Raw genomic sequence first — 288358 nt, forward strand, 5'->3', positions numbered from 1 at the left:
TATTTGTCCACTCCCATGTTGATAAGAGTATTAAATACTTGACAAATCTCCCTTTAAGGTACATTTTGAGCAGATGTATGTGTATTTGCACAAGCTGTGTGTCAAACTACAAACATGGGTGTGGAAAGAAATCAGGAGCTTTGCAATGTTGATAAGAGTATTAAATACTTGACAAATCTCCCTTTTAAGGTACATTTTGAACAGATACAAAATTTGCAATTCATTTGCGATTAATCATAATTAAGTATTTTAATTGATTGACAGCCCTAATAAATAAACAGAAGATTTTCAACCGGGAGACCGCTGTTTGTGTCTCGTGCAAAACTAAAAGTAACGTTGACTTATTTTGTCACGTCAGTCGTTAGTCAGTGAAGTTAACGTCAACCACGACCGTTTCCTAACCCTAACTAAGTGGTTTTGTTGCCTAAACCTAACTTCCATTGAAAACTGAAGTTTATTTTGAAAGGACACTATGCATGTAACGAGTGTATATTGACAGGCCGTCCCTGGTCCGTCCAAAAGTAACGCAATAGGGGTACCCCGTGCGTTGGTATCTGATGTCGAGGGACACTGACCAAGCAGCGGTATTGACGAGTTGGGAGTGAGAATGTGTTGTCTATTGCTCCTCAGCGTGGCTAGAAATTACATTAGAAAGTCTCATTGTAGTTCAAATATAGGAAGTGTTCACAGTGATGCCGTGGGTTATCCAAAATAACAGGGACTTTTTTTATGTTCTTTCAATGCTGTTTTCACCAGAAATCTAAGAACAATATCTGAAAATGTCAGCAGATGAAAATGGATCTGCGTGGCCAGATACCACTAGGGGTGCTGTGTTATTTTATTTTTATCATTTGGGTGAACTGACCCTTTAAAGTGTAAGACTTTTGCAACCCAACACTTTAAGTTTAGGTTTAGGCTTTGTACACTCGACACAAAGACTTCTCAGTCTTCTGTTTCTGGGCTGGAATGACTGAAGTGATTTTTCTGGCTCTGCAGGTGACAGCGACCTTTTATCCCACACACACACACATACCTGTGAACAATACACTCAGTCATACATGCATTCAAACAGCAACTCAAACACACTCTTCCTGGTTCTCTGCGTGGCTGAGTGCACCTTCTAGCTGACGACAGCTGGTTTGAGGAGGAGTGCTCTCGGGGGAACAACCACCCAGGACAAAGCGTCGCTCCGTCTGTGCCCCACCCCTGCAGACAGATTCAGCACCTCCACCTCCTCTCCCTCCTCCTCTTCCTCTTCGCCCTCCGTGTGCTTCCCCACCATCCGTCCCAGACCTCCCAGAGCTCCCAGCCCCAACATCGACGCAGCTGAGAGTCCAAAGTGTAACAGAGGAGAGTCCGAGAGGCCGAGTGGACCCATGCCGCTTCCTCCGCTCAAGGAGAAGAACGGCGCCCCGTGGTGGCCCAGGGCTCTGGCGTGGCAGAAAGCAGAGAGAGGCAAAGAGGCCCCCAGGCCCCCGAGAAGAGCTGCAGCAGCCCCGGGGATGATGATGTGGGCCCCGCCTACAGCGGGCAGTTCAACGGCGCTCTGGTGCCCGGGGAGGCCCAGCCCCGCGCCCAGCCTGCTCGCAGTGCCTTGCTCCTGGGCGACAAAGTGCCCGTGGGCCTTGATGTGTTTGCGTAGCGAGCTGGGATCTGTGTAGCGCTTCAGGCAGCCTGCCATCTTGCAGTAGTAAGGCTTGTCAACGTAGTGGGTGCGGGTGTGTTTGAAGCGGTCGCTGGAGTTGGAGTAACGTTTGCTGCAGCCTTCATAAGGACAGACGTAGGGTTTCTCTCCTAGAGGAGGACAAAAGAAACAAGAGAGGGGGAGGGAGAATGAATAAATCACTTAATTACAATACAAATATAATGGAAATATATTAGGGCTGACCCGAATGCTTCGACTTCGACCGTTGCCATGGTATTCAACCTCCAAATCAGTATTCGAATGCTTTGATTTTAATTATTTTTTTGTTATTTTTTGTATGTGATAATAATGTATAATTCCCCAAATAGCCCATGATATAAGAAATTAAAAATAATAATAAATAGTTATTCTCAGTTATTCTCTCTGTTTGTTGTGTGTTTGTTCAGTAGTGCGGCAGCAGCGCCGCCCCAGGCTCTGACAGACAGAAGAACACGTCAGCCTGCCGCGCCGCGTTGCTCTGCCAAGCTTCGAATACCTTCGAATATTTCTCACCGAAGCTTCGAAGCCCAAAAAATGGTATTCAAGACAGCCCTAAAATATATAAATGCAGGTGTAAAGTAATATTAAGTTATATGTTGTTATAAAACATTTTGAAATTATTAGGTTTGTCAAAGTTAATGCAAATTAATTTAAACTTTGTTTTAATTTCTTTAACGCATTAACAAAACTTAGTTAATCTCTTAGGGGCCGCTAGTCTTTCGGAGGATTGGATTTTAAAGGTAGAGTGAAAATATCATATGAAACTAGAAAACCTAGTGAATCCATTGGTACCAACCTTGCCACACTAGCTTGTCGAGAAGGAGGTTAAATAACGCTTCAAACTTAAACATATTTATTAATATTAGGTTCCATTTCTTTCAATAGATCCCCCTAAATGCTACACACTGTTCCTTTAAGTGAATTCTATTGACATTGTGGGCAATAGCTCCAGTTGGAAATTGTTGACCATTTTTTATTCGTCTTCTTTTGATCGGGACAAATCTGTAACTTTTAATTAAACTTTTAACATTGAGTCCTGATTCCTGAAGATTCATCCTGTGTCGTTGCTTTACAAGGACTTTAAAGTTGGACATCAGCAATTTGGTATCACACTTCCATAAAGTGAAAGATAATCAAGGCATAAAAAGAGGTCAGGCTCCAAAACTGCTGAAACCTTACACTTCCCATGATGCAACACAGGACAAGCTCCTGACTCACACCTTCACAGAGAACAGGTAACAGAAGAAGGTTATAAAACCCAACTCATTATTAACAACAAAGCAAACACATCACTGTGACATACAAGACCTGTCAACATTTCACAAGACTCCTTCCCTGTATTATTACTAAGTTAGTTCCCTGTCAGAAATGTGTATTTGCATAAGCTGTGTGTCAAACTACAAAACATGCGTGCGGAAAGAAATCAGGAGCTTTGCATTCCTTCAAGACTAGTAGGTCCTGTTAGCGTGGCCTACTGATGTATAGGGGTTGAAATACACACCGTTGTTGCGCTACGTTGTTACGCTATGTTTGGTACGCTATGTTTGGTACGCTATGTTTGGTACGCTACTGATGACATTCTGGTAAGTGGCGTGTTTCACACCATGTTTTTATTTTCACCTTTTTAAAATCAACAGCATGAATCCAGCGGTATATCGCACAACGCGTTCCACAACAATTACCACCGGCCATCTTTACGGTCTGTAGAACATCATTTCAGAGACGTGGTGACAATGTGTTGAAAGTAGCAGATTTCCGGGTTTAAGCCTATTGTTTCAACAATCTTTTACTTTGGCAAGGAATTTTATTTTTGATAATGTTTAATCCGAATTTAAAGGGACATTTATAGTTTTATTGCTGCACTGAGCTCTCATTATATTATATTTATATTTATCATATATTACATTATATTATATTAAGATTATTCGAATCAAATTAATCAAAAGGGCACCTTATTAATGTGTTGAAACAAAAAACGAAAACTTTGTATTGAAACCTGGTGAATCCGCTGGCTGATCATTCCACCTGTGATCCGTCTAACCTTGTCTTATTTTGAGATACTGAAACACGAATGACTGTCTCTCATCCCTCTGACAAAATACTTTTATATCTTAAGTACATTATGAAGGCTGAATATGAGACTAAAGACATGACTTGTAAAGACAGGTGATTATACAAGTTTATTCCAGTCTCAGTATTCAATTTGTTCCCTGTCACCTCCTGTGGCGACACGTTTGATTTATCTTTGCTGTTTAAGGGAGAAACCGGAATTAATCTCGTGGGAGAAAAGACATGCCTCCTGGCTCGAGCTTGTTGTTGAAACACAGAGATGATAACAGAGTTGCTGGTTTAGTCACGCGGTGTAGAACTTTGAACCTGGCTTTATCCAGTGTTCACATTTCTGTTCTGGAAATGAATGTAAATTAGCACAATTTCAATAAGATAAAAGCTAATTTACATACTTAAACACAACATTTTCAGAAAGGTTCTTTATCCCATGACGACACACGTTGACTGACGGCATCCTTGTTTGCATAATGAGGCAGAAACGCATAAAGAAATGTAAAAAGAAATGTGTAAAGAAAAGAATACATAAATAAATAAGTTTGTGGAAATAAATAAGGGGTGAAATGCAAAGAGTAAATCGTGCAGGAGTAAATAAATAAGAAATAAAATAATAAATATATTAAAATAAATGCAAAAATAAATAAATACATTTTAAAATTAATAACAATAAATACATAAATAAATCAAAAGGAAAAAATAAACACAAGAGTAAATAAATAAGGGAATTAATACAAAGATAAATAAATAAAGAAGCTTATTAAAACAGAAATATCCATTTGTCACATTTTATCAATAAATGAATGGCTACATTTATTTGTAATATTATTTTTGCTACATTTAATGACATATATATTTATTTATCAAGTCATTTATTGATTGATGGATTTTTGATGTTGGCAGGTTCCGTTCTCTATATCCATGTTGTTGTTTCATAAATATAAGCACAACTCAACCCGTTACACACAAAGTGATTGGTTGATGGTTTTTGCCGCGTAATATTAAGTGTTCTGTGTGACATGACAAAAACAACAGTTCGAAAAAATACATTGACGTGCCAATTAATCGAACGAAAAAAAAAAAAAACACCCTGATTGTCTGAATCAAATTTCGTGGCAATCTATTAAATAGTATTTCAGTTAAAAACTGAAATGTCAACCTCATTGTAGCGCTAAAAAACAAAAATTAGGGGAACACCAAAGTCCTCTGGCCACCATGAACAGCTGAATCAAATTTAAATGCAATCCATCCAATAGTATAATAGTACAATAGAGATATTTCCGTGTGCACCACCCAGAACCCTGCTGATAGCATGACTGAAGAGCAGTCAGCCATTTGTCAAGCTGACAATTCTTACAACACAACAACGTCAGCGACACAATGACGGTTAATCTGCAGTGGACTTAAAGCCAAATGTAGTAAAAGTGCAGATAACAGCTGATAAGCAGTAAAGAGGGGAAGTGACCCAGAACACTTTATACCAACGTAGGTTGCAGATGAGTCAGTTTTTCCCACTTCTGGGTTCATGTCAGTTCACACTACTAAAAGAACGGATCTCTCTGTCGCAACAAGAAAAAAGAAAGGCGTGTTTATTTGCCCAGGATTAATCAATGACGAGGCTATTCACAGTGATTCACACAAAGATATAAAAGTGTTTGTTCAGGAATAACATTGACATTGGCTACATTTAAAGGGACAGTCCACTGACTTCACACATTAGAATCAGTTTACTTATCCCGAGGAGTACCACTCAGCCTGTGAAAACATTTGTGTCTCATAGCTATACCTAAAAGTAATGCACTGTAATTCATATACATCCCACAAAATCAATTCATATGTAATCCAGATAAATATGAACCAGGAAGTATAAAGAGAGACAAACGCCGTGAAGGGAGGACGGATCAAAAAACACCAGACTTTACACCAGGAGACCGCTGTTAATGTCCCGTGTGAAAGTCAACGTTGACTTATTTGTCACGTAACGTCCGTACTTACGTTACATCACTTCTGTAGTTATTTTAACCCAAACCACCATCTCTCCCTAAAACTAACTAAGTAGTTTCCTGTGAAGACGGAAGTTTATTTTGAAAAGACTTTATTTTAAAAAGAGTTTATTTTGCTCTCAAAGTTCACCAGATTGATGGATTTTCTTTCTAAAGGCATGATGTTTCCAAAGTCAATGAGTCATTGTGTTAAATAATCATGATTTTACCAAAGTAATCAGGATTAATCAAGCATGCCTAATATCTCGGCCTTTGCAACTTTTTATTAGGGCTGTCAAAGTTAACGCGATAATAACGCGTTAATGCAAATTTGTTTTAGCGCCACTAATATCTTTAAGGCTTTAACGCAACTTGCAGTTTTTAGGTTGTAGCGGGCTCAGTTAAAGCTAAAGTGAAGATACTAGCATCATATGAAACTACAAAACCTAATGAATCCATTGGAAAAACTGTCATGGGCATTTTTAAAGGGGTCCCTTGACCTCTGACCTCAAGATATGTGAATGAAAATGGGTTCTATGGGTACCCACGAGTCTCCCCTTTACACACATGCCCACTTTATGATAATCACATGCAGTTTGGGGCAAGTCATAGTCAAGTCAGCACTCTGACACACTGACAGCTGTTGTTGCCTGTTGGGCTGCAGTTTGCCATGTTATGATTGGAGCATATTTTTATGCTAAATGCAGTACCTGTGAGGGTTTCTGGATCAATATCTGTCATTGTTTTGTGTTGTTAATTGATTTCCAATAATAAATATATACATACATTTGTATAAAGCAGCATATTTGTCCACTCTCCCTTTAAGGATAAAAAATTTGTGAGAAAGTTAGGTGAAGATCAGTGTGAGGTTTCATTTACAGCTGCGTCCTCTTTCTTTCTGCACCACAAACCAGCAGAGCTGATAACACTTTAACGCTGCAGCCTCACGTCACTGAGCTCTGATAACTCTGACACACACACACACACACACACACACATTTATACTTTAGTAATGAAAAGATAAAAGTAACGACTGCTTTTAGATGGAATCAGGAGTTTCCATGTAAAAACTTGAGATTAAATAAATCAGTTAATCACTGAAAGAGGAAGGAAGAGACGTCAGAGCTATGTGCTGTCCATCCACTCGGTCCTCTTCAGCCTCACTTTGTTGAAACACTGCCGTCGGTTGTTGCCTGTTGGGCTGTAGTTTGCCATGTTATGATTTGAGCATATTGTTTTATGTTAAATGCAGTACCTGTGAGGGTTTCTGGACAATATTTGTCATTGTTTTGTGTTGTTAATTGATTTCCAATAATAAATATATACATATATTTGCATAAAGCAGCATATTTGCCCACTCCCATGTTGATAAGAGTATTAAATACTTGACATATCTCCCTTTAAGGTACATTTTGAACAGATAAAATATGTACGCAATTAAATATTTTAATCCATTGACTGCCCTATATGAAAGTGAAATAGTAATGGCCCAATAATTTCCCAAACAGCTGCGTACCACGGCTTTTTAGCAAACGTTACTCAAACAGAAGTAAATAGTGTTTCGTTGGCGACTATTTTCAGTCACAGATTTGGTGATTAAACATGTCTCCCAGTGTCTCCCAGTGTCTCCCAGTGTCTCCCGGTGTCTCCCGGTGTCTCCCATTGTCTCCCAGTGTCTCCCATTGTCTCCCATTGTCTCCCAGTGTCTCCCAGTGTCTCCCAGTGGAGCTCACTGATGTTTTTTTAGTAGAAATACTGGAGCTCTATGACGCCGAGGAAGAAGATATATCAGGCTGTGATTACACGGACAATTGTTGGTTGTTTGGTCTTTCCATGGGATTTGTTCTAGATAATAAGAATATAGAACATCACCGTGACCTCACCTGTGTGTGAGCGGGTGTGAATCTTCAGGTTCTCCAGACGTGAGAAGCTCTTGTTGCAGGTGGGACAATGGTGCGGCTTCTCATTGGTGTGTGTGCGGATATGAATCAGCATCTTATACCTATGAAACATCCAACAAATTCATTTTAACATATTACACACAAACGATACTTTGCTTTTGAAATGTTCAGTATCGTTTCTGAAGATGTGGCTGCTGTACAGTTGGACTTTTCGCGGTAGTCGGTGTTACACGGTGGACGGGCACACACCGATCACATTACGTACCCACCGTCATTTTTTGCTTTTTACAGAAATACATTTAGTTCATTTCGGCGTATCAGCGGCGTGTTATCAATACAAAGTCGGACGACAGACGCTACAAACTGAAAATGGATGAACTGCTCCGTGTGGAGAGTAGCAGGAGTCAGATTTCACACACGGGATGAGAGATGGCGGAGGATTTGGTGTCAAAGCAAAAAGCAAATTTGGCAATATTACAGATTTAAACCCAGTGCTATAAGGGAACCCCAACGTTAATGAGGTAATTGCCGCGAGGATGACGGAGCGGTCACAGCCGGTGTGCACGGAGCAGCGACTCCAGGTGGAAACCTGCGGCCTCGCGGCAAAAGCTCTCCCGGAGAAGCCAGACACACAGCGCCCGACAGCAAAGATCAAAGTAAGCGCTCTACACATATTGAGCGTCATCTTTTCTTGTAAAATGTCCGGTGTAATCGGTAACACCGGTGTTGTCACAAGTTTTAACCGGTGGGAAAATTCCTCACCGTAACACCCCTACTGTACAGTAAATAAACTTCAGTTCAAACAGTATAAAGACTCCGGAGGGAGTTCACATTTACATTAAAAAAGTTTATGATGAGTGAAATGTGTCGACTTTTCTGTGAGGACAGTGTGAACACACCTGGCGTTGAAGCCCCTGCCGTTTCGAGCACAGCCCTCCCACTGGCAGCAGTACCCAGAATCCTTTTCAGGCTTGACGTGGAAGTCGTTGATGTGATCCACTAAGTCCTGCAGCGAGTCGAACAACAGGTGGCACTGGAGGACAAAGATTTACAATCACTGACTGGACGCATGAGCAACAAGGCTGCATAATAACTGCTCTAAGATCAGCAGTTATTCCACACGACATTCATGTTTTATGTAACTTTACATCAAGATTTTATGACTTCCTTTCGGCTCTCGCCCTTTCAGACATCTGAGTGGTTTTAAGACAAAAATTCACGTTCCTATTTTCATAAATAACTGTATTTATTATAATATAAATAAACGATTGGTCCCTGATATTGTTGGCTTGAAAGAGTTTAGTCAGTTTCACTACAATTTACACTTTTATTCTCCTTTATTTATTTGTTCATTTGTTTCCTCAATGCAGAAAATGAGGAAGAGTGGCCACTGGAATTTTTATTACTATTAGAATTAGAATTATTATAATTATTGTTATAATTATAATAATAATAATAATTATTATTATTATTATTATTATTTTAGAGGACAACCAGTTCCCCCCAGAAGGTGGCGCTCCAGACCACCGCCTACATGTCGTACAACTTAAGCCGGCTCTGAATGTTTCCATTCCATTAATGGTTTGTACTTTTTCTGCTTTTCAAGACAGTTTTTCTGAAATCAAATCTTAGTAATATTAGTTTTATTACTAAAACAACATTACGTTTCAATCATATCACAAGTATCCTGACCTGATAGGATTATTTGTTATCCTGAATCTATTAAAACCTTTTTAATTTTTTATCTTAAAATACTTTAAATTAAGACCTTGCTCAGTGCTTCTGTAACTTTTCTTGTTTACTTATATCATATTTGCAACTTAATTCAACTTTCCTAATTATATGCTGCTTGAGTTGTTATGTTGTGAAACACTTTGTAATAATAAATAGTCTTTAAAATGTCAGAATAAACTCTTTAGGTAACAATTTATAATAACCTTAATTTATAAATGGTAAATTGTTATTTTACTGTTAACAAACAATGAAATGATAATGAATAATGTTAACTGATTATTAGTAAAGCTATAATTTGCTATTTTGACATTAGTTTGTGTAATATGAATAATTAGTTTATAAATCCTATATTGTATTATGATAAAAGACGATAACAATTACATTATGATTACATTAGTAAAGTATTTATTATCAGTTTATTGTTGTACACATTATAACATTTTATATACTATATTAAGTATTGTTTTAGTGATTACCAAATGATTTGTAAGAAATTGTTTGTAAAACATATTTAAACATTACATAGATAAATAGACCAGAAATTAATTATTAATTATTGACAAACTATTAAGTATTATCTAAATAATGTTTATAGATGCTTTACAAAGTATTTATTAACCATATAACAAGGTATTATAATCATCTGTTGCAACTTTATAATAGCAATCCAAATAATGTTTATAGATGGTTTACAAACAATTTCTTAAAGGTTTATAAATAATTTAGTAATCATTAACAAATATTAATATATATAGATATATATACATAGATATATATATCTATATATATGGAGATATTTATATAGTATATAAAATGTGCAACAATAAAAAAAATACCATAAATTATAGCATTACTAATAATTAGTAAACATTATGAATTATGTTTTTTTATTTTTTAACTGAAAAATAACTATTAACTGAATTTTAATTATTTTATTTTAATTTACCGTTTATTAATGATGGTTATTATAAAGTGTCACCAATTTTTATACAACTCCCAAAATATTTAATACAACAGAGTAAAGCAGCAACACATGAATGTTTGACTCTTTCTGCTTAAATGAAGATAATTATTAATCAAAATAGTATTTTAAAGATCATTTCAGCACCAGCTGTTGGTATTCATCGTCTTTCTCTTTTTCTGTGACTGACAGTCATAATTATATTTTAGTTGCTAGCACCACCTAGTGGTCAGAGTACTAGTTGCAGTGCTTTTCACCCAGCTCTCTATATTATATATATTATTATATAGATTTATATTCTAACAGGAGGAACTCTGCAGTGCATCTGATTGACGCATAGTTATTGATTGACGAGGGCTGAGTGCTCAACTGTTGCACTTGTAATTTAATAAACATATATTTGTAAAGAAGATTAGATTCAACTGACTTGTCATTGCACAGAGCACTGAGACGGTGACATGCAGTACAGTGACACAAGCCTCTTAGTGTGCATTGATTTTTTATAATGATATTCACCTTCATCCAACGGCAGGCCAGCTGACCGTCCAATGAGGGCTCTGGTGACACTTGCTTCTCTCGGTTCTGACCAATGAACACGGAGGAGGGGAAGCTGTACGCCCGCGGTGGACTTCCAATTGGCAGGTAAAACGGATAACCCTGTGGTGAAGCTCCGCCCTCCAGACCTCGATGACGAACTGGCTCCTGGAGGAGAGGAGGATGAAGAGAAAGGTAAGACGAGCTGGTTTAACCCTCTGAGACCCACAATAGACCCATATTAGTCTTTTTTAGGGGGGTGCAGGGGGTCTTTAGGGGGAGATAGCAGGTCAACAGTAGATGGCACATAGAAGTGGTGTACATCATCTGAAAGCTGGGAACCTGAAGATTAATTTGAGATGCAGCTCAGCACTGTGTGTCAAGTTGTTCTGATCAGAAAAACAGAAATAAACTTGAATTAATTAATCAAAATAAATTGTAAAAGTGTGTAAGGGTTTAGAACTTTACGATAGAAGTATATGATGTCATCTTCATGCTCTATTATGTCTCATAAGTTGTTGCAGCAATTTTTGGGTTGATATCATGGCGAGCACTTCTGTGGTGTAAACTGCTCAGAAACCCCCTTATTGTCAATCTAGCTAGGAAAGCCATCCATCCTCTGAATGCTCTAGGTCTCTAGTTTGGGGCTGTAAAGTTTCATGAGGCTGTGATTATCCTAGAGGTCACTAAAGGTCATTTCATACACTGAGGTAAATTTTCAAAAAATGGTCTCACTACAATGAAATGGTTACTATGAGGACTAACATCATCACACATGAATACAGTTGGGCTCATTGGTAGCTTTAATGTTGCATTCACACCAAAAGGGATTTCAATTTTCGCCTCTCTTTACTTGCGCGAGTTGGGCCGTCGGTGTCATTTGTGTTAATTCGCTCTAGACGCTCCGGAGAGGAGAAGGAGCTTGTCTCCATAGATACCAACAACTTTTCTTTCCTCCATCAACCAGCGAAGAAATGACCACCGTTGCTGCGTTGTACATGTTGTGGAAGTCCCAGATATGTCAGAAAACCAAACGGCGTCGTGTCTGGGTTCATAACATCACCCGGCGGCGAACTGTATTCACATACGGTGCCATTGCACTGACTGTATCTAGCAAGCCACACATCGCTACTGCGGTATGAACCCAAAATAAACAGATTGTGCTGTGATTTAATTGCAATAAATGCATCAAAATGATGCTGATTTGTAAAAAGTCTGAATTCATGCTTTGTCAGGTCTGTCCGCAAGACGACAAGCAAACAACTTTTAAAATGCTTGTTTTCTGAATGGAGTTTGGCATCAACACTCAACATAAAGCCATCAATGCATAAATACGGCACTGATGTTGTTGTTTCTACTATATACAGTCTGTGGTTTATACACATACATTTCTACACTGAGTTTGGTCCGGTCTCTGTACAGATATGATGTACTATCGTAGCTCTGGGTGACCACAGACACATACAAGATTAATTTCCTCCATTTCTGATTCAACAACGTCAGGACGTCAGGAGGACAATCTCAACACTGACAGGATTTCACGAAACAGTGTCACGCAAATTTCTCGGTCGAGCTGAAATATTTCAAATATATTATGTATTATATTTTTCTAATGCAATTCACGTCGCCCGGCGCAAATTTGCACCTATTCGCCTCTTTGCATTGACTTTGTCTGTAATCACAGCGCGCAAAAGCTTCGCTTTGCTCTTAAGGCCATAAGGCTAAGTCCACTACAGCCTCTTGGGTCTCAGAATATACCACCATCTTTGGTTCTGTATTTATTGATGGATGATCTACTCTGTGTTTTTTAAAGATGTTCTGCGTGTTTAAAATTGGAATTAAATTCACAGTGATCTGCTAAGTGAATTATTCTGGACAAAAATCTGCTGCCAACAGCTTCAAAGAAATCTCTGAAGTGTGTCTGGGGGACATAATGAATTCTTCTTACAGTCCACTTCTAATGTTTTAGATAAAATGTGTACTTCCTGAGCTAAAAGCTGAATCTGGGCCATGAGGGGAGGTTTGATGCTCTAACAAAGACACCGTGTGTTTCATGTTTTACCACTCGAGCATGGAATAGAAGTTGATTTAGACGGAGTCACTGGGCGTTCTGTGTGCTGTGTGCAGACACTGCACCAGAAAATTAGATTCGCTCCCAGGATCCCAATTCAATTCAATCCTGTTGAAGAAGAAGAGTGGAGCGCATTCAGCCACAATCAGTAGCCGGCTGGAGACTGACACTGTGCTCATGCCTGTTAACTGCTGACATGAAGATACACGCTGACGGTACGTGTCCACAGGGGCGTTTTTTATCGCGAGGGATCGTCTCGCTTCCCAGCATTGGACGCTTGATCGCTGCCACTAAACACAAGGCAGCTGATTGGACGAATGCTTTCCCTCGTTGGCTGCTGCTTCCAGCTTTCAAACCGGAACCAACATGGCGGCTTGTTTAGAAACTTTCTTCTCTTATATAACAAAAATAGTTCACCGAAATGTGTTTCTGCAAACATTTTATGTGAGAAATCAGCCATGCAGTTGCAAAACGTTTAGTTTAAAAGTTTCTAGAGAGTTTCCAGAGGCGGCGAGTCGCACAGGACGCCCCTGATTTGCATAAAGTAGCCTAAACCTCAACTTTATGCAAATGAGGAGCGGGCGATGTGACGCCCGGTCTCTCGACTCGCGCCGACATGCTACCAGAATGCATTGCACGGCTGCTTACATAGACAATGAATGGAAAGCGTGGAAAGGACGGAGGCTGTGGACGCATACCATAAGGGGCCGTTCACATGCCGCTTCTTGAAACGCGTGGAAAACGGCAGCTGTGCCGCTTTCATCCTTTTATCCAAGCTGCTTGGGAGGTTGCACTCCTGGCGCACCAGCTGTAACTAAGCAACCAGAACCTACGTGCTGCAATGACGATGAAGATGAAGTTGCGATAATTTAGCAGGAAGCCTCACTGACTAAACTAAACAAAATCAAAACAAAGATAAATGGATTTCCAGCACCGTGAATCCCTCACAGTAACTTTACAGCTTCATTTCTCTGAGTCAGTCTGGCTGATCTCAACCGGATGTTGTGACGTCGTTGGTCAGAAAGGGTGAAGCAGTAAAATAGTCCGAGGGACAGATCATAAAGCTCTGGGTAGCCCTGTTCCTCCATATATTTACCGTAGACTGAACAAACGAGCGAACATCAGATTGTTTCAGGTTTTCCCAATAAAGATGTCCTAACCTGCTCCGTGCGTCAGCGAACAGGCAAAGTGACGTGTCGCCCTGGCTCTATTTTTGCAAAGTTTCTCAAACCTGCAACCAATTTTCCCTGGTCAAAATCGCTCGTAGTATATCTGGACTATTTTTTGCGCTCCATTCGCCAGAGTTTGCTCGGTCGCTTTATGTTAGAAAGAAGTGAGGTCCAGCTGTCAGGCTGCAACTTTGTTGTCTTGTTTCACTCCCATAGCGTCATCTTCGGTCGCTCTAAAAACTCCCTGTACACTTCCTGAAGCTTTGAATAGCACAGTGGCATTCAAAGTCTTTTCAAATGAAAGTAGCTATCACTAGCTCCAAAACTCACTAAAAGTCGCCAGATGATGTTATATGCTCATTTGCATATTGGTGACATCATCGTGCATCATTTGCATAAAGCTCAGTGGTGTCGGCTGACTGCCTACCCGTGCACGGTGACTGTGGTTACTCTGAGCAGCATGCATGGGAATGAAATATATTATAATATTTTTCGCCTTTTCCATGTGAATAAGTCGCTATATTTGTTGCCAGTCGCTTTTTAGAAATAAAGTCGCTCAGAAGGTCTGAAAAGTCGCTAAATCTAGCAATTAATGTTAAGCTTCGCATTTACAGTACAAACAGTATCGATCATGTGACTCTCTGCAAGAAATCAAACTATTCCTTTAATAAATCACTTGTCATATGCAAGAAACTATTATTAGGACCTGCCAAAATGCAAGAAATGTTTCTACTTCTTATTCTTTTCATCTTTTATTCTTGTGCTTTTGTTTAATACAATTGTTTCTTATTGTGTAAAAAGCAAAAGCAGACACAGATGTCAAATGTATAAATTATGAGGGGCCTGATTGATGTGATTTTATGAAATGACATTACTGGGTATCGACCGCTGTAATGCATCTTCTCTGACTGTGTTTGTTTGAATTTGTGTGAGAATTACTTTGTGCAGAGATGGAAAGACTCTGCAGCTACACCACATCCAGTCTAGATTGAGTTTGGTATATGGATATATGGTCAGGCTGACGTTTCTTCTGCTTCAAGACGTTATCACACAACACGTTCACGATTGTAAAAAGCAGCGACTGTTAGCGTAGTGTCAGCTCTCACCCGTGAGAAGAGATGTGGCTGAGGGCTGCTGCTGCTGTGGGGGGACTCCAGGGGTGAGGAAGGGAAGGGGGAGGAAGGGGAGGAAGGAGACGGGGAGAGGGAGGAGGCATGACGGGAAGACGGGGACAGGCTGAGGTCCATGGCTGGAGGACTGAAGCAGGACCCGGGTCGTTCTTGAGGGGAAGACTGGGACTCTAGATTGGAGATTAGAGTTAAAATGAGAAAAAATAAAACCTTCCCATGTAATGCAATCATATAATAATAATACAATGAGTTACTGTACGGAGCCCATGAAGCTAGGTTAGCTTATAACTGAGGTCTAAAAGTTGCTTGCTATTCTTGACCAATATTGTGCGGCTACATGTTGCACCCCTGAACTGATGAAGGTCTTTCAGCCCTTGTTACACTTTGGATGAACCTCCAACCTCAGAGAAACAAAAGTTGGATAAAAACTTGGTTAGTCACGATGAGAACAACACGTTCTCACTCCCAACTCGTCAAATACGGCTGCTTGGTCAGCGGCCCTACGCTTCAAACTATGACGCTCTGACAAAGACTGTATACAAGAAGTGGACGTAGTCACCGTGATGTCACCCATTGGTTTGTGGACTATGGTTTTGAAGCCTCGAGTTCAGCATTTTGGCCGTCACCATCTTGGTTTTTGGTCGTCACCATCTTAGTTTTTGGCCGTCACCATCTTGGTTTCACCATCTTGCTTTTTGGCCGTCGCCATCTTGGTTTCTCTACCTAAGATTTTGGCGTCCGCCGTCTTGGTTTTTGGCCTTTACTGTCTTGGTTTTTGGCCGTCACCATCTTTTAATTAGACTTTGCCTGTCTCATTGTTCACCATGATCTTAAAACTTGAATTATTCTCTTCCTGACTGGCATTAACTTTACTTTCATTTGAAGGGCGGGTTTCAGTATCATATAATTCTTGAGATTACGATTAATCCGTTGATAGAAAACATGTCATGCTAGCTTACTGGGAAAGGGGCTAAATATCTCTCCAAAGTTGAGCTACCTTTACCGTGAGGTCCGATACACCTCAGTGGCAAACAGCAGTGTTATGGCCGGTTGTTTGTGCCCCCTCTGGCACTTGATGCCCTACGCACAGCGCGTGATGCGTGTGCGCCTAGCAGCGGAGCTGCTTCCTCCTTTACTGACCAAGCTGTTGTATTCAACGCCTTGGGAGTGAGAACAGGCTGATGAGGAACACCTTAAAAATTCCACAGTCGATTATATTGATTGAAATATCGATTCATTTTGCTTTAAGAGCACAGTTTTCAAGTCCAATCTATTTGGGAATCTCCAAAAGACTTGAAGGATCCGTGATATCCTTGTGCCTCCATTCGGGAAGATTTAGCTACTCAGAACCAAAGTGGATGGCACACAAATGAGAAGGCAAAAAGGCATCATTAACCAACAAGAAAATACACACAGAGTAGACAATAAACACACATTAGACATTCTGCACATTATTGAGCACTTGGGCTGTAGAGTGTGAAGTTATACGGTCCATTCAGACTGCCACAGAGGCCATGTTGTGGTCCTCTTTGAGGTCACTTCCTGTCAGTGTCACGCTCTTCTTGTTATGAGCCACGCTGACTAATCTGGGGACAGTGTTTGTCTATTTGAGGACGGCTGCCATTCATTGAATTTACAATATTAAGTTACTGGGAAAGTGAGAACACATAATCCACTTATAGTTCTATTGCATTATCACGGTGATAGTCTTCATCGCTGCAGCATGGCATCAGCACAGGCATGTCATGTGTGTGTTGTCTGTTCATAAGAACACTGGTGAAGTCTTACCTGGGGAAGGGGGTGGAGACGGGAAGGTTGTGTACAGCAGGCGTGGTCGTGTGGTGCTGAGAGGAGCGCAGATAGAGGAGGGACAAGCCCTCTTTCCTAGTCGGACCGGACTGTCGGTCCGTCCTGAGGGAAGCTTCAAGTCCAACGGTTCGTCCAATGACAGCATGGCTGCTGCTGTGTGCTCCTGGAGGAGAGAGAAGCATCTGAACTATCAGTATCTATTTGTGATTGAATGTTACATTTTAAATCCAGCGTGGTAAACACTACACATCCAGTAAAGTTTGGAAACACTTTGGGTTTCACACATTGCAGGAAAACCAGAGCTAGACATCACGGCTAAAGCTGCATGCTAACTCTGTCATGGACAGGAAACGTTATCGTATCGCGGTAACGTGCGTTCAAACCAGCCGTCACTCTCATCTCCGTGGTCGACTGGGCCGACGCTACAACTGTAGAGCACCCATATACTGACATTTATGGTAAATGCATTCAAACGGCCCCGATAGAGCTGACCATGGATGTATAAAGAGAACGGAGCTGACTGACGACCTTGGAGAAGTTAGAGGAAGTATACACATGTGTTTTTCAAAATAAGGTGTTAACAAAGGGAACTGTACATACAAAATACATGTATGGAAATAACATTGATTGGATTATATTCACCAGAAGTATAAAACATTACATGTCCCTTATAAATTAAAAAAAAATACCACTTATCTGTGAGGGGAAATATAAATAATTCCTGACAATGACTGATATATTTGACTTCAGGACATCTCTGACTACATAAATGCTGAAAATCAAACATTTTACTGTATTAAATAGATATTTTCCAAATTAAAAGTCCCTAGAAGTGTATGATTAAATTTTTTCCCCATGGACTAGTGTTAAAAAAGTTAACAAAAATCATAATATCGAATTGCAATACTTAAAAATCTCAACACATATCGAATCGGCACCTAAGTATCGTGATAGTATTGAATCGGGAGGTAGGTGAATCGTCCCAGCCCTTATCTTAAAATCATTTTTCCATCTCAACTGACCATAGTTGGAATTAGAGGCCTGTTTTCTCCTGACATTCAGCTGTAGTCCTTGTCTTTTATTCTGTGTTGTGAGTTTTAGTTGTTGCTCAGTTCCTGAGGGGGAAAACCTCTGAGAAGCATTATGATGTGGGTTTGTTACTGCGACCCGCTGCATTTCTGTGGTCGGCCTTCACTGAGGGGCTTAACAAGGTCTTGCAGTAGTTTTCCACCCATCGTGGTGTGGCGCTCTGGGTGAAGCATGAGACAAAAACCCCCCTGGTCCATGACTCAACTCATAAGTTCTCCTTAGACCAAGTGACTCAAGAGCCAGATATCTGCTGCAGAGGAAATACTAATCTCACAGGAGGAAACTGTGCAGTGAAGTGGACCGAACCTGCCGACAAACAGCTGCTGTGAACGTTGACACATACACACACACACTGTTTAAATAACACATTCACACCTGAGAGCAGCCTGCAACATCCTCAGACATCTGTTTGTTTTAACATAATCTCTGCAAGTCTAACATTTGCTCAGTTTACCATCACTTACCCTCTTCATGGAAATCTAGAGTCAGCACACCGATCAGTAACAAGAAACCGTTTCACAAAATGATGGCACGGCCGCTAAACCTGCACAAATAAGACAAAAAGCACCTCAAAGGGAGAAATGCACCTTTAACTGAGCTGCCAAACAAACAGCGTCTCGGTGCTCCTGTGATATTTGCACCGATTTAGATTAGGTAACATGCAGACATTTCGCACAAAACTCTCCCCTTTCTCTAAATGAGCTGCATCGCAAAAACAGTCCAGTTCACAAAGATCAGCGCTGATAGTAACACACAGTGAAATTATTAACGTCTTCAGAGAGTTGGAGGGGAACTGAAACACATTTATAAAGCCGGGTTTCCACCAAAAGTCCCAGGAACTTTTGGTGGAAACCCGGCTACAGACGGAGATACGGAGTATGCCGCTCTCTAGTTAAGTTTTTTGTGGATAGACATTACCGTAGATTTGGCCCCTCTTAGTAGTAAGCAGCCTACGAAGTATGTTTGATTTCAAGTTAGTTTCTAAAACCGGGTTTCCACCAAAAGTTCTCAAGACTTTTAGCCCCTAGAACTCCATCGGTACCAACCACGTCATACAAGCTTGTCGTGAAAGAGGCCAAATAACGCTCCAACCTTACGCTACATTTTGGCGAGGAAAAACTGACATGGCCATTTTCAAAGGGGTCCCTTTACCTCTGACCTCCAGATATGTGAATGAAAATGGGTTCTCTGGGTACCCACGAGTCTCCCCTTTACAGACATACCCACTTTATGATAATCACATGCAGTTTGGGGTAAGTCATAGTCAAGTCAGCACACTGACACACTGACAGCTGTTGCTGCCTGTTGGGCTGCAGTTTGCCATGTTATGATTTGAGCATATTTGTTATGCTAAATGCAGTATCTGTGAGGGTTTCTGGACAATATCTGTCATTGTTTTGTGTTGTTAATTGATTTCCAATAATAAATATATACATACATTTACATAAAGCAGCATATTTGCCCACTCCCATGTTGATAAGAGTATTAAATACTTGACAAATCTCCCTTTAAGGTACATTTTGAACAGATCAAAATTTGATTAATTTGCGATTATTCACGATTAACTATGGACAATCATGTGATTAATCGTGATTAAATATTGAAATCAATTAACAACTCTAGTAATCTGATTACGTCTTTACCTTGCAGACTTTTCACTTTCTCTTGAAACTTTACACCAACAGCACAAAGATGTTTTCATTTATCTGTTTTTCTGGCCAGTTGTTATATATTCAGTCAGTTCTTGCCTCCGGTGGAACTCCTAAATGGCGCCAGACGTGGGCTGAAAGTAGATTTGTGACACGACTGTAAAACCTCTGTTGGGTGTCTCACTGTATGGCTCTTTAATGACAGCTGGCATTAAGAGTGTTCTTAATTTACTTTTTCCAAACGCAATCTGGGATTCATACCGGCAACTCTCCAGCTACATTTACACCTCTTTAACTCGCTGTCACCACAAATTCTTCCACAATCCCCGACAGGATCCCCCGACATAATCTGAGGCCGAAGCTAAACCACAATGAAGTCAGTGTTTAGGTCCGAGAGCCGGCCTGCCAGCTACCTCACCACACTGGTCTCACATTCCTCAGCAACACACACACACACTGCTATCCAGAGGTATTGTGATGGCACGCACACACAGGACCATATGTATCCAGGCACGCATGCAGACTCCAGTCACACCAGCAGGCGTGCACAAAACTCAGAGCCACACGTGAGCCCCCCCCCCCCCACCCCCACCCACCCTTCTCTTCCCTCGATGACCTGTGTTTGGGCGGCGTGCCCGGACCTTCTTATGGATCCCCTACTGCCTAGCATAACACATACACTTTGCACACAAACATGTGTACTTGTGCACACACACACAGTCACATATAGTGTTTATTCTAAACACATGTAGGGAGTCGCTCTATTTCACTGTGTTTTTATACTTGTGAGGAACCTGATTGACATAATGCATCATAGCCCCGAACCTTCACCTTCACAACTAAATGCCTAAAGCTAATTCTAACCTTAAAACCAAGTCTTAGACTGGGTTGCACCAACAAGGATTCATTTTTAAACCCCATTAAAGCTGCAGTAGTCAGTATATTTTTGGCATCATTGGGCAAAATTTCCATAATAACCTTTCAGCATATTGTAATTCAAGCGTTCTGAGAGAAAACTAGACTTCTGCACCTCCTCATGGCTCTGTTTTCAGGCTTTAAAAAATCTATAATCTATCTTTGACCAATCACAGGTCATTTCATTGAGAGAGCGTTCCTATTGGCTGTGCTCCGGTCACAAACTTTCTCATTTTACAGCTAAACGGTGCACTACAAGATGATTCTGAAAACATTTGAGGAGAGAAATAGGCATTAACGTAACATAATATTGATTCATATTTGATCAGCGCTGCCTAGTTTGACCGTTTGGTCGGAGTTCGCGAGTGATTGACAGCCGGCTCTCATAGACGGCAGCTGGACAGCAGACCTCAGATCAGCTCTGACTGCTTGTTTTCCTCCGGTCTGTGAAATCTTGCAGATGCCGTTAGGAGCACCGGAGGACCCGGAGGCACATGATTTTTGTCAGGTTACCTGTCTCATGTACTACTGTCACGATATAGCGACCGTTTTATAAAATAACTTTTTTTAATCACATTTGCTCCAATCTCCCCTACTTCAGCTTTAAATTAAAATTGCTTGGTTTAACTTGTTAAACTTGTCCCAATTCAACATTAGCATACCAAAACTACCATCACAACTACTTATCACCAAAGCAAACACTAGAAGCATTATCGGCCTAATGTTACCTACGTTCTCCTCCAACTGAGGAGAAAGCATGTTGTGTTTCTCACACAACATTCTCACACGGTGAGTTGCCGTAATGCGGGACACCTAAGCTGCAGTGGGTGTAGAACTTCCTCAAACGAATAAAAGTCAATAAAATGATGAGGCTCGTTCAAGATGAGCAAGGCCGGCGCAGAATCGATCACCAGCGACCGCCGCGCAATGCATGCCGGTTAGATTTGTGTCCGACTTGATCGCGACTTCCTCTGACGTCATGCACACGTGGGAAACGATGACCTCACAAGATCGAGGCGGCCACAATTTTTAGAGCCAGACGCCTTAGCTTTATACGAATAATATAACTATAACTCAAAGGCAGGGTAGACGATGTTCTCCAGTATACACTATTTGTTATATTGGTTGAAATGGTCTTTACACCCTGACAGTGATCCATTACTGATGAGCTCTGAAAAAGGACCGGAAAAGAGCCGTCATCTGTAGCTGCTGTAATCCTGTAAAAACGATTACATTTTAATTTTAATAGAACTGTAATAGTAAGAACACACCAGAAATACACCATTTTAGAATAGGCAAAAACAACAAATGTATACTTCATGCAAAAAAAATGCATGTTTTTTGCCTTAACTGTATGTGATTATTTGTTTGTGGTTATTCTCAAATGAATTGCAAATTATTGTAAATCAATTAACAACATAAAACAATGACAAATATTGTCCAGAAACCCTCACAGGTACTGCATTTAACATAAAAAATATGCTCAAAACATAACATGGCAAACTGAAGCCCAACAGGCAACAACAGCTGTCAGTGTGTCAGTGTGCTGACTTGACTATGACTTGCAGGGAGACTCGTGGGTACCCAGAGAACCCATCTACATTCACATATCTTGAGGTCAGAGGTCAAGGGACCCCTTTGAAAATGGGCGTGCCAGTTTTTCCTCGCCAGAATTTAGCCTAACTTTGGAGCGTTATTTAGCCTCCTTCTCGATGCTATGGTCAGTAGCAATGGATTCTTTAGGTTTTATAGTTTTATATGATCCCATTAACTTCACTCTAGCCGAAAGATCGAATAGCCCGACGGCGGGCTGTTGGATTTTTTAACAACATGTCGCGATACTCATGTGTATCAATATTGTCTTACACCCCTAATTCATATAGATGTGCAGCATGTAAATACACACCAAACCTCACTTTATAAATGGTAGTTTCTCATAGAAACATACTGGAAACTGTTTTTTATGTCACACAATTATATGTAAAAGTGTAACGTAGACTAACATACGGGAGAATCTTTCCCCCTCACAGGAAACTTTAGCCTCCACGGCGCCCTGATCTGGCCTCTCCTCTCTACTTCCCTCCCTCTCTCCTTCCTGTGGTTTTCCTCTCCCAGTCCTCCAGCAGAGCATACCTCTCCTGTTCTCCTCCCCTCTCCTCTGCACCTCCCACTCCTTTTTCTTCTCTCACAGTTTTTCATTCTCCAGAGCATTTTTTTTTAACTCCCTTTTTCCAATTTTCTTCAAGTTTCTCGTCATTCTGTCGTAGCAGAAACACATCGCATCACTCTTGACTTCAGGGTATATTATAATAATCATTCTCTCCTTCTTCTAAACAGAGAATAAATCTGATGATTAAATAAAAACTGAGAAGATAGAATATCAGATCTTGAGCAGGATTGGGGTTGTTGGTATTTCTTAAAGAAGAAGAGGGGGAATGGATTATAGTGGGAGGAAGGAGCGACAGGAGACGCTCCATCACTCCAGGAACAATGTCAGTCCTTGTTGTTTTAGGGGGTTTCATCCTTTCATCTGTCCATCCTTCGCCCTTATAAGGTATTACGCAACGTTGCTGCAACGGCGAGGATGACAGGAGGCTTTGTTTTCATACAGAGACTGAGAAGGCTGAGGTACATTAAAGCTGCAGTTGGTAACTTTGAGCAAATATGATGAAAAGTTATTTTTATATAAACTGTAAAAATGAGAAAGTTTGCTCCGGCTGGTCGGCGGTACTTGGTTTTATTTAGAATGTTTTCAACGTGGCTGCCGGGTCACAAACGTCCTCATTTTACAGCTAAACAGTGCACTAAAATAATTTATGTTTCTGAAAACATTTGAGGCGAGAAATAGGCATTACAGTAACATAATATTGATTCATATTTGATCAGCGCTGCCTAGTTTGACCGTCTGATCGGAGTTGGGGAGTGATTGACAGCTGCTCAGAGACAGCAGGCTCCAGATCAGCTCTGATTGGTTGTTTTCCTCCGGTCTGTGAAATCTTGCAGATGCCATTAGGAGCACCGGAGGAGACAGAGGAACATACTTTTTTCACAGATTATCACACTACTGTCAGGATATAGTGACAGTTTTATAAAACTACCTTTTAATCGTATTTGCTCAAAGTGACCAACTGCAGCTTTAATGGTAACTGGATGAAACTGGACACCTGTTTGAACAGCAAATAGCAGCGAACATTTCAACAGACCAAACAAAAAGACAGAATGGTTTGAGTTGAGGAGGAAAAGGACGTAGTGAGCGTGGAGAGAACAGCAGAGGGTTCCTCTCACCACACAGACACAGAAAGTTTTCTTTAAAGACAGAGGACAAGAGTTTCTTTTCTTATTCACATCCAAGTATCAAATGATACAATCATGTTTTTGTCTGTTTTTGAGGGCCCGAGCTTACGTAGATCATCCAACATAGTAATGACCATATCACGTTTCAAACTCAAGTCACAAAAACAAAACTGCAGTCCGCTGGTCGCCACGGCGTCGAAGGGAAATTTACTGTCAGTGTTCACAGCTTTTGAATGTGTTGAACTGCTTTTTTATATCGTGTCAGCTGTGATTCCCAGCAGCATTAATTTCTCTCAGGAACGAGAGAAATGGCAGCGTGCGGGGAGACGGAGAAGCGAGCAGGCGGTTGAAAACGGAAAATAGAAAAACTGAGAGAGAAGAAAGAGAAAGTGTGGGAGTCAGACGTGGGCTCCCACCCTTTCCTCTCCTCTCACTTCTCCCATTATTTGTCTCAGTATGATCTCCCTCCCTCCCTCTCGTGTCTCAGCAGCGCTAAGTGATGCAACTCTGCAGAGCAAGTCTGCAATAGCCACCAGTGGAGTCTGACACTGGCGTCTTTACCAGTTAGGAGGGGAGGGGTGGCGGCTGTCAGGGGAGGAGGAGCGGGGGAGTAATCTCTCAGGACAGACATTATTTAGTTCTTCACGAGAAAAAGGCTCTTTCTGTACACCTCTAAACTTATTGTTGAATCACTACAAGACTTTTTTAAAAAGGGTCTGCAGCAGAGAGATTTGGCTGCTCATTACATGCCTGTGTTTTATTAAATCTGCAGACTTTTGTTTGTAGCAGTTACTTTAGGACTGAATATGACACCAGACGTTCTTATTCTGCTTCTACCAGAGAAAGTAACTAATACTTTTTCCACCAAAATATATTTTTTTTAAACACAGGAAAACCAGACGATAGACGATGGACTCTTTTTTTAAAGCAGGGGATGCTTTAGGGCGTGGCTACCTTCTGATTGACAGGTCGCTACCACGGCGATGTCCAGTCTGGGAGTTGTCCGTGTTTTCGTCGTAGAACTTTAACCCTTTCACAGTGTGTTTTCAGTTCATAATTATAATCTTTTGGTCACCTAAAAATGTCTTATTCAGCGTTCAGTTGTACTTGACTCCACCCAATTGTGACGGCCAAATACAAATATGGTGACGGCCAAGAATCAAGATGGTGGCGGCCAAAAACCAAGATGGCGAAAGCCAAAAACCAAGGTGGCGACGGCCAAATACAAACACGGCGAGAACCAAAAACCAAGATGGCGAAAGCCAAAAACCAAGGTGGCGACGGCCAAATACAAACACGGCGAGAACCAAAAAACAAGATGGCGACGACCTAAAAACAAGATGGCCATGGCCAAAAAACAAAATGGTGACAGCCAAATGACGAACTCGAGGCTTCAAAACTGCAGTCCAGAAACCAATGGGTGACGTCACGGTGACCACGTCCACTTCTTACAAACAGAATATGATCCCACTGCTTTTCTTGGCTGCCCTGCGTAGCATTCAAGCACTAGGACTGGCCAGGTATCAATGCTTGCCGAGCGATTTGTTCAGGTCCTATGCCCTGACCAATGGGCTATCCTGACCCTAACTACTGGAGGTCAATGCCTGATCACATCCAATCATCTCTGCCTCAACCAGCTACGCAGGGCGGGTCTTTTCTGGAAATGCAGTGGGATTCATAATTAAGCAGCCTTCACACATGTTGCATTCACAATAAGAGGCTCACCTACAGCGTGAAACAAATTCAACACAATCTCTGGGTTGTCAAACAATATTCTGGAAAATATAGAAACTAGAGCTGCTGACAATTACCTTTAAAATGTCAGTAGCAAACCAGAAAGGTCATTCTTAGACAAACAGGAGACAAATATTTAGAGTCCAATGGGAGCAGTACGCATGGAGAGGAGATCGGCTGGGGTCGGTGGAGTGATGCAGGATAAACCGAAACTCATCCCACTTTATCCCTTTCTAGCTCAAAGATGAACTTACCCATGTATAGTCATGATATACAAACTGCTAGCTGATACTATTTGGAGCATGTTTGTATGGACCAAGTGGTGGCTGCTTCACGGAGGACAACACAGTTTCAGTTTCCCTTAAAGGAAAACTAAACTGAGCCCTGTACTTTACATTCACTTAGAAATGGGAGCAAATCATACTTCAGTTAATATCAACAATGGATCATATCACTGGTAGTGTCATCTTTCAGCTCTTTGTTTTCATTGTGCTTTACTGTTTTGGTTCACTCGTTTCCAGCCGTACCGAGCAGCTGGCAGCCGAGCAGATATATATATATATATACACATATATATATATATATATATACCGTTTACAGTACTTTTTGTAGGTATAGCTATGAACGGTGTATGACAACAGCTAGTTACGAAGCAACCATATTCTGTATATAAGAAGTGGACGTAGTCACCGTGACGTCACTCATTGGTTTGTGGACTACAGTTTTGAAGCCTCGAGTTCAGCATTTCAGCCATCACTATCTTGGTTTTTAGCCCCTCGCCATCTCGGTATTTGTGCCTCACCACCAGAAGTAACACAAGAGGGTGAAGCTGAGTACAACCGAACACTGATCAACTGAAAACACACTGTGAAAGAGTTAAAGTTGTAAGACTAAAACACGGACAACTCCCAGACCGGACAACGCCATGGTAGTGACCTGTCAATCACGAGGTAGCCCCACCCTACAGCATCCCCTGCTTTATGGTCTATTTGACTCTAAATGGGACCATAATTTACTCAATGAACATCATGCTGTATTGAAGAAGACTTGAAACTAGGGATTGAGACCATAAACTCATGTTTACAATGTTTACTGAGGTAATAAATCAAGTGAGAAGTACGCTCATTTTCTCATAGACTTCTATACAATCAGACTTCTTTTAGCAACCAGAGGAGTCGCCCCCTGCTGGCTATTAGAAAGAATGCAAGTTTAAGGCACTTCAGCATTGGCTTCACTTCTCAGACCCGGAGGTTGCCACTGGAAGCAACCAATGGCAGATCCAAGCAGCGGCGATCAACCTTAATTTATTAAGGTATCGCAAACGCTCAGGTTCAGGCAAGATCGCAAAATAATTATTAGACGTGTGTATAAAACAAGCATTTGTTTAACAAGAGATGAATGCATACAAACTTGTCAAAATTACAATCCTAACATACGTCAAATTGGATTGAAGTCTGTGGGATCTTCTGTTTTCTTTCCCCCAAAAGGGGGCGCGGCCTTGACTTTCTATGAAGTACCCCGTATGTGCCGGTCTGATTTATAGACGCAGATCTTTCTACTTCTACTTTATGTTTCACTCTATCCTTCTCCTCACTCATAACCCCCACCCATAATCCTTTGCACCACTACCACCATTCCACCGTTTGGCAGCGGGACAAGGTCAACACAGAAACCTCTCTGCTTTCCCTCCCTCTAATTCCTCACCATCAGCGGAGCAACAGACCCCCCCACTGCCCCCACCCCGATCACTTCATCCACCGCCGCCCTCTGAGGAGCGAGGGAAAGACTCAAGATGGAGAGGAGGGCGAGGGCGAGGGCCAGGGAATGAGTGCAGATATTCTAGGTTAGTGTTGAAAGTATGGAGACGGGGATGACGAAAGGAGGAAGGGACATTAGGAAATGAAAGGTGGAAGAAAGGAAGGAAGGAGGAGAGGTTGGTGACAGAAAGACTGAGGGAGAAAAGTGTTTTTAACCTCTGTTGTCGGGCGAGATAGACGAGGCCAAGAGAACTCAATCTCTCTTTCTCTCTCTGTCATTCTCCGTTTTGTTTTTCTCTTTAATTTCTTTCTCTTTCTCTCGTTCATTCGCTCCTCTCTGTCATCCAGACCTAAAACACACAAACACATGCGCCTCACATTCCTACGTGCAGAGCAGATTCACCCAATTTGTTTCCACTGCATGTGTGTGTGAGTGTGTGAGTGTGTCAGTGCCAAGCCAGTAAATAATAACCAATCCCAGCTGTACTGGAGGCCGTTCCTCTCATTCTCGGTGGGGAAACAAAGAGGGAGAGAGAGGGAAAAGGCTCCATCAAATAACAGAGTAATGAGCTGGAAACAAGTCAGCGGAGAGTTGAGCAGGAAGAATTAATAACGTTTTAATGCCAACAGACATCATGAGTCTGGTAGTCAGTGGTCTCCGTGTATAAGAGTTGCACGCCGTTTGAAAAATAAAATCCAATTTGTACTCAATTTCAGCTTCAGAGTCCAACCACCTTAATGTTTTTACATTCTGCCAGCAAGCGTGTTTTAAACAATTACTCATTAAGTCGGCTTCCAACTTCTCCCTGATTCTCCGGACTTTCGTGAAGTTTTTCCACCTTAAAGAAAGGAGGAAGGAGTTGATGATTAGGTTTTAGGGGAGAACAACAGAGGCCACGAGTAGTGACAATATGGATAGACGAAGCAAGAGAGACAGATGGATATAAAGGGAATCAGCGGAGAACAAAATGAAGTGTTGAAACCAACCCGTCCTCACTCCCAACTTATCAAATATCGCCGTTTGGTCAGCGCCCCTCGGCATCGGAAACCGGGAGAAAGTCAGTCGTTAGTCACGTGAGTTGTTGGTATCAACAGTCCGGTGAGTCATGTGAGTCATTAGTCAGTGAAGTTAATGTCAACCCTGACCGTTTGCATATTGGAACATGAAACAGCAAACTTAAACTACTCAGTCCAGCACTCGGGACTAGGCATGCATGATGGGAAATGTGGGCCGTCCCTGTCGCTATGATACTCAGGGCACTTCCTGCATATGCCTCTGGAATTTTACACTAGGGTGACCATATTTCAAACCCCCAAACCGGGACCCTTAAGTGTATCGCGAGTGCGTGCGCCCTAATATGCACGCACCATAGGCGTTTTCATCAGGATGACTCACTTTGCGCACCTGTGGTGCATTTGAGCACAAGGTGGGATCAGAGAGAACGCATTATTATAGATAAGTGCATTAATGTCTGGGACAATCATGATTTATCACATTCACTACTTTCACCCCCTTTAACCTCAGACTATCCCCGTCATGACGCACTGACAGTTTGGGAGTCCTGTAGAGAGTTTTCCTCAGAGGACACTTGTTGTTGTCTGGGACTACAGAAATCATTTTTCATCTTTAGTTTTGAACCCGAACAATCTCTATCACATCATGTTGCTCGCCACAGCCACACATCTACATGTAGGCTATTATAATGTAAATATGTGGAGCTCAGACGACATTTTGTCCAGGATGGAGATGCCGGGTGAAAGACTGACAGGAACGGACGGTCCTGAGGGAGTTATAACCGGAGCGAAATGCTCGTTGATGCGCAGAAGGAACTGTGTAGAATAATTAATCAAAACGGATTTACAGATATTTGTTGGGACTCGGGACACCCAGATTCAAACCGGGACAATCCCGGACAAATGGTAAATGGACTTGCATTTATATAGCGCTTTTCTAGTCTTCCGACCACTAAAACTGTTTACACTACATGTCAGCATTCACTCATTCACACACACATTCATACACTGATGGAAGAGGCTACTAAGGTGCCAACTTTGCCCATCAGGATCTAATCTAAATATTCATTCACACACCAATGGCTATGCCTTCGGGAGCAATTTGGGGTTAAGTGTCTTGCTCAAGGACACATCGACATGTGACCCAGAGCAGCCGGGGATCAAACCACCGACCTTCTGATTGGTGGACGACCTGCTCCACCCTCTGAGCCACAGCCGACAAACTGGGATGTCTGGTCATCGTATTTTACACTGCATGAATTAGCCTAGCGGCTAGCGGACTTAAGTTAATTAGTTAGTTAGTTAGTTAGTTTCCTTGCTCATCATAGCTCTTCTACTCTTACTTAGTTTTAACATTAAGATACTGCATCGTCCCGACAGAACAACACCACGTTTTTTTCAACTCAACATTGTTGAATCAGAGCAGCTAACAAGCGGGACTACCGAGTGCCGTCTCTCTGCTCGCAGACTGTGTCCAAAGCTCAGCCTCCACCCTCGGTGACAAACAGTAAATCAGACGAGAGAGAGAGGAGAGAAATGAGCGTTACAGTAAATTACAACAAAACCGTATTTTTGTAGATTACAGCAGACTTGTGATGCACTGCAGGAGGAGTTATGTTTTGTTTTTGTAATGATTATGTAGTGAGGCGGGTCACACAGATACTGCTATTGAAAAGATACAGCTTTTTATATTGTAGACTGTTGTAGTCACTTTCTAAATAAAAAGGGAGTTCAGTTCTCTTTTAAAAGAAGAGTTTGAAAGTGTAAATGCCAGTTGTCAGGGCATAAAACCAATGATCTGTTGATCTTTACGAACCAAGACTTTATAGTGTAACAATTGCATGCTTAAATCGAATGGAATCGTGGATTTGGAGAATTGTGACACCCCCGGGAGATCGGTCAAACTGTATATACAGTAAAGATTACAGACGATCAAAGTGTTGTGTAGTTGCAGCTCTGGTGGAGCTAAAAGCCAAAGCAATGGGTCAACGTCATGATGAGGAGAGCGAAATAAGCCAACAGTCTATTCATCTACGAGTCCTTTCTGATTCTGACACTTGATCCCTCTTTACAATCATAACTCCTTTCTTTGCCAAGACATCTTTGTTTCCTTCCTCCATGTTTTCCTCTCTTTCTCTGCTCACGGTTCACTCCTTCTCTTTGTCAGGTCTTTTTTGGTGGCGGACCAGCATTTCGTTTGCCTCCGTCCTCAAACACAGACCAAAGAGAAAGAAAGAGAGCGAGGGGGAGGGAGGGAGGGATGGAGGGAGTGATGGAGGGGGGGAGTCGGGTGGGGTTTGTGGAATTTGGTCTATGTTTGGTTTGGAAGTGAAGGCCCCGGCGCTGGGCTCTCAGGAGGATAATGGAAAAGAGAGGGAGAAGAAAGGGAGGTTTATGGATGTGTGTGTACCCTCACAGGTGGTCGGCACACACTGATGGGGGGGGGCTTTGTGTGTCATAATGTGTGTGTGTGCACGTCTGTGTGTTGGTGCTCGGAGCATGTGTGTACATTTGTCTGTTGATTTGCAGATGTTGGCACGGATGCATGTGAGCTTTTAGCATGTAGGAAGACAGAGAGAGGAGGTGAATAAGACATTCCTCAGATGGAGGAGGAGGGGGAGGAGGCGCAGGGAGCCAGCGGTTAGTTAGTGGTTAGAAACTAAGAGGAGAAAAATGAATGTCTGGTCCAGGGCTGGGCCCAGAGACCAGACCACAGCAGCCAGGGAGCCAAGGAGAGGAGAGGAGAGGAGAGGAGAAAGTCAGAGGAGTTGTATAACAGAGGAGAACCAGGGGAGGCCACCACCTCCTCCTCCTGCCCTCCTCCTCCTCCTCCTCATCCTCCTCCCATACGAGGCCTGCTGCTGCTGCTAACTCCTGCCTCTTTTATAGCCGAGCTGAACCCGCTGAACCCAGCATGTGCAAACAGCAGGCAGAGTATGAGATTACAGAGGAGGAGGAAGAGGAGGAGGAGGAGCAGGAGGAGGAGGTGGAGGAGAGAGGAGAGAGGAGAGAGGAGGAGCAGCAGGAGCAGCAGCAGGAGATGGAGGAAAGAGGAGAGAGATGGAGGAGGAGAGAGGAGCATGGAGGAGGAGGAGAGAGGAGAGATGGAGGAGGAGAGAGGAGCAGGAGGAGGAGGAGCAGCAGCAGGAGGAGAGAGGAGAGAGATGAAGGAGGAAGAGTACGAGGGGAGGAGGAGAATGAGGAGGACGAGGAGATGATGAGAGAGAGGAGGAGGAGAGTGATGGAGGAGGATGGGGAGGAGAAGAGAGAGGAGGAGGAGAGTGATGGAGGAGGATGGGGAGGAGGACAGAGAGGAGGAGGAGAGTGATGGAGGAGGATGGGGAGGAGGAGGAAGAGGAGAGAGATGGAGAAATAAATACGTTTGGGGAAATAAATAGGGGTGAAATACAAAGGAAAAATCATGCAGAAATAAATAAGTAAATGCATAACTAAATAAATAAATGCAAAAATAAATAAATTAAAAAATAAAAATAAATACATACATTTAAAAAATAAATAAAAAATAAGTTCAAAATAAATACATAAATAAAAGGGAAAAATAAACAGATGAGAAAATAAATTAGGGAATTAATACAAAGATAAATAAAAAAAGAAACAAATTAAAACAGAAATATCAATTTATGTCAGATTGATCAATTAATTAATGGCAAAATTTATTTGTAATATTATTTTTGCTACATTTAATAACTTATTTATTTATTGAGTAATTTATTTATTTATTTATTCATTTATTTTTGATTTTGGCAGCTTCCATCCTCCATAGTTTTCCCCTCACTTTGTGTTATCCCTCCTTGCTTCCTTCCTTACTTCCTTCTTTCTGCTATTGGTTGATTTCTTAACTTTTTTCTTTACTATAGTTTACTTTACACTTTTGTTAACGTCTGTGCCATTCTGTGTTTCATTAATTCTTTTTAAAGCACTTTTTTAAAGGTATTTTATACCTTTCTTAGAGAGTTGACAGAAAACAAGGTGTCTCATTGCAGTCGGTTGGCCCGAGGCCACCAGGGCGCCATCCTTCATTCTTTTTGTTTTTCTTTTCCTTCCCCAACTTTCTTATTACTTTCTTTTGCCTCTTTGTTTTCTTTGGCTTCCTCCCTTTGCTTCCTTTGCCCATTTCTTTCTCTCCTTCAGTTTCTCCTCACTCTCTTTATTCCATTCTCTTACTTGTATATCCCTCTTTGCTAGCTCCCTCCCTTGCCTCCTTCTCTTCTACATACACACTACTTTAACTCTCCTATATGTCGTATGTATGAGCAGCAGACAGTGTGGGTGGAAGTGGGCTGGAAGGCAGACGCACCCAACAACAACAGGAAAGGAGTTTGCATGGCTCCGGGCCTTCTTTAAAATCCATCCAACCTTCAGAGAACAGCATGATGCAACGAGACTGCAACCTGCACATCGCTGCCGTCACACAAAAACCCCCCATTCTCTAAAACACCCTGACCACCACTATGCATCTCTGAAAACTAAGGAAGGGGTCACTCCCTAAACCTGCCCTGCCTCTCGGGAACCCGCAGAGGTTCAGTTTAATAAGTGAAAGCATGAGAATCGGTGTTTGTAATGGGGAGGTGCATCGTCCTTTAGGGAGGATGAGGAGCCATGATCAGTGACGGGCAGTTAGGTCATGCAGGTGGAGGACTGGTGGGATTGGATGACCCAAACTGGGAGGAAAACAAGGAAGGTATAGTCTCACCGCTGTTTGTACAGTGGTGCTACGTGCCAACTAAGTAAGGGATAATGTACAGCGAGCCGGTCATTGTCAAGAAACCCCAACAGGGCGCTGTAGCACCCTGACGCGTCTCTCATCGCCCTGGAGGGGTTTCTTACACAACAATGACCGGCTCGCTGTACATTATCCCGCTTATTACACGGCTACTTACTGAGGAAATCAATAATTTGACACAAGTCAAGTCCGCCAGAGTCCGACATCAGAACTGCGCCCATAGCAACGATCTGTCATACATAGCAACGGTCTGCAATAAAACAGACCGTCTAAACAGACCGTAGAACGCCGTGATTGACCAATCAGAATCGAGTATTCAACAAAGCCTTGTAATAATTTGCTTGAAACAATTTGTGAATGATTGAAAGTAAAGTTCGATGATTTACAGGAGATTAATGGAATACACACACACTGGGCCAATAACAGTCAGAAAACAGTATTTATATTTATATACCAGGTGGTATATAAGGAGAATAAGTGAGGGCCCAGCATAGACCTTTGGGGAACTCCATACTGGTAGAGAGCTGTAGATGAGGAGGAGAATGACACTTCTGATTGTTTTGAAATGCCATTAGAGACAAATCAAGAGTGGAAATATATCTCTTTAACTGTGCCAACTTCAAATAATGCCGGATACACTCTATGCAAGAATCAAGCTGATTTTGGGCCTGATTCCTCCTAAGGATGGTCAGCAAAGCCCCGATTGTTTGATGGATCAAAAGATTATCTATCCAGATGTTCCTGTGGTGTGAGGTATATTAAGTAGATGTAGAGAGGTTTCTCTACATGCAAAATAGTTATTGATGAGTTAACAGATAAAACTGTTTTTCAGTATTTTACAATGGCTTTTAAGTGTAAATTTACAGCACAGTACTGGCTACTGAGCTGCATTAATGCAACTAGTAGCCAGAAATTTACTGGCAGTCAAATATTTTACAGTGTACAGTTTACAATTTAATTCTACAACAGACTACTGCTAAATCACAGTAAACTAAACATTTACTGTGAAGTTACAGTTAAATACAGTAATTCTATGGGCAGGATCTAAGATGAATGCTGATTGGTAAATATTAGTGTCTGTATAACATTACAACACATTTCAACGAGGTGCAGTCATGGAAAATGCATCATTTGATATCAGTGTCGAGTCCAATTTGCTGCCACTCTACAGCCGATAAACACTTGTTTATGGTTCATCCTGACAAATGAACGCTTTCAACTGAAAAAAGTCCCAAAACAGTCCAAAAAATGTAAAAAACAAAAATATCAGAAAATTAAAAAAAAAAAAAAAATCCGAAACATTTCTGAAACATTTCTAAAAATGTCTGGAAAAAAAGTCCCAAAGAAGTCAATAAAATATCGGAAAAAAAGTCAAAAAAAAAAAAAAATGTCAATCTCAATTGTACAATAGCTTTAAAAAAAAATAACTTTTTTTAAAATAATCGAAATGATCAATGGCCCAAAAATGGTTGTTTGTTTGTGTAAAAAGGATTATCGATATTTAGATTAGCGCTGCAGCGATTAATCGATTAGTTGTCAACTATTAAATTAATCGCCAACTATTTTGATAATCGATTAATCGGTTTGAGTGATTTTTTTTCTGATTCCAGCTTCTTAAATGTGAATATTTTCTAGTGTCTTTCCTCCTCTATGACGGTAAACTAAATATCTCTGAGACATTTGAGGACGTCTTTTTTTGGGGCTTTTGGAAACAACTGATCCACATTTGATAGACCAAACAACTAATCAGTTAATAAAGACTACTATACTGCTAAATTGCCATATTCTGATGGCCATTTATTGTGAAGTTACAGCTAAATACAGTAATCCTACAGCAGCATACTGCTAAATCACAGTAATATACTGGCATAACTACTCTCAGGTCACAGTATACAGCTGTCATTTCACAGTACCTTACTGTGAAAGTAATGCAACTAGTAGCCAGTAATTGACTGTGAATGCAGGTGAAAGGATTTACAGTGCATGTTAAACATGAGGCAGGTTAGTTATGATGATGATGATGATGAAGAAGATGAGCAGCCAGGTTTACCTTCCTGCAGCCTGTAATCGATGACCAGCCTCCTCTGCTCCCTGTATAGTCGCTCTCCAGATATTATGGAGCCTCCAGTGGACACAAACTGAGGACACAAATGACCAAAAATCAAGCGAGTTTGTCCTGCGTTTCCTTCACCATCTTCGGTTCAACTTATCAGCTGTCTCAAAATAAAAGCAGATCCTCCCACAGGGGGGCTCGTTCGTTCAAGAGCAAACAAAAAACAAACAAAAAAAAAAACGATGGTCAGTTTTCAGATGTGCAGCCGAAAACGTTGTCCTGATAATAGTTGTTGTGAAGAAATGAACTAAGTGTCATCCAGATGTGAGGATGTCAGACAGGGAGCGACTCTGCTGCTGCTGAGAGGAGGAGGAGGTGCATCGCCCAGTTGCGACGCTGGTCAACTGAGCTCCCAGCAGCAGGGAGGAGGAGGAAAAGGAGGGAGGAGGAGGAAGAGGAGGGAGGGAGGAAGAGGAGGCTGTCTGGAGAGAGGGAGGGATGCCAGAATAGAAATCCAGCCTCCTCTGCCAGCTGTTGACTCTCACGATATAGTCTGAACTGTGTTACTGGGCTGCCTACAATGGTGATTATAATATAACAACAAGTTATAGAAGAAATAACTCTAATTTCATGGTAATTAGTTGATAATTAGCAAGTAACCTATTTGAAATTTCTTTGGAATTACTGCCAAATTACCCCAATATTTACCTCAAAATTGATCATGTTGATTGATACTGTTACGTTCAGATTTTGTAATGCTTTCCCTCAAACCCCTGTACTCGCACTCAAATAGCCCCTGCTTGCGCTTAGATTTACTCTGCTTCTGCTTAAACTGTATGCTTGCACTCAGATATATTGTTGCTTGCACTCAGATATATTGTTGCTTTCACTCAGATATATTGTTGCTTTCACTGATATATTGTTGCTTTTACTCAGATATATTGTTGCTTTCACTCTGATATATTGTTGCTTGCACTCAGATATATTGTTGCTTTCACGTTGATATATTGTTGCTTGCGCTCAGATATATTGTTGCTTGCACTCAGATATATTGTTGCTTTCATCCAGATATATTGTTGCTTGCACTCAGATATATTGTTGCTTTCACTCAGATATATTGTTGCTTGCGCTCAGATATATTGTTGCTTTCACTCTGATGTATTGTTGCTTTCACTCAGATATATTGTTGCTTTCACTCTGATATATTGTTGCTTTCACTCAGATATATTGTTGCTTGCGCTCAGATATATTGTTGCTTGCGCTCAGATATATTGTTGCTTGCGCTCAGATATATTGTTGCTTTCACTCTGATGTATTGTTGCTTTCACTCAGATATATTGTTGCTTTCACTCAGATATATTGTTGCTTTCACTCTGATATATTGTTGCTTTCACTCAGATATATTGTTGCTTGCGCTCAGATATATTGTTGCTTTCACTCTGATATATTGTTGCCTTTACTCTGATATATTGTTGCTTTTACTCTGATAGATTGTTGCTTTTACTCTGATATATTGTTGCTTTCACTCTGATATATTGTTGCTTGCGCTCAGATATATTGAGGAGGGAGGGAGGAGGCTGTCTGGAGAGAGGGAGGGATGCCAGAATAGAGATCCAGCCTCCTCTGCCAGCTGTTGACTCTCACGATATAGTCTGAACTGTGTTACTGCTCTGCCTACAATGGTGATTATAATACAGCAACAAGTTGTAGAAGAAATAACACTAATTTCATGGTAATTAGGTGATAATTAGCAAGTAACCTATTTGAAATTTCTTTGGAATTACTGCCAAATTACCCCAATATTGACCTCTAAATTGATCATGTTGATTGATACTGGCACGTTCAGATTTTGTAATGCTTTCCCTCAAAACCCTGCACTCGCACTCAAATAGCCCCTGCTTGCGCTTAGATTTACTCTGCTTCTGCTTAAACTGTATGCTTGCACTCAGATACAGACATAGGCAAAGTTGTTGGTAACGTTCCGTTAAAGAGAGAAAAACCCACAATGGTCACTGAAATAACTTGAAACTGACAAAAGTAATAATAAATAAAAATTCACTGAAAATTAACTAATGAAAATCAGATATTGTTTTTGAATTATGGTTCAGCAGAATCATTTAAAAAAACAAACTAATGAAACTGGCCTAGACAAAAATGATGGTAACATTAACTTAATATTTTGTTGCACAACCTTTTGAGGCAATCACTGCAATCAAGTGATTTCTGTAACTCTCAATGAGACTTCTGCACCTGTCGACAGGTATGTTGGCCCACTCCTCGTGAGCAAACTGCTCCAGCTGTCTCAGGTTTGAAGGGTGCCCTCTCCAGACTGCATGTTTCAGCTCCTTCCACAGATGTTCAATAGGATTTAGATCAGGGCTCATAGAAGGCCACTTCAGAATAGTCCAATGTTTTGTTCTTAGCCATTCTTGGGTGTTTTTAGATGTGTTTTGGGTCATTATCCTGTTTGAGGACCCATGACCTGCAACTGAGACCAAGCTTTCTGACACTGGGCAGCACATTTCGCTCCAGAATGCCTTGATAGTCTTGAGATTTCATTGCACCCTGCACAGATTCAAGACACCCTGTGCCAGATGCAACAAAGCAGCCCCATAACATAACCGAGCCTCCTCCATGTTTCACATTAGGTACAGTGTTCTTTTCTTTGGATGCTTCATTTTTGCGTCTGTGAACATAGAGCTGATGTGACTTGCCAAAAAGCTCCAGTTTTGTCTCATCTGTCCAAAGGACATTCTCCCAGAAGCTTTGTGGCTTGTCAATATGCATTTTGGAAAATTCCAGTCTCGCTTTTTTATGATTTGGTGTCCTCCTCGGTCGTCTTCCATTAAGTCCACTTTGGCTCAAACAGTGACGGATGGTACGATCTGACACTGATGTACCTTGACCTTGGAGTTCACCTCTAATCTCTTTGGAAGTTGTTCTGGGCTCTTTGGTTACCATTCGTATTATCCGTCTCTTCAATATGTCATCAATTTTCCACTTGCGGCCACGTCCAGGGAGGTAGGCTACAGTCCCATGGACCTTAAACTTCTGAATAATATGTGCAGCTGTAGTCACAGGAACATCAAGCTGCTTGGAGATGGTCTTATAGCCTTTACCTTTAACATGAAGGTCTATAATGTTCTTTCTGATCTCCTGAGACAACTCTCTCCTTAGCTTTCTGTGGTCCATGTTCAGTGTGGTACACACCATGATGCCAAACAGCACAGTGACTACTTTTCACCCTTTAAATAGGCAGACTGACTGATTACAAGTTTGAAGATACCTGTGATGCTAATTACAGGACACACCTTAGTTTAACATGTCCCTATGGTCACATTATTTTACATCTTTTCTAGGGGTACCATCATTTTTGTCCTGGCCAGTTTCATTAGTTTGTTTTTTAAAATGATTCTGTTGAACCACAATTCAAAAACAATATCTGATTTTCATTAGTTAATTTTCAGTAAATTTTTATTTATTATTACTTTTGTCAGTTTCAAGTTATTTCAGTGACCATTGTGGGTTTTTCTCTCTTTAACGGAACGTTACCAACAACTTTGCCTACGTCTGTATATTGTTGCTTTCACTCTGATATATTGTTGCTTGCACTCAGATATATTGTTGCTTGCACTCAGATATGTTGTTGCTTGCGCTCAGATATATTGTTGCTTGCACTCAGATATATTCTTGCTTTCACTCTGATATATTGTTGCTGTCACTCTGATATATTGTTGCTTGCACTCAGATATATTGTTGCATTCAGATATATTGTTGCTTTCACTCTGATATATTGTTGCTTGCACTCAGATATGTTGTTGCTTGCGCTCAGATATATTGTTGCTTGCACTCAGATATATTGTTGCTTTCACTCTGATATATTGTTGCTTTCACTCTGATATATTGTTGCTTGCACTCAGATATGTTGTTGCTTGCGCTCAGATATATTGTTGCTTGCACTCAGATATATTCTTGCTTTCACTCTGATATATTGTTGCTTTCACTCTGATATATTGTTGCTTGCACTCAGATATATTGTTGCTTGCGCTCAGATATATTGTTGCTTTCACTCAGATATATTGAGGAGGGAGGGAGAGAGGAGGCTGTCTGGAGAGAGGGAGGGATGCCAGAATAGAGATCCAGCCTCCTCTGCCAGCTGTTGACTCTCACGATATAGTCTGAACTGTGTTACTGGGCTGCCTACAATGGTGATTATAATACAGCAACAAGTTATAGAAGAAATAACATTTAATTTTACAGATCTGCTAATTTCATGGTAATTAGGTGATAATTAGCAAGTAACCTATTTCACTACCTGAGCAGGTAGTGAACAGAGTACCTTAGCAGGTACGTGAAAAGTATATAGAAAAGTATAAGTATATTTGGATAAGTACTATAAGTTAACTTAAATAAAACTTACAAGTAAACTTGCAGTAAAAACTATTAAACTAGTAGTTTACTGAAAGTATATTTTAAAGCGTACTTTCATAAACAAAAAAGTGGGCTACAAGTATTTAACTAGTAAACTAACAGTATACCTAAGTGTACCAATATCAGTAAAATATCAGAAACTAATAGAAAGAAATCAGAAAAATATTAGTAAAATGTCAGAAAAATAATACTAAAATATCGCAAAAATATTTGTAAAATATCTGAAAAATATTGATATGAGCTACACCTTTACCAGCTGCAGTATTAAAGTGATGAACAAATAAAATATCCCAAAAATATAAAGTAAATATTTGTAAAATATCCCAAAAATATTGGTAAAATATCAGAAAGTTATTAATAAAATATCCCAAACGTATTAAAATGAGCTCCACCTTTACCAGCTACAACATTAAAGTGATGAGCAAATAAAATATCCCAACATATTAGTAAAATAACAGAGAAATATCAGTAAAGTATAAGAAAAATATTAATAAAATATCCACAAAATATTTGTAAAATGTCTGAAAACATTTGTAAAATATCCAAAAACTTTTACCAGCTGCAACATCAAAGTAATGAACAAATAAAATATACCTAAAATATTAGTCAGATAACAGAAAAATATTAGTCAAATATCCCCCAAAAAATAGCAAAATATCAGAAAAATATTAGTAGTATATCCAAAACCCTTTACCAGCTGCAACATTAAAGTGATGAACACATTAATGCATCAATAATTATAGTACAATAATATAATGTATATTATTCTGCATAGTAAGTACTTTCATACTTTTGTACTTTTACTGAAGTAAGATTTTGAATGCAGGACTTTTACTTGTAACAGAGTATTTCTACACTGTGGTAACGTTGCTTTTACTGCAGTACAAGATGTGAGTACTTCCTCCACCTCTGGGTAGAACACTTGTACATGTTTTTAGTTGTACTTCCTGTAATCAACATCTTTTTACTGACTTTGTTTCTAACAGTGAATAAAAGTATGAAAGCTTCTGTTTTAACAGCTGATGGACTCGCAGGTTGACAACATCTCAGAGATGAATCGTGCAGCACAGAGAGAAGCAGCAGACGGCAGGAAGACACTGAGTCCCATATGTGTCTTTATGTGTCTTTATGCATCTACAGGACGCTGCACACTGCCCGTCTTTATCGTTTAGGTACAAGAGGTGATCTGAACACTGGAAAGACAACTTTAAGTCAAGGCGACTGCAATATGCAGCATGGATATTTTGTTATAGTTTTGAGGTATTAAATTTTGATTTTGGGAGTGAATAATGGGTTTTACATTTGTCAAACAGAGTCAAGGTCTTTTTCTATTATTTTTATTTTTATTTTTTATTTTTGACCATAATAGTTAATGTCTAATCTTTGTGCTGCTTTTATGAAGCTATTGCGTCATAGCGCCATCTGCTGGAAAGTCAAGTCCAGTCAGTTTCTGCGGTTCAACGTTACCAAAGTTGACAGAAATTCCCTCCGTCTCCTTTTTTCAGTTGTGTTATATTACAGCTAAAAAACAACTGATGTATATATGTAATATGTATGTAAATAAATGTAATATCCTTTATTAGGTTGATGTCAGAAACTTAATGAGGATGCAGTTTGCTGATATGTAAGGCCCTGATCAAACGGAGATGTGTTTATATTAAAGTGATGAACAAATAAAATTTCCCATAAATATTATTAAAATATCAGAAAAATATTAGTAAAATATCCTAAAAATATATATAAAATGTCTGAAAAATATTAAAAAATATTAGTAAAATATTCCAATAATATTTGTAAAATATCTGAAAAATATTCCAAAAGTAATTAACCCTCCTGTTGTCTTCGGGTCAAATTGACACGTTTTCAAACTTCATAAATATGGATGTCTTTCAACTAATTTTTCAGATCTTTTTTTTCAGACTTTTTTCAGATCTTTTTTTTCAGATCTTTTTTTTCAGACTTTTTTTTCAGACTTTTTTTTCAGACTTTTTCTGTCCGAAATTTTTCAAATCTTTTTTTTCAGACTTTTTTTAGATCTTTTTTTTTAGACTTTTTTTGTCCGAAATTTTTCAAATATTTTTTTTCGGACATTTTTCAGACTTTTTTTTCGGACATTTTCTGTCTGAAATTTTTCAAATATTTTTTTTCAGACTTTTTTTAGATCTTTTTTTTCAGACTTTTTCTGTCCGAAATTTTTCAAATATTTTTTTTCAGACTTTTTTTAGACTTTTTTTGTCCAAAATTTTTCAAATATTTTTTTTCGGACATTTTTCAGACTTTTTTTTCAGACTTTTTTTTCAGACTTTCTGTCCGAAATTTTTCAAATCTTTTTTTTCAGACTTTTTTTAGATCTTTTTTTTTAGACTTTTTGTCCGAAATTTTTCAAATCGTTTTTTTTCGGACATTTTTCAGATCTTTTTTTTCAGATCTTTTTTTTCAGACTTTTATTTTCAGAAATTTTTCAGATATTTTTTTTCGGACATCTTTTTCAGACATTTTTCAGAATTTTTTTTTTCAGACTTTTTTCAGATCTATTTTTCAGACTTTTTTTTCGGACATTTTTCAGTTATTTTTTTTTTTACTTTTTTTTCAGACTTTTATTTTCAGAAATTTTTCAGAATTTTTTTTCGGACATCTTTTTCAGATATTTTTCAGATATTTCTTTTCAGAATTTTTTTTTTAGACATTTTTCAGATCTTTTTTTTTATACTTTTTTTTCAGACTTTTATTTTCAGAAATTTTTCAGATCTTTTTTTTCAGAATTTTTTTAGACTTTTTTTGTCCGAAATTTATAAAATCTTTTTTTTTGGACATTTTTCAGACTTTTTTTTCAGATCTTTTTTTTCAGATCTTTTTTTTCAGACTTTCTGTCCGAAATTTTTCAAATCTTTTTTTTCAGACTTTTTTCAGATCTTTTTTTTCAGACTTTTATTTCAGATCTTTTTTTTTTAGACTTTTTTTGTCCGAAATTTTTCAAATCTTTTTTTTCGGACATTTTTCAGACTTTTTTTTCAGACTTTTTTTTCAGATCTTTTTTTTCAGATCTTTTTTTTTAGACATTTTGTCCGAAATTTTTCAAATTGTTTTTTTCAGACATTTTTCAGATCTTTTTTGTCAGACTTTTATTTCAGATCTTTTTTTTCAGACTTTTATTTTCAGACATTTTTCAGATATTTTTTTTCAGAATTTGTTTTTTTAGACTTTTTTCAGATCTATTTTTCAGAATTTTTTTTTGGACATCTTTTTCAGACATTTCTCAGATATTTTTTTTTTCAGACTTTTTTTAGATCTATTTTTCAGACTTTTTTTTCGGACATTTTTCAGATATTTTTTTTTTTTACTTTTTTTTCATATCATTTTTTTCAGACTTTTATTTTCAGAAATTTTTCAGATCTTTTTTTTCACAATTTTTTTTCGGACATCTTTTTCAAACATTTTTCAGATATTTTTTTCAGAATTATTTCTTTCAGACTTTTTTCAGATCTATTTTTCAGACTTTTTTTCGGACATTTTTTCAGACTTTTTTTAGATCTTTTTTTTCAGACTTTTATTTTCAGAAATTTTTCAGAATTTTTTTTCGGACATCTTTTTCAGACATTTTTCAGATATTTTTTTTCAGACTTTTATTTTGAGAAATTTTTCAGATCTTTTTTTTCAGAATTTTTTTTCGGACATCTTTTTCAGACATTTTTCAGATATTTTTTTTTTCAGACTTTTTTCAGATCTATTTTTCAGATTTATTTTTCGGACATTTTTCAGATATTTTTTTTTTTTACTTTTTTTTCATATCTTTTTTTTCAGACTTTTATTTTCAGAAATTTTTCAGATCTTTTTTTTCACAATTTTTTTTCGGATATCTTTTTCAAACATTTTTCAGATCTTTTTTTTCAGAATTATTTCTTTCAGACTTTTTTCAGATCTATTTTTCAGACATTTTTTCGGACATCTTTTTCAGACATTTTTCATATCTTTTTTTTCAGAATTATTTCTTTCAGACTTTTTTCAGATCTATTTTTCAGACTTTTTTTCGGACATTTTTTCAGACTTTTTTTAGATCTTTTTTTTCAGACTTTTATTTTCAGACATTTTTCAGATATTTTTTTTCAGACTTTTATTTTGAGAAATTTTTCAGATCTTTTTTTTCAGAATTTTTTTTTGGACATCTTTTTCAGACATTTTTCAGATATTATTTTTTTTCAGACTTTTTTCAGATCTATTTTTCAGACTTTTTTTTCGGACATTTTTCAGATATTTTTTTTTTTACTTTTTTTTCATATCTTTTTCTTCAGACTTTGATTTTCAGAAATTTTTCAGATCTTTTTTTTCACAACTTTTTTTTCGGACATCTTTTTCAAACATTTTTCAGATATTTTTTTTCAGAATTATTTCTTTCAGACTTTTTTCAGATCTATTTTTCAAACTTTTTTTCGGACATTTTTTCAGACTTTTTTTAGATCTTTTTTTTCAGACTTTTATTTTCAGAAATTTTTCAGAATTTTTTTTCGGACATCTTTTTCAGGCATTTTTCAGATATTTTTTTTCAGACTTTTATTTTGAGAAATTTTTCAGATCTTTTTTTTCAGAATTTTTTTAGATCTGTTTTTTTAGACTTTTTGTCCGAAATTTTTCAAATCGTTTTTTTTCGGACATTTTTCAGATCTTTTTTTTCAGACTTTTATTTCAGATCTTTTTTTTCAGACTTTTATTTTCAGACATTTTTCAGATATTTTTTTTCAGACTTTTATTTTGAGAAATTTTTCAGATCTTTTTTTTCAGAATTTTTTTTTGGACATCTTTTTCAGACATTTTTCAGATATTATTTTTTTTCAGACTTTTTTCAGATCTATTTTTCAGACTTTTTTTTCGGACATTTTTCAGATATTTTTTTTTTTTACTTTTTTTTCATATCTTTTTCTTCAGACTTTGATTTTCAGAAATTTTTCAGATCTTTTTTTTCACAACTTTTTTTTCGGACATCTTTTTCAAACATTTTTCAGATATTTTTTTTCAGAATTATTTCTTTCAGACTTTTTTCAGATCTATTTTTCAAACTTTTTTTCGGACATTTTTTCAGACTTTTTTTAGATCTTTTTTTTCAGACTTTTATTTTCAGAAATTTTTCAGAATTTTTTTTCGGACATCTTTTTCAGGCATTTTTCAGATATTTTTTTTCAGACTTTTATTTTGAGAAATTTTTCAGATCTTTTTTTTCAGAATTGTTTTTCGGACATCTTTTTCAGACATTTTTCAGATATTATTTTTTTTCAGACTTTTTTCAGAACTATTTTTCAGACTTTTTTCTCGGACATTTTTCAGATATTTTTTTTTTTACTTTTTTTTCATATCTTTTTCTTCAGACTTTGATTTTCAGAAATTTTTCAGATCTTTTTTTTCACAATTTTTTTCCGGACATCTTTTTCAAACATTTTTCAGATATTTTTTTTCAGAATTATTTCTTTCAGACTTTTTTCAGATCTATTTTTCAGACTTTTTTTCGGACATTTTTTCAGACTTTTTTTAGATCTTTTTTTTCAGACTTTTATTATCAGAAATTTTTCAAAATTTGTTTTCCGACATCTTTTTCCGACATTTTTCAGATATTTTTTTTCAGACTTTTATTTTGAGAAATTTTTCAGATCTTTTTTTTCAGAATTTTTTTAGATCTGTTTTTTTAGACTTTTTGTCCGAAATTTTTCAAATCGTTTTTTTTCGGACATTTTTCAGATCTTTTTTTTCAGACTTTTATTTCAGATCTTTTTTTTCAGACTTTTATTTTCAGAAATTTTTCAGATATTTTTTTTCGAACATCTTTTTCAGACATTTTTCAGACTTTTTTTTTCAGACTTTTTTCAGATCTATTTTTCAGACTTTTTTTTCGGACATTTTTCAGATATTTTTTTTTTTACTTTTTTTTCAGACTTTTATTTTCAGAAATTTTTCAGAATTTTTTTTCGGACATCTTTTTCAGACATTTTTCAGATATTTCTTTTCAGAATTTTTTTTTTTAGACATTTTTCAGATCTTTTTTTTTTTACTTTTTTTTCAGACTTTTATTTTCAGAAATTTTTCAGATATTTTTTTTCAGAATTTTTTTAGACTTTTTTTGTCCGAAATTTTTCAAATCTTTTTTTTCGGACATTTTTCAGACTTGTTGTTCAGATATTTTTTTTCAGATCTTTTTTTTCAGACTTTCTGTCCGAAATTTTTCAAATCTTTTTTTTCAGACTTTTTTCAGATCTTTTTTTTCAGACTTTTATTTCAGATCTTTTTTTTTAGACTTTTTTTGTCCGAAATTTTTCAAATCTTTTTTTTCGGACATTTTTCAGACTTGTTGTTCAGATATTTTTTTTCAGATCTTTTTTTTCAGACTTTTTGTCCGAAATTTTTCAAATCTTTTTTTTCAGACTTTTTTCAGATCTTTTTTTTCAGACTTTTATTTCAGATCTTTTTTTTTAGACTTTTTTTGTCCGAAATTTTTCAAATCTTTTTTTTCGGACATTTTTCAGACTTTTTTTTCAGATCTTTTTTTGTAGACATTTTGTCCGAAATTTTTCAAATTGTTTTTTTCCGGACATTTTTCAGATCTTTTTTTTCAGACTTTTATTTCAGATCTTTTTTTTCAGACTTTTATTTTCAGAAATTTTTCAGATATTTTTTTTCGGACATCTTTTTCAGACATTTTTCAGATATTTTTTTTCAGAATTTTTTTTTTCAGACTTTTTTCAGATCTATTTTTCAGAATTTTTTTTCGGACATCTTTTTCAGACATTTTTCAGATATTTTTTTTTTCAGACTTTTTTCAGATCTATTTTTCAGACTTTTTTTTCGGACATTTTTCAGATATTTTTTTTTTTTACTTTTTTTTCATATCTTTTTTTTCAGACTTTTATTTTAAGAAATTTTTCAGATCATTTTTTTCACAATTTTTTTTCGGACATCTTTATCAAACATTTTTCAGATATTTTTTTTCAGAATTATTTCTTTCAGACTTTTTTCAGATCTATTTTTCAGACTTTTTTTCGGACATTTTTTCAGACTTTTTTTTGATCTTTTTTTTCAGACTTTTATTATCAGAAATTTTTCAAAATTTGTTTTCCGACATCTTTTTCCGACATTTTTCAGATATTTTTTTTTCAGACTTTTATTTTGAGAAATTTTTCAGATCTTTTTTTTCAGAATTTTTTTAGATCTGTTTTTTTAGACTTTTTGTCCGAAATTTTTCAAATCGTTTTTTTTCGGACATTTTTCAGATCTTTTTTTTCAGACTTTTATTTCAGATCTTTTTTTTCAGACTTTTATTTTCAGAAATTTTTCAGATATTTTTTTTCGAACATCTTTTTCAGACATTTTTCAGACTTTTTTTTTCAGACTTTTTTCAGATCTATTTTTCAGACTTTTTTTTCGGACATTTTTCAGATATTTTTTTTTTTACTTTTTTTTCAGACTTTTATTTTCAGAAATTTTTCAGAATTTTTTTTCGGACATCTTTTTCAGACATTTTTCAGATATTTTTTTTCAGAATTTTTTTTTTTAGACATTTTTCAGATCTTTTTTTTTTTACTTTTTTTTCAGACTTTTATTTTCAGACATTTTTCAGATATTTTTTTTCAGAATTTTTTTAGACTTTTTTTGTCCGAAATTTTTCAAATCTTTTTTTTCGGACATTTTTCAGACTTGTTGTTCAGATATTTTTTTTCAGATCTTTTTTTTCAGACTTTCTGTCCGAAATTTTTCAAATCTTTTTTTTCAGACTTTTTTCAGATCTTTTTTTTCAGACTTTTATTTCAGATCTTTTTTTTTAGACTTTTTTTGTCCGAAATTTTTCAAATCTTTTTTTTCGGACATTTTTCAGACTTGTTGTTCAGATATTTTTTTTCAGATCTTTTTTTTCAGACTTTCTGTCCGAAATTTTTCAAATCTTTTTTTTCAGACTTTTTTCAGATCTTTTTTTTCAGACTTTTATTTCAGATCTTTTTTTTAGACTTTTTTTGTCCGAAATTTTTCAAATCTTTTTTTTCGGACATTTTTCAGACTTTTTTTTCAGATCTTTTTTTGTAGACATTTTGTCCGAAATTTTTCAAATTGTTTTTTCCGGACATTTTTCAGATCTTTTTTTTCAGACTTTTATTTCAGATCTTTTTTTCAGACTTTTATTTTCAGAAATTTTTCAGATATTTTTTTTCGGACATCTTTTTCAGACATTTTTCAGATATTTTTTTTCAGAATTTTTTTTTTCAGACTTTTTTCAGATCTATTTTTCAGAATTTTTTTCGGACATCTTTTTCAGACATTTTTCAGATATTTTTTTTTTTCAGACTTTTTTCAGATCTATTTTTTCAGACTTTTTTTTCGGACATTTTCAGATCTTTTTTTTTTTTACTTTTTTTTCATATCTTTTTTTTCAGACTTTTATTTTCAGAAATTTTTCAGATCTTTTTTTTTCAGAATTTATTTTCGGACATCTTTTTCAGACATTTTTCAGATATTTTTTTTCAGAATTATTTCTTTCAGACTTTTTTCAGATCTATTTTTCAGACTTTTTTTTGGGACATTTTTTCAGACTTTTTTTCAGAATTTTTTTTTTCAGACTTTTTTCAGATCTATTTTTCAGACTTTTATTTTGAGAAATTTTTCAGATCTTTTTTTTCAGACTTTTATTTTCAGAAATTTTTCAGAATTTTTTTTCGGACATCTTTTTCAGGCATTTTTCAGATATTTTTTTTCAGACTTTTATTTTGAGAAATTTTTCAGATCTTTTTTTTCAGAATTTTTTTTCGGACATCTTTTTTAGGTAAATCAGCTACCCAGTAGGAACACTTAAATAGCCCTCATTTAAATTACTATGTACTAAAAGTTTAAATAAATCCTGTCCAACTGGGGGTTTGTTAACTTTATCTCAAATCTAGCGTAATGTGCTTTAAGGTCAGCTAACTTGGCTTGCCATAGTCAGCAAATTTCAGAAAACAGCATAAAAAGCAATTAAATACGTTATCTATGACCGGTATAATTTTACTAGGCAACTGTAAATATTGGGGTAATTTGGCAGTAATTCCAAAGAAATGTACTTGCTAATTATCACCTAATTACCATGAAATGTGCAGACCTGTAAAATAAAGTGTTACCAAAGTGTTTATAATACAGATAATCTGTTTCCATTAAAGTTTTTGCATTTTCTGTCTTTGTTTGGCGAAATTCAGGTTTTTCTTTTTTCTTTTTCTTTTAAATGAGCAAAGTGAAACTGTCCTTAAAGCAGGCAGAAGGAAACATACTGACTGATGTGAGGCATATTTTATTAGGGACCCATTTAAGGCCTCACTGTCCAGCTAAATGTGCTATCGATGTCGTCCATCTTGTCTTCATCAGTTCAGCCACCTGCTGCATGACTGCCCTCGTATACTAGCTACAACACCTATATATCTACCTATATACAAAGCAGATAGATATAGATAAGATATTTTATATTTTATTCTCCCAGTAATGTTCAACCATCAGTCTTGGAGGATAAAAAAGGTGCTGAATAACATCCTCCTCTGCTTTTATTTCCTTTATGTTAAAAGGTTACAGTAAAACCTCGTATCAACCCCAAAAGAAAGAATAATAAATGCAAAAGACGGAGCACTGGTTAAACATTTCTAGAACTTTTAAATATATTTTTGTTTCACAAGAACACTCAATTTTAAGGGAAAAATTTGCATTTGTGTTTCTTTCAGTTTGTAGATAAATGGATCTGATATGTCCGTATGGGTTTTACACTCCCAAAGGATTCAATGTCATTTTTTTGTGTCATTGTGTTAAAAAAAAAACCAGTCTTTTTTATTTGAATGATTTCATAAATTGCAACTTTTTGTCCAAATGAAAAGAATACCATAAAATTTACCCCAACTGTTCTCTACATCTTGCAAAGTTAAAAAATAAAAGTGTTTTATTGTGTGTTTATGTGTATAAAAGACTTTTTGGCCGTTTTATGCCTTCATCATAGTGTTATTATTATTATTATTATTATTATTATTATTCATCTTAGTGACAGTGATGGTTGCCATAGCTACCGGGGCGCCCCTGCACGCTGCTGTGTGCGCGTGTGTTCTATGTTCTACGATGTCATTCTAGAATTCTATGACGCATCACTGCCATTGTGGAATTCAGTAAGATTAGGACTCACCTTATTCTTCACTTGTTTTCTCAGAGCAAAATATCTTGCAAAACCGCCAAGAGACCAAAACTCAACGCTGAACATCCACTTCTTCATTGACACAATGTTATCAAACAGGCAAAGTGAAGGTAAAGAATTGTTTCTATCACAGATCTGTGAAACACACACTCAGTAAGCAGAGCAGCAATACCTCTGTATGGTTTCTGTTGGAACATATTCATATGTAACGTGATTAATCCTACCTTTGAGAGATTAATATTCAGACTGTGTGAGAGAGATGTTTCTAATCATGTTTGTCCAATGCAGTTTGACAAAATGTTAGAAACACTTTTCGAGAAAATTTAATCCAGTCATGGACATGAATTCCCTTTTGCACATTTCCTAATATAACTGCAAAGTTTCTAATCGTGCAAAAAAACAACAACAATATGTTCAACTTGATGTTAGGTCAAATAGTTTTCTTTAATGACTTTCATGCACAGGTGGTAGTTCCTGTAAGCCTCTATTCAACTGGGTTAGGCAGTAATGGAGCACTGATTGAATTTATACTTATTCAAAAACTGACATTGAGAAAAGTAATAAAAGAGGATAAATATAATTATTTATATTATAAATATTAAAGAAAAAGTTACTTGTATGACTGTGGAAAATAAACAGCAGTCTATATTCACAAAAAGAAGAGAAGATGGTTAAAAGGCTCATCCAACACAAACTACAACCTCAAAAATGGCTTTAGTTGAATCCACACATCTCTGACATAGAGTGTTTTTTTTTTGGTTTCTGTGTGTCTGACACTCAAAAACACAAAACTATTGACATGCACTGAGTTGCTTCTTACAGTAGAAGTGTTGTAGTTAGAAAAGTCAAAGTGTATGACATAACTTGTGTCAGTGAGTGACTGACCACCTCCTCTGCTCTCTTGTTTTGTTTACAGTCACGGTACGTAGAAGCGTTCGACTGACCAACGCAGGATATTACAACCATCTAGGAAAACCAGTCATTTCCTACAAGGAGACGGCTACGTACAAGTAAGCTGACGTGTGTGTGTGTGTGTGTGTGTGTGTGTCACAGTCATGCTTGTATACAGTATGTTCTGTAGCATACACAGGCTTCGTGTTTAACAGTCATAAGTTCTTCATTATACATCTTCAAAGCTCTCACTCTTTCTCATTTTCATTATACAATACTTTCAGAAAAAGGAGGTTTTCTCCAGACGGTCTGAGAAAGTCCATCGCCAAGACAATCAGCATGGCCAGCGGGATCATAGGGGCCAATTGGGCCATAGGGGCCAACGGGGCAAGTGGGGCCAACAGGGACAGCGGGGTCAACAGGGACAGCGGGGACAGCGGGGCCAACAGGGACAGCGGGGCCAGCGGGGCCAACAGGGACAGCGGGGCCAGCTGGGGCAACGAGGCTAGCGGGGCCAACAGGGACAGCTGGGCCAGCGGGGCCAACAGGGACAGCGAGACCAAAGAGGCCAGCGGGGACAACAAGGACAGCGGGGGCAACTGGGCCAACGGGGCCAGCGGGGGCAACGGGGCCAGCGGGGGCAACGGGGCCTGCTGGAACGGCATTATTCGCTGGCTGTTCTTCATGCTGCTCATGTGTCTTGGTAAGCGATCTCTCCTTCTACAAACAATCATATCTTGTTCATCAGCTTGTGTGTTTTATACTGTAGAGTGTCTGTCTTTTGAATTAAACATCACTGACCTGTTTCTCCAATACTTTGTTTCTCTCCATCCATCAGGAATTGTATACTTCACCCTGGCTCTATCCATGAACAGCAACTCTCTTGACTCAGGACCCTCAGCGTCACTTTTCCCATCAACCAAGCGGGATAAGGTATGACCTTCTTTTTATTCTTAATGTGCACCTATAAAACACAATCACAGCCCAAATATGTTCTCACCTACATGTTGAAACACACAATGATGTCAACATCCACCATTCAAATTAATCTCCTGTCACTTACAGGCCTTGAGCACATATGAATGGATGGGGGAGCGGATGAGAATGCTGCAGGACGAGGTGCTGAGGTTAAAGTGGGTCAAGGAGCCACCAGGGGACACTATGCCCAACGTTGCCCTGGAGTCGCAAGGTGAGACATCTAAATCACCCTCATCATTTTTATCTGTCAGATTGTAATTCACACATGTGATTTTTAGTTTTGAGATCCCTTTTTCACTTTCTTTGTGTGTGTTTTTGTGTGCAGGGGCCCTTGTTTTAGCTCGATTGTCCTCGGAAACATACCAATGCACCGGACCAACCTGTTTTCTTTCATCCCTGATATCTCTTTGGAGACAACCTGTAGACCCAAGTATTGTGACTCAGGTAGGAACTAGGAACTACACACACAAAACACATGGCTATGCGGTTTGGCAATATCATCTAATGATTTGGATTGTTTTACTGTCTATTTTGTTATACCTCATACCATCTAAACTTTTTTTTATACTCTTTCATTCTTCAGGGAGGACCAATCGTGGATGGACGCTGCTGGCCATTTGATGGTGAGCGTGGACATTTAGTCATAGCCCTGTCCCACCCAGTGACCATCAGCCATGTGACACTGGGTCACATTTCAAAGACCGTGTCGCTAACTGGCAGCATCTCGAGCAGCCCAAAGATGTTTGCTGTCTATGTAAGTCACAAATTTAAAATTGTTACACTGCAGACGTCACATACACGGAGAACAACAAGGTGCTCAACTGGATCTCTATCTTTCTCTCTTGCAGGGCATGAAGACTAAAGAGGATGAAGGTACCCTACTAGGAACCTTTCTTTATGATCAGGACGGCGAGTCATTGCAGACTTTCAAACTGTCTGTGAGTATTACATCGTGCAACGAAACACATGCACATGCATTTTTTAAATTTCACCCACAAGCTAATATATCATAAGAATTACAGTTTGTCTGTCCTCATTGTAGGCTACTCATTATATCCCTTATTTCCCATCCTCTCGGTTTGTGCTCAACTAACTCTCTCTGTTCATTTCTCTATCTCTCAGGATCAGGAAGCAGGTGTCTTCAGCCATGTGAAGCTGCAAGTCGAGAGCAACTGGGGAAATCCTGACTACACTTGCGTGTACAATTTCAGGGTCTATGGGACCATATAGAAGACGGTGTTTGCTCCTATATGGGATATGGTGTACTGTGAGTGTTCACCATACGAACCTGCTGGTTAGAGGTGTGGTGTACTGTGAGTGTTCACCATACGAACCTGCTGGTTAGAGGTGTGGTGTACTGTGAGTGTTCACCATACGAACCTGCTGGGGAGAGGTGTGGTGTACTGTGAGTGTTCACCATACGAACCTGCTGGGGAGAGGTGTGGTGTACTGTGAGTGTTCACCATACGAACCTGCTGGGGAGAGGTGTGGTGTACTGTGAGTGTTCACAAGAAGATAGTTTGGTCATTCTATAAAAGTGTAACATTATTTAAGAACAGGATCAAAGTAACAGTAGAAGATAAATAGGCTAAATAAATACACAAATAAATACATACATAGATATTTTTGTTTTGTTCTTTTCATTAACACATGAATGTCTTTTATCCAAAAAGTGTGTGATAAATTACAGGGAGGGTCTCTATAGATGTTATACAACAAGGAGGGTCTCTATAGATGTTATACAACAAGGAGGGTCTCTATAGATGTTATACAACAGGGAGGGTCTCTATAGATGTTATACAACAGGGAGGGTCTCTATAGATGTTATACAACAGGGAGGGTCTCTACAGATGTTATACAGAACTCTCACATAATTGACACTTTTCTCTCTCACACTCTTACTATGGGCTGTTTCTTTATGTCGGCAGGTGAGAAGCACTATGTGGCTACTCCTTTCAACACACCTGACACTTCCACCTGATCCCTTCACTCCACTAGGAAGGCTGTAGCCGAGTAGTTCTACATCATGATAATGCTGATTTTTCAACAAGCGATTATGACATTAATACCAGCTAGACAGAATAAAGCTCTGTCTGTCATGACAATAGTACTGTACTGAAGGCCACTTCATCACTCCAGATACTGTAGATTTAACAGATACCTGCTGTTTTCAGACGGCTGTAAAGAGTCACCCGAGTAAAGGAAAGGCCTTCAGTACAGTTCTATTGTCATGACAGACAGAGCTTTATTCTGTCTAGCTAGCATTAATGTCATAACCACTGGTTGAAAAATCTGCATTATCATGATGTCGAACAAATTAACTAAATTATATATACTACCAAATAGGCTAGAAATGATTGAAAAGCATCATAAACCACCAAACAGAATACAGAAAGTTAGTGATTTCAGTTTTTTAGTGAACTCAGGCTGATTAATCATCATATTACACTATGATGTCTGAAGGTTGGCAAACATGCTGATCAACCATACTTATCTATCATTGACCATGTTTATTGACTTGACTTTTCATCTATAAATGCGTCAAAATTGAAAATTTGACTGAAAAGAAAATCCTTGGGGATTGAGGAGTGGTGACCTCTGACCCCTACGGTGGGTAATGTCACAGAAGGCCTACTCATAAAATGCACTGACTTCACTGATACCGAATCTCCCTCCAAACTAAATTGTAAAGCTGACGGCCCTTCAATATGATCTGATCAATACAATACAATCAAACTTTATTGTTCACCAGGCTGGAAATTTGTCTTCGGCTCACAAAACACAGAAAACAACAGACATTAAAAACCAGACAGCAGTTAGTAAAAAACAAAGACAGGTTATGTTACACATTAAAACAGTTCATGTCAGTGTCTGTGGCTCAGATCTGCTCAGTCACTGTGTTGAGTTTAGAATATTGATGGCATTTGGGATGAAAGACTTTTTAAACACATGTTTAGTTGCCAGAGGGGCTCTACAGCTCCTCCCGACTGGCTGCAGAGAGGATGGGAGCTATCTGCCAGGATACTCCTCGCCTTCTTCCTCGTCCTTTCTGTAAAAAGTTGAGTCAAGGGCTTTTGGGGTTTACCAACTATTTTGCCTGCCATTGACACAATCCTAGACAGTTTATTCTTCTATCTACAGTGTAGGTGACCGTACCAGGCAGGAAGGTTAAAGGTTAAAACCCTCTCAACAATAGTTTTGTACACTAATTCTAAAATCTGCCGGCTGACACCGAGGCCACTGAGTTTCCTTAGAAGATAAAGGTCTCTGTGAGCATCTCTTGAAAATATACTCTGTATTTACAGAGAAGCTCACCTGGGTGTCCAGGACTGTACCGAGGTATTTAAAGTGTCCCACAGTTTCAACATGTTGGCCATCAAGTGAAACTAGCTCTGTGATCAAATGTTGTTTTGTGCAGCACATGATTAATTCTTTCGTCTCGGCCACATTGATTTCTAGCTGGCTAGTGTGACACCGTGTCTGAAGGGCTGTAGTGTGGGCCAGATAGGCAGCTTCACCTAGTGGGCCTGTTTCCTGTAAAAGGTCAACTAAGGCCATGTCATCCGCATACTTAAACAGTCTAAAATGTTTCTCATTGATCATAAATTCATTAGTAAAAAGAGAGAATAGCACAGGGGAAAGAACACAGCCTTGTGGGCAGCACGTCTGACATGTTCTCTCTGATCCACACAACTAACCCTGTGTTGATGTTGAGATCAATGAGCCTTTTCAGGAGAATATGCGTCTTCATTGAGTTAAAAGCTGAGCTAAAATCCGCGAATAAAGCTCTGGCATAACCTTTAGGATGCATAAGGTGTTTTGTGACTGTGTTAAGCAGAGTCAGCACAGCGTCGTCTGGGCCTCTGTTGCTCTTATTTAAGCGAACTGGAGCAGATCTAGCACTGTGCTGGTCAGGTGGTTGGCAAGAACTCGTTCCATGGTTTTACACAATATGGAGGTTATTGCGATAGGCCAAAGATCATTTGGCTTACTTGCGTCGGCTTTTTTAGCACAGGCCTAATTATTGTGAATTTCCATGATTTTGATGAAGTGGCCTTCAGTACAGTACTATTGTCATGACAGACAGAGCTTTATTCTGTCTAGCTGGCATTAATGTCATAATCGCTTGTTGAAAAATCAGCATTATCATGATGTAGAACTACTCGGCTACAGCCTTCCTAGTGGAGTGAAGGGATCAGGTGGAAGTGTCAGGTGTGTTGAAAGGAGTAGCCACATAGTGCTTCTCACCTGCCGACATAAAGAAACAGCCCATAGTGAGACTGTGAGAGAGAAAAGTGTCAATTATGTGAGAGTTCTGTATAACATCTGTAGAGACCCTCCCTGTTGTATAACATCTGTAGAGACCCTCCCTGTTGTATAACATCTATAGAGACCCTCCCTGTAATTTATCACACACTTTTTGGATAAAAGATATTCATGTGTTAATGAAAAGAACAAAAAAAAATATCTATGTATGTATTTATTTGTGTATTTATTTAGCCTATTTATCTTCTACTGTTACTTTGATCCTGTGCTTAAATAATGTTACACTTTTATAGAATGACCAAACTATCTTCTTGGCTTTTATTTTGACATGTTTGCCTTCACTTCCTGGTCACGTGACTGCCGTTCTCCGCTCTTCGATTCAAAACAGAAAATAACAGAAAGAAACTTGAAGAAACTAAATCGGGTCGTTTTTTTAATTTGGTTTTTTCGTTTTTCGTTTGGAAACAAAAAACAAACAGAGCACCACGTGATTCCGTTTTTCGTTTGTGGTTTAAAACGAAAAAACGAAAAACCCACGTGACTTCCGTTCTTCAATTCAAAACGAATAATGAGAAAAGGAATTCGCAAAAACAAACAAACGGCCCGGTTTGGGTTCGTTTTTCATTTTTTGATTCAGAAACGAAAAACGGGAAAACGGCCGTTTCCTGGTTTTTGGTTTAAAACGAAAAAATAAAAAAACATTTTTTCCTTTCTGAATTCCAAAGGAAAAACGGAATATCCGATGATACCCAGACCCGTACGCACCTGCTGGTTAGAGGTGTGGTGTACTGTGAGTGTTCACCATACGCACCTGCTGGTTAGAGGTGTGGTGTGCTGTGAGTGTTCACCATACGCACCTGCTGGTTATAGGTGTGGTGTGCTGTGAGTGTTCACCATACGCACCTGCTGGTTAGAGGTGTGGTGTGCTGTGAGTGTTCACCATACGCACCTGCTGGTTAGAGGTGTGGTGTGCTGTGAGTGTTCACCATACGCACCTGCTGGTTATAGGTGTGGTGTGCTGTGAGTGTTCACCATACGCACCTGCTGGTTAGAGGTGTGGTGTGCTGTGAGTGTTCACCATACGCACCTGCTGGTTAGAGGTGTGGTGTGCTGTGAGTGTTCACCATACGCACCTGCTGGTTAGAGGTGTGGTGTGCTGTGAGTGTTCACCATACGCACCTGCTGGTTAGAGGTGTGGTGTGCTGTGAGTGTTCACCATACGCACCTGCTGGTTAGAGGTGTGGTGTGCTGTGAGTGTTCACCATACGCACCTGCTGGTTAGAGGTGTGGTGTGCTGTGAGTGTTCACCATACGCACCTGCTGGTTAGAGGTGTGGTGTACTGTGAGTGTTCACCATACGCACCTGCTGGTTAGAGGTGTGGTGTGCTGTGAGTGTTCACCATACGCACCTGCTGGTTAGAGGTGTGGTGTGCTGTGAGTGTTCACCATACTTCCATAGTTTGAGGGCTGCACGGTGGCAGAGTGATCAGCACTGTAGCCGCACAGAGGAAGGACTGGTGATCGGTCTCTGTCTGTGTAGAGTATTCTCTCCGTGCATGCATGGGTTTTACCAGGTACTCTGGTTTCCTCCCATACACAAATAATAATAATGATTATTGTTCAATAAAAATCAAAAAAATATTTCTGCTTGTTTTATCATCTATTTGAAACCCACAAGTGCAGTGAACTTGATACAAGTATAAAATAACATACAAATATCATTCTTCAATCTTACAAAAGCACATTATTGATCATGTAACAATTCCAACATATAATTTAACATTTACAAATTGAATAACAAACAACATAAATGCCAGATTCAGGTGATATGAAATAAAAAATAAACTTGAAAAACTTAACCTTGATGAATTTTGATTCCAACCATCAGAGTATGTAACACATTTAAACAGGTCATTTTAAAACTCACAGTATTCGGACAACCATGAAAAGTTTCTGTATCTCAATCTGTGGAGTGAAACTATGGAACAGTTTCATTGTGGAGCTAAAGCAATGTCCAAACTTAAACCAGTTTAAAATAAGGTATAAAGACATGATGTTCACAAGGTACAGGGATGAAGTGGGGGTTTGACAATCACAAGGTGTTTACAGGGGTCACTGTTTATTTATCTATTACTGTTTGTTTATTTATTTATTGGTTACTTAATATTTATTCTGTATTAGTCTATCTTCCTATTTTTTCTGTAAAGAATAATGCAAATTTAAAATTCAAAATCAAATTTAGAATAATGTATTCATGGTCAGATGCTGTGTATTGTATATATATATATATATATATATATATATATATATATACGTATGTATACATATATGTATATGTGTATGTGGTGTGCAGTGTGCGCATGTAGTGCAATATGCAATGTATACATATATATATATATATATATATATATATATGTGTGTGTGTGTATGTGTATTGCATGTTGTATTGCATGTGCATATTGTATATTATAAATTGTATATTATCAATAATAATATGCGCATATACGAAAAGATAACTAGTCAATATGATTAAGTTAAATATATAAGTAAGTAATTGGTATTGTGATTAAGTTATATTATAAGTAATGAATTGGTATTCTGGATTGATAACAAATTTATAGTTTGATAAGGATAATTATATCAGTAATTAATTCATATTTCTGTATGACAGAGATAAAAGGTAATTATAGTAGACAAATTTAAGAACATTTAATTAGAGTATATGTATGGCTCAATAAGGAAGCTGGTTAATTATTAATGAATGAGTTATGGAGAAGGGGTGGGATTAAATAAGTTTGTACTTCTTCTTACTCCTTTTCGAATATATAAATCAAGGCATCAAGTGTTTGACAATTTGCTTTTCTTTTGCTTTTCATTGTATGTAAATACTACTTCTTTCTGGTTGTCCACTTGTTGGTATGATCGTTCTCTTTTTCTTTATTTTTTTTGTATTCTACATGTTCTAAATACATTTTTAAATGAAATGAAAAGAAGCTGTGTAATTTGAGGTACCAAACTGTGAGAACAGTCTTGAACTACTGCACCATTTGTGTTTGAGTGAAAAATACAAGGATGGTGCAGATAAATAAAAACATAAATAATCAAAACAGCGACTGCTCTGTTTAATACAAATCTGTAAAGTGAGGGTATTAATTTGGCTGCTTGGTGAAAACGAGGCTGACACTGAAGAAAGATCCACGACTATGAAGCTGGACCGGCCCGCCTCCATGCTGCTGCCTGCACATGCTCGACCTGCATTTCCACCAGATCCGTGATGGAGGGTGTCTCAATGCAGGAGAAGCAGTCGCCAGGAGATTCAGCAGTGGCATCGCCTATTTCTTGCTTAAAGTGTTGTCAGAAGTAGATTTGTTTAAGAAGTTTATATAAGTTGCCTCCAGCTTTCTGTGTGCAGAACCTCCCATTAAACACATGGTGGCAGCAGCACTCCACTGACAGGAGTCAGTCAGCCGGGCATACATGTCACTGCAATATTAGTATTAATGTAACTAAGCACATTTACTCAAGTACAGTACAATTTTGAGGTACTTGTACTTTACTTGAGTGTTTTCATTTTCTGCTACTTTATACTTCTACTCCACTACATCTCAGAGGGAAAGGTTGTAGGTAGTTTTTACTGCACTACATTTATTGGACAGCTTTAGTTACTTTGCAGATTTATATTGTGTATTAATAATCTGAATCAACTAATACATTATGATATACAGTATATATACATACATATATATATATATACATATACATATACATATATATACAGTACATAACCAGCTGCAATATTAATGTGATGTTTACAGTACTGCATCAAGACATGTACCATTCAGCATAATAATAATAAACGGTACTTTTAGATACTTTAAGTACAGTATTTTTACACTGTGGTATTACTACCTTTTCTTAACGATTTTGGTAACATTTCATTTTATAGGTCCGCAAATTTCATAGTAATTAGCTGATAATTAGCAAGTAACCTATTTGAAATTTCTTTGGAATTACTGCCAAATTACTCAATTTATCAAAAATGACTTTATTATAAACATGATTTAATAATTGTATGCTAAAATAGCATATAATGGTTAAAATAGGGCCCTTAGGCTTGAGGAGCGTCTGCTCTTCATCGGAGTTGGAAAACTAATAGAAGACACATCTGATCAGGCACAAATCTCACCATTGTGTGACTTATTGAAAAAGAAGAAGTCCATATTCAAAGAAGTTATTTTCTAATTATCATATATTTAACAGCAGACATGGAAATAAAGCATATGAATTAACTTTGTATTCTTTTGAGCCGGCTCGTTCGCGTCCGACACATCACTAATTTCATGACAACTGGGCTACGTCCATCTGCTGAGGAAGATGATGTCATACAATCTAAAGCTCCAGAACAGCTACTAAATGGTCGTTGTGGTGCGACTGTTTTGCTTCAAAGGTCAAGAATGAACTCTCAATCTCTAAATAGACATTTGTTTTAATGAATTCAAGACAGTGAAGCATAATAGAATAGACATGTTGCTGATCTGGTGACAGTAGCTAAACTGATATAGTGTTAAAATTGGACACTCCTGCTAATTATAAAGGTCCTCAGCCTGGCAGTTGAGACTGCTGTAAACCCTGGCAGTCTCAAGCTTGTAGAAAGCATCACAGTGTAAGTCGTTCTCTCCCGTCACGTTCACAGAGATAATAGTGAACATCTCATACGGAGGAATCAGTACTTCATCTTCGTCCGAGTCAAACTCGGAATAGGACTTGAGGTAGGCGCCAAAACATGTTTCTATCTCAAAGCAGGTCCTCCGTCCAAACTGACGCAAGTCCTTGTTGAGGGAGCTGGAGGCGAATGAGCCGAAGCGAATGGTTTGTCCTAATTCCCCGATGAAGAGCAGTTTGCTCCTCCGGTAGGTGGTGAAGCAGCTTCTTTGGTTGAGTTTGAGGAGCCGGATGGCATCAGACAGCAGGAAGTGGAGGGCGTGGAATTGAAACGATGTCTTGTAGGAAGCCTTCCCCCTACGGACTGCTCGGTTTAGGTCGTCGTATGACCCCGCTGTGTAGGCACACAGAGCCCTGAAGTGATTCCAGGACAGCGGGTCATACATGTCCTTATTCTTCATGGCTTTGAGGGCACACAGCTTTGTGTATGTGGAGTGCAGACCTTCCCTGGTGCTCCTGGGGAGGTAGTGGCGTTTCACGTTGATCAGCATCTTCTGGGAGCAGCCGTAATACATGTCATCGACGGAGTCCAGAGACAAGCTGAGAGGGATTCTGATGAGCCTGGACAGACCTGACGGGACCTGTACTGCTGCCTTCAGCGAGGCGTTTGTGGTTTTCTGCACGGCAGCCTGAACGGAGGTATTCTGAACATTTACAGGCTCTTCAGATGCTGAAGATGGGTCCACTGTAGCCTCCTGTGGAGAGGATGTCTCAACATCGACCTTTTGGACATCAGAGCGTTTCAACAGGGCCTTTATGGTGTCATGTTCAGGCAACTGTTGAAAAAACAGAACATGTAGTTTTATTTAGATAATGCATTTTACACAATAACATTAAATTAAATTTTAACGAGGAATAACTGTCATGGCCATTTTTCAAAGGGGTCTCTTGACCTCTGACCTCCAGATATATGAATGTAAATAGGTTATATGGGTACCTACGAGTCTCCCCTTTACAGACATGCCCACTCTATGATAATCACATGCAGTTTTTTTGCATGCAGTATAAATGGGTCATTTCCTTCTATTCTAAAATGGTGTATTTGAATATTTCTGCATGGGGTCCCTAAACAGTCTTGAATTACATAAAATGGGTATCACAGTAAAGCTGAGACTCTTGTGGATCCAATGAGTTCAACTGTATTCATGTGTGATGATGTTAGTCCCCATAGTAGCAATTTCATTGTAGTGGGACCATTTATTGAAACCTGACCGCACTGTATGAAATGACCTGTGGTGACCTCTAGGATAATCACAGCCTCATGAATTGTTACAGCCACAAACTACAGACCTAGAACATTCAGAGGATGGATGACTTGCATAGGTAGATTGACAATAAGGGGGTTTCTGAGCAGTTTACACAACAGACGTGCTCGCCGTCCTATCGCCGAAAAATTCAATTCTTGCAGAAATCTCCAAATGTCAAAAGTTTTTGATCCAAAATCACAGCATGGCTTTTTCTGTGGTGTTCCTCAAGGTCTTGGTGTCTTAATGTGGTATTTTGGAGGAATTATTGATATTTTTTATTAATTCTCCAGTGTTAAAAAATGGTTAAATTTAGCACCAAAATAAATATTAAATGGTATCAACACAAAATTTGCTGCAACAATTTATGAGTCATAATAGAGCATGAGAACAGAATCATATACTTCAATCATAATGTTATAAACCCTTACACACTTTTACAATTCATTTTAATTCATTCAGTCATTCATTTTTATTTCCGATTTATGACTATAAGAACTTGATCAACTTAATCAAATTCAATTAGGTCAATTTCAGACTTCATCGTCATCAATCATTTTGAATGCGTAAGACATTTTACTAATAATTAGAATACAAAAGTATTTTTTACAGAGTGGTGAAATATTGTAAAATCAGTGGATATTAGTGGCATGTTACTGTATGCATTAATTATCTTACCGTCTTTGCATTCAGAGGTCTTATCCTCACACAGAGGCAGCAAAGGACGATAAACATCAACATACTCTCCTTCATCATGATTGAAGATACCTAAAAAGAAAACAGGCATTTATTATTCCTGCCTATTAATTCAATCCAAACTTTATTGCAGACTCAAGGTACAGATAAAAAACAAGACATTACATATAAAACATTACATTACAAGATGCACAATAAAAAGTCATGATTAAAATAGATTAGAAATATAAATACATTAATGCCACATATAAAGAACTATACCAATGCCTCCACCGCTGTGATTGGTACCGTGTAGTGTTAAATCTTATGTTAGACAACCGCAAGATTATTTCAATCTCAGAGTCATTTAACCGGCATATAAATTTGTACATGAGATTTCTTAAGACAGTTTTTAAAGTATTTATGCCTGCAGACATAAAACATTTCACTTGCACTGCAACAGCTCGGTCTTTTGAGTAATATTCTCACTGCATCATTATATGCAACTTGAAGTCTCTGTAAGCTCACTTTTTTATAGTTTGACCACAAATGGGCTGTAGACAGTACAGTGGTGTACAATATGCTCTGAACAGAGACATCTTCACTCTATCTTGAACACATACTAAACTTCTGTGAGAGAATGTTTGCTTGTGCATACATCTATAGCGGCATTGCCTATAAATATCATCATCTGTCATGTCTTCAGTAATGAAATGTCCAAGACATTTTACCTTATTACAGACACAAAGATTGTTAACAGACAATTTGAAGTCTGGAAATTATAGACATTTTGAGTGTGCTGTACTGGCATATGTATTGGATATCATGCACACCATACACAGAACATACATTGAGGAACTATTAACTTTAAGTGAATAGAAATGCATCACATTCAGATTATAAATCCATTAGCACCAGAGACATTTTATAATAATACAATTATAACTAAAAATCACTTACTTTCACTTTCTCCAAAAAAAATGAAACCAACATTTTTTATTTTTTTTATTTGAATGATTTCATAAATTGCAACTTTTTGTCCAAATGAAAAGAATACCATAAAATTTACCCCAACTGTTCTCTACATCTTGCAAAGTTAAAAAATAAAAGTGTTTTATTGTGTGTTTATGTGTTGTCATAGCCCGGCTCCTAGGCCATGACAAATACGGGAAAGGACGCAGTGATTGATTGTAAATTAAAGATATTTATTACAAATAAATTAAGGATATACAGAAATAACTACAAATGTGGAGTGTGTCAGTCAGTAACATCAGTAATGTAGATGTGGATGTGTGAGCATGATGAAGTGTGATGTGTTGTGAGTGGAAACTAAAGAAAAGCCAAACAAAGGCAGCCCGGCAGGTTCTGACAGGGATGAGTCCAGGTGAAGGAAAAAAGGGCAGAGCAGCACTTGATTGGGGCTTTTATACTCAGGACGCGCCAGCATCAGGTGCTCTGCATCAGGCATCCTCTCCCGTGATACCTTCAAGGACACAGGGAAAGAATGAATGGCCAAATCCACACTGGCATCTCAGTAGTGAGGCAGGGGCCGTCACACCCCTCACCCCCTTAAAGTCGGTGTCCCAAGGGAACACCGGCATACTTTAAACCCATCCTACCAGAACAAATACCACTACTCAAAAGGACTAACTAACAAACAAAAGGCAAACAAAAACAAATAACAGAAATAATATACGACCTTAGCACTGAATATTCTTCCCGCAGCTTTCTACCCCATCATCAGCAACCCTGGTACCTGAGAAGCAATTTAAGAAGGTGGCACAGAAAGAACAGGTGTATGAAACAGTACAACAGGACAATATATCATTCTAGCCAGTCACACTAGTGACTAATCAATACAGAGGGGCGCGTGATAGCGCATCAGCAATAATGTTGTCTGTTCCTTTAATATGTCTAATCTCAAGGTTGTAGGCCTGAAGAAATAAGGACCACCTTGTCAGCCTCTGGTTTGGGCATCTAAGAGAATGCAGAAACGTCATTTTGTGGATTGTGGTCTGTATGAACCAAAGTTGGCCCTCCCGCTCCTACATACACGTTGAAATGCTGTAATGCCCAAATGAGAGACAAAGCCTCCTTCTCAATAACAGAATAATTTCCCCGGTAGCTGTTAAACTTCTTTGAGAAGAAACTAACTGGCCTCACCACCCCCTGGTGGTCTCCCTGGAGCAAGACGGCACCTGCTCCCACCTGGCTGGCATCTACTTGGAGCATGAACGCTCGATCAAAACAAGGAGCAGCTAGAACAGGAGAAGAGCATAACATCATTTTTATGTTATCAAAAGCAGTCTGACATCCAGACGACCAATCAAATTTCGCCTTGGTTTTAAACAGTTCAGTGAGGGGAAACGCAATGGTGGAGAAGTCTTTACAAAAACTCCTGTAGTAACCCACTAAACCCAAAAACCTTTGGAGTTCCTTCTTTGTTGTGGGTTTTGGATATCCAGCTATTGCCATAACCTTGGCCTGGACTGGCGCTACACTACCATTTCCCACCACACGACCGAGGTATGGTGAGCTGTGCTTCGGCCAAACGGTCAAACAACGCACGGATGCGCTGAAGATGTGAGTGCCAGGTATCACTGTATATGACCAAATCATCAAGATACACAGCACAGCCTTTTAACCCAGACACGACACGGTTCATCAAACGCTGAAATGTTGCGGGGGCATTCTTCAATCCAAATGGCATCACCTTGTAGGAATACAGGCCAGACGGTGTGATAAATGAAGATATTTCTTGCGCCCGCTTGGACAAAGGTACTTGCCAATAACCTTTAAGCAAATCGAATTTGCTAACAAACTTGGCGGACCCCACCTGATCAATGCAATCATCCATACGTGGCAGAGGAAATGAGTCAGATTTTGTCACAAAATTCACTTTCCTCATATCTGTACAGAATCTAGGTGTTCCATCCTGTTTGGGCACCAAAATGCACGGTGAAGCCCAACTAGATGACGATGGTACAGCAATATTATTCTGAAGCATGTACTCAACCTCAGCATCCAAATTGTCCAAATTACAAAGTGATTCTGAGTTTTTCAACCTTCCATACAGCAGACTATCGTCAGGTTCTGGCACTCCGTCTCCCTCATGCACCGAACCCTCCGAAGTCACAGTAAGAGCTGGATGAACACCATCTTTCACCTCCTGATCTAGGTCTGTGTCAATTTCACGCCTATAGTATGGTTTCAGGAGATTCACATGGCAAAGACGTTTGGTTTTCTTCCGCTCTGGTGTTGCTATGATATAATTCAAGTCAGACCTTTTCTCTGTGACGGTGTATGGACCTGTGTACTTAGCCTGAAATGGTGAACCAATAATAGGCATAAGTGACAAAACCTGGTCTCCTGGATTGAACTCACGTCGCTCTGTACGACGGTCATACAGCTTCTTCATCTTACCTTGAGACACGCACAACTTTTCCTGTGCCATACTACCAGCAACAAACAAACGATGTCTAAATCCATTGACATAGTCAACTAGGCTCCTTGGCGGCTCAGTGTCAACACAGCCATCTTTCAACACTGACAAGGGCCCACGCACAGAATGTCCAAAGACCAACTCATTAGGGCTGAAGCCTGTACTTTCCTGTACAGCCTCCCTTGCAGCCAACATCAGCCATGGAAGCCCCTCCTCCCAGTCTCTATCTAGCTCCGTACAATATGCACGTAGAAGAGACTTAAGAGTCTGGTGGAACCTTTCCAAGGCCCCCTGGCTTTGCGCATGATAGGCCGATGATTGGTTCTGTTTAATGCGCAACATCTTCAACACTTGCCCAAATAAATGAGACGAAAAATTTGACCCTTGGTCACTCTGGATCACCTTAGGGATACCAAATATAGATATGAACTGTGATAAGGCCTTAACCACAGCCTTGGTCGTAATCGACCTCAAAGGACTCCTGTCAGTGGAGTGCTGCTGCCACCATGTGTTTAATGGGAGGTTCTGCACACAGAAAGCTGGAGGCAACTTATATAAACTTCTTAAACAAATCTACTTCTGACAACACTTTAAGCAAGAAATAGGCGATGCCACTGCTGAATCTCCTGGCGACTGCTTCTCCTGCATTGAGACACCCTCCATCACGGATCTGGTGGAAATGCAGGTCGAGCATGTGCAGGCAGCAGCATGGAGGCGGGCCGGTCCAGCTTCATAGTCGTGGATCTTTCTTCAGTGTCAGCCTCGTTTTCACCAAGCAGCCAAATTAATACCCTCACTTTACAGATTTGTATTAAACAGAGCAGTCGCTGTTTTGATTATTTATGTTTTTATTTATCTGCACCATCCTTGTATTTTTCACTCAAACACAAATGGTGCAGTAGTTCAAGACTGTTCTCACAGTTTGGTACCTCAAATTACACAGCTTCTTTTCATTTCATTTAAAAATGTATTTAGAACATGTAGAATACAAAAAAAATAAAGAAAAAGAGAACGATCATACCAACAAGTGGACAACCAGAAAGAAGTAGTATTTACATACAATGAAAAGCAAAAGAAAAGCAAATTGTCAAACACTTGATGCCTTGATTTATATATTCGAAAAGGAGTAAGAAGAAGTACAAACTTATTTAGTCCCACCCCTTCTCCATAACTCATTCATTAATAATTAACCAGCTTCCTTATTGAGCCATACATATACTCTAATTAAATGTTCTTAAATTTGTCTACTATAATTACCTTTTATCTCTGTCATACAGAAATATGAATTAATTACTGATATAATTATCCTTATCAAACTATAAATTTGTTATCAATCCAGAATACCAATTCATTACTTATAATATAACTTAATCACAATACCAATTACTTACTTATATATTTAACTTAATCATATTGACTAGTTATCTTTTCGTATATGCGCATATTATTATTGATAATATACAATTTATAATATACAATATGCACATGCAATACAACATGCAATACACATACACACACACACACATATATATATATATATATATATATATATATGTATACATTGCATATTGCACTACATGCGCACACTGCACACCACATACACATATACATATATGTATACATACGTATATATATATATATATACATATATATATATATATATACAATACACAGCATCTGACCATGAATACATTATTCTAAATTTGATTTTGAATTTTAAATTTGCATTATTCTTTACAGAAAAAATAGGAAGATAGACTAATACAGAATAAATATTAAGTAACCAATAAATAAATAAACAAACAGTAATAGATAAATAAACAGTGACCCCTGTAAACACCTTGTGATTGTCAAACCCCCACTTCATCCCTGTACCTTGTGAACATCATGTCTTTATACCTTATTTTAAACTGGTTTAAGTTTGGACATTGCTTTAGCTCCACAATGAAACTGTTCCATAGTTTCACTCCACAGATTGAGATACAGAAACTTTTCATGGTTGTCCGAATACTGTGAGTTTTAAAATGACCTGTTTAAATGTGTTACATACTCTGATGGTTGGAATCAAAATTCATCAAGGTTAAGTTTTTCAAGTTTATTTTTTATTTCATATCACCTGAATCTGGCATTTATGTTGTTTGTTATTCAATTTGTAAATGTTAAATTATATGTTGGAATTGTTACATGATCAATAATGTGCTTTTGTAAGATGGAAGAATGATATTTGTATGTTATTTTATACTTGTATCAAGTTCACTGCACTTGTGGGTTTCAAATAGATGATAAAACAAGCAGAAATATTTTTTTGATTTTTATTGAACAATAATCATTATTATTATTTGTGTATGGGAGGAAACCAGAGTACCTGGTAAAACCCATGCATGCACGGAGAGAATACTCTACACAGACAGAGACCGATCACCAGTCCTTCCTCTGTGCGGCTACAGTGCTGATCACTCTGCCACCGTGCAGCCCTCAAACTATGGAAGTATGGTGAACTCTCACAGCACACCACACCTCTAACCAGCAGGTGCGTATGGTGAACACTCACAGCACACCACACCTCTAACCAGCAGGTGCGTATGGTGAACACTCACAGCACACCACACCTCTAACCAGCAGGTGCGTATGGTGAACACTCACAGTACACCACACCTCTAACCAGCAGGTGCGTATGGTGAACACTCACAGTACACCACACCTCTAACCAGCAGGTGCGTATGGTGAACACTCACAGCACACCACACCTCTAACCAGCAGGTTCGTATGGTGAACACTCACAGCACACCACACCTCTAACCAGCAGGTGCGTATGGTGAACACTCACAGTACACCACACCTCTAACCAGCAGGTGCGTATGGTGAACACTCACAGCACACCACACCTCTAACCAGCAGGTGCGTATGGTGAACACTCACAGTACACCACACCTATAACCAGCAGGTTCGTATGGTGAACACTCACAGTACACCACACCTCTAACCAGCAGGTGCGTATGGTGAACACTCACAGTACACCACACCTATAACCAGCAGGTTCGTATGGTGAACACTCACAGTACACCACACCTCTAACCAGCAGGTGCGTATGGTGAACACTCACAGCACACCACACCTCTAACCAGCAGGTTCGTATGGTGAACACTCACAGCACACCACACCTCTAACCAGCAGGTGCGTATGGTGAACACTCACAGTACACCACACCTCTAACCAGCAGGTTCGTATGGTGAACACTCACAGTACACCACACCTCTAACCAGCAGGTGCGTATGGTGAACACTCACAGCACACCACACCTCTAACCAGCAGGTGCGTATGGTGAACACTCACAGTACACCACACCTATAACCAGCAGGTTCGTATGGTGAACACTCACAGTACACCACACCTCTAACCAGCAGGTGCGTATGGTGAACACTCACAGTACACCACACCTCTAACCAGCAGGTTCGTATGGTGAACACTCACAGTACACCACACCTATAACCAGCAGGTTCGTATGGTGAACACTCACAGTACACCACACCTCTAACCAGCAGGTTCGTATGGTGAACTCTCACAGCACACCACACCTCTAACCAGCAGGTGCGTATGGTGAACACTCACAGTACACCACACCTCTAACCAGCAGGTGCGTATGGTGAACACTCACAGCACACCACACCTCTAACCAGCAGGTGCGTATGGTGAACACTCACAGTACACCACACCTATAACCAGCAGGTTCGTATGGTGAACACTCACAGTACACCACACCTCTAACCAGCAGGTGCGTATGGTGAACACTCACAGTACACCACACCTCTAACCAGCAGGTTCGTATGGTGAACACTCACAGTACACCACACCTATAACCAGCAGGTTCGTATGGTGAACACTCACAGTACACCACACCTCTAACCAGCAGGTTCGTATGGTGAACTCTCACAGTACACCACACCTCTAACCAGCAGGTGCGTATGGTGAACACTCACAGTACACCACACCTCTAACCAGCAGGTGCGTATGGTGAACACTCACAGTACACCACACCTCTAACCAGCAGGTGCGTACGGGTCTGGGTATCATCGGATATTCCGTTTTTTCCTTTGGAATTCAGAAAGGAAAAAACGTTTTTTTATTTTTTCGTTTTAAACCAAAAACCAGGAAACGGCCGTTTTCCCGTTTTTCGTTTCTGAATCAAAAAATGAAAAACGAACCCAAACCGGGCCGTTTGTTTGTTTTTGCGAATTCCTTTTCTCATTATTTGTTTTGAATTGAAGAACGGAAGTCACGTGGGTTTTTCGTTTTTTCGTTTTAAACCACAAACGAAAAACGGAATCACGTGGTGCTCTGTTTGTTTTTTGTTTCCAAACGAAAAACGAAAAAACCAAATTAAAAAAACGATCCGATTTAGTTTCTTCAAGTTTCTTTCTGTTATTTTCTGTTTTGAATCGAAGAGCGGAGAACGGCAGTCACGTGACCAGGAAGTGAAGGCAAACATGTCAAAATAAAAGCCAAGAAGATAGTTTGGTCATTCTATAAAAGTGTAACATTATTTAAGAACAGGATCAAAGTAACAGTAGAAGATAAATAGGCTAAATAAATACACAAATAAATACATACATAGATATTTTTTTTTGTTCTTTTCATTAACACATGAATGTCTTTTATCCAAAAAGTGTGTGATAAATTACAGGGAGGGTCTCTATAGATGTTATACAACAGGGAGGGTCTCTACAGATGTTATACAACAGGGAGGGTCTCTACAGATGTTATACAGAACTCTCACATAATTGACACTTTTCTCTCTCACAGTCTCACTATGGGCTGTTTCTTTATGTCGGCAGGTGAGAAGCACTATGTGGCTACTCCTTTCAACACACCTGACACTTCCACCTGATCCCTTCACTCCACTAGGAAGGCTGTAGCCGAGTAGTTCTACATCATGATAATGCTGATTTTTCAACAAGCGATTATGACATTAATGCCAGCTAGACAGAATAAAGCTCTGTCTGTCATGACAATAGTACTGTACTGAAGGCCACTTCATCAAAATCATGGAAATTCACAATAATTAGGCCTGTGCTAAAAAAGCCGACGCAAGTAAGCCAAATGATCTTTGGCCTATCGCAATAACCTCCATATTGTGTAAAACCATGGAACGAGTTCTTGCCAACCACCTGACCAGCACAGTGCTAGATCTGCTCCAGTTCGCTTAAATAAGAGCAACAGAGGCCCAGACGACGCTGTGCTGACTCTGCTTAACACAGTCACAAAACACCTTATGCATCCTAAAGGTTATGCCAGAGCTTTATTCGCGGATTTTAGCTCAGCTTTTAACTCAATGAAGACGCATATTCTCCTGAAAAGGCTCATTGATCTCAACATCAACACAGGGTTAGTTGTGTGGATCAGAGAGAACATGTCAGACGTGCTGCCCACAAGGCTGTGTTCTTTCCCCTGTGCTATTCTCTCTTTTTACTAATGAATTTATGATCAATGAGAAACATTTTAGACTGTTTAAGTATGCGGATGACATGGCCTTAGTTGACCTTTTACAGGAAACAGGCCCACTAGGTGAAGCTGCCTATCTGGCCCACACTACAGCCCTTCAGACACGGTGTCACACTAGCCAGCTAGAAATCAATGTGGCCGAGACGAAAGAATTAATCATGTGCTGCACAAAACAACATTTGATCACAGAGCTAGTTTCACTTGATGGCCAACATGTTGAAACTGTGGGACACTTTAAATACCTCGGTACAGTCCTGGACACCCAGGTGAGCTTCTCTGTAAATACAGAGTATATTTTCAAGAGATGCTCACAGAGACCTTTATCTTCTAAGGAAACTCAGTGGCCTCGGTGTCAGCCGGCAGATTTTAGAATTAGTGTACAAAACTATTGTTGAGAGGGTTTTAACCTTTAACCTTCCTGCCTGGTACGGTCACCTACACTGTAGATAGAAGAATAAACTGTCTAGGATTGTGTCAATGGCAGGCAAAATAGTTGGTAAACCCCAAAAGCCCTTGACTCAACTTTTTACAGAAAGGACGAGGAAGAAGGCGAGGAGTATCCTGGCAGATAGCTCCCATACTCTCTGCAGCCAGTCGGGAGGAGCTGTAGAGCCCCTCTGGCAACTAAACATGTGTTTAAAAAGTCTTTCATCCCAAATGCCATCAATATTCTAAACTCAACACAGTGACTGAGCAGATCTGAGCCACAGACACTGACATGAACTGTTTTAATGTGTAACATAACCTGTCTTTGTTTTTTACTAACTGCTGTCTGGTTTTTAATGTCTGTTGTTTTCTGTGTTTTGTGAGCCGAAGACAAATTTCCAGCCTGGTGAACAATAAAGTTTGATTGTATTGTATTGATCAGATCATATTGAAGGGCCGTCAGCTTTACAATTTAGTTTGGAGGGAGATTCGGTATCAGTGAAGTCAGTGCATTTTATGAGTAGGCCTTCTGTGACATTACCCACCGTAGGGGTCAGAGGTCACCACTCCTCAATCCCCAAGGATTTTCTTTTCAGTCAAATTTTCAATTTTGACGCATTTATAGATGAAAAGTCAAGTCAATAAACATGGTCAATGATAGATAAGTATGGTTGATCAGCATGTTTGCCAACCTTCAGACATCATAGTGTAATATGATGATTAATCAGCCTGAGTTCACTAAAAAACTGAAATCACTAACTTTCTGTATTCTGTTTGGTGGTTTATGATGCTTTTCAATCATTTCTAGCCTATTTTGTAGTATATATAATTTAGTTAATTTGTTCGACATCATGATAATGCAGATTTTTCAACCAGTGGTTATGACATTAATGCTAGCTAGACAGAATAAAGCTCTGTCTGTCATGACAATAGAACTGTACTGAAGGCCTTTCCTTTACTCGGGTGACTCTTTACAGCCGTCTGAAAACAGCAGGTATCTGTTAAATCTACAGTATCTGGAGTGATGAAGTGGCCTTCAGTACAGTACTATTGTCATGACAGACAGAGCTTTATTCTGTCTAGCTGGTATTAATGTCATAATCGCTTGTTGAAAAATCAGCATTATCATGATGTAGAACTACTCGGCTACAGCCTTCCTAGTGGAGTGAAGGGATCAGGTGGAAGTGTCAGGTGTGTTGAAAGGAGTAGCCACATAGTGCTTCTCACCTGCCGACATAAAGAAACAGCCCATAGTAAGAGTGTGAGAGAGAAAAGTGTCAATTATGTGAGAGTTCTGTATAACATCTGTAGAGACCCTCCCTGTTGTATAACATCTATAGAGACCCTCCCTGTTGTATAACATCTGTAGAGACCCTCCCTATTGTATAACATCTATAGAGACCCTCCCTGTTGTATAACATCTATAGAGACCCTCCTTGTTGTATAACATCTATAGAGACCCTCCCTGTAATTTATCACACACTTTTTGGATAAAAGACATTCATGTGTTAATGAAAAGAACAAAACAAAAATATCTATGTATGTATTTATTTGTGTATTTATTTAGCCTATTTATCTTCTACTGTTACTTTGATCCTGTTCTTAAATAATGTTACACTTTTATAGAATGACCAAACTATCTTCTTGTGAACACTCACAGTACACCACACCTCTCCCCAGCAGGTTCGTATGGTGAACACTCACAGTACACCACACCTCTCCCCAGCAGGTTCGTATGGTGAACACTCACAGTACACCACACCTCTCCCCAGCAGGTTCGTATGGTGAACACTCACAGTACACCACACCTCTAACCAGCAGGTTCGTATGGTGAACACTCACAGTACACCACACCTCTAACCAGCAGGTTCGTATGGTGAACACTCACAGTACACCATATCCCATATAGGAGCAAACACCGTCTTCTATATGGTCCCATAGACCCTGAAATTGTACACGCAAGTGTAGTCAGGATTTCCCCAGTTGCTCTCGACTTGCAGCTTCACATGGCTGAAGACACCTGCTTCCTGATCCTGAGAGATAGAGAAATGAACAGAGAGAGTTAGTTGAGCACAAACCGAGAGGATGGGAAATAAGGGATATAATGAGTAGCCTACAATGAGGACAGACAAACTGTAATTCTTATGATATATTAGCTTGTGGGTGAAATTTAAAAAATGCATGTGCATGTGTTTCGTTGCACGATGTAATACTCACAGACAGTTTGAAAGTCTGCAATGACTCGCCGTCCTGATCATAAAGAAAGGTTCCTAGTAGGGTACCTTCATCCTCTTTAGTCTTCATGCCCTGCAAGAGAGAAAGATAGAGATCCAGTTGAGCACCTTGTTGTTCTCCGTGTATGTGACGTCTGCAGTGTAACAATTTTAAATTTGTGACTTACATAGACAGCAAACATCTTTGGGCTGCTCGAGATGCTGCCAGTTAGCGACACGGTCTTTGAAATGTGACCCAGTGTCACATGGCTGATGGTCACTGGGTGGGACAGGGCTATGACTAAATGTCCACGCTCACCATCAAATGGCCAGCAGCGTCCATCCACGATTGGTCCTCCCTGAAGAATGAAAGAGTATAAAAAAAAGTTTAGATGGTATGAGGTATAACAAAATAGACAGTAAAACAATCCAAATCATTAGATGATATTGACAAACCGCATAGCCATGTGTTTTGTGTGTGTAGTTCCTAGTTCCTACCTGAGTCACAATACTTGGGTCTACAGGTTGTCTCCAAAGAGATATCAGGGATGAAAGAAAACAGGTTGGTCCGGTGCATTGGTATGTTTCCGAGGACAATCGAGCTAAAACAAGGGCCCCTGCACACAAAAACACACACAAAGAAAGTGAAAAAGGGATCTCAAAACTAAAAATCACATGTGTGAATTACAATCTGACAGATAAAAATGATGAGGGTGATTTAGATGTCTCACCTTGCGACTCCAGGGCAACGTTGGGCATAGTGTCCCCTGGTGGCTCCTTGACCCACTTTAACCTCAGCACCTCGTCCTGCAGCATTCTCATCCGCTCCCCCATCCATTCATATGTGCTCAAGGCCTGTAAGTGACAGGAGATTAATTTGAATGGTGGATGTTGACATCATTGTGTGTTTCAACATGTAGGTGAGAACATATTTGGGCTGTGATTGTGTTTTATAGGTGCACATTAAGAATAAAAAGAAGGTCATACCTTATCCCGCTTGGTTGATGGGAAAAGTGACGCTGAGGGTCCTGAGTCAAGAGAGTTGCTGTTCATGGATAGAGCCAGGGTGAAGTATACAATTCCTGATGGATGGAGAGAAACAAAGTATTGGAGAAACAGGTCAGTGATGTTTAATTCAAAAGACAGACACTCTACAGTATAAAACACACAAGCTGATGAACAAGATATGATTGTTTGTAGAAGGAGAGATCGCTTACCAAGACACATGAGCAGCATGAAGAACAGCCAGCGAATAATGCCGTTCCAGCAGGCCCCGTTGCCCCCGCTGGCCCCGTTGCCCCCGCTGGCCCCGTTGGCCCAGTTGCCCCCGCTGTCCTTGTTGTCCCCGCTGGCCTCTTTGGTCTCGCTGTCCCTGTTGGCCCCGCTGGCCCAGCTGTCCCTGTTGGCCCCGCTAGCCTCGTTGCCCCAGCTGGCCCCGCTGTCCCTGTTGGCCCCGCTGGCCCCGCTGTCCCTGTTGGCCCCGCTGTCCCCGCTGTCCCTGTTGACCCCGCTGTCCCTGTTGGCCCCACTTGCCCCGTTGGCCCCTATGGCCCAATTGGCCCCTATGATCCCGCTGGCCATGCTGATTTTCTTGGCGATGGACTTTCTCAGACCGTCTGGAGAAAACCTCCTTTTTCTGAAAGTATTGTATAATGAAAATGAGAAAGAGTGAGAGCTTTGAAGATGTATAATGAAGAACTTATGACTGTTAAACACATAGCCTGTGTATGCTACAGAACATACTGTATACAAGCATGACTGTGACACACACACACACACACACACACACGTCAGCTTACTTGTACGTAGCCGTCTCCTTGTAGGAAATGACTGGTTTTCCTAGATGGTTGTAATATCCTGCGTTGGTCAGTCGAACGCTTCTACGTACCGTGACTGTAAACAAAACAAGAGAGCAGAGGAGGTGGTCAGTCACTCACTGACACAAGTTATGTCATACACTTTGACTTTTCTAACTACAACACTTCTACTGTAAGAAGCAACTCAGTGCATGTCAATAGTTTTGTGTTTTTGAGTGTCAGACACACAGAAACCAAAAAAAAAACACTCTATGTCAGAGATGTGTGGATTCAACTAAAGCCATTTTTGAGGTTGTAGTTTGTGTTGGATGAGCCTTTTAACCATCTTCTCTTCTTTTTGTGAATATAGACTGCTGTTTATTTTCCACATAGTCATACAAGTAACTTTTTCTTTAATATTTATAATATAAATAATTATATTTATCCTCTTTTATTACTTTTCTCAATGTCAGTTTTTGAATAAGTATAAATTCAATCAGTGCTCCATTACTGCCTAACCCAGTTGAATAGAGGCTTACAGGAACTACCACCTGTGCATGAAAGTCATTAAAGAAAACTATTTGACCTAACATCAAGTTGAACATATTGTTGTTGTTTTTTTGCACGATTAGAAACTTTGCAGTTATATTAGGAAATGTGCAAAAGGGAATTCATGTCCATGACTGGATTAAATTTTCTCGAAAAGTGTTTCTAACATTTTGTCAAACTGCATTGGACAAACATGATTAGAAACATCTCTCTCACACAGTCTGAATATTAATCTCTCAAAGGTAGGATTAATCACGTTACATATGAATATGTTCCAACAGAAACCATACAGAGGTATTGCTGCTCTGCTTACTGAGTGTGTGTTTCACAGATCTGTGATAGAAACAATTCTTTACCTTCACTTTGCCTGTTTGATAACATTGTGTCAATGAAGAAGTGGATGTTCAGCGTTGAGTTTTGGTCTCTTGGCGGTTTTGCAAGATATTTTGCTCTGAGAAAACAAGTGAAGAATAAGGTGAGTCCTAATCTTACTGAATTCCACAACGGCAGTGATGCGTCATAGAATTCTAGAATGACATCGTAGAACATAGAACACACGCGCACACAGCAGCGTGCAGGGGCGCCCCGGTAGCTATGGCAACCATCACTGTCACTAAGATGAATAATAATAATAATAATAATAATAATAATAACACTATGATGAAGGCATAAAACGGCCAAAAAGTCTTTTATACACATAAACACACAATAAAACACTTTTATTTTTTAACTTTGCAAGATGTAGAGAACAGTTGGGGTAAATTTTATGGTATTGTTTTCATTTGGACAAAAAGTTGCAATTTATGAAATCATTCAAATAAAAAAGACTGGTTTTTTTTTTTAACACAATGACACAAAAAAATGACATTGAATCCTTTGGGAGTGTAAAACCCATACGGACATATCAGATCCATTTATCTACAAACTGAAAGAAACACAAATGCAAATTTTTCCCTTAAAATTGAGTGTTCTTGTGAAACAAAAATATATTTAAAAGTTCTTGAAATGTTTAACCAGTGCTCCGTCTTTTGCATTTATTATTCTTTCTTTTGGGGTTGATACGAGGTTTTACTGTAACCTTTTAACATAAAGGAAATAAAAGCAGAGGAGGATGTTATTCAGCACCTTTTTTATCCTCCAAGACTGATGGTTGAACATTACTGGGAGAATAAAATATAAAATATCTTATCTATATCTATCTGCTTTGTATATAGGTAGATATATAGGTGTTGTAGCTAGTATACGAGGGCAGTCATGCAGCAGGTGGCTGAACTGATGAAGACAAGATGGACGACATCGATAGCACATTTAGCTGGACAGTGAGGCCTTAAATGGGTCCCTAATAAAATATGCCTCACATCAGTCAGTATGTTTCCTTCTGCCTGCTTTAAGGACAGTTTCACTTTGCTCATTTAAAAGAAAAAGAAAAAAGAAAAACCTGAATTTCGCCAAACAAAGACAGAAAATGCAAAAACTTTAATGGAAACAGATTATCTGTATTATAAACACTTTGGTAACACTTTATTTTACAGGTCTGCACATTTCATGGTAATTAGGTGATAATTAGCAAGTACATTTCTTTGGAATTACTGCCAAATTACCCCAATACTTACAGTTGCCTAGTAAAATTATACCGGTCATAGATAACGTATTTAATTGCTTTTTATGCTGTTTTCTGAAATTTGCTGACTATGGCAAGCCAAGTTAGCTCACCTTAAAGCACATTACGCTAGATTTGAGATAAAGTTAACAAACCCCCAGTTGGACAGGATTTATTTAAACTTTTAGTACATAGTAATTTAAATGAGGGCTATTTAAGTGTTCCTACTGGGTAGCTGATTTACCTAAAAAAGATGTCCGAAAAAAAATTCTGAAAAAAAAGATCTGAAAAATTTCTCAAAATAAAAGTCTGAAAAAAAATATCTGAAAAATGTCTGAAAAAGATGTCCGAAAAACAATTCTGAAAAATTTCTGAAAATAAAAGTCTGAAAAAAAGATCTAAAAAAAGTCTGAAAAAATGTCCGAAAAAAAGTCTGAAAAATAGATCTGAAAAAAGTCTGAAAGAAATAATTCTGAAAAAAAATATCTGAAAAATGTCTGAAAAAGATGTCCGAAAGAAATTTCTGAAAAAAAAGATCTGAAAAATTTCTGAAAATAAAAGTCTGAAAAAAAAGATATGAAAAAAAAGTAAAAAAAAAAAATATCTGAAAAATGTCCGAAAAAAAAGTCTGAAAAATAGATCTGAAAAAAGTCTGAAAAAAAAAATATCTGAAAAATGTCTGAAAACGATGTCCGAAAAAAAATTCTGAAAAATAGATCTGAAAAAAGTCTGAAAAAAAAAATTCTGAAAAAAAATATCTGAAAAATGTCTGAAAAAGATGTCCGAAAAAAAATATCTGAAAAATTTCTGAAAATAAAAGTCTGAATAAAAAGATCTGAAATAAAAGTCTGAAAAAAAAGATCTGAAAAATGTCCGAAAAAAACAATTTGAAAAATTTCGGACAAAATGTCTAAAAAAAAAGATCTGAAAAAAAAGATCTGAAAAAAAAGTCTGAAAAAAAAGTCTGAAAAATGTCCGAAAAAAAAGATTTGAAAAATTTCGGACAAAAAAAGTCTAAAAAAAAAAGATCTGAAATAAAAGTCTGAAAAAAAAGATCTGAAAAAAGTCTGAAAGAAAAGATTTGAAAAATTTCGGACAGAAAGTCTGAAAAAAAAGATCTGAAAAAAAAGATCTGAAAAATAAGTCTGAAAAAAAAGTCTGAAAAATGTCCGAAAAAAAAGATTTTAAAAATTTCGGACAAAAAAAGTCTAAACAAATTCTGAAAAAAAAGATCTGAAAAATTTCTGAAAATAAAAGTCTGAAATAAAAGATATGAAAAATGTCTGAAAAAGATGTCCGAAAAAAAGTCTGAAAAATAGATCTGAAAAAAGTCTGAAAGAAATAATTCTGAAAAAAAAGATCTGAAAAATGTTTGAAAAAGATGTCCGAAAAAAAATTGTGAAAAAAAAGATCTGAAAAATTTCTGAAAATAAAAGTCTGAAAAAAAATATCTGAAAAATGTCTGAAAAAGATGTCCGAAAAAAAATTCTGAAAAATTTCTGAAAATAAAAGTCTGAAAAAAAAGATCTAAAAAAAGTCTGAAAAAATGTCCGAAAAAAAGTCTGAAAATAGATCTGAAAAAAGTCTGAAAGAAATAATTCTGAAAAAAATATCTGAAAAATGTTTGAAAAAGATGTCCGAAAAAAAAATTGTGAAAAAAAATATCTGAAAAAATTCTGAAAATAAAAGTCTGAAAAAAAAGATATGAAAAAAAAGTAAAAAAAAAAAATATCTGAAAAATGTCCGAAAAAAAAGTCTGAAAAATAGATCTGAAAAACGTCTGAAAAAAAAAATATCTGAAAAATGTCTGAAAAAGATGTCCGAAAAAAAATTCTGAAAAATAGATCTGAAAAAAGTCTGAAAAAAAAAAAATATGAAAAAAAATATCTGAAAAATGTCTGAAAAAGATGTCCGAAAAAAAATATCTGAAAAATTTCTGAAAATAAAAGTCTGAAAAAAAAGATCTGAAATAAAAGTCTGAAAAAAAAGATCTGAAAAATGTCCGAAAAAAACAATTTGAAAAATTTCGGACAAAATGTCTAAAAAAAAAGATCTGAAAAAAAAGATCTGAAAAAAAAGTCTGAAAAAAAAGTCTGAAAAATGTCCGAAAAAAAAGATTTGAAAAATTTCGGACAAAAAAAGTCTAAAAAAAAAAGATCTGAAATAAAAGTCTGAAAAAAAAAGATCTGAAAAAAGTCTGAAAAAAAAGATTTGAAAAATTTCGGACAGAAAGTCTGAAAAAAAAGATCTGAAAAAAAAGATCTGAAAAAAAAGTCTGAAAAAAAGTCTGAAAAATGTCCGAAAAAAAAGATTTGAAAAATTTCGGACAAAAAAAGTCTAAAAAAATTCTGAAAAAAAAGATCTGAAAAATTTCTGAAAATAAAAGTCTGAAAAAAAAGTAAAAAATATCTGAAAAATGTCCGAAACAAAAGTCTGAAAAATAGATCTGAAAAAAGTCTGAAAAAAAAAATTCTGAAAAATGTCTGAAAAAGATGTCCGAAAAAAAATATCTGAAAAATTTCTGAAAATAAAAGTCTGAAAAAAAAGATCTGAAAAAAAAGATCTGAAAAATGTCCGAAAAAAAACGATTTGAAAAATTTCGGACAAAAAGTCTAAAAAAAAAGATTTAAAAAAAGTCTGAAAAAAAAGATTTGAAAAATTTCGGACAGAAAGTCTGAAAAAAAAGTCTGAAAAAAAAGTCTGAAAAATGTCCGAAAAAAAATATTTGAAAAATTTCGGACAAAAAAAGTCTAAAAAAAGTCTGAAAAAAAATATTTGAAAAATTTCGGACAGAAAAAGTCTGAAAAAAAAGATCTGAAAAATTTCGGACAGAAAAAGTCTGAAAAAAAAGTCTGAAAAAAAAGTCTGAAAAAAAAGTCTGAAAAAATAGTCTGAAAAAAAAGATCTGAAAAAAAAGATCTGAAAAAAGTCTGAAAAAAAAGATCTGAAAAATTAGTTGAAAGACATCCATATTTATGAAGTTTGAAAACGTGTCAATTTGACCCGAAGACAACAGGAGGGTTAAAATGAGCTCCACCTTTACAGCTGCAACAGTGATGAAGTGATGAAGTGATGTTAGTGCAAATTCGTTTTAATGCCACTAACTTCTTTAACGCATTAACATAACTTGTTATTTCTAGGTTGTAGTGGGCTCAGTTTTAAAGCTAAAGTGAAGATACTGGTATCATATGAAACTAGAAAACCTAAAGAATCCATTGGTACCAACCATGTCATACTAGCATGGCCATTTTCAAAGGGGTCCCTTGACCTCTGACCTCCAGATATGTGAATGTAAATGGGTTCTATGGGTACCCACGAGTCTCCCCTTTACACACATGCAGTTTGGGGCAAGTCATAGTCAAGTCAGCACACTGACACACTGACAGCTGTTGTTGCCTGTTGGGCTGCAATTTGCCATGTTATGATTGGAGCATATTTTTTTATGCTAAATGCAGTACCTGTGAGGGTTTCTGGACAATATCTGTCATTGTTTTGTGTTGTTAATTGTTTTCCAATAATAAATATATACATAAATTTGCATAAAGCAGCATATGTGTCCACTTTTATGTTGATAAGAGAATTAAATACTTGACAAATCTCCCTTTTACGGATAAAAAAATGTGTGAGAAAGTTAGGTGGAGATCAGTGTGAGGTTTCATTTACAGCTGCGTGCTCTTTCTTTCTGCACCACAAACCAACAGAGCAGATAACACTTTAACGCTGCAGCCTCACATCGCTGAGCTCTGATAACTCTGACACCACACAGACACACACACACACACACATACACACACACACACACACACACACACACACATTTACACTTTAGTAATGAAAAGATAAAAGTAATGTCTGCCTTAAGATGGAATCAGGAGTTTCCATGTGAAAACTTGAGATTAAATTAATCAGTTAATCACTGAAAGAGGAAGGAAGAGACGTCAGAGCTATGTGCTGTCCTTCCACTCAGTCCTCTTCAGCCTCACTTTGTTGAAACACTGTCGTCGGTTTTCACAGGTGAGTTACATTTTAACAGTTTTATTTCTGGTCTTAATTTAAAAAGCATATACAAATACTGATATTAAACCTTTTTTTCTGATTAGGATTGAAGGACGACAGCAGCCATGCAGTTGGCAGCAGCTGGATGTGTGTTAATGGGTTTCATCCTGCTCATCTCAGGTAGGATTTACTGTTCATCCCTTCTAAGAACCTGCCTAAATCAAATATAAATAAATGAATGACTCGATAAATAAATAAACCATTAAATGTACCAAAAAATAACATTAAAAATAAATGTATGTATAATAATTAAATTAATTGATAAAATGTGACATAAATTGATATTTCTGTTATAATTTGCTTCTTTATTCATAACACCCCCTCATTTGTATAACGAAGCAAAAATGTATAAAGAAAAGAATACAGAAATAAATAAGTTTGGGGAAATAAATAACGGGGAAATGCAATCGGAAAACCATGCATAAATAAATAAATACATAAATAATTAAATTGAATAAATAAATAAATACATGTTAAAAAATGGAAGATTGAATAAAATAAAATAAAAATAGATACAAAAATGTATTCATTATTAAATAAAAAATAAATATAAAATAAAAAAATATATAATAATTTAAAAGGTAATGACAATATAAACATAAATTAAATAAGGGGATTAATACAAAGGTAAATAAATATAGAAGGAGATAACAGAACCGAAATATCAGTTTATATCACATTTTTCAATTCATTAATGCCTACATTTATTTGTATTTGGGGAAATAAATGGGGGGAAAATGCAAAGGGAAAATCATAAAAAAAATAGATACATAAATCTAATAATGAATAAATACATTTAAAAATAAATACAAATGGGGTGCTGCAGTAGTTCGCCTGGTAGAGCGGGCGCCTCATGTACTGAGTCCTTACCGCAGCGGCCCAGGGATCGAATCTGACCTTTGGCCCTTTGCTGCATGTCATTCCCTTACTCTCTCTCCCTTTCACTACTATCTCTATCACTGTCAATAAATAATAATATAAAAAAATACAAATAAATAAAAAGTAAATGCAAAAATAAATGAATAATTTAAAGTTAATGGCAATATATAGATACATTAAATAGAAGAGTAAATAGATAGGAAAATAATACAAAGGTACATAAATAAAGAAGCAAATTAAAACAGAAATATCAATTTATCTCACATTTTATCAATTAATTAATGGCTAAATTTATTTTTAATATTATTTTTGGTGCATTTAATGCCATATTTATGTATTTTTGAGTCATTTATTTATTTGTTTATTTATTTATTTATTTATTTTTTACCTTGGCGGGTTCACTCCTCCTCACACTGTGGGTAACTTGACTAAATGGATGTTTGAATCATTTCATTCTTCTTCTTTAAATACATTAAATACATACAACAACATTTGGAGTCTGAATTATACTGTTTTTATCTCTGTTAGAATAGTTATTATTGAAGGATAAACAGCTGGTTCATAACTTTTCAACAGTAGTGTACACAAAACAGAAACAAGGATTAAAAAAAACATTACATATCAGTTCTCAATATTTTATATCATACAGTCACGATTAGTAAACATCCAATAATAAGAAAGTATAAATGTGTCCAGATGTTTACTGATGAAATCTTCTGTTAAAGGGGTTCAGGAACGAGCAAACATCATCTGTGCTTTAAAAGGTTCATCGGTGGATCTGCCCTGCTCAGCTCAACGTCCCACTTCAACCAGGAAATGGTACACTGTACTGTGCAATGAATCTAAACCTGTTCTGAACGAGATCTCTGCAGATGGAAATCGTTTAACGTACAACATGTCTGCAGAGAGTAACTTCATTCTGACAATCAAAGATCTGACAGAAAGCGATGAAAATAATTACTGCTGCGGAAGTATAACTGAAAACCCGGGAAGCTGCTGTGACAACAGAACTGAGCTCCATGTTGCAGGTACTGTGGCTGTCAGTTATTTATCACTTTGAGATTAATATCAGTATATGAATTCTTATTTTCCACATCATGATGATCCCAGACCTGCAGGTGAAGGTGATTCCCAACACAGAGGGACAGACAGCAACACTGATATGTAGCACCAGCTGTCCTCTGACTGAAAACCCTGCAGTCTACATCTGGTACAAGAACAGAGAGTTCCTCTATCAGGACTGGTCTCCCTGGTACCAACAGCTGGTCAGCAGTGAGGAAGCAGTCACATACTCCTGTGCTATCAAAGGCTACGAGGACCTCAGAGCCCCTCAAGTCTCAGTGGGTGAGTGACAACCATCAGCTCCTTATTATATGATGAAACATCTGGATAAATGTGTTATTTACGTTTTAGCTCTCAGATTAATCTAAAAGGATGCATCTCTACAGCAAGGTGAAATGTTAAACCACTGGGGGTTAGCAAAAACAAGATTTTTCAAAGGGGTGTTAAGTTACTCTTTCTTTCTTTTTGTCCAGATTCTGTCTCACCGACCTTCTTTAATGTGACCTATGCTAAAGGGAGAATGTGTTCTTCTCAGCACACATCAGAGCCCTGCTCCATCACATATCCAACAGGTTGAGTTTACATAAATATCCACAAAACACTCCTCATCCCCAAATATATCACAGCAACTGATTAAAAGTGTATTCTCCCAACAGAAGTACATGTTCAATTGACTCCTGAGAACAACGCTGTCACACTGACCTGTAACACCAGCTACCCGATGGCTGACCCTCACACTGCCTACAGGTGGTACTGGAACAGAGAGTTATACAGTGACTGTGAGAGTCAACACATGACAGTCCTCAATCCGTGTTCTACAACCCTCTCCTGTGCTGTAAAAGGCCATGAAGATCTACGCTCTGATGAAGTCTGTGAGTACAAACCAACTTATATCTTATATAATAAGAAACGTGATAACTTAAATAATGCTTAAACACCAGGGAGGGCGGGAAACAGAAAACACTCTGACGTAAACACAACTTTGAGATTAATAATGTTTGAGTTTTGTTCATTTAAGTGTTATTAATCAAATATCACCTTCTCTTTCAATTTAAAATCTAATATCAGTCTGTGCTGCCAAAATCATAAACAATAAATAAATAAATGGCTCAATAAATTAATAAATAAATGGCTCGATAAATAAATAAATATTTAATTAAATGTACCAACAATAATATTGAAAATAAATGTAAGCATTGATTATTTGATAAAATGTGACATAAATCGATATTTCTGTTTTAATTCTTTATTTATGACAGCCCCCTCATTTGCATAATGAAGCAGAAATGCATTAAGAAAAGAATACAGAGATTAATCAGTTTAGGGACATAAATGGGGGCGAAATGCAAAGGGAAAATCATAAAAAAAATAGATACATAAATCTAATAATGAATGAATACATTTAAAAATAAATACAAATGGGGCGCTCTGACATAAATAAATAAAAAATGTATAAAGAAAAGAATACAGAAATAAATAAGTTTGGGGAAATAAATAGGGGGAAATGTAATGGGAAATTCATTCATAAATGAATAAACAAATAAAATAATAATAATAATAATGATAATAATAAATATAATAATAAATAAATAAATTGATTTAATAATGATTAAATATATTTATAAATAAATAAAAATAAATACAATTAAAAGTTAATAAAAATAATTAATTAAATAAAGGGAAAATTAAATAGAAGAGTAGATTGATGGGAGAATTAATACAAAAGTAAATAAATAAAAAAGCTAATTAAAACAGAAATATCACATGTCACATTTTAACAATTAATGCCTACATTTATTTTTTACATTATTTTTGGTACATTTAATGGCATATTTATTTATTTATTCATCGAGTCATTTATTTATTAATTTATCTATTTTTTATTTTGGCAGGTTCTGTCCTCCATAGCGTTAGTCTTTTCCTCTCCTTTACAGTTGTGTGACGTAATTCAAGCAGAGAATATGTGGCCTCTTAGCACCTTAAAATCTCAGTCATTGTTGATTTCTTTCTGATTTGCAGTTATTGCTGCTGCAAGAACTTCTGTTTTTTCAGCCTCAGACGCTGTGTCTTACTCTCCGTCTGTGAGAAAGAAATGTTTTAAAACCAGTTAAAATCCTAGACGGAAGAAGTATTTTTCAAAGTAAACGTATTATTAAAAGTCTTTCATCTATATTTCAGGTCTTGATAAAAGCACCTGCTGGAGAGTGAATTATGTCAGCAGGAGAATCTGTGCTCTGGAAGGTTCTTCAGTGAACATTTCTAGTGAATACTCTCACCCCCACGATCACAAGCCAAAATTATGGTATAAAATAAAGAGAAGTGGTGAGGAGGAGGCAGCTGAAGCGCTGATCAAGAATGCAAGTCGTCGTGTGGAGTATGATGACAACATGACGGATTGCCACATCCTGAGAATCCATAACCTGACAAAGAATGACTCAGCAGAATACACATTCACACTCCAGGAACGAGATGATGAAGGATGGAAACAGTCTGATATACCTGGAGTCACTTTAGCTGTCACAGGTAATTCTTTTGTATGGTAGCCCATAGAGTACTTTATTAAAATATTAAAATGTAATTCTACAATTCACCTTATTCTTTGCCTGAACTATAGGGTGCTTCTGCATTTCGTTATGTTGTGTTCTCACTTCCGTCTAGAGCGGAAGTGCCATTATTTTTGCTTAGCGTCGCCAGTGTTAATACATCCCTGGTTATCATCCTTTACTTGCCACAAAAGCTGTTTTTAAGCCTTATAAAAAAGATATTAGGTTGTTTTTTCAGGTGAGAAAGTAATCATTTAGATTTACAATGTTTTTTTTATTGTTTTCTACTGTTCTCTGAAATAATTGGCATCAGGTATTTAGATGGTTGCATGCCAGTTTATCTAACAGAAGTTTAAACAATGTCTCTTCTACATTTACTGACCGCTCTAACCATCTTTCAGGTGTGAAAGTTCAGTTTAGTCCTTCTGCAGTGGTGAAAGAGTACCAGAGAGTCACACTGACCTGCAGTACCAGCTGTCCTCTGACTGACAACACAACCTTCATCTGGTTCTTCAACAGTCGACCTCTGACCCTGAAGGAGAACCAAAACAAACACCTGGTTCTAGACCCAGTCAGCAGTCAGAATGCAGGAAACTACTCCTGTGCTGTCAAATCCCACAACAACAGCAGCTCTGATGAAGAGACTCTCACTGTTCAAGGTGAGCATGTCTTTTCATTTTAACTGAATATTGACGGTGAAGCACTTTAACAGTTGAAGCAAAATGTTTTTGAAATACGACATTCAACAACTCTTATTCTGACAATGCACATCAACATAACTGTGCACTTGAAGGTCAATATGAAAACAACAGGCTGCTGTAACTCACCAAGGACACTTCATTTACATTTGGTAGAAGGAAAATAAAGACTCAGTAAAAGCAGCAGGCAGACACAGGTTATGATTTAATAATAATAATGATGATAATCATAATAAACTTTATTTTAAATGGCACTTTGTTTTCCAGAAGAAAAAAAACAGTTGATAAAAACCAGAAAACTGGAACAACAACAATAGAATAAAATACAAACAACAGAGGGATCATAAAAAGAGTGTTTCTGCAGCTACGAGCATTTTTAAGTCCCAGCAGTGACATTTTTGATTCCTGTTCAAATTTGCAGTGCAATGCTTGATGAATATATGCACGGTGTTATTACCCATCTTGACAATTACTAAACTAATTAATAACTAAATAATGTGATTTAATAAAATTCATAAAGCATTTTATGGGTCCAAACACCACTTTTCTTCATGTTAAGATACGTAAAAAATGAGCTAATTCAATGACAATATGACATTATTTCAAATGGAATTGTTTCATATACATATTACTTTACACCATATTAAAATTATTTTTATGTTTACAAATCATTTATATGATTTTTTTTCATCTAAATGCGCCTGTCCCACACCTCTGAGTTAAAGCTAACGTAGACGACCTCGCTAGCTGCCATTTATCTACAATATTTGCAAAAATGTCATTCCTGCAAGTTCCAAGAATAAATTAATATTGTTTAATAATAAATAAAGTCCTTACGTTAAAGACATTAGACATTAGAATTGCAATATCTGTCATAAAACACAACATATTTTATATTTTTTGTGTATGAAGACTGACATCTAGGGTTACTGTCTACATTTTTCAGGATGGAGAGAAAATCATGAAATCCCCTATTTTTAGAAAATGTTTTTATGTCACTATTTACAATGATGCACAAAGCTTGATGAAAATTAATTTAAATGTCTTAAAAATATTATAGAAATTAAAAAAGCAAAATGTATAAAATAAGCCTTATTGTAATGTTGCGGTAAGGACATTTAGTAAGAACAAGTGATGAAAACGATAAAAAATAAACATGTTACAGATTAAAATCTTAACCTCTAGATGTCATTTTGTGTTCCTGTTTATATGTATTACATACTCTGATGGTTAAAATTCATAGAGGTTGATTTTTTAATTTTTTTTTATTTGGGAGAGTCAAAAGTGACCGTAGTTGCAGAAACACCCAAAAGCAAAAATACCACAAGATAAAATAAAGTTTAAAAACATATAAAGTGGCCAGGGAGGGATGATAATAATTATGATTTAAGTACAAGCCCCAAACCTATAAAATACAAATTTATTATTTTGAAATATGTTTCACTAGTAACTTACATCTTACATCAACCTCTGTCTCCAGGTCTGACATCAATAGCAATACTGAACGCAATGAAACTGACTCTTTTATTCCTGATCCTGTTGGCTCTACTCCTCCTCTACCTGAAGAAGAGGTAAAGTACCTGATAATCTCCCATTTAATTTCCTGTATTAAAAGTCTTCTTGTTGGCTTAATTATATCTGTTTTTTTAACATTACTAATTTTTCTTAATATGACCAATAAAATCCAGGAAGAAGAGACCTCTGACCTCCGCTGCTGAGCTCAGTGACAAAGTACAAACTGGACAGGTGAGTGAAGAACCTGAGACCTGGAAATGACTGTTAGTGTGTGTCCAAGTGTGTCATCTGTTTTCTCTGGTCTTCAGATGGACCAGCTTTATGAGAGCTTCCCACTCACGACCACGAATCCTGCAGCAAAGAGAGAAGCAGCAGAGCAGCAGGAAGACATCATGTAATATACTGTATATATACAGACGTAGGCAAAGTTGTTGGTAACGTTCCGTTAAAGAGAGAAAAACCCACAATGGTCACTGAAATAACTTGAAACTGACAAAAGTAATAATAAATAAAAATTCACTGAAAATTAACTAATGAAAATCAGATATTGTTTTTGAATTATGGTTCAGCAGAATCATTTAAAAAAACAAACTAATGAAACTGGCCTATACAAAAATGATGGTACTCTTAACTTAATATTTTGTTGCACAACCTTTTGAGGCAATCACTGCAATCAAGTGATTTCTGTAACTCTCAATGAGACTTCTGCACCTGTCGACAGGTATGTTGGCCCACTCCTCGTGAGCAAACTGCTCCAGCTGTCTCAGGTTTGAAGGGTGCCTTCTCCGAATGCATGTTTCAGCTCCTTCCACAGATGTTCAATAGGATTTAGATCAGGGCTCATAGAAGGCCACTTCAGAATAGTCCAATGTTTTGTTCTTAGCCATTCTTGGGTGTTTTTAGCTGTGTTTTGGGTCATTATCCTGTTTGAGGACCCATGACCTGCAACTGAGACCAAGCTTTCTGACACTGGGCAGCACATTTCGCTCCAGAATGCCTTGATAGTCTTGAGATTTCATTGCACCCTGCACAGATTCAAGACACCCTGTGCCAGATGCAACAAAGCAGCCCCATAACATAACTGAGCCTCCTCCATGTTTCACATTAGGTACAGTGTTCTTTTCTTTGGATGCTTCATTTTTGCGTCTGTGAACATAGAGCTGATGTGACTTGCCAAAAAGCTCCAGTTTTGTCTCATCTGTCCAAAGGACATTCTCCCAGAAGCTTTGTGGCTTGTCAATATGCATTTTGGAAAATTCCAGTCTCGCTTTTTTATGATTTGGTGTCCTCCTGGGTCGTCTTCCATTAAGTCCACTTTGGCTCAAACAGTGACGGATGGTGCGATCTGACACTGATGTACCTTGACCTTGGAGTTCACCTCTAATCTCTTTGGAAGTTGTTCTGGGCTCTTTGGTTACCATTCGTATTATCCGTCTCTTCAATATGTCATCAATTTTCCCCTTGCGGCCACGTCCAGGGAGGTTGGCTACAGTCCCATGGACCTTAAACTTCTGAATAATATGTGCAGCTGTAGTCACAGGAACATCAGGCTGCTTGGAGATGGTCTTATAGCCTTTACCTTTAACATGAAGGTCTATAATGTTCTTTCTGATCTCCTGAGACAACTCTCTCCTCAGCTTTCTGTGGTCCATGTTCAGTGTGGTACACACCATGATGCCAAACAGCACAGTGACTACTTTTCACCCTTTAAATAGGCAGACTGACTGATTACAAGTTTGAAGATACCTGTGATGCTAATTACAGGACACACCTTAGTTTAATATGTCCCTGTGGTCACATTATTTTACATCTTTTCTAGGGCTACCATCATTTTTGTCTAGGCCAGTTTCATTAGTTTGTTTTTTAAAATGATTCTGTTGGACCATAATTCAAAAACAATATCTGATTTTCATTAGTTAATTTTCAGTAAATTTTTATTTATTATTACTTTTGTCAGTTTCAAGTTATTTCAGTGACCATTGTGGGTTTTTCTCTCTTTAACGGAACGTTACCAACAACTTTGCCTACGTCTGTATATGTGTGTTCATTTAGATTCTAGTTGGCGAGACATATTTGAGCGCTGCAAAGGCATCTGTGAACTCAAAAAAGGAAGAAACATTTATCTGCATGGCTCTTATCTTTCACACGTTCACAGGAAAAGCTACTGCGTGTTTCTAATGCTGCTGGTTTGTCAGAGTTTTATCTCTCTGTGAAACCAGTAAAGCAGCAAGGCAGCTGTACTTATAAAGCATGTTTCGTACACAGAGGTAGTTTGAAGGTTAAAACAACACATTACAAAGTTAGAACAAGTCAATTAAAAGTTAAAGGTGTGTAAGATTTCGGGGGATCTGTTATCAGAAATGGAATATAATATTAATAATAACTATGTTTTCATTAGTTATAGAGTGCTGCAGGGATGATGTATTTTTGTAAGCCAACCAGGAAGTTAGCATCGCCCTGGTTCCCTCGACAAAAGGCCAATGGGATTGGTTCATTGGGTTTTGGCTCACATTACCTCAGTCTTGAAAAGGGAGGAGTGAGAGGAGGGGTACTCAGTTGGTTGCAATCTGCAACCACACCACTAGATGTCACCAAATCCTACTCACTGTCCCTTTAAAACAATACAGTTTAAAATAGAAAAAAAGATATATGTATATATATATATATATATATATGTAGAGAGAGAGAGAGAGAGAGAAACAGAAATTTGATGAGAGTAAAAGAATAAACATAAATATATAAACAGATTTAAACTGATAATAATAATAATAATGATCTGGGTTTTAAAATCATTTAGGTAAAGCGCTTGAGAACAATAAGATTTAAAAATATTAAAAATAAGTGGTGACTTGTTGCATCGTGCTGCCACCATCAGACCATAAATCCGTTTTTGTATTATAACAATTTTCATGATTAAATATTTTTCTTGTTGTGTTTTAATAGCATATCTCGTTATGGCTTATTCCTGTTTGTTCTGTTTTGTTTGTGTGATAATAATGTCTGATATTGAATCTCATATTTACTGGGGGATAACTTTGTACAAGCCTTTTTGCTTCCATCCTCCCATGCACATATCCATTTATTTGTATTACTGTATGTATTTTACCATGATGTTATATAGATTAAAATCTAAATTACAACTGACTGATTTCTTTTTTTAAACTGAAACTTTTGCCAATAAGTCACCCAGTTTAGGACAACTTTCTGCTACTGAACAAGGATTTTTCTTTCCTTTACAAGTTGGAAACTCATGACTGGAGACGCCTACTTTTCTCATTCTGCAGGAGTGCTATTCTCTAAGAAAAACAGAACCTGCCAAAATCAAAATTAAATGAATAAATAAATAAATGACTCGATATATAAATAAATATGTCATTAAATGTAGCAAAAAAATATTAAAATATATGTAGCAATTAATTAATTGATAAAACGTGACCTAAAAGGATATTCTGTTTTAATTTTGTTCTTTATTTTTATTATATTATTATTTTTTATAGTTTTTTTATAGTATCTTTTTTAAAAAGATGTTTGCATTTATTTTTATTAATTAATTTACTTTTGCACTTATTTTTTAATTTATTTATATTTATTTTTAAGTGCATGTATTTATTTCTGCACGATTTTCCCTTTGCATTTCCCCTCTTACAGTATTTATTTCCCCAAACATATTACTTTCTGTATTATTTTCCTTTATTCATTTTTTTATACATTTCTTTTTACATTTCTTTATGCATTTCTGACTCATTGTGCAAATGAGGGGGCTGTCACTCAACGTATATATCATTTAGTCATTTATTTTTCATTTTGGCAGGTTGCATCCTCCATAATTCTCTTCAACAGGTGGAACAAATGACATGAAACATGACACAGAGAGTCACAGGCTAATGATCAGGATGGATGTATTTGCTCATCAACACGTGTGGAGCTAAAAACAAAACAGGACATTTGGTAAATTAGCTAATTAAAGAAGAATTAAGTGATTTAGAGGGGAACTTTTAATGTGGCACCTGATGTGGCACCTTCAGCTCATTGGTGGAAATTTCAATCACTTAATGAAGGCTAATCCTTTAAACATTAATTGGATTTATTGGTTGTTTATAGACTGACTTTATCTGTCAGTCAGAGTCACTATTCGCCCCCTATACTTTTGGATGTATTGACACACACAAATATGTTTTATAAAACAAAATATGAAAGATGTTTCATTATGTAGTCTCATAATGTTCAATACTAAGTATTGACCAGAAGGTGCCACTATTTGACTACCTAATAGTGTGCTATTTGCCTCAGAGTGATTCAGTGCTCCATTTTCCTCATTTGAATTTTCAGGATATATACTGTGAATATATATATTTTGAGCATTGTTTCTGTTTTTGTAACACAAGCCAATTACACACCATGTTGATGGAAAATTTGCTGACATTATATGTAATTAAGCTATAGTATCTCAAATTAAGATCAGACTGCTTTACATACTGGTCACACGGGTGGTTATATCACTTTTATTAATGTAAATACAAACATTTAAAAATAAACAGAAAATAAATACATAGACAATAGACTTAAAAATAAATAAATAAACTCAAAAATAAATAAATAAAAGGGAAAATTAAACAGAAGAGTAAATAATATTAAAAATAAATGTAGGCATTAATTAATTGATGAAATGTGACGTAAATTAATATTTATATTTTAATTAGTTTTTTTCATTTATTACAGCCACCTCATTTGCATAATGAAGCAAAAATGTATTAAGAAATGTATAAAAAACAATACAGAAATAAATAAGTTTGGGGAAATAAATAGGGGGGGAATGCTAATTGATTTTTTATCAACACAGAAGTCACATTTTTCATAGAAATTTGATACCACCAACTGGATCAAACAGGTAGGCTTATTGGGGGAGATATTCCAAATACTATCCATGGCTACTTGTTTTTCCACTGTATATATTCCGCAGCATTCTGGGAAGATTTGCAGGACTGGCTGTCAACCAAAATCCAACTACTTGCTCCTCTCACAAGAGAAAATATTGTGTTTGGTATTAACATGAAGGACATTAAGAGTGACTTGATATTGAACAATCTGATACTGCTGGCAAATGTTTTCATCCACGTCGCAGGTCCTTCCTTCCTGCAGCTGTCAGACTCCACAACCAGCACTGCTCCCAGTAGACCACATACACACCAAAAAAACTGACAATAACCTGATATTTTCAGGTGGAATTTCATTAATTAATTCATTAATTCATTCATTCATTCATTCATTCAATCATTCATTCTCACTGTGCAATATCATTTTCCACTTGTGCAATTTTGTTAATAGTCTGTTTATTGTCAATACTGTATATACTGCTCCTATTCTTATACTTCCTTTTATTTAAATGGTTCATATTGTGTTACACTTTGTTTAGCTGATGCATCTTGTTTTTTGCACTGTCCCCTTTGCTGCTGTACACTGAAAATTTCCCCACTGCGGGACTAATAAAGGAATATCTTATCTTATCTTATTTTAGGCTTATTGGGGGAGATACTCCAAACACTATCCAGACCTACTTGTGTGACGTAACGAGGCCTTGGTGGTCACGTGATTGGGTTGCGTCTCTGTACATCTCGTCTCTTCTGAGCAGCGAGACTGAAGCTGAAGACTGAAGCTGACTGTCTGTTGGAGCTGCAGCTGCTTGTTTCGGTCGGATTAACACTAAAACACCATGGACGGCAGGAGCTACGGTTCCGGTAACTATCCACCGTTAGAGCCTTAACCTGTGGTGCAGACGCCTTCACTGTGGCTGCATTGATTTATTCATTAGCTTTCCTGTTAGCCGGTTGCTTTGTTACCGTGAAACACAGCCGTTAGCTTCTTAGCTTTGTTAGCTTGTTAGCCGCAGTGTGTTAGCCGTTAGCTTTGTTAGCTTGTTAGCCGCAGTGTGTTAGCCGTTAGCTTGTTAGCTCGTTAGCCGCAGTGTGTTAGCCGTTAGCTTTGTTAGCTCGTTAGCCGCAGTGTGTTAGCCGTTAGCTTTGTTAGCTCGTTAGCCGCAGTGTGTTAGCTTGCCAGCTTTTTTTTTTTTTTTTAATTTTATTAAACAAATTCAAATTTACAAACAACATGGCTCATAGATTTTTTTAATTTTTTTTTTTAATTCATTACAATATAATCGCATGTTCAGATTTGTCATTACAATTCTGCAAAATATTTTACAGTAAAAAAAATAATATCAAAATAAATGATAAATTATACAACAAACAACTGTAAGGAAAGGAAAAGATGAATTCGTGGTATGCTAAACAATTGGAATAAATTTGAAATGTCTAAACAATTTAATAGCTTTAGTCAATTTAGAATTTGAGATCTAAGTTTTCAGTCATAGTCAAATATGTTTTAAAATCAGTATCTTTAAAAATAAAAAAGTAGGGTAATCTTTTAAGCCATATCATACCCTATAGTATCTTCCAGAAACTCAATTTTACAAATCTATCAGAAAGAAACTATTCACATGTTACGAACTAAATATATAAAATTCCCCAATAACTCCCAAAGCAAAAGAAATCCATATTAAAATATTAAACGGAGTGTATCACCATCCATCCAGTGATATAATAATATAATTATTATTAATAATAATAATAATAATAATAATAATAATAATAATATCCATGCAGTGACTTGTTGCGACAACAATTTGGAATTGAAACCAATAACTGTATTTTGTGATGATACTGAAACTACTGATCATTTATTCTTTCATTGCATGTATTCTGGAGCTTTATGGCTTCTGATATACATGACTGGCTTTTCCCAAAAGTTTCTCATCTGGGAAACTTCTCTCAAAAGGACATTGTTTATAGTTCTCATATACACAACAACAAAGATGACTTTCTGCTGAATAACATTCTCATTCTTGGAAAATTTTATTTGCACAAATCCAAGTATATGAAAGTGAAACCTATAGGTTTAATATGTTTCATTCTGAGTTTCTTTCTTACATAAAAGCCATTAAAGTCATGAAAAACAAAAATGCATTGAAACTTCTTAGCGTAACAGAAGAATATGAATTACAGGTATACACCTACATAATTTTACATATTTTATTTGTTCTTGTTCTGTATGCACCTTGTCCTTTTACTTGAATGCAATGATCTATGAGCCATGTTGTTTGTAAATTAATAAAAAAGCTTGCCAGCAGCAACAACCAACGGTTAGCCGTTAGCTTGTTAGCTTTTTAGCATCAACAACCAACGGTTAGCCGTTAGCTTGTTAGCTTTTTAGCATCAACAACCAACGGTTAGCGTGTTAGCTTGTTAGCCGTTAGCTTGTTAGCTTGCCAGCAGCAACAACCAACAGCTGTAGCTTGAAACAAAGAAGCGTTTTGCTAATTGTTAAGTAGCTGATATGTTTCCTACCTGTTGTAGTTTTCCGTTTAACAACAGTCATTTCAGAACAAACCGTTAACGGCATCCCAGGCCGGTTAGATAACATTCAGCTAGGCTAGCTAGGTTAGCCTCTTCGCCTCCAGGCTGTTTATGTGCTAACATGCTAACATGCTAACACAGAGCGCTGTGCGGCCCAGTGTTGGGCTGCTGTTGCTGTTGGGCGTTGAATCTTTGCTAAAATCTGCTGGCTAATTCTGTGAAAATGAGTCAATGTGGGGTGAAAAAAATAGTTTTAAAGGGTAGTTAATAAAATGTCCGCCTCATCAAACATGCCTCCATAACATGCTGTGACTTTATTTACATAAAATACAGTTCTGAATTTCCCATTTTGCACCAAGTTAAGCCAGTACAACAGAAACAGAGTCACTGATATGTGATTGACTGATTATCACTGTTTTAATTATGTCTTAATGTTCTTTTGCACTTTGTCGCAATGTTCTTGAATGTTTCTGTAAAGCACTTTGAATTGCCCTGTTGCTGAAATGTGCTCTACAAATAAAGCTGCCTTGCCTTGATACGAAGCTAATGAACATCCAGTTGAACACTACTGGGACACATTTCAGCTTATTCATTAAGTCTTGTTTATACTGCTTTATATCATTTTAGACAACTTACTACTTGCATGACTATAACTGCTTTACCTTTACTTACCTTATATACTTTACATACTGTTTACAAACTGTTACACCTCTGTGTGTGTATATATACTATATATACAGTATATATTCACAAACATATTTATTACTTCTCATCATGCATATACATACCACATCATGTTTACATTCAGTTTTCACAACAGAAACAGAGTCATTGTCTGATAAGAAGCTATTGAACATCCAGTTGAACACCTCTGGGACACATTTCAGCTTATTTATTAAGTCTTGTTTATACTGCTTTATATCATTTTAGACAACTTGCATGACTATGACTGCTTTACCTTTACTTACCTTATATACTTTTCATACAGTTTACAAACTGTTACACCTCTGTGTATACATATTCATAGAGTATATATTACTTCTCTATACATACTACATTCCTTTCTGCACCTCTGTGTACACATGTTACTTCTCATCATGCATATACATACTACATCCTGTTTACATTCAGTTTTCCCATCTGAAATACTGTTGTCAACAAAATTACAAATTGACATTACTATTTTACATTAACTTGTGTTTATATTTATTTTAACGACAATAGTTTATGCCTTGGATTATCATTTTGCTTTTACATTCACTTGTGTGATTTCCCCTTTTATAAATACATATTTTAAGAGCATTGTTGAAGGAACCTGAGACAAAGATTTTTATTGCCAATGACCACTTTGCTGGAATTGAAAAATGACACAAAGAATTTTGAATTACACAGCCGTATGGTAACCAAATGTCTAAATTTGGTTAATTAAATGTAATGCTGCCGCTATCAAGTATCTTCGTGATTCCAATTATTCTATCAATTAATCGAGTAATCGGATAAGAAATACTTTTGCTATATTAAAGAGCAATAGTAAATATACAAACGAGAAGATCAGTCATGTCTTTTAAAATGAACAACTAAATGGTTTCCTTTTTAGAAAAATCCACATTTTTATTGCTTAAATTGCATACAATAATATTATCTGTCAAAACTAAACCAAACCTTCATGCATTTAAGTGCCATATTACATTCGCGGTTTTAAAGAAAACATTTTCTGAATTGCAAAAAATAAAATAATAATAATTTTACATTACTTTTAAAAAGGTAGGCCTATACATCTTCGCCGTTGTCATCTTCTTCGCGTCTCTTGTCCACAGCGTAAGCATGTTGTGCAAAACTAATAATCATCCAAACACAATGCAATGTATATAGTTGTATGGATGAGACAAAGCTTCTTTGCATCGACGATTTTAAGTTAGCGAATTGCTCGTTTCAGCCCTATTTGTATACATTTATATATCGGCTTCAATCACCTTTCAGTTTGCTAATATTAATGTTTTCTCTCCTTTTTGTAGGTTACTCCAGTTGGGGAGGTGGCGGGTCAGGCAGCAGAGGTGAGGACATGAGTGAATATAGTATAGTATTGCATAATAACACAAGGAGGACACCCATATATAGTATTCCTATTAACACCTTTTGATTCCTCTCTTTGTCAGGTTCTGGAGGCTTTGACCTGTATGGGGGAGGTTATAAAGACTCCATGTCTGGGCTCGGGGGTTATGGGGGAGGAGGAGGAGGCCACATGAAGAGAGGACTCTCTCCTCTCTCATCCACAGGCGCAGATGCAGTCATTGCCAAGATTAACCAGCGCCTGGACATGCTCACTCAGTTGGAGGGGGGGTTGAAAGGGACTCGGGGTGACAGGTAATAACTTGTTTTTCCTTTTTCTGCTCTATACTGCTCACAACAGTCAGATACCACTACCACCCGTCCATGCCAGTGAGAGTATTACATTTCCCAGCCGTGTCTTTCATGTTAAAAAGTTAAATAACATAGCATAAGTAATAGGGATGTAATAATTAACCGTTAACCGACAAAAATAGTTTTGACCGATTAATGATCAGTTAAACAGTTAAAAGAAATATAAAAAAAAAATTTAAAAGCTGAGCATATGGCTTGTCGCTAAAATGAGAATAGCTGGTCCACCTTAAGTGAGACTTAGCTGGAGTTGTCGCTATGCACAGGGCTGACCACCTTCACTTTAATCAGCAGGTGGCAAGACACAGGAACTTGGCTTGGGTCTTTAGGACCATTTATTCACCAACAAATAAACTGTACACACTGCTCTGCTTCGTTCACAGCTATTACGTTACTGATAACTTCATATACACCGTCGCATACTCGCTAATGTTACGGCGGGCTTGTAATACACTGCCGGAAACCCAGCAGCAGGGCTATGCTTCCGCTATTTCGGACTGAAAGCGACTACCGGACCCCAGTAAAAACAAAAGTAAAACTAAATTATTTCTATTCTGTTGTCATATGTAAAGATCCAGTATGTAGAATCTGGCAGTATCTAGCAGTGAGGCGAGGAGCGGGAGAGCTAGCGACGTAGTTGGAGAAGTTAGAGGAAGTATACACGTGAGACTACGTCCGGGTTTCAAAATAAGGTGTTAACAAAGGGAACTGTATATACAACATACATATATAGAAATAAGATTGATTATATTATATTCACCAGAAGTATAAAACATTACATGTCCCTTTTAAACTAAAAAGAAAATACCACTAATATGAGAGGGAAATGTCTTTATTCTTTGATTTTTGGGTTGCTGGGGGAAAATAATTCCTGACAATGACTGATATATTTGACTTCAGGACATCTCTGACTACATACATGCTGAAAATCAAACATTTTTACTGGATTAATTTAGATATTTTCCAAAGTAAAAGTCCCTAGAAATGTGTGATTCAACTTTTCCCAATGGTCTAGTGTTAAAAAAGATAACAAAAATCAAAATAAATCCTAATATCGAATCGCAATATATATGTATATTGAATCAGCACCCGATCGTGATGGTATCAAATCGGGAGATAGTTGTATCGTCCCAGACCTAATGGAAACTTAGTTGTTATTGTTTTATAATGGTCAGTTTGCTAGAGTAAATATGGCTGTTTTAGCCTCCTCGGGCATTAACTTTGGCTGCACACTCAGCCTTTGTGAAAATGATTCACTTCCTGTTTGGGATGAAAAGGGTGCAAGTGGCTCACAGGCTGCATTTAAATCCCTCAGAAGCTTTGACTGCCCTCCATTCGCTATGTTGTGGTTTGTCTGATTGCTGGGAAGAAAATGCATGACCCCCCCTCGTTGGAGGTGCAATCATAGACCAACTTTTCCATTTGTAAAAGATTGACATCCCTGCACATGAAGCCAGTCCATCTTTACCTTTGTCTTGCCTTTTGTTTTTATTTGTTCCCACACTTTGTTTCTCTCATCCTCCATGTGACCTAACCCTGTGTTCTGGCTTTAGGTTACGCAAGAGAGATGAGTTTACAGGTGTTAGCTTGATTATTATTCTGTCAAGCTCAGTTGTTAGTTGCAAGCTGCCTACTGTATCTACAAAAACATCGGAAAAAAACTCCCCAGTTTATGTTTCATCCCCTTTGTTGAGTATTTACCATAATCCAGTCACTTCCCCGGATATGTCACCTCTTGCATCTGTCTTAAGACATCACTGGCTCTGATGGACCAAGGTCATGTCTGTTCAAGGTTCACAGCCTAAGAAACTGCATTCCCCCTAATCTGCAGGTTTGACCTCCACCAGAGAATGTGGCTGGATGAGTTTCTGTAATCTTAATGATAAGAGAAAAATCATTACTGTGTTATGAAAGACCACAAGCAGAGTGTTAACTTGTTTTGGATCATCAATTTCTGATCTAATGTGGTTGCTGAAATAAAGCTGGGAGTGACAAGAAAACAAAAGGAGAAAGCGAGACCACGGAGGAGAAGGAATAGCAGGTGGAGAAATCCAAACCTGGCTGGCCTCCCTTGCTCTCTGCTCGTCTCTATCAACCCTCTCCCTCCCTCCCGCAGGTATGACCACTACGAGTCATTCGACTCGCGCGCCTCCGCTCTCACCTCCTCCCGAGATCTCTACAGATCTGGCGGCGGTAGCAGCTATGGTTATAGCGATGGCCGTGAGGACAACATGCTGTTGAGTCAGCGAGGAGGCTCGGGCTTCGGAGGGGGAATTGGGCTAGGGGGAGGAGGAGGCTTTGAAAGCCCCTCCTCTTCCTATGGAGTCGCTAAAATGCGACAGAATATGAGGGAGTCCTTCAACACTGGCCAGGGAGGAGGTTCTGGAGGTGGAGGATGGCCTGGAGCAGGCCGACGTTCCCCCAGAAGGGGTGGAAGTGCCGGGGGTCGAGGAGCTGGAGGAGGAGGAGGAGGAGGAGGAGGAGGAGGGTTTGGAAGCCGCAGGTCTGACCCCACTCCATTAGGCGGAGGTGGGCGGGGAAGTGGCAGTGGTGGCCAGTCCCACCGCGGCCGCTCTCCAGGAGGTGGTAGAGGCAAGCTCCCATCCCTCCTGTCCAACCGTATGTACCCCGAGAGTGGGGGCTTCCATCAGGGTTCCACTCAAGGGCCTCACGACTTTCCAGGGAGGCATTTTGGAGGGGGCCCACGGGCTGGCCGCCAGCGAGGCCGCAAGAGACCCCTCAACAAAGTAAGTACCTCCAGCCAAATAAGACCTCCTCAGACACTGGGCGACAGTTAAGCCCTTTCTGATTCCCTCCTTTTTCTATCCTCAACCAACTGGCAAGTCAGCCTAAAGTGCTACTTCCTGCTATGTGCCATGCAAAGCAATTTGTCCCAAATAATCCCAGACACACATTTGACACATCACTTGCCCTTCTAACTCGCCCAGCCCTTATTTAATGTGGTCAGAAATGCCTCATGGAGCTGCCCCTTTTGTACAGTAAAGGCAAGTGACAACTCTCCCTGCCCAATTCTTTGTCTTGTTTACCTGTTGGGTGTTGAATGATTTCACTTTGTGGGTTTTATTTTTATTTTTTCTTTACTCTTTTTTGCCCCAACCCTGGGCAGTCTTAAGATAAGGCTAACACTATTGATGAGCAAATGCCCAGAGAAGGAAGACACACCAACTCTGCTAATTGGCTTTGGCAAACATTAAGTTTAGAAACCACTGACGTGTTGATGATGACTTCTGGCTGTATTGCCCACATGTTTTTGTATCTGTGAGTGCAAATTGATGGTGTCGACTGTAGCAGGTGAAGCCACAGCGTGAGGTCCAAAAGAAGAGAAAGCAGACACTTACTGCTGCTGATGAGCCAGAGTCCAAGATGAACAAGACGGAGAGTGCAGGGTCAGAAGATACCCAAGGTATTTCAACAAATTATTGATATAATAAAAAACAAACAACATTTCCATGTCTATTTGGGTTTGATGTTGATGTGATCTGTTTCCACAGAACAAGCAGAGAAAAATGGTGATGACATTGAACCAAAAGCTGAAGCTGTGGTGAGTACATCTGCCTATAAAGTCTTAAATGTGGCTTTATTGTGCTATATCAACACTTTACCCTCATGAATAAACTAGGGATGTCATGGAAACCGATACTTTGGTACCAAGTTGATGCCAAAATTATGAAAACGGCGTTTAGCCTTTCAAAAACAACATTTTCACTGCGGTCAAAAAAAACCTGTTTGCTCTCCTGCTCACTGCACACAAAGGGAGGAACACACTGATGAGTTATATTCATTAAATAAAGTTCATTTAATAAAAAAACAGTAACTCATTTAATCTGATGAATCACTTCATTCAAATTGAGGATTTTGTTCAAGGATACGTCATAAAATATGACATTTGAAAACCTCAATAGAAACTTTGAATGTAAAAAAAAGTAATTTGATACAACCCTAAACCTGTTAGAAGTTATCAACGCATGTCTCTAAAGAAAATAAGTAATGGGATACTTTTCTTCACAGGAGACACAACCTGATGAAGATGGAGATAAAGGTAAGCTCAACTACAGATGTTTCTCTTTGTCGGTCTACATCAGCTAACTAACCTCTCATGGATATCTCGGCATGCCTAACTTCCGCTCTTGTGTTTAGCGTCACCCAAACAGGAGGAGAAGAAAAGTCCGCAGGGCAAACAGACTCCGACCCAAGGTCAGGACAAGCACCCAAAGATGAGGAAGAGGAGGGGCTTCCTGGAAAGGTGAGAGAACTTACCGCAGAGTCCAGATATACTGCCTCACCCTCACCCTTTATTGCCATGGTTTCCACTGTATATTACCACATCCATGGTTTGTGATTGTGTAGTAATTTAGATTATTATCAGACTTGGTTTCATCACTGTATCTATTTTTCTTCAGGGTGATGTTCGCCTGCTCTGTGTGCAAGTTCCGTTCGTTCTACAAGGAAGAAATGGAAACTCATCTTGACAGTCGCTTCCACAAGGACCATTTTAAGTTCCTCTCTGGCCAACTGTCCAAGCCCACCACAGACTTCCTCCAGGTGACCGAGCTTTGTCTATTTTTTATGCATGATTTTCCTTTTGCATTTCCCCCCTATTTATTCCCCAAACTTATTCTTTTCTTTATACATTTCTATGCATTTCTGCTTCATAATGCAAATGAGGGGGCTGTCATAACTAAAGAAGCAAAATAAAACAGAAATATCAATTTATATCACATTTCATAAATTAATTAATGCCTACATTTATTTTTTATATTAATTTTGGTGCATTTAATGGCATATTTATTTATTAATTTATTAATTTATTAATTTTCGATTTTGGCAGGTTCTGTCACCCATATTTATCGTGCGTTTGTCCGTCAAAACACACATAACTCTTCCAGAGACGGCAGATTTAGCTAACGCTAATAACAAAAAATTTAACATTTTCCCTAAGGCAGTTTTCATTGCCAGGTTATTGTATTGAATTCCATGATATTTTAAGTTGTTGCTGGTATTTTTTTAAGTTGGAAACAGAATCAGTTATCCATTTCTAACTCTAATAATTTTTAAGAAGACCAGAACTGTTCACAGATTATGATCTCAACGATTCCTGCATGTAGAATTTAGTGGTGATTATTTTTGAACATGCAGCAGGGTCAGCGGGGTCACTGATGAAACATGGAGTTTAAACTAATAAAGACTTTCTGGTTTTGTGTTTGTAGGACTATTTGCAGAACAAGTTTAAGAAGACAGAGCAGAGGGTCGGCCAGTTGGAAAACCACAGTGCTGCTATCTGCCAGGTGTACAAAGAGCAGGACCTCACCAGGGGTAAGCAGCAGCAGCAGCAGCTCTGTGAGTGTGTATGTGTGTGTGTTTGAGAGATTTAAGTGACTGCTCATTGCATACATGTCTCTCATCTGTGTAGATCTCGGTATGGAGCACTTCATGAGGAAGGTGGAAGCTGCCCACTGCGCAGCATGTGACCTTTTCATTCCCATGCAGCCACACCTGATACAGAAACATATCAAGTCTCATGACCATAACTACAACCGGAAGGTAGATCTTTATTTTTGTTATTATTGTTGTTGTTGTTATTATTATTATTATTATATAGAAAACTAAAAGCGCCTTTCTTCTGCTGACTAGTTTATATGGCGGCACCATTATGGCCAAAGTGATAATCACGATTGCCCTACATTAAACAGTGTCCTATAGGCCAAAACGATATCTATGAGAATGAAGGTGCACCAACATTTGTAATTGAATGCTGTCGAGGGAAGAACTTGTGTTTTATAACATTAATTGAATTGGGTTAAATGTCAGCGCAGTTTTTTTTCGATCCACTACTTGTTGTACAACGGTGTTACAATGAACTGTAAAAGCTGAAAATGCACCACGGTCCAAATCCTGACTGGTCCAGTATACGGTTAGAAACCTATGGACCTGTAATGCTGTTTGATCTTTGGATGTGTTGCACTCTGCCCTGTGAGTGACTCCTGTCTGTGATTCTAGGGTATGATGGAGCAGTCCAAGAGGGCCAGTCTGTCAGTTGCTCGCAGCATCCTCAACCACAAACTCATTGGCAAGAAGCTGGAGAGCTACCTCAAGGTATGTACACTGTCATCACATAGCTGGGCGTGAGCTGGAAATCAAAATGCATGCTATGAATAGTTACCAGTGCTCCTGCTTTGCAGATGAGTATAGTCCCTTTTTGTGTTGACGTCATGATGACGTCACAGTGTTAGCTGGAGGCTATATGACTATATGACTAGCGATAAATAAACAAAGTGTGCATATTAGCTATACATATACTGTATTTTCTTGTTGTATGTGTCTATAGATCATCTAGAACTTTACAGAATACCATCTCTGAGACTTGAATCTAACTGATCGTGAATGCAGGCGCTCACAGAAACAATCTCACTTATAAACGTTGTTTTATCGTCAGGGTGAAAACCCGTTCACTGGCAACCAAGACGACCAGGATCCAGAGGACTCCATGGTGATGGACGTGTCTGAGTTGGAGTTAACAAGTGAGACAGCAGACGGCCAGACGGAGGCAGTGACAGTCAAGGATGAGCCGGTGGATGAGGGGGAGACCAGCCAAGAGGTTGTCGAGGGTGAAGAAGAAGAAGAAGAAGAAGAAGCAGCAGCAGCAGCAGCAGCAGCAGCAGAAGAGGTGGAGGAAAAGATGGATGAGGGAGAGGTGGAGCAAGGGAACCAGGGAGAGGAGGAGCAGGGAAACCAGGAAGAGGAGGAGCAGGGGAACCAGGAAGAGGAGGAGCAGGGGAACCAGGGAGAGGAGGAGCAGGGGAACCAGGAGGAGGAGGAGGAAGGTTTTGAAGTTGGAGAGGAGGAGGAGGGATATGTGGTGCACGATGAGGTTGGCGAAGAGGGATTACATGCTGAGGAGGGGGAGGAGGAGGAAGGAGTCGAGGCAGCAGAGGTAGAGGAGGAAGACAAGAATGATGAATGACTTTTGCACCCCGAGTGTGACTCCTCTGTCCGGACCAGTCAGTGACCCCCACAGTCCCAGTCAAACTAGTCTCATTACCAGGCATATTAAGAAATCTACACACCTGCTCCCATCATTTCCCACCATTTAATGACTCTGAGCTTGTATCATTTTAGTTTTTGTTAAAGGAATAGTTCCACATTTTTGGAAATCCATCCTTGTGTAGAGTTAGATGAGAAGTTAAAAAGGGTTACGCAGCTATGTCTCATGTACCAGCTCTTTTTGGAGGTGTTGAAGTGTTTTTCCCAGAATGTCAAACTATTCCTCTTAATACTTTTACTTGTGCCTTTGTTCAAAGTATTCATTTTGATTAATTTGTTTAGAATTGTTTAAAAGAGATATTGTGTACTTTTTTCTTACCAGAGTTTACATAGTAGCATCATAACGTTGTGTCCATTTCCAACCTCTTTGGTAAAATCTAGAACTGTGTGGGCTTTTTATTCTACAGCTGGAGGATATGGAGATAACTGATGGGACTCTCTGTAGAATAATATGGATTATTTAGTCATGGATATCAGTCATGTAACAAACATGTCATGTTTCACTCTGAATAAGAAATAAACTTGTTGAGTAAATCACAGTTTCACTGTTTTTTATTGAAGATTTTAACCCTAAAAAGTTGCTCTGATGTCTTTCGAGGACAAAGATATCTGTGTCCAAAAACTGCCTTAAAATTAAACATTAATTAGGGCTGTCAAAGTTAACGCGATGATAACGCCACTAATTTCTTTAACGCTTTAACGTAACTTGCGAAGCTAAAGTGAAGAAATTGGTATCATATGAAACTAGGAAACCTAAGGAATCCGTTGGTACCAAACATGTCATACTAGCTCGTCGAGGAGGAGGTTAAACAACGCTCCAAACCTACGCTAAATTTTAGCGAAGAAAAACTGTCATGGCCATTTTCAAAGGGGTCCCTTGAACTCTGACCTCAATATATGTTAATGAAAATGTGTTGTATGGGTACCCACGAGTCTCCCCTTTACAGACATGCCCACTTTATGATAATCACATGCAGTTTGGGGCAAGTCATAGTCAAGTCAGCACACTGACACACTGACAGCTGTTGTTGCCTGTTGGGCTGCAGTTTGCCATGTTATGATTTGAGCATATTCTTTATGCTAAATGCAGTACCTGTGAGGGTTTCTGGACAATATTTGTCATTGTTTTGTGTTAATTGATTTCCAATAATAAATATATACATACAATTGCATAAAGCAGCATATTTGTCCACTCCCATGTTGATAAGAGTATAAATTAATATAAAAATAATATTCTGCTCCAGGTTTCTTCCCAGTAATCGGGGAGTTTTTCCTGGCCACAGCGCGCTTGGTGGATCATGTTGGGTCTCTAAACTATGGTGTACGGTCTAAGACCTGCTCTATATATAAAGCGTCTTGAGATAACTTCTGTTGTGATTTGACGCTATACAAAAATAAATTGAATTGAATTGAATTGAAATAAATTGAATTGAATAAAATACTTGACAAATCTCCCTTTAAGGTACATTTTGAACAGACAAAAAATGTAATGAAGCAGAAATGTAAAAAGAAATAAAAACGTTTGGGGAAATAAATGGGGGAAATGCAAAGGGAAAATAATGCATAAATACATACATTTAATAATGAATAAATACATTTGAAATAAATGAATATATATACATATCATATATAAATATATATATATAGATAGATAGATAGAGAGATAGTAACTTTATAAAATAAATTCTAAATAAATACAATGAAAAGTTAATAAATATAAATACATAAATAAATAGAAGAGAAGAAAATAGAAGAGTAGATAGGGTAATTAATACAAAGATAAATAATAAAAAACAAAAATTTAAACAGTAATATTAATTTATTCCACATTTTATCAATAAATCAATGGCTACATTTATTTTTAATATTTTGGTACATTTAATGGCAATTATATATATATTTATTGAGTCATTTATTTAGTTTAGATTTTCAGGAAACTCACCTATTTACCTCTGGCATCTTTACTTAACAAATGGATCAACCTTAGACTGGATGAAAGGTTTTACCCTGTTGTTTTACCGATGGAATCATTAGGAGATATTGCATGATGGATGATCCCCCTTTTGAGGAGGAGGAGAAGGAGGAGGAGAGGGTGACGCATCATTATCATTATTATTATCATCATTATCATTATCATTATCATTACGAGATATTGCATGATGTTACACCGGGGAGGATTTTATGATTTTTATAATTTTATAATTCTTATGAATTTTTATGATTTTTATTATTTTATGAGGATATTATCATCATTATCATTACGCCATATTGCATGATGTTACACCGGGGAGGATTTTATGATTTTTATAATTTTATAATTCTTATGAATTTTTATGATTTTTATTATTTTATGAGGATATTATCATCATTATCATTACGCCATATTGCATGATGTTACACCGGGGAGGATTTTATGATTTTATGTTTTTTATGATTTTTATGATTTTTTGAATTTTTATGAATTTTTATGATTTTGTTAGGATATTATCATCATTATCATTATCATTACGACATATTGCATGATGTTACCCCGGGGAGGATTTTAATGATTTTTTTTAATTTTTATGATTTTATGATTTTTATGATTTTATGAGGATATTATCATCAATATCATTATCATCATTGTCATTACGAGATATTGCATGAAGTTACCCCGGGGAGGATTTTATGATTTTTATGATTTTATGAATTTTTGGATTTTAATGATTTCTTTATGATTTTAATGATTTTATGAGGATATTATCATTATCATCATTATCATTACGAGATATTGCATGATGTTACCCCGGGGAGGATTTTATGATTTTTTATGATTTTTTTAATCTTTATGATTTTTTTAATTTTTATGATTTTTTATGATTTTTATGATTTTATGAGGATATTTTCATCATTATCATCATTGTCATTACGATATATTACATGATGTTACCCCGGGGAGGATTTTATGATTTTATGTTTTTTATGATATTATGTTTTTTATGATTTTATGTTTTTTATGATTTTTTGAATTTTTATGAATTTTTATGATTTTTATGATTTTATGAGGATATTTTCATCATTATCATCATTGTCATTACGAGATATTACATGATGTTACCCCGGGGAGGATTTTATGATTTTATGTTTTTTATGATTTTATGTTTTTTTGAATGTTTATGAATTTTTATGATTTTTATGATTTTATGAGGATATTTTCATCATTATCATTACGAGATATTGCATGATGTTACCCCGGGGAGGATTTTATGATTTTATGTTTTTTATGATTTTATGTTTTTTATGATTTTTTGAATTTTTATGAATTTTTATGATTTTTATGATTTTATGAGGATATTTTCATCATTATCATTACGAGATATTACATGATGTTACCCCGGGGAGGATTTTATGATTTTTTAATGATTTTTTAAATCTTTATGATTTTTTGGATTTTTATGATTTTCTTTATGATTTTTATGATTTTATGAGGACATTTTCATCATTATCATCATTATCATTACGAGATATTACATGATGTTACCCCGGGGAGGAGGAGGAGAGGGAGGAGAGGCTGACGTCCTATCCTTGCCTCCGTGCGTCTGACGTCACCGGACGACGTCGGACGGGACTGTTTGTTCTGGATTTGGGTGGAGGAAGGTCTGCTGAGCGCTGACAACCGACTGAAGAAGGTAAAAAAACACCGTTTAACGCCTCTCTGTTGGATAACACCGGTATATCAAACGAAAGCGTAGAACCCCGGGTATCCGGTGAACCGGTTCCAGCGGGCACCGGGGGCGTATTTCTCTCTCTCTTGCTGTCAGTGTGTGTGCGTCCTCGGCCAGCCAGCGGAGCATGAGCTGTCTGTCTCCGCAGGCCTTCACACCGGCTCCGACTCTCCACATACAGCAGTTAATATAGCCTCTTTAAAGTGGCGCCAGTTGGTGTTATTGTGCACATTCTGCGTCGTATCGTGCTTCTCTCAATACTCGCGTTGAGGTCGTTGTGGTGGCGTCAGTGTGTACACGTTAGCTGCAGGTCGCTATCATGCTAAGCTAACCAGCTAGGCTGTTTGTTTGTAGCCCCGTAGGCCGTATTCGTGACGCAACTTTACGTGCTGTCGGCTGCGTAAGTTACGCAGCGATGGCGCAGGAGGCTCTTTTTTTATTTCAAAATGACAGTATCCATAGTAACAGCAGAAAACATTAAAAACATTTACATAGAAAAGAAGCATAGCGAAAACATAAACAAAGAGCTGTGTCCAACATAAAAGGACAACAGAAATGAAACAAAACAAACATCAAATAATAATAAAAAAAACACACACAATAAAAATAAATAAATAAGTAGATAATAATAATAAAAAAAGACCACGCGAGAGTATGACAATAATTTCACTTAAAAACATTAAGCATATTGCATATAATTAATTGTTTTCATTTCTTTTCTTTTTTATGTGAGGAAGAAATTGTTGACATATAATTCCATTTCTTTCATAAATACAAAGAAATTAGGCTTTTTTTTTTGTAAATTTACACTTGTGAATGTGGAACTTCGCGAGAATTAAATTAAATTAATAAGAAAAAAATGCATTGCTGTCTTTGTCACTGTAATCATATCAGCCAAATATAATATTTCTATAGTATATTGAAGGAGGCTCATCATGTGAAGCTGCGACGTAACGTACGTCATGTTCGAGAATCTCCGTTGACGTGCTGGTCAGCTGTCAGTTGGCTGTCATGGCGGCGGGCTGACATGGAAGGTTAGCAAAGGCTGTTTGGCTGCAGAAGAAGTTGTTTTGGATTAAATTGTCTTTTGTTTTCACTGGTGGTGATATTACAAGTGATGTTATTTTTGACCCTCGGCTTCTGCAGCTCCCCTCCGGTAACGTGATACGCAATAGGAGCAAAATGGCTGATACATGTTGTAGAATAATTACTTTACGTGTCAAAGTCGCTTCGCTGTCCAGACGTTTGGTCTGTTTATGCAAATTAGCTGCGACATTATATACTATTTGTGAACGTTATTGCATCGTGTCATGTTTTTAAAAGCCTCAAACATCAGTCATAGGTGGAAGAAGTATTCAGATCCTTTACTGCAGTAAAAGTAGTAATACCACCAAATGCTCCACTACAAGTTAAAGTCCTGCATTCAAAACCTTAATTCAATTCTATCTGATGTTTCTGGATTAATATTACTGCTGCATTAATGTGTATGTTGCATTTTAACTGCTAAATATCCTGTTGGTTAGTTTAATCTACAGCAATGCATCATGTTTGTGGCGTTGCTGTCCTGTGAACCACGTATCTCTAAAAAAGTCAGAAAGAAACAGCCTGTTTTCAGCTTTGTGATGATGCATTTTCCAGCTGATCCAAGAGGCTTTTTAAAGAGTTTATTTAGCTTCAGAAGGAGGGTTTCTCAACACATAAAAGAACACTTCATCCTTCAGTTTATCACAAACATTCAACATCAACACATCAGATAAATGTAGTGCAGGAAATAGTACAATATGTACCTCTGAGATGTTATGGAGTGGAAGTAAATGGAAATGCTCAAGTAAAGTACAAGTACCTTGAATTTGTACTGAAGTACGGTCTTTGACTAAATGTACTTAGTTACATTCCACAGTTTACTGATTAGTCAGAATTGATATTAATATTTATGATTCAGCTTTGTTGAATACTCAATTCACAGCGTTCTATGATCTGTTATTTCTGTATAACAGACCTTTGCTATGTATAACAGACTGTTCCTATGTATAACAGACCGTTGCTATGGACGCAGTTCTGATGTTGGACTCTGGTGGACCGTTTTTGTATCAAATTATTGATTTCTTAAGTAAGTAGCCGTGTAATAAGCGGGATAATGTACAGCTAACGGGTCATTGTTGTGGGAAAAAAAACCTTCAAGGTGATGCAAGACCCCTCCAGCTTGCTGTACATTATCCCTTACATAAATTAATGGTAAGGTAGATTGGCACCTCAGTTTTAAAAGAGCACAAATCACAATATTGGACATAGTGTATAAAGAAATTACTCTCCACAATCAACTCAAGATGCATGTTCTACATTCTTGTGGTATAGGTTAATGTCTGGAAGCTTGTTGACACCAACAGTTAGTTTGTTTTGGTTTCTTTCAGGAAAGAGACTGACCCCTAACATGATTCAGTTTTTGCGTTTTAGCACATTGTAATATGGGCATTTGTTTTACAATACTTGCATGCATTGTAAATATGTATTTAACTTACACAAATGTAATATGAAGATTTGGGTCTTTGGTGGAAGAAAGTCAGCAGTCATTAAGGGAGGAAAATGTCAGCTCAGGACAGACTAAAGACAGAGCTATAGTCTTTGTTTGTGCATGGACAGATTGTCTCTCACAGAAATTCCCAAAAAGGACATTTGAGCTTCAAACAGGCATCTAGATACTGTAAAGGGTTAAGGTCAGGGGGTCAGTGTTCATCCATAAAACCAAAGAAAGTATGTTGATAAGTGAAAGTCAATTGTTCGTTCCTTTGCAACATCAGCGCCCAGCAGCAGAGCTGCGCTGCCGCCATTTTGGACTGAAAGCGACTACCAGACGCCAGTAAAACGTTCGCCTACAAAGTGCCGTACAAAAGTAAAACTAAATTATTTCTATTCTATTGTCATATCTAACGTCTCTACTGAAACGGCTGTGTTGAACCATAAAAGTATTATATTTTGCTTATTTATGTTGAGTGTTGATAGAGCAGCTGCATAGTCTGGCACTGATTGATCCAAACTCCATTCAGAAAACAAGCATTTTAAAAGTTGTTTGCTTGTTGTCTTGTGGACAGACCTGACAAAGCATGAATTCAGACTTTTTACAAATCAGCATCATTATGTAGTTATTTCAGCATCATTTTGATCTGTTTATTTTAATTAAATCACAGCAAAATCTGTTTATTTTGGCTTCATACTGCAGCAGCGACGTGTGGCTTACTAGATACAGTCAGTGCAATGGCACTGTATGTGAATACAGCTCGCCGCCGGGTGATGTTATGAACCCAGACACGAAGGCGTTTGGTTTTCTGACATATCTGGGACTTCCACAACATGTACAAAGCAGCAACAGTGGTTATTTCTTCCATGGTTGAAGGAAAAGTTGTTGGTATCTATGGAGACAAGCTCCTTCTCCTCTCCGGCTCGTCTAGAGCGAATTAACACAAATGATACCGGCAGTCCAACTTGCGCGAGTAAAATGAGGTGAACATTTGCTTGGTCTGAACACACTGTTAGTCTCAGTTAATCTGGACAGCTCCAGTTAGAGAGAGGTCATTTCCAGGAAAGCAGTCTTAATTGTCTCTAATTGACTGTTGGTGGATCCTTCTTAAACATGAACGAAATAGTTGCAGTCTCAAATGTACCGGTTAGAAAAAAGAGGTGCAGATGACATCAACATATTATGATGCAACTTTTGTGTGTGTATGGAAACAGCCTTTGTTCTTTGCCTGTATTATGGGCTCTGATATCAGCTGCTTACATCACGGCGTGGTCAGATGTTTACCTGGAAGTGTATTTCTGATGTTAGTTGGAAACAACCCCATCATTATTAATCAGGCGTGCCTTCTCTCTCTCTCTCTCTCTCTCTCTCTCTCTCACTCACTCACTCACTCACTCACTCTCACTCTCACTCAGGTGTGACACTTGGCCCTCTACTTATGTGTTGTGGTTTCCTTGCCCCCCCTCCCACAGCGTGTCGCTGACAAACCTCCAGTGTTACCGCAGGAAATCGCCTCCTCATCAACTGAGATATGATCACACAATTGGATTAGACCACAGCTGCATAGCAACAAACATGTAAGTCTGCAGAAAATGTATTGTCTCCTTAAATGGATAGTTGTGTTTTTTCTCAGTATGGTTGTACGAGGTCCTTCTCCATAGTCAGTGTATTACCTTCAGTAGATGGAGTTTGGAGAAGCAGACAGGAGTACCAGCAGGGGAGCAAAGCAATGTACTGCTGTGAACGGGAGCAGCAGCTAAACGCATTTTAGACACTTAAAAAAAATCCATATCAGTTTAAATGTACGCTATATTTACAATATTAGTATAGCTGTCTGATGGTGAGGTAAAGCGGTGAAAATAAGGTCAAAGTTAACACGATAATAACGTTGCTAATTTCTTTAACGCTACTTGTGATTTTTAGGTTGTAGCGGGCTTAGTTTAAAAGCTAGAATGAAGACTCTGGTGTCATATGAAACTACAAAACCTAAAGAATCCAACCATGTCATACTAGGAGGAAGGAGGTTAAATAACGCTCCAAACTTGCGCTAAATTTTGGAGAGGAAAAACTGTCATGGCATTTTCAAAGGGGTCCCTTGACCTCTGACCTCAAGATATGTGAATGAAAATGGGTTCTCTGTATACGACACATTCACAATATGAGTCTCAATCAGGGTTTTTACAGCATGACCCCGGACCTTCCTAGGCGACGTCACGTCTTTGGCGTTTGTTGTCACACAACGCCGCACAACCTGGAAAGTAAAAGAAAACAAAAACGTTCTCACCAGCACCCGTGCTAATACCTTATAGCTTAAAATCAAATAAAGACTGTTCACCTGCAGCCTTTCTGTCTCATTAGGTAGAAGTGGAAATGGAAAATGGAAACACATTACTTAAGCCATCAGTCAATATTTATTTGACACCTTTGTTACGTTGTAGTGTGTCTGGATTGGTCCATTTGTTCATGGAAACAGAGACTATGAGGATGTCGACTACATTAGAGCAGCTACAATACTAAATATATTAATTTATTTAAATTACATTCATTTCTGCGAAGTTATCTCCCTTACACATAGTCGATGCCATTGAAGCTGAAGATTTAAAGCAACATAGAGACAGTGGAGAGGGAAGGAAACTGGTTGATACTGGGTTGATGTGGTACTGGGCTGGTTTGTGATAACGAGGCTGACAGAGTTGAATCACAGTTGGCTTCACTAACAATCACTGTAATCGTGAGTAATGGTGACAGCAGAGGCGACGGACGCTGATGATGCTTTTTGATGCTTTTTGATGCGTTTTCTTCAAGAGAGTCGAGTGAGGAGTGTAATGGCCTGAGGGGGGTCCCCCCGGTCCCACCTGCCCCCGCCGGGTCCTATCTGCTCAAACTGTCTGCTCAGTCACTGCAACCCGCCGCTGCGATGGGAGACGGCCTGGAGGCTGGCAGCAGCCAGAACCCCCCCTCTGCCCCGCCGTCCCTCGCCTTCAACGCTCCACTCCCTGACACCTTGAACCCCTCCAGACCCAAACGACAGACCAACCAGCTGCAGGTACGCACATTTCTACACGTGGAACACGTTTTCTGGTCTTGTCTCTTTTGATTTGATTGATTTGTGTATGTTTTTTTGCTCTTTTTCAGTTCCTGCTCAAAGAGGTGTTGAAGACGCTGTGGAAGCACAACTTTGCATGGCCCTTCCAGGCTCCTGTAGATGCCATCAAACTCGGTTTACCTGTGAGTCACGTGTTTCTGTGTTTGTGTGTTGTGTGCTGCCATGTTCAGCTGACTGGACTTCTTCTGTGGTGTTGTAGCTCTCACTGCAAAAAGGAGAGACTACCTGGACCTGTAGTACCTGCTAGGGATGTCACGGGAACCGATACTTCGGTACCAAGTTGATGCCAAAATTCTGAAATTCGTGACTGTACTCGTTTTTCTACAGTACCGCAGGTACCGTCAGGGCTCGAGACTAACAGTGTACCGGGTACGATAGAAAATGTGTTTGTGACAAACTAAACTCATTGTCAACGCGTCCAGGGGATGCACCCAGGGGATGCACCCAGGGGATGCATCCAGGGTTTACGCTAGACCTTTATTTCGACAGCCAATATGGCCGTTAATATTCCAGATTCTAGCCATATAGAACAACTACAGAATATATGTTTTAAACAGCCATATAACAGACTACATTTGACATATCTTGAAAATAATTATACCACCGCAACAACGTAGTCAGGGGGTATATAGTGCTCCGCAACTGTGATCTTTTCGACTTCAATTTCGTTTCCGGAGCAGATGATGATTTAGACTTTTTTTTTTTTTTTTTTGAATGACTGATACCGATTAATCGATAATAATAAATAAAATACCAAAGTTACCCTTTAAAGGTGCCAGGCTACGGCGCCTCTAATGTGTGCTAAAGGTGACCGATGACGCGGCTGATATGAATGATGTATTTTGAACTGATGAAAGAGGACGAGAGGGCATAAACATAAATTGTGTCTTTATTTTCTCACATGATTTAATAGTGTCTACCTGCTCTCCTTCTCCCCTCAGGACTACTACAAAATCATCAAGATCCCGATGGACATGGGCACGATAAAGAAACGCCTAGAGAACAACTACTACTGGAATGCCCAGGAGTGCATCCAAGACTTCAACACCATGTTCACAAACTGCTACATCTACAACAAGGTCAGCCACGGGACTGCTGGGCACTTGTGACGACCCTGAACTCTAAGTTCAGGTGACAGATGATCCTACTGAAGGAAAGCATCTCAACGTGTGTGCTTGTGTGCTTGTGTGCTTGTGTGTTTGTGCGTTCAGCCTGGGGATGATATCGTCCTGATGGCCGAGGCCTTGGAAAAGGTCTTCCTCCACAAGATCACAGAGATGCCGCAGGAGGAGAAAGAGATCGCTGTGGTCGCCAAGGGACGCCGCGGGGGCAGACGGGAGCCAGGTACGAGTTCAGGATGTAATGAGGACTTCAACATGTCAGTAAAATACTGTTTTTGTCGGTGTTGCTTCCCTTCACTAGCAGAACAGGTTGTGACTGAAGTGAATGGTACTAACCTAACCAGCCAAGCTTGTATGTTCAGTTCTCATGCTGCCTGAACTGGTTTAGCCTCTTCATCAGCTGTACTGACAATCAAACACTGCGATCATTTTTATGCCTGTCGCCGGAATGGAGGTATTATGTTTTGGTAAAAGTGCTGGTCACAGTGACCTCACAAAACATGTTTTTGGCCACTCTCAAGGACAACTCAAGAATTTATATGATAATTATGACAATTTCACAGAAATGTCTTGCCTGGCCCACACTAAAAGATATTTAAAATCTTACCAGATGTGTAAAATGTGAGAGAGCACAGACATAATGCCATTCAATTTAACAGTTTTGTTCCTAAAGTGTGTGGAGAGCAACGATTTGGCCAAAACAGCAGCACACCACACACCGTATTTCTCCCGATTTATGGCAATTTTTTACACCTTCTTTTTTCCTTTTCATTATCTCAACCTGTTTCTGGCGCTGTACAGCGTGTATAAGCCCTACTGTTTCCACCCAGACGACAATAGAGCTACACCAAATGTCGTTTCCCGGCGGAGGAGAGCTGCTCGCGACACCGCAGCGCGGTTTGAGCTGCGTTCGCCGCACATCACAGCATCAACAAAGCCATCGTGGCATGGCTCAAGCCATTGGAATTAACAAGTTTCAGAGCACAGAAGTGCCGTTGTCGCGTTGTGTCTGAAAGGACCTTCAGTGAGTGAGACGGAGAGAGAACTAAGAGAAAGAAATACTCAAGCAGGGACAAAAAAGTGAATGAATAAATGAATGAATAAAAACTGATGAATGTTAGCTTATACCAGAGATTCACACAAATTCAAGTCAGAGGGGTGAATTATTCTGTTTTCTTTCGTGAGAATTAAAAGTAAAATTATAATTAGGCCTATTTAACAAAAATGCTCTTTCAGTATACTTATTATTTTTGCTATTTTCACTGTTTTAAAGTCACAGAATGCAGGAAACAAAGTCTCGGAAACTAAAATTTTTCTGGGGGAGGAACCCCAAACCCCTTGCTCTGGTTTTGAAATCCTCCCTATTTTTGAGGTCTCAAAGTTGGAAAGTATGACTGATAATGAGAGTTCAGCAGGAAGAGACCGGTCATTGATTAATACCAGGCTGTACCAAAAAAAACAAAGGGTGCAAACTAATCATGTGCTGGTGCTGCCAGTGAAAAAGTTAGTCTGGATATGTATTGTTAAATCATTGTTGAACATTTCATATGTTGTGTTTTCGTTCTTTATACCATCTTTGTGATCTTCTTGTGTTTATATTCTTCCTTCCAGGTCTGATCACCAAGTCGGATTCAGGCCAGGACTCCTCGTCCCCCTCCACCACCCCCAACACCCGGGGCTTCTCATCCCCTTCAACCACGCCGCAGACCCGTGCTGCACCCCCCCCTCTAGCCTTGTCCCAACCTCTGGCCCAGCTTCAGCCCCCACGCGTGCCTCCAACACCCACCTCCCACGCCCCCCATCTGGGACCCCCGTTCCCCCTCTCAACACCTGACGTCCTGGCCCAGGGCATGACCTCGGTTCCCCCTCCAGCCCCGACACACCCCGGCCTCCATCCCGTCCCGATGCTGCAGAGCTCCCCCGCCCTCATCAAGGTAAGGAGAAGTCAGCAGCCATTATTAATTCATAAATTAATCAAAAATAGTGTGTCAAAATTCTGACTTTGATATGATACCCTGCCTAAATATCTCAATACCGATACGGAAACGATACCACGGCAAAAACCTAAAACATCAGGATAAGTAATGTCACAATAGATGACAGAGCATGGAACCTAATTTTTTTTTTATTATTAATTAAAATGTAATTAATATGTACAAATATATTCATAAAAAATTGTGATTTTTTTTAAAAGTTAATTTTATAGTTAGCTAGCGCATCATTAACAGTTCAGGTGGAGAGTGTGGTACTGCAGTGCAGAAGATGATGATAGGCTTCCAAAAGAGAAACCCACAAAACGATAATTAATTCAGATGAAGTTCTGTGAGAAGTTGATGAGAGAAAAGCTGCTAAAATCAGGAAGACACCGCAGTAACTGTAGAAGGAGCTGTGTTGTGTCGGACTGGTGTTTGTGAAGAGAGAGAAGAGTCACTCTCACCGGACTGCTTTTCCTCTCCGTCCACACGTTACAGAGACACACGGTAAACTAATACTTGAACACATGCTCTTTGGTGGATTATGTGTTTGCTGAATAACAGGAGATGCTTGGACAGATTCAGAAAAGATGTTGAATCTAATGTTTTCAGTACATTTGATCGGTAAATAGAGCCGCGCTGTTATTTCCTTATTTTTTTGAAGGGAGTTCTGCTGATACAGACACCAGCTCAGAGCGAGACTGTGCAGCCGGCGAGAGAATCATGGCCTGGTTTAATCTTCTTTTCAACTTCACATACAACAGTTTCGTTTTTTGACCACCTGCTCCCACTGGATCTTGATTCTAATGGCGTCCTCTAAAGCAGAGCGCTTCACGCACACCCACGGCCCTGCGGTCGCACATCGACGCAACTCTCGGCTCGTATTAAAACACTGTAATTCTTAAAGTAACGGTACTCATAAAACGGGGTATCGTACCTTTTTTAATGGAAGGGCATGGCGATACTTTTCTAGTATCGGTACTCCGTGCAACACTAATCACAAGCTGATTTGTTGTCGTTTTCTAATTTCTGGTCTCTGGTGTTCCAACAGCAAAGGAAGAGCCAGAAGAGGAAAGCAGACACCACCACACCCACCGCCAACGACCAGCTCAGTGAAACATCTCCCGTCTCTGCTGAGACTAGGCCTCGGCGAGAGAGCAGTCGCCCATCTAAGACGCCCAAAAACGACACGTCGCAGCCGGACTCTCAGCATCACCTGGGAGGCGGTTTGGAGGCGGTGGCGGTGGCGGTGGCGGTGGCGGCGGCGGTGGCCGGGACGGCGGGGACGGTTACGCAGAAGCGCCAGGAGCAACTGCGTTTCTGCGCACGCCTCGTCAAAGAGATGCAGTCCAAGAAACACGTGGCTTACGCCTGGCCCTTTTACAAGCCCGTCGATGCAAAAGCTCTCAGCCTCCACGACTACCACGACATCATCAAGCACCCCATGGACCTCGGCAACATCAAGGTGATTTTATTAGGATTGGTTGACCAACGCGTGGCTGCCATCACAATACCTGGGCTTTAATACAGTAGTCAAAATGATGCTTTTGATATAATACATGTAAATGAAATGCCTTTCTCTACAAAACTTGTTTCTCCTAAAAGGCGGGTCCATTATTTATTTATTTTTAGTTTCATACTTTAGTCAATATTTGCTTTTATAGATACAGTTTAGTTGGTCGAAAGAATTATTCAGGTTGCTCTCCTTTCCTTCAGCAACACGTAGCTTTTTTATAGAGTTTGTATCGGTGTTGATCACGGAGGTGTATCTGTCTGTCTCCTTTAGAGAAAGCTGGACAGCCGGCAGTACAGAGACGCTCAAGAGTTCGCAGCAGACGTCCGGTTGATGTTCTCCAACTGCTACAAGTACAATCCCCCAGACCACGATGTGGTCGGCATGGCGCGCAAATTACAGGTAATCAACATGTCAAAGCACTCCATAATAAATATTGTATACACTATATGAACAGGGCCCCTCTTTCTCCCACTCTCTGTGCATCGTATTTTTTTAGGGCTGTAACAACATGTGAATAAGAGAGTACTGGCAATTATTTTTTTCCACTTCAAGCACTGGCGCTCACTATAATGTGACAGCGTACGGGTAAAAGTTTCTGGGCGGAACTCGAGTTTTTGAACTTTGGTTCCGCATCAGTTCTACATACCATGTATTCTGCGTGCAGGTGTGTGCACCGGACCATGACTGTTCAACACGAATACATGAACCGTTACAGCCCTATTATATATGTATTACTAAGTAGTCTGTGTTTATATGATTAAACACAATTTTATTTAGGAAAATGCATCATTTCAGCACAAATAATAAAATGATAAAGGCCTTAAAACTGGGTTAATATAATGATAATCTCTATAAACCGATATCTGCACATGAATGCAGAATCTGTAACAACATGACCAGATTTTGGTATCGGAAACGTTCTAGTTTCCGTTTGTAGTCCGAGTAATATTGACCAATCACGTTCAGGCAGGCTTTGATTGAATGAAAGAGGCAGAACGCATTGGCGGAAATGCAACCTGGGAACCCAGCGGCTATCATCTGACAATGATTTAGGTTTTTATTAGCTCAAAAATAAACTGTTAGCCTAGTGTAAAGTGGCTACTTGTGAAATAATCTGGTCGCACACGTTGTCTCTCAACTCCAGTCTCACATCTCAAGTTGCTAATCGGACTGTAAACAATGACCGGTGCACAGAAGAGGAAGTCTCGGCCCGGATATCTGCTAAATATATCGGATAAACATATGGATGTAATGTTCAGGTTTAAATGGTTGGCTGTTGTATCTGTTGCTTTGTGATTCAAGTAGAGTTCACAGTTTCTCCTGCCGTCCTCCATCCTAACAGGACGTGTTTGAGATGCGTTTTGCCAAAATGCCTGATGAGCCAGAGGAGCCTGCCCCTGTTCCCACCCCGTCATCGGCCCTCCACCCTGCCCCCTCCACTCGACAAGCCCCGCCTCCTCCTGTCGTCTCGGAAGACGACAGCTCCAGTTCCTCCGAATCGGAGTCCTCGGGAGGAGACTCAGAGCACGAAAGGCAACATCGATTGGCTGAGTTACAGGAACAGGTTAGAGGATGGAAAATGAAGGGGGAGGGAGGCTTATGAGACACAACAGGTGGGTGGGCCACGCAGAACAGCTTTACCGAACGTGGGTGAATGCTGAGACACGGAGAAGCAAATGTGCAGGATGCCGTCTTTTCGTCTCTTAAGACCACCGCTTTGTGTGTGTTTGTGTCCTCTAGCTTAAAGCTGTCCATGAACAGCTGGCAGCTCTCTCCCAGCCCCCAGCCAGCAAGCCCAAGAAGAAAGAGAGGGAGAAGGAGAAGAAGGAGAAGGAGAAGGAGAAGGAAAAGGAGAAGGAGAAAGAGAAAGAGAAGGAGAGGGAGAAGGAGAAGGAGAAGAAGAAAGAAAAGCACAAGAAGAAGATGGGAGCAGAGGAAGCTGTCGAGGCCCCGCCCCCTGTGATGCTTCAGACCTCTAAGAAAAACAAGAGCAGCAAGGAGCCAATCATTGTGAAGAAGGAAAGGAAAAAGACCGGGTAGGTGTAACAGCATGACGGCGTATAAAAAATAAAATATTCTCTGAGATTAAAGTTGTAAATTTACAGAAAAATATTGAATATTCTCAGATTAAAGTCGTAAATTTACGAGAATAAAAGTAGAATATTCTCTGAGATTAAAGTCGCAAATTTATGAGAAAAGAAAAACTAAAAAAAAAAAAATTGTCAAAGAACCACATTGCTTCACAAGGTTGGATGAACCTCATCACACCGCTGACGCGACTACTTGACGTGTATTATGCCTGAAGTAGATAACCTCATCAAATTATACTTTGCAATCCGAATTATCAATAAGGAAATACTGTTGATTTTATCCCATCAGCATCCGGACTCTGAAGAGACACTGAAGAGTGAATTGGTCCGATTCAGAAGAAAATGACATGCTGATATGAGTTTTTTTCTCATAAATTTACTGCTTTACTCTCTCCACCGGCTCCATAATTGTTTATTTTTTTCCTACAACGTGTCATCGTATTACAGAGATAAGTGATGTTATTGTAGCTGTGTTAATATCTGGAACTAATCTAATCATTTGTCAATCGCAGTAAGAAAGAAGGAGTTAAAAACAGTCGCCCAGTCATGCTCCCTCAGCCGGGGCCGACCCCTCTCGTCCCTTCGGCCTCTCTTGAAGCAGAAGATGAAATGGGTATGTACATGACAGATGTTTTGAGCCTGATTCTTTGTTTCAAAGTGTTGTGTGTCGTATCACCCTGCTATAAATGTGCTGTCCTCCCCAGATGTGTTTGGGGGCGTGTCCACCGACAGGGGCAAGCCGATGTCGTATGAGGAGAAGCGCCAGCTGAGCCTGGACATCAACAAGTTGCCCGGTGACAAACTGGGCCGCGTCGTGCACATAATCCAAACGCGTGAGCCTTCGCTAAAGAACTCCAACCCGGACGAGATCGAGATCGACTTTGAGACGCTGAAGCCCTCCACGCTGAGAGAGCTGGAGAAATACGTCTCCAGCTGCCTCAAGAAGAAGAAAAAGCCGTCAGGTAGGCGGTTTGTACGATACACTTCTTTTAAAGGATTCTCATGAGAACCAGCCAAAATCAAAAATAAATAAATTGATAAATAAATAACTAAGCCATTAAATGTGTCAAAAATAATATTAAAAATAAATGTAGGCATTAATTGTTTAAATTTGACATAAATAGATGTTTAATTAGCTTCTTTATTTATTTACTTTTATATTAATTCTATTCACTCTTCTGTTTAATTTTCCCTTTATTTGTTTATTTATTTATTTTTATAACATTTTAGATGTATTTATTTTTGCATTTATTTTTAAATGTATCTGCATTATTTTCCCTTTGCAATTTCTCCCTATTTATTTCCCCAAACCTATTTATTTCTGTTTCCTTTTCTTAATATATTTCTGCTTCATTATACAAATGAGGTGGCTGTCATAAATAAGGAAGCTAATTAAAACAGAAAAATCAATTTATATCACATTTTATCAAATAATTAATGCCTACATTTATTTTTAATATCATTGTTGGTACATGTAATGGCATATTTATTTATTTATTTGAGCCATTTATTTATTCATTAATTTATTTTTTCCTCCATTACTTTTGGGATTCCAACATCTGAGTCATAACACTTTCACATGAAAGTCTTGTTGTACCACTTGTAATTAAATGCTGGTTAACCGTTGGGCAGTGAGACTACATGCTGTATAAAGACTAGAGAATCCTGTTTTACAGCTTCTAGACAACACAGGAATGACTGCTTGTCTGTCAACAAAACAAAAACAACCCTCACAGATCACGTTAAAGGAACAGTTGTGGTGTTTTCTAGTGGGGTTGTATGAGGATTGGTTTGGAGAAACAGGTGACTTTGGTGAATCCAAACTAACCAAAGTCACACATTAACACAACGATGGAGCTCATCATACACCCCCACTTTAAACAATCAGATCTATACGATGATTAGGGGTGGTCATGTTATAAAGACATGCTGTCATCAGTGTTGGAAATCAACTTTTTTGTCCACCTGCCACTCAATAGATTACCATTGTTTTTTTGGCTGGTGAATGAAGCAAATCTAGCAGCCACTTGCATATTTTACCAGCGTGTGGCTGGTGCTAATTTCCAACCCTGGCTGTCATTAAATATAATTCAGAGCTGGGCAATCTATTTAATATTATTTTTTATTGACTTTTAGTGGAATCATATCATCATAAGTGATTTGAAGAAAATCCGTAGTTTCAGTTTTATGTAATTTAGCATCTGTTTGCTATATTACGATATATATACAGTATAAACACACATATATGATGTTGATTGAAAAACTGTTAAAGGAATAGTTTGACATTTTGTGAAATATGCTTATTTGCTTTCTCATGGAGAGTTAGATTTGTATTACTCTCATATCTGCCCATTGAATATAAGGCTAGCAGCTGGTTAGCTTAGCATAAAGGTCTGAAACTGCTAGCCTTGCTGCAATAAGAGTGTTTCTGAAAATGTCCAACTTTTGCTTCAGTATCATTATTATAAATTCCTCCATGTATCACAACCCCACTAACAAACCGTCACTGTAAAAGAGTGTCTCTCTCTGCAGAGGAATCACTGTTTGTTTTTCTTCTCGCTGGCTAGAGGTGAGACAGCAACTGTCTGTTTTCTGAATGTTGTGTGTTTTGTTGCAGCAGAGAAGCCTCTGGAAATGACTAATGTGACGAAGATGAAGACCGGATCTTCATCTTCAGGCAGCAGCGACTCCTCTGACAGTGAAGACTCTGAGAATGGTAACATACACACTTAGTGCTGCACCGTGTACCGACACTAGAACAGTATTGCAGTACCCCAGCGTTAAAAAACGGTACGATACCGCTTTTTATTAGTACCGTTACTTTAAGAATGACAGTGTTTTAATAAGAGCTGCGTTTATGAGTTCAGAGAATCTCAAATTAAACCAAAATCCATATTATGTTCCGTCACTGCATCGATGCAGAATCATTCATGTCTGCATTGTGATGCATCTTAGGGCGTTTTCATGTTAGGTACGATTGATCCTCACCGTGCCCGAGTACGATTGCCCCCCCCCCCCCCCCCCTCCGCTCAGCTTTCACATTAGTAAAGTTGTTCCGTACCCGAGTACACTTCATCATCATCCACGTGTATTTGTTTATGTTGAGATCAGCTGTTCTAGTGGTGGAGTATCGTAAAACACTTCATTCAAACTTGACAGAAACAAAATAAAACTCACCAAAACCGTCGTCGTTACTCTTTCAAACAATCACCAACTCTGGTTTGGCCTAAATAAACTCTTATTTCACAGTTTGATGTGAAAATATGTCGGCTCTGCACGTTCTTTCCCCCCGTTGTCTCTCTCTCTCTCTCTGCCCGCTGAGCGGCTCTCATACTTCGGAGGCAGACCATTAAACTAGCTAAATAAAATAACAAACATCGCCCGACCCCATCGCCTACTATTGTTTATATTTTAAGGACCCTCTCGCCTGCCTTCCTGCTTTATCACCTAGGCTACGGCCGTACAGTTCAGAGGATGAGATTGGCGCATCCTGCGTGCAGATACAGACATAGATATGAAACAGTTTTATATGTAAACAGATTTCGGAGGAGAAGGATACTCGCAGACTGCTAACGTTACTCGCGTTAAATAGCAGTCCACTTCCGTATTTTGGTACAGTTGGCTGGTCCCTGATGCGAAAGCACCCTTACAATCAATACATTTCCACACCTCTAATCGTGACAACACTAGCTACACACACAACGTTGTCAGCATATCTTATTTTGATATTTCATAACCCTTCTGTCTACCAGGGCTGGTCCCCAAGCTGCAGAAGAAGATCTCGACTATCAAAGACACCAAGAGGCTGCCCCACCTGTCCCTAAGCACCGCAGCGGCTCCAGTCGCTCCTCAGCCTCAGCATCAGCCTCAGCCACAGCCTCAGCCTCAGCCTCAGCCTCAGCCTCAGCCTCAGCCTCAGCCTCAGCCTCCGCCCCCGACTCAGCCTCCAGTGGTCCAGTCCAAACCCCCCCCTGTCCAGTCTCTGGACTCCTCACAGCTGATGGGCTCTGGATTTGATCCCCTGGCTCAGTTCATGAACCCTCACCTGACGCGGTCCAACAGCGAGCCCAATCCGACCGTTACTACTGCCGGTGCCCCCGCCGCGCCTGGCCTCCTCAACGCTAACGCACCCACTGTCCAGACGCCCGCTGAGACGCACCCGTTCCTAAACCAGCACCCCATCATACCTTCACCCGGTGGGTACTCTTCAGGAACACGTTGCATCTGTGAAGTTAGTGTTAGAGATGGCCATCTAAATGTTATGATTGTTACCCTGTCAAAATACACGCACTACGCAAGTAAGTACAGAGTACAGAGATCTGAATTGAGATACAGCACGTCTATTTTAAGACAAAGTTGTAGCAATAGGTTTCTTATTTTTAATATCGTCTTCTGTTCTCTTCCCATCCCTCTCTTCTTTTTCTTCTTCTTCTTCTTCTTCTTCTTCTTCTTCGCAGCGATCCACAACGCTCTTCCCCAGCAACCATCAAGACCGAGCCACCGAGCAGCGGCACTTCCTCCCAAACCCTCGCAGCCTCCCCCATCCTCGCTCCCCTCCCTGCCTCCATCCTCCTCTCCCCAGCTTCAGCCCTCGCTTCCACCCACTCTCCCCCAGCCCGTGCCTCGCCCCCGCGTCCCTTCACCCCCATCGCATGGCATCCTGGGTACCCTCTCGGCGCAACCTCCCCAGGCCCTGCTGGAAGATGACGACGAGCTGACGCTCACCAGTTCTCAAACCCCGCCCCTCAGCCAGGTTCACACCTTCTTGCAGTCGCTCCAGACACGGCCCACAGCGCAGCCGCAGCCGCTCCCGCTGCACACGCATTCGCCTGCGCGGGGCGTCCCTCAGCTGATGCCGTCGATGCACACACACGCTGTGACAACATCCACCCCCGCCTTGGCGCAGAGACAAAGTTCAGGCCACGCGCACATGCGCCAGCCGTTCCCTCATACACATCTGTCGACGTCCCAGCAGCAGAAGGGTGTGGCCCTGCTGCAGAAGGTCCAACAGATGCAGCAACAACACCAACTACAGCCGTCGCCACGCAGCAAAGCAGAGCCTTTCTCAACAGGTAACATATTTATACGAGGGCTGTCAGTCGATTAAAATATTTAATTAATCACACATTTTGTATCTGTTCAAAATGTGCTTAAAGGGAGATTTGTCAAGTATTTAATAATCTTATCAACATGGGAGTGGGCAAATATGCTGCGTTATGCAAATGTGTGTATATATTTATATATTGGTAATCAGTTAACAACACAAAACAATGACAAATATTGTCCAGAAACCCTCACAGGTACTGCATTTAGCATAAAAAATATGCTCAAATCAGAACATGGCAAACTGCAGCCAAACAGGCAACAACAGCTGTCAAAAAAAGAAATAAATGACTAAATAAATAAATAAAAATGTGATTAAATGCAGCAAAAATATAATTTGCTTCTTTATTTTTATATATATATATATATATATATATATCTGTGTATTAATTCCCTAATTTATTTACTCTTCTGTTTAATTTGCCCTTTTATTTATTTATGTTTTCATTTTTATTCAACTTTAAGTGTATTTATTTATTTATATTTAAAAAAATAAGGGACAAATAATTAAAGAAGCAAATTAAAACAGAAAACATTTCAAGTCACATTTTACATTTTTTTTTAAATATAACTTTTGCTATATTTAATGACATTTATTTATTTATTTATTTATTTATTTATTTATTTATTTATTTAGCAAGTAATTTATTTATTTATCCATTTATTTTTGGTAGGTTCCATCTTCTATAAATGGCACCACTGCACTCTGAAACACATTATTTCTAATGGCTTGCGCCACGCCCCGAAGGATTTTCACTGCGTCGAGCAAAGCCCGACTTCGGGCACTTGTGTGCTGTGATGTGCGCTGAACCCAGCGTTGTGTCGCGAGCAGCTCTCCTCCGCCAGGAAATTACATTAGTTGTATCACTATTGTTGTCCGGGTGGAAACAGTAGAGCTTATAGACGCTGTACAGCACCAGAAACAGGTTGAGATAACGAAAAGGAAAAAAGTTGTGAACATTTGTCATAAATCATGAGGAAAAACGGGAGATTTGTAAGGACAATTGAGAGGGTTGGCAAGTGTTTACGTATAGTTTTTTTATTCAAAGCTTGTTTTTATTTACAGGCTTGGAAACCACTAGACACATAGATATTGTAGATGTCGCTGCACATTTAGTTCCATTGTGCATTGAATTAAATGGAGGAATGTGCTTTTGTTTTCTAGGTTGCCTGCGTGAGAGCCCTCCTCCCCTGATGATGCATTCTCCTCAGATGCCTCCGTTCCAGCCGATGGGACAGCACTCGCCCTCACAGACCAAGAAACATGTGAGACACACATATTTCTAGCTAAACAAAACCTGCTGAGCCTCGTTAGAGACACGACTGCTATAAGAAAAAGTCATCTATTTGAATGTCTCCTTGTATATAAACGTACTGTGTGTGTGTCTCCCATAGGAGCAGAGGTCCAACCCGGTGGTGGTCAAAGAAGAGAAGCTTTCCCAGTCACCAGTTCTGCCCCCGTCGCCCTTCAGCCCCGCCACGCGTCAAGACGCACACAAACACGACAACAAACACAGTGAGTACAAGAGTCGGTTTATAACCAATAAGGATGTGACGGTGAGGACATTTTCCCACCGGTTAATAAACTTGTGACAACACCGGTGTTGCCGATTATAGCGGACATTTTACAAGAAAAGACGGCGCTCAATATGTGTAGCGCGCTTACTTTGATCTTTACCGTCGGGTGGCAGTGTGTCTAGCCTCTCTGGTAGAGCGTTCGCTGTGAGGCTGCGCACACCGGCTGTGACCTCTCCGTCGTCCTCGCAGCAATTACCTCATTAACATTATGGTTCCCTTATAGCATTGGGTTTAGATTTGAAATATTGCCAAATGGGCACTTTTGCTTTTCGCTTCGACACCAAATCCTCCGCCATCGTCTTGTCTGTCAACTCTCTCTCCTTCCGTGTTTGTGAAATATGACTCCTGTTACTCTGTGCTGAGACTCTGTATGGAGCAGACACATTCACTTTCAGTTTGTAGCTTCCGTCGCCTGACTATGCGTTAAAGGTCCCATATCGTCCTCATCATCAGGTTCATACTTGTATTTTGTGTTTCTACTAGAACGTGTTTACATGCTGTAATGTTCAAAAACACTTTATTTTCCTCATATTGTCTGCCTGAATATACCTGTATTCACCCTCTGTCTGAAACGCTCCGTTTTAGTGCATTTCAACGGAATTGCGTTGCTAAGCAACAGTTTGGGTCCTTGTTTACTTCCTGTCAGCTGATGTTATTTGCATACACTGCAACAAGGAAATAAACTGGGACACATTTAGAATGTTTACGTTTAAATCCATGCAATGGTCTAAATATTTTGTATTTGTGACATCACAAATGGACAGAAATCCTGACGGCTTGTTTCAAACGCACAATTTCTGAATACGGGCTGTGTGTATTCCTCTGTATATTGAGCACTTTGATACTTTAACAGTATTTATATATCACTTAAACCTGCTTTATAATATAAATTACATGAAATCTCACTTTTTACGATATTGGATCCTTAAGAACATGCCGCTGATACACCAAAGTGAACAATATGGGTTTTATTTCTATAAAAAAAAGCAAAACAACGGTGAGGGCGGTGGGTACCTAATGTAATCGTGTACGCCCGACCACCGTGTAACACCGACTACCGAGGCAAGCCCATAATCCATCATATCTAAAGCTGAAGAAGGTCACGTTTAGCCTTCAACAGAGCCGAGCCAAGCCAACATGTGTATTTAAAGGGGCTCATGTGTGTATAGTTAATCCCCGTTAATGTCTCCCTCAGGAATAGACCTTAAGCTGTTGGACAGCACTCGCCCCGCTCCTCGCCTCCCAGACTCCCCAGCACCACCTTACTCCCAGCAGGACAACAAAATCAAGCAAGAGCCCAAAACTCCCATCGCTCCCAAGAAGACACAGGTGAGTCCCATCACAACTACTCCAGCCGTCTGGTTTCCCCTCCTTCCATCCAACTCTGACTCCTTCTCCCGTCTCCTCCCAGGATGTGAAGGTAAAGAACATCGGCTCCTGGGCCAGCCTGGCTCAGAGGTCCCAGTCCACGCCGGCCTCCTCCGTGCGCTCCTCCAGCGACAGCTTCGAACAGTTCAGACGGGTCGCCAGGGAGAAGGAGGAGAGAGAGAGGCAGCTGAAAGCTCAGGCTGAACAGGCCAGGAGGGAGCAGGAGAAGCTACGGTAAGTGGGACGACAACACCAACAACTGTAACCATGTTGTAACTTGATGATGACGTTTTAACACAAATTAGTTTTAACGCCACTAATTTCTTTAACGCAACTTGCAATTTTTAGGTTGTAGCGGGATCTAAAGCTAGTAAAGATACGATCCATATCCATTGGTACCAACCATGTCATACAAGCTCATCATGAAGGAGGTTCAATAACGTTCCAAACTTACGCCAAATTTTGGCGAGGAAAAACTGGCATGCCGCCATCTTATTAATTTTTTTTTTTTAATTTAGTAACCGTGACGATGAAGACACCGTGGAGCCGCCTCGCCGAGCACAAGACGATGCCCGCCGTCGCCAGGAGCAACAGTCACCGCTCGCTCCCACACCTCCAGCTTCCACCCCGCCCACCCTCTCCCCACAGGCCCCGCCCCCTCCGCCACAGGCCACGCCCCCGCCCTCCTCAGCTGCTCTTGACCAGAGGGAGATTGCGCGCCGCCGCGAGCAGGAGAGGCGCCGGAGAGAGGCGGTACGAAAACAACTGATTCTTAACTTTTAACACACATATATACATACATAGCAACAGATTGTTATACGTAGCAATGGTCTGTTATGCATAGCAACAGTCTGCTATACATAGCAACGGTCTGTTGTACATAGCTACGGTCTGTTATAAAGAAATAGCAGACCATGGAATGCCGACATTGACCAATCAGAATCGAGTATTCAACAAAGCCGTGTAATAATTAACAACAATACACTGACTATGGATCAGTACCTCATACAGCCCCACTTCAAACAATCCAAACTCTCCCTTTAATGCTTCTCGTTCTCTCTCCTCTGCAGATGGCCGACACCATTGACATCAACTTCCAGAGCGACCTGATGGCCATTTTTGAGGAGAATCTGTTCTGAGAGGGAAAAGCAGACGATGGGAGAGAGAGAAGGACCTATAGACACACAACATTACAAACATGCATATAAACCTGAATGCTCTGATCCACATGGTCGCTGCTCACACACACACACACACACACACACACACACACACACACACACACACACACACACACACACACAGACTGGATAGTAACTGTCCCTTTCTCTCACTAGTTGAAACAGCTGGCTTGTGTCATGTGACTGAGAGGGGGGAAGTGAAATAAGCAGCCCTCGTTTTCCTCCAACCTCAGATACGTTTTGGTGTCTGTCGATTGGAAAACGGACAGCGAAATAATGAGATCGTCGGCTCCCTCGAGGATAACGAGAAAGGCAGAGCGAGAAAAGGAGGGGACAGAACTTTTACATAAAAAGATAATGGCGGTGAAGAGGATTTAATTTAAGAAATGAACCTTATTCTCTGATGTCTGAGAGAAGAGAAGAGGGTGAACAAATTACAAACAGACAGATCACTTAGTTTTTTTCTCTCCCCTAATCTTTTTGATTTTAAAGGGACAGTTCACCCCAAAATCAAAACTACAGATTCCTCTTCTTACCAGTAGTGTTATTCATCAGGCTAGATTGTTTTGGTGTGATTTGCAGAGTGTTGGAGATATCGGCCTTCTCTCCAATATAATGGAACTAGATAGCACTCAGCAAAAAATACATTTGTAAAACTCAACAGCAACGTCTCTTTCCAGAAATCGTGAGAGCAGTTTCATGTAGGAACTATTTTCTTCCTGCTGAACTACATTGCACCAACTTGTATCACATCGCGAAAGGAAGCATGCATCTACTCATGGACGCTGCACCCGATTTGACTGTAATCAGACCATTTAATAGGCGTTATCGGTCGCTATAAGCACCATAGATGTGGGTCAGTAAGGGCCTACTACACCTACTACGTTGTAAAAAGTAAAAGCGAAACTTAAAAGCAACACGTAAAACTGAATGAAACATTTAGGCAACAAAAACAGTTAAGTTCAAGGAAAAACGCCCCGTTTTGGCTTAAAAAAACTACGTTTCGAAAGTGAAATTTAACGCTTGTGCACACAAAGACAACAGCACGTTGTTGGTTTCACATGGGATGCGTGAAAACCCCTGTGTTTTGTGTCCCATCCATCGCCCATGACCTCCATCCCATATGGAGTGTCTAAATTACAGCACCTGACTTCCACTTCTGCTCCTGTCATAATTATTACGGTCGCTAGGGGTCGCTGTCGTGTTCTTGTAAACCTTCTTTCTGTGATCTACCATGTGAATAGATGATAAAAACCTAATAATGGGTGTAGTAGGCCCCTTCTGACCCTCATCTGGTGCTTATAGCGACTGATAACGCCTATCTAATAGCCTGACAACAGTCTAATCAGCTGGACGAGAGGCTCGTGGCAGCGTTGGATGTAAACATTAATGGCGTCCTCTTCGGCTGAGCTGTAACGTTAGCCAGCTCCGTGATGCTAGGTGAACTAGCAGTATCGGTTAGCTATAAATTATAAACACGAGCCTCTCGTCCATGAGTAGATGCACGCTTCCTTCTGCTCAGCGATACTGTTAAGAGGTGGAGTTGGATAGAAAGAAAATAGTTCCTACATGAAACTGCTCACAACAAGGTGTGTGGATTATCTTGAGTAACCGGGCAACCTATGATATGTTAACAAAAGTTATTCCTCGTTTTTCATGCGTTTCAAGCTCCAGTCTTTTCAAAGTAGTTTGAGAAAAAGATGGTGGTTTGGGTGAAAATAACTACAGAAGTTACGTGACGAATAAATCAACATTGACTTCTGGTTTCACACGGGACACGAACAGCGGTCTCCTGGGTGAAAGTCTGGTGTTTTTTGACCCATCCATCCACCTCGACCTCCTCCCTATGCGGCGTTTGTCGCTCTTTATTACTTCCTGGGTCACGATTACATACGAATTGATTTCGTCGGATATATACAAATTAAAGTGCATTACTTGTCGTAGGTATAGCTACAAACGGAGTATGAGAACAGCCTGATCTGTTATCTATGTTCTCTTCACAGCCACCAGGCTCCATTCACAAAAAACAGTAATTTTACCTCTCAGAACACGGGAGTTGTCGGTCTACCGCTGCATCGATCGATTGAGTTTGTTTGTGTTATTGTGTGACTTTGGTGTTTTAAAGGGTAAATTCGGATTCAACAAAGTCACACAGTAATACAGTGTAATATAATACACTGACTATGGAGAAGTACCTCGTACTAGTGATGTCATGGTACCAGAAATGTAGTAGTCGATACCAATACCAGTGAAATTCCACAATTATTGATACCAATTCGATAAAAAACAACAGCATCAAAATAATTATCATAATTATGAAAATAATGAACCGGTCATGATTTCTGAAAAGAGACGTTGCCGTTGAGTTTTTCCAAATGTATTTTTTGTCGTGTGACACTCCACGACTCACACCAAAACAATCTAGACTGATAAATAACACCACAGGTAAGAGGAGGAATGTGTATTTGTGGTTTTGGGGTGAACTGTCCCTTAAGTTTGATTTTAACTGGGAGGGAGAGTGGGGGGGTCAAGATCGTCAGGTTCAGCAGGTCATCTGAGAGTCAGTTGTTTTTCTCAGGACTCAGTGGGAACGCAACACCCCAGCCACATTCACACACTTTTCTACGACATCTTTCCTCCCTTCACTCCCCTCCGGTTCTCTCTTCAGTCACAAATATACCGGGGAGAGGTGGGCGACGAGGAAGGAACGGTGGCATTTTAAAAGTCTCAGAGTGTGTCCTTTTGCCTTAGCGCTCTGGCCTGTAAACTAACAATCATACCCTACAAATTATACATATTATATATATAAATAGATACATGAATATATATTATATACGACGAGAAAAAAACGTCAATGAAAAAGAACATGAGAGGAATTAGGATTTCGGGGAGCGAAGCTTGTCTCTTGTGTTCATCTCTGGTTTTGATTTTGTAGAATTTACTGTAAAGAAGAAAAACAAACTTTTTTATGATTCTATTGAGAGGATTGTTTCGTCTGTCTTATTCTCTCTCATACCTTTTTCTGTTTTTGTTGTTTTCTTCTCGACTCTATGCCAAAACCAATCTATTGAGTGCTGAAAGTTCATTCACATTTTTTACGTGTAAAATGCATCTTCTTTTCACTTTATATTAAAGGCTATGTTTTTATTGCTATTTAATTTCCCGTTATCCCCTTTTTAAATCCCAAGTTATGCAGCAGTTTGCTCAGTAATAGTTTGACGAAGCGGTTCATAAATCATAAATGTCTCTACTTTACTAGACCCCGACACTCTGCAGCTGCACATCTTATTTCCCTTCATCGTGTTCATGTTCTCACCACTATCTCCCGTCTGTATAATAGCTTCTCGTTTGTCTTTTAATTCTTTTAGTATTTTTAATATGTCTTCATCGTCATCGGTAACTGTTTGTGGGATGTCGTGTGCCATCGTGTGTTTTAGGTTGGCCCAGAGATCTGTGAGAGTTTTCAATTCTATCATTATTTTTATGTTTCATTAATTTCTTTCCCCGTTTCATATTTGATTGTTTTGAGTTGTTTTCTTTTCCCTTTGCTATTTTCTCTCTTGATTTATTTTACCCAGAACAACCTGTTGGGATGTTGGTGAGTGAGGCATTGAGGTCAATAGATAATTCATCTTGTTCAGATTATGGAGTACAGCATCTTTTTTTAAGAAAAGTATTAAAATAATATTTAAAAAAAACATCTTAAAAAAATCTTGTATTTGTTTGTGAGTTTTTCACACACTTATGTACTGAACACTAGAGCTGCAACGAAAAGTCGACTAATAGATTAGTCCATCGACAGAAAAATAATCGCCAACTATTTTGATAATTAAGAAATTTTTCATGCAAAGATGCCTCTCAAATATGATGAAATACGATTTCCTGCTTTTCTCTATTTTTAAACTGAATGTCTTTTTTTGTGATCACATTTTATTGGTTTTAAAGATATGCATTGGAAATTATTCACAAATAAAATTACATAATTCAAAACAAAACATAAAAAATAAGAAGAAATAAAATTAGCACTAATAAGTATAATAAATCCCCGCCCCCCCAAAAAAGAAATGATTATTAATATTATTATATATATAAATTATATTTATAAAGTCTTGAATATCTGACAAAAAAATACATTTAAGACATTAGTTTGGACTCTGAGAAACTGGAATGGACATTTTTCTATATTTTCTGATATTTTAGAGACTAAACGATTAATTGTTTAAGTAATTTTTCATGCAAAAATGTCCTAAAATGCTGTTTTCAGCCTCTGAAATATGAAGATTTCCTGCTTTTTTTCTGTTTTTAAACTGAATATTTTTTTTGTGATAAAATTTTATTGGTTATAAAGATATGCTTTGGAAATTATTCACAAAGAAAATTACATACTTCAAAACAAAACATTAAATGAGATAAAATAAAATTATTACTAATAAGTATAATAAATACCCCCCCCACACCCCCCCCAAAAAAAATATATACAGCTCTGGAAAAAAATTAAGAGACCACTTCAAAATGATCAGTTTCTCTGGTTTTACTATTTATTGGTATGTGTTTGAGTAAAATGAAAATTTTTGTTTTATTCTATAAACTACTGAGAACATTTCTCCCAAATTTCAGAGCATTTAGAGCATTTATTTGCAGAAAATGACAACTGGTCAAAATAACAAAAAAGATGCAGTGTTTTTTCCAGCAGGACAATGCTCCATGCCACACAGCCAGGTCAGTGAAGGTGTGGATGAAGGACCAACAGATCAGGACCCTGTCATGGCCAGCCCAATCTCCAGACCTGAATCCCATTGAAAACCTCTGGAATGTGATCAAGAGGAAGAGTGATGGTCACAAGCCCTCAAACAAAGCCAAGCTGCTTGAATTTTTGCTCCAGGAGTGGCATAAAGTCACCCAACAGCGATGTGAAAGACTGGTGGAGAGCATGCCAGGACGCATGAAAGCTGTGATTGTAAATCAAGGTTATTCCACCAAATATTGATTTCTGAACTCTTCCTAAGTTAAAACATTAGTATTGTGTTGTTTAAAAATGAATATGAACTTGTTTTCTTTGCATTATTCCAGATCTGGAAACACTGCATCTTTTTTGTTATTTTGACCAGTTGTCATTTTCTGCAAATAAATTTTCTAAATGACAATATTTTTATTTGAAATTTGGGAGAAATGTTGTCAGTAGTTTATAGAATAAAACAACAATTTTCATTTTACTCAAACACATACCAATAAAGAGTAAAACCAGAGAAACTGATCATTTTGAAGTGGTCTCAATTTTTTCCAGAGCTGTATATATTTAACTGAATATCTGACAAAACAAGACATTTAAAGACATCACTCTGGGAGGGACATTATTTTACTATTTTCTGACTTTTTATAAAACCAAACGGTTAATCAATTAATCTAGAAAATGATCGTCAGATTAATCAATGAAAATAATCGTTAGTTGCAGCCCTACAGCACACACCTAGCACCTGAGCCCTGCTGCAGCTCCAGTTTCAGCCAAAGGGGGGAGCTGATGAGAAAGAAATACACTCCCTGTATGGTTATAAGGCCATGCTTTCACATATGGGTGAAATGTTAATGTGCATACACATACTTTTGGCTGTGTAGTTTATACAGTATATATGCTGTGTAGTTTATACAGTATATCTACTGTATACACACACACATTGTTAGAAAATGTTTCACTGACTACGATGTTGTGCACAAACAACAAAACAATTATGTAAGGGGTCCACATCGTGCCACATCGCCCTGTCAGGGTTTATTTCACAACAATGACCCGCTAGCTGCACATTATCCCGCTTATTACACGGCTACTTACTTAAGAAATCAATAATTTGACTCTAAAACGGTCGCCAGAGTCCAACATCAGAGCTGCGTCCATAGCAACGGTCTGTTATAAAGAAATAACAGACCGTAGAACGCCGTGACTGACCAATCAGAATCGAGTATTCAACAAAAGCCCTGTAATAATAGAAGTTTAAAGTATTTGACCTCCCACTCGTAGAAGAGTTCCAATGTGGGAATAAAGTATGATAATAATAGGAAACAGAAAGGAACTAAAGACCAGTCCAAAGTGAAGAGGACGCTGTCTGGTTTGACTGGAAAGTGTTAAAGGACTCTCTCGGTGAGCAGGATGTTTACAACAGAGGATGTTGTGGTTGAGACCACTTCAAACCTCGTGTGTCACATGATTTTAACCGATCCGAAGCAGGTTTAGACATCACCGCTTTGCAGTTTAGGACAGGCCTCGACTCTCAGAACACACACGCTGCTAATAATAATATTGTTATTGTGGTCTGGTAAGGTACACAGTGATGACCTTGCTGCGGTGCGGCTCTGCTCAGAAGTTCTTTATCTTCTGCAGAATGCTTCTCATGTCCAACTTTGACTTTCAAATGAGCGCCTCTGTGGTGTTGTTGTTAAACTCGAGTCCGGGGCGTGACAGAAACCTGTTGCATTTCCAAAAGCAAGGAGGTCAGTGAAACTCAGTGTGCCAAGCAGGCCTCTGAATTTATGAGGTGGGGATGAGAAAAGGCCAACAGAAAGATAAGGGGATGATAAGGACACACAGCCGAGAGAGAGACAGCATTGCTAGATAATCTGGGAACGTGACTATGATAAAGACGGAGAGCATTGTGCGACCGTATGAAAGTGAGATTTAGAAATGGAACCAGGAAAAAGAGAAGCCGGGAGTGTTTGTGGCTTCATGAATGAAGAAGTGAAAAAGAGAGTGTGGCTCACGAGAGGTGGATGAATAGCAGAAGAGGAATGAGGAGAAGTAGTTACTACTGCATGTGGCAACAGATACGAGAGAGTAAGCTCTGAGTGTTCAGTCATGTAGAAACACTTTGCATTCTTGACCTCCTCTGTTTTATAGCTCCCATCACAGCAGAAAGGAACTCATTTATACGCACACATTTCACTTTGTGAGGCTTCATGTTTGTTTGTTTTTTCTCCTCTACATTTCAGAGGGAAACGTTGGCCCGGTTGGGAGCCGCTGCTTTACAGGATCACATTTTCTATGCAAGATATAGGAAAGAAAAACATTAGGCAGGGAATATTTATTATATTTTAAATGATACACTCATATCCTGTTAGGAAACCTGACCAAAGTGGCTTTCACTAGTTTCAAGTCTTGATGTACGTTGCTATGTTAGTTGGGGCATTAGATGGTAAGCATGAGTTTTGATTTGCAGGATTTCATTAACAATCCTAGTTTTGAAAAAGTTGACTCATGCCGCAGGAGGATTTATTGTGTATTGCAACACATTTTGATATTTCTGTAAAAAAAAAACATGGTGTTGGAAAGACTGACTGAGTTCAATGTCCTTGAAGTCCCTGTTGACCCTGACCTGCCCAGCCCAGCCTCGGGCTGAGGCCTTTCTTTCACCTGTTCTTCTTTCTCTCTTGCCTCTCAGGACCTCCGTACATCTGATCTCTGCTGCAGCAAACAGAACCAAAAACCCACGTTGTCTCTCGTCCTCTAACAGGCCAGAGGTACATTTCTAGGGAACTGTGATGAGAGAAAAATGGGTACTTTTGTGTGTGTATGTGTGTTTGTGTGTGTGTGTGTGTGTGTGTGTGTGTGTGTGTGTGTGTGGAGAGGATTTACAAACATGCCAGCAGCTTGTACTGCACATGCATGGCTTCCTCTCCACACTCAGATTGAGTAAGAGCTGCTGCAGTCTTCCCGTTAATTGCATTAAGAGCGGTGGGGGGTGGAAATCGGTGATGAGGGCAATCAGTGCGACATCAAGGCTCTCCAAGAAATCGATGCCAGATGACAATAAACAGCTCCACATGTGCTTCATGCACACGCAAACAGTCACAATTCAGACTGAAGCACATTGCACAAGACAAAAACACACACTTGCTGACACATTCTGCTGCTCACACGCAACTCGCTCTGAGCGCTGTGTTTTATGGTGGGAGGTGATCTGGCTGTCATTCAGCTGGTGACTCGGTCTTCTCTCCTGGTTCAACATGTCCACGCCCTCCTCCATAAATCAGTCCAGAGCACTTCTGCTTTTCCTCCGTCATTGTCTTGGGATCCACTGTACATTTCCTTTTCCTTTTTTTCCTCCTAAAATAGAGCTTCCTTTTGTCTGTTTTGACTGTTTTTAGTAACAGAGCACTCTACCTTCTTTTATTATGAGCCTCTAGTTACATCAGTAGCACCGGTATTTTATTTATCCCAAACTCAGATTCAGATGTTGGTTTTGTGGTGCTGTTTAACTCAGTAATCAGCCTCCGGATCTGCATTCTTTCTAACAGCCAGCAGGGGGCGACTCCTCTGGTTGCAAAAAGAAGTCTGATTGTATAGAAGTGTATGAGAAAATGAGTCTACTTCTCACTTGACTTATTACCTCAGTAAACATTGTAAACATGAGTTTATGGTCTCAATCGCTAGTTTCAAGTCTTCTTCAATACAGCATGATGTTCATTTAGTAAATTATGGTCCCATTTAGAGTCAAATAGACCATAAAGCAGGGGATGCTTTAGGGCGGGGCTACCTTGTGATTGACAGGTCGCTACCACGGCGTTGTCCGGTCTGGGATTTGTCCATGTTTTCATCTTATGACTGTAACCCTTTCACAGTGTGTTTTCCGTTAACGAAAGTTAATTATAACATTTTGGTCGCCTAAAATGTCTTATTCAGTGTTTGGTTGTACTTGGCTCCACCCTCTCCTGTCACTTCTGGTTGTAAAAAAAACAAGTTGGCAATGGCCATAAAACTAAGATGCCGATAGCCCAAAACCAAGATGGCGACAGCCAAAAACCATAAGGTTGGCCAAAAACCAAGATGGCAACGACCAAAAACCAAGATGCAATAGGAACAAAACTGATGAATTTAAGAGAACATGTCGTTATGAGTTGGGTCTCCCTTTTTACACATCTGGTAAGATTTGAAACATCTTTCAGCGTGGGCCAGCGTTAATCGACTAAGAGGGAGCAGCCTAGATAAATAATTCTCCTGCAAGACAAACAATTTAACGTCAAAACCTCGTCCTCATGATCATCACAACCAAATCTGCCTCTCGTAATCCTTCAGTACAATAATGACAATGACAGCCACAGAAACAACACCTCCCTCTGGCTCATCTTTTATTCAGCAGTCCAGTGAGAGGGTGAATCCAGCAACAGATGTCAGCTGTTATCTTTGTTTTACGGGTCTGAGCCTGAAGTTCAGGACGAGCTGTTAGAACTTTGTCTCATAATGAAAATGAGCCAATGAAGAAGAGGAGGAAACAACGGGAAGACTGTATGGCGATCAGAGAATGGAGCAAGAGTGAAGAGGCTGATCCTGTTTACACACAGTGTGTGGCGGTTAGCGTTTGAGATGTGGCAGACGTGTTTGTTCAACATGTACGGCCTGCTTTCCTTATTAGGTGACTTGTGTATGTTCCAGCGATCATAGTTTCCACTTTGTTACATCAAGGCCTCTCTCCATTCTCTTTATTTCCTCTCAGCGTCACACACAGCTGCTGCTTCCCCAGAGGCTGCGTTCGCCGTCGCCACGGCGACGAGGATGCTGATTGCACCTCCATGCCTTTCACAGCTGTTTCTCGCCGTTAGGCCAGGGTGACCAACAGGCCACGGTGATACGCTGTCTAATCTAAGGTCTGAAATGATATTACATCGTACGGCAGTTTTCATTCTACCTATTGATCAATAAGATCCATTCAGAGATGATGATAACAGGGAAAATGATTGTGACAATATCTTGGATGTTTTTCTCGTATCAATGGTTAACTTTACGGCTTTGAAGGGATAGTATTATTTATGAGTCAATTTCCCTGGAGGTGTTGTGATCAGCTGTGGGCCTGCACCATTTCATATTGATGCTTTTTGTTTATGTCTCACAATAACAGTTGTTGCAAAACTCTATGGAATTTATTTGAATCTGTGCAAGTTTGCAAAGTGCAAAACAGTTGTGTCTTTATAAAGAACTTAAAATAATAAAGTTCAAGATGTTAAAGGGCGAGTCCGTCTGCGTTCTGTTCCGCTAATGTACGCCACGTTAGATCAGATCAGAATGTCACAAACTAACCGATCGATGCAGAGGTAGACCAGCAACTCCCCTATTCTGAGAGGTAAAATCATTGTTTTTGTGAATGGAGTCTGGTGGCTTTGAAGAGAACAATATAACGCCTTCAGTTCCCGCCAGAAAGGGCACAAAGGGACTCAAATTTATGTACATATTTTTTTAACCTTTAACGAGCTACTAGTTGGAGACCCCCAGTCTACAGTATAAGGTAACTCTGTATTTGTAATCCTGACACAATCAATGTATTTGATCGGTACTTATATATCTTCAGAGATCACAAAGTTACAGCTTTTGTCTCGGCTTGCTTCAACAACATGTGACAGTAAAACTAACTGATGGAGAACGATGGCAAAAATAACTTTTCTTACTTAAATAACTTTTCTTTTCAGATCAGAAAGTCACACAATAACATAACACAAACTAACCGATCAATGCAGCGGTAAACCAGCAACTCCTGTGTCCTGAGAGGTAAAATGACTGTTTTTGTGAATGGAGTCTGGTGGCTGTGAAGAGAACATAGATAACAGATCAGGCTGTTCTTATACTCTGTTCGTAGCTATACCTACAAAAGGTAATGCACTTTAATTTGTATCTATCCGACGAAATCAATTTGTATGTAATCCATCTGAGAGGTAAAATTACCGTTTTTGTGAATGGAGTCTGGTGGCTTTGAAGAGAGCATAGATAACAGCTTCAGTTCCCCGTCAGAAAAGACACAAAGTGACTTTGTGTAACAAATGTATGTACATATTCTTTGAACCTTTAGCGAGCTATTTGTTGGAGACCCCTTCATCTACAGGATAAACTCTGCAGTTGTAATCCTGACTTAATCAATGTATTTGATCAGTACTTATTTATCTTCAGAGATCACAAAGTTACAGTTTCTGTCTTGGCTTGCTTCAACAACATGTGACAGTAAAACTGATTTCACAGTGAGAGACAGAAACCGCCTGTTGTCTAACTAAATCTACTCTCAGATCATCATCGGACTGAAACCATGAAACCAACGAGCGTTTTCGCTTCTTCGTGTTCCTGCAGGTGAATTCTCTCTGCTGCCATCAGGACGTTGTGTTATGTTTTACCTGCATTCATCCCCTCTGCAGTCCCATGTTTAAATGCTCCATACGTTTCTTTAACCATCATTATTTAGAGATTTATTTCACATCTTAGCTCCTCTGTGTTGTTGTTTTCTCTGCATACAAGCTGCTTGTAACTAATTGTCCCTTGCTGTGATTAATAAAGTTGTTTTGAATTAGAATAACTGAAAAATTATACCAATATGCACACAACTTTTTATACAAGGTGAAGGTTATATACAGTATATAATATATATACAGTATTAAAGGAAGGCAGGAAGTAGCTGCTGAGCCTCACCTCTCTGTTAGTTACTTTTAAAGCAGATGAAAGTATTTCAGGCATTTCCCGTCATTCAGTAAAGGACAGTTAGAAGGTGACAGGAAACATGGGGTGGGGGGAGCGGGACAGCTGCTGTTGAATCACCATCACGTATATAAGTGTTATACATTTTGACCACAAGGCCAGTAAGTTGTTGTTTCTCTCATTCATTCGTTCCTTATTTCCTTTAAGCTGGGTTTCCACCAAAAGTTCTTGTACTTTTAGTCCCAGGAACTACTTTTCAAGGAACTAAAAGGTTCCTTCAGCCCACTGTTGTCTGTGTTTCCACCGTGGTCTTAAGACCTGTGAAGATCAGACTGATTAGAAAAAGCAACATGACGTGAGACGAGGGCTGCTGGTGGTCGCAGCAATAAACACACTGGATTAATAAACGTTTTGTTTCACTGCGTTGACGATATTTACTGCTACATGTTGGATGTAATGAATGAAATGAAACTAAGAGCATCTGTCTCCACAGTAAATCATCTGTCGAGTGTTTGATGGTTATTTATTTGTGCTTTACAACGTAACCGTCATGAAACAATCAGAAAATAACTTTTGAGTCAGGAAGCCGACAGCCGAGCCTAACTTTACTTTTAATGTTATCAAGATCAAGTTGAGGAAATACCAAGCACCGCCCACCAGCCGGAGCACAGCCAATAGGAACGCTCTCTCTCTCTCTGAAATGACCAGTGATTGGTCAAAGTCTCCCGTCACAGGCTAGATGTTTTAAAGCCTGAAAACAGAGCCATGAGGAGGTGCAGAAGTCTAGTTATCTCTCAGAACACTTGAATCACAATATGCTGAAAGGTTATTATGGAATATTTGCCCAATGATGCCAAAAACGTGTTGCCTACTGCAGCTTTAAAGGGACTATTTGTAACTTTCAGAAATGCTTGTTAACAGCGACACCTGTGGCCGTTAAGCCAACGAAAGTCAGCATCAGGCTCGCGCTTGCTCGCTCTAAATAGACGTGAACGAGCATCGCTCAACACAGTGAGGCGACACACGTCAGCTAAAAGCACAATATCACTCTATATTTCACCTGCTTGGCAGTAATGTTAGCTGACCAGACGAAGGTCTCTCCATGAATCACTGCTGATCCTAGTGTTGGCTTTTCCTGCTTCAGCCCCTCTGCTTCAGGAGGCTGAGGCAGCTCCGTAGCGAGTAACGTTATCGCCTCCCGACCGCAGCCGGAGGGAACAAGAGAGACATCGGCACTCGGTCGGAGACGATAACGTTTCTCGCCGCGGAGACCCGTCATTTCACAAGACACGTAAAACCTCTGTTGGCCTGGAGGAGCTGCAGCAGTTATTTCTGCACAAACATCCACTGTACATTCACTAGATATTCTCAGAGCTAAACTAACTCTTCTGCAGTGTGGAGTGTGCGCGCATGCACGTGAGGTGGAGCGAGAACGCGCGCGGTGTATGAGTGAAGACAAGCAAGCAGAGGAGCGGATGAGCGGTCTGAACAGCGTAGCCACACGCGAGCGCGCATGGGATCCCGACCCGGTACATTTATACCTGTAAAAAGTTACAAACAGTCCCTTTAAGTGTGAGACATTAGTTTGATGGTCAAATAAGTGCCTTTGGCACTTATTTGACCATCATAGTCCAAGTCAATAATGAGTTTCATGATTCTATACTTGAGATAATACAATTGCCCCCGGTCTCCCCTAAATAACCTTGGACATCAATTATTCATTCACCTCCCTAACCTACTGCCAAAACATATAGTCCCGCCAACACTGTTAATCACTCCGCAGCTCCTCTCTCATTGGCTGCTCCTGCAGCTGTGTGGGAGTTAGCTGGAGGAGGAGGATGGAGGGCGGGTACCAGAGCGCTCCTCCTCCTCCTCCGGATGGCAGCAGCACACCAGCCCGAGGAGGAGGAGGACCGTGCCGCACCCTTTCTGCTCCTCCAGCAGCAGATCACTCCGCACAGGTAACAACCGCTCAAACTACCGGAAGCAGCGGAGGAGTCTGAACTCAGGTGGAGGTGGTGGACCAACAAGTTAGTGGGAGGAAAAGAAAAGAAAGTCCTGGAATGGAGCCTCGACACCAACCGAGCAAATAACTTTTTCTTTAAACTTTTGTTGCGTATTTCTGGTGAAAGGTGTCTCCAGGTGTCTCCAGGTGTCTCCAGGTGCGACACGTTGTTCCTCAGCTCGACGCGGATCCTGGTTTACCTGATAAACGAGTTCACACACGCGAGAGAAAAAGGTGAGTTCAGGTTTTTTCTCTTCCGGTATATATATATATATATATTTTTTATTCTAGTGAGTTTATTTGAAGAGATTCTTCATTGTTCCTGCTGAGGCGTCTTTACGCACCTGGAGCTCATTAAGGTTATTAGTCCTCTACAGAAACAGGCTCTATTTCTTTCTGTTGTATTTAATAACCGCAGGTTTACATCTATCTGGGTGTAACTACAGCAGAAGGTGGCACAAAGGATCCTACATGGTCCTGCATGTCCTCACATAGACTCCATTATGTGCTTTTATGGCTCATATTTTACAGTGTGCAGGTGTTGCCAATGACAATCTAATGCAGCCCAGAAGGTGCAGCCCTGCAATAAACTCTGCACATATTCATTATCGATTTAAGGTGGGGATTTTTTTTTTTTAATTGTTTGATTAATCCAAAAATTGTGGAAAAATAGCAAGTTTATGTCTTTAAATGTCATTTCTTCTGTCAGACCAACAGTCTGAAGTACAACCAAGGCTGGATCCAGCCCTTTGGTGTCCTGTAGGCGAAAGTTGGTTTTCGTGCCCCCCACTCCTCCCCAATTATTATTTTATTTTCATGAAAATTTCTGCTCCAAAATGACCTAAAAATCAAGGAGCTGGTATCATTAAACATTTCTAAATCTACAATGAAGGCTTTAGAAACAGACTCTATGGCATGCCATGTTTTTAGCTTCCTTGTTGTACAGCTGACTCACAGAAAAGTTCCTTTTTGTCCCCCCATTTGTGTTTAGATAGTTCTCTTCTAATGCAAATTTTAGTGCTTTTGGTGTTTGTGAATTGTATTTTATCTCTATTTGTATCTGTGTCTGCAACTTTTAACAAATAAGTGGCCGGATAAATGAAGAAGTGTGAGAAAGAGAGTAACAGGGATGAAAAGTGTGTGGCTGTATTCAAAACTGCCTTCTACATACTACTGACAAACACAGTATACAATACATACTGCGTTTGTCAGTAATATGTAGAGGGCAGTTTTGTTTTTGAGTAGTTTGCAGTATGAAACGGTTAAAAGGAGATATAGAGTCCCACGGAGCAGATTGAACCATGACAAACATTCAGTCTTGCCGATGTCTATTAAACTTCTCAACAACTCGTAACATAAAGCTATCATAAGGACAGTGCAATATGTTAAATAGGGACACACATATGTTGCATCTGTGTAATATTGGGCTATTGTCTGTGCAATGGGCAAAACAGTAGATGGTGCAGTGCACTATCTGGGCTGCAATACCTGCCATGGTGTGTGTGATAGTATGTGCCATTTTGTACGTGGACTGTGTATGTGTTGAAACATCTGTTTCTGTGAAAATGTTTCCCTGTCATATGTGGAATCGTTTAGTATTGTTGTTGATGTCGTTTAAATTTCGTGTTTGTAACTGCAATTGGACGGAGTCCAGGAAAAATTTCCCCGTGGGGGCAATAAAAGTATATCTTATCTTAAAGCGATGCATTTTGCAGGTTGCTAGACCAGGCTTCACCTTTTAAACAAGCTCCTAAAGCACTGGACAAAAAAACAAACACCTACCACTATTGCAATATTATCAAAAAATTCAACTTTTCTTTTGTTTGTGACCAATATTTATTTACTTTATAAGGTACTGCATGTTTAAATTATTTATTCAAACAGCTTATAGTGAAATAAGACAAACAGGATCATCAAAGAGGGGAGACGGGAAATATAAAACATTGCTCGTCAAAATTTACTCAAACTGCTTTTTCAATTACAGCAACAAAACAGTGGACTGATCTCCCTCCAGATATTAGATCAATGTTTAAAAGGGTCATGCTGTCTCAGCAGGTATCTCGCTACCCCGTCAGAGGCTGCTCTTTCCCTCGCTTCTTCCCTCGCCTCTCTGCTGCTCTGTAGCCGCTCTGTGAGCGTCACTGGCCGGCTGGCGAGGTAGCTGTCACGGCAGTTTGTGGAGCTTCTAAGCTCCGAAAACATTGGAGCAAATGTTCGATTCGCCATCTAATATCGTAAAACTGTAAACATTCAAAATCTACACAGTTGATTTCTCACCTCAAATAATTGTCCTAAAAAAAGTGAATTTAGTGATGAAATAGCTATGAAAAATGTAAAAAACAAGCCGTTTTTGGCTGTTGTTGTTGTAACGTAGCCTGTACCGTTCCAGCGCTTTGCATTGTGGGATACAGTAGGTGATGTAGACTGGTCCGATGCATACTTGGAATTTTTTTCCAAATCAGTACGACATCTAGGTATTTTTGTCATACTGTAGATTTAGCTTTTGTTCGCATACTACATACTACATTTGGCCAAATCAGTACGTACTACTAGTATAGTATGCGATTTTAATACTTAGTGTTTTTTTGCGTGATTAGTATTTTGTTTTCTTTTGTTGGTTATATAGGTAGGTAGGCAGGTAGGACCAGCATGCAATTGGTTGGGCTTATGTTTTTTTACCAGAACAAGAGAGGAAGCAACGTCCATGCTTTCTTTGTGCTTTGTTTGCTTACTTGCTTTTGGATAAATAAATAATCAGAAACACATAGATTTTGCAACGGACTCTTTTGCCTGCGTAAACCACATACCCACGATGCATCAGTGGCCCTTTGATTGAAGTTTGATTTAGATTTTTTCCGACAAATGGCCACTACACAACTAATCGATTAATGGAGAAAATAATAAATAGGGTTTTTTGTATTGTTCTACTGAATCCCAATCAGTGCTACCTACAGTCTCAAAGAAAATTATAGAATTGATACAAGGTGAAAAATGCCTTTCACAGGTTCCCAGAGTCCAAGGTGACGTCTTTAAAACTCTTCACCAACAATCCAAATCCAAAAGGTAATCAGTCCAAAACAATATGAAACAAAGTAAAGCGGCAAATCTTCACATTTGAGGAGCCGGAGAACGTTTGCTTTATAAATGACTTAAATGTTGAACTCGTGTTAAACACAACTGACTGTGATATCTCTGAAGATATCTCCTCTAAACCACCCACAGGAATCACAAACGTCTCATTCTGGCTGACACCGTCAGCAGGATTTCCTGTCAGTTTACTGCAGTAAGATTCTGAGATTCAAACCCACACAACCAGGGTTGGAAATGAACAGCAAACAGCTAAATTTGCTTCACTAAATCAAGCTCTTTATAAATGATGTTTAGCTCTTTTTTCATTTATGACCTTGGCTGCATTAGAAACCTCATACTACACTAGTTGTCAATATGTAGTATGTAGTATGCGAACAAAAGCAAAATCTACAGTATGCCAAAAATACCTGGATCTCGTACTGATTTGGAAAAAATCTCCATTATGCATCCGACCAGTATACCTATTCTACTGTATCCCACAATGCAAAGCGCCGGAACAGTACAGGCTACGGTTACAACAACAGCAGCCAAAAACGGCTCGTTTTTTTGCATTTTTCGTAGGGAGGGAAAGACGGGCAGAGAGATACCTGCTGAGACAACATGAACCTTTTTAATATTACTCTAAACTTACTTACTTACTTTACTCTAGGAAATTTTGTGGATCAATGTTTTATATTTCCTGTCTCCCCTCGTTGATGATCCTGTTTGTCTCACTTCACTATGAGCTGTTAGAATAAATAGTTTAAACCTGCATTATCTTCTAAAGTCAACAAACAAAACATGGACAAAAATATCTAAGTTGTATTTTTCGATAATATTGCAATATTGGTACGAGTGCGTTTTTTGGTCCAGTGCTTTAAGAGCTGGTTTAAAGGCTAAAGCCTGGTCTACATACTGCAAAATACATCGCTTTAACCGTTTCATACTGCATACTACTGAGGAACGCAGTATGTACTGTATACTGTAGGCGGGCAGGTGGGCAGACTGCATGCAGTGTAAACATATTTTCGACTCATTATGAAACTGTGTCGGACTGCGTTTATCTGCATTTGACTGTGTTAATGTGGTCGGAATCATAACTGAAACTTGAGTCAGTGGATTCAAATTAGATTCTGATTCCTGCATGTCGTTTTCTTCTTCTTCTTCAGGATATGTGTAGTTTACTCTGCGGCCTTTGGTGCCATCAGTTGACCTCTCTGGTAGATGGACCACGTTGTGTGGTTAAAGGAAGTGTCTTTGCATGAGTCTGTGTGATTAAACAGCTTTAAGTGAATCATTATGCAGATGACAGCCGGGTCAGACAGGCAGGATGGACACGCTGTAGGAGAGGCTGTTTACTAAACAAACAGAGAGCAGCATTTCTGTTTTCACACACCACAACCACCAGCTCTGCTGCAGTCAGTCCGTCACAGATGTGTGGATGTGCTAAGACTCTACTTCCAGAGAAAGAGAGAGAGGGAGAAGTCGGGTGTGGCCGCTCTGGTAATGACAGGTTTGCTTTCAAACTGGTGTTTACTGATTCAGCTCATTCCATTCACACACAAACAGACGTATGATGCATGAAAACACAGTCATGCAGTCGTCGTTAGAGCCACACAGAGTCAAACACAATGAGGTCACGTGCATTGTACCTAAAGTTTCGCTGAGCTACGCTGGAAATGCTTTAATTAGACTTCAGTTTACTCTAATGTTGGCATACTCACTCGGAGGGATGTCACCATAGTAGAAATGTAGTAGCTGATACCAATATCAGCGAAATTCCACGATTCTCGATACCATACCATGGTAAAAAAAACAACAGTAAAACAATACTAAACTAATACTAAATCATGTTTTTTGTGAGGAAGTTAAACACGTCATAATTCGCTCTCCATTATTTTATATTGCTGTGAAAACATCTCCATCAAGCAACTGGATTTATTCAAGTTTCTCACCAAAAACGACATTTTACATGATTATATTGAACACATCAGAGTTAGGGATGCTCTGATCCGACTTTTTCCTGGGGGGTTTCCAGTCAACGGCTCAGCGACAAAGTTGTTTTTTCACTTTGCTTTTTGTGCAGGTTAAACTACCTCCCTCCCTACGGCAAGGAAATAAATAAATATCAGAATCAAAAATACTTTATTGATCCCTGGGGGGGAAATTACTTTACATTTTTCTCCCAATCAAAAATAGAAATATAAACATAGCCTACAGATATTATAACAAAATATAAATAAGAAATATGTATAACAGTGCAAATAATAATGCTGAAAAATAGGATCGATCATTAAGTGTGTAAAAATGCATGATTAGTATAAATAAATATGAATATTAGTTTAAATGTTCTGTATAAATAAATGCAGTGTTAATGTCGGATTAAACCAGATTATTGCACAGCTGAATTATTGCACTGTTAAATCAGTATTGCACAGTTGAAGGTATAATAAATTATGGGGTTATAGCTGCTGATAAGGGTTAAAAATAACACTTTACAATCTAATTATCATGTCTACCATTTTTTAGACTGGACAAGGGTACATTTGATTCTAAATACAATCTATTTACTTTATGTTGTTGACGTCTGTATGACAATAAAGTAGAATAAATTAAATGTCTATCAGTTTACAGTAGATGTTTGTACCGGTAGTCGCACAGAACTGACATTGGAACGTGTTTCATGACGAACACAAAGCGGCGTTGCACATCGTCAGTAAAGGCAGCTGGTTAAGTCGGCATCGATGCAGACTCGTTGTTGGAGGGTTTCATAACCTACTTCTTCTACCCGGTAATTGGTTTGGGATGGCAATGGCCATGGTGGACCGTCTACGTGAACACACAGACGGAGTGGACGTGGGTAGGGTTAGGGTGTAGGGGCCGGTTTGGAATTGGGCCTTAGTTTCCTTTGCACAGAGCCAGTTTCCAGTCTTTATGCTAAGCTAACCGGCTGCTGTTAGTAGCTTCATATTTATGGTACAGATATGAGAGCGTGGTGTCAATCTACCTCTCAGCAAGAAAGCATATAAGTGTATTTCCAAAGCTGTTCAGCTATTCCTTTAAAACATTAACAATCGTTTGAAGTCATGTGTCTGGAAACCTTATTATTACAATGTTTTATACAATAATCACTCGTCTTTTAAACTTCTCTCTCGTCTCTGTTCACCAGCTCTTCTCTGACTGTTTGTCTGCTGTTGGGAGAAGAAGTGAATAGATAGTTCAGCTGTTTTTTTAAATCAGGGTTTCTATGATCATATCTAGTTTAGGTGGTTTCACTTCTGTGTTTGAGGCCTTTTCCTGCATAATCGGTCTGGTTTCATGTTCGTGTCTGAGTTAAGGACTGGAATGATTAAAGGTGCACACCCACGAGAGCCAAGGTCATGTTCTCATGGCAGCAAATACAAACAGAAACATGAAGTTTGTCCCCTTCTGCACCCTGTCCACCTTTAGAGCTGCGCCAGCGTCTAGATCTTTTATATGCTTTTATAAAGTAGAGCTGTTAGACGTTTGTTGCACTTTTATGAGCAAGAGCTTAGATGTTTTGTGACCTTTGGTACAGAAGTTACACGGAGTCAAATTCACCTGACTGTAAAGTGCACTGGAACAGATAATGAAAGGCTCCCGCCTCCAGGCTGCACACTGAAATACAACTATTGTTCAGTCAACCACCACTTATGATATCAGAAAATATGTGGCTAGTTTTGACTGTTGATAAACCGGCAAAACTCGTAAAGTTTTCAAATGTTAAATGTTGTCTAAAGGTTGATCGGCTTCAACCGGTGACCAGTCAGTCTCAGATATAGCCGACTCTGTGCCGCTGCGAGATAAACATGACAAACACTTTGCTATTGTTTTGGTTTCACAGTAACAGTCCTCCGGCTTTCAACCGGGCAACGCAGCCGGCCGCCCGTTTGTTTTATCACAGTGACGGTCTTTCAGCTCTTTAAACAGGCGGCGAGAGTCACTCGCTGTGCTCTCAATAAGCCACTCAACATTTAGGCTACCTCAAGCGGGTAGTAGTCTAACTTGTCGTATATGTACCACTATTCCAGCTGATTTTTAAGGGGCTGATCACATCAAGACGCGACGCTACAGACGCGGCTGCTTCAAAAATGCCCTTTGGTAAAAGGCGTCGACCGATACCGCTGATGCGCCTGTGGAGCAGGGCTGGGTGCTTAACCAGGCGATCATTAATGTGATTAATGTGGTCTCCTCTCTCTCTCTATCTCTCTCTCAAAGACAGCAGCCTACATGAAACTATCACAACATGAGATGTGAATTACCCTTTATCTGACAGTGTAGATATTTAGTTCTCTACACAGTTCTCTATCTTTCATTTCAAATATTCACTTTGAAAACCTTATGAAGGAGTTTCCTCCTCTTTGAAATTCTTTTATAACTTTTGAACTTGTGTACAGACATCTTTTCATGTTTGTATGTGAAGCCTGCTGAACCTACTTTCCCCTTTGGAATACATTTAAATTTAATGCAAAATTACAATACAATGCAAATGTTATACAAAAAGAGCTCTGGTATCGGCAGATATTCAAATTCTCTTATTTAAATGTAGAAAAGAGAGAGAATTGGAGTCAGACCGGTTCCCCCGATCGGCTCAGAAGTCCATCCTGGCCGCACCGATTTCAAATCATAAATATTAAACATGTTCAATATTTACGATGGGATATCTTGTCGTGTGTGAGGAACCCCGAGGACAGCTGATGACGCCGTCACGTGGGAAAGAACGATAGCCAATAGAGAACCAAGCTGACTGAAGAAGGAAGGAAAACCAACGCCATGCTAAACGTGAAGCATTAAGTAGTAGTAAGATGAAGCTCAGAAATGGAGGACCAACTTGTTGATTTGTGTTTATTTAACGTGTCTCCATTAGGGATGCACTTATCCGACTTTTTCAGTCCCGATACCGATAGTGATACCTGGGTTTTGGGTATCGTCTGATACCGAGTACCGATCCGATACCAGTGTCTAATTAATAGGCTGTATCACTGTGTGGCAGTCACTGGGATCATTCTTTTATGTGTAAGACATCAGGCTTGACTTAAACATCGCTTTCGTAACTTTGTAAAATAAAACGTAACAAATACTGATATAAATGTACTGATTGTTATTTATTATTAAAATAATAAACAACAGGAATTTACATTAATTACACTTTAAGTGTAAACCTTTTTAATGCAGCAACAAATTGGTCAAAATTAGGTATTATATAACGCAGTAGTATATAATGTATATAGTATATAAACATAGAATTGAATTTAATAGATCAGCCCGATTGCCAGCGACACCTGATCCAGCTATTTGAGTCAGTATCGGCCCGATATTCGGTATCGGTGCATCCCTAGTCTCCATGACTTCATCCATCCATCCTTCGTGAATTTTCAGTACAAAGTAAAAACATCTCTAATTCTTCCTGCCCGTCGTCCGCCATATTTCTTTACACTAAAGTCACTTTTGATCACAAGAGATTTTGTGAGATTTCAGTTCTTTTAGTGGGGACTCTTGTTGTTCATGAATCTGTTAGTGTGTGGTGTTTTGGCTGTTTTGGCCAAATCGTTGCTCTCCACACACTATAGGGACAAAACTGTTAAATTTATCATAACATGTCTCACATTTTACACATCCAGTACGATTTGAAACACCTTTTAGTGTGAGCCAGCCTTAAAGCTGTAAAGCAGGGAGAGGAGTTGATGGGTGTGTCCTGATATAGGGAGGAAGTGGAGGGAGTGAGTGCGTGCACACAGTCTGGGGTCGAAGATCAACTGGAGTACAAACGGTTGATGGATTGCTGGTGTCTCAGACTGGGACAGAGGCCTACACGGGAAATGGAAGAAAGTCTCCGTGTCTCACTTCCTCTCTGCACGCCGCACGCCTGAGAACATTGTTCAGTCACACAGACGCACGTTTGCATGCACACACTCCACCAACGCTTCATTATTATTATTAATAATAATAATATATTCCTGCAGACTCAGTCTTCCTCTACTGTTTTACATTTGAATCAAACCCTTAAAGTCGTCTCATCCATCATGTCCTCTAAAGTTCTCCCTCTTTCCACATTTTTCTGTTGTGATTTGGCATCTTGGAGGGAGAGTGGCTCCCTCCCTCCCTGTGTGTGTGTGTGTGTGTGTGTGTGTGTGTGTGTGTGTGTGTGTGTGTGTGTGTGTGTGTGTGTGTGTGTGTGTGTGTGTGTGTGTGTGTGTGTGTGTGTGTGTGTGTGTGTGTGTGTGTGTGTGTTTGTGTGTTTGGATTGAGATTGAGTTACATAGCTGGATTGTGTAATTGTGAGGTGTGTCTCTGCTGCAGGGAGCCGCTCTGCTGTTTCCATTGTTGAGAGCGAGTTGAACTTGGAGCCGGCGGTGCGTTACGCGTCGTCGTGCTCTGCGCTGGCTCTCACTGGAACATGGAGAATTATGTGAGGGAGTGTTGTTGACTCCAAACGCACCGTGCGGGTCGTACAAGTTTAACGTAAATACAGGATTAAAGCACGTTGTTGTTGTTGGCCACATTTAGGCTGAGCTGAGCTGAGCCCTGAGCTGAGGTTGGTTTCAGTCATAATGTTCCTGTTGGGACTTGTCAGTCTGTGCAGATGGTTGGTCTTAATGTCATAATAATGTTAACGGCTGCTGCTGATGATCAAGTGTTTCTGGTTTATGGAGGTAAAAACTCTCAGCTTTATGAGTAATATACATCTTTGCTGTTTGCATGAAAACAGCATTTTTCATTAGTCGATTAAAATATTGAACCGCAAATTAATCACATATTTTTTTCATCTTTTCAAAATGTACCTTAAAGGGAGATTTGTCAAGTATTTAATACTTTTATTAACATGCGAGTGGACAAATATGCTGCTTTATGCAAATGTATGTTTATATTTATTATTGGAAATCAATTAACAACACAAATCAATGACAGATATTGTCCAGAAACCCTCACAGGTACTGCATTTAGCATAAAACAACATGCTCAAATCATAACATGGCAAACTGCAGCCCAACAGGCAACAACAGCTGTCAGTGTGTCAGTGTGCTGACTTGACTATGACTTGCCCCAAACTGCATGTGATTATCATAAAGTGGGCATGTGTGTAAAGGGGAGACTCGTGGGTACCCATAGAACCCATTTACATTCACATATCTTGAGGTCAGAGGTCAAGGGACCCCTTTGAAAATGGCCATGACAGTTTTTCCATCTCTGAAACGTTTCTCCGATATTGTAGCTCGCTAGAGCCTCGAATCGCAGTTTGTCATCTCAAATGAATGTGATATCTGGATTCTGGCACCCAACAACACAGCAAGGTGACATTTTAAATGTGTAACTTTAGCCCACTGCTAGTGTTAGCCTCCAGTCTCCAGCTAACACCGTGACCTCATCATGACGTCGACACAAAAAGGGTCTCTACAAGTATGAGCATGAAAATGAGCATGATATGTCCCCTTCAAACTGAATATCTTTGGACAAAACAAGACATTTAAAGACATCACTTTGGACTTTGAGGAATTGGGATGCACATTTTTCACAATTTTCTGACATTTTTTATAGACCGAACGATTATTCTATAAAATCTATAATAATAGTCAGATTAATTGATAATGATCTGAATCGTTAGCTGCAGTTCTAGTCGTGTTTGTTGTCTTAAACTAATAATTAATTTGTCCTCAGACTGAAGAGCAGCGGGTCCAGACAGCCGTACAGACCTCCAGTCCTCACCTGTCCAGCTGATGGCATGCCGATTTCCATCCCACCAGAGAGGCGGAGTCTGAATGACGCCCTAGACCGTTCCCTCTGCTTCCTGTCTGCAGCGCCGCTCTCATCTCCGTCCTCTCCAGCTCTCCTCTGATTCTACATCCAACGGATACGTCGCCATGGATACAGACACCGACATCTCGGAAAATTGCTACACCAGTCGTAATGTCAGCTTCTTTTACAATAACAGCGGCAAGGTCATCAGCGACCACTGGCGCCGCCGGGACTATCTGATCGTCGTTCTGGGCATGACGGTCTGCTTCATCGTCATCTTTTCCAACCTTTTGGTCATCGGTTCCATTTTAAAGAACCGACGCTTTCACTTCCCCATCTATTACCTGTTGGGTAACCTGGCTCTGGCTGACCTCTTCTCAGGTACGACTGGTTTAGTACTACAAATGCATCTGATACTTCAAGGTACTTTAGATCCAGTTTTAGTGCTGCTGCAGTTCAGTCAGAAACTTATAATAATAATAATGATATTCTTGGCCGTACTGTCCCTGCTGGTTTTCCATCATACTTTCATATTTTTTCAGTATGATGGTGAAAAAGGTATCAAATAGGTAATTGGTATAAAAAATTACTAAATTTAACTTGGTATACGTTATATACAAACCATATTTTTCGTCGTGTTTGTTCTGTACTCTAGCTCACTTCAGGTTCACTGCAGAACGTCACCTTGAAATAGATGAGAAATGTAGAAATTGTACCGTTTTTGTACAAATGAAAAACACTGTGCATCTTCATGCTGTCTGTTTATAAAGTTAACCAGGATGCTTCTTCACTAGGTTTTAAGTTTGGTAACGTTGACGTCTAAAGTGCTGCGTCATGTCGTGTCTCATCTGGGCAACAAATGTGATCAAATTGTTGCTTTCATGGAGAGCTGATTAGTGTAGATGCTGGGAAATCTACAGTGACGCATGTGAAGACGCAGATGATGTGCAGGCTTAGAAAACAATGGCAGAGGGTGTTTTATCTCGCTTTCATATGCTCTTAAACTATGGAGGACGAATCCTGCCAAATTCCGAAATGCATAGATGATTCGATAAATATATAAATATGCCATTAAATGTACCAAAAATAATATTAAAAATAGATGTAGCCATTAATTAATTGATAAAATGTGACATATATTGATATTTCTGTTTAAATTACATTTTTTATTTATTTACCTTTGTATTAATTCACCTTTCCATCTACTGTTCCATTTAATTTTCCCATGTATTAATTTATTTATTTACTTTTAAATGTATTTATTTATTTTTGCTTTTAGTTTTTCTTTAATTTATTTTGAAATGTATTTATTTATTTTTTATGCTTAATTTACCCTTTCATTTTCCTCCCTATTTATTTCTTTATACATTTCTTTATATTCATTTTTAATATTTTTGAAGCGTTTTATGGCATATTCATTAAGTTATCCAGTCATTTGTTTATTTAAAATTTATTTAAAAAAATAACATTTATTTTATTTGTTCGGCAGGTTCCGTCCTGCATATTAAAGAGATTTTTTGGTTGTATTATCTTAATGTGTTAATATCAACATTGTCACCTGGAACACGAAACATTGTCTTTCATTTTTTTAATAGTGAAGTTTGTGACTTTGTGAATACAAACCATTAATACAAAGTTCATCATGCATTTAGGAGTTTTTCCTGTTCTTGGTAGACAAGAAATGAATCCTAAAATGCAGACTGTCTTTATTTCTCTGTTGTTAAACCCACCTTTCCTCTTCCAGGTGTCTCCTACCTCCACTTGATGTTCCATACCGGTCCCTGGACCAGTAAGCTGACTAAGTACCGCTGGTTTGTGCGTCAGGGGCTGATCGACACCAGCCTGACCGCCTCGGTCCTCAACCTGCTGGCCGTGGCCGTGGAGCGCCACCAGACCATCTTCCAAATGCAGCTGCATAGTAAGATGAGCACGCGGCGCGTCTTCGTCATCATGGTGTTCATCTGGCTGGTGGCCATCATCATGGGCCTGGTTCCCACCATGGGCTGGCACTGCCTGTGCGACCTGAAAAACTGCTCCACCATGGCGCCAATGTACAGCCGCAGCTACCTGGTGTTCTGGGCCCTCCTCAACCTGCTGACCTTCTCCATCATGGTGGCCGTCTACACCCGCATCTTTATCTATGTGAGGCACAAGAGCAAGCAGATGTCTCAGCACACCACCCAGATGAGACACCGAGAGACGGTGTTGAACCTGATGAAGACCGTCTCCATGATCCTGGGTGAGGAAGCACACACACTGATACCTGCTTTTAACTACGTGTTCACATGATGGCTGCATCACGTATTCTGCGTTCGTTTGGAGCGTTGGTTGTGCATGTCTCAAGATGCAACATGTACATGACTAGTAGGGGCAGTGCAGTGATGTGACAAGGTCAGGGGTTAGTGGGGGTCAGAAGGGGTCGGCAGCCACAGCAATGGCGGAACGTTTTGAAGACGAGCTTATAGACCTGGGCTGCAGTCGAATAGTCCTTTCTGCTTAGGAAGGTTTGGAGTGAAATGACCCGGAAGTATCTCAGTAGCAGCCATGACAAGAGCTATTTGAATTCTCCAAAAAGGTGAGGAAAGGAGTTTCAATGCTTCCTTTCTTATCTCCTTTAGCATAGGACACACTGGAGCATCCTTTACCAAAGCAAAAGAGAAAATAACATCCCACAATTCCTTGCGGCCGCAGCATTTAAAGAGACACACCATTCGGCCGTTCATAATAACAAACGATATGCTTATCTTGCATATTATTTACATACGTTCATATACTAATTGGGATTCATGTTTAATATTAGTGGACAGTGACAACCATTTCGTTTCACTTTATTTATAATTAATTATTTATTTCGAACATGTAACAAATACCTCAGTAAAAAACAAAACAAGAATAACAAATAAAATGAACAGTAAACAATCAATTAACAAATAATCAACATAAATATATATTACATGTCCAGATAGAAGTTGGAATAAGTACATGGTCCTACACCTTCTCCATAACTCCAACAATTAACTCAATATTTATCATATATTCCTTTGTTTATTTCAATTCCAACCTTGGTAATGAAGTGATATTTTTCACCGGTTGTCTACGTTAAGTCAGATGATTCTTTATTATCTGTTGATGTAAAGTGCTCCAGCAGCAGGAGGAGGACCTGTGGTATCTCTCTTTCACACACCGCGGGTGAAGGAGCCTGTCGTTGAAAGACCGATTTAAGAACGCACTGGGGAAAGAATCGCCTTTTGTAGTCCATCTTCAGAACATTGTAGTTTCACCACAGCAGACCCGCGTCACTAACATCCGCCACCGTCGCATCATAATTACGGAGCCTAGTGAAAGTGCAGTCAGATTCTCTCAACACCGCGGTTGTCTTTTCCTGAGTCCTTCTGAATTCACCTTCACATCTTTCCTCGACCTCGTGATGTTTTCCATCGAGGTCAAGGAAAAGTGGTTAGGAAAAGACGTTAGGACATCATTTTTGGACTTTTTGAACGCAAACCAAGTCCGCAATTACCGGCATCTGTACGATGTGTCATCGTCGCTGCACAGTGGTTGGCCGCCCTATAGGGGTGTGACAGTGAGGAAATTTTCCCACCGGTTAATAAACTTCTTTACCGTCAGGTGTCTGTGTGTTTGGCCTCTCCGGTCCAGCTTTTGCTGTGGGGCTGGTCTACCTGGCGCCGCTGCGCCGCACACACCGGCTGTGAACGCTCCATTCTCCTCGCAGTGATTGCCTCATTAACATTATGGTTCCCTTATAGCATTGGGTTTAGATTTGAAATATTGCCAAATGGGCACTTTTGCTTTTCGCTTCGACACCAAATCCTCCGCCATCGTATTGTCTGTCAACTCTCTCTCGTCCCATGTGTGTGAAATCTGACTCCTGATACTCTGAGCTGAAACTCTGTATGGAGCAGATGCATTCACTTTCAGTTTGTAGCGTCCGTCGTCCGACTACCTATTGATAACTTGCCGCTGATCCGTGAAAATGATCTAAATGGGTTTTATTTCTGTAAAAAAAAAAAAAGCAAAACGACGGTGGTGGTGGTGGGTACGTAATGTAATCGGTGTATGCCCAACCACCGTGTAACACCGGTAACAGTGACTACCTCAACAAGCCTACCGCCCTACTGCATATACGTGCTAATTTTGGTGGATGAAGGTTTTATGAAGGGGATTGAAAGTTATTTTTCGGGGCCTTTTTAATCAGCACCTCTAAATCTGAGGCCATGGTTCTCAGCAGGAAACCGATGGATTGCCTACTCCGGGTAGGGAATGAGTCCTTACCCCAAGTGAAGGAGTTTAAGTATCTCGGGGTCTTGTTCGCGAGTGAGGGGACGATGGAACGTAAGATTGGTCGGAGAATCGGAGCAGCAGGGGCGGTATTGCATTCGCTTTACCGCACCGTTGTGACGAAAAGAGAGCTGAGCCGGAAGGCAAAGCTCTCGATCTACCGGTCAATCTTCGTTCCTACTCTCACCTATGGTCATGAGGGTTGGGTCATGACCGAAAGAACGAGGTCGCGGGTGCAAGCGGCCGAAATGGGTTTCCTCAGGAGGGTGGCTGGCGTCTCCCTTAGAGATAGGGTAAGAAGCTCAGTCATCCGTGAGGGACTCGGAGTAGAGTCCTTGCTCCTTTGCGTCGAAAGGAGCCAGTTGAGGTGGTTCGGGCATCTAGCACGGATGCCTCCTGGGCGCCTCCCTTGGGAGGTGTTCCAGGCACGACCAGCTGGGAGGAGACCACGGGGAAGACCCAGGACTAGGTGGAGAGATTATATCTCTACTCTGGCCTGGGAATGCCTCGGGATCCCCCAGTCAGAGCTGGTTAATGTGGCCCGGGAAAGGGAAGTTTGGGGTCCCCTGCTGGAGCTGTTGCCCCCGCGACCCGATCTCGGATAAGCGGTTGAAGATGGATGGATGGATGGATGGCCTTTTTAATCGTACAAACCCACATATAATGTATATACCACAGGTTCATTTTACTCATTTTGCTCTTTGTACAAGAGATTCCACACCATTTTCAGCTTGCCTGAATCTTCACAGAATAAAACGACAGCCTCTTAAACACCACGCAGGCTCCTCTTTCAGCTTGTCTGTACTTGTTAAACTAGACTTTAACCCACCAAACGTACATCCACTCCTTCCCTCCTTCTCCTGCCGCTGACTCCTCTTGTTTCCTGCTGAACTGACCGTGCTCCCTCGCTCCTCCTGCTCTCGTACTTTGAACCTTGGATTAAATTCCTCAAAGTTTTAAAAATGTTGCACATCTCTGTGCCGTCGCTCAGCAGCCAGCACCTCTGGCATGTGATGAGGGCGAAGGAAAACCCCGAGCATGCCCTGACAGGCATCTGCATAGCTCAGTATGACTCCACGCAGAGTGTGTAGGGGGAGTGTTCCTCTACTTCAGTTTATGACCTTGAGACTGAGGATATCTGTTCCTCATGTCTTCACGTTGCTGTTTGAGGGTTAAGACACTCTGTAGATCGGAGGTTCAGCTTGTCGTTGTGACAGTTGAGGTTGTGGTCGGGGGCTTAGGAATGCATTACACATCGTGCGTGCGAGTGTGTGGTACCACAACGTCTCCACATTTCCGTCCGTACGTGTGCACATAGTGCTGGGAGTGTGTGCACATAATGAATTCCTGAGTATTATGATAATGAAATCTGATCACAGAGACTAAACCCAGTCCACATGCTGACATGTTCTGTATCTGTGTGTGTGTGTGTGTGTGTGTGTGTGTGTGTGCACGTGCATTGTCTACAGAGGAATTTACAGTACATTCCCGTTCTCCCTCAGCTAGCCCCCCCATCCCTTCACATTCTTTACAGCTCTGTCTGCAGTCGCTTCATTTTCACGCCTTTTTTTATTTTTTTTTTATTTCTCTAAGGCCCTGTTCAGACCTGGCATTAACATGCGTCCTCAGTGACCCGAACACAAGTGGACAGCTTTAAGTACGTCCATTCACACCTGGCATTAGAATGCATCTCAACATGCGTCTTGAGTGGCTCACTTCATCGCTATATATGCAAATAAACATGTAGTAAACACACGGCTAATACAGCAGACGTTGTGACCTAATATTACAGGAATGTCAGCAGTAATATCCTACATATTTGTGAATTTGTGTACATTTTATTAACGTTTTTATATCATCAAAACAAAAAGGTTATTGTACCGGCGGTCCCCGGGGACCTTTGCGCAACCGGCACCACTGCCTTTGCCAGGCAACAGCGGGGTGCAGAGCTTCAGAGAGCCGGGGAGGAGAGCGAGCGGGCGGGTGTCAGCTCCATGCAAAGCAACGGAACAAAAACACAGACACATCTCCGACAATATGATAATAATTCACTTGCATGCCTAGTCTGACAGTCTGTATATATGTAGCATATAAACAAGATATATTTTAATAAAATACAGTCGTACCGACCGGATAGAGTGGAGCACAAAAGCCATTTCCATGCCGCGAAGCAGACAAGCGATTGCGTCTGCCTGTCTATTCACATGAGGGGTGCAGAGATCCGCGGATCCCAGCGGGATGTCAGTAGAGTAGGCGGTCCTTAATGTAGCCCAGGACACATTTGCATGAAAGAATGTGGTCATATGTGGCCCAGACCACCTCTGAATGTGGTCTGAAAGATCGGATCTCGATGTGTCCTCAATGCGTTCACACCTGTACTTAAAGCTGTCCACTTGTGATCCGATCACTGAGGACGCATGTTGATACCAGGTCTGAACACGGCCTAATGCTCACTGTTCCTTTCCCGCCCCCCTGCAGGCTTTTTCGTGATCTGCTGGACGCCCGGCCTGGTCGTGCTGCTGCTCGATGGTCTGGGCTGCGAAAAGTGTAAGGTGCTGCGCTACGAGAAGTACTTTCTGGTGCTGGCCGAGTGCAACTCCTTCGTCAACCCCATCATCTACTCGTTCAGGGACAAGGACATGAGGAAGACCTTCAGGGAGATCCTGTGCTTCCTGTGCCGGCGGGGCAATGACAGGAGCAGCTCCGGCGTTTACTTTAACACCCTGGAGCAAGAGGTACTGTCTGAGAGCAACGGAGCCGACGGCGGCGCTCACAAACAAAACAGCCACTGACTGTAGATATCTGGTTACCATGACAATTTGAGGTTACGTTTGAATGCATTATTTTCATTTTTACCTTTCACTCCGAAAAATAAAATCTGAAAATTATGGTTAATGATGATTTTAAAAACATACAATAACAATAATTAAACTAAACCACTATGAAACTTTAACAGGTCTTTTTTTCTAAATTTAATTCACTTTAAGCAGCTATAATTATTATCACAATAACAATTTAGTAAATTAATTTTATGAAAACAAAGGTATCTGGTAGTGATGAACCTGTAGAGAGTCATCAGCTAAATCTTTATGTAGCTTTAGTGACTTTCAGCTCGATGTTAATCGATCTGGTTCACACTTGTAGGCGCCGCGTCTAAAACACATGGAAAACGGCAGCCGTGCCGCTTCATCCTTTTATCCAAGGTACTTTGGAGGTTGCGCTCTCGTTGTGCCTGCTGTTAATAAGCAAACAAAATTAGCGTGCTGCGGTGATGATGATGATGAAGTTGTGGTAATTTAGCGGTAAAAGCCTCACTGACTAAACTAAACACAATCAAAGATGCATTTCCAGCACCGTAAATCCCTCACAGTAACCACCATTAACTTCTGACACAAAGACTAAAGGAGTAAAAGTGACCGTTCTGATTGATTCGGACGTGCAGAAGTGTTGTTGTGTTTGCTGCACTCCAACAACTCTTTATCTCATTGGTTGAGCTTCATGGTTTTGTTTGTGTGGCATCAAATTTATCTCAATTCTGGACTCCAGATGGGACATTATGAGACATTATTTACACCCACAAAAGTTCTATTTTGTAGTGAAATTATGAATATATTTTGAGCAAATTAAAATAACTTTATGTGAGTTCAGTTGAGTCCAGAGCTACGATAGTACATCATATCTGTACAGAGACCGGACCAAACTCTGTGTATAAATGTATGTGTATAAACCAGACTGCCTATGGTAGAAACAACAACGTCGCTGCCATATTTATGCGTAGATGACTTTATGTTGAGTGTTGATGGAGCAGCTGCATAGCCTGGCCCTTATCTGTCCAAACTCCATTCAGAAAACAAGCATTTTAAAGGTTGTTTGCTTGTCGTCTTGCAGACAGACCTGACAAAGCATGAATTCAGACTTTTTACAAATCAACATCATTATGTAGTTATTTCTGCATCATTTTGATTCGTTTATTGCAATTAAATCACAGCACAATCTGCTTATTTTAGGTTCATACCGCAGTAGCGACGTGTGGCTTGCTAGATACAGTCAGTGCAATGGAATTATATGTGAATACAGCTCGCCGCCAGGTGATGTTATGAACCCAGACACGACAGCGTTTGGTTTTCTGACATATCTGTGACTTCCACAACATGTACAACGCAGCAACAGTGGTTATTTCTTCGCTGGTTGATGGAGGAAAGAAAAGTTGTCGGTATCGTTGAAGACAAACTCCTTCTCCTCTCCGGCGCGTATAGAGCGAATGAACAACAAAAGATACCGGCGGTCCAACTTGCGCGAGTTGGTTTGAACACAGCATTAAGGCGAGACATGACGGGCAAAAACAGAATTTTTCGTGCATTTTTCCTAAATTCACCAAAAGTTATCATTAGAAAATGCCTCATTTGCATATTTAAACATAACATTTCACTTGCCTTAATGCATGTTATCAACTGGGGAAGTTTTATGGCGATATCTTTTAGATATTTATTTTACTCTGTTCACCTGTAGAGTCTCTCCTCTCCTAACTTCTCCAGTTTATCTGCACATTGTGTTACAGTACGTCACAATTCAGCCAATCAGAGAATTGGAGGAGGTAGATTCTCGTCTTTGTTTGATAATAATGTCTCTACAAAATATAATCTGTGTGCGTGCAGATAATCTCAACATGTGTCCCGTCCTGCACGCAGAATTTAGACACAAATAAAACTCCATACAGATGTGCGTTCATCCTAAACATGAAGGAGTGACCTCCATCGCTCTGCGTCGGACTATAAACACCGTCACCCCGTTGTCTTCGTTCATAGGCAGCGTGTTCTCTGGGTGTGCGTGTGTGTGTATGTCTTAAAGCAGTCCAGATGTGTGCTGCTGGTTAGAGCAGCTCATGCTCCGTTGCCACATTTCCTCTGACTGGTTACTCTGGTATGTGTGTATGTTGGAGGCATGCACTCAGTCACACACACACACACACACACACATGCAGCCTGTTATTGCTGCTAACAGAAAGTGCAGTCGTGTGTGGTCTCGTTTGCGTGTAACCTGGTTCACAGAAACATTGTTTTACAGATATCTTTTGTCAGTGACGTTGAAATTAGAGAGGTGGGAGATGTTGATAGTAAGATTAACAAGAAGTTAGACATTTGTGGATAATAGTAGGCTATTAAAGGGAGAACCGTATATATTCAAACTATATTCTGCCTTCAGATTTCATATTATAGGCCTGCTTTATTTTGACGGTTCAGAAACATTTTGCTGTGGGTTTATTTTTGTACAAACATTGTTCAAACTAATATGAATAAATGCATAAATCTGCCTACATCTGTGATGTCATGTCTGCTTTGCGTCGTTGCTTCTTTAACACCAACGTGTTTTATTCTCTCGGCTCCTTTCGCTCTTCGTGCTAGTTTGATCGTGATTACTAACCCGTTTTCTCTCCTTTCTTTTTCCACTTCATGTTACTTTCTGCTGCATCTAATCCCTGTTCCTTATTTTCTTTTTCCCTCTCCTGATTCCTTCACCTCATCTCAACTCTTCTGTCTCTAGAACTATAGATCTCGCTGTGCCGAGCCGGCCGAGAGGAGCAACGGGTCGCCTCTCATTTGCAGCTCAGCAGACATCCCTGCTTCGTCAGAAACCTGAACTCAGACAAAGACTGAAGACATGCAGACAGACTGATCTGTGTATGCTCGCGTAAACAAGCCTTCAGACCCGCGCTTCCTGTCGGGACAAGGTCAAAAACTGTTCAATCAAACTGGATCTATACCTGTGCTGCCGTCAGACAAAAGAAGAACTCATTCACTTCTAATATCAGCTGGACGTCTCTTCTAATTAAAACAGAAGCAAGAGGCTCGTTGGCGCCGCGTCATCGACCTTCAGCAGAAGACCAGAGGCGAACCCTTTGTTACCGGGCCATTCAGACGACATGGAGCATTGGAGAGCTCACTTCCTGTTGAGACACAAATGAAACGCCAGTTCTCGGTGGCAGAAGAATCAGCACTGACGGCCGCTGAACAACCAGAAGAAATGAGTGAAAGCAGAAATATCAGCTCAAGTTATAGAAGTAAAAAGGGTTTAAGTCATTTCCTCATGATGGATTCATGTGTGTGTCAGTTTATTAGGTACACTGAGCTAAAAGTAATGCAATCTAATTAGGGCTGTCAATTAATTTGAATATTTAATCGTGATTAATTAAAAATTAATCACATTTATTTGTTCAAAATTAACCTTAAAGGGAGATTTGTCAAGTATTTAATACTATTATCAACATGGGAGTGGGCAGATCTGCTGCTTTATGTAAATGTATGTATATATTTATTATTGGAAATCAATTAAAAACTCAAAACAATGAAAAATATTGTCCTGAAACCCTCATAGGTACTGCATTTAGCATACAAATATGCTCAAATCATAACGTGGCAAACTCAAGCCCAACAGGCAACAACAGCTGTCAGTGTGTCAGTGTGCTGACTTGACTATGACTTGCCCCAAACTGCATGTGATTGTCATAAAGTGGGCATGTCTGTAAAGGGGAGACTCGTGGGTACCCATAGACGCAGCGGCATGACGGCTCCCCACAAGTAAAGCCAAAACATCTTGATCGCCTCCCTGTTGGCTGGCTGTTAGTTTAGGAAGCGCTTGATTTGATATGCAGCAGAGTTTTCTGTGAGCGAAGCATTTTAAACTTCAATATCACAGTTGATCGCGTTCAAATATCATGATTAATATTCAATTAATTCAACTCCTCTCTGAAACCTTTTCAACACAAACTTCATGAAGGAGGGTTGACTGCAGGTCTGTTGCATTAGACTGCTTTAGTTTTAGCGCGGTGTACCTAATAAACTGGTGACTTGGTGTAAATGGAACCAGGGTTCATTTACACCTCAGTACGACTCTATTGATGACCTTTATAAAAGGAGTAGAAGTTGTAACTAATGATCATTTACCCATATCTTATTGATCAGTCTCAGGCTATTATTAACAGCAACATGTGGGTTGCCAGGTTTTGAAAGATGTCTAACTTGCTCTGTGTTTGACTAAGTGCAGGAAAACTCTCTCTTATTGCAGAGCTGCAGAGCATCCAGACCAAAATCATTTCTTAAGACCTTCAGAGTTAATGTCTGCTGCTGCTTTTTAATCAGAGCTCCAGCCGCCTGCCGGAGCCTCCCGGCTGCCATCCGGTTCAGAGTCGCTGCCTGCAGGTGTGTTTTTTTGATCGATATTTACAGTATGTAACTGTCACCACCACTTTGTACAACTCCTAAATGTTGGAGTGTTAGTGGTGGTATGAATGTTACTGCATTTCTTGGATTATTTAATGTTATAATCATAAACTTAAGACGTATAACTCGCGACTGAAAGACAGCTAATTATGCTGAAAGAGGATAAACACCAATCAACCTGGCATCTCATTAGTTCTTCTTATTAATGGCTTATAACTGATTTAAAACATTACTAAAGCTTTAGTTAGAATTTAAAGTGTAGAAACCATTTCTCCATGTGTTCGTCATCCTCTTGGGTTTATGATTCTGCTTCGATAGATATTTTTATTTTTTACCCAAATATTTGAACACACGTTGGATCATTTTTACCATTAACAAAGTGGAGGAGACACAAATCCTCTCATGTGCAGTTACGACGCACATTTTATTCTAGATTTAACTGTTTCTCTTAAAGGGCAGGTCCATTATTATTATTGTTTTTATGTTTTTTTTTTACTAAAAACAATAAATATAAAATTGAAATTTGACAAAGGTGTATCTTAATGACGATATGTATAATTTTTTTTCACTTTGCATCGATAATATTGGAACATTGAATCAATATATCGATCCAGATCGATGGATTTTTACTCCCCTAACAGTTAAACTAATATAGATTTTTTTTTTTAGGTGTCTAAAATCTGTTGTCCTGCTGCTCCCGTCTACAGCCGCTTTACCTCGCCGTCAGACAGCCCTTTCTGACGGCGAACTGAAGACGTTATATTGCTCTCTTCAAAGCCACCAGACTCCATTTACAAAAACAGTAATTTTACCTCTCAGAACACGAGTATACATACAACCCAACTTCAAAAAATCCAAACTATCCCTTTCTGTTATTTCCAAACTTAGCACAGCTAACATTGACTCAGCTAGTGCTAGTGTTCACATTATTGATAACCTTATTGATTAGCTTACTGTGGTGACCTAACGAGTGGTGGAACAGAACGCAGATGGACCCGCCCTTTAAATGTCAACGTGAACTGTTAGACTTGTAATGTTCTGATGTTTGTTCCCTATAACGCCGTAATGGAGTGAATACGCTGCGTCTTCTCTTGCATCACTGTTTGCCGTGTACACTGTGGTGTTTTTCATGATGTTAATTAGCCTCTTTTTGTAAATTGATTGTGATATAAAGCTTTATTTATGATCACATTGTAATTGTAGATATTATGTACAGTATTTAGTGCACATAAACAGATTTCCCATCAGAGGCAACTAAAAAAAAAGCTAAACAAAAAACACCATAAAGGGAAAAATCAAGCTTCATGAGGATAATACATAGAAATGTTTTAATGTTTAAACTGTATATTTTCGTCAAACATTACTGAGCGAACAGAACAAGTGTGGGTAACACTTATAATAACCATCATTAATAAATGGTAAATTAATAGTTAGTTAAACTTTAGTTAATAGTTATTTTACTGTCAACAATGACATGATAATGTTTACTAATTGTTGCTGTAAACATTAACTTCAACTAAATGCTATAATTTTTATTTTATCATTAGTTTGTGTAATATTAAATAATTAGTTTATAATTTCTATATATGTATCACAGCTGATAAGAGACGATAACAATTACATTCTGATTACATTAGTAAAGTACTTATTAACAATATTTGTTAGTGATTACGATTACAAATGATTTATAAATATTTAAGAAATTGTTTGTAAAACATCTATAAATATTACATAGATAGATGGACCAGAAACCAATTATTAACATTAACAACGTGTTACAAATATCTATCTAAATAATGTTTATATATGTTTGCAAATCATTTGTTAATCACTAACAAATACTTAATATATAAAAGGTTATGTATGCAACAATAAACTATTAAAACATAAATTATAGCATTACTAATACTAAGTAGCTGTTATTACTATTTCATTGTTGGTTAACAGTTAATTATTTTATTATGAACAATGAAATGATAATGTTTACTAATTAAATAGTAATGCTGTAATTTGTGTTATTTTATCATTAGTTTGTGTAATATGAAATAATTAGTTTATAAATTATATCTTGTATCGTAGCCGATGAGACGATAACAATTACATTCTGATTAGTATTAGTTGATAAGTCTTAACATTTTATTGTTGCACACATACCATTTTATAAACTATATTAAGTATTTGTTAGTGATTACGAAATTATTTGTAAACAATTATAAAAAAAAAACAATTATCCATTTACAAACTATTTATCTATTTAAATAATGTTTATAGATGCTTTACAAAGTATTTATTAACTATATAACAATTATAATCATCAGTTTCAACTTTATAATAACATCCAAATAATGTTTATAGATTATAAACCAATTATTAACCAAATATCTATATGTATATATTATGTCAAATATCTGGACCATAAAGTTTATAGATGTTTTGCAAATCATTTGTTAATCACTAACAAATACTTACTATATAAAAAGTTGTGTGCAACAATAAACTATATTAAAACATTAATTATAGCATTACTAATACTTTATAACTGTTATTAATTATAATTTTATTATTTGTTAAAAGTGAAATAACTATTAATTAAAGTTTAATTAACTATCAATTTATTAATGATGGTTGAAATGTGATATTGCAGCTGATTTGTGTTGATATGAAGATGTTTATAGGAAAAAGCTTTATGTAACGCTGTGTCTCATTTTCCGTGATGAGTAAGTGACATTATTAAAGTTAAATGTTGTCTTCCTGCCACATTCGAGGTTCTTTCTGTCTGAATTAGCTTTGGGACTCTTGTCGTTGCATCACGGTGAGAGGGAAAATCTCTTCTTGATGTGCTCTCCTATGTTCTCCAACCCTCCTCCGTCCTTCTTCTTCTTCCTCCTCCCCGGTGGAGACGTCTGCGTCCACTCCTTCATCGTGTTACCGAGGGAGAGTCTTTTCAGCGGCGACGCCTCTCTCTTGTCTGTTGATTTTGAGAATTTGTTGTGTGGATGCTTCTTCTCCTTCTTCAGGTTATCCAGGTTCAGGTTCAGTTTACTCTTCTTCTTGCGTTTCTTGTTGGGTAATGCCCCCTTCAGCTCACTCCAAGCATTGTCCAGAGGCGACTTCTTCTTCTTCTTCTTCTTCTTGTCCCAAATAAAGGTACTCTTAGAGGAGGAGCCACTCTTAGAGGAGGAGCCACCCATAGCCAGCCGACCTGCAGGACAAGGAAACATACTTGATATTTAACCCATTTGTGCCCATTTTTAATGTCCTTTGGTTGAAGGGTTCTCTGGTCTTTCTTCAGTACAAATGTGAAGAAATCTTTAAAAAAATCGGTGAAACCGATCTTATCATACTATATCTATTCTTTGGGCACATGGCAGGATGCATCAGCTTCAATAGAGCGCCACAGGAATGAGTCCTAAAACCTGGAAATGAGTTTCATTTCAGCACTTCCTGTTCCCTCATTTGGAGGTCAATGGGTTTTTAGTTAGATGTGTGAAATAAGGTCTGTGGTTAAAGGGACTGTTTGTAACTTCTTACACGTATAAATCATTGCTGGTCGGTGTCCCATGCGCGCTCGCGTGTGGCTACGCTGTTCAGACAAGACTCCAACACAAACTACACGGAAGCACCAAAACCGCAAAGTTATATCTAGTGAAGCCCGTCTGTTAAACAGTGTTGGCCGCGGTCGAAGGACGCGAGGGAGACCGTAGCTTTGGTCTCCAGGGCCGGAGTCACAGCTCCTCTGCCTGCTTGCCTTCACTCACAAACCGCGCTCGTTCTCGCTCACCTCGCTCCACCTCTACACGTGCATGCGCGCACACTACACACTGCAGAAGAGTTAGTTAATCTAGTGAATGTACAGTGGATGTTTGTTCAGAAATAAATGTCGCTGTTAACAAGCAATTTCTGATTCTTACATAGAGTCCCTTTAACACAAGCTGAAAAGATTTTAACAGTAAATAACCCAATGCTTAATTTGGAAACCTATGTGTCTTAAAAAAGGCGGTTGCTAACAGGTGGCTAAATGAGACTACTCAACATCATCACGCCGACTCACAGCCTCGTTGTGTATATTCGCGCTCATGTGACCGTGGTGTAGTTCGTTTATAGCCTAACGTTATAGCCTATTTCATTCACGCTTCAAAAATCATAAAGTGGTGTTCATTTGTGGAGATTATCTTACCGAACAAAACTTCTAAGTATCATAAACGTTTGTTTGCCACAGAGCTTATTTTCTGCAATAATCCAAAACCCAATGGAACAATCCCATTGGCTTGTTGTCAAGGGAACCAGGGCGATGCTAACTTCCTGGTTGACCTACAAAAATACGTCATCCCTGTATCAATCTATAGATTCAGTGTGATAAGACAATGGCTGTATCTCATAAACTACAAGGAGCACAATCAAGTGTTCAGTATACAGTAAAAACTCATAACAGGATGAATATCAAAGATATGCACACATATGCAGTGTGAAAAAATATTTTGTATGGAAAACATTTAATAAACAAAATGTTAGCATTTTTAATTCATTTTTCAAAAACCTTTACTATTGCTAAAAGTTAGATTTTTCATGTGATCTAAAAAATTTGAAATTTGTACCGTTAGATATTTGCCCAACGTATGTCCGCACCAAATTTCAAGACTTTTAACCTGTCAGAACAAATGTTGTGGCATTTTTCCTTATCGGACTAATATTTTAATTATTTTTTTAGGGTTAAAAAATTCAGATTTTTGTCCAATGTCAAAAATAAACTATAAAAGTTTTTGAGAACATGTCAAAGGGAAATCCAAACCACGTAAGTCAAAGTCAGATTAAATTAGGTATTCAGCTGCGTCCTTTTATGTAAATAATTGAGGTATTTTTTGCTTCCAGACTGAGAATTATTACTAGAATATGAGTTCATTCCCAATGCTGCAAGCAAAGCTCAAAGTGCTCTTGTTTACATTCACAAAAAGATGTCAGAACAAACCTTATGTCTTCTCCGCAGTGAGTCAGTCAGTTGGCAGAAGGTCGTGTTGCTGGTCTGACTTGTATCGTCACGTAGAGGGTCTGATGGACCACATCACACTGAGACAACGATCAACCACCTGACTCTAACTAATGTGCAGCCGCCAAACAGAAAGAACAAACTGGTTCTGTGACATTTTTTAGTGACTGACTTTCCCTCTGTTTTTGCTGATCCAGTGACGCCCAAAAACCTACGCCCTGAATATTCACGCACACTTACAGTGTGTACTGTACACGTGTATTTCAAAGCCTCCCCTTGTTGACCTGATAGAAGCTTCACGTGTGTCTAACTCTCTTTAATGTCACAGCTGACATGTTTGACTTGCACAAGTATTACTAATGATATTAACAACTGACCCTTCCTAAGTCCCGCCCCTTTTCGCCCTGTGTTCCAATAACAGTTGAGCAAGCCTGGAACCCGGCAGAACCTCGGTCAACTTTCCGTTGTCCTGTTGGGTTATACTAAGTTATTACACGGCTTTGTTGAATACTCGATTCTGATTGGTAAATCATGGCGTTCTACGGTCTCTTATTTCTTTATAACAGACCATTGCTATGTATAACAGACCGTTGCTATGTGTAACGGACCGTTGCTATGTGTAATGTGTAACAGACCGTTGCTATGTGCAACAGGCCGACCGTTGCTGTGTGCAACAGGCCGACCGTTGCTGTGTGCAACAGGCCGACCGTTGCTGTGTGCAACAGGCCGACCGTTGCTGTGTGCAACAGGCCGCCCGTTGCTGTGTGCAACAGGCCGACCGTTGCTGTGTGCAACAGGCCGCCCGTTGCTGTGTGCAACAGGCCGACCGTTGCTATGTGTACTGGACCGTTGCTATGTGTACCGGACTGTTGCTATGTGTACCGGACCGTTTCTATGTGTTACGGACCGTTGCTATGTAAAACAGATCGTTGCTATGTATAACAGACAGACCGTCGCTACATGTGACAGACCGTCGCTACGTATGACAGGCCGTTGCTACGTGTGCTGCCCCCTAGTTGTGCGGAGCAGGTAGCCAGGTATTACACATTGCACCTTTAAAGGGCTGTCCAAGTGATAACAGTGAAACTAGAGGGCGCCGTTGGTCCTCGTCCATTGAGTGTTGCATTATGGGAATAGTGTTTACTATTGTATAGCTAACAAAGTTACTCTAACTGTTACATTGACACACATTTATGTTGTTGGATTTCCCTGCATGTCTTTAAACCGTAGAAGGAGACAAGAGCAACAGTTTAAGATTTCTTCTGTTTGCTGCAGACGAGGCAGTAGTAGTAGTTTAATCTGAGTCGATACAACCACTTGATTTAGACTCTGTGCAGCAACCAAAACAGCTTCACCCATGTTCAGATTGTGTACTCTCTTCTTCTCTTCTTGTTCGTGACTTGTGAGCTGTGCTCACCAGAGCGGTTTCCTGTTGCTTGCATGCTACAAAATGTTTCGATATGAATACTAATTTCTTTATTTTTTTTCTGCCTTTGTTAGGGTTGCAAAACAAACGTCTATGTCACGTGATGCGATTATCTTGGTTTTTCTTTTTCTGCACATACAGACCACAATTTGTCTGTCACTTCAAATGTGCTGAAGTTGGGTATCAATTGTTGATAATTTTACTAGTGTGTTGCTGCAATAGTGGTGTTACTGTAATAGTAAAAAAAAAACTGTAGTAAAGTATACAGCCAATGCTTTTTATTCATCATTTAAGACTGATTTGATTAATAGGCTTTATCGGCCTCTTTGGAAATGTTTGTCACAATAAACAGCAAGAGGAATATTTATTTAATATATTAAATTTTATTTTGTGACCTAAAAATCCTGCATGAAAAAGGAGCCACTGTATTTTGGATGTAGTTTCCATTCATAGTAAATTACATGTTTCCATACTTATAAAGCTGCTGCCTGTGAAGATAAATGAGGATTTTATTAATCAGTCAAACTTTATTTATATAGCACAAATCATACATCAAGTGCTGAACATAAAGAGATAAAAAGAACACAAGTTGAATAAATAAATAGAAACATTTAAATGAGTGAAATAAAGTAGAGCATAATAAAACTAGCAAGTAGGTAAAAGCCAGGCTAAAAAGATGTTTTAAGTTTTCTTTTAAAAGATATCCACTTTCTGTTCCCCTCAGTATGGAGGATGGAATCTACCAAAATACAAAATAAATAATAAATAAATGACTCAATAAATAAATAAATATCATTAAAAGCACCAAAAATAATATTAAAATAAATGTAGGCAATGAATAAATGTGACATAAATTGATACTTCGTTTTTAATTTGTTTAAATTTTCTTTTTTCTTTATTTACCTTTGTATTAATATTTAATTAATAACTCTTCCATTTAACTTTCCCTTTTATATATTTATTTATTTTTGCATTTATTTTGTATTTATTTTTAAATGTATTACTGAACTTATGTATTTATTTATTTATGCATGATTATCCTTTTGCATTTTCCCTCCTATTTATTATTATTTATTTATTTCTGTAGTCACATTTATTTATTTCTGCTTAACTATGCAAATCGGGGCTGTCATAAATAAAGAAGCAATTTAATTGATAAAATGTGACATAAATTGATATATCTGTTTAAATTTACTTCTTTATTTATTTACCTTTGTATTAATTCCCCCATCTATCTGCTCTCTATTTAAATTTGCCTTTTATTTATTTTAATTTATTTATTTATTTTTGCATTTATTTTTTGTTTATCTTTTTTTTTAAATGCATTTATTCATTATTAAATGTATGTATTTATGGATACATTTATGCTTCATTATGCAAATCAGGGGGCAGTCATGAATAAAGAAGCAAAGTAATTGATAAAATGTGACATGAATTGATATTTCTATTTTAATTTGCTTCTTTATTTATTTACCTTATCTATCTGCTCTTCTATTTAATTTTCCATTTATTTATTTAACTTTTTAAATTCTTTTTTTTACAATTAATAATTTATTTTTAAATGTATTTATTAATTATTTAATTATTTATGTATTTATTATTATTATTATTATTATTATTATTATTATTTATTATTACATTTATTTATTTATGTTTTTCCCTTTGCATTATGAAGCAGAAATGTGTGTATATATATATATACACACATTTCTGCTTCATAATGCAAAATGACAAGGCTGTCATAAAGAAGCGAATTAAAACAGATTATCAGTTTGTCACATTTTATCATTAATTATTAATGCCATTTATATTTAATATTTTCATTGGTACATTTAATGGCATATTACTTTATTTTGTATTGTGCAGGTTTTGTCCTCCATACCTCAGGTCCTCAGATCTTGCAGGGAACACACTGTAGTTGAGTTGATGCCTTGCTCAAGGGCTCCCTCATGTGGAAGAAGGGGGTCACTGTGACTGACATTTATAGGAAACTCTCATCTGCTCTCACATGTAAAAACGGTGATGCTGTGATTCACCAGAACATTTTTTTAGACCTCCTACTGCTGCTGTTACTGTTACTGTTGCTGATGCGTTCACGGTCCTTTTTTCTGTGACATCTTCATCTTCTAACGTGTAATCCTGTGTTTCAGTGTGTGTCTGCATCACAGGGTCCTCCTCCTCTCTCTCTCTCTCTCCATCCCTCCTCCTCTCTCTCTCCATCCCTCCTGCTGCTGCCTCTTCCTCCTCCTCCTCCTCCTCCGTGCGTCGCAGCGCGTTGCATCGCAGCACCGGTCATGGTGGACTCTCCCAGCGCGATGAAGAAGACCTTCTCGGTGCCGGAGATCAAACCGCTGGACCAGTACGACTTCAACCGGGCCAAGACCTGCGCCAGCGTCCGGTGGCTGCTGTCGAAGTCGTACGGCTCTGCAGGTACCCTCTCCTCCTCCTCCTCCTCCTCATCCTCCTCATCCTCCTCACTGAGGCGCTGCCTGGGTGGGGCGCTTCATAATAGATGCTGTTAGCCTATATTATGTATATATATATATATATAGAGAGAGAGACTATATATGGAGCTCTGATCGTTTTATTTATAGGGAATATCCAGCATCCATCCTCCTCCTCCTCCTCCTCCTCCTCATCCTCCATGCAGGTTACTGTGTTATTAGAGAGCAGGAGGGCCAGTTACTGACGTGCATATGAGTGTTGTCAGGAGGAATCTCCTCCTCAGTGATGCATGGAGGTATAGAGGAGGTATAGAGGAGAGGTAGAGGAGGCTGCAGAGCAACAAAGGAGCCGGTCTGCCTCCGGCCTGCAGCCTCAGCAGCATCACTACACACCTCCTTGTTTATAGGCGCTGATTAAACAACACTAACACATGCATATATATATTATATATATTATATTATATGATGTTATGTTATATGATAGATATGTGTGTGGGTGGGTGGGAGGGCCGTAAATGGGTCATAATATTTGTGTCAGTGTTACGCACGCACGCTGTGCTGTAGCTCGTGCGTGGCAGCAGAAGGTGACATAAACTGGAGGTGTTATAGGAGACAATGACTGTGTTGTTGGGGATGACTGCTGGAAATGTTCCTTTAATCCAAAGCATTTAAGAATAAGTGGTAACACTTATAATTAGCTAGTAACCTATTTGGAATTACTGCCAAATTACCCCAATATTTACCTGAAAATGTATCTAATATTACTTTATTATAAACATTATTTAATAATTATATCCCACTATATGCCCAAATGCTGGTAATTTATTTGATATATTTCCAGGAGAAGAATACAAAGTTAATTGATACATTTATTTCCATGTCTGCTGATAAATAGATAATAATTAGCAAATAACTTCTTTGAAATTTCTTTAAAAAAAAATCCCTGAATCATGACATCAGCTACCAGGTTACATTTGTGTAGACAATAAGTTACACAAAGGTGAGATTTGTGATTGAAGTGATTATTAGCAAGTAACCTATTTGAAATTAATGCCAAATTACCCCAATATGTACCTCAAAATGTATTTTTAAAAAATGACTTTATTATAAACATTATTTAATAATTATATTCCACTATTTCCCCAATAGCTGGTAATTCATTTAATACATTTCCAGGAGAATAATACAAAGTTAATTGATATGCCTGCTCTGTCAATACCTCGACTTAGCCATTGGTATGTTTTTATCTATAAGGCCATCCTGGATAGACTCCCCTGTTATTTATCTGTCTTTCTAACCAGACAACATGGCAATTATGGGTTGCAGTCTCAGGACACGATGCTTATGACTGTTCCCAGAGTTCGGACTGAGTTGGGAAAGAAGGCCTTTATGTTTTCTGCACCATCTGCATGCAAAGCCTGCAAAATTAACTTAAACTCCAGGACCTAGTCACTCTAAATTAATTTAAAGGCATGATGAAATCTTTAGAAATGGACTTGTTTTGATTGAAATAGGATTATATGGCTTCCCTGCACTTTTACGGTATGGCACCTTTGAGCTGATCTATTGTCTTATTTTTTAATGTGTGTTTATGAAACTGTTTGTACTGCTGCCATTCTTGGCCAGGTCGCTCTTGAAAAAGAGATTTTTATCTCAGTGGGTCTAACCTGGTTAAGTAAAGGTTAATAAAATAAAATAAAATAATGCTTTTTTTCCATGTCTGCTGATAAATAGATGATAATTAGCAAATAACTTATTTGAAATTTCTTTAAAAAATCTCCCTGAATCATGACATTAGCTACCAGGTTACATTTGTTTAGACAATAAGTCACACAATGGTGAGATTTGGCTGATCAGAAGTGTCTTCTATTAGATGAAGAGCAGCTGCTTCTCAAGCCTAAGGGCACTATTTTAACCATTATATACTAAAATAGCATATAATGGTTAAATAATGTTTATTATAAAGTAATTTCTGATACATTTTGAGGTAAATATTGGGGTAATTTGGCAGTAATTCCAAAGAAATTTACTTGTTAACTATCATCTAATTACCATGAAATTTGTGGACCTGTAAAATGAAGTGTTACCGAATAAGTTGTATATAGATCTTGAGAAATATGTAAAAGCACATTTGCATCTGTCAGCATTGTAATGTTTATTTTGAGTGGCAGGTGCATTAATGTAACACCTGCACAGTCTAATACAATCCAGAATAACACCTGGATTAAGGATTTTATTGGATGACATCATGCTGTTACTGTAGGGTGCTCCTCCTGCAAGGGCGGTAACTAATTATTATTTTCACTAGCTATCGTTGATTATCTTTAATCTATAACTTGTAAAAGAATATATATATAGGCTAATATAAATATTAGAGCTGTCAATCAATTAAAATATTACATTCTTTATCTGTTCAAAATGTACCTCAAAGGGAGATTTGTCAAGTATTTAATACTCTTATCAACATGGGAGTGTACAAATATGCTGCTTTATACAAATGTTTGTATATATTCATTATTGGAAATCAATTAACAACACAAAACAATTACAAATATTGTCCAGAAACCCTCACAGGTACTGCATTTAGCATAAAAAATATGCTCAAATCATAACATGGCAAACTGCAGCCCAACAGGCAACAACAGCTGTCAGTGTGTCAGTGTGCTGACTTGACTATGACTTGCCCCAAACTGCATGTGATTATCATAAAGTGGGCATGTCTGTAAAGGGGAGACTCGTGGGTACCCATAGAACCCATTTTCATTCACATATCTGGAGGTCAGAGGTCAAGGGACTAAGAGTAAGATTAATCAACTAATCGTTCTGGTTCTGGTTCTGCTGACTAACACAGTGATGTCACTCTGTAGTTTAATGCTGCAGCAGTTTCTCTTTCTGTAATTATCTTTAGACAGAGTTTCATGTTATGTGGTCCAGTCCGGTGGGTCTATCAGTCGGTGTGACAGGAGGGTGAACTGAGCTGGAAACCTCTCAGCAGGGAGCCTTCATTGTTGTCTGTCAACTGGAAAATGCCCACTGGGCGCCTCATACAATTTTAATGGAAGCCCTTAAGAAAATAGCACTAATAAAGCCACAGTCCTGATTCAGCTGAGATTTATTCTACCTGACACAGACAGAGAATAACTAGTCTGTCAGTGACATGTCTTCATGTTTCATTGTTGTTATTTTTGAGAAGACGTTAGATTTTTCCAGGTCATTTATTGACACTTGTCCCTCACTTTATAAAAGATGCTCTGATGTCGTCAGAGGACAAAAATGTCTGTGTCAAAAACTGCCAGAAAAATATATATTAATATTATTTTCTACTTTCACGGAGTCGAATCTTTTAACCAACTTGTCCTGATCATCACTTACAAATATTCAATAATTTTCAGAATTTTAAGGAAACAAAGTCTCTGATGGTACGTGTCCACAGCCTCCGTCCTCTCCACGCTTCCCATTCATTGTCCATGTAAGCAGCGGTGCAATGCATTCTGGTAGCGTGGCGGCGCGATTCGAAGGACGGACCGCCACGACGCTCGCTCCTCCAACTTCTTACACGTATAAATCAATCCGGGTCGGTGTCCCATGCGCGCTTGCGTGTGGCTACGCTGTTCACAAGACTCCAAGACAAACTACACGGAAGCACCAAAACCGTAAAGTTCTATCTAGTGAAGCCCGTCTTGCAAAACAGTGTTGGCCGTGGTCGGAGGACGTGGGGGAGACCGTAGCTTTGGTCTCAGGGCCGGAGTCTCTGCTGTACTCTGCTCCTCTGCTCCTCTGCCTGTCTGCTTGCCTTCACTCACACAGTGAGCTCGTTCTCGCTCAGCTCGCTCCACCTCCTGTGCTTGCGCGCACACTACACACTGCAGAAGAGTTCATAGCTCTGAGAATATCTAGTGAATGTACAGTGGACGTTTGTGCAGAAATAACTGCTGCAGCTCCTCCAGACCAACAGAGGTTTCCCGTGTCTTGTGAAGTGACGGGGCTCCGTAGCGAGAAATATTATCATCTCTGACCAAAACTCCTGTGTCTCCCCCGTTCCTTCCGGCCGCGGTCGGGAGGCTGAGGCAGGAAAAGTCAACACTAGGATCAGCAGTGATTCATGGAGAGACCTTTGTCTGGTCAGCTAACATTACTGCCAAGCAGCTGAAATATATTATGATATTGTGGTTTTAGCTGACGTGTGTCGCCTCACTGTGTTGACCGATGCTCGTTCATGTCTATGTAGAGCAAGCGCGAGCAACAGGACGCTGACTTTCGTTGACTTAACGGCCACAGGTGTCTCTGTTAACAAGCAATTTCTGATTCTTACAAACAGTCCCTTTAAAATAAACGTTGTCGATCCAAAGTAAAGACAGATTCAGCAACTGCACGGCTTATTTTCTCGCCTCAAATTTTTCAGAAACACATTTCGGTCAACTATTTTCGTGATATAAGAGAAAGACAGTTTCCAAACAAGCCACCATGTTGTTTCCAGTTTGAAAGTTGGGAGCAGCAGCCCATGGAGGGAAAGCGTTCGTCCAATCAGTAGCCTAGTACCATGTGTCTAGTGGCAGCCCACCAAGCGTCCAATGCTGGGAGGCGGCGCGTCCCCTCACGAGAAAAAACGCCCCGGTGGACACGTACCATGAAACTCTAATTTTTCTGGGGGACGACCCTTAGGCCCCCTCTTTGGTTTTGAAAATCTTCCTTTTTTTAAGGTCTCACGGTTGCCAAGTAAAGATGGGCACGCGCTCCAAACGGCTACTGCTCTAGTTGAGAAAATAATTGGCTGTGGTTTTCAGCCTCAAACGTGTTTGTGTATGTGTGAGGACATGTGGAAGGAAGATTTAAACGATTATCTTGTTAATAACTCAGTGATTTCCATCCATACAATCGGACACTGCACAGGCCTGTTTCTGTGCTCTATGTTAAATGGGTTAGCTGGTTCCTACTCTGCAGTCCAGTCTCATCCCCTCTGCTGTGCTGTGATCGGGACAGAATAGCTGCTTTCCATTTCCACCATTCCCATGGTGACGGCCGTCCTCTCTCCTCCCAGTGCTGCAGAAGAGGGTTGAGCCCCACACAGTGTGTGTCACACTGCAGTGGAGTATGTAGAGACACAGATTCAAATGCATTGTGATTATGCAGTCATTTCTCCTTTGGATGGGAGGAATAAGGAGTTACAGTAAGAGAGAGAAGTAGCCCTCATTACGAGTGGACAGAGGAAGGAGTGGAACATAAAGGCTTCCAGGGACTGACTGTAAATGGAAGAGATGTAGACTCTGATATTCCCTTTAAGAAGTCCACTCCAATCTGCAGGATTATCCCGACTCCTTGAACATCCTTCCAGGGATGGAATATGGGTCAGCCAGGGGAGAGTGTGTTTCTGTGTCCACAGTGTCTATGAAATGACCCACTCATGACACACACACACACACTTGTCTGGGGAAGCTGAGCTGATCATGCAGATGATGACATTATCTTCTCCTGCAGCCTCCCTGCAGTCAGACTCTGTCACTTACTGTCACCATAGTGGTAAAACTTCTTCACTTCTTTTACCTGGTAGTTATTGAGTTCTCTCTTCCAGAACAGATGAGATAGTGGAGCTGCGTTCGTCGGCAGCAGCCTGTGTGAACTTTGTAAGCTTTTTTGTTGACAAAGCATTTCTCTGCATTCGAGTAAAACAATGCAGGGAGGCTGACTCATTATTCCCCATCTCTTTGTAGAAATCTCTTCTGTTTCTCCTCCCGTCCTTTTAGTAGATGAATGAGTTCCTCCACTCTCTTAACAATTATCTCTGCTCGTTGAATGATTGAGTGAACTCATTCAATTTCCGCTGTCCACTGAAATATTAATTCTGAGCTCCTTCGTGTTCATAAGCACGGTTGTTTTCTTTTCCTTCTAGCAGCATGCTAACCACATCCATGCATACTTGCCAACCTACAGACCTTAAAAATAGAGAGGATTTCAAAAACAAAGCAGCGGGGGGTCTGGAGGTCCTCCCAGCGCTTAGTATATTAGCACTAGGGCTGTCAATCGATTTAAAATATTTAATCACAATTAATGCAGGATTGTCCATAGTTAATCGCAATTAATCACAAATTAATAAAAAAATTGTAACTGTTTAAAATGTATGTATATATTTATTATTGTAAATCAATTAAGAACACAAAACAATGACAAATATTGTCCAGAAACCCTCACAGGTACTGCATTTAGCATAAAAAATATGCTAAAATCATAACATGGCAAACTGCAGTCCAACAGGCAACAACAGCTGTCAGTGTGTCAGTGTGCTGACTTGACTATGACTTGCCCCAAACTGCATATGATTATCATAAAGTGGGCATGTCTGTAAAGGGGAGACTCGTGGGTACCCATAGAACCCATTTACATTCACATATCTTGAGGTCAGAGGTCAAGGGACCCCTTTGAAAATGGCCATGCCAGCTGATCCCCGTCAAAATTTTGTTTAAGTTTGGAGCGTTATTTAACCTCCTTTGTGACAAGCTAGTATGACATGGTTGGCAATTCGTAGAATTTTGAATTTAGAAGACGATTGATTGACATACCAGACAAATCAGTGTTGAATTCAGATGCGTGGTGCATTGTTTATGTTTTTATATTGGATTAGGTCATAATTAGTGGGGCAGAACATTATAAATGTCTATGTAAGCGCTGAAAACAAGAATAGTACATATTTTTCTTTTAATTGTGGTGAAAAACCGGGACAATTTAGTGTTTTAGAGATATTTGTCGGGACTCAGGACACCCAGCTTAAACCCAGCCAATACCGGACAAACTGGGACGCCTGTTCAACGAAATTAAGAAGATGTTGAAATATTTCACACAAAAAAACTGCAGATGGTGCAAAGTCAGAGGATCCCCAAAGTCATTAGTATTAATCCTCCCATGCATGTCATGGCAATCCATCCAAAGTTGTCATGGTTTCACTAAAATCCCCAAAAAGTCAACTTGCTGGTGGCGCTACACTCTAGCGGCTAGTGGATCAGCAAAGTCAATAAGATTCGTCCTCTTAGGACTTTGAATGTTCGTACAATTTTCATGGCAATCCATCTGATAGATATTTAGATTCAGTCCGGACCATCCCTAGCACCATCCATGCTGCTAGCGCGGCTCAAAAGCTCAACGAGGCTCTCCTCTTCCCTTTTTCAGAAAATGTCCCCGTGGAGCTGCGGGAGCCGCTTTACAAGGACCAGTATGACCAAGAACACCTCAAGCCGGCCGTCTCCAAGCTGCTTCTCTCCCCGGAGATCTACTGCCGAGCCCAGGCCTTGCTGGCTCAGGCTCAGGGGGTCTCCTTGCCGGCGGCCCAGGGGTCCCCGGCTGACAACTCGGCCCTGCTGCAGCTCCTCATCAAGAAAGGTTTCACTCCGAAGGTCCAGGATGCAGACGTCACCGAGGAGGACCTCAGCTTCGTCCCCATCAAGACGGTGGGTGTGATGGCATCAAGTACTGTGTGCTTTTTAGTTTTAATGTTCATTTAGATTTCCAGTTGTTATGTTCCCTTTAAATACCACAGAGGAAAATACGATATACTGTAAGTAACTAAGTAAGTAAACAAGAATTAGCAGTAAAATTAACTTCAAGTTTGTCAGGTGAAAACGTCTCTTAATGCTTTTCTGTCAGTTTAAGTAAAGGAGTATGGATGATGGAACCTAAATGAATAAATAAATAAATATGTTATTAAATGTAACAAAAATAATATTAAAAATAAATACAGCCATTAATTAATTAATTAATTAATTAATGTTATTTGATCAAATGTGACATAAATTGATATTTCTGTTTTAATTTGCTTCTTCATTTATTTATCTATTAATTTTCCCTTTAATTTATGCAAGTATTTATTTGTTTTAATTTTAAATTGTATTTATTTGCCTTTACATTTATTAATTTATTTTTGCATTTATTTTGTATTTAATTATTTTTGCATTCATTTTTTTATTTAATTATTTTTGCACTCATTTTTTATTTATTTTTGAATGTGTATTTATTTATGCATTAACTTATATATTTATTTCTGTACGATTTTCCCTTTGCATTTCACCCCTTTATTTATTTCTTTATTCTTTTCTTTACACATTTCTTTATGCATTTCTGCTTCATTATGCAAATGAGGGGGCTGTCACACAATGTGTGTCATCATGTGATTCATTGAGTCATTTACTTATTTTTGTACTTATTTTTTATTTATATGTAAATGTATGGCTGTATTTAGGCATTTATTTATATATTTATTTAAGCACGGTTTTATTTATTTCCGCCAAACTTATTTATTTCTGTATTCATGTCTTTATACCTTTATTTTTTCCTTTCTTTATGCATTTCTGCCTCATTCATTCAGTTATTTATGTATTTGTTTTTGATTTTGGCAGGCTCCATCCCCCACATAGTAGTAGTAGTAGCAGTAAGGACACGTATAGTAAGAAGGGAACGAAGTTGACATTTAACAGTCTGACCTTGTGTGGAATATAAAATGTTGATCTGTAAAGTAGAAAATACCAGTGTTCAAAAAGCAACTACAGAGTCAGTACTGTAGTCAAGTTCTGATGTTATACTTGATTTAATCTGTCATTGTACGCTAATAGACCGGCAGGTCAGGAGGTTAAATTGTTCTTGTTCTTGTGATTGGTGCAGAAAGCCCACCTCGCCCTGATCGACGCTCTGATGACTCTGGTGGCTAAAGAGGCGGTGGGCCAGGTGAAGATGGCGGTGGAGGCGGAGCAGATGGGTGTCGGGGCTCCGTGGGAGAACGCTCTGCTTTTCTGGGTCAACAGGGTGAGACCACAAACCACTTTCAACCTCTTTACTTCTATACGTATTTGATTATTAAAGTACAGGTTCACTGTTTTTAAAATGTGGTGTACCATCATTTATACTCAAAGCATAAGCGGCAGCTTCATCTTCTTGAGAACCACTCTGCTGGCAGAGAAACAAGGATGACTCTTATTTTAGGAAACAGAAAGTAATCCCAGAGATGTATTTAAACTCTACCAGAAAACGTGCTTTCTGCCAGACTTCATTATGCAAAGCGTTCTGTTTGTGGTGTGGAGGTAGACCCAGAGACACCTGATGGGAAGCCCTCTTTGTTTATCTTTAGACCGTACAGACAGGATCCTGCGAGCTTATAAATACATAAAAGATGGCCTCATTGGACTGACTTGGCTTCATCTAATGAAGAGCTGCAGCAGCATAGTTTGTTCCACAAAACTATTGGTGTCTGCATGATTATTAAAGGGCAGGTTCATCTGCAGTTTGTTCTGTTTTTTTCAAACGCCCACACAGCCGTTATGTGATGAATAATGTGATGAATAATGTGAATGCTGTTACTATCTGAGTCAACGTTAGCTGTGCCAAGTTTGGTAATAACTGAAAGGGTTTGTTCCGATTTTTTGAAGTGGGGGCTGTATGTATGCTCCCGTGTTCTGAGAGTTAAAATTACAGTTTTTGTGAATGGAGTCTGGTGGCTTTGAGGTGAGCGATATAACGGTTTCAGTTCCACGTCAGAAAGGGCCGTCTGATGGCGAGGTAAAGCGGCTGTGGACATAAAACATACAGATCATCATACCAACATTTGAATGGTGAAATTTGAATATATAAGGAACACTACTGGGAAGGAAAACTAACATAATGGACCCGCACTTTAATGATTTTAGGAAGAAAAACAATGGTGTACGTATGGTGCACTACACCTGGACAATTATCTATTATTAATTATATTTTTTTTGTATTTATTTTTTCCTTCCATGGTGGCTCTTAACTTCCCATATTGCTTTTAATTTGTAATATATATTCATATGTTTATACTGTGTGTACAAATCAGTTTTTATCATTGGTTTTCATGCAGTTCGTGTTTGTGCCGTAATCTATACATATTTATATTTCATATTTAGGTTGTTGTCTCTCGTGGATTTTTTAATAAGGTTTGGGTTTAAAAAAAACAAACAGTGAACTTATCCTTTTAACTTCCCACAGCTGAACCAGAAGTTGAGAGAAACCACAGAAGAAGAAGAACCCACCAAGTCGCAGCAGACATGTACGGACCTGCAGGCCACTCAGGACACGGTAAACACACGCATGCATGATGTTTGTCTCTCATCCTGTGGCTGTGCTGCTGAAGCTTCTAACATGGACCTCGCTCTGCTTCTGTCTCCGTCATGCCTCGCTCTCCGGCAGTGTCAATCCAACCGTTGGTACTGGAAACTAGTCCCCGTAAGTCCACTCCTCTTCTCCCGTCTGTCTTCACTCTCTGAGTCCGTCCGTCCGTCCGTCTGCTGTGGCTGACATTGTGCCACACACTCACCTTATGAACAGTCATATCTGCTGACCTTTTTCCAACTTAGAAATGTCCTGTAACTGCTTATTATTATTATCATTAATATTATTAGTAGTATTAACAGATGATGTTTTGTATGGACGTTTTTATTGGACTTTATTAGTTGTAATCCACAGAAGACATTCCACAAATATGTACCATGATCTGCAAATATTTCACTACCCAAAAAACATATTTTATTTGTGTTGCGTAAAGTCACATCCACAAAAATAAAGGGCGATTTTATTTTTCTAACTTACAGATTGTTTCTACAGATCCGTGAGTACGAATTGGACAAAATTCTGTAAACAAACAGGAGGGAAGTTGCAAATATCACATGGCCCACAAATGCAAAGGAAGCGATCTGCAAATGCGCAAATAGCATTCCACGTGTAGAAATAGGTGCACAAATGCGTGTTTATCACTTTACATGTAAACCTTAAAATACGTATTTATAGAGTAAGTTATGCGTATTTGTAAATCGCCCTGTATTTTTGTGGATGTGACTTTACACAACACAAATACATAAATACGTTTGTGGATAGTGAAATATTTGCAGATCATGTTACATATTTGTGAATTGTCTTCTGTGGATTACAAATATTATCTACAGATCTGCTGCGGTACCAATCGCACAAAATTCTGTAAACAAACAGGAGGAAAGTTACAAATGTCATGTGGCCCACAAATGCACAGGAAGCGATCTGCAAATGAAAAAATAGATGCACAAATGTGTAGATATCACTTTACATGTAAACCTTAAAATACGTATTTACAGAGTAAGTTATGCGTATTTGTAAATCGCCCTGTATTTTTGTGGATGTGACTTTACATAACACAAATACAAAAATACATGTTTGTGGGTAGTGAAATATTTGCAGATCATGGTACATATTTGTGGAATGTCTTCTTTGGGTTACAACTAATAAAGTCCAATAAAAACGTCCATAGTTTTGGGTGTTTATGACTTTGTGACATTCAGTCGTCAGTTTCATCTCAAACTGCCCAGATGATCTGAGGCGGGGAGGAGGAGATGATGGAGAGGAGGGAGGGAGGTGACATCACTCCGAACCTCTGCGCCCCTTGTTTGTTTGTTTGTCCTCTTCCTCTTCCTCTCTCTTGTCATTTATGCTTGTTTCCCTCTCTCTGCCATCCCCCCATCCAGCATGCTATCGCTTTTTGTTTGAAGGAGTCGGGGAATAAGCCGCCAGTGGTAACGTATAAACACCTCGCTCTTTTCTCACCCCTCATCCTCCACGTCTCCCGTAGCAACGCACTTAACAACCTCCACGTCTCCCGTAGCAACGCACTCGACTCGACTGACCGATCACCACTCCTTGTCCCAAGCTGTCGATAAACGACCGACTGACTGACTGCAAACTAATCACTATTCCAACCCCGAGGTTGGATGGATCGATTAAAACTCATTAGCTATTAACCGTGTTTATCTTTATTTTCTTTATAGTGTGTGTTACAAAGCCATGTTATCGGAGCCATAATATGGCTGCGTAACATCATTCAACTGATGCACAAGCTGCATTTGTCTTCTGTTGGATTCTTTCATTATTGTTTTTTTTAATTCATTTTGATGAATTTTCTTATCTGATTATGCATTTTTAAATCAGAATTGAGGCTCACAGTGTCGTAAGTGCCTGTTTCTGCTGCATGGACACTGGAGGACATAATCACTGACACATTTTTCTTTTCATTTAATTTCTGTTTCTTTTTTAACCTTTGCGCTGCACCTTCTGGTTGCTGTGTTTCCTAATCGAGGCATCACTGGTCTTGCGCTTTGTTTCTGTGGGTTTTCTTCTCTGCAATTCGAGTTTGGCTGCCTTCATAGTTTGAGTCGATGGTTTTATTTATTGTCTGAGAAAAAGGACATTCCTGGCTGGTTGTGCATTTCTTTTGTCACTCTTCTAACTCTCTTAAACCTTTTATGTTTCACATCTGTAATTTTTCTGCCTTACGATCCTTCCTCTTTTCCCCTCACTTATCCATTTGCTGTTTCTGTTTCCTACTTGTCTTTGCACAACTCTTCCTCTTTTTACCTTCTCCTCCTCCTTCCCTCTCTTCTCCTCCCTAGATTCGCTATAGGAAGGACAAAGTGCAGTCTAAGCTGACTCCTACTTTCCCTCTGGTCTCTGCGGTCAAAGATCTGTCTAATGGTTGCGCTATTGCTGCTGCGTTGCACTACTACTGCCCCAGCCTGCTGCCTCTAGAGGGTACTCTCTAACATGCATGCTTACACGTACACATTGATGATTAAATATTTATTTTTAGCTTCCAGACACTAAATGATGGCTCCATCAGTTGAAAACAATGTTTAGCCTCTTTTTTTTTTAGGTTAAATGTGGTTATGTCACTCATTTTCACTCTTTGCAATATGCATTTCATATTTCATATTTTAGTTTGCTGCTGCAATTCAGTGAACTGTATTTATCAAAGCATTTTATGTTTAAATAGCATCTGTTTTTAAAATTAAAATTGATAATTAATGTTGACATTATTAATTATAATTTTGTTGTTGTTTAACAGTAAAATAATTGTTAACTAAGTTTAATTAACTATCAGTTTACCAAACAACAAAATGATAATTCATGTTTACTAATGATTAGAAATGCTATAATTTATGTTATTTTAACAGTTTATTGTTGCACACATTATAACATTTTATATACTATATATATATAAGTAAGTATAAGTATTTGTTAGTGATTAAGATATTATTTGTAAACCTTAAAATTGTTTGTAAAACATCTCTAAACATTATTACTATTTATTATTATCATTATTATTATTATTATTCATTATTATTATTATTATTGTTTATTATTATCATTAACATTGTTAATGGTAAATAATTGGTTTGTAAAGCATCTATAAACATTATTTGGATAGCTGTTATAAAGTTACAACTGATGATAATAATTGTTAAATGGTTAATAAATACTTTGTAAAGCATCTATAAACAGTATTTAGATAGATAATTAATACTTTGTTAATGGGTTAATAATTGGTTTCTGGTCTATTTATCTATATAATGTTTATAGATGTTTCTTAAAGGTTTACAATTCATTTGGTAATCACTAACAAATACTTAAGATAGTATATAAAATGTTAAAATGTGTACAACAATAAACTTATAAAGACTATACTAATCTAATCAGAATGTAATTGTTATCGTCTCCTATCAGCTATAATACAATATAGAATTTATAAACTAATTATTTCATATTACACAAACTAATGATAAAATATCATAAATTATAGCATTACTAATAATTAGTAAACATTATTAATGATCATTCCACTGTTTAACAGTAAAATAACTAAGTTTAACTAACTATCAATGTATCTATAATGAATCAAAGACTTTTTGATCCACGTACATACTGATGTTTGTATTGTTTCTCTGCTCCTTCCAGATGTGTGTCTGAAGGACACCATGTCGGTGGCCGACAGTCTCTACAACCTGCAGCTCATCACAGAGTTCTGCGAGAGCAGTTTACAGAGCTGCTGCCCCCTGGCGGTGGAGGATCTGCTCTACGCTCCACCGGTCCTGCATGTAAGCATTATGACCTTTCACGTTTACACTTTAATGTACTGCAGATGCATCAGTACAGTTCCAGTGGGGAGCTAGAGAGCTTGGATGGATGGAAAAGAGGCAACAACACTAGATTCTCTATGGAGGAAAAGTAGCACTGCACTGACTGCAAACACTCACATTTGTTGGATGAAACCAGCTGTCAACCTATGGGTCTGAGAAGTGAAGCCAACGCTGAAGTGCCTTAAACCTGCATTATTTCTAATAGCCAGCAGGGGGCGACTCCTCTGGTTGCTAAAAGAAGTCTGATTGTATAGAAGTCTATGAGAAAATGAGCCTACTTCTCACTCGATTTATTACCTCAGTAAACATTGTAAACATGGGTTTATGGTCTCAATCGCTAGTTTCAAGTCTTCTTCAATACAGCATGATGTTCATTTAGTAAATTATGGTCCCTGCTCAAAACTGCTCAAAAATAATATTGCCATACAGACATTAACAACTTAAAAGTTACATCGTATTCAGGATCAAATGTCTAGTCTAGAAAACGGTAGACGTGTTAATTTGATTATAAAGTGTTGTATATTTACAGGGACTGTTGCAAAAACGACATCCTATCACAGAAGCATGGGAGTAAGATTTATTTTTTATTTTCAGTTTCTCTGTACATATTATTATTTTTTTTAATACTGTGAACCTTTGCACATCCCCTCCGCTTGATACGAAACCATGGTTATAAAACGTTACAACAATTTCCGTCAGAGAGAGGGAAGTTCGTCCCAAAGCCTGCCGCTGTATTTACACACTACACCGTAAAGAAGGGTGCTTCATTCAGCTGTGAGTGGGACTACAAACCGAGTGAGAGTTGGGAGGGTCCGGTTTGAGACCTTTTGCTTATTCTGCCCTTTATATTCTCTCCACGTGAGTCAGCTCCACAGTAACCCAATATGCTCTTTTCCTCAGCTGAACATCATGAGCTTCATCGCTGAGCTGCTGGAGTGGTTTGAGGTTAAGAAGCCTGATTTTGTCCAGCCCATGCACCCCATCGACCTCACAGGTCTGTGACATCCAGTATGTTAATGAGAACATGTCCATAACAATAAATATCACACCGATGATCAGCCTCTGAAACTGTTTCTAATGTCTTTCAGATGTCTCAGGGTTACTAGACTGTACGAGTCCCATCAGCGGGAACAGCAACAGGTACAAACATCCCACTGCTACCAGCCACACAAAGATGGTCACAGTACAAAAATAATTTTTAATCTGTTCAAAATGTACATTAAAGGGAGATTTGTCAAGTATTCAACACTCTTATCAACATGGGAGTGGACAAATATGCTGCTTTATGTAAATAAATGTATATATTTATTATTAGAAATCAATTAACAACACAAAACAATGACAAATATTGTCCAGAAACCCTCACAAGTAGCATAAAAAATATGCTCAAATCATAACATGGCAAACTGCAGCCCAACAGGCAACAACAGCTGTCAGTGTGTCAGTGTGCTGACTTGACTATGACTTGACCCAAAACTGCATGTGATTATAATAAAGTGGGCATGCCAGTTTTTCCTCACCAAAGTTTAGCGTAAGCTTGGAGCTTTATTTAGCCTCCTTCCCGACAATATAATAAGACATTTGGTACCAATGGATCCCTTAGGTTTTCTAGTTTCATATGATACCAGTATCTTCTCTCTAGCTTTAAAACGGAATCTGCTACAACCTAAAAATTGCAAGTGGCGTTAATGTGTTAAAGAAATTAGTGGCGTTAGTCCTAAACCAATCTGAACCTAAACTATATTTATTGAGTCAAAACCAGATTAAAACCTAATAAACCTGAGAAATGTAGAGAAATGTAGTGAAATAGGACCTGGTTCAGCACACTAGTGTGAAATATTACATTTTTTATTTACTGTATTTTTGCTGTTTCAGTGGTTGTCCTTCCTACATCTTCAAACAACCATTTGTGCCCATCTGCTCCCCAGTGTCACCAGGTAAGAAATAGAAAGAAATGCACAGGTTGTTTTTATTCAACCAAAAATATTCTTTAATAGACATTTTGACTTTTTTCCATCTTTCCAGAAAACAAAAGTTGGACAAAGAAACAAATCAGGTAGTTATACTTCAAAGCTTCATGCGAATTCTATAGTAAATGTTGTGTTGCATTCATATTTTATCTTAATTTTAAATCTTCTTACTTTGGCTTCCGTGGTCTCTGCTTTACCATTCATGTTGACGTAACCCATCCATTTGTCCATCCTTCCATCGTCATCCACCTCTCTGCAGTCGTCCTCTGTCAGCAGTGACGTTCAGCATCCCATTTGGGCTGGACAGTGATGTTGACATTGTCATGGGAAACCCAATAGATTCTGTCTTTCGCTCTGTCAGCACTGACAGCCTAACCAAGGGCATCCCTGCAATGACTTCATCGGTGACATCAGCAGGAATGACTTGTGTCCCGTACAGCCCTTCAGAGGACCTCAGCCACCTCGTCAGCGCTTCTGCTCCATCACAGCGCTCCTCCTGGGGCCCTTACGCACACACAACGCCTCTGGGAGAGCTGCCGACCATCGAGGAGGCGCTACAGGTGGTTCATACTCCAGACAGCAAAGATCGGAGGAAGGGAAGGATCTCTGAGAAAGGTGGAAGAGGAGTGTTGGGAGGAAGGCCAGAGCCCAGGTTACGTCCCGAAGGAGCCCCTGCTGGTTTCTTCCTACACTCCCCCGAGGGGGATAATTCCCAGCTGAGTAGCTCTGCTCCCTGTCGCTCTGGAGTCCTCCATCGGCCTGTTGGTGGAGAAGTGGGTGACACTGAAAAGCAAGGAAGGGGAGAGAGGAAGGAGAGATCGGGACGCACCTCTGATATGTCACGTGATGACGACTCTGTTCTACGAGATGGCAGCGTTGACTCCTCTGAAGCATCGGATGATACCCCTAGAAACGCCCCTGGTAATATGCGACCCAATCGCCAAGGAAACAACAGCACCAGCAACAGTCCACGCATGACAAGCTTTGCTGAGCGAAAAGACAACAGAAGAAGACATCCCGCTGCTCCCGGGGAGGAGTCAGCCTCTGCTCCGACCCCAACAACCCCAGGAACTCCACAAACACCCTCCACCCCAGCAGGGGCATCTGGCCGCCAGGACAGCCCAGGTCCCAGAGGCCCTGAACCAGGCACTGAGGCCTGGGAGTTGGGGGCTCGTCTGGAGGAAAAACGCAAAAGCATCGAAGCCCAAAAAAGACGTATTGAAGCCATCTTTGCCAAGCACAGACAGAGGCTTGGAAAAACTGCTTTCCTTCAACTGAAAAGAGAGCAAGGTGAGGGAGGAGGGGAGGGAACAGAGGAGGACAATATCACCCTGGAGGAACGCCTCACTTGCATGGAGGAGCAACTGAAACAGGAGGAGGAGAGGGAAGAGAAGGAAAAGAATGAGAAAGAAAAGGATGGAGAGAAGGAGAAAGAGAAGCCATCTGTTTCCAATCCTCCTCGGTTAGAGAAGCAGGTCACTTTCTCTATTGACAGTAAGAAAGGGGCGGAGAAAGAGAAAGGAGGTGAAGCTGCCTTAGTGGAGTGCAATGAAGTGGTACAGAAACTGAGTGAAGCTCTGCAGTCACTACAAAAGGACATGCAGAAACTTACAGAACAGCAACAGCAGCTCATGACCAACCAAAGACCCATAAATACACCCAAAACCACTCCAAAATCCACACCAAGAAATACCGCCAAAACACCTCCTCACACCCCAACAAAGACACCACCAAGAACCCCGACAAAGACTCCTACGAAGAGTACCACTAAAGCTTGGGTTATTCCCGCTGCCTCCTCCCCATTACGGCGTTCTGAGCTTCTTTCCTCTTCCACCTCCCCAAAGACTATCATCTCCTCCTCCTGCCCAGCTCCTCGCACCAAGATCCACTCCTCCTCCACTCCCCGCAGCCCCAAGCACCACCCGCGTGCCCAACATCAGCCTCACCCACGGCCTTCCGAACTCAAGTTTCCCCCACTCAACCGCGCCCTGGCACCAACCCATAATGTGGACACCCTCCCCCACTTGCGGCGTGTGTCCCCCAGCAAGTGTAAGGATCAGACTTCCTCTTCCTTCCGTATCGGTGGGCCTCGGACTCCTCAAGAGTCTCTTCAGCCTACCCAGCAGCCACAGCCTGATGAGAACACCTCGGACACAGCCTCTAGCGAGACACCAACTCAGTTCAGCCTGGAGCTGGAGGACATGGAGGCTGTAGGAGGGCTGCCGGTCTTACCACAGCCCAGAGAAGATCGTCCGAGGGCTGCTGGCGGAAGCAGCTCTGGTGCTCCTTCCGAGTGCTCATTTGAGAGCGAGACTTTGTCCATTTCTGCTGTTTTCAGCGTAGGACGTGAAGGAGAGAGAGTTGGAGGTGCAGAGAAGCACTGCAGCCTGATTGAGGTCTCACTGTCATCTCTTGGAGGGCCTGAGGGGGGCAGTGATGTACCGACTGATGAAGGGCAAGAGTTTTCCTCTGATTCTATGAGCGACCACACAGAATCTGCTGTGGAACCTGCTGGAGGACTCGCTGCAGAACCCCTAGAACCTCTAGACCCCACAGAGACGCTGGATCTGGCCACAGAAGCCGTCAATTTGCCAGAGCAACAAACTGAATCCGAAGGAGAACAGACAAGACAGACTGAGGCTGTGGAACCAAATGGAGAGCTCAATGAGGCCGGGGCAAGAGGAGGAATTGGATTCTTCTTTCAGGTGAGTGCTTACAAAACAAAATTGAAGGGAAAGTTTGCTTCGCATGCACACTTAATTCTGTCATGACAGTTGGGTATATGATCTTGTGCTTGTTTGGTTGTAGGGGGAGGTACGTAGTGACCAGGATATGGCCCAGCGGAGATCTTTGCTGTTGGAAAAACAGCAGAAGAGAACTGAGGAGCTGAAGAAGAGGAGACAGTGGAATGAGCTGGAAAGGGAAAATAGGTAACAAACACATTTATGAATGCTTACAAAGTTCTTGATTTCTGTTGGCTTTATCAGACCATGACCTTCAGCGCGCATTGGGGCTGTTTGCGGCCGAGTCTGAAGCGGGCGAGATGAGAGTCAGTGCCTCCAAGTCTGAGGTCATGATGGTTCTCTGCTGGAAAACAGTGGACTGCTCCCTCCGGGTTGGGAGTGACCCACTGCCCCAAGCGAGGGAGTTTAAGTATCTCGGGGTCTTGTTCACAAGTGAGGGTAAAATGGAGCGGGAGATGGAGAGGCGGTTCGGTGCAGCATCAGCGTTTATGCGGGCGCTCTACCGGACCGTTGTGGTGAAGACCGAGCTGGAAGCTCTCGAGTTACTGGTCCATCTACGTTCCGACTCTCACCTATGGTCATGAGCTTTGAGTAGTGACTGAAAGAATGAGATCGCAGATACCAGCAGCTGAAATGAGTTTCCTCTGTAGGGTGGCTGGGCTCAGCCTTAGAGATAGGGTGAGGAGCTCAGACATCCGGAAGGAGCTCGGAGTAGAGCCACTGCTCCTTTGCTCCTGGACGCCTCCCTTTGCAAGTTTTCCAGGCGCGTCCAGCTGGTAAGAGGCCCCAGGGTAGACCCAGAACACGCTGTAGAGATTATATGTATCTTATCTGGCCTGGGAATGCCTCGGGGTCCCCCAGGAAGAGCTGGAAAACGTTGCAGGGGAGAGGGACGTCAGGAATTCCCTGCAACCCCCGCGACCAGGCCCCAAATAAGCGAAAGAAAATGGATGGATGGATACAAAGTTCTTTGCATCACTTTAATTTGTACATTTGTAAACTAATAAGTCCAAAGCCGAGATGCATCCATGTAAAAGTAACCTAATTCCTCTTGGTTTCAGACCGACTTCCTCAAATAAAAAGGGGGCATCTCCCTCCAATACACCTCCTGCTGGCACAACCTCACCTTCCCCCACACCTCCTGCTACACCAGTCCGGCGGGACACTTTCACGCGAGCGGAGTATGCAATGCGGCATCAACTCAGGATCATGGATGACTTCGACAAAGCGCTTCGGCAGAAATCAACCAATCAAGGACGATCTTCCGCTAAGAAAACACGCTCCCGTCCTCGCAGCATGACCAGGGAGGAAACAAAGCTGTCTCTGAGTCCAGCCAAGGGAACAACTGGTAAAGTCAACAGTGAGAAGTTATGAAGAAATTTAGAGTGTTTGCAGATGATTTCAAAACTGTTTTAATGTCTTAATATTTATGTTTCTCTAGGCTCTAAGTTGACCAAAGTCTACTCTAACTCCTCCCTGACCCTGGCAGCCACGGGTGAGCCAGGAAACCGATCTGGTGACCCCACTAAGAAACCCCACAGGTATACTGCTGCATAGGACATCTTTACTCTCACTTATACAGTTTTTAGCCACAATGGTAGCATGGTTTGGAAGAAGGCAGTGCTGGTTGGGCCAGATAGGTCTTTTAAGCCCAATCGTTTTGTGCAGCGTGACGACATTTTTGTGACGGTACATATTGAGAGAAATTAGTATTTTCTTCAGCCATTGTTAAAAAACAAATCAACAATACTTGCTAGCCAGCGTTAACTAACGTGTTCAAAGAGTTATTCTGCCTCCACTTAACGCTACGCCCACAACATACGTCATCATGTGTACTAACAGAAAAGGGGTCTATAGAGAACAGTCTAGACCTGCTCTATATGAAAAGCGTCTTGAGATAACTTCTGTTATGATTTGACGCTTTATAAAAATAAATTGAATTGAACTCAAAGCGGAAAAGGGGCAAATTAGTGCAGTAATAGAGATTTTGGTTAAGTTTTTTTCATTAATTTAAAGTGTACTATTAACTATTTGGGTCACTAAAAGGTAACGTTAGCACTCATTTGGTGGTTGCCCACTGTAGCAACATATAAAACAAAAAGACGCAGCAAATTGCAAAAAATGCTCTGTCTGATCGGGCAACAAGGATGCGTCCAAATGACTTTGCCGATCCCCAGACCTTTGGTTATCATAACCAGCATGTCAAAATTTCCACTTGTGCAGCACCTAAATTCATGCCAGGGTAAATGAATGACCAAATTATGAATGCTAAATGTTGTAATATTACAATACCATTCTAAATGTTAGTATGATGCTTATTATAGATTTAAACAACACTGCATGCTAAACATTACCAATACACATGTTAACACAGGAATGGGTTAACATTATAATGTTGCAGGTTAAACTTAGTTCTGCTAGTTCTACAGATATGAGGTGATGGCCTGTTGGTTCATTAATTGACATTTCTCCAACAGTCGTCCTGGTTCACCTTCAGGATGTGTAACACCAAGTAAATTGGCAAACCAGAACGGAGATAAAGACTGGGAGACTGGTTCCAATGGAACCTCGCCTGCTCCAGAATACACAGGTTCAGTACCTCTCAGTTCTTGAGTACTTATGTGCATTGCCAAAATGCTTCCATTGTACACACGGGTTAGCATAAACAAGTGTTTTTGTTTTTACAGGTCCAAAACTCTTCAAAGAGCCAAGCTTCAAGTCCAACAAATTCATGATCCACAACGCTCTCTCTCGCTGCTGCCTCGCTGGAAAGGTCAACGAGACACAAAAAAACAAGATAGTTGAGGTAAGGCATTCATCTTATTTTTCATGACAGTAATCATTTAAATCTTGTTGTTGTTACTTGCATGCAGAGGTGGAAGAAGAACTCTGATCTTTTTACTTAAGCAAAAGTACCAATACCACAATGTCAAGGTCATGCATTTAAAATCTAATTAAACGAATACTTCACCCCCAAAATGACCATCTGTATATCCATTACTCACCAGTGTTACCTTAAATTCTCTCGTGCCTCCACGGTGAACTGAGAATAAAAAAAACAGAGAAAAGTCTTGATGAATTGAAGTAAATGGTGCCTACGTTTAACAACAGCAAAACTAAATCAAAACATCTGTTTACAAATTCTCACACAACTAGTGCAGAATAATACAAGTCTCATTTATCCAGTCGGATGCTCATTACTTCATTAACACATTTTTATCTGTTCAAAATGTATCTTAAAGGGAGATTTCTCACATATTTAATACTCTTTTCAACATGGGAGTGGGAAAATATGCTGCTTTATGCAAATGTATGTATATATTTATTATTGGAAATCAATTAACAACACGAAACAGTGACACATATTGTCCAGAAACCCTCACAGGTACTGCATTTAGCATAACAAATATGTTCAAATCATAACATGGCAAACTGCAGCCCAACAGGCAACAACAGCTGTCAGTGTGTCAGTGTGCTGACTTGACTATGACTTGCCCAAAACTGCATGTGATTATCATAAAGTGGGCATGTCTGTAAAGGGGAGACTCGTGGGTACCCAGAGAACCCATTTTCATTCACATACCTTGAGGTCAGAGGTCAAGGGACCCCTTTGAAAATGGCGATGACAGTTTTTCCTCACTAAAATGTAGCATAAGTTTGTTGTGTTATTTAGCCTCCTTCACGACAACATAATATGACATGTGGTACCAATGGATTATTTAGGTTTTTCTAGTTTCATATGATGCCAGTATCTTCCCTCTAGCTTTAACACTGAGCCCGCTACAACCTAAAAATCACAAGTTGCGTTAATGTGTTAAAGAAATTAGTGGTGTTAAAACAAATTTGCGTTAACGCGTTATTATCGCGGTCACTTTGACAGCCCTATTAAATATAAAGTTTAGAGGGGAAATGTCTCTTTTGTTGGACTGAAATGTGAAAATAAAAGTCCATAACTATTGGCATTAAAATATACTTAAAGTACTCATTATGCAGAATAATTTATAGTATATTATTGAATTATGATTATTGATGTGTAAACGCTACTATCGTGCAGCTGGTAAAGATGGGGATAATTTCAGCTACTTTATATACTGCCAGGTATTTATAACATATAATAATTTATTAGTTGATTTATATTTTGTATTAATAATCTGAATCAGGAAATTAACTAAATAAATGTAGTGAAGTATAAATAGATAGTAGCATAAAATGGAAATACTCAAATAAAGTACAAATACCTCAAAATTGTACTTAGTTACTTTCCACCAGTGCTTGCATTTTTGAAGATCATTGAAGCAAATGAAAACTAAAAACACACGTTTTGTACTTTACCTCCGACCACAGGAGATGGAGAAGAGTCCTGCCAACCACTTCCTCATCCTCTTCCGTGATTCCAGCTGCCAGTTCAGAGGCGTTTACACCATGAACCCAGACTCCCAGGAGCTCGTACGATTGGCCGGCGTGGGCCCGCGGACAATTGGCTCCACCCAGGTGGAGTCCATCTACAAATACAGTTCAGACAGGAAGCAGTTTAGCGCCATCCCCTCTAAAACCATGGGCATGAGTGTGGACGCCTTCACCATCCCCGGCCATCTTTGGCACGGGGGAGGCGCGGCGGTAGGAGGTGGAACCAGGAGAGCAAGCGTTACTAAGAAGGCCGTCATTTCCAAGTAAAGAACATAACACATCACCGTGAGAGATCATTAAAGAAAACACTATAATTACAGTGTGATTATAGTGAAAACTGTAGTCAAATGTGAAACACAGTTACACAGATTAGCCTTTAGCCACGTGTGTGCATACATACACTTGGATTTACTAGAAATCAGAAAATATTAAAAAATTATTTGTACTCCCCCCTTAATGTGCATGGAAATGATAACAGCACAATTTTCTTTTCCTAAACAGAAAACCCACTCAGATCCAGAGTGTACAGAGGAATGTTTTGTAAAACTTTAAGTTAATTGCACAAGGAAGAGGAACTTTTAAAAAGTCACAATACTTATACTTTCATTGTTTGAAGTACAAACTCTTTCTTTCAGAAGAATTATTAAGTTGTTTATTTAAAAACACCGACTTTAATAAGACCCACGATTACTGTCTGTTCCCTCTCTGGTTGTCTGGACTGCAGTCCTCGAGTAGAACGCCAGTTTTATACATGAAGCCAAACAAACAGAGAAAATGCCTTCTAGTGTCAGAGTGACAGCAGGACTTTTGTACGACTCTCTCAAGTTTAATTCTACCAACAGCCGTCAGCAGGTGGATCAAAATGAAAGATAGCCATAACTGTATGACCGTATGATGCAGAGAGCAGAAGTGAACTTTTTTTTTTGGGACTGATTCAAAGATATGTAAATGTGTCCGTGGTAATCAGAGATGATAATCTGATTACCACAGTAGAAATGGTGATTTACTGTATGTGGTATAGACGGGTTCCTTGTATACAAACATTACTGGGTCGCAAAACCGCTTTGGCAGACTAGATTTCACATAGTTTGTACGTTCTTGTTGACTATACTAGAGCCCTGCAGAGTCCGACCACCAGATACCCTTATCATATGACGTATTAGTATGAGATTTGTTTATTATTATCATCTGTTATGAAATGGGTAGTAGTAATGCGTGAGTCCCTCTTGATGGTCGCAGACAGACACTTTTCCCTCAGCGATTCCTCAACAGGTATAACGTTAATATAAAACTGGAGACAACCGGTCACACAGCAGCTCTTCGTATGTCGGGTAGGTGAACATTAACATTAGACCCCTGACGGCTCTCTATTATATAGTGTGTTGCTGGTTGCTAGCGGTTAGCCTAGGGTGACCATACTTTCAAACCCTCCGAACCAAGACCTGGGCGTTCATGCGCATGGGTGCACGCACCATAGGCGTTTTCATCAGGACGGCTAACATGGCGCACCTGTGCCCAAAATTGCATTAACGTATTATTATTGCGTTAACTTTTAACTATTTAAAACACTTCCACACTTAATCACAGGGCTATCCCCCTCATGACGCACTGACAATTTGGGACTCCTGTAGAGAGTTTTCCTCAGAGGAAACGTATTGTCTGGGATTAGGGAAACAATTTTTTCCAACTTAAGTTTTGAACCCGACCAATCTTTATCTCATCATGTTGCTCGCCACAGCCTCAGGCTATTATAATTAAAATTCTGGAGCTCAAGACTGACAGGAGCGGACGATCCTGAGGGAGTTATAAGCGGAGCGAAATGCCTGTTGATGCGCAGAAGGAACTGTGTAGAATAACTAATCAAAACGACACGTTTTATGTGTACATAAGAACGAGGGGGTTCTGTGATTCAAAACTGCACTAAATGTAACTAGCGGATCTGTTGTGTCCGTGTGTAATTGTGGCTTGACAACGTCACTCTAGTTAGAGACTGCAGCGGTGCGTTGTGCTGGCCAATTCAAATTTAAACTAACGGTTGGTGCAGTTTACTGCACAACAACTCCTCGTCATCTCTGCTTTGGAGCTTGGCTCTGCTTTCTGCCCCCCTAGCTGCATCTCTGTGATGACGTTGCACAGAAACCCGTCTATAAGCTTATTTCAAAATAATATAATAATACCACAGTGAAGACTTGATGAAACTATGTTGATAATGGGAATATGTATGAGCATCAGATGCCAACTAAACAACACTGAACTGATAGCACGTTGAGGATGAGATGTGTTATTATGCCAAGCTTACATTTAGAAGTACCTGCATTGTTGCGCTCTCGGTGAGGGATGGGTTCTGATAGCCGGTTCCAAGTTGGTTAAGTCCCCGGATACATTAAGCTCCAGGGGGGAACCAATCTTTCATCCGCGAGCCTCTTTTTCCTCTTCCTGACACCACCGGCATCTGCAAAGAAAGAAAAACTGTTATCACAGTTACTAAATAGACTGAACATGGTGAACCGCCTTAACTTAAATGTTCCAAAGTCATTAAAATAACGAAGCGCAATATTTGCGTGAAGGTACTTATGACAAAGGAGGGAACGACAAGTTGCTTGCTTACATATTCGTGTACCGTCCATCGTGTTAAAGTAAGCATTTTTGATTAGTAACGGCGTTACACTGTACTCTGTGACCAGTAACAGAACAACATATCGCCGTCAGGTAACGTGAAGTGCATCATGCATGTAGAGGACTTGGTGATTTACTGTAGCTGATGTAGAATTGATATTATTGCCACTGTGTTGTTTGTACTTTAGCTTCTGCAGCTGCAGCACAGCCCCACAGCAAGAGGAAAAATGGGTCAGGAAAGGGTTAATGACTGTCAGAGCAGTAACAGAATATATAATATGTGCAGTAGAATCCTCCGTGGTTTAGGTATGATACTGAGTGGGAAAACCAACAGTACATCTTTTTTTAACCAAGACATTTCCCAACTACGTGGATTCGGAACAGGATACTATCAAACCCCATCCCAACACTTGGTAGAGTGTACACAATTAAATTGGTGTATTTCAGACCAGCATTCATGTATGAAATAACAAACTGGATTAAACTCCACTGATCAAGCTGCTTCTCTCTTTCGTTCTTTTCTCCCTCTCGGTGTATTGTTCGGTTCTTCCTGGTTTTCTCACACTGAAGAATGAGATCTGGATGAGAGCATGGGTGCTGTAAGTAGGGGGGCCAACGGGCCATTGGCCCCTCCACTTTCCCCACTTGTCCCACTTTATTTTTAAGGTCACGGATCATATCAAATGCCCCTCTATTGTAACACGGTAAAAAAATACGTTTCAGTCCACCCCGTGCATGTCCAGACTGGAGGGTGTCAGAGGGTGTTTTTACTCTACAGATCCGCTCTCATTTTAATCTGGTCAGCAGCTGTCTGCACGGCTCCGTCTCAGCTGTGTCTCACGTAACCGCAACCTGAACTGAAGTCTTTATTTGCACTACAAGTAAATTTTTTTATTCAACAACACATGCGTAAATGCGAGGTTGATGCCCTAAAAAAAAAATGTATGTATTCATAAAAATTTTTCGACATACTATAATATGTCTTTTTTAGATGTAAAATAGTTTGACTTAAAAAAAATAAATTTGGACATGACTTATTTTTTTGACGTACTATATTATGAATTTCTTTTTTACATACTATACTATGACTTTTTTCAATTTACTATGGTTTGACTTTTTGAGAAAAATTTTGGACATACTATACTATGACTTTTTAAATTTTTTCGACATACTATTCTATGAGTTTTTTTGGACATACTACGACCTTTTTCATAAAATTTTTCGACAGACTATACTATGATTTTTTTTCATAAAAATTGTTCAACATACTGTACTATGACTTTTTTCATAATTTTTCGACATTGTATACAATGACGTTTTTTTCATAAAAATTTTAGACATACTATACTATGACATTTTTTCATGAAATTTTACTACATACTATACTATGTCCTTTTTTCATAAAAACTTTCAACATACTATACTATGACTTTTTTTCATGAAGTTTTTCGACATAATAAACTATGACTTTTTTTCATACAAATTTTCGACATACTATACTATGTTTTTTCATGAACATTTTTCAAAATACTATACTATGAATTTTTTACATCAAATTTCACGATATACTATACCATTACCTTTTTTCATGAAAAATGTTCAACATACTAAACTATACTATGTCCTTTTTTACATAAATATTTTCAACATAATATACTATGACGTTTTTTCATGACATTTTTTGACAAACTATACGATGACTTTTTTTCATTAAAAGTTATGAAATACTATACTATGACGTTTTTTCATAAAAATTTTCAACGAACTATATAATGACTTTTTCATGAAATATTTTCGACATACTAAACTATGACTTGAAACTATGAAATTTTTTCATAAAAACGTTCAACATACTATACTATGACTATTTCCATTGAAATATACTACACACTATATTATGACTTTTTTCATAAAAACCTTCGACATACTATACTTTGACCATTATCATTAAAATATTTCACATACTATACTATGACTTTTTTCATGAAATTTTTCAATATTCTATACTATGACGTTTTTACAATGCATAATTTTATCATATTTTATTGTTGTTTATTAATCACAGATTTATTGTTATTTTATGAATCACAGATTTTATTGTATTTCATTTGCATAATTTTATTATATTTTATGAATCACCTATTTTTTGTATTTAATTTGTATACTCTTATTACATTTTATTGTTATTTTATTAATAACAGATTTATTGTATTTAATTTGATTATATTTTATTGATATTTTGAGTCATTTATTTTATTGTACTTAATTTGCATAATTGTATTATATATTTTATTGTTATTTTAGGTAAGTGTGTGCTGCTGTCTTCCACAGTGTTATTCTTGATACCACCACCTGCTAATGACAAAGTAAGGAATTTTCAAATCGTAAACATAAGGACACATAAGTAAATGATTCTCTCGGTTAATCAATTCCAAACGACACCAATAAATCAAGGAGTCCGACAAGAGTTTGTTATGGTTTTTTATTGCACCTTCCTCAAAAAACACACAGTATGTAGCTCAGAGACGCATAGCTAGAGAATGGCATTTATTAACTGATGTAGCTCGTCTTGCATTGGTTGATCAGCCGTGTGTTTTTGGGGATCTTTGGGGCAGTCCTACCTACATTAAGATTAGGGATTGCTGCAGACTGATTTTCCAGAAAAGTGTGTCCAGGATTAAACATTTGGGCAGAAGTGGGGGTTTCACTTTTTACAGTGTGCAAAAACTAGGTTAAAGTTGACTAACACGTTTTTGTTAAAGGTTCTCTATACGGAATTCAGAGCATATTATGATCCACACGGCTCTCAACATGGCAAACAAGCCAAACAAATCTAATCAAATTGCTTAGTGTAATTGTAATGATTTTAAATACTGAGATAATAAGTGTCGCTAAACATAAGGCCAATAGTTTTACAGGCACTTTTGAGCACTAATACTGAGAAAAAAAGGTAAAAAAAATGTCATAAACTCTACTATTATATAGAGCCATACAGTATTAGTACTTCTGCACCAAAGATCCCAATGAATGTGCACACTGAATCTATAATGATCCACCAATATGGTGCCACAGATATCATGAAATTAACTGGAGCTAAACAGAGAGTAGAAGCTTGCAGGTTGTTATGGCTGGAAACTATTGACAGAAAAAGAAGAACCACTTATTACAGCATCAAAGTTCATTTACAAGAATAGCTAGAACACATCATGACTGTTTCCTCTGATATATCAGTCTACTGCGGTCAGTCCCAGCATACACTTCACCTACCAATTACAGACAGATTTCAGGTTAAACTGATATTAAACGGCGTCTATCCTCTCTGCCTTCAGCTGTAGCTGGGTCAATCAGCAATACTAATAATAACTAATACATTCATCTGACTTAATGCTATGATGCAGCTGTATGATGAGCTCAGAGCGACAGCGTGGACAAGCGTGTTGATACAGGAAGCTGCAGGTGCAAAGCTGTGATAGAACACATAGCTAAGTGCCATAAGGACCAGTTCAGAGGTGGGACCAAGTCACAGGTACTTCTAAAGTCTTTGCACTCAAGTCCCGAGTCAAGATAGACAAGTCCCAAGTCACATCCAAGTCAAGACAAGAAGTCCTGGGTCAAGTTCCAAGTCTAGATTGACAAGTCCCGAGTCAAGTCCCAAGTCAAGACAGGCAAGTCCCAAGACAAGACAGGCAAGTCCCGGGTCAAGTTCCAAGTCAAGACTGACAAGTCCTAAATCAAGTATCAAGTCAAGACAGGCAAGTCCAGAGTCAAGTTCCAAGTCAAGACAGGCAAGTCCTAAATCAAGTATCAAGTCAAGACAGGCAAGTCCAGAGTCAAGTTCCAAGTCAAGACAGGCAAGTCCTAAATCAAGTATCAAGTCAAGACAGGCAAGTTCTGAGTCAAGTCCCAAGTCCTAGACTTTGATTTTTGAGTCCCAAACAAGTCATAATGCGCTCCTCACCAAATGTCATGCCGTTTTAACAAGCGAGTAACTGGCACTGTTGGTTTGTCTGTTAGCAGGATTACTTCAAAAGTCCGTGGGGGTGTGGTGTGGCACAATGAACAATCCATTAGAATTTGGTGGCGATCAGGATCATGATCTGGCTTCAGGATTTTTTTTTGATAACTCCACTCAGCCTGTGCATTAACACCACAGGCTATAACACACGCGCAGTGTAACTGATGACGCGTTCATGAAGCGTCACCTAGCCTCTTTCCTTCTGCCAGCAGAGAGAGGGACAGAGAGAGAGCGGGGGATGGAGGTAAGGGGACACACCTCGTAGATTCAGCGTTTTTTCGCAATAAACTCAGTGAAATTAGAGTTGACTTTGACCAACGCACGCTTGGTGATTGTTGGAAAGAGTAACGACGACGGTTTAGGTGAGTTTTATTTTGTTTCTGTCCAGTTTGAATGAAGTGTTTTACGATGCTCCGCTGCGTACTGCTGATCTCAACATAAACCCAAATACACGTGGATGATGGCGCACGCTGAACGGAGAGAGGGGGCATTTTTTTTCAGTTCAGTTATTCCCCCCCCCACGAGTAAATCCTCTAACCAAACAAACAAATAAAGGATCTCTCAGAAAGTAAATAAACCCAACATCTCCAACGCTGTCGGAGTTACCTCCAGTACCGGGCAGTTGATCGTCTTCGTGCACACACTTTATGTTGTTTTCAAGTCAAAAGGCTCAAGTCCAAGTGAAGTCACGAGTCACTGGTTTTAAAAACCAAGTCGAGTGTCAAGTCATTTTTGATTTGGTCAAGTCGAGTCTAAAGTCATCAAATTTGTGACTCGGGTCCAAGTCATGTGACTCAAGTCCACACCTCTGGAGGAGTTAGTGTAATAACAGGAATAGAGAGATAAGGAGGAAGAGAACAGCTTTTCTGCAACATCTCCACTGCTCCTTTTCTATTTAGACTCCGTGTTAATATACCTGGAAAGCTGCTTGTTTCTCTGCTGCTAGTGAGCGTCGTCTGGCTGCACCACAGGGTTACTGTCAGCTTGTGTGCCCAGAGAGCTGTGGGCTGTGCTGTTCCCCAGGGCGCCGTCAGACTGGGGCTCCAGGGACGGGCTCACAGAGGCGGGGTCGGTGGAGTTGGTTGTCGGGTCCAGCAGGATCTGGGCCGAGGTCGGGGGGGGTGGCTGAAGGGGGCGTCAGCGGGCATGTTGGATGAAGGACTAGGTGGGGCGTTAGATGGGGGGGAGAGCGGGTGTGTCGGAGGAGTTGGACGTTGCATATGAGGACAGGTTGGAGGGGGTGAGTGCGGGTGAGTCAGAGAGTGTGTGCGGGAGAGGTTCAGACGGAGAGTCCGTGGGCGAGTTGGTCAGAGTCGGCCTGGGGGTGTGTGCCGGGGTCGGCTCCTGTGGATCTGTGCAAACCGGCTGCCCCTCGGCCACATACCACACCTCATTGTGCCTGTTCAACAGCTTTAAGGGACTACACATACACACACACAGGAAAGAGCAAGAGAGGCGAACACAACAGTTAATGAGATAGTCATAAGTGATTATCAAGAAACAACAAGGAAGTTAGTTAATAATCTGGATTATCATTTTGGCCATAATCGTGCAGCCCTACCTGTCATAGCCGACTCCGTAGTGGTAGCTGTGGTTGTAGGAAGCTCCAACTCTGCCCAGTTCTTTAGTCAGCAGGTGAGCGTGAAGCCTGGAGGTGACGGACAGCATCCAGCCTCCGTAACTCCTCACATACACGTCCATTTCTGGCATCTCAGTGAAATACAGCTGGGCAGGAGACACAGACGACACATGATGCATCACAGTAGGCGGGTACGGCAGAGAGAAGGCAAGGCAGCACAATATACTACTTCAAATACTAGTAGACACGTGATTATCCTAGAGGTCACCACAGGTCATTTTATACGGTGAGGTCAAGTTTAAAAAAGTGGTCTCACTACAATGAAATGGCTTCTATGGGAACCAACTAAAGGCTATTTCTCCTCACCACCTGCCGGCTCACCTTGTCGTTGGTGGGCGCGGGCGGCTTCTCCTGATAGGCCGCCGGCAGCGGGAAGTTGAGTGAGTAGATAGCGGGCTCCCACATCTTGGTCTCCTCTGGGATCTTTACCAGGACGGGGGCCGTCATGTCCATCTGGATGCCTGACCGACGACACACACACACACAAACACACACACAGATAAACACACAGGAAATTATAGCTGCTGTGCAGCTGTGGGTCGGGGCCGGGCATTTTGAGGAGGAAGAAGAAGAAGGAGGAAGAAGAGGAGTAGGAAGAAAAAAGGACAAATGAGAAGTACAGGACAGTCTTTCATCATTAGCATGTTCGTTCTGCCTTGATCCAGTCTACCAGCTGCAACATTAAAGTATTGAACAAATAAAATATCCCAAAAATATTAGTAAATTAGCAGAAAAAAAATTCTCAGGCAATAATTTGTAAAATATTCAAAATATCAGTATAATATCCCCAAAAAAATTGTAAAATATCCCCAAAATATTAGTAAAATAGCAGAAAAATATTAGCAAAGTGTCAGACGAAAATTTATAAAATATCCAAAATAATATCAGTAAAATATCCAACAAATATTAGTAAAATTAAAAAAAAGAAATTAGTAAAATATCCCAAAAATATTAGTAAAATATCCCAAAAATATTAATAAATTATCAGACAAAAATTTGTACAATATCCCAAAAATATTAGTAAAATATAAAAAAACATGAGTAAAATATCCCAAAAATATTAGCAAAGTGTCGGATGAAAATGTATAAAATATCCAAAATATCAGTAAAATATCCCCAAAAATGTTTTATAAAAAAAAATCCATAAAAAATATTAGTAATAAAAATAAAATGCCCCCCTCACCCCCACAAAAAAATCTGTAAAATATCAAAGAAATATTAATAAATTATCAGACAATCGGTCCTCACCTTGATCATTGGCTCCAGTGATGTACTGGAAGAGTCTCCTGAAGGCCATGGCTGCTCCCACACCCATGAAGTAGGCTTCGGCATCTGTTGACACCCAGCGAGTGGGGCTGTAGTGTCGCACCTGAACACAAACACACAAATCAGTGTCAAACGAGTGTCATGGGAGGTTACACTGTACGTGCTGCTTGACTGACTCACCTCATATTCATCTGTTTTGCAGACCAGCTGATATTCCAGACATTCCTTTGACTCGGTGCAGAAGCTGGTGTTGGTGCTTGGTCTGTAACAGAGTGATGATAGCGTCATTTTATTATCCATTATTATTATTTATTATCCAGCCACACTGGGTGGCTACATGTACATACACAGGGTTGTTTACTTTTGGTCCTAAGTGTCTAACCCACAAAGTAAAAGCTATACAATCATGAAAACCCAAAGAAGACAACTCGGTTTTAAGATGCTTTTTAAGAATGAGCATTGATCTGGCTTCTCAACAATACAACAATTAATTTGTAGTAGTTTAATATACACATGGGTGTAGTGTTCGGGTGTCCACATAATTTTGTCCTTGTAGTTCATTTATCTGAAGCGATCGACTTACCCAACGCTTCCTTCAGCAGAGACCACGAAGGCCAACAGCGCCCAGACTGAGAGGAAAATCCTGACGAAGGACACAAGGACAAATTATACATTTCAAATGATCTCATAGTTTAACCGTGAATCGACAAGCAGTGAAATGTAACCAAGTACATTTACTGTGTGGTACTTGTACTTTACTGGAATATTTCCATTTAATGCTGCTTTATAGTTCTGGTAACTTAAATTACTTTACATTTTATTAAAACAAAATATAATCAACTAATAAATGCTGATGTTTTATTATAGATTAAACTATTCAGCAGTATATAAAGTCATTAAAAGTAGCTCCACCTTTACCAACTGCAACAGTAAAGTGTTGAACAAATAAAATATCCCCAAAATATTAATAGAATGTCCCAAAAATATTAGTAAAATATCCCAAAATATTAGTAAATTAGAAGAAAAATATTAGTGAAGTGTCAGACAATAATTTGTACAATATTCAAAATAATATCAGTATAATATCCCAAAACAATATTTGCAAAATATCCAAACATTAGTAAAATATACCAAAATATTAGTTAAATAGCAGAAAATTATTAGCAAAGTGTCAGATGAAAATTTATAAAATATCCCAAATAATATCAGTAAAATATCCCAAAAATTTGTAAAATATCTGAAGAATATTAATAAATTATCAGGCAAAAATTTGTACAATATCCAAAACATATTAGTAAAAAAGCAGAAAAATATAAGCAAAGTGTCAGATGAAAATTTATAAAATATCCAAAATAATATCAGTAAAATATCCACTAAATATTAGTACAATATAAAAAAATTCATGAATAATTTTCCCCAAAAATATAAATAAAATATCAGAAAAATATTAGCAAAGTGTCAGATGAAAATTTATAAAATATCCAAAATAATATCAGTAAAATATCCAAAATATCAGTAAACTAGAAGTGCACTCGGAGAGCGCAGACATCCACCAAGGCAGGTTTCATGTACGTCGCTTCCCCCCTGGATCACCACCAAAATCTAATGGTTTATTCATTGTGCCACACCCCAACCCTCCAAAACATTTCATTCAAATCCATCGCAGACTTTTGGAGTAATCCTGCTAACAGACAAACCAACAAACAAATCAATGCCGGTGAAAACATAACCTCCTTCTTAGGCCTTCGGCCTCGGCGGAGGTAATAATCCCCCAAAAAATATTAGTAAAAAATCCAAAATACATTAGTAAAATATCCCCCCAAAAATCAGTAAAATATCAGAGAAATATTAATAAATTATCAGACAAATTTGTAAAATATCCAAAAAACTAATTAACCAGCTGCAACATTAAAGTGATGAAAACATTAATGCATCAATTATTAGAATACAATAATATAATATAGATTATTCTGCAGAATGAGTAGTTTTACTTTTGATACTTTAAGTATATTTTGATCCTACTTTTGTACTTTTTTTGGTAATATTTTGAAAGCAGGACTTTTACTATAGGACTTTTTTAGAGTATTTCTTCACTGTGGTATTAGTACTTTTAGTACTTCTTCCACCACATGGACCAGTAAGAGAACAACAGCAGGCTGATGTTGTTCAATGACAAAGAATAAAAAATTATAAAAATGTCGATGGCGGATTTTAAAAAGCTGTGTGTGTGTGTGTGTGTGTGTGTGTGTGTTAATGTGTATATGTGTGCGTGTGTGCGTTTGTGCGTGAGTGTGTGTGTGTGTGTGTGTGTGTGTGTGTGTGTGTGCACTGCAGAGATGAAATGGGACACGTTTTGCTCAGATGTGCTGCATCATCAGGCTCGGCTTCTCAACATCAAAGACGTTTTGAGGTCACAGAGAAACAGCTCATTACATCATTACATCATCCTCTTCATCATCACCTTCACAATCACCTTCATCACAACCCTATCATTAAAATTTGGATGTAACTACCAGCCCCGTTTTAAAGAAGAGGTAAGGTTATTTAACACACAATCACCAGCTCAGTTTCATGTCTATCTGCTGCTGGATTCATGTCACAGCAGCCTGTCAAATAAAAATAAGAATGACGCAAACATCAACTTTGCCTGTGCATGACGCTGCAGAAAAGTCCCTAACATAGACATCAGCTGTGGTCAAACATTGCTGAAGAAAAGTCTCCTGAAATCCTCTGCAGTGGTATTTATTTTAACTAGAATATAACGGAGTTGATACTCACATCATCCTGGCCTCGTGTGAGTCTTTTCCACCTGCCAGAGAGTGCAGGGAGGAGGAGGAAGAGGAGGAGGAGGAGGAGAGGAGAGAGATGATGGAGAGAGACTGCAGTCTGCTGCAATCTGACAGACTGCAGGGAGGACCAGCTTCCTCCTGAAGCTGCAGCAGGGAGGGAGGGAGGAGGGGGGGAGGAGGAGGAGGGAGTGGACCAGCAGGGAGGGAGGAAGAGGGAGGGAGGAGGAAGAGGGAGGGAGGAGGAGGAGGGAGCAGACCAGCATGGAGGGAGGAAGAGGGAGGGAGTGAGGAGGAGGAGGGGCTGAGCTGGCAGCAGCACCGGACAGATGATATGAGCCGGTTGTTACTGCGAGTTCACCTCCAGCGCTGCAGCAGTGAGAGCCGCCATCATGAATCATGAAGAATAATATATATGTATGTATTTATATATACATACATATATACATATATAATGAAGAAAAAAACTAGAATATTCTACGAGATTATAAAGTCACAAATTAACAAGAAAAAAATTTAATATTCTCTGAAATTATAAAGTCATAAATTAACAAAAAAAATATTCTGAGATTATAAAATCATACATTTATGAGAAAAAAAATCACAAATTAACAAGAAAAAAATGAATATTCTCTGAAATTATAAAGTCATAAATTAACAAAAGAAAACTAATATTCTCAGAGATTATAAAGTCAAAAATGTATGAGAAAAAAATCACGAATTAACAAGAAAATGTTTTTAATATTCTGATTTATGTCACAAATTTATGTGAAAAAAATGAATATTCTCTGAGATTATAAAGTCACAAAATTACGAGAAAAAGAATCACAAATTAACAAGAAAAAAAACTAGAATATTCTCTGAGATTATTAAATCACAAATTTATGAGAAAAATCACAAATTAAGAAGAAAAAACTAGAATATTCTGAAATTATAAAGTCATAAATTAACAAGAAAAAAAACAGTAAACGGAACGCCACACTCACACATTAGTGAGGAGGTACTGGAACATAAAGATATCCTTCCTCTGTCCGTTGTATTTTAGTTCCTAATGCACTAAAGCGGTCACCACATCATCATCATCATCATTTACATCAGGATGTTGTTTTCTTGCAAATTTTTGACTTTAGTCTCCTAAATTTATGTTTTTTTTCTCGCAAATTTATCATTTTAATCTCAGTGAATATCCAGAGGTTTTTTTCTTGAAAAATGGAATACTTTAATCTCGTAAATTCAGAGTTTTCTCTCGGAAGATTTCCCCCCTACCTCGGGTCGGTAATTTTTTTTTTACCCTACAACGGTCTTATTATGCCGTCGTAGAAATGAAACATTAAATCAGTAAATCTTCCGTAAACACAGCTTTTAAAAAATTGAGGGATGCACCGATACCGGATCGGATATCGGGCCGATACTGACTTAAATAGCTGGATCGGATATCGGTGACAACGGGGCAGAGCTATTCAAACAATTTTTGGTTTATATACTATACGCATTATATACTTGAATTTTAATTCCTGTTTAAGTTTTTACCAATTTGTGCTGCATTAAAAAGGTTTACACAATTATATATATATACTGTATATAACAATTCAGTAAATTTATATCAATGTATTTATTTGTTACATTTAGTTTTACAAAGTTAGGAAAGCACTTTTAAGTCAGGCCTGATGTTGCCTTACCCATAAAAGAATGATCCCAGTCACTTCTACACAGTGAGACATACAGCTTATTAATCAAACACTGGTATCAGATCGGTACTCGGTATCGTACGAGACCCAAAGCCCAGGTAACAGCATCGGTATCGAGACTGAAAAAGTCAGATCAGTGTATCCCTAAAAAAAATAGCTTCAAGACATAAGAGCTTCATTTGAGACGTTTCCAGCTTTATTGTGACAGTTCACACAGACATCAAACCTCTGAAACAAGCACAAAACCTTTTCTGCTCAACTGGTTCACTTCCTGTTACCTCCTGCAGACTCACTGACCGTTTGTCACACCTGTACAGGTGTGTCTCTGGTTACATCTCAGTAGTCTCTCCTTCATTCCACACATTTACTCCTCCCCTCCGCCTGCTGGAGGAATCAAACCCCTCTACCTGAACCTGTGTCATTACTGTCTAGATGCATTTCTTATGAAATGTTATGTGCCATCCTTTTGTGTCTCTGTAAATTATTTACAAATGGCCATCTACCCTGCTGATATCTTCACCAATAAGTTGTCAATAATTAATAAAATAAGCTTCACATCAAGAGCACGAAGGTAAAACCAAAAAGCCAAATTCAAAATGATCAGGTCGGTCACTTCTATGCCCAGATCGGCACAGCGTGGCCAAAAAGGAAAAGAAAAAAACAAAGCAGAAGGCCGTCGTTGAAGACGAGTCGGACCACTGAGAGACTGATTTATTCGTGTCGCCATCTGGGATGAACGCATAACCACTAAAGCACTAAATTACAGCAGCGGTCCATGTGACGGACTGGGAGGAACTCTTTCCTCTCCAACAGAAACAATAATACTGAAATATAACATTTCAATAAGTACATATAATGAAATATACAGCCTCTTCCGTATATCTCAATATACTAATCAAACATATGGGGAGAAGAGTAACATATAGTGTCCAGTGTTGGTGATGAAGATGTATAACCGACCCTGAATAGCGGGAAGAAGAAACGACATGTTAAATGTGTACTGAATAGCCTTTTACCTGAGTACGGGCCATCGTCTTGTGTCGTCTCACATTCACACACACCTGTACTCACGTCACACACAGAAAGGTACAACTAAGCAGAAGTACCGTTTTAAATAGCTGATAGAAACACACCCGAAAGCAAGTCTTTGTCTAAAATGATGGTTATCTTTGGAGAGAGAGAGAGAGAGAGAGAGGAATGAAAACTAAAGAACACCAGAGCTCCTCTCCAGATCTCCACCGTCAATGTGGCGGGAACTCGTCTCCGTCTGAAACCTCTCAGAGTTTTTGGGTGGAGTTTGTTCCGAGGAAAAGGAGAGCGTCCAACAAAGTGTTTATTCTTTTGCATAGCCAGACAGTGGACACGACCACTGCAACCACTCCATGAGTTTCAACAGGAAAGCAGTCACTGGGGAGGTGGGGGAGGGGGGGTGCCTTGGTCCGTGTGTACCCCTCAGTACCAGCTGGTCTGGGGGTGTTTAGTGGATCCCCCCCTCCCCAAAGATGCAGCTTCCCGTTCACAAGGTGGACTCTTTCTGGCGCTCACGTCCGTTACACGTTTTCTTGACTTTGGAAATGCCCTCCAGTGCACCGGACTCCGTCACTCTGAACACACAAACAGAGAAAAATAAATACAAACTTTTATTAATCTTTTATGTACGGAAGCCCTGAGAGGTTTTGCCAGGATAATATTTCTAATCTTTTGAACTGTGACCTTCAGCTCGCATTGGGCGGTTTGCAGTGTGAAGCGGTCGGGACGAGAGTCAGCACCTCCAAGTCTGAGGCCATGATTCTCTGCCAGAAACCGGTGGATTGCGCCCTCCGGGTTGGGAGTGAGTCACTGCCCCAAGCGAGGGAGTTTAAGTATCTCGGGGGAAAAATGGAGCGGGAGATGGACAGGCGGTTCGGTGCGGCATCTGCAGTTATGCGGGCGCTGTACAGGACCGTTGTGGTGAAGAGGGAGCTGAGCCGGAAGCTCTCGATTTACTGGTCCATCTACGTTCCAACCCTCACCTATGGTCATGAGCTTTGGGTAGTGACTGAAAGAATGAGATCGCGGATGCAAGCAGCCAAAATAAGTTTCCTCCGTAGGGTGGCTGGGCTCAGCCTTAGAGATAGGGTGAGGAGCTCAGACATCCGGAGGGAGCTCGAAGTAGAGCCGCTGCTGATATTTCTAATCTTATCTATCTCTATTTGTGTACTGCGGTTTTGAAGCCTCGAGTTCTGCATTTTGGCAATATGCACTGTCCCTGTCAAATAAAGTAATAAACTAAACTAAACCTACCTACGGTATCGTTGTTTGCAAACTGTAAAAGGGTCAGTGTGTACGACATGTAGAGGCATAAATAAGCCTGTAAATAAAGGGAGTGTGTGCTTACACTTCATCCATCTCTACGTCCTCCTCGTCCTGGGGGAGCTGCAGGTATGGGTTGTTGGACGCCGGTCTGAACTTGTAGCCCGTCAACACAAAGAAGATCAGAGTGGACACCTCCACCAGAAACTGAAGAAGCAGGACAGCGTGATTAATGACAGCAGGTAGAGACAGTATAAAGACATGATGAATACATTTCTTCCCAACAAGCATGCAAACAAGCTTCATTACTGGCATCAGACCATTCAAACAGAAATCCCTGATGTATAAACGGTTGTGTGATTTAATGAGTGCAGCTTGAAACATTTTCTCCTTCCTGTAATGCTAACATCCCGACCATCTTCTGAACAATATATGTGATGTGTATGCAAACATCCTACTGGCACACATCCAATAAAACCTGCAGCCCGGTCAATGTTGAGTCAGTGTAAGCGACAGGATGTCTTTGACCTTTGACAAACAAGCGCTCACTAAAGTCATAAAGTCAAATAGTTTCTGCTCATCGTCTGTTGTCGTCTCACCTCGTAGCACCACTGCCACTGGAAAGGCATAGTGACCTTGAGCAGAATGGCTATGATCCTGGTAAAGTAGATATAACACACGATCTGAAAAGAAGAAAACACAATGTTTAATAAATGTACACACAGTTGGATGCTTGAACTAATGTGGCTTTTAATCCAAACTGGATCTTTCCTTTACCATCTTGCTCCAGCTCAGTAAAACTTGCTTTGTGACAAAGAACAATGGTATGCATTGTCAGAGTGGTCCGACAGTATGTGGGGGTTGTTAGCAAAGCTTTTGTTCTGGCTCTCTGGAAGGATTCTAGTACTGATTTAAGGCCTGTGTCCATATGGCGTCTTATTCTGTCAGAAAAGCGACCGCAGGGTGCCGGCGAGTGCTTTATCCCAGCGTTTCGTAGTGGTATAATAACGGTAGCGCTGCCGCTATTTTGGACTGAAAACACCAATGAGTCTGTGTCCATGGATGTATAAAGAGAGAGTGTATGTGAATCAACTTCCCAGTATGAACACTTAAATAGCCCTCATTTAAATCATTATGTCCTAAAAGTTGTAAAATGAACTAACAGCTGAATCCAGACTTATTTGCCTCAGCATAATGAAAATGCATCAGACCCACGGGACTGCACCGCCCTGCACGCTCAGATGACATATCCGCTCTGAGCGCTTTTTTATGATGATGATGAGGATTTACTGTGGAGACAGACGCTCTTAGTTTCATTCATTACATCCAACGTGCATCAGTAAATCTATGCAGCAGAAAGGTTTATTTTTCCAGTGTTTTTTAGAGTAAACAGGCAGACACACTGAACTGCAGGCTGCAGAGTATGTTTACTGCTGTGACCACCAGCAGCCCTCGTCACATGTCATGTTGCTTTTTCATATGTCAGCTGACTAATTTGCCTTAACTTCACAGGTCTTTAGACCGCGGTGGAAACACAGACTAGAGTGGGCTGAAGGAACCTTTGAAAAGTAATCCCGGGACTAAAATTACCAGGAACTTTTTAGTGGAAACCCAGCTTAAGTGTGTCTTCGTAGATCGATGATTACAACAAAAAAAGAAAAGAAAAATCATCTCTGCTTGAAGTTGCAATGAGGCGTGAGGTCTCCTGTAGGTTTAACCTCGGGGTTAAGGCTCAGATTACAGTTTTTTCTCGCTGACGACCTAATGCATCAGAAACACTGTGTATGGCGCAGGACGTCAGGCTCCGGTTGGGGACAGAAGACAAACACTGCTGAGCTCAACTCCTTCTTACCATCACGTAATAATGCCGGAAGAGCTTGAGCTTCTCCAAATTCATGGCAGCTGAAAGAGACAGAGACCAAATTTAATAAAAAGATATCAGAATCTCATAGAAGCGTCTGGCTGTAACGGATGAGGAGTCTCACCTTTGCCGTCGGTGCTGGAAGCCTCCTGTAGATGACGGATGGACCTGTAAAGACAGAGTATGTTTGAGCACTACACATCTGCACAAAGACTGACTGAACGGTATGTACTGTTATGGGTTAACGCATGCATGGTCCATTAACACCTTTTCATTAGAAAAAATAAATCCTTGACTTTGTAATTTTCTACCTGGAGATTTTGGACTTGTTTTATTGCATTTCACGATCAGCTGAGAAGAGGGGAACCTACGCCATGGCTCGACTTAGCTCTGATTGGCTGGTGGGGCCGCTCCTCCAGCCCGTCATCTCGCCTGCTTTCAAGCATTACTTTTGGTTTCCTGGCAACCTGATCTCTTTCCTACTGCTGTTAGTGTGTTAAAGTGTGAGTTCTCCCCAAGGTCTGAGCCGCAGCAAAGAGTCTAGAAGCAAACAGACTAAACTCTGGTGCTTTTTTGACAACAGCCACTAGATGGCGCTGCCACCATTTTAAACTGAAAACTCCAATGAGTCTGTGTCCATGGATGTATAAAGAGACGTCTGTAAATCAGAGGATCATTTTTTTTAGGTGAATCAACTTCCCAGTAGGAACACCTAAATATCCTTCATTTAAATCATTATGTCCTAAAAGTTATAAAATGAACTAACAGCTGAATCCAGAGTTATTTTCCTCGGCATAATGAACGTGCATCAGACCCACGGGACTGCACCGCCCTGCACGCTCAGATGACATATCCGGTTCTACCAGCTTCCTGCTAGATGTATGCGGCTGTAATAATGGATATATTGGCTGTAATTCATCACTTTTATTATCTAATAATACACCTATGGGCTGTATGCTGTAAGCCTGTACCGTGGTGGATGTATTAACGTCTCTGTTCCCAAATAACCGGCTATCATCCAGTAGCTAGTAGTGCTAGTAGCATGACATCAACAGAATTTAATGGAGTTGTAGGCTATTTACTGACACGCAGGGCAAAAGAACAGGACACAACCTTTTATACATACATGAAAATGACCATGCCAGTTTTTCCTCGCTAAAATTTAGCCCAACTTTGGAGCGTTATTTAACCTCTTTCCCGACAAGCTAGCATGACATGGTTGGTTTCCTTAGGTTTTCTAGTTTCATATGTCAGTACCTTCACTCCAGCTCTAAAACTGAACCTGCTACAGCCTCTGAATGACAGTAAAGTCGGTCAGGATCGCAGGACTCAGAGGGTTCAGTGTGCAGTAACACTTTAAATTGAATATTTTTCCTACAAAATGCTCTGAAATGAGGCAGTTTGGATGCAGAACAGTTCCCAAAGTGCCCAATTTTGCCATGAAGATCCTCTTATCTCAACTAGCCTCTGTGGAAACAGCCAGCCACTTTATACACCCGCCTCAAAACTAGTCTTAATTCAATTTTTCAACAGATTTTTAAAATGGAAAATGTGACCTCACACACACTCACCAGACAACAGGGAAGAGGATGGCGCCGCAGCAGATGAGGTCGACCAGAAACAGGATCTCCTTCCACAGGTAGTATTCACTGGAGCCCTCCTCCGTAGACTCGATGATGATGTAGGCGACGTTAGCCAGGACCTGCAGGATGACGGGTGAGCGGGGTCACCAAAACAAACTCACCCAATGTAGATAATCACACACAACTACCGTTTCACACACCTGCAGAGGGATGACAATCATGAAGATCTTCTTTTCCTTGTCAGACAGGATGTATTTAACGAAAGCCCAGCCGGTGCCGATCAGCGCCAGCGTGATGAAGAGGAGCGCCCCCTTGAGCCTGGAAAGCACATCAATACAAAGTCACTGTTACAAATGAACCCCAAATGATAACTTTAAACTCCTGGAGAAATGGTACTTACAGATGTGTGATGTAATACATGACGGCCCAGCCTTCGATAGGATGCCCCTCAGTGTTGATGAAGTGATAGTTGATCTGAGAGACCGAGAGAAAAAAACTTTTTCTAGCAGCTGTATATCTGACTGAGTGAGTGAAGGGGGAGAGGTGACTCACACACGTTGCTACTAAAACACAATAAAAATGATTTTGTGACAATTTTCACAACGGTGAGATTCACAAAATTTGGGCACCATTTGGGATAAAACAGTTGATAAATAGTTTTGAACGATATGACTTTGAATTTGATCGATGCGATCCGATAACATTTGGAAAGTATAAAAGAGACGCACGATTCAATTATTCTGACCTAACCGGAAGTTAACATATGCTCAAAGGATAATAAATAATTGTATGTTATATAATAATTAACCTTGTGGTTTCTTCAGGGTTCTTACCTGAGGAGAACACTCTTAAAACTGTAAACTACACCATTTATTTATGTATAAATGAACATCATGCTGAAAAAAAAGGCAATCTCCCGGCAGAAAAATAATAATCTGCAGAAAAACAATAGGGTCCTGGCACTTTCTAGGTCCTGGCACTTTCGTGCTCGGGCCCTAAATATACACACACACATATAGTAATAATAATAAATATTAAAAAACGAATCTAACCCTAACAAAACAATATTTCAGTTACTTGGTTTTCATACGTAATGACTCCATAATTAATGCAAAAGTGGGAAAAAGGTAAACCAATAATAATTTGGTCACAAAAAAACTGTAAATTGAGCGTTAATATTTTTTATTAAATACATATCATGATAATTATTGATTTAAATGTGTGTGTGGCCATATGGTCCAATGAAAAACGTAAAAGAAGGTCCCGACACTCACGTAGCTCCCTTTAAGTGCAATTTATTCTCTGCACCGAGACGCCATCTCAAAAGGTAAACGCTCTGGTCACATCATGTGAGCTAACTAAGATGTGCCAATAAATTGCACTTAAAAGGGAGCTATAGTGTGTGGACCTTCTTCTACGTTTTTCCGTGCCGTCTTCTACTGGTCCAGCAGCGGCCTACTACGGTTTCGGATGTGCGCGACCACCTTATATTGTTTGGCCATATGGTCCAGCCCTTGTCTGCTCTGCAGTGCTGGTGTACTTACACTATGGAAGACCAGTGAGATGGCCTTGGTGAAGGCCAGCGCTGCCATCAGCCAGTGGATCTTAAACACGCTGTACCTGTAAAAAAAGCACACAGGGGCAGGGGTATAATAATAATAATAATATTTAATCTTTAATTAATATGCTGTTAGCATTTAGCTCAAAACCTCACAGAGCCTCTTTGGCTGTAGTCTTGTTATAATGTGGGTGTTGTAACAACTTCACAGGATATTAAAAAAAACATGACTCTGCAAAGTGATTCAGCATCTTTAAATAAAGAAGCTGTAAGATTCTGCGACACATTAGTGTAGGCCTGCGTACCTGTGCTTCATGAGTGTGTACACCCAGACCATGGCAGCAGTGAAGAAGACTCCAGCCATACCGATGTAAAGGCGAGACAGAGGGATTTCTGCCGCAGACAGGTAGCCTTCTGGATTCTTCTCCGTCACCTCCACCTGCAGAGGATACATCCAGGTTAACACATGAACACACCTGAGGTAGAGCTGGGACGATACACCTATCTCCTGACTCAATACTATCACGATACTTGGGTGCCGATTTGATATGTATTGCGATTCGATATTACAGTTGTAGCGTCGGCCCATATGACCACGGAGATGAGAGTGACGGCCGGCTTGACCGCACGTTGCCGCAATACGATAACATTTCCTGTCCATGACAGAGTTAGCATGAAGCTTTAGCCGTGATGTCCAGCTCTGCTTTTCCTGCAATGTGTGAAACCCAAAGTGTTTCCATACTTTACTGGATGTGTAGTGTTAACCACTTTGGATTTATAATGTGAGGGTGCAGGTCGTAACCACGCCGACCCTCTGCCGTTTTCTACTTTCTCGTTTCGGCTCGCTGCGGTTTGTTTTAGTTGACGGATACGGAACGGATATGACGTCACGTTACTCAGACTACAACAATAAAAGCGGTAACTTCCTTCTACCTCCGCATAGACTGAGGATCCATGTGCTAACACAAACACGCTCAACTTACAGCTAACGAGTAGGGGAATTTGATCCCAGGCACCCGGTTCTGACAGTAGTGGAACTTGAGGCTGTACAGACCCTCCGCCAGCAGGCCGACCACCATGTGGAACTGTGGGAGAGAAGAGAACATGTCACGCAACAGTGAACCACATCACAGATTGTTTCACATCACGTAGAACGGTTAACAAAGGTGTGCTTACGCTGAAGTTGTACGAGCCGTCAACTTTGTCCAGAGCCAACGTCAGTTGTTTGACCTTATCCAGCTGGAAGCAAACACAGATTAGAAACTGATTTTAAACCTATATGTGTTTTTGGAGGAGTAGCCTGCCCCATAATGTAAATGTAATGTGATTCATTCAGAGTTAATAATAAGAGTCATGCTGTTGTTTTCAGTTGTGAGTGAACTGTCGAGCAACCTGGATCTCAGAAATAAAGAATATTTCGAAAAAAAAATGTTTTTTCACACATTTAGCCTACTGTTGTTTTATTATTTCACCTCTTTTCACCACAGCTAAACTGGGAATTACTTTACATTTTATTGAATTTACATCTTTGAAGAAACAGAAAGCTGAAAGAACCTTTTACATCTTAACCCACATGAAGAAAGAGATTGAAAATATCCAGCGTAGAGTCACGCTGTTGGACCGGTGCTGTACAGAAAACACATGGACTGCGAGCAGCGTGGCTCGACTACGGGCGGCTAATCTAGAGATTGGTCGTGTGTCGCCTAATTTTTCCGAGTGATGCGCGCATTTCTCCGCCAAAATAGACCGTGAAAACGATGTGTTGAGGGCTGGCAGCTCTGCAACAGCAATGCTGTCTGTGTGGACGCCACACACGTACGAGCAGCTGCAGCCACACTGCTCACCTGGTCTGTGTGGCTGCTCTAACCTGTTAATGTGGGTTAATAACGGCGGTAGCCTGTACGTAACCATAGACAACCTGTGTGGATGTGACATAGTTTATCAGGTGTTGTATTTCCGTCGTATGTGTGTGTGTGCTAAACCAAAACGTGTGTGTGTGTTTATCACGGTAATGACGGTATTGAAAAATCCATGTCGTGGCCGAACGTGACACCGTTGACGGTGATGAAACCGGTATACCGCCACCCCCTAATAGAGGCTCACCTACACCTCTTACCTGGAATTCATTTTCCTCCACCTTTGTAGCTTCTGCTGCAGCCTCTGGCTGTTCTACTGACTTCTGACCCACAGACTCAACTTCCGGATTGTTCTGAGGCTCCTTAGTCTTTGCACTTTGTGTTGTTGGTGTATGTGGTGCAACTGGTGTAACAGCAGCATCATCATTAGCAGGAGCATCTCTGGCTTTCATCGGACCTACAGGAAACAAATACAGGACACACCAAGCTACTCCGTCACATTCCTCGGGTTTCACAAAATGGTGGTTGAATTGAATATGTTTAAATTCTCAAAGGTTTAAAATGATCCCATCATTCTTTCTGGTCTTTAAAGGGATAGTTGTGGTGTTTCTCAGTGTGGTTGTAAGAGGTACTTCTCCATAGTCAGTGTATTACCTACAGTTGATGGAGTTTGGAGAAACAGACAGGAGTACCAGCTAAATGCATTTTAGATACCTAGATTTTTTTAGGTAACACCACAACTTTCCCTTTAAATATGACTGCAAAGGGAAGCAAAACGCTGAGTGATTTTGTGAGGTTTGTAAAGTGTGAATGACACTTACTTTTAGGTGCTTCAGCCTTTGCCTTTGCTATCAAGAGGTTGTCCTGGTCGCCCATAGCTCTCACATTGACACTACACAAACACACATCATATAGTCATCCTTCACATTAGGCTGCCAGGGCACAGTAACACACCTGTGAGTACTGGTGCTGAAACATATACACACCTGAGCGTGGTGATATCAATGAGAAACAGAATGAGAGGCTCGTTGTTGGTGAACTTAGTGAGAGTGAGTGGGCACGTCTCCGTCTCCTCCGCCTGGCGAAAAAAAACAAAAAAACAACATCAAATATTCACATTTAAACAGCCGCTGCACGTTACCACTAAACCTCCCCTGAAATAACCTGACACATCAATATCTGACATTCATAACACACACACACGTTTTCCGTCAACAGCGTGAATAATTACAAAAAAGTCTGATAGTCAGTAGTGGAAAGTAACTAAGTACATTTACTCAAGTACTGTACTTAAATACAATTTTGAGGTACTTGTATTTTACTTAAGTATTTCCATGTTCTGCCAGTAAATATTACTAAAATAGCAGAAAAATATTAACAAATTGTCAGACAAAAATGTTTAAAATATCAAACATAATATCAGTAAAATATACAAAGAAATATTAGTAAAATATTAAAAAAAAACTAAGGAAAATATCCCAAAATGTTAGCAAAATATCAGATAATATGAATAAATTATCAGACAAAATTGTAAAATATCCAAAAAATATTAGTTAAGTATCAGACATAAATCTGTAAAAAATATCCAAAATAATATCAGTAAAATATCTCAATATATTAATAAATTATCAGGAAAAAATTGGTAAAATATCCCCAAAATATTAGTTACATATCAGAAAGATATTATATACATTATATAAATGTGTAAAGTGTCAGACAAAAATTTGTTAAATATCCAAAAAATATTAGTAAAGTATCAAGACATAAATCTGTAAAATATCCAAAATAATATCAGTAAATATTAATAAATTATCAGGAAATAATGTTTCATATATCCCAAAAATCTTAGTAAAATACCAGACAAAACTAGAAAAGTGTCAGACAAAAATTTGTAAAATATACAAAATAATATCAGGAACATATCCAAAAAACATTTGTAAAATATCCCAAAAATATTAGTAAAATATCAGAAAAATATTAATAAAGTATCAAACAAAAAATCGTAAAATGTCCAAAAAGTATTAGAAAAATAGCAGGAAAATATTTGTAAAGTGTCAGACATAAACTTGTAAAATATCTAAAATAATATCTGCAAACTATCCAAAGAAAATAGCAAAATATCCCAAAAAACATTAGTAAAATATCAGAAAAATATTAGTAAAATATCAGAAAATGGTCATAAATTATCAGACAAAAATTTGTAAAATATCCAAAAAATAATTAAAATAGCTTCACTTTACCAGCTGCAACATTAAAGTGATGAACACATTAATCCATCAATAATAATAATACAATAATATAATATAGATGATTCTGCAGAATGAGTCATTTTATTTTTGGTACTCTAAAGCCTGGAGCACACAGCGCGCTTCATGCTCGCGTGACGGCAACGTCGTGTGTTGTTTTTTATTTCGGCGTCCATGTTAACAGGTTAGAGTGGACACACTGCCCGCATGAGACGCACGTCAGACGCGCGTCAGACGCACGTCAGACGCGCGTCTATTTTATAGAATAGAAGGCTCGCCTATTTTACACGCTAGCCGCTTACCTCTCGGCTGCGTCTTCCAGCAGCAACAGACAGTGAAGGTGATCTATTGACAGTATATGAACATCATACCAGCAAGATTACTACAGTTTCCATGTCTAGACATCTGTAGAATATGTCACTGACCATCAATATTTTACACTTCCTATCTAGATTTCAAAATAAAAGTCCTCTAGCGTTTTTAGTGCACAGAATCATTCATTCATTAACACAATGCTTTTATTCTGAAATACTCTAAATAAAGCAGTGGTGTACTTGCAGGTTTCCATCAAGTTAATATAGTACAGGCTTTTAATTTTGTAAACACTGTAGTAGTCATAGCAGAAACCCTACATATGCTATAAATATAATATACTGGGTTAATAGGTTTTAAGAACATCAGGTGATGGGCAGTATTTTTCGATGCGCTCTCTCTCTCTCTCTCTCTCTCTCTCTCTCTCTCTCTCTCTCTCTCTCTCTCTCTCTCTCTCTCTCTCTCTCTCTCTCTCTCTCTCTCTCTCTCTCTCTCTCTCTCTCTCTCTCTCTCTCTCTCTCAACAAACACCACGTAACCTTATTGTTCTTTCTTTTAGAGGTGTTATTTAATTTTTTTAAAGATATTTAATAATAATTTTCGTTTTCTAAAGGTTAACAAATAACGAAACTGTTTATTTTGCTTTGTTTTATAATAATAAAAAAAAAAACACTTTACTTATATTTATCATTCTGAAATACTTCAGGTGTTTTTCTCCATCAAGGCGCAGTTCAGCAACAAGGTGGTGAAAAGCTCCAAGTTGCCTGAGATGTCGGAACATCAGCATTTATAATGTAAATTGCTGTCCCGCCCCAGATGTAAATTAAGTCGTTTTCGATAAAAGCCGCAACCTGGAATGCTGTAGAACAGGAACCCGAAACCCCCTGGAAATGTTGTTTAAAACTGTGCCAGTCAAAGTGAAGAGGGATTGCTGTAGGCTCTCTCTTACTACTAATGTATTTATTTATTTTTTTGTATTAATATATAGCCCACAGAAATCCCTCTTCACTGTCAATGAAGAGGGATTTATATATATATATATATATATATATATATATATATAGCCCATAGAAATCCCTCCTCACTGTCAGTGAAGAGGGATTTATATATATATCCCTCTTCACTGACAGAAAAGAGGGATTTATATGGGCTATATATTAATATTTATGTATGAATTTATTTGCTTGTTTTTAATAATATTTACAAATTACCACACAGTTCTTACCCTTTTTTGTCTTAAATAAATATAAATCACATTTATTATGAAGTTAAATGGCCATTAAAAGGCAAACTCTATGTAGAAAGAAAGGGCTGTCAGCAACAGCAAAAACACAGCTGACAGGTAGCTCCGAGACGCTCCCGAGACGTGGGTAACTCGCGTCTAGTGTGAACACCCTAGGTGGGCATGACGCAGCCACGACGTGACGCTGCCGTCAGGCGAGCCTGAAGCGCGCTGTGTGGCCCCAGCGTCAGTGTAATTTGATGCTGAACTTTTGTACTTTTACTGGTAACAGAGTATTTCTACACTGTGGTATTGTTACTTTTACTGAAGTACAAGATGTGAGTACTTCTTCCACCTCTGCTGATAATAACTGTGTGTAATTTTCAACAGAAAAATTAATGATTTATATACTCACTGTGTAGGACAGGACTCCATTCACACGTGACCTGGAGAGGGTGAAACCAACCTAAAGAGAGTGTTAGAAATGTGGTCAGTCAATGGTTCAGTAGTTTCCAGTATAAATACAACATTTCACTCTGTCATTGTTCAACACTTCATATATTATCTCTCTGGCTCCGTTTAAGAGCTCCCCATGTTCCCCACCAAGTAAAACAAGCAGTCAAATCACTGCAGGTGAAGCCAGTCATGTCACAAGCTAGAATGATTATTATTATTATTATTATTGTGTCATGCAAAAAATAATATGCCCAGCCTACACAGGCTTCCAAGACACCAATATTTAGAAAATAAACAAAAAGAGACAGAAACCGGAGTAGCAACATAACTGACAAATACTAAACAAACAAACCATTATTTGTTTAGTATTTGTCATTTATGTTGCTACTGATGTTTTTTCCAAGCTTGAGAATCAAAGGCAGACAACTGATGAGCTTTAAAATTAAATAACCGTTCCATTCTGCCATCGTCAGTGCACCGAAACAGACATTTGATTTAAAATAGATATTCTTAACTCAACATAATGAGGACAATACAGAAGAAAATGGGATTCATGTTCAGCGTCTTCTAATTCACATTCCTGGATGTTTTTAAGAGGAAGGATTCCTGTTCTCTGTGCAGCCAAAGATCTTTGACTTCTTGATAGCGGATATATGTTTGTAATTTTGGTTGTTTGAGATTCTTGTGTTCAGTTGGCCTGACATTTCATCACTAAATTGTCCGCCCACATTTTCTTCATCTCATCTGATCATTCCAACACACAGGTACTTTCACAGCGACATGGCCATCTGGAAAGAAGCTAAGTGGTGAGTGAGAGTGGTGTGAAAATGGTCGGCAAACGCTGCTTTGAATCATATACGTATCATAACAACGGCTTGTTTATCCACCGTCCTCGGTCTTCCTGTTTCCCTTTTTGAATGATGAATACAGACTACCGCCGCCTGCTGGTGTGGAATTATTTTCTCTCACGCAGGCGCAGAACGTACGTGTTAACTGGCCGTCGGCTGAAGTCGTCGAGGTGTGTTCCAGTTCCAGCCTTAAGGCTCTTTAGTTTGTCATTTCATGTGTTTTTAGCCATTCTAGTGGAAATATCAGACTGTAAAGGCCGATACACACCGGCTGCGTTTTTTTCTTGCAATTAATTTGCACGTCAATATATTTTTCTCTTTTTTTTGCTGTCATGAATACTTTCACACAGAACGTGAATATTATGTGGTGAAAAAGCGATACTTTTTTTCGGAACGAGGTTGATTTTCTGAGCTTTCACGGAACGAATAAAGGCATCAACCAATCATGTTGTGCTGAACGGGTTGAGTTGCGTTATTTATGAAAGAACAACACGGAGGCTCCGTAGTCCGAACCAAGACAACAAACTTTATTGCTCCTTTCAACCTTGACAAAGGCAGTGCGGAGCAGATCTACTCCTGTTCTTACCTTTCACAATAAAAGCCCTAGACATATAGTATATATGTATATAGTATATATACAATAGTGTGTAAAGGCCTTCAGTCTTATGAGGCCCAGACACACCAGGCTGACATCAGAGAACTAGCGGCGATGAAGGCCGACTGTTGCCTCGTCTCATGTCGCTTTTGTCTTGGCCAAAAAGTTGCACTTGAAAACACCGCAAAGACGACAGCTGACGGCCAGTTAGCACATATATATTCTGTGCCAGTGTGAGATGAGATAACTCTCTACATGGAATGCAGTTGTTCCTCATGTTATCAATGACACCTGTGTTTTCCTGCTCAGCCAAAATGTCATCTGTGAATCAGATCTGCTGTTGCTGGGACTCAATAAGTATAAAGAAATAAGGATGTCAATCTAAGAAGCTTTATAAAAGTATAACGCCTATTAATTATTGCCATTGTAGAGCAGGTTTTAGCTCCATATTTAGGGGGATAAACATTAAATTGTCTGTTATTTTCATTCATTGGACTGATAAAGATTAGTGTATTTATTCATGTCAAATAGTCATTATCAGGCAGTAAAAAAGAAGCACTGCATTCCAGTACTCAACCATTCAGTTCTCTCTGTTCATGTTGGGAGAAACAATCTACAACACAACACAACGTACTGCATATCAAACTGCAGACTCGCTTTATGGTCTTCATGTGACAACTTGTTAACAGATTTGTTTCCTAGCACTGTTTTTTTTTTTTTTTAAAACACAAAATTAACCACATGGCCTGACAACATTAGCAGCATGTCAAACTGATGTTGCGGTTTCCTTCCTCTTTCTACTTAAACAGCATGTGCAATGTTAGTACCAAAGATAATCAGGTGACACTGTGGGATTACTTAAAAAGGATACGGCTGGCCTAGTTGTATATTTTGCTTAATGACTACAAATACCATTAAAACACCAAAACTAACAACGAGTCAGTCAATCTCTCAGTACTTCCTGACCTACGCCCATTTGTTTCTATTGAACCTTTGTTACGCAGTTTTGTTAGGATTTACTGCACCAGGATGATGTAATTGACTTAAAAGAGCCAGTTTTCAGGGGTGAAAAAAAAAAATGTAAGCCGATTTTCTTTTTTTTTACGATTTTGAAGTTTATTTTTTTAATGCCTGAATCGACATATTTGCTTTATTTGAGTCTATGCAGAGCTAGAAGGAAGTTTCCGCTTTTATTGTTGTAACGTGGCGTCATATCCGTTCCGTATCCTTCAAACAACAAACAGCCGGCCACCACAAGCCGAAAGGAGAAAGCAGAAAACGGTGGAGGGTCCACGTGGATACGACCTGCACCCTCCCATTTTAAATCCAACGTGGTAAACACTACACATACAGTAAAGTATGGAAACACTTTGGGTTTCACACACTGCCAGCAAAAGCAGAGCTAGACATCATGGCTAAAGCTGCATGCAAACTCTGTCATGGACAGGAAACGTTATTGTATTGCGTTAACGTATGGTCAAGCCAGCCCAAATAATAATAATAATGTAACTGTGTATATCAGTACTTTGGCACATTTTAACAATACCGCGATAATACTGATTATACCATTTTGAAAACATAATTCAACCTGTTGACAAGTTCAGCAGGTCAAGTAAAACAAACTCACATGTACAAAAAAATAAGTACTTCTTACCGGGAAGGCGCTGTAGTTGACCAGCTGCTCTGGGAGGCGCAGAGAGATCATTTTGACATCCAGAGTCCCGTTGGCATAGAAACCAAAGTTGTTGAGGTCGACGGCAACCCGAGTTTCATTCTGGGAAGAAGAGCAAATAAAAAGTTGGAGAGCTGAGCTGCTGCAACGAACTCTTGAGTCATTTAACAATTACAGCTCATGTTCAGTAGCAGACAGCGGTGGAAGAAGTATCCAGATCTTTTACTTGAGTAAAAGTAGCAGTGTAGAAATACTCTACAAGTAAATCTTACTTAAGTAAAAGTGCTAAAGTATTAACATAATAATATACTTAAAGGTACAGTGTGTAGGATTTGGTGACATCAAGTGGTGGCGTTGCAGATTGCAACCAACTGAGTTACCCCTCTGCTCACTCCTCCCTTTCCAAGACTTTGAGCCACCGAGTGTAAAACTGTGGTAACGCCGTTCACATCGCTTAGAGGACATCCATACCATAATATTTTATTAATATTTTTTTGATATTTTACTGTTATTATTTAGGATATTTAAAAAACTAATTCTGGGATATTTGACTAATATTTTGGGGATATTTTATTCGTTAAACACTTTAATGTTGCAGCTGATAAAGGTGGAGCTCATTTTAATGACTTTATATAATGCTGGTCAATTTACCCTGGGGCTCAATTAAGTTCCATCCTAATCTAATATTAGAATATAATTTATTAGTTAAATATATTTTGTATTATTAATCTGCAAAGTAACTTCATTAAATAATACCTCAAAATAGTACATACAAGTGCAGTACTTCAGTAAATGTACTTAGTTACATCTCATCCACCACAGGTAGTGGATAAGCTCCTGGTATCATCCTCAGAAGTATTATAATTTGTATTTAAACCAAGTGTTTTTTGTCACAATAACACAATACCACATTTCTGATAATATTTTTGGGGGTATTTCACTAATGTTTTTTGGGGATATTTTACTAAAGTTTTTTGTATATTTTACTGATATTATTTTGGATATATTACAAGTTTATGTCTGACACTTTACTAATATTTTGGTGCTATTTAAAAAAATAATTGTCTGATAATTCATTAATGTTTTCTAATATTTACTAATATTTTTGGAATATTTTATTAATATTTTTTAAATATTTAACTGATATTTTGGATATTTCACTCATTTTTTCTGACATTTTGCTAATATTTTCCTAATATTTTTGGGGATATTTGAAAAAAAATAATTGTCTGATATTTATTAATGTTTTCTGATATTTTACTTATATGTTTTGGATATTTTATCAATATTTGTTTTAATATATTTTACTGTAATTATTTAGGATATTTAAAAAAAAAAATCTGACATTTTGCTAATATTTTGGGGATATTTTATTTGTTCAACACTTCAGTACTTCAGTAAAGGTACTTAGTTACATCCCATCCACCACAGGTAGTGGATAAGCTCCTGGTATCATCCTCAGAAGTATTATAATTTGTATTTAAACCAAGTGTTTTTTGTCACAATAACACAATACCACATTTCTGATAGTTTTTACTTTAATATTTTTGGGGATATTTCACTAATGTTTGGGGGGGATATTTTACTAAAGTTTTTTGTATATTTTACTGATATTATTTTGGATATATTACAAGTTTATGTCTGACACTTTACTAATATTTTGGTGCTATTTTAAAAAAATAATTGTCTGATAATTCATTAATGTTTTTATAATATTTACTTATATTTTTGGAATATTTTATTAATATTTTTTAAATATTTAACTGATATTATTTGGATATTTCACTCATTTTGCTAATATTTTCCTACTATTTTCCTAATATTTTTGGGGATATTTGAAAAAAATAATTGTCTGATATTTATTAATGTTTTCTGATATTTTACTTATATGTTTTGGATATTTTATCAATATTTGTTTTAATATATTTTACTGTAATTATTTAGGATATTTAAAAAAAAAATCTGACATTTTGCTAATATTTTTCTGCTATGTTACTATTATTTTGGGATATTTTATTTGTTCAACACTTCAGTACTTCAGTAAATGTACTTAGTTACATCCCATCCACCACAGGTAGTGGATAAGCTCCTGGTATCATCCTCAGAAGTATTATAATTTGTATTTAAACCAAGTTTTTTTTTGTCACAACAACACAACACCACATTTCTGATAGATTTTACTTTAATATTTTTGGGGATATTTCACTAATGTTTGGGGGGGGTATTTGACTAAAGTTTTTTGTATATTTTACTGATATTATTTTGGATATATTACAAGTTTATGTCTGACACTTTAGTAATATTTTGGTACTATTTTACTAATATTTTGGTGCTATTTAAAAAAAAATAATTGTCTGATAATTCATTAATGTTTTCTAATATTTACTAATAGTTTTGGAATATTTTATTAATATTTTTTAAATATTTAACTGATATTTTGGATATTTCACTCATTTTTTCTGACATTTTGCTAATATTTTCCTAATATTTTTGGGGATATTTGAAAAAAATAATTGTCTGATATTTATTAATGTTTTTTGATATTTTACTTATATGTTTTGGATATTTTATCAATATTTGTTTTAATATATTTTACTGTTATTATTTAGGATATTAAAAAAAAAAATCTGACATTTTGCTAATATTTTGGGGATATTTTATTTGTTCAACACTTCAGTACTTCAGTAAAGGTACTTAGTTACATCCCATCCACCACAGGTAGTGGATAAGCTCCTGGTATCATCCTCAGAAGTATTATAATTTGTATTTAAACCAAGTGTTTTTTGTCACAATAACACAATACCACATTTCTGATAGTTTTTACTTTAATATTTTTGGGGATATTTCACTAATGTTTGGGGGGGGGGGGTATTTTACTAAAGTTTTTTTGTATATTTTACTGATATTATTTTGGATATATTACAAATTTATGTCTGACACTTTAGTAATATTTTGGTGCTATTTTACTAATATTTTGGTGCTATTTAAAAAAAAATAATTGTCTGATAATTCATTAATGTTTTCTAATATTTACTAATATTTTTGGAATATTTTATTAATATTTTTTAAATCTTTAACTGATATTTTGGATATTTCACTCATTTTTTCTGACATTTTGCTAATATTTTCCTAATATTTTTGGGGATATTTGAAAAAAAATAATTGTCTGATATTTATTAATGTTTTCTGATATTTTACTTATATGTTTTGGATATTTTATCAATATTTGTTTTAATATATTTTACTGTTATTATTTAGGATATTAAAAAAAAAAATCTGACATTTTGCTAATATTTTTCTGCTATGTTACTATTATTTTGGGATATTTTATTTGTTCAACACTTCAGTACTTCAGTAAATGTACTTAGTTACATCCCATCCACCACAGGTAGTGGATAAGCTCCTGGTATCATCCTCAGAAGTTTTGTATTGTCACAACAACAACACTGTCAAAGCTAATTAATTAAAACCAGCTAACTAGCTTTAGCTAATATAAGATGTCGTCTGGAGGATTCCAACCAGCGCAGCTAACATACCTGTGGTTTATGATATATATAGTATATAGAGTATAGTACCTTCAGGGTGAGCTTGTGTATCCTCGCTCTGCATCCAGCCAGCAGTAGCAGCAGTAGATAACCAGCCACCAGACCGCCTCTCTGCGCCGCAGCCATCACTAACAGCTAACCAGCTGCTAACGTTAGCTAGCCTCAATCTGAGCCAGATGGATGAATATAAAGCTAAACAGTCTTTAACAGCACACGGGAAGAGTTACGGTGATGTTAATGTTTAAAAACACAGTCTGTCGGTTCTTTAAGTAAGTCTTTTATGATGATATTATATCCATTTGTGTTGTGTTGTCCGTTTCTTTTGTGTTTTCATCGCAGTAAGGTAACAGCTCTAACAGCTAGCTAGCTCTGCTTCCTGGTCTCAGATCACGAACATTAAACAAGGAGCGGACAAACCCGTCAGCCGTGCGGAGGCTCACATCCGGGTACTCTTACATCCGGGTTACACTACCATAAATATGATTCAGAAGGCGACACCGTGCAGAAACATCCAGTAGTAATATGACAGTAGGAGAAAAAGGATTTATGAAAGATCTCTTCACCAATAATAATAATAATAATAATAATAATAATAATAATAATAATAATAATAGTAATAAAGCTTTGTAACATCCCTTTAATGCTAATAATAATATATTTTATATTTTTATTATATTTATTATATTTGTATTATATTTATAATATTAATTTGATTATATTTATTATATTTTATTATATTTATTATTATATTATTATATTTATTATATATTATTATATTTTTTTATATTTTATATTTTATACCTCCTGCAGCTGTCAGACTCCACAACCAGCACTGCTCCCAGTAGACCACTTACACACCAAAAAACTGACAATAACCTGATATTTTCAGGTGGAATTTCATTCATTCATTCATTCATTCATTCATTCATTCTCACTGTACAATATCATTTTCCACTTGTGCAATTTTGTTAATAGTCTGTTTATTGTCAATATAGTATATACTACTCCTATTTTTATACTTCCTTCTATTTAAATGGTTCATATTTTGTTTCACTTTGTTTAACTCTTTTTTTACTGTTAGCTGATGCTTCTTGTCTTTTGCACTATCCCCTTTGCTGCTGTACACTGAAAATGTCCCCACTGCGGGACTAATAAAGGAATATCTGATCTTATCTTATCTTATTTAATCATAATAATATCTTTATTCCACATGTCAAACGTGTTAAACATCATATCTCTGCAGACTTTTTATTTTTAATAGACTTTATTTAAAAATTTTGAATCAGAATCAGAATCAGAATCTTGTTTATTGTCAGGTGTATGGGGAATACACTAGGAACTTGCTTCGGTTTGTTGGTGCAAATAAGCAGTAAAAATAACAATACAATAGTTAAAAAACGTTAGAATAAAATCTACCAATATACAATATACATTATATAGCTATAAACAAAAAATAAACATAATATAAAACAGATAGTGCAAATATTGCAGTACAATACAAAGAACAATTAAACAAATACATAGTTCAACAATGCATATAAAGGAAATGAAGGGATAAATAAAAACAAACAAACATCAAATTAAATTAAAAAAAAAAGTTACATAAAACACAAAACATGCCAGGGGTTAATATGAATGAATAAATAAATACATAAATAAATAATAGTAACTTAAGTAAAAACATTAAAATGGGAGCACCAACTCACCGTTTTCCTAGCCTTTTTGTTTTTTGCAGAAGATATTGTCTTAATATATACTGTAGTTCCATTTGGTGAGGTTTAACTCTCGCAAATTTGTGTTTATGAATGTAGAACTTTGCAACAATGATAATGAGATTTTTTTATTAATTATGTGTGCGTTATTTCTCTGTCAAACAATCCGAGTTTAACACTTCCACACACTTGACTTCACCTTGTACTAGGTGGCCTAGATTTGGTCACGTGGTTCAGTCTTTTGACAGTGAGCTTCCGGCTGAAAGTGTTCACGTGGTGAGTGAATCACCTCCACGTCGGATGGAAGTCTCCGGGTTGCCAGGTTACTACATCCATAGTTGCCAGGTCTGCAGAGATATTAAGTAGATTCATCTGTGACTTTGAAATTATACTGGGAAATGTATATATTTATTTTAAAGGTTCATTACAATATATGAGAGAGTATTTTACAATCAATCTCATTATCATTGTTGCAAAGTTTTATATTCATAAATACAAATTTGCGATAGTTAAACCTCACCAAATGGTACTACAGTATATATTAACACAATGTCTTCTGCAAAAAACAAAAAAGCTAGTAAAACGGTGAGTTGGTGCTCCCATTTTAAAGTTTTCAATTAAGTTACTATTATTTATTTATTTATTCATATTAACCCCTGGCATGTTTTGTGTTTGTTTGTTTTTATTTATCCCTTAATTTCCTTTATATGTATTGTTTAACTATGTATTGGTTTAATTGTTCTTTGTATTGTTCACAAATTTAAAATAAAGTCTATTAAAAAGAAAGAAAAGTCTGCAGAGATATGATGTTTAACACGTGTGAAATGTGGAATAAAGTTATTATTATTAAATATAAGTGAAAACAATGGAAATTGTTCTCAGGGTTTAGCCAAAGAGTATAGAAGCAATGAGACGAAACTCTGTTTTGTTTTGTTTTTTTGACAACAGTGGCTCCCGCCATTTTGAACTGAAAACACTTATTATGTTTATAATATTGTATTAACCTGTAAACACAGGTCTTTTTGGTAGAATATGACAATAAAATACAAATAATTTAGTTTTACTTTTGTACGACACTGTAGATGGACGTTTTACTGGTGTCTGGTAGTCGCTTTCAGTCCAAAATAGCAGAAGCGTGGCTCTGCTGCTGGGCGCCGATGTTGCAATGGAAAGAACAATTGACTTTCACTTCTTGGCAATATGTTTTAGGGTTAGGGTTATGGGGGGTTGAATCAAAAGGCACCAAAAGGGCTATAGCCGGCCCTAATCGAGATTCAGATGAGCATAACAACATGTGTCCTGGTAACATTCATTGTGTTTACGTTTTGTTTTATTTTTGTAAAAAAACTATTGAAATGTTTGTCTGTGACGAGCTAAAAAACAACAGTAGCACAAGTAGAAAGGAGCCATGAAGTCAGTGAGGCTGCAGCAACAAACCCTTGAGTTTATTATATTGATTAAAGTTATTGTATTGCTTATGAATTCATCTTTTCAATTGCAAGAGAAAGATTGTGTTATTTTTTCATACATACATCAGATTACATTGACGTCTATGAGATCTTCAGTTTTCTATCCCCCAAAAGGGGGCGCTGCCTTTTAGGGAAGTACCCGTATGTGCAGGTCTGATGTATAACAAGAACAATAAGCAACATCAACAACAGAATCAGTTAGTTATGTTCATATTAATTGATACACCAGAGCTGGTGCCTGTGATGTTGGGTGCCACGATAATACTTTTACCCTGGGCACAAACTGATGCTCCAGCAGCAGGAGTCAAATCAAAGGAGGAGGAGGAAGAAGTTGAAGGAGGGGTGGTTCGAGCAGCTGTGGATGCACCTGGTGATGAAACAAACAGCATCATTTCACACTGAGAACGAGGCTTTTGCAGAATTGAGCCTGAGTTCTTCCTATCATTAGAAACTCCCACCGTCATATGTTTTCTTCAACTTCTCTGCAGTGTTGTTGTGGTTCATCATCCTCAGGATTTCAACAGTCACGTTCACAGCCGACTCTTCACCGTAGCTCTCGATCATCTTATTGACGGTGTCCTGCCGGTCTGCACTCTCCAGAAAGCCCTTACGAATGGGCTGACATCCGTCCAGCACCGGCTGAGTCAGGCTCCACAGAAACCTCTTGAACTCAGCAGCATCGAGTTCATCCAGAGTGTATAAGATCAGAACAGGAACCTGCATCTCTGGTCACTTAAAAGAGGGGAAATAAACTGTTATCAGTTCAATCCAGCATCAAAGTTGCGGCCTTCAACGGTGTAAAAAGTCTTGTTTTTGATTGTTAAATGCCTGCGATGAGTTTGCACATAAAGATTTATTTCTTTGTTGAACTGCAAGTTGAACTGAGTGCTTTGAAGGAAGGGGACACTCTATATTTTTAAGGTTACCTAAATTATTTTTACAACAGAGCATTCTTTTCAAGGGTCAATCTAACAATACATACATTATACACAATCTCACAGCAGTTCATGAAATATATGATATTGAATCTATTTGTGACGCTCACGACGACTGTTCATGTCCCGTGTGAAACCAGAAGTCAAAGTTGAGTTATTTGTCACCTAACTTCCTTAATTAAGTTGCGCCACTTATGGTGTTATTTTATCCCAAACCACGATCATTTCCTAAAGCTAACTAAGTAGTTTGTTGCCTAAGCCTAACCAAGTCGATCTTTTCCTAAACCTGAGTAGTTTTATTTTGAAAAGACTGGAGTGGAAATTGATTTGTAGGAAAAAGCACGAAAAATATGATTTATTACCAGTGAGTTATTCTACTCATCACTGCATCTTGTATGAAAAGGTTGGGTGGGCATCTCGAACAGTTAGACGTGATAGGCATTGTTTTTTATTTATTTATCATGCCCTTTATGTCAACATGACGTCATACATCATGTCCTTATTAACTTGGTCCTATTAGTCATTATTCAACTCGTTCAAGTTATCGGCTAAAGCTTGAAGTCACACTAAATTTGGGGAAACTGTTTTTGGTTTTGGTTTGTGCTGCCAAAAACTTGGAACAGTTTACAAAACACATTAAAATTAAACACATTTGTCCCTCTAGGTGATTTTAAATCCATGATTACAACCTACTCCGCTCTTGAACTGTTTTTAAAATGTTTCTATTGTCGTCTGGCTGATTGCTTCTTGTGATTCGTTAATTACGTTCTGTGTGTATTTATTCTGTTTTATTGTACTCTCAAATTAATGAATGACCGAAAATCATGCTGAGCATCACAGAGAAAAAAAAGGAAATTCATGTCTATGTACACGAATCAAATAAATCAAATTTGTTGTTTCATATACCAGCAGTCTCTAAAATGTCGACATGCCAGTGTTCTGCTGTATCTCTACTTACTTTTTACTACAAACATGTTTCCAAAATACACACATCACTGTATAACATATAGGATATTTAGTAACAACGATTTGACAGATCAGCAGGGTCTTTTAAAATATGAATCTCCAATCTAAAAGCAAACTAACCTGAATATCCGGATCACAGGGAACAAAACACAACAAGGTGGTGATGATGGATACTGGAAAACAATTACAGAACACACAAGTAAATAACATAACCGTGATGTTTTATGATGTTTAATAATCCCTGATGATTAGTGTCTTACCTCAGAGGCTCCAGTAATCATCTAGTGAAGACGCAGCAGCACTGTGTGGTCATTTAGTTTCTATATGAGGCTGCTGAAGAGGAAGTTTGACAACTGCTGACAACAAACAAACAGAAGTTGACCATCATGTTACTGAAAACGAGACAAAAAAGACTCACTTCAGTAGTTCCTCACGTGTGAAAGGAGATAAAGCACGTAGGACAACCACAGTGAGACATTTCCCACCATACAATGACATTTTTTCTGACTGTGCTTCTCTCTGTCCCGTTATAGAGACTCTCTGTATATATAGCTACTGTATATATATAATATTGTGAGGGTGCTGTAGTGTGCAGTTGTTAGACATTCAGTAATAAAAAACATGCCAACCATTAGATAATGCCTAATTTGCATATTTAAATATAACATTTCAGAAAACTTGTAATACAACAAATAATTGTCTTAATGTCAGTAATCAACTGGGGAAGTTTCATGGTGATATCTATTAGTTTAAGATGTTGAAGTGTCTCCCGTTAAAGAATCACATGACGTCTCACATAAATTCCACTAAAAGAATAAAAACAAACTTCTGATTAGTTTTCAGATATGCTCTCACAGTTGTCCCACACTGAGGATTTAGAAGTGAAGGTTAGATGGAGCAGCATCACTGTGTTACCTCAGCACCACCTGCTGGAACCAGGTGGAGATCACAAGCAGTCAGATATGACAGGAGCAACACTTTATACAGAATACTACCACTTTAAAGTTATAATGCCATCATTATATCAAAACACAATCTTGATAAAAATATTTCAATGTATTTACTCTGTAATTAGGGTTGGCGACGACCTTAGAAATTATTATTATTAACCCTCTGAGACCCACAATAGAGCCATATTTGTCCTTTTTAGGGGTGTACAGGGGGTTTTTAGGGGGAGATAGCAGGTCAACAGTAGATGTCACATAGAAGTGGTGTACATCATCTGAAAGCTGGGAACCTGAAGATTAATTTGAGATGCAGCTCAACACTGTGTGTAAAGTTGTTCTAGTCATAAATCAGAAATAAACATGAATTAAATAATTAATTATTTGAAATTAATTGTAAAAGTGTATGAGGGTTTAGAACATTATGATAGAAGTATATGATGGTCATTACCATACTCTATTATGTTTCATAAGTTGTTACTGCAATTGTTGTGTTGATACCATTTGCAAAACACATTTTGGTGCTAAATTTAACCATTTTTTCAAGAACTGATAAAAATGATCAATAATCCCTCTAAAATACCACATTAAGACAATAAGACCTTGAAGAACACCATAGAAAAAGCCATGCTGTGATTTGGTATCAAAAACTTTTGACATTATGAGATTTCTGCAAGAACTGCATTTGTTGGTGTTTGGATGGCGAGCACTTCTGTTGTGTAAACTTCTCAGAATCCCCTTATTGTCAATCTAGCTAGGAAAGCCATCCATCCTCTGAATGCTCTAGGTCTCTAGTTTGTGGCTGTAAAGTTTCATGAGGCTGTGATTATCCTAGAGGTCACCACAGGTCAATTTATACAGTGAGGTCAAGTTCCAAAAAATGGTCTCACTACAATGAAATGGTTACTATGGGGACTAACATCATCACACATGAATACAGTTGGACTCATTGGATCCACAAGAGTCTCAGCTTTATGTAATTCAAGACTGTTTAGAGACCCCAGTATGCAGAAATATTCAAACACATCATCTTAGAACAGGCGAAAACAACACATTTATACTGCATGAAAAAATCTGCATGTGATTATCATAAAGTGGGCATGTCTGTAAAGGGGAGACTCGTGGGTACCCATAGAACCCATTTTCAGTCACATATCTTGAGGTCAGAGGTCAAGGCACCCTTTTGAAAATGGCCATGCCAGTTTTTCCTCGCAAAAATTTGGCGTAAGGTTTTAGTGTTTAAGTTAATTAGCCTCCTAACCGCAGCCGTGAGCCGCTTTACTGATATTGTACGACTCTCTTTTTGACTGACTTTACTGAAGGATAGTTAACTATAGGCATCCAAAGATTTATACGCCCTCAATTTATCTTTACAGCGCTGTCGTTGACCACCAGCCTGCTGGTCAGACGGCTGGCTACTTAGCTAGTTTAGCTTGCTAATTCCGTCATGCTGTCATGCAACACATGAAAATAAGCCCAACAGCGAACAGCGCTGGGTCACGGTCCCTCTGCCTCACTCCTCGCTGCTAGGAGACTACTTCGTCGGGAGGAGAGCAGGCGTTAGCTAGCTAGCTTGTCAGTTTCCGGACAATCTAACTAGCTAACTAACTTTAACCAGCCGTCTAATCCTCCCAAAGTGGCCTGCCAGCGGCGTAGGGGTCGGCTAAACTGGTCCCATTGATTAATGTTAACTTTCTCAACTAACACTCGTGATCCTGGAGAGTGAGTGACAGTACATATTGAGAGAATTATTCTGCCTCCGCTTAACGCTCCGGCCACAAAATACGTCATCATGGTCAATAGCAGAAAAGGGGTCTATATAGATGGTGGCCACTTCATAACAATAATAATAATAAATTTATTTACACCTTTAAAAACAAATGTACAAAGTGCTTTACATTGGAAAAAAACTATTCAACACTCTGCAACTTAAGAAAACACATGCAAATACAGATACACGAAAAAGTGACACGGCTGGGACACGCTTCTTTTTCCATGGATTGTGACTCATGAAGTTATTGAAGTCAGCTATCCCTAAGTGGTGTTGAAAAATTTACATTTTCGTCCAAGTTTGTGCATAATCATCACTTTTTATATTGAATAATTTCATATCTTGATTCATATGATATCTAATTTATAATAAAACAACACTAAATATGTACAACAAGGAAATGACTATCAATTTCTGAGAACACTTTCTTTCAGTTTTTACAGACTGACCCTCCTCCTGTCTTCTGCTTACTCGTTATAGTAATGCAGAGTTACAGGAATGAGTCCTAAAACCCAGAAATGAGTCAACATTTTAGCACTTCCTGTTCCCTTATATGGAAGTTAATGTTTGTTTTCAATGGGTTTTTAGTTAGATGCCTGAAATAAGGTCTGTGTCAACACAAGCTCAAGAGATTTTAACGTTTTGGTCTACGATACATTACGATAGCATTAGCTTTTTACTTCTGGTAATTGCATTCAGGCTTCAAAAATCATAAAGTGGTGCTCATTTGTGGTGATTATCTTGCTGAACAAAACTTCTAAGTATCATAAATGTGTGTTTACCACAGATCTTATTTTCTGCAATAATCCAAAGTCCAATGGAAAATTCCTATTTTCCTACTGAGGAAACCCAGTGCGATGCTAACTTCCTGGTAGGCCTAAAAAAAGTCCCCGGAGCGATCTATTCAAGTAATGGTAAACTGCTGGGCTCATTGGAGTACTTCTTCTGACTGATCTAATAGGGACAGAACCGCCATTATGACCAATATAACCGCCAACATTAGCACCAACAACATTGACAACACCATTGACAACAATAGCACCACGACCACCAACAATAGCACCATTACCACAAACAACACTGCCAACAATAGCACCACGATCACCAACATTACCGCCAACATTAGCACCAACAACATTGCCAACAATAGCACCACGATGACCAACATTACCGCCAACAACACTGCCAACAATAGCACCATGACCACCAACATAATTGCCAACATTAGCACCAACAACACCACCAACATTACCACCAACATTACCACTGATAATCACCTCACCATTACTGCAAACATTATTGCCAGCATTACCGCCAACATTACCCCTGATAACCACTTTTCCATTACTGCCAACATTACCACTGATAATCACCTCACCATTACCGCCAACATTACTGTCAGCATTACTGCCAACATTACCACTGATATTCACGTCACCATTACCGCAAACTTCACTGCCAGCATTACTGCCAACATTACCTCTGATAATCACCTCACCATTACCGCGAACAGTACTGCCAGCATTACTACAAACATTACCGTTGATAATCACCCCACCATTACCGCGAACAACACAGCCAACCTTACCGCTAACATTACCTCTGATAATCATCTGAGCATTACCACCAACATTACTGCCAACATCACCACCAACATTACTGCCAACATCACCGCCAACATGACCACTGATAATCACCATAAGATTACCGCCAACAACACCGCCAACATTACCGCTAACATTACCACTGATAATCAACTTACCATTACGGCTAGCAACTTTGTCAAGAATTCCATCAACATTACCGTCAACATTACCACTGATAACCACCTTACCATTACCGCCAGCAATACCGTCAAGAATTCTGTCAACATTACCGCAAATATTACCACTGATCATCACCGTAACATTTCTGGTAAGTTTGGCTCTAGGAGCGATGGCACCAGCTGCACCATCATCAGAGATTTTCTGACCAGTTGGAATACCCAAATCAGACGCAGAGGTCACAAGTGGACGAGAGACTGTTTCCTGGAATTCTGCTCCTCCTGGAAAAATAAAGATCAAGACACAGATAATCAGTAAGAGACACAATTTAGCAAATCTTAAACAGCGTCTACAAACTCATTGATCTACTGCACCTCGGTGTCTTTCCTTTAATTTCTCTGCAGCGTTGATGTGTTTCATCATCCTCAGGATCACATCAGTCGTGCACACAGCCATTTCTTCGCCGAGGCTCTCGATCATCTTACCCACAGTGTGGTGCCGTTGAGGGCTCTCCAGATCAAGGTACCACTTAAATGTATTGAAATCTGGGTCATTCAGGCCCTCCAGAGTCTCCAAGAGCAGTTGTTGCACCAGTATCTTTAATCACTGACCAGGTAGGAGAGGGGAAATTAGTTAGGAGAGAGCATTTCATAGGATGATTTTATTAAGGTTCTGGTGGTTATTGAGCTTCTTATTTCTCAGCTATATTGAGAAATAATTAAGTCCCTTTAACGGGATTATCACCCCTTAAAAAACCTTAACAATGACCCGCTTGCTGTACATTATCCTGCTTATTACACGGCTACTTACTTAAGAAATCAATATTTTGACACAAAAACGGTCCGTCAGAGTCCGACATCAGAGCTGCGCCCATAGCAACGGTCTGTTATACAGAAATTACAGACCGCAGAACGCTGTGATTGACCAATCAGAATCGAGTATTCAACACAGCCGTGTAATAAATAGTTGTCAAGCATTCGATTTAATTGATGTTTAACTGGACAGTAAACACTGGATTTAATACAATATTTTACAAATGAATAAACAAAAAAGTCATGAAAAAGTCATAGTATAGTATATGTTGAAAAAAAAGTCATAGAATAGCATCTATAGCAATTTATAAAAAAATATTAAGAATGGCATAGTATACCATAAAGAATATCATGATATAGTATGTCATTAATAAAATTCATAGTATAGTATATCATAAAAAAGAGTCATAGTATGCTGTGCCATAGAATATTTCATAACACCTGCAGCAGAGACTATCAAATCACCATTTGACATTTTGGACATGTCTTGCGGACCATGACAGGACCAAAATGTGTGTAAGAGTAGCAGGATTTAGACGGCACCAAACTGATTCAACATCATTACAAAACTAGAGTGCACTTTGACCTTGAGTCACGTACACCACGTCCAGCACGGACTGAGGACGAGGAGGGTACACCACGTCCTCCCATCGCTCCTCAGGAATTTCCTCCTCCAAGTAGCTCTCCCAGAGTGATTTTAAATGAACCAGGGAAGTGCAACACAAACAGTGACTGAGAGTCAGAGCTTTTGTCGTAAGAAGAGTCTCCAGTTACAGGAAGGCTCTGGGAGTTTGGAAAATTATGAATTCCCTGATGGATGAAATATGAAGAAATGATGTTCTCTTTTTGTTGATTTGCTGAAATGACGCAGAAATAAGCCACAAGTGGACTTCAGACATAAAAGTTACGGGAATTACTGTTAAATTTAGTATCTGCATGTTCTGTCATTTTTGCAAAGTCGTGTGAGTTTTTGTGGTTGTAATTTCAAAGTGATTTTGGTAACAAGCTAAAGCAGTTAACATTGTTTTTTTTTTATCATGGATGACACTGTTAGTTGTGAAAAATCTTAGTGTTTCATCATTTTAGTAACTGTTATTACTATTTTGATATATTTGTTAGCAAGTCCTACATTCTAAGAACTATAAAAAATTAAAACATACTGTATTGTCTCACTTAATGCTAGTTTCATATTTATACATATTATCTAATGAAACCAACCAATGAAAAAGAACAATAATAAACTTCTTTTTAAGAGTTAAAGCTGTAGAAATGGAGCAAAAGTTATTTTTATAAAACGGTCACTATATCCTGACCGCAAAAATCATGTGCCTCTGTTTCCTCCGGTGCTCCTAATGGCATCTGTAAGATTTCACAGACCGGAGGAAAACAAGCAGTCAGAGCTGATCTGGAGTCTGCCGTCCAGCTGCCGTCTCTGAGCAGCTGTCAATCACTCGCGAACTCTGACCAAACGGTCAAACTAGGCAGCGCTGATCAAATATGAATCAATATTCTGTTACTATAATGCCTATTTCTCTCCTCAAATGTTTTCAGAAACATCTTGTAGTGTACTGTTTAGCTGTAAAATGAGAAAGTTGAGACCAGTCGAGGAAATACCAAACACTGCTCACATGACCGGAGCACAGCCAATAGGAACGCTCACTCTCTGAAATGACCTGTGATTGGTCAAAGTCTCCTGTCATGGCCTGAAAACAGAGCCATGAGGAGGTAGAGAAGTCTAGTTTTCTCTCAGAACACTTGAATTACAATCTGCTGAAAGGTTATTATGGAATTTTTGCCCAATGATGACAAAAATATTCTGTTTACTGCAGGTTTTAAGTCAAACTGTAGCACGTTTTAGACTAATTAGGGTGCAAAAAGTTGAGCCGTTTCTCTCCTCACCATGAAGATGTTGTTGATGGCTTCCAGTATGACCAGAATGACTTTAGCATCTTTGACCTGCAACAGGTTGATGATGGCCTTCAGGGCCCCACTCTGCACCAGATGGACCACTTGCTCCACAGTGCCCCCGCTGGTGAAGTTATTCACTGCCGACACTGCCTCCCTTTGAGTTTTGAAGTCTCTCGCAAAACAATTGTTGCCTACTGAAGCTTTAACTTACTTTAACTGTTGCATATCTGCTGTCATCACCTACCACACCTTATGTATGTGGAGAAAGTAAACAAGAAGAAGCTTATTTTTCAGGCTATGTATCATTATGACAGTTATCATCTAGATAACAGCCCTGGGCAAATAACGTGAGGTGTCAGGTAATGTTAAATATTTGCCTTGTTACCTTGAACGTCAAGTATGTCATGTACACGACTTCCCATTTTGTAAACACGAGCTCACGAGTTTCATTTGAAGGCACCATAAGCCAAGTATAATTAAGTATAATTTAGTTAAGTATATCTCTAATAAGTACATAAAAAATAAACTGAAAGCATACTCTCTTATTTTGAGCTTAGAAGTATACTAATAGCACACTTGAATAAGCTTCTTTTTGGTAAGGACAGCCTGCACCTGCCTCTATCAATGTTCCCAACTTACATCTGTAAACACCAGAGCACCTGGCCAGATGTTTCCTTTGGGCCAATCTTCATAAGATACAGGTGTGTGAATCAATCTGAGGTCTGCTCCTGACTAAGTTTGGGGACTCACTCCTGTGTTGGACATGATGTGTAAAAAGGTGGCTAAATAAATGAAGTTTGGACAAAGTAATAAAGTGTTTCTGCTGATATCCACGTGGTGTGGCTCTGGCTGCTGCTTAGCAACCAGTCTAGCAGCTGCACTGCAAAAAATGTCTGCCCCAGCAGCAGCTGTGGTTTACTCTAACTATTGTCTGTGTTTTAAGTCTGTGAATGTGTGTTTTATTGGTTCAGTTTCAGAACTATTCTAGTTTGGAGAATAAATTAGGTAGATACTGACGGTTTTTTTCAACAACACTATTTATGGAAAATTAAATTAAAGGTGACGTTGTAAAATAGATACAAATTAACCAACTTTAAATCACCAGATCAAATTGATAACAAAGTGAAACACCTTGCCCAGATATAATATGATGATCAACCACATATGTTATTCTGTTTCAATTAGAAACATAGATTACTTCCTCGATATGCTTAAATACACCACAACTTTATCCTCTATAAAATCTAAAATAAAAATTCTGCAGTTCTCCTGTCTTTTAATGATTCATTTCTCTAATGCACTTTTATTTATTAGAATTTGGGGACACATATTACTGCACTGTAACTGTGTTTTACCTGTGTAATTTTATTTTAATTTTTATCCATATTTTATTTTATTTTTGCTTGTTTTTTTTTTTTTTATTATGTTTTACCTTATATAAAGCACTTTGAAAGGCCTCTGTGTTTGAAAGGTGCTATATAAATACATTTCTAATTAGCTATCATTATATTATTTAGTCTTTATTATGGCAGAAGTATGTCGGCTACAGGGACACAATAACAGAAACACTCAGAAATACAAAACTCATATATGACCACTTTAGTGTCACGAGAGGTAGTAGTTATTACAGAGCAATTTATTTTTTCATTAAACTTTTTTTAATCATCATTATGATGTCAGTATTGTACATATTAATGTATATGTTAGCCTATATATGTATATGTTAAGTTAATATAAAAAGCAATTTAATTTCATATTGTTTTGGAGCGCGATGTAATTATCAAATAATGTTTATAATAAAGTAATTTTTGATAAATTTTGAGGTAAATATTGGGGTAATTTGGCAGTAATTCATAAGAAATTTCAAATCAGTTACTTGCTAATTATCACCTAATTACCATGAAGTGTTACAACTATTATTTTTTATTTTTAGCCTATATAATAATTAAATAATGTTTATAATAGATATAAAATAATAATAATAATAATAATAAAAGTCCAGAGTCAAGTCAAGACAGCCAAATAAAGTATTTTTTGATAAATGTTGAGGTAAATATTGGGGTAATTTGGCAGTAATTCCAAAGAAATTTCAAATAGGTTACTTGCTAATTATTATCTATTTATCAGCAGACATGGAAATAAAGTAATAAATAATAAAAAAGTAATACAATGTTTATAATAGATATAAAATAATATAATGATATTTTTAATAAAAGTCCAGAGTCGAGTGAAGACAGCCAAAAAAAGTAATTTTTTTATACATTTTTAGGTAAAATATTGGGGTAATTTGACAGTAATTCCAAAGAAATTTCAAATAAGTTACTTGCTAATTATCACCTAATTACCATGACGTGTTACTGCAATTACTGTATTAAATAAATTACCAGCTATTTATTACTGCTTATTGGGAAATAGTGGAATATAATTATTAAATAATGTTTATAATAGATATAAAATAATAATAATAAAAGTCCAGAGTCAAGTCAAGACAGCCAAACAAAGTAATTTTTGATAAATGTTGAGGTAAATTTTGGGGTAATTTGGCAGTAATTCCAAAGAAATTTCAAACAAGTTACTTGCTAATTATTATCTATTTATTAGCAGACATGGAAATAATGTAATAATAAAAAAATATCAATTACATTTGTATTCTTTTCCTGGAAATGTATTAAATATATTATCTGCTATTTATTACTGCTTATTGGGAAATAGCAGTATAAAATTATTAAATAATGTTGATAATAGATATAAAATAATAACAATAAAAGTCCAGAGTCAAAGAAAGTATTAAATTAAAACGTTTTTTATTAAAAAGTAAGTCAATTTCAAATAAGTTACATGCTGATTACCACTTAATTACCATGAAGTGTTACCATAAGTGTTTATTTTTAGCCTATATAATTTCTCATTGTGTTTTTCCTTCTCTACGTCATGAGTGTTCCTGGTGTCACATGTTGTCGGACCCACATGTCCGTCCATGTTGACACTTTTTGCAGCGTGCGGGCTATAAAGAGAGGGAGTGTCTCTGTGGTTCACACTGAGCTGAGCTGAGGAGAGGAGAGAGACTCCACACAGCAGACAGACAGACAGACACACAACAGGATAACATGATTAGCGCTCTATTAGGACCGCTGCGGAGCACCACTAGATGCAGCACAGGGACCATTGTGTGTGTGGAGAGAGAGAGAGAGGAGACACGGAGGGAAGACTTCACGCTTCATCCAACACATGGATCCTCTTCGCTCCCTATTGATCTGCGTAAAGAAGTTACCCACTGACAGCCTTTTTAATGCCCGTGCGTCTGGAGAGGTTGTGCCACCGCTTTCTGCCTCAGGTAAGACTATTACGCACGTTTTTATTTCTCAGGGAAATAATGTTTGAGCTAATTATATTATTAGAATAATCATATAAAGTGATGATTTTCTCGTCTTGTTTTCAGATGAACTAAATAATAAGAGCTTCTCCTTGAGGAGTACACAATGAAAGAGAAAAATCCAGGAAAGCCTCAGAGGAGTGACTCTTCCTCTCTCAGCCCCGCTGTGAGCTACTAGCTCCGTCCTTTCCTGGTGATGATATTTGGTAAACTCAGGTGAACTCGCACAGGAAGTGGGCCAATCTGCTCCAATGGGGTTCGACAACGAGACCAACCAGACGACCAACCTTCCGGACGTCGCCCCGTACAGCCTCCGGATCTCCCTGCCGCTCACCGTGCTGGTGGCGATCATGATCCTGCTGACGGTGTTCGGCAACGTGCTGGTGGTCATCGCCGTGTTTACAAGCCGGGCCCTGAGGGCTCCGCAGAACTTATTCTTGGTGTCGCTGGCGTCGGCGGACATTTTGGTGGCTACCCTCGTGATGCCTTTCTCCTTGGCCAACGAGCTCATGGGATACTGGTACTTTGGCGAGGTGTGGTGTGAGATATATTTGGCACTCGATGTCCTTTTCTGCACCGCTTCCATTGCCCACCTCTGCGCTATCAGTTTAGACCGCTACTGGTCCATCACGCAGGCCATCGAGTACAACCTGAAGAGGACGCCGCGACGCATCAAGTGCATCATCTTCATCGTGTGGGTGATTGCGGCGGTGATCTCCTTCCCTCCTCTAATCACCATGGAGAAAGAAAACAGCGTGGAGGAACCCGTGTGTAAGATCAACAACGATAAGTGGTACGTCATCTCCTCCTGCATCGGCTCCTTCTTCCTCCCCTGTGTCATCATGGTCCTGGTCTACGTGCGGATCTACCAAATCGCCAAAAAGAGGACGCGGGCACCACCGGGAGACAGGAAGCGGAAGGACATGCCGAAGACGGCAACGGTCGCCGCGGCCAACCAGAAGGAGAACGGCGTGGGCGCCGGTGACGCAGAGGACCGCCTGTGCCACGAGAAGCTGAACGGCGAGCGGGACATCGAGCTGAAGGAGGGAGTGGGAGGAGAAGGGGGAGCAGACGAGGAGAAGGGCGAGGTCAACGGGGTGGACCTTGATGAGTCGTCCTCCTCCGACCACAAAGTGAACAATCCCTGCTCGATCAAAAAGAAGATGTCCAAGGGGAAAACCAAACTGTGCCAAATCAAACCGGGGGACGAAGATGGCGTCCAAAAGAGGGAGCCGAGCACCAAGGGCAGCCGCTGGAAGGGCCGACAGAACCGGGAGAAACGCTTCACCTTCGTCCTGGCGGTGGTCATTGGAGTGTTTGTCATCTGCTGGTTTCCTTTTTTCTTTACGTACATGCTGATGACGCTGTGCGAGTCTTGCCCGGTGCCCGACACCTTGTTCAAGTTCTTCTTCTGGTTCGGCTATTGCAACAGCGCGCTGAACCCCATCATTTACACCATCTTCAACAATGACTTCAGGAGGTCGTTCAAAAAGATACTGTGCAAGAGGGACGCTAGACGATATGTATGATGGACCCAGATCTTTATGTACATACTTTGTTTTTTTACTATATTGTACATAAAATATGAAATGCATCGAGCATTGTGCATGGGTCACTGGCTTTGTACGCTGTAGGTGTAACTGCTTGGAAAGGCTTTCCCAGGGTGAGCTTTACGTGCAGCATCTTTTTTCAACACCTCCACCCACCCACAGCTTCAGCACCGATCACACAGAGAGGCAGAACACCACAGTGAAACCATGTTTTTATTGTAAATGTTTATTTTTATTTTTATAAATGAATCCACCATAGTGAAGTCATGATAACGTGTTGTACTTTACGACAGTTTGTTGTGTTCAAAATGACCCGTCTGAATATTTGTCCCTATTTCCGTTGTTATGGATACATTATTGTGCCATTTTGTACATGATATGATGATAATGATGATGACGATGGTGATGATGATGATGATGATGATGATGATGATGATGATGATGACAAAGTGTGGGGAAAATGCTGGCTCTTTAAAGAATAAAACCCATTTCCTGAACTGGTCTCAAGGCTTCACAGCAAGATAAAGCATTTGGTCGGTGACGTTATCTCATTTTGTATGTTACACTGCGATGACAAACATACACTCACACTCTCTCTCACACACTATAAAGGCTAGGAAACGAGGAAAGGCAGCAGTAGAGTCAGTTATAGAAAACATTTCAGACTGAATTTACGCTCAGAACGTGATCGGTGTTCACAAAATAGAAAGCTGTTTTACGTGAATGTGTGAAAACGTTTATTTGGGACCAGGAGTGCAAACCCACAAGTCCTCTCGTGCAGTGAATTGCAGACCAGAGTCGGCCCTCCACGTCTCTTCTGACAGAAAAGTGCAATTTCCCCGGTCTGTTGAATCTGACCTTTGCAAGAGATTAACAAGGAGCTCAGCTCTTACAGTAATGAGCCCGAATGGAATATGTGCAAATGTTCTTTGGTCCTCGAATTAATTAATCGTGGAGGTCTTTATTCTGAGATGTTAGATTACCAATATATATATATATATATATATATATATATATATATATTTTTTTATCATTTCTATCTTCCAGGTTTGTTTGCTTAGGCTTTCAGAGACAGTTTGTGAATCAATTGTGGATGATGAATACAGTCGTAATGCGAGGCATGGGAAGTGGTGAAGTAACGGTTCATTTGCTGCTTTGTGTTACCACGTTATGCGTCATTAAGTGAAGACATGGAGCCTGTCAAACCAGTTTCTCTCTTTCTCTCTCTCTCTCTCACTCTCGCTCTGCTCAAGTCTAGGAGAATGGGCGAATAAAACAAAAGAGTGCCTATCATCTGTGCAGTGAATACAGAGGATATAGCTCTTCCCAGCGGAGGGAGCGTAAGTAAATGCATTCCTTTTGACAGTCAGGGCGGCAGGTGAACGCCACTATCCTCAGAAAGCTAAACGCTTCTTCTGGGAGTCTCTCTGACAGTGTATCCAACACCTCGTCCAATAACAGAGCCTGGCGTGTGTGCTTGTATTTAGCCTGGTGGAGTGTTTGTTTCCCAGCACGTTTACAAAACGTGTAAGTGTGTTTGAGTCTGTGAGAAAGAGGGAGTGTGTGATGTGTGTTTGCAGTGCATGTAAACACACGGGGTGAGCTCCCACCGGACAGACGGGCCTGCAGTCGTGCTGATGCTCCATGTTCAGTCAGTGTTGTGGGAAAAAAAAATCCTAGATTACTTATTCCAAGGAAAAGTGATCCCTGTTCAAATAACAGCAAATTTATTTAAGAGTTTAGATCTTTAAAGCAGCAGCGGGTAGAAACTGAGCAAATACGATTAAAAAAGTAATTTTTATTTAAACAGTCACTATATCTTGACAGTAGTGCATGAGACAGATAATCTGAAAGAAAAAAATCATGTCCTCCGGTGTCCTCCAGTGCTCCTAACGGCATCTGCAAGATTTCACAGACCGGAGGAAAACAACCAATCAGAGCTGAGCTGGAGTTTGCCGTCCAGCTGCCGTCTATGAGAGCCGGCTGTCAATCACTCGCAAACTTCGATCAGACGGTCAAACTAGACAGCGCTGATCAAATATGAATCAATATTCTGTTACTGTAATGTCTATTTCTCTCCTCAAATGTCTTAAGAATCATCTTGTAGTGTACTGTTTAGCTGTAAAATGAGAAAGTTTGTAAACCGGTAGCCATGTTGAGATCAAACTGAGGAAATACCAAGCACCGCCCACCAGCCAGAACACAGCCAATAGGAACGCTCTCTCTCTCTCTGAAATGACCTGTGATTGGTCAAAGTCTCCCGTCACGGGCTAGATATTTTAAAGCCTGAAAACAGATCCATGAGGAGGTGCAGAAGTCTAGTTATCTCTCAGAACACTTGAACTACAATATGCTGAAAGGTTATTATAGGATCTGTCGTCTACTCCTCTTCTACAGCCAGTGTTTCCTTGTTGAGCTGTGGCAACCTGGCAATTCTGGCAAATGCCAGATGGGCCTGCCCACCCAGTGGGTGGCCAGGCCACCACCAGCAATGTTGGGGAAAAAAATTGACCTGCCGGCCGCGGCCCACTTGTTGTTAGAACAGCCCATCTGATTAGGGGTTACACGGTGTAGGCTACCTATACGGCAGGTGCAGTGGTATCGACCGTCGTCACCTCCCCCCACCCCGTCGAGTGGATACATCCATCCATTATCTGTAACCGCTTATCCTATTCAGGGTTGCAGGGGGGCTGGAGCCGATCCATTGGGTTGACATTGGGCGAAGGTGGGGTACTCACATTCACACCTATGGGCAATTTAGAGTCAACAATGAACCTAACCTGCATGTCTTTGGACTGTGGGACGCAGCCGGAGAACCTTGAGAAAACCCACGCTAACACGGGGAGAATATGCAAACTCCACACAAGTCAGTTTCGAGCCTGCGACCCTCTTGCTGTGAGGTGACAGTGCTAACCACTGCACCACCGTACAGCCTCCTTCAAGTGGATCCATCCATGTAATGTCAGAGATCAAGCGGTAAATAATCAAATTAATTCAAGACAGAACGAGAAAATACAAATGAAATGGACAATAAAAGACGAAAAGGTGAAGCAGAAAAGGTCAGAGAAAATCCTGCAAGTTGCAGCGGTGATAACATTAACAGTCCGCCGGCAGCAAATGAAGAGGACAGAGACCAGAAGCAGAGTGATTCCAGCGGAGAACAAAAGGGGTGAGAGGAGGCCGCCTCCAAGGACCTCCCAGCTGGTGATACATGTAGTGACTGTTAACGGGGCTAGCCAGTTAGCAGCAGGGCTGCCAATGCTCCACCACTCAGGTGGCTAAAACTTATCTCTTATTTGTGGTTGAGAGAGATGTATTTTGTTAATGTGCTGTTGGTTTCAATTGACCTGCGCCGTAAATCCTCTGTTGTTGAGATATAGGTGAATGTTTTAGTTAAAGCTAAAGTTGGCAACAATTTTTTTGGCATCATTGGGCAAAAATTCCATAATAACCTTTCAGCATATTGTAAATCAAGTGTTCTGAGAGAAAACTAGACTTCTTCTCCTCCTCATGGCTCTGTTTTCAGGCTTTAAAATATCTAGACTTTGACAAATCACAGGTCATTCTAGAGAGAGAGCGTTCTTATTGGCTGTGCTCGGGCTGGTGGGCGGTGCTTGGTTTTCCCTCAACTTGATCTCAACGTGGCTGCCAGGTCACAAACTTTCTCATTTTACAGCTAAACAGTGCACTACAAGATGATTCTGAAGACATCTGAGGAGAGAAAAAGGCTTTACAGTAACAGAATATTGATTCATATTTTATCAGCGCTGCCTAGTTTGACCGTTTGATCGTAGTTCACGAGTGATTGACAGCTGCTCAGAGACGGCAAGACTCCAGATCAGCTCTGAATGTTTGTTTTCCTCCGGTCTGTGAAAACTTGCAGATGCCGTTAGGAGCACTTGATTTGTCTAACTCAGACTGTTGAAGGCTCATTTTGAATGACTTCTGAATGCACAGATGGAGGACTGTATTTTGTCCTCCATCACTTACATTGGAATCGTGCTAAGAAGTGATCTCATCCAGGCCGGTATGCACCGGAGGAGCAATTACACCGGCTAGTAACTCTCTCCATGTGCTGTACATATTGGCATGTGAGCATTGCTTTTGAAAAAGAAATGTGAGCATGGGGGGGAGGGGGTTTGTCAGTGGACTGTTGTGGTGATAAATATGTGTTTGTCTTGTCTTGCCCTCCTTTTCCTCTCTGTTTGCCTCTCTGCACCTCACACATCAACAAACAGCAGTGATATCATTAGGCAGATGTGCTTGCTGACAGCCTGAAGAAGCCAGCTGTTGAAGTCAGCAGACACACACACACACACACACGCACACACACACACACACACACACACACACTTAGCCTCTGGGAATCGGGGCATGGATCATCAGGTTAGAGTGCATTTCCGGCTCCAAAAGGCTACCACGATGGCTGAGTGCAGCTACCATTCAAAGAGACAGGGACGAAATGTCAGCAGCCGCAAAAAACATACAGGACAAACAATAATTTATAGTTGGGGGATGTGGGCGTTGTGGGGGGATGAAGTTGCACTTGCAGTTGCAAAACCGCCTACTACATACTACAAAGGAACGCAGTATGCAGTATACAGTACATACTGCATTCCTCAGTAGTATGCAGTATGAAACGGTTAAAGCGATGTATTCTGCAGTATGCTAGACCAGGATTTAGCCTTTAAACCAGCTCTTACAGCACAGGACAAAAAAAACGAACTCGTACCACTACTGTAATATTATTGAACAATACAACTTGACTGATGTTTGTTTACTTTATAAAATACTGCAAGTTTAGCTCCACAACCCCTTAAACTATTTATTCTAACAGCTCATGGTGAAATAAGATAGGAGACGGTTAATATTAAACATTACTCAACAAAAAATTTACTCAAACTGCTTTTTCAGTTACAGCAACAAAACAGTGGACTGATCTCCCTCCAGATATTACAGTAATATTAAAAAGGGTCACGTTGTCTCAGCAGGTATCTCTCTGTCCTCGCCACTCTGCTGCTCTGTAGCCGCTCTGTGAGCGTCACTGGCCAACTGGCGAGGGAGCTATACCCGTGGGCGATTGTGGAGCTTTTCAACTCCAAAAAGGCAGACAACCACAGGTTCCCTATTAACTTAAAATGGATATTTATGTTGTGATATTTAAACAAACTATCTGTCAACAGGGAAATAAAAGCCCCTCATCGACGAGACCGGTCTCGAGAGAGCTCCAGCCAGCTCATAGCGGTGTCTGCAGGCGCTTGCTGGCTGTGACGGCAGTTTGTGGAGCTTCTAAACTCCGAAAACGTTGGAGCAAATGTTCAATACCACCGTCTAATATTGTAAAACTGTCGATATTCAAAATCTACACAGTTGATATCTTGCCTCAAAAAATGTCAGAAGTGAATTTAGTGATGAAATAGCTAAAAAAAATGTAAAAAACAAGCCGTTTTTGGCTGTTGTTGTTGTAACGTAGCCTGTAGCGGTCCAGCGCTTTGCATTGTGGGATACAGTAGGCGAGATAGACTGGTCCGATGCATACTGGAGATTGTTTCCAAATCAGTACAACATCCAGGTATTTTTGTCATACTGTAGATTTAGCTTTTGTTCGTATACTGCATACTACATGTTACATTTTGGCCAGATCAGTACATACTACTAGTATAGTATGAGGTTTCTAATACAGCCTGTGTGTGTGAGTGTGTGTGTGTGTGTGGGAGGATGGGTGTGACTGCTTTGTACACGTGTACTGTAGGTGGTCGGGGTGAAGAGGTCACGATGACGATGAGTGTTGACTGAGGCACCCACATACCACAACCTGTACATCTTTTTTTATTATTTTATTTTATTATTTTTTTACTGTGACATCCGCCTATTCGAGGTGGCTGCATGATTGTTCTGAGTGTTGCTGATGACTCACTCTTGTTTTCCCCTACTTTTATTTGCTTGTCTTCAATGTGGCTGTTTCACAGGAGGTCTGTATTTGTCATATAAAATGATACTTTACACCATCCAGGAACATATTATTCAAGTGGGATCATATTTTCTAACAGTGGGCTCAGATGTGGCTGTCAGCTCTTTACTCTTAAAGCGTTTCAGAGGTGTCATTTAAAACGGAGTCTCATTAACGACGGGCTGATTAGCTGTCAGGCCTCTGGGTCTGATTGGAAACACAAAACAACGGCGGGCAGCGGATATTTCCCTGGGAAATAATTTGTGCCGGACAAATCTATTTTCCAGTAGCTCATTATGATCGAGAGCAATCAGCTCCCATCGTTCCCAGAGACCGCTCGGCATTATGCGACGTGATTATTAGGCCCGCAAGGTAATTCTGCAGCTGGACCAAGAAAAGGAGACAGCGCAGGACTGGCCTGCATGAAAAACAGTAGGAACAGCAGGGACTCAAATTTTCTACCTGAAATATGTCTTTGAAGTGTGGAACTTCAGACACATAATCCTTCCTTTAACTCTCTTCTTAAAACTCACTCTTATATTGTGGCTTTTTCTTAGCTGATGGTGCTTTGTTGTAACTATTTATAGGATTTTATCTTGTTTAGATCCTCTGGATGTTAATTACTTTTATCATGCTTTTATTGTAAAACACTTTGTAACCTTTGTTTTGAAAGGTGCTATATAAATAAAGTTATTATTATTATTAATAACAGTGGCATTTTTGTGATCAATTAATTATTGAATTTATCTTCAAATTATTTTGGTCTTCAAATTATCACAACAAAATTATAAATATATACAAGTATAGGCGCTAGACAATACATTTAAATGTAGTTATGCATATGCATACATGTAAACATCCATGCATTCATATACAGTAGAGCACATATACACACACGTACATCAACTAGGGCTGTCAAAGTTAACGCGATAATAACGCGTTAACATAAATTCGTTTGCAAATTTATGAGCTAGAGTGAAGATACTTCATACAAAACTAGAAAACCTAAAGAATCCATCCATATTATACTAGCTTGTCACGAAGGAAGCTAAATAACACTCCAAATGTTCACTAAAATTTGGCAATTTTCAAAGGAGTCCCTTGACCTCTGACCTCAAGATGTGTGAATGTAAATGGGTTCTATGGGTACCCATGAGTCTCCTCTTTACAGACATGCCCACTTTATGATAATCACATGCAGTTTGGGGCAAGTCATAGTCAAGTCAGCACACTGACACACTGACAGCTGTTGTTACCTGTTGGGCTGCAGTTTGCCATGTTATGATTTGAGCATATTTTTTATGCTAAATGCAGTACCTGTGAGGGTTTCTGGACAATATCTGTCACTATTTGAATGCATTCTGTCTGTCTCAGTAGAACTTCACCCTGACGGACACACAACACACACAGTTGTCACATCAATCACAAGTCAACCTGCCGACACGTCCGAGTGGTGTTTTGGCACAATGCTGGTTAAAAGAGTATTACGGGTGAGCGTTTAACAGAGGTGGAAGATTAAAAAAACAACCGACACATCTCCAGCTCCCGGCACACTGCCGCGGCTCTGTAATTATCGCGGATAAAAGCGACTGAGAGTTGAGCTCGCCATTATTCAGGCTCTTTGTGCTGAAACTCGGCTCGTCTCTCCACGAGTGACGGACAGCAGAGAAGAATATCTGTGCGGTGACACGGGAACAACAAAGTCAGAGTGAGGCAGAGAGGGCAGCTGAAGTGGGCTGCTGTAGTGTCTGTAATGACTGTCTAGTGTGTACTGATGGACAGGCCGGTGGGCGTTTGAAGGAGATTATACCTGAGCACTCCGCTGTTTCATCGCCGCAGCCCTTAATGATGGTGACTTAGCTGGTTGGTGAATAGCAGCTTGTTTGTGTTTCTCATGAATTCATGTTTATCTTTGAATATTTCATCCTGCAGCTCTGCCGTTTGTATCTCCTGTTTCAGTTTGTGTAGATTAGATCAGAAAACTTTATTAATCCCAAATGGAGAAGCTCATTTGCCACCAAATCAACAATACAGACAACAAACAGTATAGACATTACATTCACAGTAAAGGGCCTCTGTACTACGTTTTCAGTCCTACGACGGTGGTGCACTTCTTACCGGGGTAGTTTACCATGATTACTTTTTTTTTGGGGCATTTTCAAGCCTTTATTTATAGGACAGTGGATAGTGTAGAAAGGGGGAGAGAGAGAGAGATGGGGTGAACCGCGGAAATGGCCGCAGTTTCGAACCTGTGCCGCCCATATAACAAGGACTCAGCCTTGTTATATGGGCGCCCGCTCTACCAAATGAGCCATCGGGGCGCCAAATCGCCATGGTAACTGATGCTGAACACCTAACCTGCTCCGGAGCAGATTATGTTCCAGATAAGAGATCAAATCGTTTAAAAGCACCACCTACTGACCAATCACAACTCAGTGTGTGGATCGTATGATAATATTACACAAATACGAAGAAGTTAGAGTCATAATCCAGACTGAGATCAACACAGTTTAAACTGACAAATGCAGGAAGGACAGCTGGCTGTATGCTGGGGGTGTTTACCATTTTGAATTATGTTTCTATATATATATATTTTTTTACTTGCTCTCAATTCTGTTTCACATCGCCAAGTTCATCTTTTACCATGAAATGGTAAATAGACCTTTAAAGCCCCCCTACAGCCAGCTTTACTTCCTGTTTTTTGGTTAACGTTCTTTCTCAAACAGAGAACGGGGGTGTGATTAATAGTCAGACGTAATTCAATACCATGGGAACCAGATTGCATCGTTTTTCAACCCAGTTTAGATGAATTTACTGTTTATCAGACCACAAATGAGACAAGAATTAGCGCAACACACCGACTCTCTGTCTCACTCGCTCTCTTCTTCATCGTCTCCTCCCGGCGAGGCGGCCGTCTGGCTGCTGCTGCACCGAGGAGCCGCACCGCCGCACCGCCGCACCGCCGCACCGCCGCACGCTGGCAACAGCGCACCGGAGGACGAACAGACATGTTGCATAGGTTCGCGGTTTGAAATGCAGTTTCGGGACGTTTTGGTTTTGGAGCACCGGCCGCTCTCGCCTCAGCTCCAGTACCGACACCGCACCAGGCTGCACTGTGATTTGTTTATTTCTCTAACGGGGCTTTTCTTTTGGGCTGAAAGTTGTGCGCCCCGTCTTCGACCTATTAGAGGCCCGCAAACCTCCGGTATCGGCTGCTTTCTGTTAATTTATCTCTAGGAGGAGACGGTAAAGAAGAGAGCGAGAGAGAGAGAAAGTCAGTGTGTTTATGTGTAATTCACTGCGTTGACTGCATCCGTTCACCGCACACACAAATGCACACATTTTTCAAAATGAACACTTTAAACTAAGGTAGAGGAAATTGAAAATAAAATGAAACCACTCAGTTAAACAAGCATGAGAAAAGGTTGTTGGTAAAATGGGAATATGACGTCTACTATAGTCAGACGTCATATTCCCATTTTACCAAAATAATGTTTAACTTTGAGCACAAAATTAAGTTATTTGTCAAAAACATTTTGGCAAACAGTGTGGCAAATCAACTTAGTCAGGAAATGACTCAAATAAATATGAAATATCATAGAAATGCCAAAATACACTGGACTGATGGCTTTAAAGACACTTTAGGCAACCATACATTAGTGGATCTAAAGAGCAGGCAAATAAAAAACATGAACTTCAGTTCACCTGACGTCCTGTGAGGTGTTGTCAGTAAACTGCACACAGATACAACCTGACCAGACTGTGGTGTTTAATACCAAACAGATGCAACATGCTTAAAGATCTCTTAGTAAGTCCAGCTCACTCACTGCTGTATGTGGTCTTTCACTCATTTCTTTCTTTTTGGTGATCAGAGACATGTCTGAGAACAACGTCAGCATTTTATTTCAATATGTCGGGCAAATCTATGGGCTTCAGGTAGACTTTTAAAACTCGTTAAAGCTTTGGTTTCAAAACTGAAAAGTAACTGAAGACTAAACCCACTCTTTTTGAGTCAGTAAATCTCATGTACAGTCACTTTATTGCGCTGTCTATCGACCCTGGTCCCATTTTATAGTGTTTATTGCAGCAGAAGTTATGTTCCTTTTTCTAGAGAGTCCAGTAAATTCTGTCCTCCATACCCCCCCTATAGTAATACGACCTCTACTACTTGTGAGCTATTAATCACATATTTTTTGAATATGTGAAGAGGACATGTTCATGATAAAACAGGGCATTAAGTCGGTCTTTAAGTATAACATTAAATATTCATGACTTAACAAACTTAGAGAGATGTGTTAGTTATTAAAAATTTACTTCATGCTTCATGTGTGTGGTTTGAGGAGATTTCATTGACAGTAGCCTGGAAACATCTTTTTAATCAGATTGTGATTCTGTGATCTGTGCTGAGTGTCGACAGTTCTCAAGCTAGTGACACACGTTACTGACGTGTCGTCACCATGACAACTAACAATCCCAATTTCATCACACACTTTAGTAGGCTACTCTATCAAAAAGTAAGCACAACTACAAGCAGAATATACTTTTCTGTAGGCCTATGAGGCAAGAATACTTGATTATACTTTTCTTAAGTACATCTCGATCAAAAGAATTAAGTACAAGTAGGCCTATAAGCCAAGTATACTTAAACTTTTCTGTATACTTGTCAGTATAAGCCAAGTATACTTAAACTGTATACTTATCAGTATGAGCCAAGTACTGTATACTTATACTATTCTATATACTTGTCAGTATAAGCAAAGTACACTTACACTTTTCTGTATACTTGTCAGTATAAGCAAAGTATACTTAGACTTTTCTGTATACTTGTCAGTATAAGCAAAGTATACTTAGACTTTTCTGTATACTTGTCAGTATAAGCCAAGTATACTTACACTTTTCTGTATACTTGTCAGTATAAGCCAAGTATACTTAGACTTTTCTGTAAACTTGTCAGTATAAGCCAAGTACTGTATACTTATACTATTCTGTAAACTTGTCAGTATAAGCAAAGTATACTTAGACTTTTCTGTATACTTGTCAGTATAAGCCAAGTATACTTAGACTTTTCTGTATACTTATCAGTATAAGCCAAGTACACTTACACTTTTCTGTATACTTGTCAGTATAAGCCAAGTATACTTTGACTTTTCTGTAAACTTGTCAGTATAAGCAAAGTATACTTAGACTTTTCTGTATAATTGTCAGTATAAGCCAAGTATACTTTGACTTTTCTGTATACTTGTCAGTATAAGCCAAGAATACATATGTATACTTTTGTTAAGTATATCTCTGATAAGTACATAACAAGTATACTGAAAGTATACTCTCTTATTCCAATATTTATTTGAAATATACTAATGGCATACTTGAATAAACTTAATTTTGGTAAGAGCAGTCAAATGACCACAGCAAACAGTTCAATGTCTGTTCTACTCTTATTCTATTTCTATGGGGAAACTCCATCAAAAGTTGTAGCAGTACTAGAATTACAAATTACCTCAAATTGGGTAAATAAACTATCCTATAGTGTCATCAAGTATGGTCATGCAAAAGACTATAGACCATTTCACGGTTGTAAACCTTTCAAATGTGTCCCAGTTTATTTCCTGTTTAAATGTAAGTGAATGACATCAGCTGACAGGAAGTAAACAAGGATCCAAGCTGTTGCCTAGCAATGCAATACCGTTGAAACTGTCTATAGAGAACCTGTTTTCTTTGTTTTTTTTAAGTCTCTCTGTGTTTCAGGTATCAGTAAATTTGTAGTTGCCAAGTTTCTGTGGTTTGTCTACCTCCTACGTTGTTGTTCTTACTTTCATCTAACAAACAGCCGTCTCACTGTTTTCTGGTCTGCAGCTGCAGCTGAGCTGTAATCTTAATTTGAGTGACACTCCCCTGTAAAACAGGAAATTATAAGAACGTAATTACGTACATCTTGTGGAATCAATTCAACATGTCATTTAATTTTACAAGCACAATAGTAGTCACGTCAGCACCTGGTAAAAATATGAATAATTCAGAAGTATGGTATTTCATGTGCAGGTTAAACCTTTCAGAGGAACTCAAAGCGGGACTGGAAGCCAGCAAATCACAGAAAAGAAATGCATTACAGGTAATAATCAGTATCATGGGAAAATTGTCAGTGGTGTGCACCAGTGAGCATGAATCCAAATGGTGTAGAATATGATCTAATATGTGGGTGTTATCATGACATGGATCCCATTTGTTTCATGGGAGACGGATGGATGAAAATGCTTCGTGGAAATGTAATAATGAGAGACAGGAGACCGCGTAAAAGGGAGAAGACAGACAGGAGCAGGGAGAGAGACTAGCAGGTAAACTCCCGGGATGATTTGATATTGTGAAAACAAACAGCTAATTGAGACGAGAGCCAAAGGTTCACAAGCAGCAGGTGTGTGTTGTGTGTTTGAGACGGAGTGGGCGAAAGAGACAGAGGGAGAAATTTACAGAGTGAAGTGAGTACACAAGCCACTCTGGCGGCAACACAAATTCCACCTCATCTATATGCTAAAGCCTTATTTGCATGACAAGATGTTGAAACCTCTACAGGCTATGCCCTGCTAATTCCTGTATATATCGCACCCTACGCAAACTGCACTGTGACCGTCATCTTCTTATGTAGCAGTCCCCCTTTTTGTCAAAGCTGATGTGATTCTGCCTCTCCCCATCAATGACAATAATCCTATTTCCCTGAAGCAAAAGGCTCATCTTTCATATCAATGCCAGTGGTAAATTAGTCTGAGGCCCAGGCATGGAAAATGGACATGATAGCCCATATTTATGGGTGAATTGGGTTATGTGGCTGGCAAACACAAATGGAAGAAAAACCACCGGTATTCTCTCTGGAACGTTCCCAGCAAATCATCATGTGTACATTAAACAGTGGCGCGACCGGGAGAATATGGGTTTAGAAACCCGTGGGATGTTGTGCACAAATTGAAAAAGTCATTACAAAAACAGCTGCATGTCGTATAATGTGACAGAATAGAGCGCCAGCTTATTTGTGCTTTCTCACTTTGACTGCCAGCCTTCATTCATATCCTTCAAACATAAAACCAGCATGTTGTGTTTAATAAAAATTAAACACCAAAATCTCTTTTTTACCTCCCGGAGAGTGCTTATAGCCACAAATTGAGTTTAATGCTCCCCTGAGAGCGTGCATTTGTAAATATTTGAGCTGAAACATAATTGCTAAAGAGAAATCAGGTGGGAGACAAATAGTCCTTTTGTTGGATCAAGGAAAAAAGCGGCGGCTACGGCTGGACTTTGCCACCGTGTCGCCATCGTTCCTTCAAATGAAGCGATAACGCAGGCTTTGTTGCAGAACATTAGACTGCATTATACCGTGTAAATAATCGGCTATTATTTGTAAAAGAGAACACAAGGCATTGTTCCAAAAACCCAGTATCCGCTCCAAGTATTGCTGGTTTGGAAAGAGAGTTACACAACAGTCTTCTGAACGCACACAAAACCATTCACACAGTCATATCTGAGAGATTTTCCTCAGGTTGTGTTCAGCAGAGACGTTATTAAACGATGCCAATGAATTCATCCCTTTCCAAAGGTCAGCCTTAAAATGGCTCTCTGAGTAAGTCTGCGGGGAGCCACATTATTTGCTCTCAGTTTCACAGGGCACTGTCGATCAATACGGCAAGGTGATTTCTATGAGTGAGTTAACTTGTGTAGGAGTTAGACTCAGACTACCACACATTTTGATCTTAGTAGTAAGACGGAAAAGATTCTACTTTCCAGATCTGCTCCACTGCATTTCCCCTTTAACCTCTCCTCCATCTGCCTCTTCCCTTCCCATCCCCTGTGGCTATATTTTGAGAAATCTCCAAAATACCCGACATAGTACGCGCACAGATTTCATGTCAAACTTAGGCTTTAATTTATGTTGTCCTTTAATGCTTTAATTTCTCGGCGGGGGAGTGGAAGGTGGGCTGAAATAGATGTGAAGAATGAGAGAAAGAAACGGCTACGCATGGGCAGCAGAGAGGTAGACGGCAGCGGGGAGAGGACCCTCGCTGTGAATACTGATGGGATAATCATTTGTGTTTCGATTGTGCATGAAAAAGCTAGTCAGCGTTGGGGAGGAGACGGGGGAAAAAAGGAAAGTGGGAGTCGAGCTTCGGGGAGGACGACATCTGGCGGGGTCTCGCACTCTGTCTTCGTCACGTTTTCCGGGTTCTTGTTTGTTTCTGGGGGAATTACTCAGGCCGTTGGGGAGTTATCTGATGGAAATAGAGACATCAATCTCCCATAACATTCAGGAGGAGTAGAAACACATCAAAGAACGGCTCTCAGCACTCGGGCATTAGTCATGAATTACGTGATATAATGCTCAACATGCATGCCCTCTTGTTACAGATGCATGGGAAAACAGATCACAACCTTTGTTCCCGTATCATAAAATATGTCACAATCTCGCCAGGCTCTTCTTGAGAAGTCGATCAAGCCCAGCGAGCGGATGTTTACATTCTGGCTATCAGTCATCGTTACTGCAATCAGTTAGGTTAAGGAAATAAAACTACAACTTCTTTAGGTTTAGGCAACAAAACTACAACATATTTAGGTTTAGGCATTAAAACTACAACTTCTTTAGGTGTAGACAACAAAACTACAACTTCTTTATAGTTAGGCCAAAACAATTTCTTTAGTTTTACGCAACAAAACTACAACTTATTTAGGTTCAGGCAAAAAAACTACAACTTCTTTAGGTTTAGACAACAAAACAATTTCTTTAGATTTACACAACAAAACTACAACTTCTTTAAATTTAGGCAATAAAACTACAACTTCTTTAGGTTTAGGCAACAAAACTGCAACTTCTTAAGGTTTAAGCAACAAAACTGCAACTTCTTTAGGTTTAGGCAACAAAACTACAACTCTCAGCACTTAGATATTGGTCAAGAATTATGTGATATGGTGCTCAAAATGCATGCCCTCTTGTTACAAATGCATGGGAAAACAGATCACAACCTTTGCTCCCGTATCATAAAATATGTCACTATCTCGCCAGGCTCTTCTTGAGAAGTCGATCAAGCCAAGCGAGCGGATGTTTACATTCTGGCTATCAGTCATCGTTATCCCTCATTAACGTCCTGACAGCTTGAAAAATCTATTTCTTACGACTTAACGCCTTGATAAAAGTGTCGCCGAGCATATTTCTATCAATATCTCTGCTGTCAAAATGGATTTTGACTGAGCAGGTGGCAAGTCGCTGTGTAATAGTCCTCAACACTTAGCGCCCTGCTGAGTTATGATGGTGTGATGGTGGCTGGCTCTTACACACTGTGTGTGTGTGTGTGTGTGTTGTGCCTCCTGCCCTCTCCACATGGAGTCTGTCCAGGGCTCTACAGTAGTCAGTTCTCACAGGATTTCAACCATCCAGGGGGAATTAAATGATAAACAGCAAAGCTTATTCTGGAACTGCCCACCCACGCTCCTCCTCCTCCTCCTCCCATCCTCCCATCCTCCCCTTTCCTCTCCCGTCCTCTCCACTGTTCATTTCCTCCTCTCCTCCTATCCTCTACTGTCCGTTGTTTCCTTTTCTTCCCTTTTGCTTTCTGTCCTTTCTCCTCTCCTCTCCTTTCCTCTTTTCCTCTATCCACCATTTTTGTTTCTTCTCCTCTCTTCTGCCTCTGAGACCAACAATAGACCCATTTCTGTCTTTTTTAGGGCGTACAGGGGGTCTTTAGGGGAAGATAGAAGGTCAACAATAGATGTCACATAGAAGTGGTGTACATCATCGGAAAGCTGGAACCTGAAGATTAATTTGAGACGCAGCTCAGCACTGTGTGTCAAATTGTTTTAGTAATAAATCAGAAATAAACATCTTCTCTCTTTTTTTCCCTTTCCTTTCCTCCTCTCCTCTTCTCTCCTTTCCTCAGCTATTTTACTTTCTAGCTCTTTTCTCCTTTTTCTCTCATTTCCTCCTCTCCTCTCTTTCCATTTCCACCCCTGTCCTTTCCCTTCCTCCCCTGTCATTACAGATTCTCTTCATCCTCTCTCCTCTTCTCTCCTCCTCCTTTTTTTCCTCTTGCATCTGGTGACCTCTCCTCCCCAGTGACCATTTGACTAAGTGGGAACTTGTTGCAGAAATATGAAAACAACAAGCCAGGCACAAGGCAGAGGGATATGACTGCTGCCTGGAGATAAGAGACGAACTGCCAGTGACTTTTAGAGTCCCTTCACGCCACACAAACACTGCACGTATACGCGGCAGGCACGTAATCGCTGCTAAATTATGTTGGGCAGGAACTATGGTATTATTACCAGAGGGGGGATTCAATTGCAGGGACCATGTGCATAATTTCAGGGACCTCCCAAAGGTGCTGCACCCATACTCCCATTACACTGTTATTTGGCAGGGGGATGATGAACTTATCATTCTGATGTGACGCTGGAGAGACGCATTACAAACAGGAACATTCACAAACAGTACACCTAATATTGCAGGGCTTCACCGAGCTAAATCTGCTGCGGTGGGAAAATAATCGCAGCTATGTGGACCAAGGCATTAGAGGGTTAAATATATGACAGCCCAAAAGGAAAGGAGCAAGCACCCGATTTGACTGTTATGAGACCATTAAATAGGCGTCATCAGTCTCTATAAGCCTCATAGATGCGCGTCATTAGGGGCCTACTATGCCTACTATGTTGTAAAAGTGAAACTTAAGATCAACACACTCTAACACGTGAAACTGAATGAAACGTCAGGTTTTGAACACAAAAAAAGCTTCTTTAGGTTTAAGCAATAAAAATACAACTTCTTTAGGTTTAGGCAACAAAACTACAACTTCATTAGGTTTAGGCAACAAAACTACAACTTCTTTAGGTTTAGGTAACAAAACTACAACATCTTTAGGTTTAGGCAATAAAACGACAACCTCTTTAGGTTTATGCAAAAAAAAACAACACTTGGTTAAGTTTAGGGGAAAAACATTGTGTTGATTTCCGCTTCTGTTCCTGTTATAATTACTACGGTAACTAGAGGTCGCTGTCGTGTTCTTTTTAATTCCTTCTTTTGGTGATCTACAGTACCATGTGAATAGATGATGAAACCTACCTGTGGGTGTAGTAGGCCCATATTGACTCACATCTATGGGGCTTATAGCGACTGATAACGCCTATTTAATAGCCTGACAACAGTCTTATCGGCTGGAGCAAGCAGATTTTTTTCTTCTTGTTTGGAGTAGACACGACGAGAAAAACTGTGGCTAGTTGTAAACAAAAGCAGATAAACATGGGTGGACGAGGCAGTTTTAGGTAGCGTGGAGGTATCTTCTCTCCACGAGGCCCGAGGCGATATTTGATTGGAGAGAGATTACAGTGTTTATAGAGAGGACGGTCTGTCCATCATAAAACAAAGGTTATTGAGTGAGTGAATGACGGACAGCAGCTGAGCCCCCTCACCGACAGTAACAGTGAGCTGAGTGTGTGTGTGAGTACACGTGATTGAATGCACATGTTATTATGATCATGAGTGTTGGAGTGAATGTGTCTACCTGTGTGTGTGTGTGTTTGTTTGTTTCACAACTGTGTGCATGTGTGGTTTTCTTCGGTCCACTCTTCTCTTTTGTCTTTAGGTCACGAGGGTTATTTCTGCACCTAAATCTCAGAAATCTTCTGGTTCTATAGACTGTTTTTAAACAAAGAAATCCTTTATATATTTGTTAAATTTCACTCACCATTTGTGATTTTTTATTTATTGCTTGTGTCTGTCAGTATTATCTTTATTTTGTTTTATTTTTTAATATTATTCTGCAGTGTCTTCTTACCTGTAATTATATTAGTGCTGTTATACCTCTAGGACTCCGCTTAGTTTGTTAAGAAAATCACTGAAGTAGTGAATTGAATATTCATGCAATATGCACTTTCAATTTCACAACCATTTCAAGAAAACCAATAAGCATGAGAAGGATTTTGAAAATCCAAATAGCGACGGTAGAAGGAAACTTTTATAAATGTTGAACAGGAAGGCACTAGACCTAACTTAATGGATGAGCACAGAAGGAGGAGCAGTCAAAATGAAAGCATTTATTCTTTTAAATTCAGTGGTTTCATTTCTACAATTGAAAGAAAGTATGCATACAAATTAAATTCTATCATATTCTCTTGACCACAGAAATCAATAATCACATCGGTACATCAGTACAATAGACCATAATAATGTCAGAATTAACTAGAGGGATTAGATGTACAACTGTAAAGCGCAGACAGTGAATAAACTCAATGCACCTGTGCCAGCTTCCAGAGAGTGCAGCAGATCTAAACGTCACACTGTACTAGTAGTACGCACTGATTTGGACAAAATGTAGCATGTAGTATGCAGTATGCGAATAAAAGCTAAATCTACAGTATGACAAAAATATGTGTCGGATGTCGTACTGATCTGGAAAAAATCTCCAGTATGCATCGGACCAGTCTACCTCGCCTACCGTATCCCACAATGCAAAGCGCTGGCTATGGTTACAACAACAAGTCGAAAAAAATGAAGCAAAACGAAAGTGTGACACGTTGTTGGGGGGGTATAATAAAAACGGCTTGTTTTTTATTGTGACTCTAGGTCTGCTTGAAAAGGCCCTCGCCCGGACCTCGCCGCTGCCCGGGGCCGTTGAGTTCTCGCTGAGCAGTGAGCGCTCTCTCCCTGTGGGGAGGGACGGGAGGCTCTGCGGCGATGTCGGACACTCGTAAAAGTTACGCCGCAATGACAGAACGGCGGCGAGCACGAAGCTACCAGCAGAGCTACAGATGCTAACGTAGCACAAAAACACACTCTATTTGTCAGACAATCGATATCGTTATTCTGGGCGGACAGAGTATCGTTACGCCGGGCAGACACACAGCGGACAATCTGCTAAACTAAATTAAATGTGTGGTGGAGACTTTTACTGGGAAAGTGGCTGCATGTCCGCGACACTACACGCAGCACTGTGGCTGCTAGGCTAACTATCCTGACGGTGAACTGGAGACTTAGTTGTCTGTTGTGCTCATACACTGCAGCTGGCGCACCGCTGCAAGCGAGGCACTAACCTTGTCAGTTAACGGTTAATAATCGGTTAACAAGGTTATTGGTTAAGAATTTTTTTCAAAATTAGCATCCCTATTTACCATGCTCATGCGGTGTGACTTTCAGCATTCATAACCATACAACCTTTATGATTAAATTGTTTACTAGAGCACCAACTTCTTCATAGATCTAGCCTCGTAATTTTGCTCTCAGAATGCATCAGATTGATGCATTTAACTTTAAAATGTTCAAAATGTTCTTGTGAGGGAGCACCACACCACAGTCTCTCAAAACCCTGTGGGAAACACTACATTACCCTTCGTCATCCAAAGCTAGCCCCCCTCACTTCAAAACTCATTCCGGCGCCGCTGGTTAAGGATAAAGAACAATTTCGGTGCTTTAAAAAAAAAAAAAAAAAGGGTTGACTTTCGGTTATAAATGAGAAACAAACTCCTGTGTTATATTCTAATGACTTTGATATTCAAATTCATATTAAAATTGAAGGTTTGTGTCAATACTCTACTCCATGATACGTGTCTGTAAATTTGATAAAAACCCCTTGTGCCATGGTTCAGCACCCCGAACACTGAGAAAATGGAGTCTTTATTTGTATTAATGGTAGTGATCTGTTGGTTATGATTACAGGGTCTTTAGGTCACAAGCACACGTTTGTTTATTGCGACCCAAACCCCGGGGTCTGTTCTGTATTTAGACATTATCGTTAAACACTGTCTGCTCTGTGCTGTGAATCCACATTACACAAGCCCCTTCTACCTCTCTGCTCTCTTCTGTTTTTCTCACAAAGATGAGTAAATATCTCATTTGCAGAAATGGTTTCATCATATGACGCTTTGGCCTCTGCAATATCCGCTTGCCACTTGATGCATTGTGTCTCATTCATCCCTCCCAATGGGATTTTTTTTTTTTCTGGTTAGTGCTTGCTCCTAGCATTAGCAGCCTCCCTCCCTTCTACTCAATCACAAAGTGCACAAAGGTGATGCTAATAACACACCTTGTTATGTAAAAACAGCAACAGCCACATGAATCACTCCCAGGTTTTGTTCCTAAATGGGAAAATTGTCATGATGCACAGAGTTTGAGAGAGAGAAAGAGAGCGAAGCAATCCTCCTAAAGCTGTACACAGACGTTTTTTTAAAGGGATTAGATGCTTTGACAATGAAACGCAGAGCAGCAAAGAAAAGCAGTATGACTTTTCCCAGGTTGTAATTCTGAAGTAATAACACGGCGTTCTTTACTCTGCCTGAACTCAGCTCTCTTGGTTTATCCGTAAAACTTTTATATTAAGAATGCACAAGTGTAATGTAATGTAAAACATTTTCTTTATAAGAAATGGAACATATTTTTCTATTGTTTTCTATTGTCTATAGCTCAAAGCAGGCAGCTAAACAACACTCTTGTTGTGTTCCGTGTTTGTTGTCGAAGCATTTACTCAACACGTTGTCAGACAGCGTTGTTGTTTTCGAACAATTAGACGAGGCCTGGAAGAGGAGATTAACACAATTAATTACCATGCTGATTGTGTAGGTATTGCATCTTTTCAGGCTTTGTTTTAGGCGGCACATTGGCAGAGAACACCTGCTATGCAGAGCAGCATCCCCCCGGGGGAGCCACTGGGAGCCTGAGAGCGGCCCAGTATAACCCCGTCTCTCACACTGTGTTGTTTACTGGGCAGCTGCTACTCATACTGGGAGCATCGGTGATTCACTTCTTCCACTTCCCTCACTGTGTAATCTGAATGGTAAAATACGTCATAAAACATTTTAACAAAATTAAAAACATAGATTGGTGGCATGAATTTATGGATAATTTTGTCCCTGCAGATGACTAACCAGACAGTAGATGACATCACACCGAAGTCATCACAATGAGATGGTGTTCAGTGGCGTTTCAGGCAGTGGACGAAGGAAAAACTGTTTCAAAGGGGTCCCTTGACCTCTGACCTCAAGATATGTGAATGAAAATGGGTTCTACCCACGAGTCTCCCCTTTACAGACATGCCCACTTTATGATAATCACATGCAGTTTTTTTTAATGCAGTATAAATGTGTTATTTTCTCCTATTCTAAAATGGTGTGTTTGAATATTTCTGCATACTGGGGTCCCTAAACAGTCTTGAATTACATAAATTGGGTATCACTGTAAAGTTGAGACTCTTGTGGATCCAATGAGTCCAACTGTATTCATGTGTGATGATGTTAGTCCCCATAGGAGCTATTTCATTGTAGTGAGACCATTTTTTAAAACTTGACCTTACTGTATAAAATGACCTGTGGTGACCTCTAGGATAATCAGAGCCTCATGAAACTTTACAGCCACAAACAAGAGACCTAGAGCATTCAGAGGATGGATGGCTTTCCTAGCTAGATTGACAATAAGGAGATTTCTGAGCAGTTTACACAACAGAAGTGCTCGACATCCAATCGCCGAACAATGCAATTCTTGCAGTAATCTCAAAATGTAAAAAAAGTTTTTGATACCAAATCACAGCATGGCTTTTACTATGATGTTCCTCAAGGTCTTGGTGTCTTCATGTGGTATGTTGGAGGGATTATTGATAATTTTTGTCAATTGTCGAGTGGTAAAAAAATGGTTAAATTTAGCATAAAAATCTGTGTAACAAATGGTATCTACCCAAAAATTGCTGCAGCAACTTATGAGACATAATAGAGCATGGGGAAGGACATCATATACTTCTATATAAAATATTTTTTTTTAGAAATAAATCTAATTTAAATCTAATTTATGACCAGAACAACTTGACACACAGTGTTGAGCTGCATCTCAAATTAATCTTCAGGTTTCCAGCTTTCAGATGATGTACACCACTTCTATGTGACTTCTACTGTTGACCTAAAGACCCCTAAAAAAGACAAAAACGTGTCTGTTATGGGTCTCAGGGGGTTAATAAAAACGTTTTATTTAGCTACTGATAGAAATAGAAATAGATAGAACACCAAAGGCATTTTCAGCACTGTTTTCACAGCATTAAGCTAGCTATATCTTTACACAGAGATGCCCCTACGCGAGTGTTTAGGGTTGCACACCGACACCATGACTCACTGGGAGGTGACGGTGTGCAATAAGAAGTAAGGGTACTCATGTGGACAAAAATGAGTGCCGGCCCATTTCAGGCACCGGTTTCATGGATTTAAAATATCAACAGAAAAGGTCAGGGTTTGGCGTCAGCCCCTTGAAATGAAAGATCAAGGGCTTCTTTCAGGATTCACTGTTTCACACGAATATTCAGGCGTAGCGTTGGCAAGCATGTTTTAGGTCACCAGTTTGGAACGTCTGGTCATAAAAATACTGGAATCAGCCTAAAAATATAAAAAGATATTATGACCTCTTACACACATATTTTCTGTTGTGGCTGGTTCACAATTACCTCTTTTGTTACATTCATATGCCCATACTTCCACCATTCGCTGAAAACAACAGCGTTCATACAAATCACAGTCACGCACGAGGTCACACTGAAACAGATCAAACATCACAAACTGGTCATGAGTGGGAGACTTAGGGTGATAAAACCTCTCTGTTCTCTGTGTGTCCTTTTTATTATGAGTCATCTTTCCTGTCATCTGTTTTTAAACATCAAACGACGACAATGGAAATGATCTGAGGACAGCGTGTTTGTGTGCTGATGGTTATGACGTGGTGATAGGGTTGGTTTGGTTTGGACACTCCAGATTTGCTTTTATGGCTTTCTGGTGTACATCCATTAGACTTTGGTCAAACGTGCGTTATCTTTTTATAGCACACACAGAGAGGCAGAACCACACAGGTGGCGGTGGATAAATAAAGCATCAAAAGGACCGTACAGAGCAGCAGCAACAACAAGCTGAATGATGACTGCACAGTCATTTACATGGATACCCGTGTGAATTTTCTTAATAAATACACACTTTTTATTGTTCAGCACAGTGTAGAATAAAGTTTCTTTTGCTGATTAAGAATGTATTAAAAGGTTCAATGAAGGCTGCTTTATGTGTTCATATTATTCCCAAACTTGCCAATTCAGAAAAAAACAACTTTATAGTCTGATTATCTCTCGATAATTACCTATAAGATTACGGACCAAAGAAACTTTTAATATAGAAAGACATTTTTGTTAAATGTTTAAGTCTTCTTCAACAACAACATATGTCCAAGACAAAAAAAAGTAAATTAACTTCTACTGGTGTCAAAGTAAAGCAATATTAACATTAAATAATTTAAGCAATACAACATTAGCATTTTTATTGCTCTTTCCAACATCTGCTAAAATGATAAATGTGTATTTAATTGCCATTTTGTTTGTGCCCAGTCCACCTGTGTGGGATCCCCCATATGTTCCTCAGTTGGTGCAATTCAAAAATAAATTAATAAAACTATACTCTATTTTATTCCAACAAAGAAGTCTAATATATAAATCTTTATGTATTTCAGCCTAGTCGCACAGCAGTTAGTGAAATAGTCACAAAATGTAATGTAATTTGATTCGTGTACACAGACACAAGTTTAAAAAATGTTTTCGTGATGGTCAGCACGAAATAAATTTGTATGTAATCCATGTAATTGTGAACCGGGGAGTATAGAGAGCGGCTAACACCAGACTTTCGCCGAGGAGACCGGTGTTCGTGTCACACCAAAAGTCAAAGTTGATTTATTTGTCACGTAACTTCCACATTTCAATTACGGCAATTCCAGAGTTATTTTAACCCAAACTGCGATCGTTTCTTAAACCTAACTAAGTAGTTTTATTTTGAAAAGACTGGAGCGGAAATTGACACGTGCGTCACGTGTTGCTGGACATTCGTAGGAAAACGCACAAAAATACGTTGCTTAAAGTCGTGCTGAGCATCACGAAAAAAGGGGAAATTCTAAATAAATAAATAGAAAAAGTGAAACCAAATGTTCGTCAATGTCCACTCATATTTATCAACATGAATACCAATTATGACTGTAAGAAATATTATGCAAAACAGAACATATTGTTACTTTTCATGAACGACAGAATGGTGCGTCGCTTTTAAAGTTGCGGCCACAAGGAATTGTGGGACGGCATTATCTCCTTTCCTTTGGTAAAGGATGCTCCAGTGTATCCTATGCTAAAGGAGATAAGAAAGGAAGCATTGAGGCTCCTTTCCTTAACATTTAGAGGATTCTAACAGCTCTTATCATGGATGCTACTGAGATACTTCTGGGTCATTTCACTCCGTTAGGAACCTTCCTGAGAGAAAAAGACTTTTGCAGTCAGATCTGATCAGTAGAAAAGCTGTATATAAAGATATTTTGACATTATTTACGACACATCAGAATGGAAAGTATACAGAGTTAATCACTGAAGTTATGCGGTAGAGCTTTCTCTGTGGTTTCAATGAGGAATGCGTACTATGGCACCGTACGGAAACCAAAGGGCAACAAAAAGGCTTTTTCCCACAATGTGACAAACGTCTGCGGAAGAAAAATAACCACCAAAAGTTCAACATGTCAAAAAAAAAGAAAATCCCCTAAAGGCATAATGATTGTACCACTGCTATGAGAACCCTTTGCCTTTATATTCTGGTCACTTCTGTGTTAACATACTGTTCATGACCTCAGGGCCTGTGACATACAGTAACTGGCAAACACAATCTTTTCCATCATCTTTTACCTATACTGTACGTCACGGTATAGCTGACGGATCCTCGTGTCAGAAGCAGCTCGTCGATATTCCGCCGTCTGTGTGGGAGACTCTAAATGTCACGGTGAAATTTCAGCCATACATCAATACCGGCATGTCGCTGTTTTCCCTGGTTGCGAGGAAACAGCTACGAGATGAGAGGTTCTCTCACCTGATAGACAGCGACAGCCCGTCACCACCTCTGAGAACGAGTAAAGTAATGCTCTTCAATATTGTCTGTGCTGTGTGCGCCTCACAGCTGAGAGTAAAGTTCTCTCCGAGCCACCGAGGAGACATTTAAAGAGGGCTAAACCTAATAAAGCCTGAGCTGTGAGGACTGCCATTTGTCAGCTGAAGAGTATTTCATTACCACAGGATGCTTTATCTGCCCTCGGCATCACTCATATGCATGTGAACCAAACCTGCCAGCGGGGGCATAATCAGAGGAAGGAAGATGAATATTCAAAGGACAGGAGGGGGGGGGGGTAAGCTTTTTATTGACACATCAAAAAGACAGATATGAATCAATAACGCTTTGACGTTCAGCTTTGTGGGGTTTTTATTGTGTTTGAATAATGGCCTCCGAAAGTGCTAGATGATTTGGAATAAATTAAAGTGCACGTCTGATTGGAGTTGGATGAAAACTGGGCTTTCATTAAATAAAAAAAGTTACACAAGCTTCTCTCATCCAAGTTAAAGTTCCTGTTTTCGTCTCTGACTTTAATCATCCGTCAACAGTTTTATGACAACTTGATTTCCTGTTTTGCATAACAAGATTTTATTCACTCTTTGGCCTTACTTTTCAAAGCTCGTTGGAGATGATGACGCCTTAGGGTTCACCTGATGAGTCTTGTTGTGGTGTTTCTCTCCTCCTCTACAACTCAGTCTCATAACAGTTTGTGAAATAGTCACGAAATTTAATCTATTTGATTCATGTACATAGACACAAATTTCCCTTTTTTTTTTTCGTGACGCTCAGCACGACTTTCAACCAGGGCTCTAAACTAACCTTTTTCACCGTCCTCCCGGAACCGTCATGAAATACAACTAAGCCGTCCCGAAATTAAAGGGACTGTTTGTAACTTCTTACATGTATAAATCATTGCGGGTCGGTGTCCCATGCGCGCTCGCGTGTGTCTACGCTGTTCAGACAAGACTCCAACACAAACTAGACAGAAGCACCGAAACCGCAAAGTTCTATCTAGTGAAGCCCGTCTTGCAAAACAGTGTTGGCCGCGGTCGGAGGACGCGGGAGAGACCGTAGCTTTAGTCTCCAGGGCCGGAGTCTCTGCTGTACTCTGCTCCTCTGCCTGCTTGCCTTCACTCACACACCGGTCTCCTGGGCGAAAGTCTTGGGTTTTCTGACCAACCCATCCACCCCGACCTTCTCCCTACGAGGCGTTCACCACTCTCTATACTTCCCGGTTCACAATTACGTGGATTACATATGAGTTGAAATTGATTCGTGCTGACCGTCACGAAAAAAAAATTTAATTTGTGTCTATGTACACGAATTAATACATTAAATTTCGTGACTATTTCACAGACTGCTGTGCGACTGGGCTGTCCTCTCCTAACGCCGGCAGACTCAGTCCTGGGAATTTCTGGGAGGCAGCCTCTTGCTCTTCCCATTGATTTTCTGCAGCAGCTTGTGGGCTAATTGCCCTTATCAAAATCGTGACCCGCTAAATGATTGCTGCCTTTAATCGCCTGCACCCTCGCCAGCAGCTACTGACATTTAGTACAATTAATTAATGCAAAGACAACAGGGGGTTGGTATCTGCTCCGCTTGGCTAAGACGGCAGCTTTCATTATGTAACACGGCCAGGCGAGGCCTCGGGAAGGGGGAGAGTTGGTGGCTGATATCTCACTATCAGAGAGGCTGGGCTGAAGCACTGGAGATTAAAACAGCCTGTTGGTTTGACAGGACGGTAATGTGGGAAGACGGGAAAACTGTGTTGGGTCTTTGATCTCATTATCTTTCAACATTGTACACGAGCTTTTATCCACTTTGAGTTATGAGTGCAACAGTAGGACATGACCATTCGCTAAACCCCACCAATGAACAGCTAATGTCCAGTTACATCTTATAGCAACTGTAGGCCTAACGAAATTTGGATGACAAGAAAATGTAAGGAATGGATTCAACAGTGTGTTTATCTGCTCTGATGTAAGCCGCAAACGTGACCATGTTTGGCTAAGTAGCTTTAAAGAAGCTTATGGTTAGCTGACTACATAACCACATGGGGTTAACAGGCCTCCAGGAAGTGGAATTACAATTTCTGGATCCGTGACCTGATGCCATTGGGCCAAAAAGATGTTTTCCCATGGCCCTATATTGGGAAAGAGACGTCTGTAACTCAGCGGATCATTTTTTTTTAGGTAAATCAACACTTGAATAGCCTTCATTTAAATGTGCCAAATGCAAGATTGGGAGCATTTCTATTGCCTCCGCACGGCTCTCAACATGGTGCCGGCTGTCGGGACGACGTTATCAGCTATAACAACCATACGAGAGCAGTGCAAAGCAGCGGCCGTGAGCAAGCCAATGGGGCACGCCCACATGCATGAACATGCACTAAAATGTGCGCTGCCACCCGGCTATGTCAACAAAACGAGGAGAAAGTCGAATTACAACACACACAGCGACTTCATTCTCTGCTTAGGTAGACATTTCTCCTCTAAATCTTTACATAGACAATAGATGGATGTGGAAGATCTGGGTAATGTTACATTCAGCACTCTTGATTTGCTTTGGGGAAGTTTGTGTGTTACGTTTGCCAAACTCATCGGTTTCTTTTCTTGTCTTGTAAGAATGTAACATATTGTTTGAATAACCGAACAATAACACATAAATCTAACTTCTGTGTTGCTTTTCCTTGTCATTCTACATTATAATACCAGGGTTAACTGGCTTTACACTGTGATAGATGGATCATCAACTGGTGAGGACGGTGATTTTTTGCCTTCGAAAAAGAGCTTTAGCCTCAGTTGTCAGCTTGTCTCTACCAGCCATCAACAAAGTGAGTCAGAAGAAAACAGTAGAAAGTAAGTCAGAGATGTAGTTTTCAACCAGCTCCCAGTTTGTGTCAATAATTGCGAGCCACAGCTGATAAAATCTGCAAGCAACAGTGGACATTTCAGCTGACAAAATTGATGGATGCCGACTGGAAATTAAAGGGATCTGCTGTTGTTTACTTCTGTGTAACCCACTGTTAAAAAACACACACTAATATTTTCAAATCTGCGAACGCTATCCTTATAAACTGCATGTGTGTGCTGGATTGGACATGTACATGAAAATAAATGAAAGCAATTAAAGAGCTATACTTTATGCAGTTTTGTTTTTTACTATTATTATTTTTTCCAACCATGATTGCTATAGACACGTTCAGATTATAAACGTGTATGTGCACTAGATATGTGTGTTTATTATTTATATACATTTGATTCAATATGTATTTTTTTTTTTTTTTACGTTTTTTTAATTTTATATTATTTTTTCTTTATTATTTCATTTCAATCATTACTTTGAATGTATCTTATATTTTTATATTTTCATTTACTCATTATTATAATTATAATGAGTTAATTAAAATATAATATATATATATATATATATATGTATAAATAATGATAATTATTATGTAGTTTAAGTATATTTGATACAAAGATATAATAATTATAATAATAATAATAATAATAATAATAATAGTAATATATCATTACCACATTTTTTTTCTATAATGATTAATTTTATATATTATTTATTATTTTATATATATAATATAATATATATAATATTATATATTATTTTATTTTATTTTTCTGGTTTCAATATTTTAGTTTTAAAAACAAAAAAGAAAGGTTGATACACGTTGGAATTTAATTGTAAAATAAGTCTTTCGCTAATAAAAAGAAATCTAAAAAAATATTCACAACTCATTTGAAAATATTCCTCAAATATCCCAAAACTGAGTGAGGGGAAACAATAACAGTTGAAGAGTGGAAGCAGAAAAACTATTGAAAACTATTTTAACAACATTGGGGCGATTCTTCTTTGTTAGATGAGAGAACAGATATGAGTGAATAGATATAGGCCACTGGGGAAATTAATATGACGGTTCCACTTTGACATTACAACCACAGCTCTGACACCGATGCGCCGCACAAATATGCTCTTGAAAGGATCAAAACAGCAGCTGAAAACGCTGCAAAACCCAATTTAATTGTAGACTGTTGCAAATGCTGAACAGGTGTAATTAGTGATTAATGCTTCGCCGCTTTTGTGTTTGCTTCAGCGTGTTCCGGCTGTGTTTGCTCCTGCTGCTCTCCATCTGTCATAAACAAACATGTTTTCCCCCTCAGGTGTAAGTGGCCTCTCAGGTTATTGGTATTTGTGGAAGTCATCTTCTGCTGCTTCTTTTATTCTCTTCTGCTGGTATTCGTGCTGCTGATGTCTTTTTACTGTTTTGCCAGTTGCTAGCCTCATTGCTTCATCTGCTGCTCGTCATGAGCTCTCTCTGCTCCGCTGTGCCCTTCCTCCCCCCTCCGCTGAGTGTTTTATTGGTCTTTTATTTGAATCCCAACATGCTTCCCCACGACGAGGAGGCTCCTCAGGCCATCTTTATCAAATAACAGTTTGCTTTTTTAATCTACTTGCCTGTTTGCTCCAACGTTTCTAAATGTCTCACAAGGAAAACAAATGCTGTGAATTCACATCTGCCACTCTTTAGACAGGTGTTGTAACCCACACAAATGCACCGTCAGGGCCTCTATTCTCCAACGCCAAGCTACATATTCAGCACCGATGCCATTACAGTTTGATTGCCAGCTGAAAGATGTAATCACATGCCGTGTTGCATCTTGTATTTCTCAGAGCTCTTGTTGTCTTGCATTGCTAACCAAGGCAGAAGCAGCCCTCACCTGGGAGGGAGGGAGACAATCCTGGATTGAATGTTTCCCGTAAAACTCATAAAATCACAGGTTGCCAAATGATTTCTTGTCATGGCTGAAAAGAAGGCGAGACGACAGCACAGTTTGAATTTTAGAAAAAAAAATAAACCCTGTGGTGCACAATAGCAGGCTACAGCAAGAATGAGATGGATCTGTAAAGTCGCAGGGCACAATTCTTTAAAGTCAATACAGCAAACAAAAACAAACTACAAAACAGAACACAGTGTGTAGGCAGTTGAAGAGTTGAACTATTATAAACCCCAGGAAAGTATAAACAAAAGACAAGAATTAAAATGCAAAACGCTGCTCGCTGCCTCTAGAGGTTAAAATGTCAAAGTCATTGCAGCTCATAAAAATTAAAGTGGCAATAGACAAGTTTTTTGCTTTAACTTATCATTATGAAGTAAATGTTGATTGCTCAATGTAATGGCTATAGAATAATGACACCATCTGCATTTAGATTGGTTCCCTATAATCCTCGCTTTCACTCTGGTAAGTCTGTCTGCCGCCGGGTCGCAATCTCACGGGATACTGAAGGCCAGCTTTTTTCTAGTTTTACTCTGCCCAGAGCACTGAGATCGGGGTTTCTAGTTCAAATTGGTTTGCTTACGGTTGTTTCTTGCTTTGGACAGTAACCAGGCTGCTAGCAGTAGCCACGTTGCTAATGCTACCGCTAGCTAATGCTAACCATGGATGTATTAAGAGAACTGGATACGGCGTTGGAGGCGGGACCCCGTTCATTCCTATAAAAAGTTGCTCAGTGGCGCATGAAGCCAAAATGGCTCGACTTGCGAGTGGAAAAGTACCCGGATCTTCCAGCGATCTTCCACATCCATTGGGCCCGTGGAGCAGGCGCAGTAGCGTCCACTCGGTCACATGACTCGGTCTAGGGGTCACAGCCGTCACGCTGTCGTCACGGCTTGCTAACTCCGCTCTCACTCCAGCCTCGGTCTGGATCTCATTCACATGAACGGAGGAAGGGAAAATAAAAATAACTCTGGATTCAGCTATTAGTGCATTTTACAACTTTAAGGATCTAATGATTTAAACAAGGGCTATTCAAGTGTTCGTACTGGGGAGTTGATTTACCTAAAAAAAAATTATCTGCTGAGTTATAGACGTCTCTTTCCCAATATAAGTCTATGGGAAAAAGTATTTTTGGGCCCAATGACATCATGTGACGGACATGGAAGTTGTAGTACCGCCGTTTGGCAATTATAAAAATTGGCATTAACGACCGCCGCTCTTTCTTGGGGCTTAGGCTGCTAGCGGTAGCCATGTTGCTAATGCTACCGCCAGGAAATGAGCCAGGAGCTACAAGGAAGCCACATACATCTACGTTTGTTTCTGGAACAAAAGCAACAACCATCTTGTTTCTGGCTGCTAGCGTTAGTTGAAGTTGAAAAGATGCCTGTTGCTACTTTAAAGAATCATTAGTTTCATATGTAAAATAAATTTCTCTACTCTGTAATTACATTTTGACTATCCGTAACTCCAGTTTGAGATATCTACAACGTCATTCTGACTAGTCACAATTTAATTTTATATAAATTATATTAAAAGGACAAAGTAGATATCTACAATTGTGGGGAATTAAAGATATCTTGACCTGGAATTATGATAAGTCATCAGTTGCGGATATCCGCAACTGTGCAATTGTGGATATCCGTAATGACAAACCCCATACACATGAATGGCAAAAGTAGTGTGAATCATACTAGTCAAAATGTAAATACAGATATCTTGAATTATATTTTCGACTATGCAAAATGACGTTGCCGACATCTCTAATGAATATCCTGTTTAGCTATTAAATGTTAAAATGGCTTGCCATTCAAACATGCACTCACGGACGGCCCGGCGATGCCAACAAAGCAAGGAGAAGCTTGGATTACAACACACACAGAGGGAGAGCGACTTCATTCTCTGCTCAGGTAGACATTACTCCTCTATATCTTTACATAGACAAAAGTTGTTTGCTGCTATATTAATGCTCTCATTTGGCACCTTTAATGCTAATGTTGCTTTGCGTGTGCTGCTGTAAGCAACTGTTTGCTAACACGGTCGCCATAACAACTGCCAAACAATATCAGTTAATGCAGCTTTAATATCTTAGCCTGAGGTGTAGGACTGAGGAAAGCACATGCTGTATTTGATGGCAGAAATCTGCTCATTAGGTTTTGATATTTGTTGTGGAAAATGAGGCCTGATAGTGGTGCAAGAGGAAAAGTCAATTCACCAAGAAAAAAAATCACAAATCGGGCCATAAGAGATGTTGATCAGGGGAAACTTGACTTGACGCTACACAAAACATCAGGGGCTCACAAAAGAAATCAGGAATCATCTGGAGACCATGAATATCCACAAAATTATGGAAATCTTGTCAGCAGTTGTTGAGGTACAAAAGTGTTGTATAGAGTGACCGACTGACCAGCATTGCCATCTTATGTCTCATCGCTACAGCTAAACAAAAACAGACAAACAAGAAAACAGACGAGGTCAGACAGCAACACCTCAAGGTGAGGCGAGTTCCGCATCTCAGCCACATCCTAAATAATTTAACGCAGCACAATACATGATGATAACGACAGCATGTAAAGCATCACAACACACAGTATCTGATCTGTATCTGATACAGTTTCTTCCAAGGCCATCCATCTTAACTGTACGTTTGATGTTTTGTAGCCGCGTCTTTAAAGTTGTTGCTACCCACTTCACAACTTAACTGATTTTAAGAGCTCTCGAATCCTGATGGGGGAAATAACATTATTCTTTTTTTACAAAACCAAGGACTTGACGAGAGCTACTGCAGTGGGCTACAAAACATTTAAAGAAGAAAACTTGCAATTGAACTGGAAAATTAACACAATTTAAAGACAAACTTCAAGCTATAACCGTGCTTTAAACCTCTGAGACCCACAATAGACCCATATTTGTCTTTTATAGGGAGGTACAGGGGGTCTTTAGGGGGAGATAGCAGGTCAGCAGTAGATGTCACATAGAAGTGGTGTACATCATCTGAAAGCTGGGAACCTGAAGATTAATTTCAGATGCAGCTCAGCACTGTGTGTTAGGTTGTTCTAGTCATAAATCAGAATTAACATGAATCAATTAATTAAAATGAATTGAAAAAGTGAATAAGGGTTTATAACATTATGATTAACGTATATGATGGTCATCCCCATGCTCTATCGTGTCTCATAAGTTGTTGCAGCAATTTTAAGGTTGATACCATTTGTTACACAGATTCAGTGTTAAATTTAACCATTTTTTACTACTCGAGAATTGATAAAAAATTATCAATAATCCCTCCAAAATACCACATTAAGTCACAGAGACCTTGAGGATCACCATAGAAAAAGCCATGCTGTGATTTGGGATCAGAAACTTTTGATATTTGGAGATTTCTGCAAGAATTGCATTTTTTTGGTGATTGGGTGGCGAGCACTGTCGTTGTGTAAACTGCTCAGAAACCCGCTTATTTTAATCTAGCTAGGAAAGCCATCCATCCTCTGAATGCTCTAGGTCTCTAGTTTGTGGCTATGAAGTTTCATGAGGCTGTGGTTATCCTAGAGGTCACCACAGGTCATTTTATACAGTGAGATCAAGTTTAAGAAATTGGTCTCACTGCAATGAAATGGCTACTACATCATCACACATGAATACAGTTGGGCTCATCGGATCCACAAGAGTCTCAGCTTTAAAGTGATACCCAATTTATGTAATTCAAAGACTGTTTAGGGACCCCAATATGCAGAAATATTAAAATACACCATTTTAGAATAGGAGACAATAACACATTTATACTGTATTCAAAAATGTGATTATCATAAAGTTCCTCACCAAAATTTAGCCAAACTTTGGAGCGTTATTTAGCCTCCTTCCCGACATGTTAGAATGACATGGTTGGTACCAATGGATTCCTTAGGTTTTAGTTTCACATGATATCTGTACCTTCACTCTGGCTCTAAAACTGAGCCTGCTAAAGCTTCTGAAAGACAGTAAAGTCGATTCGGATCGCTGAGGGTTAATGTATTCTTGTGCATGCACCACATAGAGTAACTGAATCAACAGAATCAAGAATCTATAAAAAAGAGGAAAACATTAAATTTATACTCATATAAAAAGATGTCCAGAATGTTTTGATTCACTAATCTGCCAAGGAAAATACTTTACTGATCTGATAAATAATACAAATTAAACATAAATCAAAACATTTATTGAGTTGCGACTGTTGAGTGTTTGTTTTATTGAGGAGGGGTTGCTTTTACCAGTCAGGAGGTAGTTTAATATAATAAGTATAAAGTTTTCCTTTGATTTGACTCAGATATTATGTTTGAGGAGTTGTTGGAGACCAAAAGATACCTGTGTGAAACGGCTGTGTGAATATTGAACTTAAATTTGTAAGGTGGCCAGAAAGACAACTCCGATGGGATGACGATATTGCTTTGTTTTTGCTGGAGGACTAAGTAGAGAATTATAATCAATTTGTTTCCTAACTGCATTTGGACACTGCCTACATGATTTAACTAACAATGTGAAAGCATATCCTCGGAAACTACATTTGTTTTCACTTAATAGCATGAAGAACTTCACGTCGTTGAGCAGCAGTACTTATTAAATTACCCAGGAATACATTTTTCACACCAGAGCTCTCTTTAATTCTCATTCAGTTCAGTCGGTTTACCCTTCGTTTAACTCCTCCAGAGGACTGAACTACTGAAAATGACTGGCGGCACAGTGAATGCTGCAGGTGTGCTCGATGTTTTTGTTTCAAATACATGTGTGTCAGAAACGCCACAATGTTCGGTCTGTATTGAATCAGATGGATGGCTCCTGTGGAGTTCAATATGTCCAATATGGCCTTGCTGTGGATTGCTGGCAGCAACAGAGGAGGCATCCAACAGCCTTTTAATTACGTCAATACATCTGCTTTTGTTGACAGGCACTTCCTCTCTCTCTATTTCGGTCTCTTTTCAAACTCTCAAATGCTTGTAAAACACGAACATTTCGATTAGGTATTTAGACTTTCAGTCTGTTTCTGTTGGTCATGAAAAATGTGACACAGATTCTTAAAATGTGACCTAATATGACGCCGTAGAACCCTGTTGAAAGATTAGACTGCTGTCAGCCTATTAAAATTAAAAGAGTAGCTGTTGTTTTGCTGTTCATGAGAGAGAAAAATTTTGTTTCTTTTCTTATTTCTTCTCCTTCAGAAATATAAAAAAACTTCTTCTCTGACCTGAATTCATAATCCTTCTGCCAGCAGAGATGTTTAAGTGTCCTTCCTTTTCTTTCTGTGCAGACATTCGACTGTTATCAGGCCATTAAATAGGCGTTATCCGTCGATATAAGCACCATAGATGTGGGTCAATAGGGGCCTACTACACCCACAAGTAGGTTTTTATCATCTATTCACATGGTAGATCACTGGAAGGAGGAATAAACGAACACGACAGCGACTTCAAGCGACCGTAGTGGTTATGACAGGAGCAGAAGTGGAAGTCAGCTATTTTAACCCAAAACACAATGTTTTTCCCTAAACTTAACTGTTTCTTTTTTGCCTAAACCTAAAGAAGTTGTAGTTTTTTTCTTGTCTAAACCTAAATAAGTTGTAGTTTTTTTCTTGTCTAAACATAAAGAAGTTGTAGTTTTACTGCCTAAACCTAAAGAAGTTGTAGTTTTTTTCTTGTCTAAACATAAAGAAGTTGTAGTTTTACTGCCTAAACCTAAAGAAGTTGTAGTTTTGTTGCCTAAACCTAAATAAGTTGTAGTTTTGTTGCCTAAACCTAAAGAAGTTGTAGTTGTGTTACCTAAACCTAAAGAAGTTGTAGTTTTGTTGCCTAAACCTAAAGAAGTTGTAGTTTTGTTACCTAAACCTAAAGAAGTAGTAGTTTTGTTACCTAAACCTAAAGAAGTTGTAGTTTTACTGCCTAAACCTAAAGAAGTTGTAGTTTTTTTCTTGTCTAAACATAAAGAAGTTGTAGTTTTGTTGCCTAAACCTAAAGAAGTTGTAGTTGTGTTACCTAAACTTAAAGAAGTTGTAGTTTTGTTGCCTAAACCTAAATAAGTTGTAGTTTTGTTACCTAAACCTAAATACGTTGTAGTTGTGTTACCTAAACCTAAAGAAGTTGTAGTTTTGTTGCCTAAACCTAAAAAAGTTGTAGTTTTGTTACCTAAACCTAAAGAAGTTGTAGTTTTGTAACCTAAACCGTAAGAAGCCTTTTTGTTTGTGTTCAAAACAAGACATTTCATTCAGTTTTACATGTTAGAACATTTAACTTTCACTTTTACGTAGTAGGCGTAGTAGGCCCCTAATGACCCACATCTATGGTGCTTATAGCGACTGATAACGTCTATTTTATGGCCTGATAACAGTCGAATCGGGTGAAATTCATCATGTCGATGGAGACAGGCATAAAATTGTGAAGAAAAGTTTATTTTTTTTTAAAATAATGCATGTCTGCACAGGAAGAAAAGGAAGGACACTTAAACATCTCTGCTGGCAGAACAATTATGAATTCAGGTCAGGGAAGAAGTTTTTTTAAATTTCTGAAGGAGAAGAAATAAGAAAAGAAACAAAATCTGTCTCTCTCACGAACAGCAAAACAACAGCTACTCTTTCTGCTCATTGAGGACACTAAAGCAACAATTTACATCTGCATTTTCAAAACAACATTTCGCCATTGTAATGATGAGAACAATATAACTGTGATGAAACCCAGTCACGGTAAAGACATTTCAAAATGAGTCCCCAGCATGGAGGTTAAACGTATAATGACATCTAATGAAGGTTATACTTTTCAATCACAAATAGTGTGTTGTATTTCTAAAAAAGGCAGGTAGCATTTTTTTTTTTTTCTATTACTGATTAAGAAGCCCTCTGGCTTCTAAATCAGGCTGGTGGAAAACCCCTCTGTGACCAGCGAGTGGGTCAGCGCCACGGGTCGGCAGAGAAAAGCTTTTTTCCCAGAACGCCTTGAATCGATCTTGAAAGGGGCAGAGCAGTGGAACGGAGGGATCTCAGAGACTGTGAAAGCAGGTGGGATGAGGGGGGGAACGTTCATCAAGGTTTCATAAACCCAGAGAGAAAGTGAGCATGAATGCCCCTCACGTAAAGCCAGGTGCTGTGTTCTCACTGTGTCGTCTCTGCAGAACACCAAATGGGCCGATCACTGTATAATGAAGCTTGTTGTGGTCAGGAAAGCCTCGTGCCCCAGTGAGGTGAAGAGCAGAGGCTCTGACACAGTATACAGGGTTATTGTGAGCTGTGGGTTGTGCAGGTAGGTATAGGATATAAAGAGCGTGTCTGGACTAACGATCAGGCAGTTGAAAATCTTTGTGTTGTGAAGGGACATTCTTTAAGGAAGAGAAAGTTTGAGAGAAACAGAACTTTCTAGCAGTGCTGTCAATTATTTACATTTATGAAGAGGGAAGGTACACGATGTGGGCAGTTTTGAATATGTTTTACATTAAAGGAATAATTTTACATTTTGGGAAATATGCTAATTTGCTTTCTTCAGTACCACTCACATGTCTGTAATCTGTTAATACTGGCCCACACGAACAGATGTGTAAAGTGTGAGAGAGCCCACACATAACGACATGTTCTGGTAAATTAACCAGTTTTGTTTCTATAGTGTGTGGGGAGCAAACCACACAATAACACACTCATTCATGGACAACGAGAGTCATGACTAAAAAAAATGGAAATCTCACAAAATCTCTGGCGATCAAACGTGACTTTAGTGTAAACAAACATGACGGACGACGGGCAGGAAGAATTAGCAATGGTAGTTTTTGCGCTACTTTGCACTGAAAAACAAAATGTTCACATACCGTTCTCATATCCTAATGTAATAAAGGCGTCTTCTCCAAACCTCATTAACTCCACTACATGACTCTCACAACTGTTGTCTGACCTTGAAATTCCATTACAGTAGCATAACTGGATTGACATTTCACCGGCAACGCTTTCTTCTAGTTTCTCCACATTTCATGCTAAAGTGGCAGCTTACGGTCCAGCTGTGTGGTTAACTATTTAATAGAATAAGTGAACAAAGTGGATCTGTACACAAAAACTCTGCAGGCGGTTAAAAAAGCAGCTTAAACAGACCGGCAGGACGGAGTAAAATCAGAGAAACAGTGCAGATGATCACCCTAACGTCACAACTAAACACCCAACTATGATCCAAACCACTGAAACAACATGCTCAAATGACTGCATGTTGTCAGATTTTCCTTCTCTGCCAGTCCAGACAATAACAACCTCAGATCAGCACAAAAGATGATCATATACTCCCCTGCAACCACTCCAATATATTAAAACTGGTAACGTTAGACGGGCATCCTGAAAAACAGAGGATGAGACAATTCTGAATGGTTAAGAGTGATTTGTTGCTCTGCTACCACATTATCTAGTGAATATGAAAGAATAATGCCAGAAACTAAGAAAATGATGATTAATAATTCACAGTTCTGTGTTTATAATTTATGGCGAAGACTCACAGGAAATAAAGAGATATTTTCCTGGGATGTAGTGATTTTAAAATCACAGGAACACCTTCAACCCTAACGTCATAAAGTCATACGCTGGCGTACATTGTACAGCATCATTAGGGCCCGAGCACCGACAACGTGCAATAGCTTAATTTTTTTGTATGAACTGTACAGTATGCAGGTGATACACGAAACGTATTTTTTTGTTCCATTTTTCTATGATT

The 288358-nt window shown here is 39.2% G+C and overlaps 12 protein-coding genes and 3 long non-coding RNA genes across 26 annotated transcripts; 7 read left to right on the forward strand and 8 right to left on the reverse strand.

Moving 5' to 3' along the window:
• Positions 1–429: 429 nt before the first annotated feature.
• LOC119484682 (zinc finger protein GLIS2-like) lies at positions 430–35680 on the reverse strand. Its single transcript, XM_037763703.1, has 7 exons — positions 35286–35680; positions 17019–17202; positions 15207–15400; positions 10843–11028; positions 8531–8664; positions 7614–7732; positions 430–1794 (listed from the first exon to the last, which is right to left on the reverse strand). Exons 2-7 carry the CDS (start codon positions 17182–17184, stop codon positions 1121–1123), a joined length of 1473 nt encoding a protein of 490 aa, XP_037619631.1. The 5' UTR covers positions 17185–17202; positions 35286–35680; the 3' UTR covers positions 430–1120.
• A 12949-nt stretch (positions 35681–48629) lies between these two features.
• On the forward strand, positions 48630–53085 carry LOC119484875 (SUN domain-containing protein 5-like). The gene is made up of 10 exons (XM_037764045.1): positions 48630–48641; positions 50817–50897; positions 51063–51169; positions 51306–51481; positions 51617–51711; positions 51844–51967; positions 52082–52200; positions 52340–52510; positions 52605–52694; positions 52879–53085. Exons 1-10 carry the CDS (start codon positions 48630–48632, stop codon positions 52984–52986), a joined length of 1083 nt encoding a protein of 360 aa, XP_037619973.1. The 3' UTR covers positions 52987–53085.
• A 7102-nt stretch (positions 53086–60187) lies between these two features.
• On the reverse strand, positions 60188–63073 carry LOC119484631 (ecto-ADP-ribosyltransferase 4-like). Its single transcript, XM_037763601.1, has 2 exons — positions 62667–63073; positions 60188–61520 (listed from the first exon to the last, which is right to left on the reverse strand). Exons 1-2 carry the CDS (start codon positions 62742–62744, stop codon positions 60606–60608), a joined length of 993 nt encoding a protein of 330 aa, XP_037619529.1. The 5' UTR covers positions 62745–63073; the 3' UTR covers positions 60188–60605.
• A 10722-nt stretch (positions 63074–73795) lies between these two features.
• LOC119484620 (SUN domain-containing protein 5-like) lies at positions 73796–77100 on the reverse strand. 3 transcript variants are annotated; one of them, XR_005206052.1, is made up of 11 exons: positions 76945–77100; positions 76043–76136; positions 75792–75879; positions 75461–75728; positions 75231–75325; positions 74975–75098; positions 74742–74860; positions 74432–74602; positions 74248–74337; positions 73880–74063; positions 73796–73838 (listed from the first exon to the last, which is right to left on the reverse strand). XR_005206052.1 is itself a non-coding variant. In XM_037763582.1 (10 exons), the coding sequence occupies exons 1-10, from the start codon at positions 76967–76969 to the stop codon at positions 73956–73958; spliced, it is 1092 nt and encodes a 363-aa protein (XP_037619510.1). In that variant the 5' UTR covers positions 76970–77100; the 3' UTR covers positions 73857–73955. The 3 variants fall into 3 exon arrangements, 2 of the variants coding, with proteins under 2 accessions (XP_037619510.1, XP_037619509.1); XM_037763582.1 differs by lacking the exon at positions 73796–73838 and having other exon boundaries at positions 73857–74063; positions 75461–75638; XM_037763581.1 differs by lacking the exon at positions 73796–73838 and having other exon boundaries at positions 73857–74063.
• Positions 77101–82124: 5024 nt separating this feature from the next.
• LOC119484615 lies at positions 82125–89348 on the forward strand. The gene is made up of 10 exons (XM_037763563.1): positions 82125–82364; positions 83849–84151; positions 84234–84467; positions 84659–84757; positions 84842–85057; positions 86364–86708; positions 87130–87387; positions 88907–88997; positions 89115–89172; positions 89250–89348. The coding sequence occupies exons 1-10, from the start codon at positions 82310–82312 to the stop codon at positions 89337–89339; spliced, it is 1749 nt and encodes a 582-aa protein (XP_037619491.1). The 5' UTR covers positions 82125–82309; the 3' UTR covers positions 89340–89348.
• Positions 89349–94526: 5178 nt separating this feature from the next.
• On the forward strand, positions 94527–106369 carry akap8l (A kinase (PRKA) anchor protein 8-like). Its single transcript, XM_037763546.1, has 13 exons — positions 94527–94676; positions 98366–98404; positions 98507–98714; positions 100885–101515; positions 102078–102192; positions 102281–102330; positions 102798–102828; positions 102927–103032; positions 103190–103331; positions 103997–104102; positions 104200–104330; positions 104787–104882; positions 105223–106369. The coding sequence occupies exons 1-13, from the start codon at positions 94652–94654 to the stop codon at positions 105748–105750; spliced, it is 2208 nt and encodes a 735-aa protein (XP_037619474.1). The 5' UTR covers positions 94527–94651; the 3' UTR covers positions 105751–106369.
• Positions 106370–109347: 2978 nt separating this feature from the next.
• On the forward strand, positions 109348–131721 carry LOC119484604 (bromodomain-containing protein 4-like). Of its 5 annotated transcripts, none has more exons than XM_037763525.1 (22): positions 109348–109498; positions 113522–113626; positions 114855–115095; positions 115185–115277; positions 116097–116234; positions 116367–116499; positions 117888–118210; positions 119301–119714; positions 120036–120164; positions 121108–121329; positions 121506–121801; positions 122368–122468; positions 122560–122817; positions 124473–124571; positions 125608–126051; positions 126313–126927; positions 128124–128224; positions 128354–128474; positions 129732–129865; positions 129948–130138; positions 130423–130657; positions 130975–131721. In XM_037763525.1, the coding sequence occupies exons 3-22, from the start codon at positions 114967–114969 to the stop codon at positions 131041–131043; spliced, it is 4245 nt and encodes a 1414-aa protein (XP_037619453.1). In that variant the 5' UTR covers positions 109348–109498; positions 113522–113626; positions 114855–114966; the 3' UTR covers positions 131044–131721. The 5 variants fall into 5 exon arrangements, with proteins under 5 accessions (XP_037619453.1, XP_037619456.1, XP_037619454.1 ...); XM_037763528.1 differs by having other exon boundaries at positions 124476–124571; XM_037763526.1 differs by lacking the exon at positions 109348–109498 and adding an exon at positions 110490–110690.
• Positions 130808–136759, reverse strand: LOC119484657. The gene is made up of 3 exons (XR_005206066.1): positions 136749–136759; positions 134836–134841; positions 130808–130961 (listed from the first exon to the last, which is right to left on the reverse strand). It is a non-coding gene; the product is annotated as an uncharacterized LOC119484657 (long non-coding RNA).
• A 7616-nt stretch (positions 136760–144375) lies between these two features.
• Positions 144376–165869, forward strand: LOC119484627 (lysophosphatidic acid receptor 2-like). The gene is made up of 5 exons (XM_037763596.1): positions 144376–144761; positions 155274–155732; positions 157096–157590; positions 162129–162385; positions 165192–165869. The coding sequence occupies exons 2-5, from the start codon at positions 155477–155479 to the stop codon at positions 165285–165287; spliced, it is 1104 nt and encodes a 367-aa protein (XP_037619524.1). The 5' UTR covers positions 144376–144761; positions 155274–155476; the 3' UTR covers positions 165288–165869.
• On the reverse strand, positions 150756–166311 carry LOC119484652. Its single transcript, XR_005206062.1, has 3 exons — positions 166183–166311; positions 151694–151700; positions 150756–150767 (listed from the first exon to the last, which is right to left on the reverse strand). It is a non-coding gene; the product is annotated as an uncharacterized LOC119484652 (long non-coding RNA).
• Positions 166312–175145: 8834 nt separating this feature from the next.
• LOC119484603 (calmodulin-regulated spectrin-associated protein 3-like) lies at positions 175146–201890 on the forward strand. 6 transcript variants are annotated; one of them, XM_037763519.1, is made up of 19 exons: positions 175151–175707; positions 182880–183157; positions 184365–184505; positions 185703–185792; positions 185904–185939; positions 187208–187255; positions 188129–188267; positions 189471–189610; positions 190553–190646; positions 190741–190792; positions 191528–191589; positions 191678–191708; positions 191882–194327; positions 194431–194552; positions 195428–195714; positions 195808–195907; positions 196844–196956; positions 197054–197172; positions 198711–201890. In XM_037763519.1, the coding sequence occupies exons 1-19, from the start codon at positions 175572–175574 to the stop codon at positions 199038–199040; spliced, it is 4764 nt and encodes a 1587-aa protein (XP_037619447.1). In that variant the 5' UTR covers positions 175151–175571; the 3' UTR covers positions 199041–201890. The 6 variants fall into 6 exon arrangements, with proteins under 6 accessions (XP_037619452.1, XP_037619447.1, XP_037619451.1 ...); XM_037763523.1 differs by having other exon boundaries at positions 175152–175707; positions 191984–194327; XM_037763521.1 differs by lacking the exon at positions 187208–187255 and having other exon boundaries at positions 175152–175707.
• A 3693-nt stretch (positions 201891–205583) lies between these two features.
• soul5l (heme-binding protein soul5, like) lies at positions 205584–211445 on the reverse strand. The gene is made up of 7 exons (XM_037763619.1): positions 211088–211445; positions 208893–208952; positions 208490–208571; positions 208292–208412; positions 207365–207504; positions 206966–207129; positions 205584–206824 (listed from the first exon to the last, which is right to left on the reverse strand). Exons 1-7 carry the CDS (start codon positions 211090–211092, stop codon positions 206578–206580), a joined length of 819 nt encoding a protein of 272 aa, XP_037619547.1. The 5' UTR covers positions 211093–211445; the 3' UTR covers positions 205584–206577.
• A 1512-nt stretch (positions 211446–212957) lies between these two features.
• LOC119484616 (protein GPR108-like) lies at positions 212958–233236 on the reverse strand. The gene is made up of 18 exons (XM_037763564.1): positions 232859–233236; positions 229266–229385; positions 226128–226178; positions 222920–223011; positions 222755–222825; positions 222194–222390; positions 221254–221316; positions 221061–221162; positions 220383–220516; positions 220064–220139; positions 218920–218993; positions 218720–218837; positions 218508–218638; positions 217061–217104; positions 216928–216977; positions 215675–215758; positions 215161–215282; positions 212958–214387 (listed from the first exon to the last, which is right to left on the reverse strand). The coding sequence occupies exons 1-18, from the start codon at positions 232952–232954 to the stop codon at positions 214300–214302; spliced, it is 1713 nt and encodes a 570-aa protein (XP_037619492.1). The 5' UTR covers positions 232955–233236; the 3' UTR covers positions 212958–214299.
• A 3234-nt stretch (positions 233237–236470) lies between these two features.
• LOC119484649 lies at positions 236471–238273 on the reverse strand. The gene is made up of 3 exons (XR_005206059.1): positions 238171–238273; positions 238031–238083; positions 236471–236741 (listed from the first exon to the last, which is right to left on the reverse strand). It is a non-coding gene; the product is annotated as an uncharacterized LOC119484649 (long non-coding RNA).
• A 9888-nt stretch (positions 238274–248161) lies between these two features.
• On the forward strand, positions 248162–250528 carry adra2a (adrenoceptor alpha 2A). Its single transcript, XM_037763583.1, has 2 exons — positions 248162–248442; positions 248548–250528. The coding sequence occupies exon 2, from the start codon at positions 248733–248735 to the stop codon at positions 250008–250010; it is 1278 nt and encodes a 425-aa protein (XP_037619511.1). The 5' UTR covers positions 248162–248442; positions 248548–248732; the 3' UTR covers positions 250011–250528.
• The last annotated feature ends 37830 nt before the right edge of the window (positions 250529–288358 follow it).

Source organism: Sebastes umbrosus, chromosome 3 (assembly GCF_015220745.1).
Source record: "Sebastes umbrosus isolate fSebUmb1 chromosome 3, fSebUmb1.pri, whole genome shotgun sequence".
In the NCBI taxonomy this organism is placed as follows: Eukaryota; Metazoa; Chordata; class Actinopteri; order Perciformes; family Sebastidae; genus Sebastes; species Sebastes umbrosus.

Bases quoted from the DNA above. Each gene is read 5' to 3' on its own strand.
- LOC119484682 (XM_037763703.1), bottom strand. From the start codon at position 17,184: ATGCTGTCATTGGACGAACCGTTGGACTTGAAGCTTCCCTCAGGACGG. The intron at 15,401-17,018 runs GTAAGACTTCAC...TCTCCAATCTAG, and splicing joins GTCTCCACCCCCTTCCCCAG to AGTCCCAGTCTTCCCCTCAA. The intron at 7,733-8,530 runs GTGTGTTCACAC...GATGTTTCATAG, and splicing joins GGCAGGGGCTTCAACGCCAG to GTATAAGATGCTGATTCATA.
- LOC119484875 (XM_037764045.1), top strand. The intron at 50,898-51,062 runs GTAAGCTGACGT...CAATACTTTCAG, and splicing joins AAGGAGACGGCTACGTACAA to AAAAAGGAGGTTTTCTCCAG. The intron at 52,695-52,878 runs GTGAGTATTACA...TCTATCTCTCAG, and splicing joins TGCAGACTTTCAAACTGTCT to GATCAGGAAGCAGGTGTCTT.
- LOC119484631 (XM_037763601.1), bottom strand. From the start codon at position 62,744: ATGATGAAGGAGAGTATGTTGATGTTTATCGTCCTTTGCTGCCTCTGT. The intron at 61,521-62,666 runs GTAAGATAATTA...TTTTTTCAACAG, and splicing joins GACCTCTGAATGCAAAGACG to TTGCCTGAACATGACACCAT.
- LOC119484620 (XM_037763581.1), bottom strand. From the start codon at position 76,969: ATGTTATCAAACAGGCAAAGTGAAG. The intron at 75,326-75,460 runs GTAAGCGATCTC...TCCATCCATCAG, and splicing joins CATGCTGCTCATGTGTCTTG to GAATTGTATACTTCACCCTG. The intron at 74,338-74,431 runs GTAAGTCACAAA...TCTCTCTTGCAG, and splicing joins CAAAGATGTTTGCTGTCTAT to GGCATGAAGACTAAAGAGGA.
- LOC119484615 (XM_037763563.1), top strand. From the start codon at position 82,310: ATGCAGTTGGCAGCAGCTGGATGTGTGTTAATGGGTTTCATCCTGCTC. The intron at 82,365-83,848 runs GTAGGATTTACT...CTTCTGTTAAAG, and splicing joins TTTCATCCTGCTCATCTCAG to GGGTTCAGGAACGAGCAAAC. The intron at 84,468-84,658 runs GTGAGTGACAAC...CTTTTTGTCCAG, and splicing joins AGCCCCTCAAGTCTCAGTGG to ATTCTGTCTCACCGACCTTC.
- akap8l (XM_037763546.1), top strand. From the start codon at position 94,652: ATGGACGGCAGGAGCTACGGTTCCG. The intron at 98,405-98,506 runs GTGAGGACATGA...TCTCTTTGTCAG, and splicing joins TGGCGGGTCAGGCAGCAGAG to GTTCTGGAGGCTTTGACCTG. The intron at 102,331-102,797 runs GTGAGTACATCT...TTTTCTTCACAG, and splicing joins AACCAAAAGCTGAAGCTGTG to GAGACACAACCTGATGAAGA.
- LOC119484604 (XM_037763525.1), top strand. From the start codon at position 114,967: ATGGGAGACGGCCTGGAGGCTGGCAGCAGCCAGAACCCCCCCTCTGCC. The intron at 116,500-117,887 runs GTACGAGTTCAG...TCTTCCTTCCAG, and splicing joins CGGGGGCAGACGGGAGCCAG to GTCTGATCACCAAGTCGGAT. The intron at 128,475-129,731 runs GTGAGTACAAGA...TGTCTCCCTCAG, and splicing joins CAAACACGACAACAAACACA to GAATAGACCTTAAGCTGTTG.
- LOC119484627 (XM_037763596.1), top strand. From the start codon at position 155,477: ATGGATACAGACACCGACATCTCGGAAAATTGCTACACCAGTCGTAAT. The intron at 155,733-157,095 runs GTACGACTGGTT...TTCCTCTTCCAG, and splicing joins TCTGGCTGACCTCTTCTCAG to GTGTCTCCTACCTCCACTTG. The intron at 157,591-162,128 runs GTGAGGAAGCAC...GCCCCCCTGCAG, and splicing joins GACCGTCTCCATGATCCTGG to GCTTTTTCGTGATCTGCTGG.
- LOC119484603 (XM_037763519.1), top strand. From the start codon at position 175,572: ATGGTGGACTCTCCCAGCGCGATGAAGAAGACCTTCTCGGTGCCGGAG. The intron at 187,256-188,128 runs GTAACGTATAAA...TCTCCTCCCTAG, and splicing joins CGGGGAATAAGCCGCCAGTG to ATTCGCTATAGGAAGGACAA. The intron at 190,793-191,527 runs GTACAAACATCC...TTGCTGTTTCAG, and splicing joins ATCAGCGGGAACAGCAACAG to TGGTTGTCCTTCCTACATCT.
- soul5l (XM_037763619.1), bottom strand. The intron at 208,413-208,489 runs GTGAGTCAGTCA...GTTTGTGTTCAG, and splicing joins GCAAAACAGATGAATATGAG to GTGCGACACTACAGCCCCAC. The intron at 206,825-206,965 runs GTAGGGCTGCAC...GTGTATGTGTAG, and splicing joins TACGGAGTCGGCTATGACAG to TCCCTTAAAGCTGTTGAACA.
- LOC119484616 (XM_037763564.1), bottom strand. From the start codon at position 232,954: ATGGCTGCGGCGCAGAGAGGCGGTCTGGTGGCTGGTTATCTACTGCTG. The intron at 218,994-220,063 runs GTAAGTACACCA...TCGGTCTCTCAG, and splicing joins TCTCACTGGTCTTCCATAGT to ATCAACTATCACTTCATCAA. The intron at 218,838-218,919 runs GTAAGTACCATT...TGTGCTTTCCAG, and splicing joins ATGTATTACATCACACATCT to GCTCAAGGGGGCGCTCCTCT.
- adra2a (XM_037763583.1), top strand. From the start codon at position 248,733: ATGGGGTTCGACAACGAGACCAACCAGACGACCAACCTTCCGGACGTC.